This window comes from Lepisma saccharinum, chromosome 3 (genome assembly GCF_977018435.1).
Source record: "Lepisma saccharinum chromosome 3, izLepSacc3.1, whole genome shotgun sequence".
NCBI lineage: Eukaryota > Metazoa > Arthropoda > Insecta > Zygentoma > Lepismatidae > Lepisma > Lepisma saccharinum.
The window spans coordinates 134,081,928-134,370,285 of NC_139231.1; the positions used below are offsets into that span (position 1 = coordinate 134,081,928).

General features: G+C 39.2%; 1 protein-coding gene across 6 annotated transcripts; it reads right to left on the bottom strand.

Moving 5' to 3' along the window:
• Positions 1–2,768: 2,768 nt before the first annotated feature.
• On the bottom strand, positions 2,769–204,052 carry LOC145985432 (serine/threonine-protein kinase DCLK1-like). 6 transcript variants are annotated; one of them, XM_083119461.1, is made up of 13 exons: positions 204,036–204,052; positions 168,809–168,892; positions 116,543–117,402; positions 57,101–57,197; positions 29,515–29,643; positions 26,427–26,622; positions 24,560–24,737; positions 22,520–22,666; positions 20,613–20,759; positions 18,415–18,657; positions 12,555–12,665; positions 10,727–11,067; positions 2,769–5,219 (listed from the first exon to the last, which is right to left on the bottom strand). In XM_083119461.1, the coding sequence occupies exons 3-12, from the start codon at positions 117,383–117,385 to the stop codon at positions 11,026–11,028; spliced, it is 2,133 nt and encodes a 710-aa protein (XP_082975587.1). In that variant the 5' UTR covers positions 117,386–117,402; positions 168,809–168,892; positions 204,036–204,052; the 3' UTR covers positions 2,769–5,219; positions 10,727–11,025. The 6 variants fall into 6 exon arrangements, with proteins under 6 accessions (XP_082975587.1, XP_082975585.1, XP_082975583.1 ...); XM_083119459.1 differs by lacking the exon at positions 204,036–204,052 and adding an exon at positions 193,088–193,251; XM_083119457.1 differs by lacking the exons at positions 168,809–168,892; positions 204,036–204,052 and adding an exon at positions 163,981–164,062.
• Between the last annotated feature and the right edge of the window lie 84,306 nt (positions 204,053–288,358).

Here is a 288,358-nt window from a genome sequence, read left to right on the forward strand (position 1 = left end):
CTGCCAGCCTTCATCAACAGAGATTATGGCATCTAGGATGGAGATGGTAGAGCTTCAGTGCATCTATTCCTGCTGCCCAGGATCCTTTGAAATACAAGGTGGCAGATAGTGTGGGCTCGTTCATTGTCCAAATTTGGTATCAGTTTCTACTGGAGGATAGTACATATTTCTTTGATGAGAGAGTCTGTTGGATGAAGTATGGATATGGAGGAGGTGGAAAGGTCCAATCTTAGTGATTCTTCTCTGGCATCGCTTACGTGCTCTCCAATTAGTGACATGGTGTTGTGCACCCCCAGGGAATGCAAGTTATTGTATCTCTTAAAATTCAGTAGGGCTCTTCCAAAACTCAGACAAGTCTTAACTGACAGAAGAGTTGAGGTAGTCAAAACTAATATCAGTCTTGTTTAATATTACTTTGATTTTGAATGGTTTGTGTGTCTTGGATAGTGTTTGTCTGATGTGATGGGGAGCTGTGGGAATGCAATTCATTGGGGGTTTAGGCCTTAGGTTCAGATTATCTCTGCATTGTGGATGTCGGACATGGACTTAAAATTTTATGCACCTCATTGACAGATGTCATTCGGTGTATCCATGGTTCAGTCCTATCTGCGTGATTCATACTATTTTGCCTTGGAGGTCGTCAAGGAACTGTGTGGAGATTATCATTAAAAAAATGCACACTATAATCGAGCAGAAACTGAAAATGGACAAGCACACCCCAGCTGGCACCCTGTACTTCAAAAGCTCCTGGACTGCAAGAATAAATGCAGACCTCATGCTAGGGTTACCAGATAGCTGTAAGGGAAATGTAGGACATAATGTCCCAAAATGTAGGACACAAAACACTCGCAACAAGTAATACACATTTCTAGAATGAGTTAGAAAGTAATTTAAGATTGGCACTTTTCAGTTTTTAAAAATGATTTCTTAATGAATTCGTAAATGCAAAATTACCAAACTTGTAATCAAAACTAAGCAATACACTTGTCAAAATATATTTCAGAGACTGATGAACGGTCAAACTTTTTGAAAATATATTGAACCAGTACCAAACAGACTTGATGAAAAAATTATTTCTCACACGAGCCTGTTGGATGATTGTAATGAAACTACTGTCAATATTTGCATCATGACTTGGCAATTACTGTAACTTGAAATGGTTCCAGAAGTTTCATGTGGGGTAGTTTTTAGTTCAATAACTTTGTTCTTTACCCCCTGCTTTACAATCAAAGTATTGAATAACAATGGGAAACGCCTTGTTCCAACAGTTAAAACCCCCAAGTAAGGAAATTTCGCTCATGCACCAAACAGCGACATCATCAGAATGTGACCCCAAAACTTATTCATAAATTTCTTCAGTTTTTGTTATAACAGGACAAACTTGTATTTTCTTCTTGTGCAATGACTGAATGAAAATAAATTTCACTATTGAGTTTGGAAGTGTAGCCCATATACTTATTTTATAACTTGCATGATTTTCTTTGTTCAACTGAAACACGCATTTTCCTAATTCATATTATGAGACGCTCAAAATGTAGGACATTTATGATATTTTTCAAACTCCTCCCAGATGCCGGACATAAGGCTAAAATGTAGGACATGTCCGGGAAAAACCAGATGTCTGGTAACACTACCTCATGCACAACCTCCTACTACCCAACAAAGGAACACAAACAACCCCATATAGAGCAGCACAACACAGCAGACAGCACAACCTACTAACCATCATCCACCAGTGCTGAAAGATGACTGAAATTACAACTATCAACTGACAGCATGGCAGATGACTAAACACAACAAATATCAATCAGTGCTGCAGATGGGAGAAATTGGAACTATTGCCAACAGGGAGCAAACAAAGCAGTAATACAATACAATACAAAGGAGGAGGTGAACTGCTTTCGAAAGAGAAAGCATTCAATGAATTTATTAGTTCCATAAAAAACAGTTAACTTTGCCACATAGCAAGACTTCAATAATAATATTTTTTTAAAAAATGCAATAGTGAATAAAAAAATAAAAATTCAGTAGAAACTATAAAATCACAGCGAATGTTCAGAAAAGTGATTAGTGAGAGAATGACGACTTATGCAGTTATTGTTCCCTGTACTGTTGTTGTTGTTCCAGTCTTATAGCAGGCACCCTGTATGCTTGCAAGGGAAGTGGAGATTCAACCAATTCAGCACGATAAGAAATGCAGCAGCCTGTAGAATAACATGCACGTAGTAGTAGTTCTCCTCGACGTCTTAACTCTTGACCAACTGCCGTTAGCTGGTTGGTCTGCTGCGTATTTCCCGTTCCCCACTTCCCTTGCCAGCATATAGAACGTTCACCGTAAGAGTAGAAAAGACCTATGCACTCAAAGTGGACAATTTATGCAAAGCTTGCTGTTACACTGTTCTCATTTTAAAGCATTGGAGCATCTCCCAGTTAGTCTCAAGGCTTGGGGAAATAGCTCCAACTAACAATTATGAATTTCTGATCCAAAAAGAGTCTATTTCCTTGAATTTCCCCAAAGCAATAAGTTTAATTCATGCAAATGTAGGATTAAGTATATATAAACAACAATGTGACCCATAACATTATACTCAAATACTTATCCTGAATTTTCAGTGCTTTCTTTCCTTCTCCAATGAAGAGCCTAGTATTACAAGAAAACATCAACTCTATTGATTGTGGTACCAGGTACCATATGCAGTAAGGACAAGCATACAAAATCTAGGTTCCATTTTTAATATTCAGAAAATGCAGTAAAGAAAAGAAGACCCTTGAAGATTTGTAATAATTTTATTTCCATCCACAATTCAGTATGACAGAGCCTATTTAAATTCACACAACAAAGTTTATTTTTTATCATTCAAATGCTTATATTTATGTTTAGAATCGAATATATATTTTTTCCTAGCAATGCATTTTACTTAAATATATGACAGTGCTGTACATAATAACAATAATTCAAGGACGAATATGTAATTTACATCCCATAATAAGTGCATAAAAAAAGAAAAGTCCAGTCACTAATACATATGGAGAATATGTTTAAAATAAATATGAAATCTCTTTTTTTTATTTTTAAACCATCTGCAGATATTACCTGAGAATTAAAAAGTTGTATCATTACATAATACTTTAACATTATTAAAACAAAATAGTTTTGCATGTACTCTTCAAAAACTATACAACACTATAGAAAATAGAGGGCTCTTTTTTTATTAGTACTTTAAAATTTGTTTGCATAACCAAGCTAGGGAACAATAATTGGGATACCTGCTTAGTTGTGAAACATACATGAATTGCCTGTAGCAAATTTGTTTCATCTTTGGCATGGTTTAATGTAGTAGTTTGAGATTCTTAGTATCATTTCATACTTAAAGCTTAAATGAAATTATATTAAAAAATTATTATTGATCAAGAATTAAAATACAGAAATATAGAGTAATTTAATACTTGTACTTAGAAATTTTTAACACACTTTTATTGTCACATAAATAATACTTCATCTTCACTGTAACCATTGTGTGGTACATTACAATTCATTCATTTGGAGTAGCTTAAATTATGTAATAACTTGGGATCTACCAATGTTTTTTTGTATTTCCCACAAAAAAAAAAAAGACTAGACTACATGGTCCCAGGTGACACCAGTTTCAATATGCACAATGCTACACAATGTTAAATAGTAAAATTTTCCTATGTATTAAAAGAAAATCACTCCTCTCTACATGCACACAAGGTACTATCAAAAACCTCCCAAAATCTAATTTTTGTGTGTAATGGGATATTCTTGTTAGTCCTCCAAAAGAATTCTGCAAAAATTGTTCATGCTCAATATGAAATATATTTTAGTAAAAGCTTGCTGCAAAAAATGTTTTTGCCAGGTCTGACATCAGGCATGGATGAGGTTTCCATAAAAATTGATAGAATATTTCAGGTATAGCAAGTGCTACTGTACTTTCATACGGGTTGCTCAAAGCATTATTGGTTGAAATCTAACCAGCAAAACAGTTTTCCCACTATTTCTCACCAAATCAAACATAGCAATCTTCCCCACCTTTCAATAATCTCCAGATTTAGTCCTCTGTAGTTTCTTTCTCTTAGCTTATTATATAACACTCAAAGGGTGACACGATGCAACACTGGCATATTCTCCCATGTTATCTGGTTTACTGCTGGTAAACCAACTTTTTTTCATATGTATGGAAATTGCTGGCAAATTTGAAGTTGTCGACATTTTATTTTTATTTTACTTGCATGCCTGCATTGCTATTTTATTTCTATTATATCCAATTAATATATAATAAATAAACACAATAAATAACAATTGTTGCAGTAAACCAGGGTAGCAAGCTTCAACAAAGAATGTAATCCCACCAACACAAGAAATTGTAGAGATCTTAGTAACTGTGGACGTCTCCACAAGTAGAATGTTCATAAAGAGACAACTTGAACTCTGAATGTACATATATACAATTTTTACAGGCTGGAACCTTTTTGATAGCATCTTGTACACATGCACACTTTCTTCTCTTTACAAATCAACTTGTTACCCATTTTCATTCATAAAAAATGAGACAAGGCTGTATACCTATAGCAAAAAAATGTATACTTCTCACAGACAAATACTTTCATGGATATTTCATGATATATACGTATATATAAAAATGCATTACAGTTTTTTTTATTAATTTTTATTTGCATATATGTATTCACACAAACATACACACACACTCTCACACACACACACAGTATAATCACCCACAATTTCTGATAAGTACCACCAGCAGGATTCTCAATTTACTCTAACATACTGGTAAAGTTTCTCTCAAGTCTGACATTTTGTCATGGGGGAGGGGTTCATTTTTGGCATTAATACTCATAAGGCAAAAATTACATAGATTATTGAGCGAGAATAACCTGAAATAACAAAATCCACACTAGTCAATGGTACAACACTTTTTTTTTATCTGCTTCCAATATCATCCATTGCTCTTTACAGAGGTTGGATGGAAATATTTGATATGTGAACATGGACTAAAACTTCACCAAAGGTAGACAGCACACAACATCTTCTGCGCCCATTAGAATAATTCACCCTTTTCTTCCAGAAGGCAGGACAAAGGAATTCCAGCTGAAAGATCGTCTGACATACCCCGATGGATTGATGAATTTTTTGGCCTACGACTTGCAAAGAAATGTGTTTCCTTGTCAAGGGCAGTAGACTGAAACAAATGCACAGAAACGAATTAAAATTGTATTTCTATCCGAATAAAAACACTAACTCTTTCAGTTGTTACATATACAGTAGTGCTAATTTATATAGGCCTGTGGTCAGGGCCAGATTAAGGTGGGTGCTATTGATGCTGCAGCATTAGGCCCATTCCTGAAATAGGCCCAGATGAAAACAGATGAGAATTTTCCGAAAGCTGAACAGTTTTCTTTTGCTATATTAACCTGAAAATAAATTTTACAACGAAATTTCGGATGCCTAGACACAGGTAGTAAAATTTTCACCTTGAAAGTTAGTTGTGTACAAAAAAATCAACGGTATGCAGCATCAGGCCCAATTTCGTCTTAATCCGGCCCTGCCTGTGGTGTCAAGCCCACCCAATAATTTGCCTGCTATTACTTATATTCTATTTTAGAATAAAGTTCCTGCACTTCAGAAAAAAAAGTGTCCTAGTTACACACTTAAAGAATTCTCACAACTTAATTACTGACCAAGTGTTACCAAAATATTTCATAAAAAATTATTACATCTTCAATGTCCTATATTATCCGTGGTGACATTGCTATTAGGAAAGTAAGGTTGGAAATGGCTTAAACCAGGATGATGATGGACAGACACTAAAAACTCTCCGAATAGATAGACAAAGAGCACCGAAAAATACAAAATAGGCACTGAAAGTGATGAACATTGGCAGATTTTCTTAATAATTTTCCCAGATTAGGCACTCAAAAAACAGTTATCTTTGAAATGACAAAAATACTAGGCAAAAAAAGGTACTATATAATTCATTCGAACAAGTGTTCTCAGGTTACCAGCTAGGTTAAATTGCCATTAGCTTACGTTTTGAGCACTACATTGCTCTCATCATCAGGGAATGTAGAATTGGAGACCAGTGTAAGATTAACATGACTGCCATGTCGGTCATTATGATTAAAATGTGGTTGGACTTTGTTATTCCTAGGGTGCCATAACAATGATGCGCATAAGGCATGACTGACAAGGTGTAGGAGTTGAGTGCACACTAAAAGTTTTTTGATAGGAGTTGAGTGCACACTAAAAGTTTTTTGAGTGTTCTATTTTTTACAGGAAAAAAAAGTCCAATAGCCCCTTGTCGCAAGAGGCAAAATTGGTGAAACCACCCTGGCAGTTAACATGATAAATATATTAATCAAGAGTGAACCAATAAGAAGACAGTGTCCATGCTCTGCCCCATCATAGTCATATATTTAATCTTACACTGGTCTCCAATTTACATTCCCTGATGAGAGCAACATATGCGCTCAAAACGTTGGAAGCTAACACCGATTTAACCTAGCTGGTAACCTGAAAATACTAGTTTCAATCACATTGCCAGGATAGCTACAATTCCTACTTTCACTATAAAATTCATGTATTCCCCTCAGAAATGGTTTGGTTTCTAAAGGAAGAGTCTACTTTTCTGGCAAAAAAAAAAAAAAAAAGGTGTTTAGAGCAAATTTTCAGCCCACTTATGACCTATATTATTGTAAAATTATAAAAGAAATCTACAATTTCAGCACAGCCAATCCTTTCCAAAAGTTAGCACTATGAAATTTAGAGTAAAGATATGATAGACACTGATAACAACCAGTATAAAATTTCATGATGTCCAATCACATTATAAGATTCAATGGCAAACATTCAGACCAGAACTGGAAGAATAAATCAGCTAATCAAGAACTATGATCCAAACTTAAACTTAGATACATAAAAAAAGGATACAATTAAAAGGGAGAGATACGTCATTTCATTAACAATTTCAGTGCAGTTGCTATAAAACATGCCATCCACAGGCTCAGTGAACTTGTTTTTGAAGAAAACAATACATCCTGCTCACATTTCAGAACACAACTAACTCCCTGTATGAAATATTTTTACTTTTTGTATCTTTTCTCCCCATAAGAAAATACAATTTAGAAGAAATTAAAAGTAAGTAATTTCTCCTACACTGTTCCCAAACAAATTTTTGGAATTTTTCAGGTTTACCCCATTTTAACTCTGTTTACAGTAAATTTTAGGGTGAAATACAAAGCAGTGGTTATTGTTTCAAGAACTACCATATGTATTTCAATATTTCTTTTGTGCTAGCTATTCAATTTTCATTATTTTAGGTTGCTTTTCTACCTCGTCTTGGATTACTTGGAAAGATGTGTAGAAACAATGACCTGATGAAATTGATAATGGAACAAACACAATGTCCGATCAGTTTGAACCCGAGACTTCTTGTTTTGCTGGTTCATGTGGTATCCACATCAAGTAAAGCAACCATATTTAATTTTTCCTGACTTTTCCAGGTCATTGCGAACCCTGTTTGTGCTAGCAAGACCTTACTTTCCAAGAATGTACAATTTGACATTTGGTAATGAATGTGGGTTTCACTTTTTGATTGCACATAAACTTTGAAGTGTACAGACCATAGCACACCAATGCTATGTGGGCTCTCAAGCAGCATTAAAAAAATTCTAAAAGATTTCAATGCTATGTTTGACTTACCAGTTTATTTCTGATTAATTAATGTTGTTTTTCTACTTGTAAAGTTGACTATAATTTAAAAACCTTAATTTTAATTGAATATTCTGTTTTCTCGAAGGGTGAGGCGCTAGTAGGTTAATTTTAAGGTAAAAGTGTTATATTTTTCTGTTAAAATTGCTACTTGTAATAAAATGTTATTCGACTTAACAAACATTCAATATAGTGTAATACATTTTAAACTGTTTTAAGTTCTGAGAGTTGTATTTGGTTAAAATAAAATTGTAATTTCATGGCGCCCTCAACTTACATTTTTAATACAAATTCAGAAGTTCTGGGACATGTTTTTCACACCTGAATTCTTGTCACTGGCGTAAATGGATTTTGAAACAGATTATTATTTACATTCCATATTGCTCATTTTACTTACAAACTATTACAAATTATATGACAAAGCATATTCATTAATGAAAACAAAGCAGAGCATAATTATGCAGTTTCTTTCGTATTCCAGCATTGCAAGTTGTTCCTCTTTGGTTATTTAAAAGGTTTAATAGAAAAATTTCATCCAAAATAAGATTTGACAAAAAAAAAAAAAATGTGCGTAACCAGCTGCGGCAAACAACCAATGGAGGGTAGAAACAGGGCAGGTATACTTGAAGATAGATTGGACCAATGATGCCTAGAAAATAATTTAGGGAGACAAGCACAAGGAACTATGCTGTAGTTACTAAAGTAGGGGCAAAACATCATTTAAAAAATTTGGCTATTGCATTAATTCCTACTTTTCCTGCTTTAAGGGAGAATTCACACTGAAGAGACACGCGACATGCGACACGTGTCACTTGGAAACCAACACTCAGTAATCAATGCAACCTTTCAAACCGAAAAGACACTGCAAGATGCACGTGTTGCATGTCGCTTACGTGTCTCTTGGACTGTGCCGTTTTCTCAATACCGTGCAGCATGTCGCTTCAGTTTGTTGCTAGAATATGCGCAGTGAATGCTTCATTGCAACAAGCTATAATTAGACTCGGGAAGATACCCCAGTCAGGATCATATTTGAACCTCTAATTTGCTGATATAATAAAGTATCGATATGCACAATGTTTTAAGATTTAAACATAATGTTCTTTTTGCTTTATCAAGTTTTTGATGCAGTTATCGCCTATAATTTGCCTTCAACATCGTGTACAGAGGCCGTGTTTTGGCCATTTACCTGACTGCTTTTATTTGAAAAAGCCAGCATATGGAGGCACTTTAGTCCAAAATATATTAGTCAACATGGTAAAGTACTCTAGTGCATTGTTTCTCAACCGCCGGGCTGCGACCCGATACCGTGCCCTCGTATCAACTATACTGAGCAGCAAAACGTTCTGCTGAAAGTGGTTGACAACTATCATAATCCCAATATCATATTTCAGTTGTGAGTTTTCGAAGTCCATTTTATGCACAAATAGACTAATCAGAACTGGATCTGCCTGGTGCCTCCACCGGATATCGAACCCAGGATCACTTAATTACAAGGAGATGATGTTACCACTTTGTCTTCCATATTTTTATATTTGTCAAGAAAACAATTCTACACATGTAATCAAACTATTATTACTCTTTATGATTATGCTAGAATTTATTTATCAATATTTAATTTCATAGGTACATGTTAATTCATGCATAAAATCTTAAATACTGTAAAGATTTACGAGGAAAATTCTTCGGCTAAGGGCATTGACTTAAAAAAATACCGTGACATGGTTTCACGAAGGTTGAGAACCATTTCTCTAGTGTTTGGGTATTCGCTTTATTCAGGCTGAAAATTCTAGCGTATACAGTTTGAGGTCAGTGCATATAATTTCTGTTTTCTCATACACAACATGCCTCTTCCAAGTTTCAATAACTTGCACAAATTTTACAACGCAATTTACATGTAACAATGTCTCTTGTTACGTATTTTTTTTTTTTTCGGGTGACTAAAACTGATTAATGCAATTATATCGGTACCATCATGCAAACTGAGCAAAGAAACCAGTGTCGCTTGTCGCATGTCACGTGCATCTTGTCTCTTCGGTGTGAAACTCTCGTGTTGCCTGTTGGGTGTCTATTCAGTGTGAATTCTCCCTTAAACACCCAAAGTTTAATTTCTTCGAATTCCCTGATAAAGATTCAGAAATGTCAGAGTAGGGAAATAGAAACAACATGTAGCTACTATTTGAAGATATGTAAGACATGTTTGGGTATATTCATTTGGAATATAACAGGTTAGCCACAACTGATATTTATCTTATTGGCCTTTCATATTTATCTTTACTAGAAATGATAAAATAATTGATACTGCTCTTGTATCCACTGATTTCCCTTTATTAGTAAACTTGTCAATAATTTTACTTACCCAATATATCTGTAAAACACTAATTGCAAAATTCTGCCATCTTGTTACGTTATTTTTATGAATTTAAAAGTATACTAAACATACTTTGGTTTTCTTGTTTGTTTTCATTTCAGAAAGAACTCATTACCATCACCTGGTTACATAGAAAAGGCGAAAGAACAACTGATTGATTGATTGATTTAGTTTGTTTTACTTTGCATTTCTGCCACTTTTAGCTAAACATGAAGATGAGGACGAGTAATGATGATTGCTCAAGACACCCACAAACAACACCAAGATTGGGATTCAAACCCAGGACTCCTGGCATTATAGAGCACTTTGCTAACCACTTTTCCAGCCAGTAGGTGAATGAACAATTCGGCTTCTTCATGAAATATTCACAATTTTATATCTGATCAGTAGAATATTGATTATATTAGTACTAGCAAATTGTACCTATGTACTTTTATTAGTACTAGCAAATTGTACCTATGTACTTTATCTTATTCCTGAAATTTCGTCCCTAGTATTGACAACCCTTCTCGTGCTCCTTCTCTCTATCACACATGCACACACACATACACATGTTCATATATTGTGCTTAATATTTAAATAAACAAATATATTATGTGAAAGTAACTTACACTTTGATCCCAGTGACAAATCCACGATGGAAATTTTTTCTCCATAACTTTTAGGCGTGCCGAAGTGTCTCGTTTTCCATATCCAAAAGGGTTACGTAATTAGTACAGGTGATATGGAGAGAAGAAGAAGTGCACTACCAAAGCAAGCATTTTACAGAGGACCAATGGCAAACAGACAAATATATAAATAAAAAAAACACTAGAGTGTTTTGTTGGTCATTACAAGCAGGTGGTTCACTTAAAAACAATATATTTAAAATATGTCTTGAGGAAGAAAATACACATCCATTTCTTCACAATCACAGAACCTCCACAGCATGCAAGCATGGAGTTGACTCAGCCTGGAGAGGGAAAAAAAAAAGAAAGATAGTCCAGTATCTTTCAAAAGCATCACAGAGAAAACAGTTACAAATATTAAAAGAACTACGGTAGTATATTCTGAAAAACAGATCAAGCAATAATCGCAAACTACAACAAAATTACATTACATTACTGTGTGCACATACATTACAAAACATTAGTTACGGAAGTCAGAACTAGCCTGCAAATATCTTAGTATGCAAGGTATTATTAATAATTAAAGTAAGTTGCACACATGAGTGAATATATGTCTGAATGCATATTCATTCAGTCCTTTTCTGACTTCAGCCATGCCTTCTTTAAAGTTTGTGTTGATTTACTATAATCTTCAGTCAAACTAGGATCGTATGCACTGCCAGTTAAATCTCATCTGTGAAGATCTTCTGCACAGAAGTGCAGCGCAAATAATGTTTATCACTCGTACATTGAGCTCATGTCAAAAACACAGAAAAAAGCCTGGAATGCTACAATGGCAATTCATGGCAAAATGGGCACAACATGAATCTATTACAAATCTCTACAGGTTCATAGTCTGGACACACGTGTCTCCTGACATGAATGGTTCCAGAAATAAATGGCAACCATCACTTCTGAAATTGCCACAGCCTTCATAACAAGGATTGCAAACAAAAGGTTTGCATCACTCATACAAAAAGTTCCGACATAGGTATGGTAAAGTTCACCGTGCATATAGCACCGTGTCATGAAGGCACATTTAGGGGATATGGGAGTAGGGCCCACACATTCTCAATCTCGGCCATTTTGGAGGTATATGATCAGCACCACGCTCCAGTCACCTTTACCCCCAGGTACCCATTGATTTGAGGCTGGGTGAGCCCCAGAGACGTTTTATGTGGGGACAAGGCCAGAAAAATTCCTACCTTAGATCACTCACCCTGGGAATCAAACCTGGATCTGCCTTGTGTCATTTACATGCCCTACCGACTAGACTGTGTTTGTTTCACTGCAATATTTCGGGTATTTAGGATTCATTTTGGAATATTTGGACTAATTCCAATATTTATTGTGACTACTGTTCTAAGATTCAAAATAACATACACTGTTAAATTTTCTCTGATAGTAGTTTTTCTCCATCACAATAGTTTTTATTAATGACACTCCATTAAACTACTGTGTAATAAAAAATACTTAAAATATACATAAACACATGGCAGGTTCTGACTTTTACTGGAAGTGCAGCACAATTAGGTATAATATTTTATTGATAAGTTCTACAATGGAACAAATGAAACATATTCACATCTACAATTAATAAAGTTTACTTAAGAAAGAACAGCAATATGTGTAAGGCCAACTAGTAACAGAGGGAAAGTAAATGCACTAGGGCTTTATTAAGTGAATTTTAAGATATTGTTGAACTTCTCATGTTAAAGAACATGTAACCATTAAGAAGGTCTGATTTTAAGCAATTGACTTTAATATCTGTTAGTAAGCGTCATCTACTTACAGCAATTAGTGCAATACCAGCAGACTTGTGAGTAGGGGCATGGGTGTCAAAATGCATGCCTAGTTTATGGTATACTTTCAGTTGCATATCTTGGTCAAGAGCTTCATCATCCTGAAAGTAAAAAGCCTCGTCAATATAACCTTCACCACTTTATCCACAGCATGAGCATGAGTACACAGCGTGAGCCGTATACAGTGTGGCTGGAAAGTCTCTTTACACTGAACTTTATCTGCTTTCGCTGATACGTTTGTCACAAATATTACACTGTTCTATACCTGGTTGTACGAATATGTTTGTCATGAATATTAAATGGGCCTCTTCAAGGTGCAACTGACACCACTGACTACCGCCCTGGTGGCAGAAACAATTATGAACATTCCGGCAAGTCATGATGGCTAACACAAGTGCTTTCACTGCGAATGAGAGTTTTGTGGCTTGTGTGTGGGTCCACGAATGTCGAATCACCAAAACAATGAAGAACATCATGAACAATTTATAATTGGAATGTCTTTTTCTGGGCGAAAAAAAAAAATCCTTTTTGAGGAAATCAAGCACAATCCACCTTATGTTATGGTTTGGCCAGGAATGACAGTGGAACACCTGCTTCTCCTTATTATTAAAATGGCTCTGTTACTCAGCCAAGTTATCTGAGAATGATTATTGAGTGGTTGCTTCACACAATTGACGGCAAAAGGAATCACCGACACCGTTTGGTTTCAACACAATGGCACACCAGCGCATTTTGATTTGACCATCCGAAGATGCGTCGATGAAATTTTCACACATCACAGGATCGGGCGTGGGTCAGCAGAATGTCCAGCTCCATTGCCTTGGCCTGTAAGAAACCCTGATATCACCTAACCTGACAATGCACTCTGGGGTCTCGTGAAAGAAGAGGTGCAGATACACTGATACTCAGACAACGAGCAGCTGAAAGATGCAGTTTCTGCAGCATTGCAAAATGTCACCCATGATATGTTGTTGTGGATGAACAATCCGACATGGAGATACATAAGGCTATGCTATGAACATGGAGGAACTCACCCGGACATTTTGGATCAATAGGAAGCAAGCTGTGTACATAACCACATAATTTAAATTCAGTGTAATGAGACTTTCTGGTCACCCTGTATAAAGCAGGGAGGGTGGCATAGGAGATTGCGTGGCATTTCTTGTACATGTGATTGAACTAAGGCTGATCCAATACTGATGCTGATGTATCAGTATCAAAATGTATTGGTTGAATTTTATTTACCGATACTGGTTGATACTTTTCCAACCACAGGGTCTGCAAAAATGCCACGAAACACTTTTAGCAAAAAAATATCCTGAATTCGAAGTTTCCATTGATGTTCTGATGTAATTCTTGAATATTTTGATGCAAAACTATGGTAAATTGTTGCTTATAATTGAAGTCACACTCACCACCAATAGTAATCAAAATTTTGAACAACTTCAATTGTTACAATTTTCAATCATTGTTATTGGTGAGAATCAGAAAGAGTATCGGCTCAGCCCTATTAACTATTAAGCATTATGCTACCGTAAGATTTAAATTGTTAACAAGGGTATTTTTTTATGGCACTATCCATATCCTATGACAAAAAAATATACATACATATAACTATTCTTAATATCTCACTGAAATATATATATATACTACATACAGATAATCGATAGTATTAAGCAGTTAGTATTTTGGTAACTTTTTTGTTTGGAGCCATCTTGTATAATTAGGGATGGGGCAGATTAAGCTGTTATGAACCATTACAGGCACATTAACGTATGAATAAAATTCCTGATAATTTAGCTGAATAAATATTGTTATAAATAGCCTGTAATTTGGGCAAACCATTTTATTATTCTCATTATTTATTGAAACCTGGACAGTAACGGATTGTGTTTTGTTTTATATAAGGAGCTGGCTGTAATGTTTAGCGGCACTTTACGTTGAGGAATAAATAATGTTAGATTATGTGGCGTGTATCTTTTAAAATCAACTTGACACATAAAGTACAATCTCTGTGTGTTTGGATTCATAACAGCTTGTTCACCAAGCTCTGTATTCTTTGGATGTGGCCTCATCTGACTTTTTTCATCACTATTTTATTCCCCAAAATAAAAAAACACCACCGAAAGGCATTTTTGACAGATGACAGGATATTGAAGGTGGTAAGAGCTATTCAACACGTATTCTAAAATACAAAAACTTTTTTTACTTATGTTTCGCGAATATCTGGTTTTCCAATTAACGACATTTTGAGAACAACTGTTCCCTTCTTCAGGTTCTTAAGTTACATAGGCTATCCAAAATACACCATAGCATTCGTTGAGGAGGCATCCTACAGTCAGTACCGGGGAGTAAAATTGGAGGTAACATTTTATAATTTTATCTTTTTAAGTAGGAAGGGTTCTTTTAACCTGAGATGGTTTTATACTGTGTTTTTAACAGCAACGAAGGCCTTGGAAGTTTTAAAGGGTTTTAGTACGGATTCCAATTTTTCCTATATTAATAACCAAACCTGTATCCTTGTTCCTGGAATTTTGGGAGAAAAGAATTGAATTGGCTATGGTGTATTTTGGATAGCCTATGTAACTTAAGAACCTGAAGAAGGGAACAGCTGTTCTCGAAACGTCGTTCATTGGAAAACCAGATACTCATGAAACGTAAGTAAAAAAAAGTATTTGTATTTTAGAATACGTGTTGAATTGAAATCAGTGAGTAATTCGCACAACAACCAATTATGGATTTTGGTAAGAGCTATTCCAAAAGAGGTAGGCCTTTGAGAGGTACATCCAACAATGAAAGGATCTATGGGCTAATTGTGTGGAAGTACAAGGGGTCTACTTTGAAGGGGATTAAGAAGTGGACCTAACCAAGTAAGCAACGTTTTTTCCATTCTAAGATCAGATGCTTTTAAGCAGAGCATATAAATGTAATGGAACAAAGTTCTTACAACAAATTGATCTGATAACACTACATTCAACCTTATTGCAAGCAGTTTAACCTTTACAAAATACATTGTAATGCACAGCATATGTAAAATACATAAGCAGTTCAATCAATTGTGTGCAATACGCAGTACTTTACTCTCCAATGTAGTTCCATATACTATTACTGACAGTCTTCACCAACTCAATTTCTAGCACTCTGTAATCATTTCTAAAATGCGACGATTTTCAATACATATAGTTATAATAGCATAATTTTTGCAAACCTACATGTACAGCTTACCTGGCAATCTTATCCACACTGTATACATACAAACACACACACACAATTGTACATTCATCTTTTGAAGAGTTTAATCTTACTGCAGTATTTGGATACACAAATAGTGGAGGCCAAAAATTTTCATTTAACACCAAACCAGCTACAAAATGGAAATAGGTTCATCATTTTATTTGACAAATGTACTTTAATTAGACGTATATTCTATATAACACTCAAAGAACATTCTTATCCTTGCACCTATGGATTTTATTAAGAAGTCACAGTCTCAGTGCATCAACACAAAATTTTCATTTTTTCTGCAATAAATTTTTTCTTATTCAAGTTCTTTATTGTTACAAAAAAAACTAAACCACTCTGATGCCGATTGTGTTAATACCTGGTGGTTACTGGACAAAGGACCATCAGTAAAATTAAGGTGGTGCACAAGGAAACGCAGATATGTAAAGGATTTTAGGGACCATTCCTTCTGACCATTAATGCACAGCCAAGCATAAAAATAAAAAAATATTTTTAAATTGTTTCAATAAATTTTTATAGCTTTTTTTTAAAGTCACTTTATGCACAGAAAGGCTAATTGGAACTGGACAGGTTACGGAGAAGAAAGCAAACTACACCCTGAAAACCTACATAGTGTGGCTGATATTTATTGGAAAAAAGTAATTTTTCAAATTTCATCTTTAACTGTAATACAAAAACAGAAATGCGTGTTCTTTCAGTTAAAAAAAAAAGAAAAAAGAAAATGAAGAATTCTGGATTGGCACCCTGGTGTAATGTACCAATGGTTTTTATAGCACTGTGTTAATTACACATAACATGCCATAAACACTTGGATACAGTGGCGTCTCGTCCCTTGGGGCTTCCGGGGCTTAGCCCCTAAAGAAAAATGGACGTATTGACGTAATTTTTAATCACCATAATACATAACTATCACACAATCTTTTAAAAGGCGATTTTTACCCACGTAAGTTCATCGTCTGCTGCAATGGATACGACAGTGCTCCTAGCGGCATTGATGTCAGTTATCGGTCTCCGGGCTAGTCGCAGAGGAAGGCGTAGTCTACGCTACATGCTACAGTGAAGGTCACGTGCTAGCAGAGAGAGCAAAGGGGGGAGTCCAATGGGTTTGGGTGTTGATTCGAGGCTAGTTCCGTCGCGTCACGTTTGTTTGATCCCGCGTGTTGTAGTGTAGCGTTGTGGTGGCTTTTATTCACTATGAACAAAGTGGAAGTCTGATTTTCTCGATGATTCGTGTAAGAATTGTGCCAAATATTATCCCTTCATAGAAGAGGGAAAACTAAAGAGTGAACTTCGTGTTTTTTATTGTAGTGAAGAGTTTAAAAACATAAACTCTATCAGTACATTGCATTCGTTTTTCATTGAAAATGATTTAGAGGATACCTTTTCAGAAACAGTAGAAATGACAAACATAGTTTTAACAACTCCAGTGGCAACAGCTGAATCTGAACGATGTTTCAGCACATTGAAGCGTATTAAAACCTGCTTAAGAAATGCAATGGGACAAGACAGACTCAATGCCTTGGCAGTGCTTACAATAGAGAAAGAATACATTGAAAACAGAGAGGGCTTCAATGAAAAAATAATTACAAAATTTGCTGAGCAGAAGAACTGGAGAGCACAGTTCTTGTTTAAATGAGAACCAACGTTCGTAGAAAGGTATGTTTCACACCAATACCTGTTTCTTTTGTAATTCATGTGAATGGTCATTATATTTTAAATTCTTTAAAAAAATAAGTCCAATTTTGAAGTTTAGAGGAAGATAAATACCTGTTTTTTTGTAATTCATATGAATTGTTATTACCTTTTATATACTTTTTTTAAAAAAAAATAAGTCCAGTTTTGTAGTCTAGAAGAAGAAAAATACCTTTTTTTTGTAATTCATGTGAATTGTCATTATATTTTAAATTTTTTAAAAAATAAGCCCCGGCCAAATTTGAGGCCAGGAGATGCCACTGCTTGGACAGAACTGATATTGAGGTTGGCAAAAAAGTATTGCTAAAAAAAACATCTACACTTATAATTCTGAACACGATATGCTCATAAAAATCATGTGATTGCACAAAATGAGGAAATCACGACACTACCTTTTTGTGTCCTTTGAATTTCCAGACTAACCTCTCAGTCCTTCTTCAGGAATGAAAGAAAAGAAAGAGCAGTGGAAGGATTAAAACATGGGTAAAATAGTTAAAAAGGATGAACATCCTTTTTGTTAACCCTCTGAAACTACTTTAACTGTGTTCTAACTTTTTCACAACCCTTTCTTTGCTTCCACCCAGAAAAAAGGACAGAGGTCAGTCTGAAAATGTGGAGGGCAAAACAATTTATATATCTTAATTATACTTTCAATACAATGATAACATGTGATATGAAATACAAACATTTATTTTTTCTTGATCCTATCATCGACATCAACTATTTGCCTTGATAATTCCAATAGCATATATTTTTATTTTATACAGATTTTGTTTTAAAAAATTAGAAATGAGTAACATTTTAAGAGGGTCTACAACTTTTGTGGAAACAAATCTGAAAATAAGTACAAGTTAATAACGTAATGCTGAACATACAACAATAAATTTATCAGCATTGCACATGTAAAATACTTACAGATACCCATGGATGGTCCAAAACTTCTTCAGCCGAGAACCTGAGATCTGGATCTACCTGCAACATGTGAGTTATAAGCTCCTTGGCTGAATCCGACACATCGTCCCAATATGGTGGAGTGAATTCATAATGTCCACTAAGAATTTGGTCGAAGAGCTCTTCCTGGTTGTTGGTTGCACTTACAAATGGAGGGAATCCACACAGAAGAATGTACATGATAACTCCTGCAGCCCATATGTCTACCTAGTAATGGAAACAGATGATATTCAATCACTTCGCAACAAGCGATAGCTTGCAACTTTTGTGTATTAGTATTCATGTTACCATATTTATGCATGTATAATGCACATGTGTATATAATGCACACCCTGATTTTTGATGGGGAAAAACAACAAACAATTATATATCATATATAATGAGCAGTACAATTCAGGTTCAAGAAATGGCTTTCTTAGTTGTAGGTTGTAAAGCTGTTGCTATGGGGATCAAGAGCTGAATATCATCCATCTTGTGTATACAATGAGTCGTCAACTCAGGCCACCTCCCCCTCTTCCTCCACTATTTTTTTCAGCATCCCAAAGCTTTCACAGCTGTAACCATCTTGTTCATTCTGTAGTAGAAGGGAGATAAAAATTATGTTATGGATTTGCAGCACTCAGGAAGTTATTATTTCTTGCCCGACAAATATAACTGATACACAGAGATATGCTCCTCCGTGTCACAGGAGATGCAAATTCTGCCAGAACAGCGCCGTTTTTTTCTCAGTGTTGCAAAACGTTCCATTACGAAGTGAAAAATCATGGGAATGGCCATTTCACTTTTATAGTGTTTCTTGTTATTTAATTATTGTTACTAAATAAATCCAACATGGAAATTTGTATTTGCACCTGCTCATATGTAAGTGTGTTATATGCAGTGACATTGTGAAACATACATGGTACATAGTGGCTGTCCAAATTATTCTGTGCATAATACGCACTGTTTTTGGGGGCAAAAATTGTGTAAAAAAGTGTGCATTCAGGGTGGCCACTCTAGCACCATGATAAAATTCAAGTATAATTCCCGGTTTTCAAGGTAAACTTTAGAAAATTCAAGCATACAAGCAGATGTTTTCTCCAATTCAGCCTTATACAGTACTGCCTCTCACCCCCCCCCCCAAAAAAAAACACACAGATATGTCTCTGCAATTCCAATGTATCCAAAAATTCTAATTCAATCCAATTAAATGGCATCTTGTACATTTAAAATATTTAATTTAAGGTGCAGATTTTACTTTAACCATTTCACGTACTCAGACTTGAAAAACATGTACGAACACAAGTCACAAATGTTACGAAATATACTAACCTATGAAAAATTATTAATTGTAAATAATTTCAAACTGAAATTTAACTAATCCACTTCAAGATATCATATCTTTGGATAATCTTCAGTCTGTCAGATAAATTGTTCCGCAAAGGACACTAAGGAAGTAAGTAAATGGATTGAAAGAATTCAGTTTTATTTTCCGCACAACTTTCTTTTCCTTCTCGATAAAAATAAAAGCTAAACTGTGAAAAAGTTGCCTCAGAGAATTTATAAATATGTTTTAATTCAATGGGATTATTATTAATAAAGACTTAATTTTTCACGTCTATGGAGAATTCATCATGCAGAATTGACGGAATTTCTGATGAGTAGTCACCCTGGCATTATACATGTCACTTATTCTGTTACCTTTGGTTATTCATACGATGAGGACGAGTAATTTCTTTTGTAGTTTATGGCTGTTGCAAGCAAATAAATACAACCTTTCAGAACACATGTTCCCTTCAAGAGACATTTAATTTTAGTGGAATCAAATTTCATATTTGAATAAACATTTGAAAAATGTTATAAATGTAATATTTGATTAAACATTGAAAAATGCTACAACTGTAACATAATCAAGCTAAAAATAAATGTCTGATGAACAGTGTGTGTGTTCTCCTGAATGTTGGATTAATGAAGAACATCGCAATTTCTATGCTGAGAATTTTGTTAGAACTTACTCGGGACAAACACAAGTCTTGAACAACAACAACAAAAATCAAGAGAACAAAACAGTCTAACATTGATAAGCATGCTACATATAATTATATTTAATATTTTAAAACTAGTTTGGAAGAATATTTGACTTTTGTCTAGGCCAATTTATTTACAAAATCAACCATACTAACCTTGAGACCATATCCCGATTCAGCAAGAATTTCTGGTGCAACATATGTTGGAGTACCACACACGGTGTACAATGGTTCAGTAACTTCTTGAGCAAGTCCAAAATCTCCAAGCTTCAATGATTTTGTACCATCTTTATTTAGAACAACCTATTTATAAGAAAAAGCAAACATATATTCTACGTAAGGATTTTTTCAGGGAAAATTCAACATACATGCTATAATGAAAAACTAAGTCATGTGTGTATTCCTAGTTACATAGTTCAATTCAGATCCAAACATGGAATGTCTGATTATACAACGTTGTTTTCACGTTTAAAGTTTTTGAAAGTTGTGGAGTACATCTTTCTACTATACCCTGTCAAGAAATGATGAAAAATCTCGGGTAAAATGTGAAATAAACTCTTCAACATTAAATTAAATTTATTGGCGAGAGCACTTAACAGGGTCTGAATTATCCTGAGAGTTGTTCAAAATTCTGGAAATTATTAATTCTACTGCAAAATTTGGCATGGTAAAATAAGTATGTAAGTGAATGCCAAAACTAGTGTCATGTCTAAGGGAGAATTTACACCGACGCAACCGCGATAGGTGACACCAACGGAGTCCTGTGTGGCCTATGTTGCTGCTACGGTGTGAATTCTCCCTTAGAATATAAGAAGAAGAGAATTACTCAGAACTCTTTTTCTTTTCTTTTTTTTTTGGGGGGGGGGGGTTAAGAAATTTCAGCAAAAAATGCAGGCTCGACCAGGACTCAAACCAGGGTCTCTTGCATACAGTGATATTGCTCTACCAACGGAGCTACAAAACAAAGCTAGTTCTGATTTATCATTCTTGCTGTTTTACTTGTATGGGTATCTGTCAATGTTACTGAAACAGGATCTGTTGTTTTTCAAACACTGTTGACGTCGAGGGCACCTAGTTTATCCCCATGCACACACAAACACACTGTATGTGCCAAACAGTAATGTAAAATAAAAACTTCTTATGAATTATGATGTAATGGACATTTTGGTGTGTACAGAATATGCACACGCTATTGTTAGTTGACCACAAACACATTAAAGCCATCACATAAATGATCAGTTTACTTTGATTGATTGATTTGCTTTATTTACTTCGGCTCTTGTGCCACTTTTGGCTAATTTGCGAAGATGGGGATGACTGATGATATGATGAAATTGATGAATAGACACTCACAAACATCCATGCCCAGGCCAGGATTCAAACACTGGACTCCTGGCGTCACGGCGATGTGCTAACTACTCTGCCACTGGGGCCGGCGATTAGTTTACTTAAAGACAGAACCGCTCAGTGATCATTACTTGGATACATGACATGTCCCAGCTGATTAAACCGAGATACAAGTTTCAGTAGGGTCAGGTCGGGACAGGAATTTTTTTGTAATCCCAACTTTCGGGATATGAAAAATTCGTAATTTACCAACTAAGCCAGGAAAGTTTTGAGACCGAAGATGTTAAAAAATTTCCCGAGTATGGAAATCTCAAATTCCACTTGCCATTTTCACCTTAAATGATTGTTTTTGCATTTCTGGAATGAAAGCTAACAATTTCCGAAAATTTTCTGGCACTTAAAATGCAGAAAACATTGAGAAGTTGCCATTTTTAAACTTGACCATTTGGAATTTCCTGTCTGGGATCCCACACATCCTTGCATTTTACAAAAAGATAGAAGGCACTATTAATCTCTTCACTTGTATGAATTGACAATTCTAATAGCACTTTAATTTACCAGATTGCATATCATAAAGTTATGCAGTTTAATACAACAAGCAATGATGGTTCTATTTGCTGTTGCTGATTCTGCATCATAATCCAACTAAATATTACCACCTCCACATCTAATATTTCAGATCACTTGAATATATTTGATAAAAACATATAACTTACAAGAAGATTTTCAGGTTTGATATCCCTATGCACAATACGAAGACCATGTAAATAATGTAAAGCTGAGGCTAGGTTGTGAATCATCATGCTGGCATCCCTCTCTGTGTATTTATTAGCCTGTGCAATGGCATCAAACAAATCTCCTCCCTAGAAAAGAAATAAAATAGAAGATTTTACCATCAGTGGAACATGTATATGGTCCGTGCTTTTTCTTTCTGGTGGCACGCAACAGTATGCTATACCAATACCTAGGGGCATGCATATTTCGTTTTTGACGAAAAAACTAAATTTGAAATAACACATTGTAGTGTTAATTTTTCATGTTTTTGAAAGGTGTGAGATGTATTTTGTGACCATGTTTTGTCACGAAATAATGCGAAATGAACTGCAAAAAGCGAAATTAACTCTTAAACACGAAATTTACCATTTATATACCGACGCGACACCTTCCGAGGTCTGAATTATCCTGAGAGTTATGCAATTCCCGGATAATTGATTAATTGTGCTGTTAATATTGGAGAAGCAAAAATGGACTCCTTTACACAGAAATAAACTTAATACTCTGATAACTACATAAATGTGCTATTAGAAGTAAAATGTTAATTCTGTGGAATAAGTGTAGTTTTTAAATCAAATTTAGGATTTTATTCACAATTTTAAAACCGAAATGTCTTTTTATATACCACCTTTCATCCAATTTTTCACCGCTATAACACCGATATTTTATTTTATTTACCGCTTTTGAACCCGAAATTGACTCGGTTTTTGTACCGAAATTTTGCTTTTTTATTTACCAAAAATATGTGCCTCTACCAATACCTTTAGGTAGGCGAGCATAAAACTCACAATATTTTATTGTAATGAAAGAAATGTGTGTGTAACTATATAGATGCACAATATTTACAAACATATGGCACAATATTTTGAGTAATTCTTATTGTGATGAGAGTAACAATAATAAATCAAGTTGAAGAGTGCCCGAACCTTTCTTTCCAGAAAAAAGCACTGTATATAGTAATAACATTTTCAAAGAAACACAAAACAAAATCTTGCTCCAGTTTATTGTTTTATCCAACCTATAAGTTCCATTTCTTCTTACATAAATATATATTTCTGTGTATCCTTTGTGAAAATCCCTTAATTTGCCGATGGATTTTGGTGACTCACTGTCACTATTCACAGTCCAAGTAAAACAAAGAATATTACCATTTTTGCTTGATGTGTTTTTAGATTCCAGGCTGGTTCACTAGAAATCACTTGTGTATACATTGATATTCTTTTGTTGCTAGTTCGTAATTTTCTTTAAAATTGGTTGCCATTAGTTTAAAATTGATCTGTGTTTAGCACTGGGTCATTGCAAAGGATTTTATAGCACACATTTTTTGTTACCATAGTGTAAAAATCTTGAACTTGATATATCCTGATTCTGGTGTTGGTTTGTTTGCTCGTTTACTCTTTCATATATGATTTTTTGTTGGTGCTATGAATTTAACTATTAGGATTACATAATGAAGTGATAGGTGGTGAAAGCAAACAAAATTGTTGCCGTAACTGGATATCTAATTTCCTAATATTATCATACATTGGAAATGTATGCTTTAATCCTAAAATGCAACGAGTTCATTTGCACATCATTATTTTTTTAAAAAATGTAAAAAAAAATATACAGTGGGACTCAGATTTCACGTTCCCGAATTTTACATTTTTCCACAATAGGCCCAACATAGCAAAATGCTATAAAAGTTTCCTTGATTTTACATTTTCATTCATTTTAAGTTTTATCAAGCTTGATCCCCTCAAAAACAAAGTATTCTCTTTTCATGGATGTATAAATAAACCCATGACAAAGGGGTGAGGGAAGGGTTAAATTGTTAATAATTTTTTAGAAAATGCACAGTTATCGTGGACAGGGTAAGAGCACATACAACAGATGAAACATTTTTGAGAATGAGCATATGCACAGTGTTCACAAACATAACAATGGACACAACAATGAAGATGTTAGAAAATGATTTTAATTTCAATATGCAAATGCTATACCTTCACCAGTTCCATGACTAGATACAACTCATCGGGAAAGTTGTGCTCCTCGATGAGGCGAACTATGTTGGGATGCTTCACACGGCGCAGGATTGCTACTTCACTCTCGATCATTTGTTCTTTACCACGGCACTTGGATTTGTCTATTATTTTCAAGGCAAACTCTTGCTTCGTTGATCTGCAATACAAATAATAGCACTTATTATTAATAGTAAAAGAAATACAGTTTTATTTTCCTTGCTCTCTGATTAGGTTTGAACCAACATCACCATTTTCAAGCTAATACTGCTAAGAAACATTGTATTTACAAAGTTTATTCTAGATAGCTGTAAATGATAAAACTTTACTATTATTGCACCTTTACCATGTGAATTTACCACATGCTTTTCTCCATTACAATATACAAAAAATATTAATTTTCTGTTTTTGTCAAATAATTTGTAATAGAATAGATCAAAGTTCCACTGGTTAGCATATATCATTATGTCTAATGACATATATATATATATATACAACTTATTTCTGTTGGTGGGGTGGAGTGGTGTTGTACTGAAACAACAAAAAAACATACTTCCTGTAAAATGCCAGCACAGACAAAACCAAAAGTGCATACTTTCTTTTGAACTTTTGACACAAAAAGTCCAAATCTATATCTCTTTGGTATAAAATTCAAAGTAGAAAAATACACCACAACTGGCAAGAATGCAATTAAAATGAAGTGACAAAAATGGCAATACATGGTCAAATAATAAAGGATAATACAATGAAATCACTATACTGCAGGCCACGAAAATTCGAGCTTCAAGGTCAAAAATCTCTCCTCTTCGCCCCTCACCCGGTGGCATTGTTGCATTTGTAGCTTCATTTTGATACAAACCGGTGCAGTTTTTTATGTCAGTGATTTGGTAAAGTTAGTTATTATTATGAGTGACACTAATAGCACTGACGACAATGAAAATATCCCTCGTAAGCTACAGCAACGAGAAAGATGATTCAGCAGGCACAACCTCAATAAACAAAGGAAGAGTATTATTGCACATGTGTACAGCTTTTTTTCAAACATTAGTTGATAATCCAGAAATGGCAAATACTATTAATTCCAAACAAGTTCAAAAGTTGACTGGAGATGCATGTGGCATAGTCAGAATGACTGTTCAAAGCATTAAAAGGGCCAAAAAGAAATGAAGCCCACTTCCATACATACTTCAAAAAGAGAGAAGAATATAACCATATTAGATGAGTTTGATAAGGAAGTAGTGCGCAGGTCTGTTTTCAGTTTTATGATCATCGAGAATATCCAACAGAAGAAAAGGCGACACTTGATTTAGTAAAATAATAAATAAATAAACTTTCGGAGTTCAGTGTTACGAATTCTGCAGAATTTAAAGAAAAGTATAAAATAATAAATGTAAATGTAAAGAATCTTGTACTTTGAGGGAGAATGTCAGTACAACATGGGGACAGCACTCCTACTACACGTGACCTTGAGACTTGCATTTTCGTGTCCCACAATATAGTGATTACGGAATCTGCTCTAAACCCCACTGATTATGTACTTGTATGCATGTTTATTGTATATTTTCTATTCATTATCTTATCTTGTCAATGAAAATAGGTAGTCTTAAGTGTAATATTTTTTATGGGAGAATTCTCTCATATATATATATATATATATTAAAGAGGCAGGAGATTTTCTTCCAGCTGTACTTTACATGCACAGACAATAATTGGAAAATACTTTTAAAACATAACAGTTAAGCAGTTTATGTAACTTGAAGTTTTTTTATGCCCTCTCACCAAGGGTTTATAGAAATAAATAAATAAATTCGGTCACTAAATGTATCAGCAATCAGCACCTCACTCTTACCTATCAATACATTGCCTTACAACTGCAAAATTTCCATCTCCAATGATTTTACCAATTTCGAACTTCTGTGTAACTGTTGAAGGAAAGGTTGGTGTGCCTTCTTCAATAGCAGGACTTTTCCCGTTGTGCACTGGTTTTGTTTTCCCAGGCATTTTAGGGCGGGTCTTCCTGGGTGATTTCAAAACTCCATTTTCACCTGTAAGTATTACAAGCAATGAATGAGTTATCCAAGAATTGAAAGTACACACTATCCTTATTTTGAGAGATTTTCAGTCATATTAGTTTCAACATTTACAAGCTACATATAATGTTCCTGCTATTCAGTGTTATTACTTATAATGCCTTTACAATTATATCTCAGGTACTATTTTGCAATAACTGTAATGGAATGAAGAATGAAATTTGATAACTCTGTTTCAGTCTGTAATATCTAGAATCTGTTTGACATGAATTTTTTACAGAAAAACCTGAGTATGGAGATTACAACAGATTTTCTCAAGTTGTTAATGCAGTCCACTATGTCTGATTGTGTGTAAAAACTCAGGTGTGTGTATTTTGTTTCAATATTAAGAACAAAAGGTACAGTTAATTCACTGAGAATTATTTGCTGGTGTTGAATAAAAGGGAAATCTGCCCATCCTCCGGTCAGACAGAAGCTAGAATTTTACAAGGGCACTTGTGAAAATAATAATAATAATAATAATAATAATAATAAAACAGGTTACAAGCATTACTTTTTTTTTTAAGTACTCAAGGAACATGTTCTTTACTATAACTGCTCAAATCACATCAACAGAAAGAAGAGCTGGTGTGATAAATGACAAAATATTGCTCTATTTGGTGATTTCATTCTCCTAAAGGCTCACCTGGACCTTCGGTTGACTCCAGTGAAGTGTTTTATTTTAAAAATCCCTCTCCTTTTGAAAACCTGCTATGGTATTCCTAATTCTCAAAAAATTACATCTTCTTAGAATTCCTTCTAGAGCATTCGTGTGAGTGTTTGTGTGGTTTGATCTTGCTGTTGTCTAGATATTTACAATGTTTTCTTGGCTACATTTCTTCTTACAAATGCGTTTCAAAACATCTTTAAAATATGTAAACCCAAAGAATGGAAACTCGAATTTATCATTAATTTAGTCATATCTACTCTAAGAAGAAGATGCACTGAACTTATTACATTTTTTGGAATGCAAAATAAAAACATTTATGTGCATCAGACAATGGACCATAAAACGTAGGAGTGCCCATTTTCACCAAGGCACAATGCTTACTTCCTTAAGAGCACATTCAAATTCCTCTTTATTAATGGGCCATGTTAAGCTCAATACTGTTCTCTCATATAACCCAATTGGTTACTTACAATGCAAGCACATAAAAGCATTCAAGAAGGTAAAAAGAACAAAACAACACAAAGGCGAAATGAAAAAAAGAAGACTCTTACACAAGCTCTTACAAATAAACAGGATAAATGCAGTTTTATACATAATTGTAAAATATAGTCAAGAATTGAATCCATCACACGAACAACGTTGTAACCAACAGTTTTGCGGTCAGAGACATTGAAAATGAAAAAAATAAGTGTTTTTGGCATCTAGAATATACTGACACGTTTTATGCACAGATGGAAGAGTTCTCTGCACTGTGGAACCTCCTGTATGTATATGTATATACATATATATGTATACATAAACAGGGTGGCTACTCTAAAACCTTCATAAAATTCAAGTATAATTCCCAGTTTTCAAGGTGAACTTTCTAAAAATTCAAGATACAAGCAGATGTTTTCTCTATTTGAACCTTACAGTCTCTCACCACCCACACACATACACACAAATATATTAACAATATAAAGGGTCTTATGTAATCCCAATTTATCCAAAAATTATAATTAAATTAAATTAAACGGTATGTATATTTAATTTAAGATGCGGAGTTTACATTTGCCATTTCACATACTCAGACTCGAAATACATCTACAAACACAAGTCACAAATGTTACGGGATATACTAATCTACGGAAAATGGCTAATTGTATAAGAATTTCACACTCTAATTTACCTAATCAACTTCAAGATATCTTGCAATAAATAATATTCCATCTGTCGTAGATTGTTCTGCAAAGGACACTTAACAAAGCAAACGAATTGAGAGAATTCTGTTTTATTTTCCAGTCAGTTCTTTTTTCTTTTCCTTCCTCTATATAAAAAAAAAAGGTTCAACTGTGAAAAAATTGCCTCAGGGAATTAATAAATATGTATAAATTCAATGGAATTGGGAGTAATAAAAGTTGCCATTTTTCAAGTCTACGAAGAAAAATTCACGTCGAATTCACCCAGAATTCCCGGCGAGTGGCCACCCTAATAAAGGAAAACAACAAGACTGATTGTGGCCTCCCCGATGGCGCAGTGGTAGCGTAGTTGCCTTGTAATCAAGGAGTCCCAGGTTCGATACCCTGTGGAGGCACGTAGTGGTTCAGACCCCACTCTAAACTGTAGGTCCAGTCCCAATTAGCCTTACTGTGCACAAAGTGGACTTAAAACACCAAATCAATCAATCAATCAAACAAACAAGACTGACTGTTTTGCTGTTTCTGTGGCATTTGGTTCATGCTGGATACAATGTTGTTCGTGCGACCAATTCAATTGGTGGTGAGATACAAGACTCAAAAAGAATACTAAATAAAAAAGCAATAGGAAAGGAAGGAGGTAAACATTAGATTAAGGATTGGCACACACAGGAGATGTACTTTGTAGAAATTTCAGTGAAAAATGCAGGCTCAACCAGGACTTGAACACACAGTTCCATTGCTCTACCACTGAGCTACCAAGCCAGCCTTGACTTTGACTGTTATTTCATTGTTGCAATGATGCTTTTTGCGACAGCGAAAAATCAGGTGAAGTTGGGGCTGGCTCGGTAGCTCAGTGGTAGAGCAATGGGCAGACCTTGTTTCTACATAGGAGGCAAACATGCAATATTCCTGATTTCTTGAGTACAGAAATTTTGCTTGGATAGCAGTATGTCCTTTAACCTATTCTTTAAATAAGGATAATCATAGAAAAACTGTTTTATGAATCAACATAACACTTACATTCACCATTAGCCTGTTCCCCAGAAGGCACCAACCTGCGCCTTGATGCCTTCGGAGAGCCGTACGCAGCACGGTAGGCTCGTCTTGCACTGAGTGGGCTCTTACTGTGTATTTGGATGGCCTTCAACTCTGAAATGATCAAAAGAAGACCATAAGAATATATTCTAAAATATTATACTTATGAAAGTATATCTTGAATGAAAACGGACTGAAAAATGTTACAAAATTTTGAAAATGTACCAACAACTCATAATGAAACAAATCAGAACTGAAGCAGCCAATACAAAATTGTTCACGAGACATAAGCTCATGATGAAGCAGAATAGAATGCAATGATAACTATAATAGAATACAATCGCCATTATTGAGTGGGCATGTTTAGGCCTCACAGGCTGAAGTATGAACTTTTCAAGTGTGTTAACATTCAGTGTACATTTATTCATTCAATATTCACCAGTTGGATAAAAATATAAAAATCAAACAGCCTTTTTTGAGTGTATCTACACACACACACACACATAATCTTTATCATTATGCTTGGAAATGTAAGTAGTAGAACAGTGTTAACTTGACTAACGTGAATACTTACAAACAAAGGAAGAAATTAAATTAATCAGTGTCCAGGCATGCCTTGAAATCAGGGTTGCTAAAGGTCCAGGAATTTTAGATAAATTTAATTCCGGTCCAGGAGAGAAAATCAGCAAGTGTAAATGAGTTCTGGACCATAAATAACCTTTTTATCTGTAAAGTTTTCAATTCAATTTGGTCCAGGAACATTTTCTCCGAATCAATTTAAATACGGTTCAGAAACCTCTTTTCTGGATCAATTTAAATATGGTCCAAGTTCCATGTTGAAATGAAACAATACGCAACTTGGACCAAATTTAAATTGTGAGAGGAAAAAGGTTCTGGTCGTGTTACGGAACCCAATAGAACCCATAAGAATTTATCATGTTTTTCATACCCCAAGGTATGCCCTTGTCAAATTTCACTGAATATGTCTATTAGTTTGAATGTTATAAGGGAAAATTAGGGGTCGAGAACAAGTGAAACACCTGGTATTTTGTTACAAGGAGAAAGGGAAGACAACTACTTATAGTGGTAAATTTTAGTCTACACTACACACATATCACATAGTGTTTAACTATCCTGCTGAAACATAGAAAGAATAGTTTATGAAGATTCTTGAAAAAATGATATTACACAGGATTTTGGGACTGGTGTGAGCATGGACGTCCGCAGGATTTTTTCCAGGGAGGGGCAAGGAAGGTATTTTTTTCCAGGGGGGGGGGCAAACGAAGGCAAAATTTCCCCCAAAATAGTGTTGTTCCCTAAAAAACATTGCTTAAATTTGAATTTATGTTGTTCATGCAATAATTAACACATATTATTGTGGATAAAATGAAATTATATGTGTGAAATACATATTTTTTGGATGACTTTCATTTTCCAGGGGGGGGGGGCACGGCCCCCCCTTGCCCCTCCTTCCGGACGCCCATGGGTGTGAGAGAATGGTCATTGGATGAAACCTTATAATATAGAGTTATAAAATGCATATCAAGAATCAATAGTGATTGACGTAATAAAGGCAGTTAGGTTAAGATGGGCAGGGCATGTGCACTCTAGTCCCACAGTGAAGACCTGAAACTGTGAAAATGGGGAGACGAGGTGGCGGTGGCCATATTCAAGTGCCGATTTAGAGGAGGAGGGAGCTACTGCCCCAGTCCTCCATCTGGAAATGGGCCTACGGGTGCATGGAAAAAAAAAATATATGAAAAGTGGTATGATTGACCATTTGATTTGGTTTATTTTACTTTACTTTTCTGCCACTTTTGGCTAATCGCAAAGATGAAGGTGGGTGATGATATGATGAAATTGATGAAGGAACACTCACAAAGAACACCCATACCCAGGCTGGGATTCGAACCTGGAAACCGAGCTAGATAATGAATACGACGTGCTGTCATATGTCTGCGGATGTCGGCATTTCAAAAGTGATACAAATACAAATATATATATATATATATATATATATATATATATATATAACTAATGGTGTAACACAACTTGCCCTAAAAATTAAAACTAAATTTGTGTAAGGGGAGGTGGTCACGATGTTGTTTGCTTTGACATATATAAATCCAGGCCTGGTGATATCAGCTGATTGCATCACGCTCTTAATAATAATAATAGTGAAAAAGCATCTCATATTGTATCATGGAGATCAAAGGTATATAAAACAGACCCATCTTTGTAGGCAGGCTAGTAATCATTGGGAAAATGCCCTTTCGGATTTTGCTTATCAAAGCCACTGTAGCATAGTATGCCGGCTTCAATCCATGACTAATGAGTGGAAATTTCCAATAAACTATTATCTGTTGCAACATTTCAAACTCGTACATTGATGCTAACAAGCATGAACTTTGAACTTCTGCAGGCCGAGACCGCATCGGAAGCGATGGAAAAAGGGAAGCTGGTGGTTTGGTGCAGTGCAGCCAAGGCTTGGTGATTCAGCGGACGAACTGGTGACTCGCGAGAAAATGAGTGCAGGAGGGGGTTTTGGTTCGCATTTCGCACGCGCGTTCTGTGACTCAGAGATCATTCCATGCGCAGCCGCACGCCTACTCTGCACGATCACTGACCCGCTCGGCCGAAAGGTCAAGGAGACGTTTGCTTTGTACGCACGGCCACAGCCTTCCGATCCCTTGGCAAGAAATGCTGCAATGGGGCAAAATCACGAGGGGGGGGGGAGTGCGTATTTGGAAGGGGGTCTGGTGCGGAACACAACAAACGCCAAAACTAAATGCGAAGAGCTCTTAACCTGGCACTCCTAACCTACAATTCCGCTTACATCTAATCGTAACAATCTGTAGAATCTTTGAAATGTAATGTGGTTAGGTTAGGAGGGCGGCCAGATGTAGAGCTCATTAAGTTTTGGCGTTTGTTGTAAGCTGTGTGCGCCCCGCCCCGCATTTCGAGGGGGCTTCGGACCTCCTCAGAAAAACTTCCCAAGTCCAAAATGAAATTAGCACCTACTTGTTTACTGCTGTCATAGACGTCCGGAAGGGTGGGGAGCACGGCCCCCCCGGAAAATGAATGTCCACCTAAAAATTATGTGTTTCACACATAATTTCATTTCAGTCACAGTAATTTATGTTAATTATTATAAATTCGTTGAAGAAACATGATAATTTTCGACTGAAATAGTGTTTTTTGAGCAGGCATTACTATAATGGGGGGAAAATATGCCTCCTTGGTCCACCCTGGAAAAATTACCTTACCTGCCCCTCCCTGGAAAAAATCCTGCGAACGTCCATGACTGCTGTATAATGTGACGATTTATTTCCGTAGAATTTACATACGGGTAAGGATTGGATTGTGATTTGCGTCGACAGTGCCTGCGAAATTTTATGCACACCACTACCACTAATAATAGTCATAAAAATAATGATCAGGGACTTTACTTTTATTCAGCCAACAACTGGAGTTAGCAACCTTTTTGGTATTCAATAAATAATCAGTATTGATTTTTTTAATATTAATTTCTTTGTTAGGACAGATGTTTTTATACAAATGTTAATGAACTTTACTCGACATGAGCTAGATAATGAATACGAGGTGCTGTCATATCTCTGTTCTTATATCATAATAATAATTATTATTATTATTTATTTACCTGTTTTTAATAAAAACCAATATTAAAAGACGTCAATCTTATTAAGTTATCAATTTTATTATTATTATTATATGCGAGATCCAAAATCTCCTGTACATAAGCGGGGGGCAAGAGGGGACACTCGCGCCAAAACTTCCAGGTTTATTAAAATTTATCTGGTATTTTTAAAACGTTTTGGATCCTGAGGCTCATGTTCTGTCCCCCCCCCCCCCCAAGTTACGCTGTTGTACCTGTAGATTGGTATTCAGCATGCAAAGCCCCTATCACACGGAACTGGATTTCTAGTAGGAATGCCCTAGTTGGCGCTGAACTAACTTTCTAGGTAGCAATCATGGCCGCCTGGCAGACTGCTTGACTGGTTTGGAGGAATAGGACATGTTCTAATTGCTACTTGCTTTCCTCGACTGGATTCTGTGGAACAGCCAATCAGAGCAAAGTTTCGCCATGTGAAGATAATCTGCCAGTGTGCAAAGGGGCGCTTTTGTCTGTGGTTTACGAGTGTTAAGCCTGAATCACACGGAACTGGATATCCAGTAGGAATGCTGTAGTTGACGCTGGACTGGCTACCCATTTGCTAGTTTTCGCCTCACTTGTTACACCGTACTTGTCGATAGTCTTTCGTTCCCATAATGGCGGCCGCGCGAGATGTAAACAACGTATCACTTCACACTTTTAAAATACGATAACTATTCAACCGAGAGGAATATCGCTTCGTATTAAATGGTTTTAGGTAGAGAAGAATGGCGCTGATTAAATACATACTTTACAACGTTTACTATACACGTATGGAAGAATATTTTAGCTTTTTCAATTGTAAACATGCCTTTCGTGCTGTATGCACTCGGAAACCACAGACAAAAAACGCTGCTTTGCGAACTCACAGATTATCTTTCACATGGCGAAACTTTGCTCTGATTGGCTGTTCCACAGAATCTAGTCGAAGAAAGTTAGTAGCAATTAGAACATGTCCTATTCCTCCAAACCAGTCAAGCAGTCAGCCAGGCGGCCATGATTGCTACCTAGAAAGTTAGTTCAGCGCCAATTAGGGCTTTCCAACTAGATATCCAGTTCCGTGTGATAGGGGCTTTACTCCAGCAATATATAACGTACACAGCATGAAAGGCGCGTTGAGTTACACCATCTATGCTGAGTGCACGGTGTTTACATTTGAAACAACTAAAATATTCTTCCATACGTGTACAGTAAACGTTGTAAAGTATGTATTTAAGCAGCGCCATTCTTTTGTACCTAATAACGTTTTATACGAAACGTTATTAGTCTCGGTTGAATAGTTATCGGCTTCTAAAAATGTGAAGTGATACATTTTTTACATCTCACGCGGCCGCCACTACAACTTCCCTCGTTTGGGAACAAAACTCTATCGACAAGTACGCTGATAAGTATCGTGTGAGGCGAAAACTAGCAAATTGGTAGCCAGTCCAGCGCCAACTAGGGCATACCTACTGGAAATCCAGTTCCGTGTGATGCGGGCTTAAGTTATGGGGTTTCCAATATTACTTACCGGATGGTCTGGGGTTAAAACACACAGAGTAAGAAAACTGTGAATGACTTTATTTAAACATAGCAGGAGCGAATACAATTAGATATGAAAAACAACATCGGACAAATGGACATCACAGCTCCTTTCGAATGACATCACATTTGGTCTGATGGCATTTTCACATAATAGCGGCTCAATCTCTCCAATTGTTCTGAGCTTGTCGGCGATTGTTGGCGTGCACCTTGTCACGGTATCTAGTGACATGTAAAACGCAGTTCGATAAAAATTATTTTTGTTTATTGATTCATTTATGTTCAAATATAAAAGTGTGAGGTTCTTTATTTTGTGGATAAATTTGTATCCGAGCCAGACGTCGGGAGTTGGGGACAGGTTTTTCTTGAGTGACAGCGGGACTGTCTTTTCGGCTTAGGACATGACATATTTGCACCGACACGGAGATACGAAAGGAATATTTTCGTCGAGACCGGGCTTCAAGTCAGCGGGCGGTCAAACCCATTCTTCACGGATGACCAGACAAATCAGCAGGAGTCCGAAGCCTGCAAGGATCGACGACGCGCACTTGACCGCGTTTCAAGACAATGGACACAGGTCATTCGCGTCTCCTCCAAAAGCGACGCCAAGCTACCTGAGCGTGGGTTACAACGGACGATTTTGAATCTCTCTTAAATACGCGGTGCTACCATCCCAGAGACAGTTTTTACCCGGATTTCACAGAGAGAGCATCTCCGCGCTACACTCTCGCGTGATCATTGTTTTGTGTCCGTGAACTTTGTTTCCTTACGAACCGCGAGCGAATCGCAGATAGAGCGTTACCAGTGTGCGCCTTATTTTTGGTGAAGATTACGCGGTGATTTGTTTTTGCCAAGCGTGGACTACATAAGGATGGAGGGCTAAAGAAGATAGAGAAGGAGGGGCCGTCGCTCCCCCTGACGCCCGCAACGATGCATCGCCATCTTCCGATGAAGCCAGTCAGCCAACGCCAAAGACGACATCAAAGCCAAACACTGCCCAAAGCCCGAAGGACGTCTTCAGAACGACGCCGACCGAAGCCCGCCACCAGAGAGAGAGATTGAAGGACGACTCCAGAACGACGCTGATCGAAGCCAGAGGGAGAGATTGAAGGACGACTCCAGAACGACGCTTCCAGAACGACGCCGAATTGATGCCCGACACTGGAGAGATTCCTGACCGGCGCGTGACCACGTACACCCGACGCTAGTGACAAGAGGAACGCCCGAAGTACTGAGGAGGTGCAAGTACACCATATCGTCGCAATTATTCTTCGTCGCGATCGACCTCGGAGGACAATTTCGCCACAAAGGAACCGTGTGCAAGTCCCGCGTCCAGGAGAGATGAATGACCACGCCATGTAGCAGAGTCTGGTAGAGTATACGTCAGAGGGTCTATGTACATGTAAACGTGCGTCGTTAGTATCAACACCGTACAGTTAACGCCGAAGCCTCACTTATTCGCAAAGTTACTCAGAAAAACCCAAACCTAATTTCCGCGTCTGATAACTTTTGGTATTATTGTAAAAAAAAGGGTTATTTCATGTTCAGATGTTCTAATTTAATTGTCTGCATTCAGCGTTAGAAGCTCCATTTCATTTCTTTAATATTTAGTGTAAATTGTCAAAGTGTGCTCCATTTCTTGTGTAACCGACCGCCCCGTCGCGCCATTTAATTTGTCGATACTTGACTGATGAGTCCTTTTTTTTAATTGTGGAAAGCGTAGTTGTTTTTATCGCAAGGTCGTGTGCGTGAAATAGTATTTATTTGTTGCATGGTGGTTTTTAAGGTAATTTTTGCTCGCGCCGACGATTGATTAGTGTATTCCGGCAGCTGGAGCCAATTAAGTTTTTGCATCATTATGTAATTGAGTAGTTGTTCTCATGGGACGAGAGAGGCTTGTGTGTAATGCCCCCGTCCGGGAAACTTGTATAATGTCGAGCTTGCGACTCGATGCATACGTTCATTCGAACGAAAGATTTAACTACGCCGACCCAATTGTCTTAGTTAACCGCTTTCCGAGGGCTGGCACTTAAGTTAAATTAAAAGAGCACAGGAGCTGGCAGACAAATGCCCTAAATTCACATAAAGGTTTAAAAATTAAAAGGAATGATATGTTAATGAGATCCGTAATATGTATTTATACTTCATATGTAAAAATACCTCATGTGTGTGAAAGAGAGATAGAGTGAATGTTGGGAGAGCTTGAGGAGGCTTTGTAAACAGTTGTTGATTGCAATATTTTTTGTTGTTACAATATATATTCACTTTTTTACCGTTCGTCAGTGTTGTTATTTGACGTTTTTCAGGTACCAGATATTATGCTATTAGTGTTTTATGATTGTTCGAATCTACATATCAAAGGTAAACAAAACAGTGTAACATTTCAAGGTATTAATCTCCGCCTCGCAATACTATGACAATAAACGACCGTCTCAGTACCGAACTTGAAACCTGGACCGAGAGTCACGACCGGTCTCCCGTACTCATAACGACGTTTGGCCCCGTGCCGGGGTATGATTGACACGTCATTTCGGGGATCGTGAGTGCACTCGTTACATTTGGCGCCCGAACAGGGACGGCAACTTTTGTCATGTCTTTCCAGGAAAGCCAGGTTGCGAGAGCGGTAGAAATTTCATTGTATACGTCATGCATAAAATTCTTGTGTTAGGTTCCTGATGGTGTGTGTTTTTCGTTTTGTAATTTCGAGGGTTATTTTCATGTATTTGTCGTAGGTTCACGTGTAAGGACACGTTATTGGGCGTAATTGGTAACAATAGGGCAGATATTTTTTTTTTTCGGTGAAAGCAGCAAGGGCAGCTGCACAGGGCATTTTTTATGTACTTTTTATGTATTTTTTGGTTTTTGGCGTAATTTATGGCATCAGGCTGAGTTGCGGGATAAGGGATTCCCGACGGACCTCCTTTTTCTTTTTATGTATCGATTTGTAATTCACATTTTGTGTGAGCTCGCGTAAGTTTGCTTAACTGTTCCAAAGTGCGACATAAAATCGAGCAGATATTAAGGAAAGGCCTTCATGAGATTAAGAAATCGCCGTATAGACTGTTTGAACAAGAGTGACGTCACGATGGTTTGCGAGGCTTGTGGACAGGAATTTTCTGACTCCAAAGTCGACAGCGAGGGAGATTCCGGACCGGTTTGTCTCCAGTGCAAGGGCCCGTTGGAAATGGAAAGGGAGATACCAAGTGCCCAAGGGGGTACATCGTCACGTGCGGACAGCGACCACAGCAAGGAACAAGGAGATGACGTAGGAAGTGGCAGTGTTGCCAACCAATTCCAGCTAATCCTCAACATGCTCCAAGGAATGGAAACCAGGATGCAGGCCGAGATGCAGACCATGTTCCAAGGAATGGAAACCAGGATGCAAACCATGTTCCAGGGATTGCAGACCAAGACGCAGACCAACATCCAGGGGTTGGAAACCAGGATGCAGACCGACGTACGAGGGATGGGAGAACGCCTCCAAGGAACAGTTCGCGCCTCCGGAGAAGAAATGACGCAACAACTCCTCCCAACGATGAAAGAATCCGAGGCTCAAATCAAACCCAGAACCGAGGAGACCGACGCTCGCATCATGGATCAAGGAGCCAAGGTGGCAACACTGGCGCAGAGCGTACGTGAACGAGATGGAGCTTTGCAACACATCGGCCAGCAATGTGCACAGCTGGAGTCGGCCTGCAATCAGAGCAACGACGCCCTCGAGCGACAAGTGCGGCGAGCAGCGAACCCAGCGGAAGGGAATTCCGAGAAGATTAAGGGAATCGAGGAAAAACTGCAACTATTGAACGTAGCCGACGTTCCGGGATCACTACGAGAGCCGACAGCTATGATGTCATCGCAGCCAGCGGAAGTTCCTTCGTCTTCAAGGCGCGCGAGTGACGCAAGACCGACTACGCTTCTCAACGGGGGAAGCGAAGTGGAGCCTGGACTACATCTTCCATCGCCGCGACCGTTCGAAGCCCAAACTTCAAACCGGGAATATATACGGTCTGAACCAGCACCAACGAGAAGAGCTCTGTTCCCGCCGGAATATAAGAAACATTTCAAGAAGTTCTCCGGGGCCGACAGGATTTTGCCGTCTGCCTTCATCGAGGAATTCGAAGCAACAGCGCGGGAGTTAGGACTTGCGGATGGGGAGCGATTACTCGTGCTGAAAGGCCTAATGCAAGATCGGGCAAAGAACTGGCTGGATCGGAACGAAAGACACTTTCATTCATACTCGGCATTTAGGGAAGCGTTCTTGACACACTTTCAGCGCCCCATGCAAGTGGAAAGGATGCTCATCCAGCTGAGGAGCGAGAGGTACGACAGGAACGGGGGACTTACTTTTTCGCAATATTTCTGGCGTAAGTTCAATGAGTTCCAAGCTCTCCAGCCACAGATGACCACGTCGGAGATAATTGCGGCCCTAATTTATCATTACCCGCAAGAGATAAGACGGCATCTCAACGGGGCGTGCGTTTTCGATGCAGAGGCCATGTCGCTCACGCTAGAGAACCTGAACCAGTGCGAAGAGGAACGCGAGAGGACGCGAAACGAAAGATGGACCAAAAGGAGGCGACCGGAGGATGAAGGAAACCGGGGAAACAAGCACCCACGCGTCCATTTCGTCCAGAGGAGGTACGATGGGCAGCAACGCGCTCCAGGAGCCGAAGTTCGCCAGTTTCGAGATGATCCGCCTTCGCCACGACAGAGACGCCAGTATCGGGGACAGAGACGTCGAGGTGGTCAGACTCGCGGTTCGCCGGGTGACCATGGCAACAGCGGCGACAGCAACTTTTACAACGGACGAGTGAACAATGGTTATTATCAGCGTCACCCCGACAGTAGACCGGAGAGCCCGCGTTCTGACAACGAGAACGCAAGGCGCAGCCCGCCAAGGGTTCAAAGGAGCCCGACGCGAAACGCGAACGGGCCGAATCCCAGCAACACGTCTCCACAGCCGGGGCCGTCAGGTCGTCAGCACCGAAGGAAGGAATGGGATGGCGAAACATGGTTAAGCGACATCGCGCCATTTTAGAAGTATAAAATAACATTGCGCCATACCCAGAGTGTATAAAATGTATATTTATTATGTAAATTGGAGGTATCATTTATATCATGTGTTTTGTGTTATCGAACTGGTTTACTTTTCTTGTACAGGGTGTTAAAAATTTGTAGTCAAAATTTCATGCCCCTGAGTAGTAAAAAATTTTATACGCCTACAGAATTTTTTGATCGGAAGGAGGGCGAGATGTCACGGTATCTAGTGACATGTAAAACGCAGTTCGATAAAAATTATTTTTGTTTATTGATTCATTTATGTTCAAATATAAAAGTGTGAGGTTCTTTATTTTGTGGATAAATTTGTATCCGAGCCAGACGTCGGGAGTTGGGGACAGGTTTTTCTTGAGTGACAGCGGGACTGTCTTTTCGGCTTAGGACATGACATATTTGCACCGACACGGAGATACGAAAGGAATATTTTCGTCGAGACCGGGCTTCAAGTCAGCGGGCGGTCAAACCCATTCTTCACGGATGACCAGACAAATCAGCAGGAGTCCGAAGCCTGCAAGGATCGACGACGCGCACTTGACCGCGTTTCAAGACAATGGACACAGGTCATTCGCGTCTCCTCCAAAAGCGACGCCAAGCTACCTGAGCGTGGGTTACAACGGACGATTTTGAATCTCTCTTAAATACGCGGTGCTACCATCCCAGAGACAGTTTTTACCCGGATTTCACAGAGAGAGCATCTCCGCGCTACACTCTCGCGTGATCATTGTTTTGTGTCCGTGAACTTTGTTTCCTTACGAACCGCGAGCGAATCGCAGATAGAGCGTTACCAGTGTGCGCCTTATTTTTGGTGAAGATTACGCGGTGATTTGTTTTTGCCAAGCGTGGACTACATAAGGATGGAGGGCTAAAGAAGATAGAGAAGGAGGGGCCGTCGCTCCCCCTGACGCCCGCAACGATGCATCGCCATCTTCCGATGAAGCCAGTCAGCCAACGCCAAAGACGACATCAAAGCCAAACACTGCCCAAAGCCCGAAGGACGTCTTCAGAACGACGCCGACCGAAGCCCGCCACCAGAGAGAGAGATTGAAGGACGACTCCAGAACGACGCTGATCGAAGCCAGAGGGAGAGATTGAAGGACGACTCCAGAACGACGCTTCCAGAACGACGCCGAATTGATGCCCGACACTGGAGAGATTCCTGACCGGCGCGTGACCACGTACACCCGACGCTAGTGACAAGAGGAACGCCCGAAGTACTGAGGAGGTGCAAGTACACCATATCGTCGCAATTATTCTTCGTCGCGATCGACCTCGGAGGACAATTTCGCCACAAAGGAACCGTGTGCAAGTCCCGCGTCCAGGAGAGATGAATGACCACGCCATGTAGCAGAGTCTGGTAGAGTATACGTCAGAGGGTCTATGTACATGTAAACGTGCGTCGTTAGTATCAACACCGTACAGTTAACGCCGAAGCCTCACTTATTCGCAAAGTTACTCAGAAAAACCCAAACCTAATTTCCGCGTCTGATAACTTTTGGTATTATTGTAAAAAAAAAGGGTTATTTCATGTTCAGATGTTCTAATTTAATTGTCTGCATTCAGCGTTAGAAGCTCCATTTCATTTCTTTAATATTTAGTGTAAATTGTCAAAGTGTGCTCCATTTCTTGTGTAACCGACCGCCCCGTCGCGCCATTTAATTTGTCGATACTTGACTGATGAGTCCTTTTTTTTAATTGTGGAAAGCGTAGTTGTTTTTATCGCAAGGTCGTGTGCGTGAAATAGTATTTATTTGTTGCATGGTGGTTTTTAAGGTAATTTTTGCTCGCGCCGACGATTGATTAGTGTATTCCGGCAGCTGGAGCCAATTAAGTTTTTGCATCATTATGTAATTGAGTAGTTGTTCTCATGGGACGAGAGAGGCTTGTGTGTAATGCCCCCGTCCGGGAAACTTGTATAATGTCGAGCTTGCGACTCGATGCATACGTTCATTCGAACGAAAGATTTAACTACGCCGACCCAATTGTCTTAGTTAACCGCTTTCCGAGGGCTGGCACTTAAGTTAAATTAAAAGAGCACAGGAGCTGGCAGACAAATGCCCTAAATTCACATAAAGGTTTAAAAATTAAAAGGAATGATATGTTAATGAGATCCGTAATATGTATTTATACTTCATATGTAAAAATACCTCATGTGTGTGAAAGAGAGATAGAGTGAATGTTGGGAGAGCTTGAGGAGGCTTTGTAAACAGTTGTTGATTGCAATATTTTTTGTTGTTACAATATATATTCACTTTTTTACCGTTCGTCAGTGTTGTTATTTGACGTTTTTCAGGTACCAGATATTATGCTATTAGTGTTTTATGATTGTTCGAATCTACATATCAAAGGTAAACAAAACAGTGTAACATTTCAAGGTATTAATCTCCGCCTCGCAATACTATGACAATAAACGACCGTCTCAGTACCGAACTTGAAACCTGGACCGAGAGTCACGACCGGTCTCCCGTACTCATAACGACGTTTGGCCCCGTGCCGGGGTATGATTGACACGTCATTTCGGGGATCGTGAGTGCACTCGTTACAACCTTACGTTACCTATTTTCGTCTGAAACACAATCAGCAACACGCCTTTATATAGGTGTGTTTCCGCCTCACAGACTGCTTTTACAGCATACGTTTATATGACGTTTATTACCCATGTTGCCAAACAGGACTAGATGGTATCAAACTGTCAAAAATGTCCTTGACACAGTGTTCCGCCAAAGACAAGCATTTGTGCTCTGAACACTTTGATAGACAGCCCAACCTTCACTGACAGTGACTGAGACCAACACGACAATATTTCCTTTCAAAAATTCCCTGGAAATCAAAATTTACAAGGGAAAGATACACAACGAGGCGTATTAGCGAGAACGGGAACAGTCTCGTGCAAGGTCGCTAGAATCTAGCTTCTAGATTTGCATCCTTGTTTCCTACCTGTCGTAATCGATACGCGGCACCGGCAGTTCCAGCCACGACAATTTGGGTTGTGACGGCCGTCCAAGGCTGTCCCATTCTACGAATATTGGCAACTGCCGATCAAAATACAAGAACCCCCGAAACGAAAGCAATTAACTGGAAGTTGACGCTGCTCTGCATTAGAATCTTTATTGGGAAACTTTAAAGAGAAATTCAAGCAAAAAAAAGTGTCAAACTGCGTTTCTTATTGATTTTATTCCCTCCTCATAAATATAATGACACTTGTAACACATATTTTAATTAGATTTTAGAACTTAAGCTTCTTCATGGCACAAGTGTGGTTTTGTACTTTGATTGATTGATTGATTTGTTTGTTTTACTTGACTTTTCTGCCACTTCTGGTTAATCGCCAAGATGGGGATTAGTGATGATATGATGAAAAAAGACTCACAAAGAACACGTACTTCCAGGTCGGGATTCGAATCTGGGACCCCTGGCGTCGTAATGCTGTGTGCTAACCACTCCGCCACGGATGTCAGCGTTTCGTACGTCATGTGCTTGTCAGTATGCAAATTGCCTATACCACAACTGACTATTGCAAAACAAACGCATGTAGTCAGAATATCATCACGAAATACTCAACAATATCGTATCTGTTACTGTTGATTTTCCATTCATGCTATGCCATGCATATTAATCAATTTAATGCAAATAAGTTTGTAAGACGAGATAATGTACACCAATATTACGAAACGTCTTAATTCGAAGTTATCACATTAACATATTACACATAAAGATGTATTGGAGAACTGTTACATAAACAAAAGTAAATTATTTCTACAAGAAAATGTTTATTATAGTAACAATTCGTGGAAAATAAATAATTCCGAATAGATCGTGAAAGATATTTGTAGATATTTTGTGGAATTGTAGTTGTATTTTTGTTTTTTAGTGTCTTTTTCTGCCACTTTTTGGGGTAATCGCGTCGAATTTGTGTGAACACAATAAATGTTTGAGTTTGTGGGTTTTCAGAGTTATTGTTTTAAAGTTCTGTTATACTTATTGTTGCTGTCTGTCGCTACTACTAATAAATGCATCTTCAAATTTGGCACCTCCAAACACATCAGTCTAGTTAAGTTCCTGCCTTTATTTTAAAAACCAAGCGAAACTGGATATGTATGTGTGTGCTATCACATGCACCATAACAAAAGGTTATTCCGGCTTGTTGACAGGTGCAACTTTATTGAGAAATTCTCACATCTGCTCCATTCAAAAACACCCGGCAAAAATCCACAGGCCAGAAGGGAAGAAAGTAAAGAGCTGCAGGCGAATTATTTGGGGGGGGGGGTGTAAGGAAATAGGCCAATTTACTCGGGCCATTTTCGTAAATTTCAGCCAAGGGTCCAATTGTCTCACCCATGTAATTCTTCCAATTCTCATCAGTTACCATCGTAACGATACGCCGTACCCAATTGCCAAAGCGCGTCAGTTATGGGATGCAATAAAAGTCCGCCAAGACCATATAACGAAGACAAACCGCAACATAATATCCTTCTGGGTCTCTTTCGTGCATTCCGTTTTATGGCGGTACACTGATGAAAACTTGAAGGGGAACAAGGTGCATTCTGTGGAACACACACGACACTACCACAATGACGCGTTGTCCCCGTCCCTCAGCTAAAATTAGCGCATTCCTGTTCAGTCTGGGGCAAACGGCCTGTCTCTGAATTAGGATGTTTCTTTTATGCCGAGGCACGGAGAGGTGAATAAAAACTCGCCGCTTTTCTATTGCTGTCAGTTTCGACAGTCAGGGGGAAAACTCAGCTTCCTTGCGATGTTGTTATGTTCCAGGTTGTGGTAGCACCCGGTAAATTCCTGCACATGTGATAGACATGGTAAAGCGACCAATAACCACAGTCTAGACCAGAGATTCTCAACCGGTGTACCGCCACACGTGCGGGTGCCGTGAGATCGGTCATGGGTGGCGCGATATTTTGGGGAGTCGAGAGAAAATAAATCGCTGAAAAACCTCATTCTCGAACACTCGCCAAAACTACGAGATGCAGTCAATATGCGCTTTCCATCTCTTTCCGATTTAACCAAAGCCAGCGGGTGTCATAATATCCTCCCCCCCCCCCCCCAGGGGTACAAAAATACAAGGCGCCCGGTCGGTATGGAGCCTGACAATTTTCACCTGGTGCCTGAATTTTCAATTCAACCCTGGAGGGTAAAGACCGCTGGAACGTGGTGCTGATCACATCACCTCCAAAATGGCCCTGCACCCACATTCCCCAAATGTGCCTTCATGGCAAGGCACGGTGCTATATCGACGGAGAACTTGACCTTTTTTAGTACTAAAAAAATAGTTTAATATTTCGAGTTCGATCATGGAAATTGTCATTAGCTAGAGACCGGATGTTCAGGCACTGAAAAGTATTAAAAATGGCAGGCAAAAAGGCAACGAAAAATTGAAAAAGAGCAGTGTATGTCGAAAAAAAGGCAGTCAAGTTTCAGAAAGAGGCAGTGAAAATTGAAGAAGAGGCAATAAAAATTGATGAGAAGGACTTAAATTCTTCTTAAATCTTTAAAAATGTATTTACAAATAATAATTTGAATAACAAGGGTTATTGAAATACGAAATCAAATAGAAGAGAAATATCATTTTAAAAAATGCCTTGTCGGAATGACAGAGGCAAAAATGTTTGAAAAAGGCAGCGTAAGGTGAAATAGGCAAACAAAAGTCAACATAAAGTATTGTTCAGAATGTTAAGAACCTTCGGATCGATGTACTTTTGTGTTAAGTTTTTGTCTTTCCAGCGTCGGAAACGAATAGGCATTTTGCCTAAATTCCGGCATCTAGTGATTACCTTTCTTCTAAATCAACGAGTAGATCATGTGTTTTTTAATGTTTTCTGTATCATGTGAATAATTAAATCAGAATAATAAACACGCCATTATATATGTTTTGAGCGATCTTTCTTTCTAATCTGAGTGATCACTATTGTAATTTTTCATTGTTAGATAAAATTTCGCCTCCATAGAAATTGCTTTCCTATGCTACCAATGAGGTAAATGTCGGTTAATACAAGACATTTGGGATCGGAAAATCTATACCATTGATCTGCAATAGTAGAACAATTGGGTACTGAAGAAACTGAAGGAGGAAGCAATTCTTTTACCATAGATTAAATTTACGTTCTCTTCTATTCTGAGTTTTCAATTGTTTCCCGCTGTTACACCCGAAATGGATCCTGCCTCCAGCACTCCTTTCAGAATTCCTGCGTCCCCCGAGGAGAAGGTAACCAGACGGAAGGGTCTTCGCCTCTCCCCAGGCACCCTTCCAATTGGGGGGAAAGGCAGGATTGGAAGGAACAGGCTGTGGCAGGAATCCCAATTTCTCGCCTTCGTATCGAATCGAGGGGAAAGAGCTAATCTCAAATGACTTTCTTCTGCCAGGGTTGCTCCTGTTCGCTTCTGTACTAACAATACGAGGACCGAGTGACTTTTTTCAAAGCGAACCACGGACTGTTACCTGTACTTCTATTGCCTCTTATCAGCCCCGTAGATGGATATTTGGGCGGCCTAAGCAGGATTGAGGTTTGCCCCCCCCCCGCCCTCCCCCACAAGCACTGACATTTTATGTGCGTCCTTTTTCTGATGCCATGGTTTGTAGTATTTACATCTGACAAATTTTGAAATGAGGAAAAGAACTCAAGAAGAATAGTACCGAATTGAACGTGACAGCTATTTTTCCCCACAAAGGAAGTATCTAGGGGTCACTCCATCACTTGAAAATCTTCAATGAGAACAAGAATCGATTAACACCTTGTATGATTTGCTTCTCCCTTTACCTCTGCCAAGTGTACAGGGTGAGCATAAAGTCTTTCCCTGATTACAAACTTTTATTGCTAAAGAACTATGCTAGATACAGATATGCTGTTTGTTGGAAATGGTAGCTTAACTCATAATGTATTGTTATCAGTACACTTCGAAATGTGCTCCGTTTGTTGCCCTTAGAACGTCTAGGCGATACTCAATTTCTCTCCATGTCTTTGCCATCTCTTACGTCACCGTCTCTATAGCATCACGTATTCGTGTCTGAAGAGTTTGCATATCAGGAACTGGTAAACTAAACACTGTGTCCTTAACGTAACCCCATAAAAAAAGTCAAGAGGGGTTATGTCCGGCGAACGCGGTGGCCATGATATGGCAATTAGAATAAGAATCAGACAAAACAAAGAAATGGAAAAAAAACGTGATGTATTGCACTACTTATTGCCATAGGTTTTACTTGCCTATCTACCGTGGAAGTTGAAATAGAAATATTCATAATCAGGGAAAGACTTTATGCTCACCCTGTATATTTATCCGTTGAATATTCTTTGCTGCCTTTTTTTTTTTTAAAAAAAAAAAAGCTTTGAATGGCACCCTCTATGCATGGCACCCTAGGCTTCAGCTTACCCTAGCCTATGCCTCGCTACGGGCCTGCCTGTTATAAAGGGTGTTTTTTTAAGAGTGATAGAACTTTCGATAGGAATAGCTGTCATTTGTTTTGTTTTGATGACATGTTGTTTTGTCATTTCATATCAGTGAGGATTGGCAAATGATCATGGAAAAACTGACGCCGCAACAACGTTTACAAATTGTGGAAATATATTTCCAAAATCAATGTTCTGTTCGCCAAACGTATAGAGCACTTCGGAAATATCGGTGCTGTCAGTGAATTGGCCTCACAAGATCATGGGACCTAACGCCACTGGATTATTTTCTTTGGGATATCTAAAGTCTCTGGTTTATGCTGATAAACCAGCAACAATTGACGCTTTGGAAGCCAACATAACTCGTGTTATTAACGACATACGTCCCCAATTACTTGAAAAAGTGGTTCAAAATTGGACTGATCGAATCCCGTTCATCACAGCTAGTCGTGGTGGACATATGCCGGAAATTATTTTCAAAAAGTAAATGTCAGAAAGTTATCTTTCAAATGAAAACACAATTGGCTTCAAACTTATTTTTTTGTGTGTTTTATTTCAATTCAAAGTTCTATCGCTCTAAAAAAAACAACCTATATATAGTGGTAGTGGGAAGACTGTCGCCTTGTAATTAAGGGGTCCTGGGTTCGACACCCTGTGGAAGCACATAGTGGTTCGGATTCCACTTTAAACTGTAGGTCCATTCTCGATTGGCCTATCTGTGAACAAAGTGAACTTACAAATATTGACATCATTTCACATTGCTGTAAAAAAGAGAGCGAGACGTTATTTACACTCACTTGACGTGATGATCCAAGTTCCTAAAACGGCTTAAGGAAGTCCGAAAACTGAAACACTTTTTTCTTCCCCATGTTTGCCTGACTCAAGTCTACTTTCAGGATTTTTAAAGCATTTTGTTTCCCTCGCGTCATTTCAGACTTTCCGAAGTTGAACGGCCAACTTTGTGCGCGAACCTTTTCATAACCATCATGGGATTTAATCAACTTCCTCAACAGTTAGTAAGTTCGTGGTTGCTGTCGAATCGGGCTTGAAACTTGAGTGTTTCACACAATGTTAAGACAAGCACTGTTTAAGTCTTGACAAGCTGATTACAGTCGTGCTGCTAAACATGACAGTATGCCTAAAACCTGACTTTTCATGTCATGTTGTCTTCGGGGAGAATGAGAACTTTATCTTTGAGCGGGCTACCAGATCTATAGGTTGAAGTGAACTGGATTGCATGTCATATCAATGCAAAGATTGCCAAATTCAAGCTTCTGACGGTTTGGGATCTTTACACGGTATATTGTTAATTGGTTCTAACCTTTAACATTTCCATTATTTCACTTGGGGAGCTTTCAGACCGTAGCGACACGTGTCGCTCGGACTGGGCTGCTTTCTCAGTAGCATGCATTGTGCCGCCTCGTTCTGATGGCCACGCTTACGCCGTGAAGGTTGTTTTGGCACACTAGAGGTGCCCATGACGCTTGTCGCTTCGATGTGAAACCCCAGTGTCGTGTATGGCTTGGCTCTGAAATCTCCACAAGCAAGCATTCACCGAGCATGGGTGAACAACAGACCACTGCGACAGCATGCACGGTATTGAGAAAATATCCCAGCCCAAGTGGCACATGCAGCATGTCGTGTCGCTTCTATCTGAAAGCTCCTTTAGAGAAGACTTACACCAAGAAAATACCTCATGCCAAGAAATTAGTCTGACAGTCTGCACATGTTAATTGACATTGCGTTCTCGTCGGTGTCCCCATGGCTTAGTGGTGACGTATCGCCTTGTAAGCTAGGGGTCCGGGTACGATCTCCGGTGGGGGATATATTTGCACAGTGGTTCTTATTATACTATAAACTGTAGGTCCAGTCCCGATTAGCCTATCTGAGCCTAATGTATTTAAAACAAACTTTGAAGTTTGTTTCCTAGAGTAGGATAGGGTCTGGTTTATTGGGGGGTGGGGGGGCGGCCAGAAGTTCGTACAGGAGTAACTGATGTAACTTATTTCACTTGAAGAAAAATATTGATTGATTGATTTGGTGTTTTAAGTCCACTTTAGGCACAGGAAGGCTAATCGGGACTGGACCTACAGTTTAAAGTGGTATCCGAACCACTTGTGCCTTCAGCAGGTATCGAACCGGGACCTCGTGATTGCAAGTTGACGACGCTACCACTGCGCCATCGGGGAGGCCCTTGAAGAAAAAGAAAAGATAGCATGTTCCTACTGAATTATCGACTATTGGAGATCACTTTCGTTTATTGAACTGTGTGTAATCATAAGCTTTATCAGGCACTCAAATCGTAGGAATCTGATGTTTTTCAAGGAACTCACTGTAGTTAGATACGGCTTTTACACATAAAGAACATACCTGGAATCAAATATGTAGGCGTATGGTAACAATAACCCTCAGTATTCTGGTGTTGCAATCTGTTCTTCTTAGACCCCGAGTCCGCTGCGGTTAATCAAAACTACACGTAACAACACTGTCTGAAAAGAATTCTTCATTCAGTTCCTGTAATGCTGGCGGTGGGAAGAGTAGGGAGTGTTGAAGTGAATGTGGGACGTAAATTGAAGTTTGGGCAGTTCCTTAATTTATTGCAAGGTCACTCGTTCTCTGCAGCCGTATGGAAATCGCCCACTAGAATGTGCTGACAGATCCATGGCGGTGACGAACAGGCCCGTACCCAGGGAAGGGGCCATGGAAGATTCCCCTCGAGCCATGATTTTCTTTTAAATGTGAACCTATAAAAAGCTATGAAGATAACATCGACGATTTTTCAAACATGTAAAAATTTCAATTTTGTCCTTGCATAAATGAATGTGTTTGTTGTGTAGAGAGAATGTCTCCAGAAGTCTGCAGTCTGCGATATTGGGTATCTTTAGTTTTATAACCATTGATACAAGGCTACCAGGTGAAAATTTCTCTCTCTCTCTCTCTTTTGAATAACCCAACCTCCTACGACCCTTTGTAGCGGACTTTGGGTTAACTCACATTTAGAATTATTTATTGTAATAATCATTGCTAATGCTTATAATTTAATTTATAAATAATATATTTTCTAAACAGAATTATCGTGGCTTTTCAATGGTTCTGGCATAAGAAAATAAAGGAAATTTGAAAACATTTTTAATTTGTGAAACTCAGAACAATTCGAATACTTCTGACCAGTATCAAGGATTGGGTGCCAAAACTGCGGAAGGGGAGGGGGCAAGGACAGCTATTTTCTCTTGGTAGACAAGCATTAAGAGGAGGGGGATAAGTGGTAAAGAAGTAGGGGCAACTGCCCCCCAGGCTCCCCAAAAAGCTACCACTATATATATATATATATGGATCTTACCCCTCCCTCAAAAAAATCCTGGGTACGGGCCTGGTGACGAATGAATCTACTGAATGAGAATGGGTGAAACTGATTCTAACATATGTCATTTACGTGATTAAAATTGATTCAAACATATGAATTTTACGTGATTAAAATTGATTCTAACAGACTTTACGTGATTAGAATTGATTCTAACATGCGCCCTATACGTGAATAAAATTGAATTTAACTGATTCTAACATATGGACTTAACGTGATGGAAATTTAATCTAACACACGCCCTTTACAGGAATAAACATGACTCTAACATATGGCCTTTACGCGAACAAAACTGATTCTAACATACGCCCTTTACGCGAACAAAACTGATTCTAACATATGCCCTTTACGTGAATAATATTGATTCTAACATATGTCCTTCCTGTGATTGAAATTGATTCTAATGTAATGGTCTTTACGTGATTGAAATTGATTCTAACATATGGACTTTACGTGACTAAAACTGATTCTAACATTTCAACTTTACGTGCTTAAAACTTATTCTAACATATGGACTTTACGTGATAAAAACATAATATCCATAAACGTATGCTTATATGTACAGGCACGGACATTTCTGGGTTGTACAGGCCTCCTCGAGAGGCAATAATATTGTTGCAACCAAGATGTATCCGTGATTATACCTTATAAATGTGTATATATAAACGTGTGTATTATGTACATATCTGTGTTTTTCACTCTGTATCTAAGCGATACCCAATCCGCACTCATGATACAGTAACTCCGTCCACCTTTAAATTCCTGTACCTGAATTTTATTCTTCGAAGATAATAGAAGACGAAAATAAACACTCTGGCATTCCTAAACCCGAAATGTTATTTCCGCATCAACATATTATGGAAACTCAATCCAATCTTGACCAACATTAACGAATTCCTTCAGGTCCATCTCAACATTGCTCTTCCTGTACGTCTCTTACCACCAGGCTGCCCAACCACGATAAAATTATTTCTTCTCCCATCAGAAAATATCCTAACTTGTGTGTTGAACGACGGACGACAGAGAGCCAACAGTAGTACAATTGTACTCGCAACATTCATTCCACGGCACTCCATTTACGTGGTTCAATGCATGTATCAAGGGAATCCATATACGTCAGAGCGAGCCGAGAGCTTCCAATTAGCGAGCAGCCTATCCGAAAGATACGAAGCATTGTTCTCGGAAATAGGACATCGATCGAGACTTTAATTTACGAACAGCACAATGGAACGATCTCTGATATTTTAAGAGGAAAAACTCGTGATATTTTTTCGGTGTTTTCTGTCTTTAATATCACGATAACCGCTCCGAGCTGACAGATAACTTCAAACGGAAGCATTCATTATTGAACAAAAAATCAGAAAAATAAAACCATAGTTCCAATAATGGATATTCTATGGCAGTGGCGTTTTTCGAAAAGGGGGGGGGGGGACGAAAGTCTTATTGTGAAAAACATATTAAAGTAAACTTTGACAAGCTTTGACACAAGCACATTTGCAGCAAGTTACGCGTAATTTACGTCATATACGTAACACTAAATGGGCTTGCCAACCCTACTGTCACCATGTGAATGTGACGAGTAGGAAACAACGCAAGGAAAACAACTTGTTGGAGGAGGGTTGAAAGATAGTTCTATATTTAGGCCAAGCTACAATTCTCTTCTTGTACCGGATTCCACGTCTGTTTTCGGATGGTTCGTGACGTGTAAAGGTGACCTTTTTGGAGAAGACATTTTTCAAACTCTTGTACACAGTACACCTTAGAATTCTTGCAGGATAACGAGGCTTTGGCGCCTGAATCCATAGACAGGATAATTCTCTGTGTATTGTCCATGTGTATTCTAATCCTCAGCTGTGATTTTGGTGTTGATTGATTTATTTGATTTATTCGCCTTTCTGCAACCTTTGGTTAATCGCGACGATGACGACGACTGATGATATGAAATTGATGAAGGGACACTCACAAAGAACACCCATGCCGGTGTGCTAACCACTCCGCCAAGGAAGTCCGCTTACTTTGATTTTGATAACCATTTTGTTTCCGTATTTGGTGATGGGTACAAATAGTGATTTAAACCTGTCGAGCAAAGCAAGTGGTTGTGGTTGACAAATTGTTTACCATCGGATTATCTCACACAGGTGCTGTAATCTATTAACGGACATCTGGTCAAGGGACACACTTCTTCACGCAAGATCGGACTAATTCAGGAGCACGACACACACTCTGTTCTCGCAATATACAACACCCTTTGAAGTTGAAACAATCTCTCTCGGAAATTTACTGTTTATTTTGAAACTGAAAACACGAGATGAGATAGAGCACTTTAAAAGCCTGATATCTAACAATACTAAGAAAAATACTAACAAATCCTAAAACTGGTGAATACTACTTACTAATTCAAATTATCATATTTAAAGGCGGTTGATGGTTAAGAACCACTACTGGATAACAGTTACATTCTATGCGCCATTGCTCCACTGACTGAGCTACCGAGCCAGCCCTGGTTTAACTTTATTGTTCACTGTCGCTGTTTTATCTGTGTGGAATTGTTGGTAGATCAAAGGCACGGAATGTCAGAGATTTGGGTTCGAGTTCTGGTCGGGTCTGCATTTTTCAATGAAATTCTACGTCCTACATTTCCTGTGTGTGCGAAATCGTAATGTTTTCTTCTGTATGGGGGGACATGTTCAACGGATACCTTCTCTACTCAAATGTGAAAAAAAACCGAACAGGGAAATTTACAAACATCTTTTTTTTTTGGGGGGGGGGAGGAAGAATACCACTCTTCAGTATGTGGTTCTATAACAAGCTTTATCCCAGTTCTCGCTCTCTCGAAATAAACATAGAACAAGGGGAGCATGTTGGATGTGTGGTCTATACTTTAGGGGGTATTAGCCACACTTAGATACGAAACTACACCATCTCGTCTCGTCTCAATTGGCCTAGAGTAATTAAGCCAGATTAGATTGATCATATCCCACATGCACATTACTTTGTTTTGCAGCTACCCATAATTATTTTGATTCACATTATTTTCAAATACCTTACACTACTTCAATTCATATTTAACTTAATATTTTTAGGCAGTCAGCAAAATTGTAAAGCATTACTTGTATCAACACGAGAGCAATGCTGATTCTTTATTGGGGAGTTCATCCATTTTTGTTACTTAACAGGTCTCTGAACCAAGAACATTTGAAGAAGAGATCCATGAGTCGAACATTCAATGGAAGAAACTTGCTTACACTTTCACGTGACATTTTCTCACTCCAATGGCTGGTTTTTCATATAAAACTTTCAGGTACTGAGGAAATACAGTTACTCTCAATGAGTTATTCCAGTTATACGTACCGCGATTCTACCTCATATTCGTGGTTTTTACAAGCGAATTTTCGAAGGCCCAACAAACATCCAAGAAAAATCAATTTTAATCAAGAATGATTTATAACGAGGAGGAACAATATATATAGAACTTCAAATCAGATAATACGGATGAGTTGCTCATAATTTAGGTCAGGCCTCCCCCGAACTATTTTGGACACGAGCCGGGAGAGAGATCCCATTCGTCTTTCCACGGACCGGGGAAGATCGAAATGAAACGAAGATACCAGCTCTCATGAGAAGAAACCACGAACTTCACTGAAACTGTGGACTTCATTACCATTTCCAAAGCGTATGAAAAGGCTTAGCAGTTGCACCTTTTGGTCGAATACAAATGCAGGATTCGCATGAAATTAATCGCTAATATTAATCAGATTCACGTGATCAAGAACTGCGTTAAATTTTCGAATGTTTTTTTCACTTCATTTGAGTGTTCGATTCACGATCTCGCTCCCAGTGAGATCGGGTTCGAATCCCAGCCAGGGTCCTCCATCCATTTCACCTCATCGCCCCGATTGAGCAAAAGAAGCACACAAGCGGCGATAAAAACAACAACTAGAAACATATACTCATTCCTACGGAATCAGCACCAGTATGGTATTAGGTTAATGCATTTTTGTGGTTTTCCTGCCACTTTTAAATAATTGCAAAGATGAAGACGAGTGATATGATGAAAGGACACTCACAAAGAATACCCATGCTGGGATTCGAATCCGGGATATCTGACGCCGTAGCGCGCTGTGCTAACCACTCGGCCACCGAGGTTGGCTGGATTGGTTTCCTTTAGATTCTTCTAAAGGTGTACAAACGAGAGTATTAATAACCAGAATATTAAAAAACGCACTCATGGGAATGTTTTTTTTTATTTTTTTAAACTTTGATTTGATTTATTTTACTTGGCTTTTCTGCCACTTTTGGCTAATCGCGAAGATGAGGATGTCTGGTGATGTAATGAAAGATATGACGGGACACTCACAAACAACATCCATGTACAGGACGGGATTCGAACCCGGGACCCTTGGCGTCGTATCTCGCTCTGCTAACCACTCCGCCTCGAAGGTCGGCTCATGGGCATATTATAATTGTCTCGAAATTCTAAAAACAGTTCAGTTAACTTTCGACCGAGGGCAAGACTCCGAATCGTACTTGGTACCGTGTCTCGTTTCACACATTCCACCATAGCTTGACGTCTGCAGTACGAAAAAGTGACTGTTCTAAAAAGAGGACCTATATAACGGTGAGCGAGCGCTACTTCAAAGGCTGAATTTATTGCCGCAAAGGAAAAGCCTCGAGAGCATCAAGCATTCTCCCCCACTTGAAGCACTTGAAAAAAAGCTTCAAGCACTCTTATAACGTTTACGTGCAACGGAAACAGTCTTGAGAGCCTCAACTTCACATCGTACTCATCCCAGGAGCCTTACTCACCTCTTTACGGTATTCGTCACGTGATAAGAAAGAGACGACAGCGTCTGCCATATGTTACGTCCCTTCCTGTTAGCTGAACTCACGTTTTCCTGGATGAACATCTCCAGATTAAAAAAAGAAGAAGCACTTTCTAATAAAGTCCACGTCTGTGCTTACGTTTCTGGATCGCCACTTCAGTAACGCAAGATGTAAAATTGTGGAATTCGCGGAAATTTACAACTTCCGCGTTCTTGACGTTAATAAGATGCACCCAGACACAAGGTTTAAGCTCTGGAATCAAACAGTGAATGGAGCTTCGTTGTATCCTGCTGCAGGTATATATAGGGTGTTCATAAATAAAGTCTCCCTACTCAGAGTTCTCTGGAGCCCGTTGGAAACATCGAATTGTGGTGAAACTTCGTATAGAGGCAATGGAGACCATGGGGGGAACATATGTTGACGAAAAAACTAGTTCACATTTTCTCAGCCAGGTGGAAATGTGGCGCTTAGAATTAAAATTTCCCTTACTCAGAGCCATCTGGAGATCGTTCGACCCTTTAGAAGCGTAAGACTGCGTGATAAATGGTTGCACTAAGCGTTTCCCAGGATGATGTCCACTGCGCGCTAATTTCAGCGCCACATTTCCACCTGGTGGTGAAAATTTGAACTAACTTTTTTAAGCGGCATTCACTTCTCTATGGCCTCCGTAGTCTCTATATTAAGTTTTACCTTAAACTCAACGCTCGAACGGGCTCCATAGGACTGAGTAGAGGAATACTAATTACGATCACTTCGTACACTCCTGTTCAAATAAAGTGGCACATTTTGTAAGGTTGGACAGTTGTTGTATGTGCCACTTTATCTGAACAGGAGTGTACATAGCAAAACAAGTTTCTATATACTTTGTCTGACGTCCAAGACTTGGAAATGTCAGGGAATTAAATACGAAACCAACAGCAAAGCTGTGAACTAGCCTTTGAAGAAGACACGCAAAGTGGTAATACACTGAAAAACAGTAAGATAGGTTTTCAGGAATTTGGTTTGATTTTTGTTATTTAGTATCGCTTTTCTGCCACTTTTGGCTAATCGTGACGATGAGTGAGTGACGATATGATGAAATTGACGAAGGGGGACACGCAAAGAACAACCATGCCCAGACCGGGATTCGAACCCAGGACTCCTGGCGCCATAGCGCGTTGTCTGTGCTAACCACTCCCCCACGAAGGTCGGCACACTTTCAGGAAGAAGTTTAAGAACGTTTGGATAGTAGGTATAAGAAGAGTATGGAAATTAAATGGAACGATACATTGGCGTGGCACCAATGAGTAAGTACCAAGAATTTATGATGGTTAAGTACTGGTAAATCTACCTCAGTCAACGTAGTATTGATTGATTTAGTTTATTTTACTTCGCGTTTTGTGCCTCTTGGCTAATTTGCGAAGATGGGGATGAGTGATGAAATGGATGAAAATGGACATTCACAAACAACCATACCCGACCGGGATTCGAACCCGGGACCCTTGGCGTCGCAGCGCGATGTGCTAACCACTCGGCCACAGGGTCGGGCAGTCAACGTAGTAGACACACGAAGAAACCATCCTGGTGCTTTATCCAATCGGACAAGGAAATCACAATACATTTCAGGGTAAAGAGATACAACAATTTCAACTTCATGCTTCAAGATAGTTGTTGCATTGAAAATGAATATAGTGTCATACAATCATGCAAAGTTTGGATGATAATCTAAACACTAAGAAATCACAAATCTGTTACACTCACCATCAGAGTCGAGGTCAAAATCATCGTGTGAATATCGCTCCGGGCCGTACGCAATGAAGATTTCGTCTTCTCGGAAGAAATCTGCGAGGCAGGTCACCTGTTGAATAGAAACAAAAGAACAATTTAGTCACCGTGTGCATGACGATCAATGAATGTGAACCGAGAACAGTTACTAGACGGATATTACTGTTCGCGTCAAAGTAGATAGAACCCAACGTGCGGATTCCAAAATCAATTTTAGAGGTGAAGAGATACTTGAGTATGTGTCTTGTACAGAAAACTTGACGGATGCAAAATCTTCATACGTTTATCACCAAAGTGGAAAAAAGCATGCTCCTCTTGATATATAACAATTATTATGTCAGTATTAAGGTAAATATATGTATTCCAAGCACGAACTACCAGCAACTGATATTTATATAATCTTCAATTTATCGTCTCTTCCTTTGCGTTACTTGTTCACCCTATCAAACTCCAACAGGGTGTCTGAAAAGTCCTGCATCAAAAGGAAATGAGATTTATTTGAGGAAATTAAATGTTTGTATGGCATTATATGTAATTAAGTAATTATTTATGGTGTATCTGATTAGGCTTGCAGAGGGTACCTCGAAACTGGGCATCATATGTAAGGGAATTGTTAGACACGCTGTGTAAGAAATGTGAAGCTGCTGTGAAATACTACCAAAGATGAGAAAGTACAGTTACCGTTAACCTATTTCTAGGCGAAGAGAATTTTCTCGCGCTTTACCGAGTATGGAATTTGATGCTTGAAGAAACGTCAAAAAAGGTTAATTTCATCCAGTCTAGAAAACCAAGTTGCAGACGGATCAAGAAGAGTGGCGCGCTTTCTCTTAGCTCCGAGAATCGGAGATTAACATCAATGAAGCCATCCGAGAAGGAATTGGGAGGAGGGTACGCGGCCATCAATGCACACTTATGTTCCTGCCACAGCGCATGCAATAAGAGGGGTGGAGGGACACGAAGGAGCCGGACGATCACGCATCATGCAGGGATTATTGAACTGGAGCTTCTATAACACATGGGAATTTCTCGGTTTCGCGAGCAGGAAAAGGAAATATCATAACAGTAGATTAAATTCCATTAAATATGACTTCCTACTTCCTTGTCTCTCACACAGGGTGATGAGGCACAATGGGTTCTTGTCCTATTAACCGAAAGACGATACCGCGAAAGTGGTTCCATCAGGGAGAATGTTTATGTCGCTAACGTGACTGCCGCTATAAATAATAAAGGCTGACACAAAAAAGCTCTAGCAATTTTAGAAAACTAGAGTACGATTATCTGTGTTAACGTCACGGAAGAAATACAGCCTACACAAGACAATCACATTCTACAGACCGCTGCTTCTTTTCAAGTATCTGTAATTATCCACACCGTCAGGTTTAAAGATGGGTAAATCTTCTATGCCTGATTTGAACTAACAAGTTTATATTCTGTGGCTTTGTCGATATGGTTTGGATAAGCAATGGTTTACATGTTGCACAGTTCTAAGAAATGATAATTTTACAAAGTGTCTATTCAAGAACATTAGTTTAGTTTCACAATTGGCGACGATAAGGACTAAAGCTTGAGATTAGGATGGGAACTTTCAGGTTACAGTTCATTGAACCGCTTAATACAGAGGAAGGAAACCTTACTACATACTTAGATTTGATCAGTTTTGCTGGGTCAAAACGAAAAGTTAAAAAGTGTTGATCTTAGCTTTGAATAATTCGGGACTGGCGTTTTGGAAGTCTCTGGGCATCTTGAATTTTGTTACTACACAGAAATTACAAGGATATAAATGGAATGACGTGCGAGTTTTAAGCAACCGTTTTTCAGAGTTGTTAACTGACGAAAATCATCTTCGAGACAGACAAAAACACGCACACAACTCTTAAGAGTACAGGAAAACTATTTCAGAAGCATTGCGTAAGCACAAATTCAGCGAAGAAAGTACGGGACTGACTCCAAATCACCGAACTTCAAGTGCGACAGCCATTGTTAGAGTCCAATTACTTTTGGAACATCTTCAGCAGACTGAGCGAGTCTGTCTAGCGAGCCTAGTGGGTGTGCAGAGCTTGAGCAAGGGGTTTAGCAATAGGTTCTGGGTTGAGATGACGTCAGCGGCTCGCTTGGTTGATTCGCTGTTTCGGGAGTTGTGACTCGTTCCGAAGTTTCAAATGCATAACAGCCAAATATGTTACGAAAATAATCTTGCTCTGCCTAGCGCGGAGGAATAATCCAGCGCCGGTGAAACCGAAATGTAATTCCAGTTATTGAAACGAGTCACAGGTTGTCCACAAACACTCGCAAGTGGCTCCTATTATCTAACGCGCCTCGAGACTATTCGCTTCGATGACCATCAATAGAAAGGTAAAAATCCTACGATTACCATAAACGCCAAACAGCTGGTGAAACACTCCTACGGCATTCTTATGAGTACTTATGATGCAAGACCGTCCTTCGAACCGATTCGCTGTGAAGTAATCGCTTCTGTGAATAGCGCTTTTTCTCCTTCTATGGGAGCTACGAACGCAAGCGAATACATTTGCAAATAGGTACAGGAGCGTGCAAAATTGTACCTGGAAAGAACTATGACTCCATTCCATCAGAACCAAAGTTAGAAATATGTTACCATATCAACCAGTGGCGCAGCAACGTTTTTCATTTGGGGGGGTACAAAATTCAGCCTCCCACACACACACACCCCCCCCCCGCACACACACACACACACATATATATATGTCCAATCAAGTGTAGCAATAATAATAACTAGGATAATTATATTAAATTAAATTAATATATTAATTAATTAAATATGTACATTAATTAATATTGTATTGTTATTATTACATGAATAGGTAAAATATAGTAAAAGAATAGAAATATAACAGCAAGTATTCATTATCTAGCGTACGTGCAGTTAAGATCGCCAAGATTTGCACAAAATCAACTGCCCTGGCTAGGAATTTAATGTCAGATAGAAAAATAATTGAATATTTATTGAAAAACAAAAAAAGGAGTTAGATTCAATTAACGAAAAGTAAAGTTCCTGATTAATATTTTATGGATATTATCATTAGTAGTGTGCATAAATCTTTGGAATCCTTCAAAGCCGTATGCGGCAAATTCCTTGCCTTCCAATAAGTTCAGCGGAGAAAACCATCGAGTATACAGGGTGCAGCAGATTTCATTCGTGAATAACAAAGCAACGATCGATGTTATGCAAAATTTTATTTCACAGTTGGAAAGAACAAGGATTACCATTTTGTTTCCCATATGTGCCGAGACAACTTTTTTGAGGAAGACGGCACGCAGTTAATGTAACGTCTGACCGTTATGTATGGATGTTACGCAACTTCTTGCAGCAGCAATCGAACGAACGTGGCAAATTGGCTGTGTGGTTCCAACAGGATGGTGCCACAGCACGCGTATCGATGAACGTGCTACGTGAAATGTTTCCAGGGCGTCTGATCTCACTTCGAAGTCACCTTCCATGGCCAACTCGTTCCCCCGAGCTCGCACCCTGCGACTTCTTTCTGTGGGAGAACCTGAAGGCTAAAGTTTACCAAGGAAGGCCGAGGACAGCCAATGATCTGAAAGATGGTATCAGACAGGAAAGAGCGGCAATACCGACCAGACATGACTAGGAGGGTAATGCAGAACTTCAGGGCGAGACTTCAGAAATGCGTACACTGTGCAGATCGGCATTTGGACGATATCATTTTAAAAAGTCAACTATGTCACACAAAATGGTGACTTGTGGCAATTTTGACAAAAAATAATTGGAACATTTTGTTCTTTGCAAATGTGCAATAAAATGGTAAACCTTGTGCAATAAAGTTTTGCATAACATCTATCTTTGCTTTCTTATTCACAAATGAAATCCGGGAGATATTTCTGCCGCACCCTAACTTTTAATTGTTACGCTGTTCAAGCATGGTATTGGCATTGATGGAAATTGAGTATAACAAATGCTAAACAATTATATTTTGATAAATTACTTTCACTACTTGGTAAGTCTTTCGGGGGGAAGGGGTCCGGACCCCCTGGACCCCACAAAAACGTCCTTGATACCTAGTTATAATGTGAAGCCATGAGAAATATTCTCTTTTAGAACAACACACACGAATGTCCTGTTATTTAATGCAAAATATGCATAAATATTTTTCATTGTTTTTGTTAGAATTTAAGTTTTTTTTTTTTTTTTTAAAAAAAAAAACAGATTTTAAAATCAGATAACAATTCTGAAACATACGTATAAGGCTAAGCTCTGGACCTCATTCTGGGCTTATTTGGATTTCACGGAACGGAAAATCAGGAGTGAGGGGGATCTTGAGCCACCCCAACCAGCAATAATCATCTCCCACCCACTGGATATAGAAATACATTATATAGAGTTCCACTTCAGTTCCGTTCATTCTAATTAGCTACGCATAAAATGTCTTTAAACAATTTATGGCAGATGTCTACCACATCCAATGCCTTTTAGAAGCCGCCATGTATTTGGTATTTTCTCAGACATCTATAGGGTGTTGTATTAAAAAAGAAAAAAATGAGTTCAGATGGTTCCCAATCAATTCGTAAGAAGTCTAACTTTGAAATATTTGTGAACAATTTGGCAAATCATTTATTTGTAATATAATTAGCTGTACCTAATGACGCTCTTCAAGTACTGAAAGTAATATCATTCGGTACATTTACAAAACCGAAATCCTTCAACTCTCAGAAGTAGCAAGGAAAGCTGTACGCTCAAAAGTTTATTCTTTCTTTTCAATTTTTGGTGGACAATGTGAAGAGCCGGCCAATGTTTATTTTCGTATGTAGTGGTATTAAATGCAGATACATGCGTGTGTTTTAGGAAGACATGTCAATTTATCTTTTATGTGAAAAGGTAAACTTTAATGTAAGCAGAAGAATGTGCACGTCACAGTTAAATATTTTCGCATCTACAAAGAAAATCCAAAACACATTCCCACCTCGCCGGACTCCGTGGTGGAGGGGTTAGCATAGCGCGCTATGACGCCTGAGGTCCCAGGTTCGAATCCTGGCCCGCCCATGGGTGTTATTTTTGAGTGTCCATCAATTTCATCATATCATCATCACTCATCCTCATCTTCGCGATTAGCCAAAAGTGGCAGAAATGCGAAGTAAAATAAACCAAATCAATCAATCAAATATTTCCATCTTACTCCCAGAGACCTTGTAAATCCAATCCAAAATCTACCAATAGAACCTGCAGTGAGTCTCATTTATCTCGTGCATTCATCTGACTAATGTAATTTTCTTACAATTTGACTTTAGAGTTTAACATAAAATGGCGTTGTGTTTGTGTTGCATTCGATATCACAATTAGATTTTAAGCAATTTATGTCCAATTATAAGTATACCTAATACATAGGTAAAAAATAGTCCCCCCTCTGATAAAATAGAAAATTGCACCCTGTTTAAATGTCTAGGAAAGATTTCATTTCACCTAGGAATGATATCGCGATGCGATGAGTCTAGAATTGTCACAGCCTCATCTCGTCTCCTGTGTGGTGAGGTCCTCCTCGTTCTTGTTTGTGCTTATTTTTCTTTCGGTTTCCACTCTGAAGTTATGAAAAGTTATTCCAAATGCACCTCATTCTCAGATAGGCTAATCGGCACTCTATTTTTTTAAAAATATATATCTTAATATATAGGTTTAAGTATAGTTTTCCCAACACCCTCTTACAAATTCATGAAAAATATAGGTGAGGCACAGGAATGTATTGTACCCCCCCCCCCCCCCAAGTTGGTCTGTCGTGTCTCGTCTCGTTCGTGTAAGTGTTTCGTTTCGGAAAATTCCATTATAAATATTCAAAAGAAAATGGGGTCAGTCATATTCTCTTCTGATGAAGATTTGTATCATATCTTCGAATCGACGCGACCACTGCTTTAGAAATGTGTACCCCCCCCCCTTACGCAAAGCAGCAATCGTCTGCAGCTTAATTGTCTGAGAGCAAATCTGATTCCATCGTTCCACACACATTTTAAACAATTTTCATCTCGTTAAAGAGGTTTCCAAGAACTTAGGTCAATGAACTAACTAGTAGCAAGCACAATGTAGTAGAATCAGTTTACAATTAAATGTTTTGAATTTCTGTGGTAAGGACTATAATGCTTAAAATTTATAAACAATAATACATTTTTTTATTGGGCGAATTGATAATAGGTAATTTTAACAGTAGCACCTTCCGTCTGCTGTCAAATTACCAAAGGGGGGTACAGGGGGTACAACTCGATTTACGAATTTAGGGGGTACAGTACCCCCCTTCAAAAATTTGCGGGGGTACAATGTACCCCTGTACCCCCCCGTTCCTGCGCCACTGATATCAACTGATCTATTTGGTTCACGCTACTTCGATTTTCTGCCGCCTTTTGGCTAATCACGAATATAAGGATGAGCGATGATAAGCTACGTCAACTGGACTGCAACAAGAACTAAATTCAGTTTCACAATATCAAAATTTTGTATAGTTTTGTACATCCCGTAAAACGTTCTGTAACGCCACAGTTCAATAGAAATTCAAACTTCAAATGTTGCACTCCAAGTTGTCACTAGGGCGCAACATTGCCGAATGTGTTTTAAAAAATGGGCTTAAAACAATGTACAGGTTTTGTACAGTTTTGTACACCTCGGGCCAAATTGACCGAGCTGTGATGTACGGCGAAGGGACCCTTACATAGAACACCCATGCCCAGGTCGAAATTCGAACCCGATACCCCTGGCGTCAAAGCGCGCTGTGCTAACCACCCCGCCACTGAGGTCGGCTTTCCATCAAGTTTTTTTTTTCTGGAGCAAGACCTATCTATCAAAAGTATGCATAAAAATAATCATTGCTAATTTTCCCACAATGTAAGAATAAATTAACTTATTTAAACCTCAAGATTGATTGACTTTTGTTATTTAGCGTCTTTTTTCTGCCATTATTGGCTAATCGCGAAGATGAGAATGAGTGGTGGTACATCAATTTCTTCATGTACGGACACTCTCAAAGAACGCCCAGGACGGGATTCGAACCCACGCTCCCTGGCGTCGTAGCGTGCTATGTTAACCAATCCGCCACGGAGGCCGGCTAAAACCTCAAAAGAACTCCCAGATGAACGAACTATCTTTCCAGTTAGATTCCATGAAGATGCTGAAAAATGAAAAGACTTTTATGTGTTGGGTGTGGCTTTCCAATGTTCTTCGGAATTTAATCAAAGCAAGATTTCGGTGAAAGGATACCAAATCGTACTATTCTACAACACAATATATTACATTTGAATGTGCTGGCGGAAGAAGGGGACTGCACAGGATAAATGGATAGACGAAGAAGAATGATGAGTTGGATTAGAGAGAAACAACCATGTCGTCTCTCAATTCGAACCCAGGAACACCGCCATTTCAGAAACCAATATACTCAAGAGTTAAGACACAAAAGAGGCCACAGCACCACACCCTTACGTGATTCGTGCCATGACAAACATATTGAGTAGATTCGCTTCCCGGCTGCTGATGTTGATTTACTTGTCCTCCTGATTGGTCTCAAGTGAATTTCGAATCTTACAAAAAGCTTTGCGTGAGTTACTATCCTAAAAAAGCTGTTAAATGAAACAAGCGTAGAACCAGCGTTTTTGTCTCGTATCGCTTGGCCTAAGTTACAGACTGGTTGTGTTACTGTGATTACTTGTGTGTCTAGAACAAATCTAGGATTTTCTAAGATTTCTATGGTACAGTGACTATCATAATGGGCCGCGCCGGATTCACGTCTCTGTGTGTGTGTGGTTGTGGTTGTTCTCTTATTATTTTATCGTGCATTCTCATCTTCGCAACTAACCGCGAAGGCAGAAAAGCGTCAGAAAAATAAAATACAAGCGTAACGCAAACAATGCAATATCAAACATATTTTAAGGTGTTCACATCAGAAATTGTTAAAATGCCTATATCACACGTCTTAACTTTATTCTCCTCGTTGTCATCTCCATTGCTATTTCTATAAATTTTACTTCCTGTCATTTGATTTCTTGAAATCAATTTGTTTTTCAAATCCAAAATGTCCTTCTGTATCATTAGTATTTGCTGTATTAAACTGTAAAACGATGTATCCAATTCAGAACATTTCTTTGTTCAAAGGGGCTCTTACCTAGGGCTAGTATTTTGATGCTACTTTCCTCATAAGCTGAAACATAAACGTTCTTACTTACAAATAAATCACTGCTTTTCTTGAAGTATACGCTCAACGTTAATATATTTCAAGCACGTCCTTTGTCCAAGAACACCAACCACTCTGTTTATACTATATTTTTCTAGCACCTACAGAATGACTGAATGATCAACGCTTCGTTAATTTCCAAACTGCAGATCTGTTTCCTTGCTTCAGTCCTGCTTTGATTTCTCGTGATGCAGGAAATTCATGCTCAGTTCCATCGAACAATTGTTATTACTTAATCAAGATAAATTTTTTTTAAAAAAGTTCACTTTCAGTCCCGCGTGGAACTTCCTGGGAGCATCCCTAGCTTTTTCAATCTACACTCAGGATCAGACATGTTTACAGAAGGAAGTACATTCTCCTGTCGTTTAAATTATGCAGTCATTACACAAGCGGTGTGCTGTGGAAAGGACGAGAATTAACAGAAGTTAAATGGAGATGTTGTGAAATACTCCCTCTGTCCCATAATTATAGTCCGGTATGCCAAAATGGTACTACAGAAATGACAGACGAAGAGGCAGATGGAAAGCACAATTTGTACTGATCCTTGAGTAGTAAAGTTGTATGACTCATTCCCTTGTTTCACGTTCTTCTTCTGTATACACCAATGTCACAGTTTGAATATCGGGCAATTATTATGAGACAACAAACAAAGGTGTACCGCACAATAATTATGGGACAGAGGGAGTACCAGAAAAGAGAGTGTGGAGATGTTATCGAAACGAGACGTTCTCGGTCTTGTTTCGATTTATAACCAATTTTCTCGTTCTCGTCTCGAAATATATAGTATAACGAACACGACCAAACTTCCACATTGAATAAAGATTATTAAGCCAGACGTTTATTAATAACATTTATCTGTTTGACATCTCGTTCCGCCGCTACCAGCCTTCGAAAATCGGAATTTTATCCTGAATACAAGACTATATAGAACCACGCAGCACAGGCTCACAATTGCCACTGTGGACTAGCTTTTGTACTCAGGATAAACAAAATACTAAAGTTCATGTGGTTGTACAGTGTGTATGCCAATAAAGAATCGGGTAGATATATCCGTTTTGTATGTCTGAAGAAGCTGCGTTTGTAGGGTTAGGTAAATTTTCCAAATACCATACCAAAGTATCGAATTAGTATGTAACTACACGGCAAAGGAACACAATTGCCACTAATGGACTGGCTTTGTAATTACTATAAAACAAAATGCAGATAATACACTGTAAGAATGACGAGTCTATGGTACTTTTAGATCCATCTTCACAATGTCTTGCCCTGCAACATCAACCTCAGACAGTCAGTCATCCGTGAAAGGTCTTCTGGTCCATTGTCTCCGAGTCTGTTTGTCAAGGAAACTATGTCGCTCTCTTACAGAAACTTCCGCTTTCTAATGCATACAGTAGCCTTCTCCCTTTATAATGGACTATCGATCTTATTCCCCCCCAAAACGAAGGGTGAGCTCGGATTGCGAGGGGAAACAACGTGGATTATTGCGTCAATGTGGAACCGCGGAAGAAAGGTCAGGGCCTGCAGGAGGAAGAGGGAAGCTAGCATGGGATTACAGGATCCTCCCCACTGTTGCTAACTTCCCGGATCTGGAACTTTGGATTCTTTACTTTGTTTCCAAAATTGGGAAATGGTCTTAGAAGCCTACTTGTTGACCCAAAGTTAGCCTTTTAAGGGTCCAAACTAGGGATGGCAAAAAAATCCGGATAACGGATATCCGGATTCCAAATTATCCGATATCTGTTTCGAATGGAACGGATAATCCGGGTATCCGAATAATTCGGATAGTACAGATTTGATGGATTTGTAGAAAATCCGTTGAGTGAAATGCGAACATGAACAAGAATATGTGGATAGCCCGTAAAACGAACAAACGATAATACTGCCCGGATAATGCACACATCGGATGTCCGAACATTTCGGATAATCCGGATATTGGATTTTAGGATAATTTGGATAATCAAAATATTGGGATAATATTGACAATTCGGTGTAAGCAGTGTAAGGCTAATCAGGACTGGACCTACAGTTTAAAGTGGGATCCGAACAACTGTACAATGTGCCTCCACCGGGTATCGAAACCGGGACCCCTTGATTACAAGGCGAAGTTACCACTACGCCATCGGAGAGGCATCTCTGGTTTGAGAAAGTGGTGAGACAACTCTTGGTACACTGAGACATGTTGCCTGTTCATATAGCTTTTTTCTACCCTTAAACGTTAATCGCGACTATGATGATGAAGTGTAGTGGCTCATGCGTTGGCTGGGCTTCAAAACCAGAACTTTCAGCTCTGCCACCGAAGACAGGTTGTCGTTCCTAGATAAATCTTAGCTCATGTAAAGCGCTTTTTAGCTCTATTTAGGCACGATTTAGCTCTCTGTTTGGAAACACTGATGATTTCCCAATGGCATCTTAAGATCTTCCAAAGTGCAAGAGGGTGGCGTCGGCTTAAAACCTCTCTCCCATTTTTGTTTAGTGCCACGACCAATCTCAAGTTATAACTCACCTGGGACGCTTTCCCATTCTCGAGTGAACTTATATTGAAGAGCAAAAAAGGATTCCCTAAAGGATAAAGCCACCAGCTCTTCCTGACTTATTAAGACAAACTACTCCACATTTTAATGGAAACTGGCGGTAAGCTAGAGCAGACAGCATTCCTTACTCCACATTTACCGCGAACTTGACAGAGGAAGGATATAAGAGTCTTCTGAGACGTTGAAAACATTCTATTCATTAAATATTTCTTCTATGCATCAACCGCGCCAAGTTCATTTTCCTGAATTCCGTTACGGAGGTTTTTGAAACAAGGTGACCGATTTCGCTCAAATGTAATACCAGACCAGTCTAGATCTAGTTCCTATATATTTTTAAAAAATTCTGACTAACTAACTCTCTACCCTTGTTAAACCCGAACGACACAAGCCTTCCATCTGTCCCTATCCTGGGCAAAATCAATCCAATATTTTCCATTCTTACCGATTTCCTTTAGATCCATCTCAACGTTATCCCTCCATCTTCGTCTTGGCCTTCCTACAGGTCTCTTACCATCAGGTTTCCCAACAAGAATCCTGTAAACTCTTCTTTCCTCTCCCATTCGTGCCACACGGCCTGCCCATCTAAGTCTTCTTGATTTAATCAGTCTAATAATATCTGGACATGAATACAAATTATGCAGTTCTAAATTACGTAACCGTTTCCTAGGTAAAAGCTTCAAATAAGATAAAACTATCTTTGATGCATTGCACCGTGTCATGAAGGTTCGTACGGGAGGGGGGGGGGACATTTCCGTCGCCAGAAATATTTCAAGACGGTTAGTTCCCGTATAACCTAGCCGGTGATGTGATAACGTTGTGGTCTTGTGATCACGGGGTCCCGGGCTGAGTTTGTTATCACCGTTCATCCTTGTCTTCGCGATTGACCCAAAGTGGCAGAAAAGTGAAATAAAATAAAACAAATCAATCAATCAACTGATACGCCTGCCTTCCTGTCTGTGTATAAAGTGGACTCAAAAACAAATTTTGAAACTTTGATAAGCAGGATATGCTGTACTGTCGCACGTTACTCAAACTTATTAGAGGTGGGCACCGTGGATTAGTCGCTTAGCGCACCGGATTTGTATAGTAAAATCACAAGTCTGTCGTATGTTCGATCCTCAACGCCGACAAAGATAAATTTGTAAACCTGAAGATGAGAGAAGAGGTGTTCTCTGGAAACTTAGTTTTAGAATAAGTAAAGTTTAAACCACTAGACAATGGATAATGTCCAATTAACACCACTTGGTTTTAGTTTATTTTACATAGCTTTGCTGCCACGTTTGGCTAATCGCGAAGATGGGGATGAGTGATGATATGATGAAATTGATTAAGGGACATTCACAAACACCCAGGCCGAGATTCGAACCCGTGACCAGTGGCGTTGTAGAGCGCTACGCTGACCACTCCGCCACGGAGGCCGACCAACGCCGCTTTATTTAAAACTATCATATTACAAAGGGTTGTTGTTTGGCATTTCACTGATTTTTGTAGCAAATTTGAGAACGCACTTCGAGGTTTAGCCTACATAGAGGTAGATAAAAAAAAAAAAAATCGGCGAAAGGGGAGCGATGGAAAGTGTTGGAAATCACACACAAAGGAGACGCAGGCAGTATCGTTCAAGAAAAGCACCACACGAAGCCTGCAGGCAGTTGAGAAACTGTTGCTTTGTGCTAAATTGCTCCGTTAAACACGTTCGGTATTAAAATTACAGCCGGAAGCCATAAGTGAAACCAACTTACTTTCCGGTAAAAGCTTCAAAGCGCATAAATACTTCAGGGTATGAATTTAGTTTCAAATCAGAGCGCGCGGGGCTATAAGCGAGAAGCACAGTGTCACGTCAAAAGGCGCCTCGTTCGACACCGCGGTGATATTAAATTTCTCATTAAAGTTGCCGCGGGCTGTTTTGTGTGCGGGGACAATTTACGGGAACAATGCGAATTAACGAACCGTGCTGCCTTATTGAAGGCGGGTGAATGGAAAAGCCTCCCGGTTCCTCGCGACTCGAATTTTACTCTCGCCGACTCCCCGAAGGCAATCTCGTAAAGAAAGCGCGAGATGTTTTTGCCACATGCTGCCTTATTGAAGGGAAGCACGACTGGCGCTTTTGGAGGGCAACAATCGATAAGTTAAAGAGGAAAGGCAGTGGGCGACAAATGAACGCGAAAATCCCCAGAGGTTTTCTCGCTTTATCGGGAGATGTAGTTGCTGCTGTGTAAGATTCACAGATCTCAAGTGAACGCGGAGTTATTTCTGGAAATGTAATCGGTCAGTGATGAAAAGGATCAATGAGATCTCTCTATCGACATCGGCTGCTAGCGGGTTTTTACGTGAAGTGCGGGTCCTTCTGATTTAATAACTTCACATTTAAGTCTTCTTGCGATGTGAATTGCGCGGGAACCGGTTGCCACGAAAAACAACCCTCTCTGCTGTTTTCAATTCACACAGTGTGCAAGAATGAGATATGGAAATTTTATTTTTATTCCACGGCCATCATTTTGATACGCATTTCATTACCATTGCACTGACCATTTCCGAGATTGCAACATCATAATTAATCATTAATCGTGGCTGACATATTTCCACGTAAACAAGCTCAAGCACAAAAAAAAATCATATTTTTACGACGGTTTTACACGAAGCTACACATAATTGAATTCGACTTATGTAAAAAAAAACAAAAAAAACAACTACACTTTTACGAACAGTTTTGTCTGAATATAAAACAGAGTTAAAAAACACTTTGTCTTGCTTTTGTCCAAAAGCAGACACTTGTAGCTTTCCAGTGAGGTATATTTGACTTTTTTTCCTCCCACGGAGTACAGTACAATTTTACAAGCACGCAAACCGAGGTCTCAATATTTTTGTCAGTAAAGGATAATATTCAAGTCTAGAGACTCCTAAGCCAGCTGTCCTGAGTATGGGATGTGGAACAACCTTTGAAACGATTTGTCATCTATGATGGGAAACTATGACAGTGTTTTTAGCCGATGTTTTTAGTTTTTTGAGAAGAGAAGACCTCTTCCAATGTTTCTGAGGTAGTTTTTAAATTATCCTTACCTTTTTTAATGTTTGTGTTTGTTCATGCAGGTCCCTATACAACTTGCATGTTTAACGTTTCTCAAGGTGCTCTTTACACCCCTTTCTAAAACAAAAGGTAAACCGTAGACACTGAAGGGTGCAAAATGGCCATGCGTGTGTCAACGCACCCAAAACTTTTAAATCAATCAATCCGTTTCATACTCTTTTTCCTCAGTTCTTCCTCACCACTAGCGATGGTACCGAGGTGGCCTTTTTAAAAAAAATATTTTGCTCTTTAGCGTCCCTTTTCTGACACTTCTGGCCAATCGCAACTATGAGGATAATTGATGATATGATTTATTCATGAAGGGGCACTCGCAAATAACACCCGTCCTAAGGCATGGATACGAAACCAGGACCCTGGCGTTGTAGCGCGCTGTGCTAACGACTCCGTCATGGAGGTCGGCTTTGAAAAATCGAGACAAGAACGCGACTTACTGTTCGAGACTTTGGCAACATTTCGCATAAACCATGAAACAAATAAACGTATGCCACCACCAACCCGTTATTTTGTTTGTTAGAAATCGACAAAATCTTTAGTATTTTAGTGGATCTAACCGAAACGCTTTCTTGTGTGTCCGCGAAGAGAGACAAGTTCCGTGACAAATCCACGAAAGCACCTCCCGTCTATTATGATGACTGGCTGTACCTACCCCCACATCCTAAACGCATTAAGACAGTGAACATCTACAATGGTTTTACAGGCAATAAAACAGAGAGAGTTAATACAGTATTACAAGCAGTCCGTTTGCTGTAAATTTCACGTACTTCAATAAAGAGAATACATGCCTACATGGATGATGCTAGTCACGTCGAAAGAACCAGTGGTTGGAAGCTTACAGACAGAATACAAGGATGACGGAAAGATGAGTTGCCCAGTAAAAATCGTTTAAACAAAGAAATGTTGTTCAGAGGCTGTTTGAACAAGTGAACAACAAGCAAGTGAAATGTAACAGTGGCATTCCGCCTTGCACTACGCCTACTTTCACTGACATAAAGTCGTCTCTTCTTGCAGAACAAAGCTAAAGAAATTAATGGACTTGGACAAGAACATAACCTTCAATGCGTTTGGTTTCAGGAAGAATTAGCACATCCCATAGAAACGCTTTTAGCGCTGTGGGCTTATTTGCTTAGCTGTTTCACAAGAAGCTTCGAAATAACTGCCCACAGAATTGCTGGTAGTTATGTCTTAACCCGCTTCTATCATACGCCGACTTGCTCTCCGGCAGCAATAAAACAAAAGGCTATTGACTTCTTTCGAAAGCAATGGTTTCGAAAGATCGCAAATATCCCTCCCTATAAAATATTCCAAATCGAAACTGCCTGCTTACTAGCTACTTCTTGCGTGACTGAATTATGCAAGAAGAATCACCAATACACAATCCAGGATGGACCAATATGTTTGCTCCCGTTACAAACACACACATGCACGAACAACATGCGTTGAAAAGCGAAACAGCAGATCACAAAGACTTATACATGGAGACATTCCTTATGATTCAAACGTTTCCAGGAAACTGTTTTTGTGATCACAAATAGAAGGAAAATCAAAGCATATATTTCAAAATAAGCAGCAACTCTATTTTCTTTTTTTAGTAGTGTCGATGAGGATGAAATATAATTATACGAAATAGATGAAATGGCAAAGACTCACAGACTCACAAAGAACACCCATGTCAAGGCCGAGATTCGAACTTGAGACCCTTCTTTGCTAACTCCCTCCCTTCCGCTCGCTCTTTCACTTCACACTTGCATACAAGAACACTCTTCGCCATGGCGGAGTGGTTAGCACATCGCGCTACGACGCCAGGAGCACCGGGTTCTAATCCTGGCCTGGGCATGGATGTTCTTTGTGAGCGTCTAATTAACAATTTCACCATATCATCTTCACGATTAGCCAAAAGTTGCAAAAAAGCGAAGTAAAAAAATAATCAATCAATCAAAAACAAGTGCGCTCTTCGACAAATATAGCGGGATGACTAGACCAACCTTACTGTGAATATATTTAAGTATTTATTGCTCATCTCATGTGCGAACTATCAGTTGTGCGCACTACATCTATTTTTATTACATTAGTACGATTTTCCTTATAATCTACACTTTTACATACACTACGTATAATTGTTAACATAGCAGTTCTCGTTGTTTTAAATGTTCTCACTTAAACTAACACTTATTCCCCTTCTTTTTTCCGTCTCTGTTTGCAAACATCCCCGCCCCTTTTTTCCAGTAGTTCCATATTTTTTGCACTACAATTGATTCGAGCACTCTTTCTCAGCATGTGTTGCGTAGCTTTTCCTCCTGCAGAATGCGCGTGTCCTAACATAGCTAGCCCATCATCACCATTTCATAATATGCATTTATGTCTTCCTTCCTCACTTTTTACTGTATTGTGCCTCCATCCACCCAACCTCATCCATGCCAAACCCTTTCTTGCCACCATGCTCACCTTCCTGATGTACGCTACTTGTCCCCATTCCCGCGATCGCCTAATTTCACATTCCGCTATTATTTCCTGCCTATCTACGTCCTCTAATCTAATTGCACTAATTGGAATGTTCCCCTGGTCTACTGTGAATATAAAGACAAGACTGTTGTAAATTGAGTTGAAACCAACAGCTCGAAAATATGGGAAATTCGGCTGGAATGGACTCTGAATAAAACAGCATAAAACCCCTCCCATGAGATTGGAAAAAATCTCCGAAATCTCGTATCAAATAAACCAGATTTAGTCCTGCGGTACATGAAAAAAAAATTCTCTCTTCTGATAAATCTGCTTACGGAATGAAGTATGAAACCACTAAACTGGAAGAGGCGGTTTTCATGCTAGGCAGAAAATGAGCAATCGACCAGCAGGACAATGAATGAGCCATTCATCATGAAGAACAATCCGTACAGGACAACAAGCTTCGAATGTGGAAGACACGTTTCGATAACCGGATCGTATATCTGTCGAAAATACGAGTACCGCGAAACAATATCCCCGCGCGGGAGTGTCTACTACAATGAATGCATGCGCCATTATGGCACAATCGGTTTCGGAATGAGTACCTACTTGAATGGTTGTCGTCGTTCTACACCAGGCACGCAGGAAGCAACAGGACGTGCCTTCCGTTGGGATGGACCAATGGACATTGCTCTTGCAGTCAAGTCAGGACAGTGACATGAGTTTTCTCATATTTACGTTCCACTTGTGGCAGGTCCAAATGTAACCATTTGTCTTTCTTCCCCATATTCCCTTTCCTGTACCACAAGTTGACAACAAAAACAGTTGAAAGGTTGCTCAGAGCCTAATCAACACAATCCACAGTTTACAGTGACATCCCAACCAGTGAGCTGTGCCGCCACACAGAATCGAGCCAGAGACACATCCATTACCAGACAAAAACGTTAACCACGGAGCTATCGTAGTATATCCAAGCTACTGAACGGATTACTTTACAAACCATGTACGTTGTGTCAAGAATTCTTGTATTTATATTCTTTTAAGTTGCGTCGCGTTTTCTGTCTCTGTAAGCTAATCGCGGCGACGATGTGGATAGAGACAATTGCAAAGAAATACCGTGGATAGAGACATTTGTAAAGAAATACCAATGTCCAAGCCAGGATTCGAATCTGGAACATTCACCGCGTTCGGCCATCTAGACAGAGTACCATGATCTATATATTTCCAGAACATTTGTCATTTTTCTCACGTATATGCATTATGTACAAGTTGGGAGACTCCCTTTCTTTTTTGTGAATAAACAAATCACAGTCACGACCTGGCACAATGTTCAAAAAATGTAATACATTTACATTCATAAACTTACATAGATTGGGGAGAGGATAACTTCCCGTAATATCTCTTAACTGTTAACTTCTTTTGTCAGGATCAATCAGTAATAGACCCTCTGTGAGGTTCTGGGGAATGCAAGCACTACGCATGATGCGTTTTTTTTTCTATCGTATCATGTTTATTATATTAATTTTTTTTCTTCGTCATTGGTGTTTAGGCACTCTTATTCCAGGCTTGTGAATTCAATGCCTAGACCGTATATCCGGGGGATTTGTTTTGGGCAGTTCTCGTGGGGTGGAAAGAAAAATAGTAGCCTATCCTACATAACTTTTGGAATACCCCTTTATTATGAATGAACCAGAATTATTTCACATGTGATGTATACCCTGATTATACCCCACCACAGATTACGGACAGTGGTACGCTCGGGGATTTACAAAGGAAGGAAGATGTTACGACATTTTCTCTAGTAGCCAATGCCATCTTTCCACAAATCTATCGTTCTTATTTGAAGAAATCTAGTGTCCCTTTTATGCCACTTTCGGCTAATCGCGACGATGAGGATGAATGGTCATTGGATGAAATTGACATAAGGACACTCATGACAACGACACGACTCGAACTCGACCACAGAGGTGAACCATTTTAAGAAAGTTGAGCCAGAAAGGTAAAGGCTTAAAGTAACCCCCTTTCAACATTTCCCGAGCACGCCACTGCAAACAGAGGGTTTCGAGACTGGCTTACAGTTTTCTTTCCCTTCGGTAACATGCAATCATGAGCTCCCCTCCAATCGCCAATTTGATAGCTCACACTCGTTCTTTCTCAGGCACCCGCTCCTTCCCTACTATACCCTCAGCTATTCCCTTCGCTGGGTTATCCGAGACATTGAAAAGGGTGGCTTGCTTCGCCGTTTCTTGATTGGATCGATGGGACTTCCAACCACTCCAGCAATTACTTTCCCCAACAACCAACCACCCTTCCCCTTGTATAATTAATTGATCCAACAGCAGAGCTACCAGAAGCCCCTTGGAAACCAGGCATTGCCATCAGAGCATAGGGTGCTTTTTTTCCATGCTCAAACGCACCCAATTTACTGTCTTGTTCCACACCAAAACAATCGATATCAGCCTGAAAATGCAACATTAATAGAGTCACTCTTACAAATTAGGCACAAGTTACATGTAAATAAGTTCCAATGCTTTGTTGATTGATTTAGTTTATTTAGCTTTTTGCCACTTTTTGACTAATCGCGAAGATGAGGATGAATGATGACATGATGGAATTGATGAAGGGACACTCACAAAGAACACTAATACCCAGACCGGGATTCGAACCCGGTACGCTTGGCGAACTGTATGAACTATATGGTATGTGCAATACTTACACATGTCGCAGAATGTATTAATTTTCTTTAAATACATTTATTGAAGGTCAAGTTCCCCGTGTAATTAGCACCGTGCCATGAAGGAACATTAAGGGGATGGAAGGGTAGGGCACCACACATTCTCCATCTCGGCCATTTTGGAGGTTATGTATTCAGCAGCACGCTCGAGCTGCCGTACTCCCCAGGGTTGCCCCAGAGGTGCTCTATGTAGGGACAAGGCCGAAAAATTCCGATCACCTACCCCTGGAATCGAACCCGGGTCTCTCGCGTGGCAGTCAGACGCCCTACCGACTAGACCACCGCGGCTCTCAAATTTATTTAAATTAAGGAAAAAAGATCCCAGAAGTGCGTAATGACGAAATCACAGATGGCAGAGAGAAATCTGACATCACGCAGAAGAAACTCATTTGAATTTAAAAATAATAATAATAAAAAAAACACTTGGTTAAGCATTTTGCTACCCACAAACAAAAAAAATGGTAGCGTTTACTAAATTTGACAAATTTGACCATTTTTTTTTGTTGTTAACTCTAAACAAATATTCATGGTTACCAAAATAACTTAGTTATGGTGACAAATATTTGCTTGTATTTAAACAAAGATTTGGTAACCAGAAACAATTGTTTGTTCTTGTTGCACACAAGTTAAACGCAAAGAAAATATAATGACATCACAGTGTTTCACTGTTGGATAAAATGTAGCAAATTCGTAAAATATATTCATATTGGCGGTGTTTAAGATAGAGAACCCCAGCGCAGTCTGTAGGGATTTTCCTGAAGAAAACATGCACCAACATCAATGCAAGTCCATTCTTTAAAAGGATATAGACAGCGCCTGACGTGGAAAATGTCAGGTAGGAGGCAGTTTGGTCGAGCCTTGGGGGTTAGCTTGGGGGATGCTTTGCAAAACTCTTGCTAGTGGGAGATATCATCCCCCGCATCCCCCCCTCACTTGGATTCGGATTGGAGTGAATTAAAAACTGTGAGTGCGTCAGCACTTAGGCTACTTTGCATCCATAATATTATACGGGGCCCAGTCCTTTATCATAACTAAAACAAACAAGTGACTGAGGGCTAAAATATTCTCACTTGGGATAAAAACTCAGGCTGTAAAGGAGCACTCAGCACATATAAGGACAAAACACAGGACAACACACACAAAGCCCTACAGAGGATTATACTGGCTGTAGGTCCAGACGCCAGAGCCTCGTTGGCCTGCAAAAGGCCGTTACTGGAAAGTGAGGTGGACATTTGGGTGCCTTACCAGAACAGGGTGGCTACAAACAAGCAGAAATGAAATTCCCTGACTTTTCCAGGTTTTCCAGGACAAAATTTACATTTTTCCCTGACAATTACAAAGTAAACTAAATCGATCTTTTTTGCAAATAGAAATAATAAACTCACACAGATCCACGTATGGTTTTGTTAAGTACCAATATTATCTTCTATGAAATTGACTTAATTTCTCTATTCTCTATGATTTGAATTCAAACTGCAAAATAGTGAATTTGGAAAATTATTACAATTCACAAGCTAGGGAACGATTACGGAATTTTTCATACGCAGTAAGTTTAAAATAAAATACTTGATTATTTTTAAAGTTACGACTAAATGCGATAAGAGTGAAGAGTGATTGATTAAGAAATACAATTTGTAATTCATCAGTCTCCTTAGCTATACATTCTCCGTATTATATGTTGATATTTCCACTGAGGTTTGGAACCCTCTGCTTGCAAGAACCATGAGTGCGGACTCATTTTTCAATGCATAAAGCTACTTCTCTCTTCTCTGTAAAGCAAACAACTTAACTCTTGCATATAAGTGAAACAATTGAATCGAACAAAATAAAGTGTCATATCAATGGGATTTCTGCTTCAGTACAATATATCCAAGTGAAGTACTGTGAAACACACAATATGCAGTTATACCATTAATACTGACGAAAAGGGTATGTAGGTATTAGAAATTGAACGCAAGGAATTTATAGAATTGCATTGTATAGGTACCTGATTTAGCTAACCACATATTAAAACAGGAACACTAATAATAACAGCTTCTGAAAGTTCATATACGAGGGGCATCCTGAAAAAAGGTTCCTCCAAAGGTGCCTATACGCAGCACTAGTGGTCGGAGAGCTACACACACACGTGCAGGCAGGAAGAAGTGGCATGTAATTGTAATCTGGTACAGTTGCAATGCAGCCGTTTTAGGACAGTTCTAGGTTAAAGATTGCAGCTCTCATACAGTCTCCCACCGACTGCGATATAGCCTACATTGCACGCTCAGAATTTGGCACAGAGCCACCAGCAATCGTGTCAGGTGTGCAGACCGGACGTCGTGAGTGATAGTAAGGTCAGCCGATGATGCAGACAATCCATGGAAGGCCAATCGAATGTGCACAACCCCATACAGCTGAGTACCCACGGGTACTTTGCATCACTTCGGGTGAGAGATCTTGGACAACTCCCTGTACAGCCCTGGCCTTGAATGTACCGACTTCCATCTCTTTGTTTAACTGAAGAGGTTTCTGGCAGGGCACGGATTTGACAGCCACACTGCGGTAGAGATAGTTCCAGTCTTTGCTGTCAGACAATATAACATGGGCATACAAAATTTAGTGCCATGCTACGACAAAAAACAGAACAACGGTGGTATATATGCCGAAAATTAGGTTAGGACTCACTGTTACTAATGTAATAAATTACAACTGATATTCTTGTTTTATTTATGCCTAATCGGTAGGGAACTTGATATTTTGTTATTTTTTTTAAAATTGGTGTATTTTCTTATTTTTTATTTTTTACTACAAGCTGTTATTTTCCCCAAATTTCACATTTTCATTTTAGCGCATTTTCTGGCAAATATCTGAAATTATACCTTCATGGTTTCAAAGTAAGTTAAATGGCTTACGCCTCTTCGTGAGAGTTTGATATCTTGAAAGTTATTTCGGGAAAGTTATTTTCCATACCCCTTTTTTTAATTCTAAGGTAAGGATTTTAGATAATGGAATTTTCCCCATATATACTGAAGGGCGCATAATGACCATAAGTGGCGACGCACCCAAAAAATTAAAATCAATCAATCTCACGTGACAGATACCAATATATTATGGCACCAAAAATTGGCATTATCTTTTTTTGACTTGATAAGTTGAAAAAATTGTGGGAAATACATGATTTAATGTGGCTGTCGGAATTATTCCATGTACGTATAACTTTATAGTTTACTCTTGAGTAAAATGTTGGAAACCTTGCATGTTCTATGTACACAAACATGGCCTAGAAAAGACAAGAATGTTGAATTTCATGGAATTTTTCGTTGATTTAGGACATTTCTTTTAAAAAAATCGCTAAAACTGCCGACAATTCGCATTTTATGACAAATTCACATTATTTCGAACGGGCGAAAAATGTGTCCAGACATCATCACTGCACATTCCTAAACATAACTTCGCAGCAATTACCATTTTTCACAGTTTTCGTTTTTACGAAAAAAAATCAATGTCCCTACTAATTGGAAATTACTTTCTGGCCACCCCTCGTATAACTCAGTAGATGGAAAGTGAAAATTTAGCAGGGCTGGCAGAGAAAAGTCAATTCTTGAAGAAAGTGATTTGCTTTTATGATTGAATGATTCGAGTAAATATGATATTAAAATATTTACGTATCTATTATTAGTATTTTATTTCATAATATTGGACATTAACCTTACTCAGTGAGAGATTAATGACCATCTCTCATGAGTTTAAACAGACATGAATTTACAGTGTTGCAGTAAATTTGAGGTTGGGAGCATGCACTTGCCAATTTTTATAACAATCACTAATGCAGATTTATGTTTCACTTTTTCGTGATAGTATTCAATATATATTCCATTTGGTTGGATTCTTCTTGATATCTAAGAATAGTGCAATGTCATTGTAAACGTATGTTAACTTGTGCGAAACCAGTAATAAGTCAGGATGATGAAAGAAAACCTTCGTAAGCACTGCTACATTAAATAAGGTGAAGTGAGCCAGAAGAGTAATAAAATTCCAGCAGCATATTTGCAGTCTAAAGCTCTTCTTGTTTATGAATGCGATTTTTGTTGGATGTTGCAGTCCATGCAATTTCTGTCGCATGTTGTAGTGAGATACTTTGTCGGGTGGCGATATTCGACAAAAATCGTATGTATCAATGGAACCTATTTGTTTCCATGTTCCTTCCGTTTGCCCAACAAAATGCCTTACTACGACGTCCGACAACTATCGGACGGCACCACCCGCTCTTATCCCCTCCATCTGTTGACAAGTCTCCTTACTACTCCCATACGGACAAGAAAAAAAATGATAATTCAATGCATTTTCCCCGTAATATTTAGAGGCTTAACATTTATTCCCCCGATGATACCATACGGTATCATCAGTGTAAGGTCGTACTCGCCCGATGATAGCATATGGTATCATGGTGCTGATTACGAAATGAATTTGCTTTTTGGACCTTCATACACTTATGTTTGGGTGGAAACTCTGACACAGGTCTGGAGCAAGCCTGGGAAATTCATATTGATGACCAACCTCCCCCCTCTCTGCAACATATCCATGCCACATTTCCGAACAGAGTTTCACATTTTGGCTCATTATTCAACTTGTATGGCACCCAGGAACATGAAACATGTTTCAATCTCTTTGGAAACGTTAATTCTTTGAAGAGAATACTAAGGTTTGCGCCTTCTCCCCAAAATAGCGGCAGAAAAGGGGGCAAACTCCAGATTTTTGTTCTTTTTTTTTCATCGAAATTCGGTGGTCGCGCCCCCAAACCCCCCTTCCTCGGTTCGGCATTCTGAATTATACACGGTTTCATGCTATTATGATTTAGCTGAAAAACAAAACTTATCCGAAGTAGATTGCTCCTATAGTGCCCGAGTTATAACAATTTTCCTCCAAAAATGCAAATTACCTATTTTTAGTAAAAAAAACAGTGTTTCACATTTTGGCTTATGGCACCCAAGAACATGAAACATGTTTCATTCTCTTTGGAAACGTCCATTCTTTGAAGAGAATACTAAGGTTTGTAAAAAAAATTTTAAAAAAATCACATTTTGGCTTATTATTCAACTTGTATGGCACCCAAGAACATGAAACATGTTACGTTCTCTTCAGAAATGTCCATTTTTTGAAAAGAACACTAAAGTTCGCGCCTTCTTCCCAAATAGCGGGGAAGAGGGGGCAAACTCTCCAGATTCTTATGGTTTCTTCATTGAAATAAGGGGGCTGCGCCCCAAACCCCCTTTCCTCGGTTCAGCGTTCTAAATTGTACACGGTTGCATGCTCTGATGTTTTAGCTGCAAATTAAAACTTATCCGAAGTAGATTGCTCGCATAGTGCCCGAGTTATAACAATTTTCTGAGCAATATGCAAATTACCTATTTTTAGTAAAAAAAAACAGTGTTTCACATTTTGGCTTATGGCACCCAAGAACATGAAACATGTTTCATTCTCTTTGGAAACGTCCATTCTTTGAAGAGAATACTAAGGTTTGCGCCTTATCCCCAAAATAGCGGGAGAAGAGGGGGCAAACTACAGATTTTTTTTTTTTTTTTTCATTGAAATTCGGGGGTCGGGCTCCCCCAAACCCCCTTCCTCGGTCAGGCGTTCTGAATTGTACAGGGTTGTATGCTGTGATGTTCTATCTGAAAAACAAAACTTATCTGAAGTAGATTGCTCCCATAGTGCCCGAGTTATAACAATTTACCTCTAAAAATTCAAATTACATATTTTTCGAAAAAAAATCACATTTTCGCTTATTATTCAACTTGTATGGCACCCAAGAACATGAAACATGTTACGTGCTCTTGAGAAATGTCCTTTCTTTGAAAAGAATACTAAATTTCGCGCCATCTCCCCAAAATAGCGGGAAAGTAGGGGCAAACTCCAAATTTTTGTTTTTTCCATTGAAATTCGGGGGTCGTGACCCCAGCCCCCCCTTCCTCGGTCCGGCGTTCTGAATTGTACACGCGGTTGCATGCTATGATGTTTTATCTGAAAAAAAAACTTATCTGAAGTAGATTGCTCCCATAGTGCCAGAGTTATAACAATTTTCCTCCAAAAATGCAAGTTACATATTTTTCGTAAAAATAAAAAATCACATTTTGACTTATTATTCTACTTGTATGGCACCCAAGAACATGAAACATGTTTCATTCTCTTAAGAAATGTCCATTCTTTGAAAAGAATACTAAAGTTCGCGCCTTCTTCCCAAAATAGTGGGAGAAGAGGGGGCAAACTTCAGATTTTTGTTTTTTGTATTGAAATTCGGGGGTCACGCCCCCGAAACCCCATTCCTCGGTCCAGCGTTCTGAATTGTACACGGTTGCATTCTATGATGTTTTAGCTGCAAAACAAAACTTATCCGAAGTAGATTGCTCCCATAGTGCCAGAGTTATAACAATTTTCCTCCAAAAATGCAAATTACATATTTTTCGTAAAAAAAATAATTACATTTTGGCTTATTATTCAACTTGTATGCCACCCAAGAACATGAAACATGTTTCATTCTCTTGAGAAATGTCTATTATTTGAAAAGAATACTAAATTTCGTGCCTTCTCCCCAAAATAGTGGGAGAAGAGGGGGCAAACTTCAGATTTTTGTTTTTTCTATTGAAATTCTGGGGTCGCACCTCCCAAACCCCCTTCCTGGGTCCGGCGTTCTGAATTGTACACGATTGCATGCGCTGATGTTTCAGCTGCAAATTAAAACTTATCCGAAGTAGATTGCTCCCACAGTCCCCGAGTTATAACAATTTTCTGTTCCCGTGCAGAGTTCCATAACGATATCTTTAAATTAAAAAAAAAAAAAAAGTCAATGAAGACGAAATTCCCTGACATTTCCCTGACTATTTTTGACACCTCAAATTCCCTGACTTTTCCCGGTTTTCCAGGTCTGTCGCCACCCTGCAGAAGGTCACCCCTTACACCCACGTCCTCACTTGGAGCACTGAGTTTAGAATGAAGTTCACATATATGGCAATAGACGTTTGTCTACTGCACATAACTGAAGGATGATGATAATTTGCACATAACTCTAATGCTATAAAGAATAATTCCATGAACAACTCACCTCATATGATTTGGTAGTTTTGTTCCCCATCGTCAAAACAAGTTTCCAGTCAAACACTCACAACACAAATTTCACACAAGGCGACTGTGACCACATTTCCGAAATTCCAAATTCAACAACCTCACGATTCCAGAACGGACACTGCGAGCACACCACAATCCGAGCACACTTCTTCAGCGTCGCGCATCCCAAGGCGTGTGCAAAGTTCGGAAGAAAAAAAAGAGGTGAAAAAGTATGTCAGTGGTTCAAGAATGCACGGAGATGAAAACACAGTCACATAACAAGTGACATATCCGCCGGTTCCTCTTTTCCCATGTACGTCAAGCTTCCTACAATGGCCCCAGCTTCCCAGTTCCTCGCTCATCGGACCGAAAGATGGGAAAGCAGTAGGCAGGGCTTGAGATCACCGTGTGAGCGGAGCGCAGGGAATCAGGGTCACTTGACTGCCAGACGAAGGGGTTCCGAACCCTGGCATCACGGATTGTCGTGTTTGGCAAACTGAAGACAAAAAACCTCCTTGAGCGAATCCAGTTCAGATAAATCGGTCAGGTGGAAAAGGTTCAGACACACTAATTCTTGTTTATTTTGTTCGTTCGGTGAACCGCCTGGCAGATCTTCGCACGGAACAATGCTCCCTGATTGATATACGATGATAAATATTCCACCGCCGTAACAATACGGAAGAGAATGTACTCTCACGTGGCTTATGCAATAAAAGGAATTACCTACTGCCATAAAAATGGAAGGAACTTCATCCGGATCTTTCTCCGGATGTTCAAGTTATGTGGGCGTCGGAAACTTTACATTCTGGCATCAGAACAGTTGAAGTACTTTACAAACAAGGAATAGTACCATTATATTTAAATCTTCAGCATACGACAGAAACCGTGAATATGGTTTGATTGATTCATTTTTTCTTTTCATATTATGTGCACATTAGCACCGGGCTATGTTTACCCGTCACACTATACGAGGTAAGCCTATTTAGTAAAATCAATATTAAGGACAGGGCCCCAGCAAGGAAATAAAACGTCTGTTAAAAACCTCCTCGCTTAATGAAAATGAATAATGTGCAAGTTTGAGACCCTGAAAAAATGTCTCTCCTCTCCTGCAGAAAATGTTGAATTTCAAGGTCATTTTTCATGAAGAATTAAGTTTAAGAGTGCTGCATCTTTGGAAAGCAAAATCATCAATATCCAAGCAATGTGCTATGTCAGTTACCTTGTTCTAATAGTGAGCTTCCGTGCCCAGTAAACAAATGTTTGGGACACTGCTGCTTAACCAAGATAATAAGGGCAGAAGACAGGAAAACCTGCATTTTGGACACTCTTTGTTACCTCATAAGAATGGAAAACAACAATACGCAATCAAAATAATTGAATGTTTATAAGCAGTCTTGTATTAAGAGTATATAAAAATAAAAGTTTGGGATTCCTAAACAAGAACTAAAACTATACTGTCTCGGAGGATAAAATGTCCTTATCTATTAAAAGCTGAGTCTGTAAAGGACCACTCAACACACACAAGGACAAACACAGGACAACATGACCACACAGAGTCTGAGTCTAGAAGCCAGAGCCTCGTTGGCCTACAAAACTCCAGTTAAAGCAGTACATCATCTGCAATGCATAAAAGTTTATCATTCTTTTATCAGTTCAATAAATACCAACACACATCGAAAATTATTTTATTCATGTTTGTTTTTACTTCATTCAAAAACTTCTTGAAACTTCTTGTAGTGAGATTGAATTTCGGTACCTTCTCAGGTCACCGTCACCCCCCCCCCCCCTGTTTAATACTGTAATAACAGCACTTGTTACATTCCAGCATAGCTGCATAATTACATTCGATGTTGGCACAACAATTTCTTCTCGGATTGCAGTTGTACTACTTGGAAAAGCACACACGATATTTTCTATTTTCCTGATTATATGTCGCTTTTCTACCTACTTAGGTTAATCACGATGGACTTGAAATAGATCATGCATGGGACAAGCCATCCATGCCTTACACAGGACTCGAACATATGACCCCGTCGTCAAAATATTATCCACTAAACACGCGCCCTATATAGCCACCAGAGAGAAATACAGAGCTGATATTAAAAGTTCCATAATTTCCTCGTGTAACAAAATCATTACATTATGGTTGAAAACTGTCATATACAAGCGTTATTTACATGTATTAGCACCATGCTGAAGATTATCGCTACGAAACATGTCACAATGCAACACGGCAAGTCATCAAAGCTTGTTCAACGCAGGGATAATATGAAGTCATAAAATAAGACAGCACAACGAAGATTGGCAGCTGTATGCAATCTAATCCATAAACGTGGTTATTGAAAGAGTGGGGGAGGGGCCATAAACACTAATCTAACGCAGAAGGTTATTAATATTTAATCTGATACAAGTGCAAAATAAATTTCTGAACAAGTTCAGATCAACAACTGTTAAATCACATTGAGAAACCCTGAATGCGGGAGGTTTAGAGTCAACACTATAGTGAACCTATTCAGGAGGAAGAGCCGACATCCATGATATAGTGGTTAGCACAGCGCGATAAGACTCCAGAGACCCCGGATTCGAATACCGACCTTGGCATGGGTGTTTCTTCCGAGTCTCCCTTCATCAATTTCATCATCACTCATACTCATCTTCGCAATTAGCCGAAAATGGAAGAAAGCGAAGTAAAATAAAACCAAACCAATCAATCAACTATTTAGGAGGAAGGACATACATTTCATGTTAAAATTTTAAAGAAGCAGGTCCGGATTAGGGAGGGTCTACACTGGGGCAAAATCTCTTGAAGTGGCCACAAAATTAAAAGAATTATATAAAAAAAGCGAGACATTTTAAATATGGTAAAAAATACAGAAAATATAACTGACCATTTGCCACAACTTGACCGCAAAGTAATAATCGAGATGATGTGTAGGGTGAACCTAACGATGTTCTTAGCCTTGAGCTTCACATATCAATCCTAGCCTGGAGAGAACTTTAAGTTTCTCATGGAAACTGGCTTTCAACGCAATAATCAAAAACTTGATCACACCTGTTATGTAGGAGTTTGGTGTGCGGCTCACCAAAGATTATAATATGTCCATGTTTCCAGTACAGCACGGCTAAGTTCGGATCGATCATCAGGAACAGACAGCAATGCGGACGGAATAGCAGTTATATTGCGTAACCCCGCATACCAATCTGTCTAAAACACTCGACGTGAAGACAATCAGACGGACACACAAAAACAAGTGTTTTACTCTCATCTTGTGGAGATACATTCTGATAACGGCTGAATACTAATATGGCAATATTTTCCAAGTACCGAATATAAACAGATACTGTTCGGATACATGCAGGACTACCCGTTGCGCATCCCGTACACATCCTCTTCCCCAGTTTTTCTTGACAACCACTATTTGTTCATAAAGGCCTCAATAGAATTATTCTACGATTACGTTTACCGTTACACCCCGACACTGAAAATTCTGGATGATTCCTAGACTCTATGCATATCACATTATTTCATGTTTTTGATCTGGTTTATTTTACTTCGCTTTTCTGCCACATTGGCGAAGATGAGGATGAGCGATGAAATTGATGATGAAGGGAAAATCAGAAAGAACATCCAAGACCGAGATTCGAAACGGGGAACCCTGGCGTTGTAGCGCGCTGTGATAGCCACGGAGTTCGGTGCATATCACATTAGTTCCAAGAAAATGCGAAAAAGAAAATGTAATGATTAGGGAAAGGATTTTAAGGTGCAAAATTATGGTCGGGAAATGGAAAAAATTGTTCTGAATGTTTTCAAAAAGGTGCTGATAAAATGACTATTCAATGCTCTCTTTCTCTGCGCCTTCTATATATAATGCGCGCGGACTGCACAGAGAACTGTGGTTCTGGCGAATAGGTTTTGTTGAAGTTTGTGTTTCCTCTCGCGGGTTTTGCTACATTATCTTGGGAACTATTTGGGCTGCAATGATTATATTATACCATTTTATAGTTCTCGTTCTGCTTTACAAAATGAGACTATAGGATTTTATGTAGCTGCTCAAGAAGAGTGAAAATCATTAATTTTTCTGTTCAATTTTTTAACAAAACATGAAAGAAAAGGAAGGAACATGGTGCTGAAGCATCGAAGAGGGGGTAAAAAGGGGATAAATGTGCTAATCTCACAAAAAGGTGCAACGAAGTGTGTTCATTTTACTTGATTTCATGTCCTAAAATACATATCTCAAACGATCGGTGTGGAAACAGCCAAATTTTTGGAAAGGTGCTGCACCTGAAAATCCGTTCGCTAGTAATAATGTAACATTGGTGGAACTGTTATCTTTTGTAAACACAGTGTGTGTTTATAAAGAAAAGAACTACAGCAGCACCACGTGATATCATACTAGCAATATTTTGGATTTCATTTGTAAAACAAGAAATAATTGATTGTTTGAAATAATAATTGTACACATACGTGGGACAAACAATACATCAACGTCGAGCCAACGAAGAACAAAATATGTATGCGGCTTTCATGATCACAGCAAATCGGTTCACAATACCATGTCGGGAATCTACGTTCATAAATTGGTAATAACAGCCACTATGGAAAAAAAAATATTGGTTAACTCATTTTCTCTCTTCAACTTGTCAAACAATCGTTTCACAACAGGTCAATTGAAGTGACGAGCTGATGATTATGCTGTGCAGGCATGCCCAATTCACATACTTGCGGCAAGAAAAAGGCTCCATTCATTATGTATTCTGTTTTCAAGCATTCCGTGTTCCGGCCACCGTCGACCGTTCGCCAGCATAATTTCATTAAATTCTGGTCACTAATAAAAAGCAGCCGACCGTATTCGCCCAGTGGATGAGATTTGGAACCAGCACAGAGGTTTGAAATAGTTTCATCGGCTGGAATGTACACAATTTTCGGCTAACACTCGAGGCTCGCCACACGGAAGCGAACAAACAGAATTTCCACGCTGTGCGTAACTCACTGACGGGTTTCTGGTTGATTAGGGATGTTTAATTCACGCATGCGGCGTTCTCGATCGCAGTAATGTCACTCAAGTGGACAAGGTGGGTTGGGTTATACGTGAAATATAACATGAGCCTAAATATTCCGTATGCACCATCTAAAAATTCAAAAGGTAGTGGTATTCTCATCACAATTCTACACGTTCTCAGTTCCTTACAGCCGAAATTCTCGTCTTAGAAAAACTTACTTCCAATTCTGATGGCAAGTAGTTCATGTTGTACGAAGGAATCCTTTTGCATTTGTTGTTGAGTGATAGATTTAGTCCTTAGCTCTGTGTTCAGGAGGATATGGCGAGAATATCACGTGTCTCGTTTGCAGCTTCAGGCGACCTTGAGTATTGCTATCGCGAAGATGATGATGAGATGGATGAAGATCGACACAACACGAAACCCGCAGGTTTCCTGGCTACAGGTTCAGGCGCCAGAGCCTCGTAAGCCTGAAAACGCAGTCCACAATGTACTACGTAGAAGTGAGGTTCATATTTGCGTGTCTTCACAAAGGGTGTTTTTTAGGAGTGAAAAATGCGTAATGTGTGTACGGTTATGTACATTTGCCGTTACACATTTTGTCATATTCACTAGAAAAACATGTAAGATAAACTTCGAGGCATGTGTACCGAAAGCAGCCGTCAATATTTGAAAAATATGGTGAAAGTGGTCATCGTATAGCCAGAAGTCCCAGGTTCGAATCCTAGTTTAGGCACTGATGCATCGATGCCTAAACCTTTAATTTCATCAGCACATCATTCATGCCCATCGTAGCGATTAACCCCAAGAGGTAGGAAAGGCAACATAAATAACTGAAACAGAAGGAAAAGGAAAAAAAAATTACTTGTACTCAAGTTCAAGGGTTATGTTTTAAGGTAAAAACCCTGACATGCTGTAGTATAAATATCGCTTTCTAATACTATAGATCACTGAATAATAATAGCAATAAGAGCCCTAACTAGGATTAATTTTAAGGATGTGACGAAGCTGAAAATTTACCGATGCCGATGTACTCACAGATATTTTTTGGAACCGATACCGATGCCGATATTTAACCGATTCCGATACATAAGATTATTAAACAGAAATGGGATGTTATTTTCAGCATGACAAAAATAAATTTGCTATGTACATTTCTATTGCATATCATATGTATATACATGTATATTCTCAAGAGATGCGAATGTACATTTGCATCTACAAATGGTGGTTATGTGAACCTTTAAGAACATGGATTTTCAAGAGATTTAACATTAGTACACAAGCAGTTCTTTGAAATGCAAAATGGATTCCTGTTCTTAATGTTGGAAATTTACTGCTGCCAGATTCAACTTCAGAGTTTTGGAAGCACTTCAAGAAGTAACCTACTCCTTCTCTTATCGCAAATCTGTTCAGCAACACTGAACACTCAATCACTGAATACTGATGCAGCAGGTATGCCCAAGTATTTTCTCAGGACTTGCTTCAGGTTTGAATATTCATTTTTGAATTTCCAATACCACAGCAGATCCTGGTTCAGCAATGTACTGTTTTATTTCCGTGATTTTGAGTTAGGTTGATCCTCTGAATGAGAGTTTGCAATAATTTTATTACAAAAATTCTACAATAATGATGAATCATAACCTAATTGTCAATAAATCTTACAAAACTAGAATAGAAAACTTATTAGAAGGTAAAACTCTAGTATAATCTGTACCGGTTTAAATATCGGATTTTTGCCGAAGCCGATACCGATATGTCAATTTCTGCCGAATTTTATAGTACATCTGTAATCGGCTTCGGCACATCCCTAATTAATTTAAAAGTGCGGAAATCGGGAGAAAAACAGACGGGGACAAATTCCGTTACCCCTTCTCTTTAGAAAGGAACATTGGTAATCTGTAATCTTTTGCACAGGATGTATGCTTGTGTTAACGAGGAATGAAATATTCGTGATTTATTATGCCAGAGAAGGAACCACGACTTTTTTCTACAGAGCATGCCGGTAGCTAAAATCCTTTGTTACATCCTATTTCCAACTTCAGACACTTTCACTCTATAATTGCAGGTGGGTAAATTGATCGGACAAAGAATGCCATATGCTACATCTCTAACTAATTGCCTTCGCTGCTGTAAAATCGTTACGCTACACAAACACATGGATAAAAATTACACCCGCTCGCTGTACCAGAACTATCTCGCACATGCAATTGAGTTATACGATCAGCAATATCTAGCAACGGCCTCTTACATGAGGTACTATTGAGGTATTGTCACACTACAACAAAGACCTGTTCAGGCGACGTTTGCGCAAGCGCACAGTAGTAATACTGAGATAACTATCCAATTAATTAAGTCTAACAAATTACAGTATAGTTTACTTGAAATGCCACCGCAGGACTCACGACCGTTGTTTTTGCTAGGTCGAACAAAACAAAGAATGTTAATGTATTGCCTGAAAAATGAACAGCAACTTACTTCATATGTAGGCTACTACTATTGGGCTAATCACGACGACGAGGATGAATGATGAAGGAAGGGACACTCACAAAGAACACCCGTACCCAGGCTGGGAATCGAACTCGGTAATTTAGTTGGCCAGATCGAAAGTCAACCATGTAACTCATGAGCGGTAATTTCCCGTGTCAAAATAATATGTAATAGAGAAATAGGGGGACAGAGAACCCACCTTAGAAGAAAACGATTGACGATTTCAGGACAGGATTCTTGTTGGGAAACGTATGGTAAGAGACCTGTAGGACGGCCAAGACGAAGATGGACGGATAACGTTGAGATAGAGCAAAAGGAAATCGGTAAGAATTTGGATTGATCTTGCCCAGGATACGGACAGATGGAAGGCTAGTGTTGCTGCACTCATAAACCTTCTGGTTTAATAAGTCTAGAGAGTTAGTTATGAAAATTATCCTGGATTAACGGATATTTTCCAGATTCAGACACAAGGTCGTCGTTGAGACAAGCCAAGTCAAGCCAGTAGTGCAGGTGACCGGGTTCTGAAACCGAAAATGAGGCTCGGTGAGGCTCGCCTTAATGGATTTCTCTCGTAAGGCATGAGCCTCATTTTCTCGCAGTGTTGCCAGCTCACCCCAAGAATATTCCACCATGATATTTTACAAGCGAAGCTAACCTACGAATGGGAGTTGGCAACACTGGCAACATCAATTGCGGTTCAATATTGCCAACTCACCCTAAGAATATTTCACCATGATATTTTACAGGCGAAGCTAACCTACGAATGGGCAACACTGACTAGTGGAGGTGGCCGGGTTCTGCAATATTAATTGCGGTTCAATATTGCCAACTCACCTTAAGAATATTCCACTATATGATATTTTACAGGCGAAGCTAACCTACGAATGGGAGTTGGCAACACTGGCAACATCAATTGCGGCTCAATATTGCCAACTCACCTTAAGAATATTTCACCATATGATATTTTACAGACGAAACTAACCTACGAATGGGAGTTGGCAACACTGGCAACATCAATTGCGGTTCAATATTGCCAACTCACTCTAAGAATATTTTACCATGATATTTTACAGGCGAAGCTAACCTACGAATGGGCAACACTGACTAGTGGAGGTGGCCGGGTTCTGCAATATTAATTGCCAGTGTTGCCAACTCACTTTAAGAATATTTTACCATGATATTTTACAGGCGAAGCTAACCTACGAATGGGAGTTGGCAATACTGATTAGTGGAGGTGCACGGGTTCAAGGACATCAATTGCCAGTGTTGCCAACTTATTCTAAGAATATTTTACCATGATATTTTACAGGCGAAGCTAACCTACGAATGGGCAACACTGACTAGTGGAGGTGGCCGGGTTCTGCAATATTAATTGCCAGTGTTGCCAACTCACCTTAAGAATATTCCACCATATGATATTTTACAAGCGAAGCTAACCTACGAATGGGCAACACTGACTAGTGGAGGTGGCCGGGGTTGCGTCCGAATCAGCAGCAGATGTCACCTGCACCGTTACATCCGGGGACTCAGCCAATCTCTGTTGTCCGAATTTGCGGTAGACGTGGAGTCGGAGGGAAGAGCAGAGAGGCGCGACAGATGCATGCTGGCGCTGTGACGCTGCGCTTGGCAGCCATATTCTAATTTTTATTTTGTACAGGCAATATTTACTGATTAGAGGATGTAAAACTCAGTTATATTTTAATATTTTATCGATAATGAATGCAGAAAAATTGTAAATGATGAAATAGCGTGTTATATTTTTAATATGAGTAGTTAGGTGGAAATTATTTGTTTGTTTGCGCCCCACGCGGTGGGTGAAGTTTGGGCTGACACCTGGCGGGAAAAGTGACAGGCGTACTACAAGGGGGACATGCAGATTCGGACGACTTGGACGTGACTTTGACGGCATGCGAGAGCAATGGGGAGAGAACGGGATGGAGTGCTTGCCAATCCGGACACGGCTTTTGTAAACCTCTCTCGCAGGCGATGTGCTGCACATGCATACGCGCGTGCTTCTTATTATTTTCGTATTGTGAGGCAAACAAACAAATAAATAATTGTTGTTTTTTAGGATGCCTGGCCCCTATAACCTCGCCAGGGTGCGTGGTGCCCAACCAAAAAAGTAAAAGGTTCTAACGGCTGCGGTTGTAGATTACCGCACCTCTGTAGAGTTTTGTGAGTTATTATTTTTTTAATTTGTGCATCGAACTAACTTATATTGGATTTTGATCGTAGTGTGCAGCGTTAATTTGATCAGAGGTGCCTTATCGGCTGGATTGTTGTTATTCTGCAGCACTGTTGAGGTGAAATCCAAATCGTACATGTGCTTGTCGAAATGCTTTCGTATGCGTGGAAGGGTGTGCTTGGACCAGTGGGGAAATTTATTTTTCGCACCGAGGTCTGTCGCGGAAGTTTTTGTGCTCGAATTGTGCGAGGGGGTTGTCGTCGAAGATTCGTCCAATAGGAGTTGGCAACACTGACTAGTTGCTTCACAATTTTTTTGTTTTTTAAACATATGATATTTCACAGGCGAGGCTAACCTACAAGTTACAAGTTGACGGCGTAATCTTCTATAAGATGATAAGTATGCAATAAGATGAAGAAGACGCTAACTGGCAATAGCGGTGTTAATGTTTCCAGTTTTCTACCCCCTCTCACCGGGCCTTCTCCCTCTATGGTGCAGTGGTATTTAAGGATTTGATACTCGCACAAGTGGTTTTTGAAACTGTAGGTCTACCCCCGATTAGTCTTACTTACAGGGGGGTTTTTGTATACTTCTGTTTTTCCACATGTATGTATGTATGTAATGCGATTTGTGTGGGGGGTCAAAAATTTTGAAACTTACGACTTAATTAATCTGCATGAATGCTTAATGTTTGATTTTTTTTTATTTCTAGTTCGATATGAGATACACACAATTTTATTTTTTGAAGTACAGTTAATATTACCTAGTTCGGGTTAAGCTGTAACATACAACTAGCGATCGACACGACCACCTGACACACAGACAGAGAGAGTGTGAGCAAATTCAAAGTGTGATCTATTGTGAACTAAACTAACCTCACTCACCCACCCACATATAGTCTTACAGGTAACTCAAAAAGCAGAAAGTAGTATATAGCATGACAGGTCGATCTATTGTAAACTAAACTAATCTTATTTGCCCACCCACATATAGTCTTACAGGTAACTCAAAAAGCAGAAAGTAGTATATAGCATGACAGGTCGATCTATTGTAAACTAAACTAACCTCACTCGCCCACCCACATATAGCCTTACAGGTGACTCAAAGGCAGAAAGGCGGCTATATCACTTGTAAGGGCCAACACACAAGATCTATTGCAAACTAAATTAACCTACGACATAAGCCATGGACACATCTTCCAGATAGGGTATAAGCAACTCACCTCTTGCAATTGTATAACGGGGAAAATTAACCTACAGCTGGCAACACTGTTTGAGTTGCTTTCGACGAGCCAAACTTACACTTTGCAAATAGGATCTACAGCTAGAAGCTTGAAACATATATCTTCGCAGAGTATGCCAACTTACCTTATGTAAAAATATTACCTAGTACAGTTAAGCTGTGACATACAACTAACGATCGACACGACTACCTGACACACATACGGAGAGAGTGAGACAGCTTATACGCAATATATTCCTACACATGTACTGGGTTTAAAAGGTAATTTGCAACAACTATTTCACTCACTCCCTATCAAAATCTTCTAACCATATGTTTTTGATACTTGCTGCTAGAACATGGTGGTTTTAGACTGTAAATTCAACTCGATTATTCTATTTGTGCATGATGCCTGCATTTGGAATATTTAATTTTTGGCATACGGTATTTTGCGTGCTCCAGTAACCTTGCGCTCGATTCACGGAAGCTATGACGTGTATTTCCTGTTTCGCGAACATGCGAGAATTTTTCACAATAGATAATATATTGCAAGAGCGAGTTGTTTGTGTATATAAATCTAGTTTTGGAAATGGACATGAATATAATGTCAAAAATTATTGTATAACTTAAAAATATTGATATTTATTGCACTAGCAAAGGTAAATGTGGAATGCCCCGGCCCCCTCAGCTGTTAGGTTAAACAGCATAAATATTTTATTACTGATAGCAAGCATTGTCATATGGACAAAACAGATCTAGTAATGAGCTGTCTTGCAAGTTTCTCGAGTGAAGGAATATGATGCCACTATAAACTGTAAACAAGATATACAACCTCTGGCATGAGATGCACGAGACTTATGAACCTCGACCTATAGAGTTGTACAATGGATGTTTTTTTTTTGTTAAGCATAGCGGTGTGTTTTTGTTTATTTCAATGTCATCGAGCGTGCATGTAAAGAAGGGGAGAGAAAAAAAAGAGGAGGGGGTTATAACGGATAATTCATGTTTTGATTTCTATACTTTAGCTAGTCACGATTCACCTGCTATCTAGAAGGACACTGGACGATGGCTAAAAGCGTGGGAAGGAGAGAAATGTTATTTTTTATTTTTTTTGATGGTGTGTGATGAAATAGTTTTAGATAATAATAGTAGGCTAATAGAATTGTAGAAAACAGCTGTATTGTGATGCGAGGCTGAAAGCAATTTCGAAAGCAGTCTCGGGCATCTTCGCCTTCAGCCAACAAGAAAAATGCACATGGAGGGGGCAACAGTATTGTCCATGGATGGTTTTTCTGAATAAACATACATATCAGTTTTTGCAGTCTCCAGATGGGACCGGAGCTTTTTGTTTTGGTTGGACAAGAGGGTTCAGATAAATACATGGACATCAAAATAAAAGAAAAAAAAATTACTCTACTGCTCACATGTATTGAGTCTTCCAATAACACACCTCGCGGGGCGTACCTACATGTATGCAAAATATAGTTAATGTTTTATTTCTCGAACCTGTGGTCTGTAGATTTGCTTTTGTTGGCAACAGAAACAGAAAAATGGCACCATGTTATTGTATACTGATAAGGGTGTACTGTAATCATAACAATTTTCTAGTTAAAAATCTATGTTGAAAAGCAATGTTGGGTGACTTGTCTGTGTTGGGTATTATTAACAACTTCACAGCTGTACCTGCACAACTCATCGACTACAAGCCAACAATGTTAGGAAATGTGTGCATGGCTCCGAGAATACAATTTAAAATCACTAATGTGGCATGAACCCCTCTTCACTTGTGTGTATTTGAATATGCGAAAATTAGATATTTTGAATAATCGAGAAGAACAATCACAAAAACAGCTTGCACCGGTATGACGTGTTCAAACTTCAGACGATTTTTGTTAATCTACAAAAGCCAATTGCGAACGGAGATCACTACGAAAATTGTGGAAAAAAAAGAAGCGAGGCTATTTTGGCTAATGGTAACGATGAGGATGAATAATGGTTGTTTTGATAAAATTGACGAAGTGGGGCATGTTGAATATACCTAGCCTAAAATAAAATTCAACAATTAATGTTAAATATTTGCCACTCTGAAATGGCGACGGCTATCATCATAACATCACTTGTTTCTAATCTGTCCATATTGGCCCTCTCTCTACCCCTCCATAAATTTGATTCGAAAGGTACAATTATTCCAGTTTTTGAATAAGACTTGTATATGCCCTCAGGAAAAAAAAAGAAATAAATAAATCAAGTCATGTATATTCTAAATCCCCGAATTTTTTTTTACAACACCACACGAAGCCTCGAGTTTCGGATATGTTGTTGTGCGACAGGATATGATAGATGAACCGTATGTTTACCGAGGACCAAACGCAATCAAATATTTTTTGAAAAGATGGTTGAAGAGGTTGAGACTATTGGCAGCCTCTTACGCGAATCGAAACCAAATGCTTTTATTATCCAGCGATGAACTTCAATCTCACAATAACATTGAAACGTGTCTGGTGTGCGATCAAAGGTTTCTACCGACGAGAACCGGAAAGTTATTTCATCATAATCACTTCACCGGAAACTACATCGGTGGAATCTGTAACATAATGTATTCATGTATGTGTTTGACAATCATATATCACTCATTAGAACAATTTTCATATTGTTTTCACTATGTGAGATGATATTTTATTTATATTTACGATAAAATAGAGGTTTGGGTGTAATAACAGTTTTTATTAATTAATTTAGAGATGTATTTTTTTTATTTGTTGAGTTAATGATTAGGTTAATTTGTTATTTCTCGCGAAAAAGAGGGAACCACAGCTGAAAGAAAATACACAACTTGTATTATTGAGGTCAAGAGTTTGTTTTAATATTATTTTTTGCACACATAGGCTAATCACGACTCGGGATACGTTTAAAATGGAATCTGAAACATTATGCGACCTGACTGGAACTCGGAATAGGACACACTGATTACAAGACGTCGATACATTACCACTTGGTCGGTTCGTATCTTATTTTAAACTGTAGGTCCATGCTCTATTAGCCTATCTGTGTATAACGTGGATTTAGAATTCAGTAGAAAATAACATCGATCTAGCATTTTTTTGGATTTTAGATGTGTTGAGACCACTAAAATTACCAATTCTTATAATAAAAAACTTTTCCTCATATTACTATTTTGAAAAAGAAAATTAATTGTATAATATTTTGTTGTTAATTTCAAAGAAGACTAATTCAAATAGTAACAACGGGAACGAATAAAGCTTACGAAAAGTTTTTGCCACCGTGAGAATTTGAACCTACGACCATTAGAGTGACAACCCAGTGCGATAACCACTAGCCCACGAGTTTGTTTCTTCTTACGGCATGATTATGAGTTAAGACCAATTTGTTCAATATGCATTAGAAATATAATCCCCCACTTGTTTTTTATAAACAACGCACCCAAACGCTTCTTTGTAGCAAATGAAATAAAGGTGGTATGAATGTCACAAGATATTTAAGCAAAATCTACTATATTTACGTCGCAATTGTTTTACATGGAGAGGCTTCATCTTCGAGAATTGAGGTTGTGGTTTGACTGTAATTGTAGGATACCCCATAGGTATTGATAAGCCAAGGCTCTAGTGTGCACTAGATTTGTTTATTTGTAGTGACGTGCTCAGGAATTTTTGTAAAGAGGTATGTGAATATAAAAATTGTGTTAATGCTTATTTTTTTAAACAGTGAACTCATATTTTAATATCTCTCTGTTTATTTTATTATTCTACTTAGGAACTAATTAGTATTACAGAAGTTATATTGAAAATAAATCTCACGTGACAATGACGAGAAATTAGATTTGTGGAATGAATAGTTTTCATATTTTAAAACCTCGAAGGGTTATGGGCTATCTCCCGATTTTTTTTCCACAATCCTACCTAGAGTTATCTTTAACTAGCAACGAGGTGACGTTTGGTCAGCACGACGAACCCTCAGCTGTTATAGAAGATATCTGAAACCAGCTTACACCAGTCACTTGTAGCTCCCCCAATTTTCTTTTTGATGGTGGGTTGCTACCGGCCTTATACGTAGCCCGAATAAATTCCGACCAGAGCCGGATTCGAACCTATGCCGTCTCGCAGCGAACATTCTCAAGACGAGTGAACGCCGTAACTCGCTCAGCTACGGAGGAGGACTCTCTCTCTTTTTCTCTCTCTCTCTCTATTTTTTTTTCTAATTTTCATCATCATAGTTAAAATTAATCCAAGAGAAAATATATATTTTGTGTTGACATAGGAAATATGCAATAAAAAAATGCATGATCAATAGTTAAGGTCAAAATCTGAATAAACAGTGAGGGTGATACACGCAAGCTTCCAGGCATGTGATTTGCACAGAATTAAATATAAAAAATGAGAGATGGAAGGTTTTTGTTACTATTAGAATTTAAGGACGGAAAATATGTACAGTGAATGAATACTACGTTTGACTAATCGTGAAGATGAGTATCACAGCACGTTTTTTATCGTTCTTATATAAACGTTGAAACGTTTAAGAACGTATAAGAATGTTTACCGAAACGTTTCACGCATCTCTCATTTTTTATATTTAATTCTGTGCAAATCACATGCCTGGAAGCTTGCGTGTATCACCCTCACTGTTTATTCAGATTTTGACCTTAACTATTGATCATGCATTTTTTTATTGCATATTTCCTATGTCAACACAAAATATATATTTTCTCTTGGATTAATTTTAACTATGATGATGAAAATTAGAAAAAAAAATAGAGAGAGAGAGAGAAAAAGAGAGAGAGTCCTCCTCCGTAGCTGAGCGAGTTACGGCGTTCACTCGTCTTGAGAATGTTCGCTGCGAGACGGCATAGGTTCGAATCCGGCTCTGGTCGGAATTTATTCGGGCTACGTATAAGGCCGGTAGCAACCCACCATCAAAAAGAAAATTGGGGGAGCTACAAGTGACTGGTGTAAGCTGGTTTCAGATATCTTCTATAACAGCTGAGGGTTCGTCGTGCTGACCAAACGTCACCTCGTTGCTAGTTAAAGATAACTCTAGGTAGGATTGTGGAAAAAAAATCGGGAGATAGCCCATAACCCTTCGAGGTTTTAAAATATGAAAACTATTCATTCCACAAATCTAATTTCTCGTCATTGTCACGTGAGATTTATTTTCAATATAACTTCTGTAATACTAATTAGTTCCTAAGTAGAATAATAAAATAAACAGAGAGATATTAAAATATGAGTTCACTGTTTAAAAAAATAAGCATTAACACAATTTTTATATTCACATACCTCTTTACAAAAATTCCTGAGCACGTCACTACAAATAAACAAATCTAGTGCACACTAGAGCCTTGGCTTATCAATACCTATGGGGTATCCTACAATTACAGTCAAACCACAACCTCAATTCTCGAAGATGAAGCCTCTCCATGTAAAACAATTGCGACGTAAATATAGTAGATTTTGCTTAAATATCTTGTGACATTCATACCACCTTTATTTCATTTGCTACAAAGAAGCGTTTGGGTGCGTTGTTTATAAAAAACAAGTGGGGGATTATATTTCTAATGCATATTGAACAAATTGGTCTTAACTCATAATCATGCCGTAAGAAGAAACAAACTCGTGGGCTAGTGGTTATCGCACTGGGTTGTCACTCTAATGGTCGTAGGTTCAAATTCTCACGGTGGCAAAAACTTTTCGTAAGCTTTATTCGTTCCCGTTGTTACTATTTGAATTAGTCTTCTTTGAAATTAACAACAAAATATTATACAATTAATTTTCTTTTTCAAAATAGTAATATGAGGAAAAGTTTTTTATTATAAGAATTGGTAATTTTAGTGGTCTCAACACATCTAAAATCCAAAAAAATGCTAGATCGATGTTATTTTCTACTGAATTCTAAATCCACGTTATACACAGATAGGCTAATAGAGCATGGACCTACAGTTTAAAATAAGATACGAACCGACCAAGTGGTAATGTATCGACGTCTTGTAATCAGTGTGTCCTATTCCGAGTTCCAGTCAGGTCGCATAATGTTTCAGATTCCATTTTAAACGTATCCCGAGTCGTGATTAGCCTATGTGTGCAAAAAATAATATTAAAACAAACTCTTGACCTCAATAATACAAGTTGTGTATTTTCTTTCAGCTGTGGTTCCCTCTTTTTCGCGAGAAATAACAAATTAACCTAATCATTAACTCAACAAATAAAAAAAATACATCTCTAAATTAATTAATAAAAACTGTTATTACACCCAAACCTCTATTTTATCGTAAATATAAATAAAATATCATCTCACATAGTGAAAACAATATGAAAATTGTTCTAATGAGTGATATATGATTGTCAAACACATACATGAATACATTATGTTACAGATTCCACCGATGTAGTTTCCGGTGAAGTGATTATGATGAAATAACTTTCCGGTTCTCGTCGGTAGAAACCTTTGATCGCACACCAGACACGTTTCAATGTTATTGTGAGATTGAAGTTCATCGCTGGATAATAAAAGCATTTGGTTTCGATTCGCGTAAGAGGCTGCCAATAGTCTCAACCTCTTCAACCATCTTTTCAAAAAATATTTGATTGCGTTTGGTCCTCGGTAAACATACGGTTCATCTATCATATCCTGTCGCACAACAACATATCCGAAACTCGAGGCTTCGTGTGGTGTTGTAAAAAAAAATTCGGGGATTTAGAATATACATGACTTGATTTATTTATTTCTTTTTTTTTCCTGAGGGCATATACAAGTCTTATTCAAAAACTGGAATAATTGTACCTTTCGAATCAAATTTATGGAGGGGTAGAGAGAGGGCCAATATGGACAGATTAGAAACAAGTGATGTTATGATGATAGCCGTCGCCATTTCAGAGTGGCAAATATTTAACATTAATTGTTGAATTTTATTTTAGGCTAGGTATATTCAACATGCCCCACTTCGTCAATTTTATCAAAACAACCATTATTCATCCTCATCGTTACCATTAGCCAAAATAGCCTCGCTTCTTTTTTTTCCACAATTTTCGTAGTGATCTCCGTTCGCAATTGGCTTTTGTAGATTAACAAAAATCGTCTGAAGTTTGAACACGTCATACCGGTGCAAGCTGTTTTTGTGATTGTTCTTCTCGATTATTCAAAATATCTAATTTTCGCATATTCAAATACACACAAGTGAAGAGGGGTTCATGCCACATTAGTGATTTTAAATTGTATTCTCGGAGCCATGCACACATTTCCTAACATTGTTGGCTTGTAGTCGATGAGTTGTGCAGGTACAGCTGTGAAGTTGTTAATAATACCCAACACAGACAAGTCACCCAACATTGCTTTTCAACATAGATTTTTAACTAGAAAATTGTTATGATTACAGTACACCCTTATCAGTATACAATAACATGGTGCCATTTTTCTGTTTCTGTTGCCAACAAAAGCAAATCTACAGACCACAGGTTCGAGAAATAAAACATTAACTATATTTTGCATACATGTAGGTACGCCCCGCGAGGTGTGTTATTGGAAGACTCAATACATGTGAGCAGTAGAGTAATTTTTTTTTCTTTTATTTTGATGTCCATGTATTTATCTGAACCCTCTTGTCCAACCAAAACAAAAAGCTCCGGTCCCATCTGGAGACTGCAAAAACTGATATGTATGTTTATTCAGAAAAACCATCCATGGACAATACTGTTGCCCCCTCCATGTGCATTTTTCTTGTTGGCTGAAGGCGAAGATGCCCGAGACTGCTTTCGAAATTGCTTTCAGCCTCGCATCACAATACAGCTGTTTTCTACAATTCTATTAGCCTACTATTATTATCTAAAACTATTTCATCACACACCATCAAAAAAAATAAAAAATAACATTTCTCTCCTTCCCACGCTTTTAGCCATCGTCCAGTGTCCTTCTAGATAGCAGGTGAATCGTGACTAGCTAAAGTATAGAAATCAAAACATGAATTATCCGTTATAACCCCCTCCTCTTTTTTTTCTCTCCCCTTCTTTACATGCACGCTCGATGACATTGAAATAAACAAAAACACACCGCTATGCTTAACAAAAAAAAAACATCCATTGTACAACTCTATAGGTCGAGGTTCATAAGTCTCGTGCATCTCATGCCAGAGGTTGTATATCTTGTTTACAGTTTATAGTGGCATCATATTCCTTCACTCGAGAAACTTGCAAGACAGCTCATTACTAGATCTGTTTTGTCCATATGACAATGCTTGCTATCAGTAATAAAATATTTATGCTGTTTAACCTAACAGCTGAGGGGGCCGGGGCATTCCACATTTACCTTTGCTAGTGCAATAAATATCAATATTTTTAAGTTATACAATAATTTTTGACATTATATTCATGTCCATTTCCAAAACTAGATTTATATACACAAACAACTCGCTCTTGCAATATATTATCTATTGTGAAAAATTCTCGCATGTTCGCGAAACAGGAAATACACGTCATAGCTTCCGTGAATCGAGCGCAAGGTTACTGGAGCACGCAAAATACCGTATGCCAAAAATTAAATATTCCAAATGCAGGCATCATGCACAAATAGAATAATCGAGTTGAATTTACAGTCTAAAACCACCATGTTCTAGCAGCAAGTATCAAAAACATATGGTTAGAAGATTTTGATAGGGAGTGAGTGAAATAGTTGTTGCAAATTACCTTTTAAACCCAGTACATGTGTAGGAATATATTGCGTATAAGCTGTCTCACTCTCTCCGTATGTGTGTCAGGTAGTCGTGTCGATCGTTAGTTGTATGTCACAGCTTAACTGTACTAGGTAATATTTTTACATAAGGTAAGTTGGCATACTCTGCGAAGATATATGTTTCAAGCTTCTAGCTGTAGATCCTATTTGCAAAGTGTAAGTTTGGCTCGTCGAAAGCAACTCAAACAGTGTTGCCAGCTGTAGGTTAATTTTCCCCGTTATACAATTGCAAGAGGTGAGTTGCTTATACCCTATCTGGAAGATGTGTCCATGGCTTATGTCGTAGGTTAATTTAGTTTGCAATAGATCTTGTGTGTTGGCCCTTACAAGTGATATAGCCGCCTTTCTGCCTTTGAGTCACCTGTAAGGCTATATGTGGGTGGGCGAGTGAGGTTAGTTTAGTTTACAATAGATCGACCTGTCATGCTATATACTACTTTCTGCTTTTTGAGTTACCTGTAAGACTATATGTGGGTGGGCAAATAAGATTAGTTTAGTTTACAATAGATCGACCTGTCATGCTATATACTACTTTCTGCTTTTTGAGTTACCTGTAAGACTATATGTGGGTGGGTGAGTGAGGTTAGTTTAGTTCACAATAGATCACACTTTGAATTTGCTCACACTCTCTCTGTCTGTGTGTCAGGTGGTCGTGTCGATCGCTAGTTGTATGTTACAGCTTAACCCGAACTAGGTAATATTAACTGTACTTCAAAAAATAAAATTGTGTGTATCTCATATCGAACTAGAAATAAAAAAAAATCAAACATTAAGCATTCATGCAGATTAATTAAGTCGTAAGTTTCAAAATTTTTGACCCCCCACACAAATCGCATTACATACATACATACATGTGGAAAAACAGAAGTATACAAAAACCCCCCTGTAAGTAAGACTAATCGGGGGTAGACCTACAGTTTCAAAAACCACTTGTGCGAGTATCAAATCCTTAAATACCACTGCACCATAGAGGGAGAAGGCCCGGTGAGAGGGGGTAGAAAACTGGAAACATTAACACCGCTATTGCCAGTTAGCGTCTTCTTCATCTTATTGCATACTTATCATCTTATAGAAGATTACGCCGTCAACTTGTAACTTGTAGGTTAGCCTCGCCTGTGAAATATCATATGTTTAAAAAACAAAAAAATTGTGAAGCAACTAGTCAGTGTTGCCAACTCCTATTGGACGAATCTTCGACGACAACCCCCTCGCACAATTCGAGCACAAAAACTTCCGCGACAGACCTCGGTGCGAAAAATAAATTTCCCCACTGGTCCAAGCACACCCTTCCACGCATACGAAAGCATTTCGACAAGCACATGTACGATTTGGATTTCACCTCAACAGTGCTGCAGAATAACAACAATCCAGCCGATAAGGCACCTCTGATCAAATTAACGCTGCACACTACGATCAAAATCCAATATAAGTTAGTTCGATGCACAAATTAAAAAAATAATAACTCACAAAACTCTACAGAGGTGCGGTAATCTACAACCGCAGCCGTTAGAACCTTTTACTTTTTTGGTTGGGCACCACGCACCCTGGCGAGGTTATAGGGGCCAGGCATCCTAAAAAACAACAATTATTTATTTGTTTGTTTGCCTCACAATACGAAAATAATAAGAAGCACGCGCGTATGCATGTGCAGCACATCGCCTGCGAGAGAGGTTTACAAAAGCCGTGTCCGGATTGGCAAGCACTCCATCCCGTTCTCTCCCCATTGCTCTCGCATGCCGTCAAAGTCACGTCCAAGTCGTCCGAATCTGCATGTCCCCCTTGTAGTACGCCTGTCACTTTTCCCGCCAGGTGTCAGCCCAAACTTCACCCACCGCGTGGGGCGCAAACAAACAAATAATTTCCACCTAACTACTCATATTAAAAATATAACACGCTATTTCATCATTTACAATTTTTCTGCATTCATTATCGATAAAATATTAAAATATAACTGAGTTTTACATCCTCTAATCAGTAAATATTGCCTGTACAAAATAAAAATTAGAATATGGCTGCCAAGCGCAGCGTCACAGCGCCAGCATGCATCTGTCGCGCCTCTCTGCTCTTCCCTCCGACTCCACGTCTACCGCAAATTCGGACAACAGAGATTGGCTGAGTCCCCGGATGTAACGGTGCAGGTGACATCTGCTGCTGATTCGGACGCAACCCCGGCCACCTCCACTAGTCAGTGTTGCCCATTCGTAGGTTAGCTTCGCTTGTAAAATATCATATGGTGGAATATTCTTAAGGTGAGTTGGCAACACTGGCAATTAATATTGCAGAACCCGGCCACCTCCACTAGTCAGTGTTGCCCATTCGTAGGTTAGCTTCGCCTGTAAAATATCATGGTAAAATATTCTTAGAATAAGTTGGCAACACTGGCAATTGATGTCCTTGAACCCGTGCACCTCCACTAATCAGTATTGCCAACTCCCATTCGTAGGTTAGCTTCGCCTGTAAAATATCATGGTAAAATATTCTTAAAGTGAGTTGGCAACACTGGCAATTAATATTGCAGAACCCGGCCACCTCCACTAGTCAGTGTTGCCCATTCGTAGGTTAGCTTCGCCTGTAAAATATCATGGTAAAATATTCTTAGAGTGAGTTGGCAATATTGAACCGCAATTGATGTTGCCAGTGTTGCCAACTCCCATTCGTAGGTTAGTTTCGTCTGTAAAATATCATATGGTGAAATATTCTTAAGGTGAGTTGGCAATATTGAGCCGCAATTGATGTTGCCAGTGTTGCCAACTCCCATTCGTAGGTTAGCTTCGCCTGTAAAATATCATATAGTGGAATATTCTTAAGGTGAGTTGGCAATATTGAACCGCAATTAATATTGCAGAACCCGGCCACCTCCACTAGTCAGTGTTGCCCATTCGTAGGTTAGCTTCGCCTGTAAAATATCATGGTGAAATATTCTTAGGGTGAGTTGGCAATATTGAACCGCAATTGATGTTGCCAGTGTTGCCAACTCCCATTCGTAGGTTAGCTTCGCTTGTAAAATATCATGGTGGAATATTCTTGGGGTGAGCTGGCAACACTGCGAGAAAATGAGGCTCATGCCTTACGAGAGAAATCCATTAAGGCGAGCCTCACCGAGCCTCATTTTCGGTTTCAGAACCCGGTCACCTGCACTACTCAAGCCGGACCTTAAAATGCAGGATGCTGAGGGCAACACCCCGATCCGGGCTTTTTGTAACTGCACGGAAACAAGAAGACATCTTTCTCGCTAAGAGAGAGAGAATTCTGGGCTGTCAGCCAGAAAAACGGTGCGAATCCTCGCTGCTTCCAAGCGCGTAAACAACGCCTTTCTTCTGCCAAGAGAAACGCTCATTGTTTTTAAGCCATGGCGAAGAGCTCTCTCAAAGCATCCTGAAACAGAATATAAACAATTTTCAACCAGGCTCTTGCTTTTCTGAAAGTGTCCTTGCTTTTCTCGCAGAAGAATCGCGTTCCTGCTAAATGCTGGGTGGAAGGAAAAAATATAAATCAGGAAGCATGGCCTATCCTGTCTCCTGCAAATGTTTTCCTAAGAGTTCTCGCCCGTCACACACACCCGAGCCGATCAATACGCTAATGAGGTTTACGGCTTGTGTCAAACGAAGGTTGACTTCGCTTCATTTCTCTCGGTGAAAGTGAGAAGTGCAAAACTTGCAACTTTTGTAATCGTAGAACTAGTGTCATATTTCTAAATCAGGGTGGTATTCTATTGTCAAATCGGGGTGTGGCCCTTTCTAAAGACACCCAAACGTCACCATCCCTTCCACGTAGTATATCCTGGGCTGCATTTTGCAGACTAGCGAGGCTCTGGTGTCTGGACCCACAGCCTTTTGTGGGGCTCGTCCAGATATGTTTGTGATTATCCCTTCAACCATTTCATCTTATCACCATTCATCTTTATCTTCGCGATTAGCAAAAGTGGAAGAAAAGCGAAGTGAAATAAACTACATCAATCAATTTATAAAATTTGGAAGACCGCTCGTGATCATAAAAATACATATCAACCTATAAAATACTATATTAAGATAACTGCACAGCAATGCAAATTACATCTTGTAATATGAACAGTCTGAATATAGCGTCTGAACCCACAGCCAGTGAGCTCATGTTGTGTCGTTCCCATATGTTTGTGATTGTCCCTTCACACAGCTCATCTTATCAGTTATGATCATTCATCCTCATCTTCGCGATTAGCCAGAAGTGACAGAAAAGCGAAGTAAAATAAGCTAAATAAATCTATTACCAAAACAAAATTCACCCCAATTCCAAGTTCTTCAGCATAAAGTTACCAAATTTTAAAGACATAGCGCACACAGAAGTCGAATTTAGTCAAAGGGATAAGTGTTGCGGAACTTCTATGTCTGTTTTCCGCAATATTAAATTTTCACGCAGTTTAAGTTCATCTTGTCCCGCTGCAAAACGCAAAATTGAGTTTCACACTACCAGTTTCCAGTTCAAGATAAATAAATACCATCTAGCGTACTGTAGAGGGAGCCAAAGTTGAGCATGTAAGAAGTAAGCCGAAAACACCAAGAAATGGGATTTTTAAGCAAGATTATGCGAAATAAATACTAAAACTAAAAATAGGCATTTATAGGTAATATAAAAATGCGTCATCATTTTCGAAACGCCACAAATGGAACTTAAAACATTAAGGCCAGTGTGTTTTACTACAAGGGAATAAAAAGGACAAACAGGCAAACATCCATAACTAGTTTGTTTGTTTGAACAGTTGTTTTAAGTCCACTTTATGCACAAAGGCTAATCGGGACTGGACCTACAATTTAAAGTGGGATCCGAACCACTACGTGCGTCCACCGCGTATCGAACCTGGGTCCACTTCATTACAAGGCGACGACATTACCACTACGCCATCGGGGAGACCCATAGCTAGTGATAAAATTAAATCTACCGGCGTGATCCTATACACAATAACTATAAACAACGCTCAAATATCAGGGCTGGAACAGCCAGCAAGTACAAACGCCATGTTTGGGCTCATATCCTGCATAGGCATTGCTTTACCACAAGATTTACGACGGATTTCTATTGGGTGCTTTTCGTGCTATAAAACCGAAACATTTAACTTTGTCATGGTACTATACCTAGCACAGAAATCTATACGTGAAATGAAATTCCTATCCTATCCTATACTCTGCATCAATTCAGAACCTATTTTTCTTGCCGGGAGCTAGTATTTCATTCAAGAGTAACACCACTCTCACTACTATGCATACCTCTATTTTAAGTCTTCGAATGCCAATGCCAAGCACGCGACCCTGCCGTGATTTAGTGGGAAGGAACATCGCCAGGGTTCGAACACCGCAGCAGGCATAGCGTGCTTGCGATCACTTCCTTCTTTCGCTTTCACGGCCATATGCTAACCACCCAGCAGTAAACGATCAGGAATTCACGAGAATATTCCTAACCTCATGCCTCCACATAAAAAGTTCCGTGCATCTGTCCGAAACGAATGCAACGATTCGATCCTGCTTTTCACATACCTCTACCAGGTGTGGTTAGCATAGAGCACTACGACGCCAAAAGTTCCGGGTTCGAATCCCGGCCTGGGAAAGTGTTCTTTGTGCTTGTCTCTTCGTCAATCTCATCACTCATCCTCATATTCGCAATTAGTCAAAAGTGGCAGAAAAGAGAAGTAAACAAAAATCAATCAATACACAAAGCAAATATTTCTCCTATGGGTGCATCCATTACCTAATAGGGTTTTGATTTGATGCTACGTACGAAAATTTTTGGTGGGGGGGGGGATTTTTGAGGCCAAGGTTGTTGGTGGGAGGGGAAATCCCCCGTTCCCAAGGATTTCGCACCCTACCCTGTGCTATTCCTAATTGAATTCAAAATGTTTTTCAGCACCTGAATTCCACCTTTAAAAAATCCCTGGGTTCACATAAATGTACATTCGCCGATAATGAAATCCAGGGATGCTTGACGGCAAGGTTACCCACACGTTATCATCACATTCTTGAAATTTCTGCAAATTCCAGTTTGCCTCGTCCCTCCTCTCCTCAATTCTGATTTCCTCACAAGGGTTCTCGCACAATCTTTATCCGAAGCGTGCGTCAGAGTAGTTGTGAAAGAAGTTTGAACTCTATTAAGGTAAACTTGCCAAGCAAATCATTAACATCAAATCAAGTCAAAAATTTCTGTAGTACTCTTGTAGTTTCAAAATACGCCTAAATATGTCTCTTTGAGATTAAGTAATCAATGCTAATCTTAAAGCAGAAGTAAATATATTGCTACTGGTGGTATGTTTCTGAATTATATCCGGCACGTACATTTTACTGTTGACCACATACTTGCTGAAAACCATGTCCTCCCCAATCTTGAAACATATTTTATTTCAAAATATTTCACATATACGGTCACAGACAGTTCTGGATTGTAGCGACACACTGACTTTCAAAGGGGTCGTCTATGACTGTACATACCATATCATACCTCGAGCGAAGCAATACTTGGTTTCATTATGGTACAGTTACGGCATCAAAATCCAGTTTCAATAATGAAATCAAATTCTTAGCTATGATCATGAAATCTGCATTGTTGGACCTCTCATGAATTCAGCAAATTCTGGCCGAAACGAATGTAACGATTTTTCACATACCTCTACCAGAAAGCAACGTGACAAAATACCTGGCCTGGCCGATATATTGACCAGCCAGCAATCCTCACGCAACTGTCACACAAGGTCACATCAATAAAAACCTTCACGTCCAATTCGAACTGGTCTGTGCCCAAGAATCGCGGTAAGCTCTTGATGGCCTTGGGAGGATACGAATCGGAATTCTTCGTGATGGAAAGTTGTAGCCATATTTCATTCAGGCCTACCTCACTTCCTCATTCAGAGATCGGTGATGGTAGATTTGCAAAGCTCACCGACAAAGAATCTCTCTAGCATCAACTGATGGTTTTCACTTAGTAATTGAAGGACGAAAGCAAGCTTTTAAACAATAGAGCACAGTTTTCCTTATTTCCTACCACGTGGCACACTACGGACGTCTTTGTAGACCATGAACAGAAGAGAAGAGAGAGAGGGGCAATCACAAACATAAAGGGGCGGCACAACAGGAGTCCCACAGAAGAGTGAGGGGTGTACTACGTAGAAGATAGTTTGACATTTGGATGTTAACCCCTAGAAACGTTGAATGAAATAAAGCATTCCAATAGCAATTATCAGCGAATAACAAAATGCCATAATAATGCAAATTACGGTGCATCATGATACTAAGGTAGTGCATGAAATTACAAATTTGCAACTCTCACTTAGAGATAGTCTGAAGTGAAATCTTCCATAAAATCTGATGGAAGACTCATAGATTGAAGATATGATGTTGGCTGCGGATACAACATTGTTTGTGCCCATGCGAAGAATCGGCCTCGTAAAAGCATCAATAAAAACAGAATAAGCGTAAAAGCCTCTTAAGAGCTTCGGCATTACTAGGACAGAGTTCTCTCTGTGCTGCATTTCCGTTTTATTACTTTGCCTTTCTACATATTGGTTCAATCGCAAGGGCGAATGAATGATAAAATGATTATGTACATGGAGGGACAAATACAACGACATTAACTGCTTTTAAATGAATCTCTAACTGATAAAGCACGTCTATACACGCAATGAAGAAGGTAGGTGCACTCGTGCAAAGAATCGTCGCCAACTCAATATTGATGAACTGGTGTTTTCTAAGCATAAAATACTATTCCCAATAATAACAAAATTAAACTACTGATTAATAAAATAAGAGTGTATATATACAGTCACTGACACTTCTGGACTGTAATTATCCCAATGAAGGACAATAGGGTTGCTAAAACCCAGAAGCAGGTTTGTTAAAGGTCCAGGAATTTTAAATAAATTCAATTCCGGTCCAGGAGAAAAAATAGCAAGTGTAAATGGGTTCCGGACCGTAAAGAACCTTTTTATCTGTAAGGTATTTAAATTCGGTCCAGGAACTTCTTTTCCGGATGGATTTAAAAACGGTCCAGGAACATTTCTTCCGGTTGAATATAAATACGGTCCAGAAACATTTTTTTGTGGCTCAATTTAAATACGGTCTATGGACCTTTTATCCGGACCAATTTAATTACGGTCCAGGAACCTTTTATCCGGACCAATTTAATTACGGTCCAGGAACCTTTTATCCGGACCAATTCAAATACGCTCCAGGAATCTTTTTTTCAATGAAACAATACGCATCTTGGACCGAATTTAAAATGTGCGAGGAAAAAGGTACCGGCCCTGCAGCGGAACCCAGAGCCCATTAGTATTTATGGGTTCCCGGACCCTTAACAATCCTGCCCAGAAGTGTCCGTGAGCGTACCATTCACAATACTTCGTCATCCTTCAATACTCAAAAATAACAAAACTGATAACTCCTTGAAAATGTATCTGCTGCATAGAGAATCGAACCCGGGTCTCCCGCATGGCAGTCAGACGCAGACTGAATCACTACAGGATCCCTAATGAACCACTAGTAACAAGAAAAAATCCTAGTTGATTAAACCATGATGCACAGATTGTGAAAAACTTTCTTCATACAGATAAGCTAATCAGGACTGGACCTACAGTTTAAAGTGGACTCCCTTCCAGTGAAATAAGCCTGATAAATTGTGGTTACAAGGCAGGAACAGTGTAAATTGTCTGTGGTGTAAGCGGTAGTTTCGAGACGAAGATCACGTAAGATCTTATTTGAAAAGTGCGGTTATCACACAATGATTGATTGAATGATATTTGTTATTTAGCGTCGTTTTCTCCCACTTTTGAATATTCAACATCAGTGATATGATAAAATTGATGAAAATACAGTAAAACCTCGTTAATCTGGACCCCAATAAACCGGACTTCGCTTAATCCGTACAGGCAAAAAGCAGAATGCAAGGTTTTAAATGTGGTCCATCGGGCACATCATCATAATATGGGTATCTCGTATGTACGTACTGCATTGTATTGCTTTACATTTTACTGTACTGTATAGTGCATTTAGGCCTATGCCCTTTAAATACACCATAATGAACATTTTGTTGCTATGAACGGAGTTTTAATGCACTTTCTACTGTTATTTTAGGTTATTTCAGGTTAATCCGGACTTTCCTTAAACCGGTCAACTTATCCCTCCTAATAATTGGTCCGGATTAACGAGGTTTTACAGTACAGTCACAAACACTCATTTCCAGGCCAGGATTCGAATCCGGGATCCCTGGTGTCGTAGCGCGCTGTTCTAACCACTCCGCCACGCAGGTCGGTGGTTATCACACAATGTTCAAAGAAACATGACAAAAATTCCACGAACAAACAATTCAATGGAAGGAAACTATCCCAGACTAACCTCTCCTCGCTTAGTTTCCTTGACAACAGCGACATAAAACATCCCTCCGGTTTCTTGCCGTCTGAAATTCAAGAAAGAAGTTCAATGCACGATCAAAATATATATTTACGTCGGCAACAGATGGAACCGAATATTTCTTCTTCCCTCTCCTGGCAATTTTCCTCAACGACAGGAAATGTCGCGTGAATGAGATATTGCACGCAAGGATGGGTTATATGTGCGTGTGATGCATCCCTTCACCCTCCTTCATCCTACTTGCAAGTTGGTTGGCTAAAGGAAGAGAAGGGAGCGCCAAAGTACATCTCAAGACAGAAGTTCCTCTGGCGAACAAATCTCGTCATAGGTTGAATTTCTTCAAGATTACTTTTACTTGCGTGGTGCTTAATTTGCTTAATTGATCTTTTTAATTTCTTGAGCGATATACAGGGTGGCCCAAAAAAGGTAACCGAACATAATACAACGGCTCTACATTTCGGCCACCCTGTATATATTCGCTATTTTGCGAGACAAAACGTTCTTTCACTTCTAGATGACCTACCAATTTTTTTTGTTTTTCTAAAGAGAATCTTCAAAAGACGGAACATTTAGAAACGGGAGTATATAGAGAAGAGAATAAATAGTTGCAAGGGATTTAATCATGTAAATGAATAGTGCAAAAGGATGCTATTACATAATTACATACCGCTGAAATGATGGGTAGGTTTAAGGCTTGATGATGACCTTTCCTAAGCAACCATTCGTGCAGACGTCGAAGGACATCCTGCATAGCTCGACGTAACGTGTCCACAGGAATCTGGGCGATTTCCTCACAGATCCTTTCGAATCGATCTGCTACAACTGAAGAATCATTCAGATTTCTGTGGACATGTTATGTCAAGCTATGCAGTATATCCCTCGACGACTGCGAAAGGTCATCTACTGGACATCATCTTGAAGTCATAAACCTACCCATCTCTTCAGCGATGCGTAATTATGTAGTGGCATCCTCTGCACCATTCATTTCCGTGATAAAATCTCTCACAACTGGTTATTCTCTTCTCTTATCTCCGTTTCAAAATGTTCCGTCTTTTTGAGACGCACTTTATTTCTCAGGGTAGAAATTTCACTGTTCAGGAACAATACACCAATTTGTTATTGACAATTCTAAAAGATCTAATTTGATTTTTAATATTTTCCTGACGAATGACAAAGAATCTAAGGGAGATTTCAGACCGAAGCGACAAGAGACACAGTGGAATTCACACCGAAGAGGGAAACGACACGGGCCACTTCAGTCTACAACAAGCATTTACAACAGACCGAGGCGACACGATGCACGGTACTAAAAAAAACGGTCTGATCTGAGCAACGCGTGCATTGATTGAAACATGTGTTCCTGCTGCTGCTTCAATAACCCTTATGTTTAAGAGTGCCAGAGAGGCGTGTATATTTTAGCGAATCGGGATGTTCATTTATGGATAAGTCCATAATTGGTTCAATTCTCTTTCATTTTTCTATTTTACGTCGCCTTTCTACCGATTGGCTTAACCACAACGATAAGGAAGAGTGATTAACTGATGAAAGATGATGGGACAATGATACGCTCGAGCAATGCTTTGGGTTCGAACCTGGGATCTCTGGCAACATAGCGCTCACCGCTCCTACACGGAGGTCAGCTGTAATAGTAATTCAGTCAGTCATTTGGTTTGTTTTACTTCGCATTTCTGCCACTTTTTGGCTAATCGTAAATATGAGAATGAGTGCTGATATGAATCTGATAAAGATACACTCCCAAAGAATACCCGTGCCCAAGCCGGGATTCGAACCCGGTACCCCTGGCGTCGTAGCGCACTGTGCTAACCACCCCACCACGGAGGTCGGCTGGAGTAGTCATTCCGTTCGATTCACTTAGCAAATGAAAATGTACTAAACAATGCAACAGCGCTCTCATGGGCTAGCAAGTGGAATGACTATAACTTGACAAGTTTAAAAACAAGACGCTGCAATCCATTGTTTGCGCACCTCACATCACATTTCCCCACTCCATTGTCTGCGGCGACGTTCATTCGCAGTGTTGCAAACTGGAGGGAGCTGAATCCTCTGAGAATTTTCAACGAAATTTGAATGTGAAAGGCATGAATTAGTATCCCGTCATCTACGCTACCTATTGATTGCGCTAAATTCTAAATACATTTTGATATTTTCCCTTTAAACCTTAAATGAATTAAGTTATATTAGGGATATTTCTTACCAGCATAAGAAATGTATGAAATAAAACGATAGAAAGAAAAATGAAAAATATATAAACGATAGAACTGAGCTCACCTTCTAAATGTTTTCCAGTTCTCCTTCATCAGTTTCACTCTCCCACTCATCCGAGTCTGTGTCTAACGATGAATCTGTGTCCGTGTCTGAATCGGCTTCACCAAGTCTAATTATCAGTTCATCTACACGCTCGTCCATAAGTCCATCTCTTTCAAAGTAAGAATCTTGCAGCCAAGAGTAAAGAGCATGAACATTTCAATGCTTTAGAAAAGAACACAGGCAAGCGTGTTATCAGATTGCCTTCTCGTGGTGATTGTTGTACGATAAACAAACGAACCACCACCCCACTCGGTTAAAAAAAAAACTGGACACTGCTCGATGTCGCATTCAGAAAATGAAGTCATTCGCCCTGTAGTTTCTCTTCGTTATAAACCTTAACGCACGTGCGTAATACTACAGTTTACGATCGGCGCACCGCACGCATTTTCAAAGGCCGGATTAAATAAAATGAACCACTGATATAATAGGAGCCTGCATGCACCGTCACGCTAAACAGTGAAAATTGTTTGTCATATTTGTTTTAGCTTAATTTTGCTGAGTTGGCACCACTGATACTCTCAACGCCAGACCAGTGAGTAGAAGAGTGGTGGGGAGGATGACGTAATACGAAGTGCTCCGCAGCGATCTGCGCATATCGGGACTTAACTTGTCAGGCTATAGCGTTAAATCAGTAATAGAAAACAGATTCGAATCTCCCATAGGGAAGTTCAAAGGTAGCAGGTTGCTCTTACAAAACAGACATCGACTCAAAATGCAAGGAAAATGTTTACATTGCATGGCTGCACGATCTAGCTCCTAATCTAACGACAATCTCGCACACGCCTTACAGGAAGTCAACACAATGAGCACATGATCGTTTCATATTTCAACCAAATTTCCTTATTTTCCCCAACCTTGTTTGTTTTTCTGGTTTCAAACTATGTTAGATAAGCTATCCGATATTAGCAAATAGCATTCCGTGTCAATGTTATCGAGGTATTGTCGTTGCAACACATGCCTACCCTTAAACACCATTCAGTGCTGACAAGTAACGCCAAGGTTTACATTGTAACTTTACGTCAATGTTTTGGGAAAACGGCAGGTCTGAATCATTTTCTTATCAAGAGCTTTCTGGAATTGCTGTGACGAATCGGCAAGTGGTTACCGCAATATTTGAGTCATGCAATCCCAGAGCAATTTCACCCCACCATGACTAAATGTTAAAACACCTGCAAGAGTAAGAAAACGCATTAACACTCTTGTCCCTGAAATGGCTGGAGCGAGCGAACGAAAACAAGTAAGTCTCTGTGCAAGCAGTGACTCGAGAGGCGTCCGTCCACTAATGAACACGTGAGAGAGGAAGCGAGTGCAGCTACAGTACCAGCCGTTTGCAACAGCGCGCACTGCTTTGCTCCGCCAACTCGCTTACTCCCCTTCTCCTTGCTCCACACATTCCAGATACAGAGTAGTTTGAGAAAAAATATGGTCTCACGTATCGCACAAGGCTTTAGCAACTCTGCCTTCCGACGTCATCCCGGAATGCTTTCATTGTTAAGGGGAAGAGTGACAGTTTCGCATCAGGTGCGAATGGGCACTGCTACTTTTTAAAAAAACCTCCCGACTACATAAGAGAGTATGGATTTCTTCCAATGTTGAAATTTTTAGGTTGACGATTAACAGGGAGACGATCTGTAAAAAAATATGATGAATAAGTGTTTACAGAATCTCATATATTCCTTATGGAAATCAACCTCAACTTACGGCTAATCAAATTGAAGTTTCGACTTTTCCTCTGACAATTGAAATCTTCAAAGTGAGTACTTTACGTTGATATGTTTCTCTGCGCCATCGGGAATTTGATATTCCCAAGAGAACAAATAAAATAATACTCCCATAAGCGTAATGCTAAGTTTTCTCCTCCCACGACCATCCAGCGCACAGACCTCTCTCTACCCAGCTTCTCTTAGCATAAATAACCTAACATAACAACGAAGGCATTCCGCGCTGACGCCAGAAGGTGAGGTTGCCAGAAGCTTGTGATAAAAGTGAGGTCCACAAAATTCAACCGAACGGGTGAAAACAATATGCACTTACCTGGTTCCCATCCAGTGTAAACACTTTTCTCACTGCTCCCGTGTCCAGCTTGATGGATTCCGTTATATCGGACAGCACCTGCTCATAGGAGTGGGCCGTCTTCTTGTTGAGCAAGAGTCTGACAGCTTTGCGCGGTCTGATACCATTCCGAACTATGGTGATCAGCTTCGGCCGAATAAAGTCCCTCGCTTCAAGGGGCGCTTCGCGCTCCAGGCGCGGCACTGGGGGGATCTCCTGCTTAGGGGCGGCCGTCGTGTTCCACACGGGGGCCTCGTTTTTGGTGTAGTCCAATTTCTTGAACGGTTCCGCCAGACCCGCACACACGTAACACTGACCCTCCTCCAGTTCCTCCAACAGTGTCACCTTGCGGCCGTCCGTCGTGTACAAGATCCGAACGCCACTGGGGATGGTCACTTGATCCACTAGGGCGCGGGTTAGTTCGGCCAAGAGGCTCTCGAACGTGCGGAATCTCTCTGGCGTCACGGCCATCACGACGCCCTTGTAGAAGCGGTTGCCGTTCCGGTAAAAGCGTAGCTTCTTTGCCTTCTTCTCAGAACATATCTTTATGAGGGGCGTCCGGATGTTGCAGTTGTTGAGAGACTGCGGGCTGATGCGTCCGTTGCGCGAACCGTTGCTGACTTCCAACTGACGCTGGCGTTGGTCCACCGAGGACCCGCTCACTCTGGGCGGTTGGGCTGAATGTTCCCGCTCTTCCAGCGATTGGCACGACGATGATTGTGGCGGTGGCTGCTGATGGCTGGGATGAGAGGTGGCGGTGCCTGAAGAGGTCTTTGTAGCTTGTGCCCCTTCGGCACTTGGTTCCTGCAGGGCTGCGTCCGTCATGTTGCCATGGAGAAGAACTAGAAAGAGAAGAACATGAAATTTAGTCTCTTGGAAAATATAGATGTACAGTATTTAATACATGTAGAACGTCATATTAATGCTTCAGGATGATGATAACTTACTTATCCGTAGGAAAAAGACACATAAAAGAAAAAATATGTATGGCTGGAATTAAATACATAGGAGCACACAGTCTACGTTAAGGTTTGGCTGGACCTTTGGCCGACACCAGGCCAGTTTATTTCCGAACTTTCCTCACCTTTCGAAAAACCGGTATGATATTCCAAAATTTGAAAAACTACATATGCTTAGAATTCCTTTTAGAATAGCATGCACGTGAATCTTCATGTAGTTTGTTTTTGATATTGCCTAGATAGTCTCAATAGTTTCTTGGCTATGTAAGTCTATTCAACTATTGATAATATTTAGATCGCAGAGAAAGCAAACAGTACGAAGATTCAAGTGAATGCTCTAGAAGGAATTCTCTGACCATATGTAATTTTCAGATTTTGGAATGTCATAGCGGTTTTTCGAAAGGAGAGAAAAAATCAAAAAACTGCTAACAAAACTGACCAAAATGGGAATCGAAAGGTTATTTTAAGGGGGAGCTGCATTGACCACTTTTCTTTCTCCCTAGTTCTTTATTGCTTTCAATTGGAAATTGTTTATTTTCTCAATATTTCGGGAGCCCCTTCAGCCCCCTCTGCGTACGCCAGCGCATTCAAGAGTAGAGAGGATATCTGATAAATCAAGAACAATTCAAGAAAATTGTCCTACTATTCGCACTACAATTAAATTTCTGGATTTTCATTTTAATGAATGGTACACTAATTCTATGACCGCCCTCGTACGTTCGTTCTTCCCGTATAATCCATGCCAAACATTTCCTGGGAATTTCGTGCAACCTAATTCCTAAGTCGCTGCTCCCGCTATTTGCTCTTACGCATGCCTCATCCTCACTTAATCCCTCCTCTAGATGCGGACCCGCATTTTGCTTCCTCCCCCGAAGGCTAAAGACCGCATTTCCCCAAGAAGGCTGTGCTGCTGAATACTGCAAAATGTTTGTAGAAGTTTGAAATGTGAGCACGGGTAAACATCCGCATCGTAGAAGGCTTACACGAAATCTGCTTTGCAAACATCAATATGGCCACCTTGCAAGGAATTTCAGCGCAGACCACAAAAGTGGTATCAAAAGGATGAAAGCTTTCATTCAGAACGGTTCTTCGTATTTTGTAAGAACCGTGAACATCAAGGAAACGAAGACTCACAAAATATTGAAATTTCCCCCGAAGGAATGTGAAAAGACGGGAAAAGAAAATATAGAGGAGCGTAATAATTCCTTCATTCGTGAGGACCTACAACTAACTTTCTTCATAACAGCTCGAGATCAATTTCTCTGAGAGCAAGAAAGAAAAAAAAGGGAATAAATAAATTGAAATACGAGCATTAAATAACAGGATTGGGCAACCCGCTCCATTTGTGAAAGAGTGCTCTCGTATGCACGTGTGGAGTGCAGTGCAAGCAGCGGCACTGTGGCGTAGTACGAGGTACGGAAAGTGGGAGTGAGAGAGACAGGCGACTTCGCCGGTCACGTTCGTGCAGTGGGAAACCTCTCGTCATCTGATTCGTGAGTAACAGTGCAGTGTGGCATTGTGATCATGGAAGAAGAAACAGGAGGTGGTTCCGTGAAAAGCCTTAACCCGTAGCTTTTGATTTGATTTAGTTCATTTGACTTTGCTTTTCTGTCAGATTTGGCTAATCACGAAGATGAGGATGAATAGTGATTGATAAAATGAAGTGGATGAATGGACAGGACACATCCCATAGAATATTGTACTGGCCATGGGTGTAATACATGGAAGTGAGGTTGACATTTGGATGTCTTGGGAAAGGGCCACCCCAACTTGTTATTCAGAACAGGTGGGTGGGTACATTCGCCCTGGCAGCTTGTCTTCTTGATTTGATTGATTTTACTTCGCTTTTCTCTAACCTTTGGCTCGCGTAGATGGGAATGAATGGTGATACCATGAAATATATTAAATGAAAGAACAATTACAAATACACATGGGCAGCACACCAACACAAACCCCAGAGAGGATTACTCTGGATGTTAGTCTAGACGCCAGAGCCTCGTTAGTCTGCAAAATACAGCGGTGTACTACGTGGAAGGTCCGGTAGTCTAAGAAATCACAAGTACACAACAGACACTACGATTACAGCTTCAGAATAGGTAATAAACTGGCCCCAAAACCTGGATTCACACCCACGCTTCAAGCATCAACTTTCCCCTCCTGTCGCAATTCCCGAAAATAGAATCATCTCATCTCTCCACCTGGATACCAAGCAAACATCCAAGATAATCCCGGTCCTCCCCCTCTTTCCCCCCGGCGTGGTGGCTCATTAAACAAGGGTTTGTCCCTCCTGGGTGCTAATTACCCTTCCGATAAACTTACATACGACGGGGCCCCTTGACATCGGCCGAAGGGAAGGACGGTGCCGTCCCTCTTTCCCACAGAGAATCATGAGCAGTGTTGCCACGATCTGAGGACATTATTTCCCTCTGCAAGCGGTAAAATTTATCTTGCTGCCAATTTTCCCCTTTAATATAAAAAATCGCATAACAATAAAATATAATATGTAGTAATGGTAGTAGGTATTTTCATTGGCGCATTGTTTCATATATTAAAATATTTAAAAAATTAATCCCAGGGGTCACATTCAGATGTCTCATGTCCTAATCCTGGTCAGTAATGAATGTACAATTGTCTATGTTACCCTGCTCTTACACAAGTTCATCATTCATCTTAATCGTCGCTATTAACCGAAGATGTATAAAAGTGACATACAATAAAGAAAATGGAAAAATGAACAGATATATAGGCTTATACTCAAAGGAGTACAAATAGAAAGGAACAGCAAAAAAATAATGGATACGAAATAGGAACAGACTGTAATCTGTATGGTGATGACGCAACTCAAGACGTCCCAATTCAGGAACTATGACGACCAATTCAGGAACAAACGTCAAATGACAAACGTCATTACTGACGTTACTCTTAAAGTACTACTACCTACATTTATCAATTTGCAGAAAAAGTACTGCGCTTTACGAGGAGTTTCTCCTTTCCTCTAATATACACTCACTCCTCACAACAACAAAAAAAAAAAGTTTGGAATATTGGTATATTAGGCAATAGGTGATAGGCAAGATCTTGGAATTCAACGACACATGGTATCTGTCTGTTGGACGTTCTCGTGCTTTCGCCGACATATGCCACCCTGCCTATCACCTATCGCCTAATCGTCGTCGGCCTGTAATCAAAGGGTCCCAGGTTCGATTCCCGGTGGAGGCATAGTGGTTCGGATCCCACTTTAAACAGTAGGTTCAGTCCCGTTTAGCTTTACTGTGCATCAAGTAGACTTAAAAACACCAATCAATCAAAACCTATCGCTTAATATATAACAATATTCCAAACTTTTTGTGAGGAGTGTATTTTGAGTATACTGCAGATCTTTTGCCTGGTTAGCAGTTACACAAGTGTGCGTAATGTCAACAATTTCAAACGCTAATTCATCCTCCCCTGAGGCAATTTGTAGAACGTCCCTAGTTGGGAAGAAATTTCACTGAAATATCCAACTGGTACTTCCTGAAATGGCACTCTTTTCATTGGATTTCCAGAGTTCCTGAGTTGGGAAGTCCTGAATGGGGGATAGATTATCTGTACGGAGTCCGATTTTCCCTGCAAAAAGGGAAATTCAACTTCATGTGGCAACACTGATCACGAGTGGCGGAAATGGGAAAAGCAACGGGAGAGGACGTCAGATTAACTAATGTGCCTGGGGGAATAGAATTAGAGTGGGGAGAGGAGTCCGTTTTGCACCTACAGTTGCATCGGCTCTCCCATGTTTGAGGCGTTACCGCACGGGAAACGGTGAAATCTCGTTTCCACAGATCTAATTTTCGTTCAATACCCAAATCTAATTGACTTAGGGAACGCATCTACCCGGAACCATCAGTATCCAAGGAACGTCCAGAGCATTAGCATCCGGAAGTGAACTCCTGCGTTTATGTGAACTTTCACCTTGTGGAGCATTTCCCGCCATTTGAGTATAATGATTGAAAGAAGCAAAAATACGAGAGTACATAGTGCAACACTATTGAGATGGTAGCGAGACCGAGACGACACGGATACTTTGGTATGATACTTGAAAAATACTTAAACCAAATTTACGACTTCAGACATACGAAACGCATATCTGGATAATAATAATTAAAAAAAATCCTTCAAGTTTTATTAATAGTAATTGCAAAGTCAATCTATTAGTGGCAATTGTGAGCCAGTGCTGTGGGGTTCCAAATACATTCAGGATAAATTATGTTTTTCGAAGGTTTGTATGGGCCAGAAGGTACACCTGTCAAGAAAAAGTATGCAGTTTGCAAGCAGTTGTTGTCAAATATATGTTTCGTGCAAATATGGCACGAGTGCAACGAAAGAACAATAATAATATCAATGAGCTAAACGAGCCCTCAGAGGGCAAATTCATTTTCCTCTCACCATCTGAAATAACTGCTCCCCGTTTGTTGGTTGCCTTCCCTTCCCCTGTGAATATTGCATCCAAGGTTTCAAATTTCCCTCATGAAGGAAAGCATTACTTCTGACTGGCAGCGAACAAATCACGTGCTATCTCCCGCGGTAGGTGGAAGCCTCATCACGTGATGGCCGCCAAGGTCTTTCAGCAGACGACAAACAGCCGAGTGGCGGTAGCGTTAGCAGGATAAACGAGGCATCAAAAGGAAAAATCTTTACTACCCTGTGAAAGTTCGTGTAGTGACACCTTGTCAATGTCACATTCAACGAGAATGAGACATGCATTTTCAGAGAGTCTGCAAGTCTCACTCTCCCTTCGGAAGCTCGTCGTTTATAAACCGAGACGAGAGCGAGACCTAACCTTTCGAGAAGAGACGAGAGTCTGTAAAATCGAGAAACCGAAGCTTCCTGGACGCGAATCTCGCCTTGTGCAGGAGAAACTCTTTAACAATAGTGTAAATTATACGAAAACTCCATTTAAACCAAAAAGACGACACGGGTGGAAAAGTAAAGTAAAACGGATAACCGATAGTGGACACTTAAAGACGAGAAGGAGGCGGGAGTTTGAGAAATATCCCATCAAGAATCCCTACGAAGCAACAGCGTTAACCACTACTCTGTCGCAATGCTAAACTACGAAAAGGTTATTCTGATATTGTTAGGGTGGAGCCCTAATTTTGACAACAGTAAATACTAACACATATATAACAAACTTCTGGTATCAACAATTATTTATTCACTTTAAGCATACATTACAAAATATCGGATATAGATATTGTAGGAATCGCTACAGTTGTTCAGCAGGCATCAACACTGCGTAACTTCAATCGACGAGCGGTACCTTGTCACTATGACCTTCATGCTCGAATAATCAATCAATCGACCATCACTCTGGTTTATATATATGTAATTAGTTTGAATGGAGCGTTCAATTTGCCAGCAAATAACAGACGGATTAACGTAATGCAACACAGACATCAATTACCCAATAGAATGCAATTTTAATAATCTGATAACAAGTCAATTTCACCTCGATGGTTAGTCTGTAGTGATTCTAATCAGGTAATCAAGTTCATCAATAACACATTTACACATGCAAACGATATGTCATGTTTATACACAGAAAATGGGCAGAATACGCTTTAAAACTCACAATTTTATTTTTTCCACAGAATACAGGAAAGTATAAAAGTATTATAATTGTAAAAATAAGTAGGCACTGAAAAAATACTGGACATGTGCAAGGTGGTCGAACATAAGTTAACAAAAATTCTTAATATGCATTACAGTTCCGTTTTTAAAATTTTCTCATCCGAGAATCCATTAAGAGATGCTGGAAAAACTGCGTGTAGATACAGGTGTTCGAAATTCAAAATTAAATATATTGAGCCAAAGCTATAAATAAAACCTTGCATTGAAGCAACTGTTAGACCTATAAAATTTCGACAGGTAAAAATATATGTTTTGGGATTGTGTGCGTAACAGATGATAAAAACGTGACTGGAATAATGTATAAATTCTACACCGTAATAGTACTTTTCTACATAAGTAAATGCAATGACACTTGTACGGAAAAGTGGAATATCGAATCGGGGTTCATTGTGGAAATACAGTGCAGAAAGAAATACTGCACGTTTATTATTCTACGCAATTTTCTACCTCTCTAGCTTAATCGCGACGATGAGGATGAATGGTGAAGTGATGACTTAACAAACACAATGAAATGTAATATGATTCATGGCTTCGAAGCGCGATTCACTTCATCACAGAGGCAATCAAAAAATAATACGAATCGTTGATAATACGAACTTGAAATATTCCTGTCGTCGTCAGCATACATCTTATTATATAACCTTTGAATACCCGTATGTAGGCAATAAACTACATTTATGTAACGAGACCAAACATCTGAAAGTCAAATGTGTGGTTCGAAAATTTTACGACTGTCTGATTGATTGATTGGTTTAGGTTATTTTACGTCGGTTTTCTGCCAGTTAAGATGAGGATGAAAGGTGATAAGATGACACGGATGAAGGGACAATCACATGTATGTAGAGTCGACACAACACAAGCCCAACAAGTCTGGCTTGGAGACCAGACGCTAGTGTCTAGTCAGCAAAATGCGATCCACGGTGTACTATGTGGAAGCGAGGATAGCATTTTGGTGTTTTCGGAAAGGCTTACCCCTTACACCCCTACAACTATCTGAAACATGCTCTGGTGCTATTATACACACACGCACACACATACACACAGTCGAGACATCAAAGTTATAAATTTTGGAGTCCAGTCTCTTCTTGGATTTTTTAAAATTAAAAATGTATCATATATATACACACGTATAAGATTGAATATATTTGAATTCGAATTTAAAACTTTGGGTGCGTCAACACTTAAAGGCTATTTTGCACCCGTCACGTTATACGGGGTTCAGCCCCTTACCATAACTAAAATAACTGTAATGTCGTTAACTAAAATATCAAAACATTCTGATTTCGGTTAAAAGCTGAGGCTGTAAAGGGACACTCAGCACACAGAAGGACAAAACACAGGACAACACACACACATCCCTAAAAGGATTATACTGGACATAGGTCCAGACGCCAGAGCCTCGTTAGTCTGCAAAATGAAGTCCAGGGTAAGACTGAACATATGTTATTAGTTTAATATGCAATTTATATATTTTCTTGTACTGTAGTCATTTTACTTCCTTTCCTTATTTTGATAAGCTACAGTAAGCGATAAGCATAAATTGACGAAACAGATTACACTTACCCGGATATGAACCAAAAAACCTTCGAATCTTTTTCACTGAAGTACGTTTTCCACTACACCACGGAGGGTGACCACACTTCTTTGTGTATGTGTGCATCAAACGAAGAATATCGTAAGAAAAAATGAAAATTTATCGAGGTTTGTGTTTCGATTTAACCTACAACTAGGCAATACACACCGTCAAACATCCAACAAATATAGGAACACACTTTCTAACTCCATATAAGCAAACACTGGAATGAAAGACGCTAAACGCCGTAAGAGAAAGAGGGATATATCTTTCCATTGTTCATTAATGCAATGGGTCGTGCAACTTCGCGTGACTCTATGCACGAATGCCATTTATTGATGGATCAAGATCAATAGAGCTGGAAATTCTGGAGAAAGTCAATGGCACTTTCTATTAACACCTAGTTAAACACCAACTGCCAACTACGTGAATACCGAAAATAAATAATTACAATATATGTTTTTCCTAAAGGCAATTATCGACATAGGTTTCAGAGTTAGTATAAGAAAACATACATGAAAACGAAGAACCAAAGTCTAATTCTTGCTAACCTATTCGGAAACACACAACCACATACAAATACTTTGCAATGCAAATAGAGTTGGAATGATATACAATTATAATAAACAAATTGTTGCTTTCTAAAATTTTGCACATATACTCAGTTATGATAACATCAGTGAAAAATTTACATTCACCTAGCCCTAGAATGAAAATTTTTGAAGTGTTAACCTTTGTCTTATCTTTTTTATCATTCATTGATTTGTATTATGTCGCTTTACTGATACTTTTCGCTAATAGGGACGATGAGGATTAGGATCAAACGAGTGACACTGACATTCGCCGCAAACATTCATTGATTTGTTGACTTAATTTCATTTGCACAGATAGGCTAATCGGGACTGGACCTACAGTTTCAAGTGGGATCCGAACCAGTATGTGCCTCCACCGGGTATCGAACCCCGGACCCCTTCATTACGAGGCGACGACGTTACCACAACGCCATAGGGGAGACCACGAAACAATCAGTAACAATCGTAAACAGAAATCGACAGGACATAGTACACAAACTCGCACAATATTAACCTGGTTGTGTGTCTAGGCGCCAGAGATTCGTTTGCGTTTATTTTTCGGACTGCACTATGGAAGAGGGTTTGACTTTTGAGTGCTTTCTCAAACTGTTAAACCCTTGCGACAAAAAAGACTTGGTTAGTTATACAGATACAGGTATTAACAACACCGAGTTATTCTTACCTTTCTCTTTCGTTTAGAATGGGAAAAGACTTCCTTTTTCATAAAGTGTATGCAAACAGAAAGCTGATAACAAATTATATTTGGATGCGGTTTTTCAAACTGTTACCTGTTAGAGACGCGGAAGCCTGTTTTACACGGAGAAACTGATCTCCCAAATTTCCAATTCCAGTAGTCTGCATCCTTTAAGTACTTCATAACTATTTTTCGCACTTTCATCAACACGAGGAAAGTAGCATATGAAATATTCATGTAAAGTTGGAGTTCGAGGACGAACCTGATTATGATTTTTTTTTAAAGAATCCAGAACCTTTCGCGTACCTTCCCAGTTCCAGGATACTTTGAGAAGCTCTGCATGGAGGTTTCCACCGTCGGTCCTTGATTAAATTGGAGCCTGCCATGGTGCCATTGGGATACTCGTAAGCCCGTGCAACCGTGAGGTTTCCAGTTTTAAGTAGGATAATCAGCAACAACCGCAAAGTAATCAAACGAGAAAATTAAATATAATTTCCCAGGGTAGATGAGGAGGAAGGTTCGGCTTCCGCGAGATATTTTGTACGGAATGAAAGAAAGAAAATGCTAAAGTTAAAGAGGAATGAGGATAACAAAGGGTGTTATTGCATTACCAGCGTCCTAAATTCCCTCTGCGACTCATATACTAATACAAGAATATGCGTTTACAGGTGGGGGTTGACAACTTCCCAGTGTAAGATGATAGAGGTGGAAAAATATAAATAAAATCTGAACAATGTGATAATGTGAGTGCTTTCATTTGGTGAGTACAGAGTAAAAGGTGATGTCCCAGCTCAGGGCGTCCCAATTCAGGAACTATGGCGAAAGTTCCCAATTAAGGAACCGATATTTTCACGTCGAATGTTCCTAAATCAGGAACCGCTGCATCGGTCGATAAGGGCCGGTTTCTGGGAGGTCTTATCGTTACTGCACGTTACCCTCAAATACTGCATATCCATTTGCAGAAAAGTACTGTGCTTTAAGGAGAGCTTTTTTTTTTAACTACAGGTGTGAGTAATGTCAACTGTTTCAAACGCCAATTCATCCTCCCCCGAGGCAATTAATAGGACGTTCCGAGTTGGAAAGACATTTCACTGAAATATCCAACTGGTATAGATCAGTTGCTGTTCGTGGCACTGTTTTCATCGGAATTTCCATAGTTCCTGAGTTGGGACATCCTGAGTCGGGAATAAATCCAGTAAAATAGCCTCTCTCTCTCATTGTCATCGAAAAAATATGGTGCAGGAAACCGGTGAAGAGCATCATGATTCTGCAAGGCAACGCTCTCTACACAGAAGATGTAGAATATGTATATGGATGTAGCACTGTACTGTCATCGAAGAGATGTTCATACGAAACATTCAGTTGATGGAATCGACAAGATGAGCATGGACGTCCGCAGGATTTTTTCCAGGGGGGGGGTGCAAACAAGGCACATTTTCCCCCATAATAGTGATGTATCATCAAAAAACATTCTTCACTTTGAATTAGTCATGTTCATGCAATAATTAACATATATTATTGTGGCTGAAATGAAATTATAGTTGTAAAATATATAACTTTTGGTTGACTTTCATTTTCCACCCCTTTCGGACGTCCATGAAGATGAGCATTGTCTCTCGTCCCTACGTCAGTTGCTCCTAGCGACACCAAAACTAAGAAAGGTGGATATAATCCGACATACCGTCCTTAATCGCGTTAGCATAAAAGGATTTGCTCTACGAACAAAAAGCAATTTTCCTTATCTGGAATCGCACAAGATAAAAAAGGCAATGTCGCGACTTGTGCGCTCTTAAGTGTGTCACGTGGAGAAAACCAGCAGAAGACTTGCCATTAATTCTCACAGATGCACATTTTCGTTTACGTTAATACTATCATCAGACAGGGAAACCTTTTTAATCGTGTTAAATGAACGCGTTAACTCAGGTTGAAGAACTGGTCCAGAAGTTGAAGTGGAACAGCGACCATCTTCCTCTCTTCGTCTGCTCTGCGATACCTCTCTTCCGCCTGCCAGCACAAATCCGAAAGTTTTCTCCAGAATGCTATATTACGACGAGAGAACTAATTCGAAGTTCTGGTAAATGAGACTGGCAAGCCTACACTTACTTTGGCAAAGTTAACGCTGACGTCAGCTGAATGAACTAAGAACCTGGGTGTAACTTCGTTCCGAGTTGCGGCATTCTAACATCTGAGGTCTGGAACGAAAGTTTCACTCTAATTTAAAGTGGAAAGATTTTTAAAAAATGCAATAACAGGAGCTTTCTATTCGAGGTGAAGGTACGCTGAAGGAACTTTGTGCTTTGGTATTTGCACACAGTAAAACAGGGAGACCAAAAGAAACAATATCCTGATGACGTAATCTATTGACGGTACTAATACTGCAGGTCATGTTCTAGATGTGTTAAAAAATTGATTTTTTCATCGTAAACTGACGGAAGGACAACGACAGAATTTTTAATTTGCACTCAGTGGCGGCGATTACGGGAGGCGAGGGGGCAGTTGCACTGCACTTTTTGCTACTTTTTTCCCCCGCACCACGCTAAACCTTATATACCAAGGGAAAGTAAACTGTTTTTAGCACCTTGCCCCCCCCCCCCCCACACACATACACTCTCTTTAGGAAGCCAATCGCCGCCACTGTTTGCACTGGACATATACTTGCCATTATGTAGCGGACATTAGGGCTGAGACGATACCATTTTCAACCAATACTTTCACACCCATTCCATTGCTTGAAAATTGTAACAATTAAAAGTTTATTCGACATCTTTATTAATGTCAGAGTGTATTCCACTTAAGTTATAAGCATCAAATTACCAGAGTTTTGCTTTTAAGTATTTAAAAATAACATCAGAATATTAAAAAAGGCCTGTTATGTAATAACAAAAAGCAGTTTTAACATAATTTTGGTACAAAATCAATGGAAACTTCGAATTTTGTATAACGTCCAGGATAATTAGGCTCCACAAAAGTGTCGTGCGACTTTTTTGCGGATTCCGCGAAAATTAAAAAAAACGCCGGAAAATTATCCGCCGGTATCAGTAAATAAAATCCAACCGATACTTTCCGATACCGATACATCGGCTCAGCCCTAGTGTAAATACTAACGGAAACACTAAGCCAACTTGGAAGTGACAGTGATATACATCTATGGCCTTGAACTGACGTAAAGACCGAAAGAAAAATACAGAAGCTCTCTATTCATGGTGAAGGTATGCTGAAGGAATTTTGATTTTGAAGACCGACACTGAAGCAATACTTGATGACGTAATCGTCACGTATACTGGAATGTAACGTTTACGCTGTGCAATTGTCATTTCCAGAAGGTAACTGCGACAGCAAATGAATTGTGATTAGGCGACGAAGAACAAAGACTCCGATATGTGGACGGTGAGGTATTTTTATCTTTCAAACCAGACTGGCGGATATTGGAAGACATGTTCGTATTTTTCTTATATAGCGTGACTTTTCTACCCGTTTAGGTTCAACCCGGCGGCGGCGATGAATTGTGATTGGATATAATTATGAAGGGGTGGTGGCGCAATGGTAAGTACTCAATGCGCTCGGCAAATACTGTCGGATTAAAAATTATAGATACTCTAATTTGAACTCAGATTAAAAATTAACCAGGAGACATACATACAAGCGAGTTAAATCAAAATTTAGCTTATTCAATTCTGTATTAATCTATGATAACGAATTTTTTTTTCGAGTACGCTTTATATTTTTTATCGTCGTGAGAACAAAAAGGGGCCGCTTTTTTTGGATGTTTGCAAACGATCGCTCTCTTTGAAATTCTATAAATTAAAAACGGGTAATCCAATCGTGATGAAATTTTAGTATGGTGCAGGCAGAAATATTTTTAACAAAATTCTTAATTTTGAGATTTTAAAAATTTGTCAAAAAACCGTTATGTTCAATTTTGTGAAACAACTTTCTCTTAGTATTCGGTAGTCCCACAAATACAATATTGATCTTGTTTTGAAGCTCTTTGCATCTGTTTTTAAAATACATTATCATTGTCAATTGAAATTGGTTTTCTGTAGGTCTACTGGTTAATTTTTAATTGTAGTCTAAACTCGAGTATCTGTAATTCTTAATCCGATAGTAGCTTCTTCATTGGTCAGTTCATTCACAAGCCTGTAACCAATAAACTATCGACACGACTAATTATGATTAGTATTCAAGAGTGTTAGTGTTAGTATCCATGGTGTATGTCGTTTCTTGAACAGAGCCTACCTTGATTGTTTCTAGATTAGATGAATAAGAAACATTTTTCATCTGCGTGCTGAAGTTCTGAGAAGTCGCCAAAGTTATTTCATTGATCGATTGATTGAATAAAAATTATGGGTGCTTCAGCACTTAGGCTATTACCACCCGTCACATTATACAAGGCCCAGCCTGTGGACTATAATCTTCTTAACTGGGTTAAAAGCTGAGACTGTAAGCACATATGACAAAACACACAGCCCTACAGCGAATTATACGGGCCGTAGGTTCAGACGCCATAGCCTCGTTGGCCTGCAACATTGCAGTTGCAGGGATGTACTACGTGGAAGTGGGATTGATTTGGGGGGGGGGTCTTCTCGGGAGGTTATCCCTTGCATCCCCAAAAATACGAGGGCAATTCAGAAATCAACTTCCGATTGGCTCGTAAAAGGTAATACACAACCGCAGCGACATGGCGCATGATCAGTAGACAACAGTAATGTGTAATCTCACTGGGTGTGCAGACGTGCATAATGAGGGCGGTGAAGGAAGGCTTTCAATTGTGACTGATGAACTCGCCTGACAAATTGAAGAAATTGTGCGAGCAAAATTACATTTCACAACTCTCAGAAGAATTTCCTAAAATTTCCAGGACACAATGGACGACGAATTTCGGCTGCGTTGACTCCTTCTGCTTGAAGGAATCGAAACCCACCACGCACTTCACAAGTGGCGGGTGCAGTAACACGAGCGTCCATGGTCGTTAGTTCCTACTCGCGCACTGTTGAAGAAAATGGACTGCGGTTGTATAGCTGGAGTGTGATTACACATTACTGCTGGCTACTGCGCATGCGCCATGTCGCTGAGGTTATGTATTGCTTTTTACGAGCCAATTGGAAGTTGATTTCTGAATAGCCCTCGTATTTAATTTCAGCTTTGCAATTTCCGTCAAAAAGTATACAAAAGAAACGTCCCTGCAAGTGATTTTAATCCACTGAATTCTGGTGTTAATATCATTAATACTAAACGCAATACAATTTAAAATATTTTTGTCTCTTAAACAGTTAATGTTTTGTATTTTACATAAAATTAAAAACATTTGCAAGTATTAGATTCAATAGTTTTCAGATAAGTATCTCCTCACTGGATCATTGTGCGCCAATAAAGAACATCCCTGTTTGATACTATTTGAAATTTACAAGGTTATCGGTTTCGGATAAAGGTCGCATACTTCTGCAGCAACGTCTGATCCCTTTTTCGCGGCTAGCTTGGAAGAGTAACATTAAGTTCATTCAGAATTCAAGAAGAGAAGCTTATCTCCGCGTTATAAAACGTGACACGACTGAGACTGAGGTCAGACTACATCAAAAGAATCAAAGTCTAGACATAAAAAGAAGAAAACTAACTTCTGTAGGCAGTACCACACATATGGTGAGATAAAGCAAGCTAACGTCATTTAAGTTCATAGAAACACGTCTACACAATGCAAAGAACGGTAAGATAAAAATTAATGAACTCCAGACAGAATAATAAAATATTCAAGTAATTATGGTAACAATTTAATTGTAACTGCAGTCAACAGAGATAGTTGTCATAATTATATCAGATATTTTCATCACTGGTCAACGTGTAGCTGCATTACTAGAGGCCAACAAGGCCCTGGCGCCTGGGCCTGCAGCCAGTATAATCAGAGATTTGCGTTCTGTCCATTTGTGTGTGATTAACTCAGGTTTCGCAGGCGAATGATTACGTTCCACTTCGCCTTCAGTGGGCGTCCAGCCTAAAGGTCACGTCTAATAAAGTGTACTCTTTTTAATTCGAACTCCAACGGAACACGAAAAAAGTTCTAATTATCCCAAAGTCGAATCAACAAGAACATAATGGCATTAAAGATGGTATCAAGGGGAATAAATAAACTTCTATTCGAATTCAAATCATCCAAGTTCGAATTAAAGAGAGTCCACTGTATTTATACATTTTCTCCCCAAATGGTTCATATTGTAAGATTTTTTTTTTGTTTTAACATTTTGATTTCTCTGGTCAAATAAAGAAGAAAAACAACGAAAGTTTTTGCTTTCTAATACTTCCTGAACTACCGAAATGTGCCAAGACTGCCCATCGAACCGTAGACACTTGATAACAATTGAATTGAATTGTCATTTTAAGTCCACTTGATGCACAGAAAGGCTAATTGGGACTGGGCCTACAGTTTAAAGTGGGATCCGAATCACTATGCATGTGCCTCCACCGGGTTTCGTACCCTGGACCTCTTGATTACAAGGCGATGACGGTACCACTACGCCATCGGGGAGGCTCCTTCATAACAAACCAATAATGGTAGCCAATGCATAATTAAGTAAGATCTGGTCTTGTGTTGTTGTTTTTTACATAACTCTGTAGAAAATCTATATTTTACGTTCTTAAAAAAAAGCATAGATAAGACGGAAGGAAAGAAAATCTACGCTCAAACTTCAACTTAACACCACCCGTGATATCTGTAAAGGAGAAACAAAAAAGTTGGGTCTTCAAAATTCTCGAAAGTTCCGTGGGAAGTTATTTTCATTGCAACGAAAAAGTGCTCCCATGACAGAGATATACGACACACCACGAGACTCATTTGCAATTCTTTTAGAACAGGAGTTTTCAAAAGGTTGCCTTTGAACAGGAACCGATTAGAAGATTATTCTGCATCACCGAGTAGTAACCTTCACCTCCCCAATTACCATTAGGATTCAAGATACAAAAACAGAAAATGTTTTTCATGGAGAGAAGAGGAAGAAAATCCAGACTAGATCCCACAACAAATACAGTTCCCTGTTCCTTTCCTCTCAGTCATCTTCGTTGCAAAGATCATCCCGGCATTTCGCGAGGGAATTCTCAACAACTGACGCAGCCAATGACGCAGAAAATCTGTAACTTGGACTCATCATTATGCAGAGGGAATTTCAGAGCTCTGCATCGCAATATCTGAAAGCTTTTCCTGGCTTAGGCTCTGAAGGACAACGCTACCAACACAATAGAAAGGGACGGGGAGGCACAACAGAACAAAACACAGATGGAAGAGTGGAAAAAGAATCGGACGCATGCCAAATCCAGATTATCATTTTAAGACAGACGGAAAATCCGATAAACATCAGGTCACCAGACAGTCGTCTAGGTTATGAAAGCTCTGAGTGTGAAACGGGTGCGGTGTAAATGGGTTTTACAAATCACCCAAACACGTGCACAACATCTGGGGATACAAACAAAAAGAAACATTGTATGAGACGGACACACTACATAGATTTGTCTTTTTATTATTACTGTTATTTAGCGTCGCTTTTTTGCCATTCTTTTCTAATAGCGACGATGAAGATAAGTGATAAGGAACACACTTGGAAATAAACCAGGAAATTTCGGTTACTAGATCGAAAGTCGACTAGTTAAGGCCCACAGAACCGGCCAACCTCAAAACAACGTAACACGCAACGGAATGGGCTATATTGCTGCTACAACCATTTTCGTCTTCTTCTTCTAAGAGAACCAAAACCTAACTAGCCTAACCTCACCACCACAGATTATTTACTACCCCAGACAGCTACCAGCCAATGGGAATGCTTGAAAAGGTTGTAGCAGCAATCACTACCTTTCTTCAAAACTTTAACCGTTCAGTGGCGTGCTAAAGGGGGTTTTGTAAAAATCATACCTCCCCCACCACCACCACCACCGACCTTTGGCACAGTATCCCTAAAAGGATCGCCAAAGGCAAGATGGCAAAATGTGGGTAGACTACTAAAAAAAGTATACCATATCTCCCCTTTCGAATCCTGGGCACGCCACTGCCGGCAATCATATGTCCTAATAGCAATACAGTGGTGTGAAAGGTAACGTAAGTATTATAACACGAAATACAAGACACGGAAAGGAATTAGCATACAAAAGTTGATGAAACTAAATACGAACCCTCCCAAGAACAGCTTTCAACTACATTTGATTGATTCATTTGATTATTTTGCGTCACTTTTCTGCCACGACGAGTATGAGTTTTGATGATGAAGGGACACTCACAAAGAACACTCATGCACAAGAGGCGGGATTCGAACCCGTGACCCCTAGCATCGTAGCGCGATGTGCTAACTACTCCTCCACGTAGGCCAGCTAAACTACATTGAAAAACAATTTTCCCAATATGCAGAAATACACTACTGTGTGAAACAGATTATTAAAAAAGGACCACAACAGATGGCCACTGAACAAATACAAAAAATGCAATAACATGCAGCTCAGGAACAAACTATACTACCTTCCACAATCTGCATGGCTCTTGGGGGATCACTTCGTCACACAGAACACGAGTACACAATGTCAACGAGGCAGTCACAGCGGCGATGACAAAGACAAATGCCATCAAAGTAACAGGAGTACAAATTAGCTTCTAGCCAAGCCCTTCCGGACAGTTACAAACTGAGCATCGTCACGTGTGATGACAAAACGTCACAATTTAGTTCCTAGGTGTGCAGGAGCGAGGAGAAAAAAAACGAGGAAGTTGAACAATATAACGGCCTTCGCTCTCAAGCAAAACTTGACTTCCAGCAGAAACATTCGCCACCAGACCTTGACTTTCTACATGCAGTACTTCTTTGTCGAGCTGGAAAAGTTCACAGCACCGGGATAAACCAACCAATAAAGTGAACGTGTGGAAGAGGAGAGGGGGAGTAAGAAAACAGGGAGAGAAAAAATGCACTACTTTCCTTACCGGTTGCGGTGTTGTGAGAAGCGATGATTCACGTATGCAGGAGTCTAGCACAGTCTGCTACACACGTGCTCCCAAACACAACATCTCGTAGCCGAAGATGAAAACCACGACACACACAGAACCAGCAAACACGCTCCTAGCAGACTCTAGTACAAACACAAGTTGCCAAGTCTGTTGGATCCCCCTATCGCCGACTGTAGCATGACACGATGACTCACTGGACGGAGGGGAAGCCGAGGGTGGGGTCTCGTCGTGCGCGCGCTCCGCATGTCAAATCCCTAGTCGGGGCGGCATTTGCCACCAAGAGAGCGGAGATGAATGTGAAGTTTTTGATTGCAGAAACGTATAAAATGCCTACTGCATGTAAACTTGACATTGCCAATTGTGCACCGACTCAATGACCTTCCAAGCACAGAGCAGCAGAACTTGCTACTATAAAACGTTTCTTACCTATCAGTTTCTTCAATATTGGAAACTCCTAGACACATCAGTCTTTATTTATCGTTGTCAGTGATCACGTCATCAGAGGGCACGCCGCCATGCAGCAATAGTTTGCGTCACGCGCTGAAAGGATAGCTTTCCTAGGTTCGAATCTTGGTCGAAGCATGTGTATTTATTTCCTTTGTCTTTATCTTATTTTGCGTCGCTTTGCTGCCTCTTTTGCTTAATCACGACGATAAGCATGAACGATGAGATGAAATTGAAAGGCACTGACAACGATCACGCAAGTACTCGAACCCGAAACATTTGGTGGCGAGATCAAAACCGACCACTCAACTCAGCCACTGGTACAGATTATGTCTTCGTGTTTTCCTAACTATGCAGGCCCGGATTTATATACTGCATTTGGAGGTCAGGAACTAAGAACATTGTGACCCCCCTCCCCCATACACAATTTCAGTTACAATTTTAGGTCATTCAAATTATTGGTATATACAGTTACTCAGAATATTGTTCGTGTGAGAAGTAAAAGAAAGCAAAAATTACAATAAGCCTTAGTACATTAGGTACACTCCCTACATATAATTATAACACATATGGTGATATATTTACAACCGTGTGATCCCCCACAAACTTTATTAATGACGAAAAAACACACATTTTAGCACAAACATGCTATTTTGATGTCACATTTCTGTTCGTACAGTGCAATGAAAATATACAAACATAAAAAATGTTAAAAATTAGACAATTTAATAGCCAGAATCATAACCCTTGGCCTTAATAACCGCTTGGCATCTCCTGTGCACAGAAGCGACCAAGATCATGCGGGTGTCTGGGCTGATTCCCTCCCACTCTAAACCTACGACCCTCTTCAGAAATGTTCTCTTGGCTTGCACATGTTTATGGACACGTTTCTTCAAAAATGTCCATAAATGCTCAATCGGATTCAGATCTGAACTTTGAGCTGGCGTTTTCGGCTGCTTTGGTGCATTCTAGATCAACCAGTCTCTGTAGAGTTGAGCAGTATGTTTGCTGTCGCTATCCTGTTGGAATGTGTCACACGTGGTAACCCCATTTGCTAGGCACTTCGTTTCGCGTTATTCTTCAGAATATTGTATAGACATGTTTGTCCATGATTCCACCAATGACTTGTATTTTCCCAGCTTTTTTAGTCGACATACAGGCCATGGCAACATTGTCCTACGTATTTGCCTTCCTCCACACTCTGGTCACACCATCTGATTCGTGCAGGTTAATTTTGATTTAATCGGACCAGATCACGTTGTTCTAATACTCCTGATCCTTACGTAAATGCTCCTTATGAAATCTGACTCTTTCGATATGTTTTATTTCTGCTTGTGAATGGCCTTTTTCGTGCTATTCCGCCATGGAATCCACATTTATATAAAACCCGTCGGATGGTCTCGTTGCACATTTCTTTCCATGTTGCTTCGTCAATGACTGGACGTACAGTGGCTCCGGAAAGTATTCGTCTGAGCACAATCAGACTGTCAAACCACGTATAGCACTTTGCAAAAGAAGAAAAGCATGAGCAAAATGTAATACCGACACACGTCCACATTCGTTCTGCGAAAATTAAGAGAAAAGGCAAAAATATTTCCTGCTGTGTTCGAACACAACACAAATATCGAAAATCATGTCATATTACGCACCAAAACTAGTATTCGTCTGCTACATACTTCCATGAAATCACGCCCCCTAGGTACTCGCTTTTGAGACGCAAGGTGAATCTCGTGTAGTACAAGTACGAGCTTTCTTCTGTTGCAACAGGGAATGTGCATCTTGGAGGCCACGGTTGAACCTGTGTGGAAAAATGGGGCGCAATTCGAAGGAAACTACCGAAGAGGAAAGGCGTATTGTGGTGAGTTTGTTTCGTAGTGGTAAATCTTTCACAGACATAAGCAAAACACTCAGTAGGCCAATCACCACAATTAAAAGTATTGTGTATAGGTTTAAGAACACAAGAACATACACAAATGCCCCAAGAAATGGCCGACCTCCAAAGCTAACACAGAAAGAAAAACGTGTATAGTGCGGAAAGTTGCGAAAAATCCGAAAATGAGTGCCCCAAAGTTGGTTACTGAGGTTGCAAATGAAACTGGAAAAACGGTCTCAGCAGAAACAGTAAGAAGTGTTCTCCACGAAGCTGGGTATCGGGAAATAACTGCCCGTAGAAAATCGTACAAAGGACTGACTACGTCAAAGTACACAAAAATGACACATATGACTATTGGAAGAAAGTCATATTAACAGGTGAGAGTAAATTTAATCTTTTCAAGTCAGATGGACGGGTCATGGTGTGGCGGAAGAAGAACACAGAACTGGCTGAGAAGAATCTAAGACCGACTGTGAAACATGGTGGAGGTTCAATACTTGTATGGGGGTGCATGAGTGCCAGTGGTGTTGCGGATCTGTGCTTTGTTGAAGGCATCATGAATCATACAGCATACATCAACATCCTGAAGTCCCACCTTCCCAAAAATGTGCATGATATGGGTCTATCCGATGGATACATCTTCACCCAAGATAATGAACCTAAGCATAAAGCTCAGAAAATCAAGTTGTGGTTACTATATAATACACCACACTGGATGGAAACACCTCCACAGTCTCCAGATGTTAATCCCATAGAGCATGTGTGGAATATGCTGGAGGAAAACATACGCAAACACAACATTTCTAATAAAAATGATCTGAAGAAAGCTCCAACGACTGAATGGCGTAATATTTCACAGGAAACGACAAGTAATTTGGTTCGATCAAAGCCACGAAGGATGGAAGCCATCCTTAAAAGCAAAGGTGGTCCCACCAAGTATTAACCATATGTAAAGATGACACACTTTTATTTTTATGTATTGCAGACGAATATTTATTTGGCATCGGATGATGCGTGTTAATGTATTTTTTGTTGTAATTCACTTTGTATGACAAATACGACATTTCCTTTTGTATATTTTTTTTGTGTGCAAACCAATAAGTAATCGAGTGCAATTTGTGTTCTTTTTTATTGTAATTTAATGCCAGTCTGTACATCCAATAACACATTCCTCTATACAGACGAATACTTTCTGGAGCCACTGTAGTTTTGGCACACTAAATCTAGGGTTGTGTCTAATATTGTGAATTACTAAACGTCCTTCTCTGGAATTTAGTTTCCTTTCTCTTGACTTTCGTTGTACATTTTGTGTTGAACCACTGTATCGGAATTTGTTAATGGTATACTGAACTCTGGAGTGCGTTCTGTTCACTAACTGGCCTATTTTCCTCATGGAAAAGCCTTTTAAAGCCAGATTTACTATTGCCTCTTTCAGGTCTGCACTCAGTTCCTTACTCTTCAAAATTACGGACGGAGTGACCAAACATAACAACGAAGCTTTTGTATGGTAAAAGTTACCTCTGACCTCGCGTTATCTGATTGCTGGGCACACACACACCTGCCTGACTCTGCAGTGTACGAACAGAAAAGTGGCAAGTTTTGTCTGTCTCTATCTGTAATACCTTTGTTGAATGAATGATATCAATTTTAATGCGCCTCGGCACTCTCTCACATACTTATGTGTATTACTTACCAACAATAATGACAACATGATCCATACCATGTGGTAAATTACGGTCAACACTATGATATTTGCCCTGTGTGAACAACATTGTGAGTAACTGTGTCTTCACATTTCAATAGTGTTCATTTCGTGGGCGTTTTCAAAGCAATTTTATTCAAATTGAGGCCCGGAACTGTATAGCCTCCTTAAGCCCCTTCATAAATTCGGACCTGGCTTCATGGATTTCATCGACTCATTCTCATCGCCGCGAAAAATCTAGAGAGGTATGCATGTGCAGTTTGTCCATAGAACCACAGACATTTTCATAAAGTAAACACCGATTTAGAATACAAAATTGCTTGTGTTGGGTGTTTCTCAAGCGCGGAAAAGTGAAGTAAAGATATTAGGAAAATTCCCTCCAAAAAAATATCAGAGCGTAAGAGCACCGAAAGGAAGGTTTGCCGGGGTTAATACTTCCCTCCCCCCACTTTTGGACTTGATTTTCTTGAAAAACAAATAGATTAATATTATTATTTAGCTCTATTTTCCTATCCATAATGACATTCAAAAGCTTTTCTTTCTTCCTGCGGTTGAACCTTGGTCGCTCTAAAACTAGCTGGGTGTGATTAGGTATCAGAGTAATGCTAGGTTTGTAGAATGAGTGCCAAAAGTTTGATTACTGCAATACTACAGCACGACCAGAAGGAAAAAAACACTTGGACGAAAAGTCCCCGCATATAGCTTCGCCTTCTTCCGTTCAGCTCGGCCCCGTTTTGGTACCAGGTCAATCTCCGCGTGGAGTCTATTGCCGTATATGATTTCTAATGATTTATTTATTGAAATTTTCCAGTACAGCAGAAGCTATTTTAAACCAGAAAGAAACAATAGTTTTAAAAAAGAAGAAAAGCAAAGGCAATCATTACTTACACATAAATTAATTACAAATACATTGTTGAAAGGGGCACCAAAGACTCGCAGATCGTTTCATCAACCTCTAGGTACTCATATAGCTCTTTTATCTAAACATCTATTCAGGTTTTAAAATACTATCCAGCCTTCTCGCCGCGTACCACTGGTTTATAATCACTTACATAGACAATTACTGCGTGGTTCAAACGCATTTTCGATGGAAAATTATTCGGAAGTCGCGCTTCTAGAGACGGATTAAAAAAAAGTCTACCCTGTTCCCAGGAATATATTTTTTCCCCATCTGACGTAACTGCTCTGTGACTGAGCCAACGCACAGATTGAAAAAAGTGCTTCAGTCTTCCCCTAAGTCCAAAAATACAACTGTGTACAGGTGTTGCAGCATCTCACTCTTGGGAGGTTGGGTTATCGACACCAGCAATTGCCCCTGACATGGATTTTACTTCACTTGCAGAGCTGGGACCACCATTTCCTCAAAGGAAAAATGTATTACAGATTACAATTTTGTAAAAGCTAAGATTGAGCGTTGGTTGTTCGCTAACGAGAGAGACAGACACTCGTGTTTTGCCACTAACATGGTAGAGAACATTTGGATAACGTGATGATAAAAAAAATAGTGCTGATATGATGAATCACAAAGGAATACGGAGCCTGGACTCGAACCAGATCATGAACGAAACATTTTGGCATTGGCGGTTGTATGGTTTCTCACCTATTGTTAAGTGTCAATCAGATTTTAAATGGTTGTTAATGTGTTTGGCATTACGAGACCTCGTTAATCAGCAGGCCTGATTTCTCCATCTTTTCATTCTCTGTTTCTGCCTTCGTATTTTTTGTACTTCTTCCTCATTTCTCACTCGGTTTCTCCATCTTTTCTTTCTCTCTTTTTGCCTCTGTAATCTTTCTATTTCTTTCTCCACTTGGTTTCTTCAACTTTTCGTTCTCTATTTCTACTTCTGTATTTTTTTGTATTTCTTCCTGTTTTCTTGCTCGATTTCTCTACCATTTGTTCCTCTATTTCTGCCTCTGTATTTTTTGTATATCATCCTCTCTTCCTCTATCGTTTTCTTTCTTTCCATATTCCTTTCTCTCACGCTTTCTTTTCCTGTGCTTCTACCTTCTTCGCCTTTCTTCTTATGTTCCTCTATATCCCTCTACCAGATACTCTCCTTACTTCAGTCTCCATGCATCATCAGCAGAAACGCCCAAAAAAATAATAATAGCTATTCTCGGGTCCAAACTGCGGGTATCTCGTTTCGTGACAAATCGATCCCTCTCTCACCCTCCTCCTCCATCACCAACTTTCCAGGAAGTCAACGAGTTCGAAGCGCCATTCAACTTTGTGGCAACTTATACAAGATATTGAACTTCAGAATATAAACTCTTTTTCACGATCTGGTTCACCTTGGTGTGACGCCTCAGATGTTAAAGGAGAACTTCCCAGGGCACAGATGGAGTTAAACTACTTCCGAAACGAGTGATTTCCAATTACAAATAGCAACATCACTAACCACAGCAGAAGTCAAAGTTTCATTGCTCTTTACACAGAGATACATTACTTGGGATTGAAAGTAGGATCCGAATTGCTGGTGCCATTGCAGAGAATAGAATCTTGGAACACTTGATCACTCGGTAGTAGTATTAACCACTATGCTATCAGAGGGACATCTGAAATCGGAAGCAACTACATTGTAAAAATCTATTGCGTTCCGTTTTTGTACATTAACAGGCAGACTGTTTAATTTAAAAGCCGAATACTTTAAACTTTAAGAAATCCTAACAGTATGCCCGCCCTAAAATGGACGTATTTTAACAAAGTGCGTATGTGTGGATGGGTTCAGAAAAAAATATAATGTACATTAGAACTCTCTCTGTCTCTCTCTCTCACACACACACACTCTCACACACACAAACACAGTGTTTTAAGTAAAGGCAGGAAACTATCTTCTTTTCCTGCTTCTACATTTGGTAATATAATTTAGCCTTGTTTCCATATTGAAAACACTAATGTTGATGACCAAGGCAGTTTATTAAGATTTAAAAACACTTTACATGTAACGTTTCTACTCTCTATCAGGGTCTTCCTTCAGTTCTTAGTCTGAGGAAGACCGTGATAGAGGGTACAAATTTTACATGTACAGTGTTTTTAAATCTTAATAAACTGCCTTGGTCAGCAACTTTAGTGTTTTTCTATATTTGGATTGATCGATTGATCTGCTTCATTTTACTTCGCTTTTGTGCCACTTTTGGCTAATTTGCGAAGATGGGGATGAGTGATGATATGATGAAATTGATGAATGGATACTCACGAACATCCGTGCCCAGGCCGGGCTTCGAACCCGGAACCCCTGGTGTCGTAGCGCGTCTCTATTTCGAAATTAGTTTCCAAGCAGGAAACGAAAATATCCTCACCTATGCTATCATAGTTATTTTGTATTCTTTTTCAGTTAATAAATCATGTCTAGCAGTGTTGATTCTAAATTAATAGTTTTACTCCAGTTCCTGGAATTGTAAGTTACTAATACAAAATTCTGTTCTTAATAAAAATTACATGCATCTTTTAAATTTAATTTCAAGAGTACCGGTACTTTACAATATAATATGCAGATCAAAAAGGTGATAATTAGAGCCCGGAAGTTTGGCAAAATGCCTCTTTTTATCTACTGCATATATTGATAAAATTTTTCCGGATATACGTTTCTTATGTTGTTTCGAATGTTTTGGAAGCCTTTTCATTTTGCCTATTTTGCCTATTTGGGACCCCACTGCCTATTTTTAATTATAATGCCTTTTTTTGCCTTTTTCAATGAAATTTGACATTTTTTTTAAAAAAAATGTGTATATAAATTATTTTTCTCCCAAAAAACGTTGTTGGCATTTATTTTTCTTCCGTTTATTATGTGAATAATTTTCGCCTTATTTAAGTAATATTGAACTCACGCATGTTTCAACATTGCTGAAGGAGAAAAGTGTGTGAAAAAAGTATTTCATGCTGAGTCAGGATATTGCCTTTCGGTTAACATTTCTTGTGCATGATTGACTGCTGAAGTGGACAGGTTGATTTCGAACACAAAGAAAATATTTCTGAAATCTCCCTCTCGAACCCGAAAATTTCAGGAAGTTGCGATTGAGCTTAGTTTACCTCAGCAACCAGTCTTGACGAGATGGGGAACCTGGATATCAGCAGCTATATATTATGCTAACAACCTTCAAAAAATCAGTGAGGTGATCGATTATCTTCCAGATAATGAAGCGGCTTCAATTCGTGAAGTGAAAAAACTCCTGTGCTATTCAAGTTTACTTTTGCACATTATGGTGCATTGCCAGAGACAATTACAATTATAGCATCCATGAAAATCTTCGAGGAATCTATGCAGCAGATGATGGAAGTGCCAGGGGTCAGCTGTTGCGGAAAAGTGCTAACGGGTAGTGAATGCAAATGAGGACTTGAAACAATTGAAAACAATTTGTGATATTCTAAAAGGTGAAAATGCTGTTACCAAAATGAGTCCAGCTACATTAGCTTGTTATATGTATGCTCCAATAACTTCTGTCGAAGTAGAAAGATCATTTTCTATTATGAAAAACATTCTCTCTGACAGACGACTATCAATGAATGTTTAGAACTTAAAAAGCACCTTGTAGTTATGTGCAATCAAGACGGAGAAAATTGAAATGCTCTTCCCAATTTAGATTTTAACATTTTGCCAGAAATTATAGATAAAAGTAAGCGACTTCTAAATGTGCCTTTTTTCGGTTTATTTTGCCTTTTTTTCATTTTTAGTGCCTATTTACCACATTATAAATGCCTTTTTGCCTGCCTATTTTAACGAAAATAAATGCCTGAACTTCCGGGCTCTAGTGATAATATTCCGATAGTTAAGCTAGCCACCATAATACCTAGTTCCTTCGACACGCACAAGAAGTTTACATTAAGAAAATATGTGACCGCCGACATGCGCATTAGACTTCTGCGCACGCACTTTGAGAGCGAAAGGCAGTGAGTGGGCGGAGTCTTCGGTGCGCAGAATCAATTTGCCAAACTCGCAAGGAACGTGCCTACAAGATGGATACGATAAGCCAATTAAACCAAGACTGAAAGGCATCAAATTGATCGAAAACAAATGGGTTTCCCGTTACGGAAGACAAACAGGAAAATTGTTTCAATTTCTCCTCCAGAAACTATTAAATCTGATGATAATATTCTAAAAACAGAGAGAGAGGAATAATGACAGAAACCAAGCAGAAACAAAGGCTGCATCGCGATGTAGTTTCTAACGGACTCGTTTTCACTATAATTTACCCATCATGCACCACTGCACATTGCATTTCATCTGTTGACGGCACTAATTATTTGCCGTAATGGCAAGTGAACATGATCATTATGTCTTAACGTTACACGTTTCTCTGCAAGAACGAGATACAGTGTTTCCGACCGTCTGCATTTCCCTTCAGTGAGTAAAATATTTCCCTCACCGTGCAATATAAATTCCACATTATCCATTGCTTACTTTTTCTTACTGAAACACTACATTTCGAGAGAGGGGTAACGCTTAACCGATTTTCAAGCGAACCACTTTTTGCTATATTTTTACGCTGGTCATGGAAATCGAACAAACTATATTTCAGTTACTGTTACACCTACCCAGTGACAGTACCAGTAAAAAAACTGCATAAATAAATGGTATTTTAGACCAAAAATGCATTTTCATGTGACTGCTCCCCCCTCCAGAAAATTTACCCACCCTAAAAACTCACATGTAACAAACAGCAGTACAGAATTTCTGCCGCTTTTGGCTAACCGCGACGATGAGAATGAGTGATGATATGACAAGATTGATGAAGGAACACTCACAAAGAATACCCACAATGTCAAGGGCAGGATTCGAATTCGGGCCCTAACGCTGTGATAACCACTCCGCCACGGTGATGAATGTAATAAGACGAAATGGATAACGGGACAATCAGAAACATACAGGGAGGTTATTTCAGTCGTTCACCGCCAGCGTGTCGGCCGTTCGGCGGACTCTTCATGCAACAGGTCCCGGCAAATTGCATTACAGGAAGTCCGTAACAGAAACAGCTTGTTTTCTAATGTTTCCACTTTTCACAATTACAGTTACAATTACAATTGAAATAAGCACTTAACTTGTCGCAAGGATTGCAGAAAAAGGTGCCCTCGCAATTACAAATATTTCTGGCACCTTATTTCTGACATCTAATCTTAGATTAGTCATCGCTGCTTTATCCTCAGTTGTCGCGACAGCGCCTGCAGCTTATCGGGGGTTGGGTGAGTTGTCAGCCGCGAGAGGACGCTTCATACTGCACGTGTCGGCAGTGATGCCAACCGTAGGGACATTTCCCTCCGCATAGGGACTTTTCACTAAATTTCGCCCGCGTAGGAACGTAGGGACAGATTTTGCCAAATGAGGGAAAACGTAGGTACTTTTTTCAATCTTGGTAAATTACATTTTATGAATTAGTTTATCTGGATACTTTAGCGAGGAGGAGAAAAAAGAACTAACTAACAAATCTCCATCAGAATTTTGGAACATGTTATCGGTTACCAAAAACTTTCAAGGCAAGTTCCTTTTTGAAAACATTTCCACTCTCGCGAAAATAGTGCTAACATTGCCGCATTCTAACGCGGAAACGGAAAGAATATTTTCAATGTTAAGTGATACAAAAACAAAAAAAGGGAAATAAAATGGGACTAAAATTGTTAAAGACTGCAGGAAATACAGCATCACCAACCAACATCTATCTCTTCACAGCAGCAGCATGTATGACTTCAAATAACATAATCAACAGTAAACGACTCAACGTTATTCATTAGGGATGTGCTGGATTCTTTACTTTAAAAAGTCGTTAATTCTCGACGTTTTCTGCCTTGTAAGTTTCTGGAACTTATCGAAAGTTGTAAGTTTTTATTCTAGAAATGCAAAAACAATCACTTAAAGTGAAAATGACTTGTAAAATTCGAGATTTCCAGTGCTTCGGGAAATTTCGAACATTTCCCGTCCAGAAAATTTTCCGACTTGGTCGGGAAATTGCAAATTTTTCAGTCCCGAATGTCGGGATTTAAAAAAATTACCGTCCCGATCCCGTCCCGACCCAAAACATTCTGTCCCGCACACCTCTATTATTCATTAAGGCAAGAATTTACAATACCGGACCAGTCTGTAATTTCTATGCTACGTCTTATACTCACGAAATAATTATTCGTGATGACTTATCTCAAGTTAACATGTTGTGGTGAGGGGGGAAAATGTTCATTAACGTGTAGAAGTTGTAAAATAAGCTTTTCAATTCTCGCAATGATTCTCTGTATACAAGTATGGTAGCCATATTTGTTGATATGAACAAATTACAATTAGTTACGCTGTCTACAGCGTTGCCACACTGTTGATTTCATACTTGGAGAGCATGGATCGTGTAAGAATGGCGGAAGAGAACAGTAAAAGAGTTGTTAATGTTGTACAGATTTTTAGGTGGAGTGTGCAGGCGGATGGCTGTGGGCTAATTAATAAATTTATGGATTTCAGTATATTGCCCAAAGAACGTGCTTACATGTGACAGCGACAATCACGATGTAGAAGAACTGATTTGATTATAGGTAAATTTGGCAACAGTACATCAATCATAAAATTGCAGGATACGAAAATGGCGTCTTCGATGATGAACGTTTGCTGTTAAAGTGCTACGAAAATAATATTTTTTTATCGGTTCGTAATCACAATTACCGCAAAACCATTCAGGAATAGCCCCACTGACCATTCTCGGTAAGGTTAGGTTAAGTTAGGTTAGGCAAGGCAAACATACCGGTAGTTAAAATTTGGGCTCGAAAAAAACATGCACGGGTAGCCCAACAAACCAATGACGGATAGCCCCACGAACCATTCAGGTACGGTTAGGTTAGGTTAGGCAAACATAGTTAAAATTTGGGGTCGTAGTAATATCAGGAATGTATATTTCGTTTTTTAAGTATTGGAAACACAAAATCTTCCGGTAAATAATGAGCAATCGTGCCGATCGCGGACCACTCAATTTCACTTATTTTGCAATTTCTACACGTGACCCCCCAAATCTTAACTTCAAATTCGTGATTAGGAGGCCTCAATTAGTGAGTATGCAAAATATTACAAAAATCGGGGAGGGGTCATGTATTGTAAATTCGCTCCTTCATTAATTGTGGAAGCACCGAGCAGAAAGATTTGGTAAGTAAATGTGTATATTTTACCTTCTGTTTTGCATGCTAATGAGGTGTTGTTTTTTTTAGTCACTTTACTTGGCGTAGGGACATTTGGTCAGTTGTAGGGACATTGCTGAAAAATGGTTAGCAACACTGTCGGCTACCAGACGTCAGTGTTCGTTCATGTTCAATTCTGTTTGCGTTCAACAGTACGCGTGTTGCTTATACTGTGTTATTGTAATGTGCTACTCATGGCCAGTGCTTTATTGTGTGTTAATTGTTATTCATTCATTACTTATGTCGTTAAACAAATATAGTCTTGAACAGAGAGTTTTTATGTACGATAATTACGTGAAAACGAATTCTTGCAGAAAAGTGGTCAGGCAATTACGAGAGACAGGATCTCTTGAACCTAAGAAACGTGTTGTATTGCTGTTGAAGGAGGTCATTTTCAACATCTCTTATAACACAGGAGGTTAGTGATCATCATTATTATTACTTTTAAATATCATTTTACGCTTTCGGTTTGCTTTATGCGCCGGGATGCTGTCTTCCCTTTCTGACAACTGACGATAAAGTAGCGATGTCTAATAAGATTTTCTGTCAGAAATAAGGTGCCAGAAATATTTGTATTTGGGAGGACACCTTTTCCAACATCCTTGCGACAAGGTACGTGCTTATTTCAATTGTAATTGTAACTGTAATTGTGAAAAGTGGAAACATTACAAAACAAGCGGTTTCTGTTACGGACTTCCTGAACGCAATTTGCCGGGACCTGTTGCATGAAGAGTCCGCCGAACGGCCGACACGCTGGCGGTGAACGACTGAAATAACCTCCGACACTACACAAGCCCCACTGGCTGTGGATTCAGGCGCCAGATTCGTTCATATATTTGTCACTATCTGCGACCAGGCTACAGAAAGATGCCTACTTTCTCATTCATTTGAACCGAAGTACAATTGCATTAAATTTTATGTTTTCCTTAGCTTCACCAAGATTCAGTTGTGCCGAATTATTCAAGTCACGTCACATGACAAATTCAAGCTTGCCTACTAATTATATGGGTTACAATATAGTTCTTGCAACCATTTGTAAGTAATTATAGCTAATTTACTTTTAAAAAGTTAGGTTATCCGGGACTTTATGTCCTATAAAACTGTAAAATATGTATGTAATTATGTCATATAAATTGGAAAATATGTCATGAAAAATTACAAATATGTCAGAAAATGCAGAAATATTCCCAGTAAAGTCAAAAATATGTACAACAATACTCTCGAATTTCTCCCATAGCCGATAGAGTAGAGTAGGGGCTGTCATGTACCGATTTTTGTGAAAAGTGAAAAAGGCAAAGAAATGAGAACGAAACTTCTTTACTTCCCGTGGAACAATGAGAGAGAACATTTTTGCTCAATAATGTTTGCATGGGCATCAATTGTCGGCGGGATAAAAAAAAAAGGTGGGATATTATTGTTCTGTACTAAGAAAAGACTGCACCTTTCTTCCTCCGTAATTTCCATATCCTGCCATCGACAATATGAACTGTCCGTTGTGCTAAAGCTACGAAGAAAAAAATATGAAATAACCGATTATGTGCGAGAGAATTACGAAATTATACAGAAATATATCTTATTACAACAAATTTGAAGAAATATGTTGTAAAAACGCGAAATTAGTGAAATATGTCAAAATATGCTTTGTCAAGTTTGTCTATTAAGGCTGATTTTCATCCGATATGTAAAGATCTCACCCCAATAATAGATCCGAAGCCAAATGAAAAATATGTTATAACGAAGTCCCGGGCCCCTTTCCAGCCCCAGCAATAAGCTTAATTTAATTTTGTGGAAAACATTACTGGTAGGCGTCAACTATGCATTTTGTTTATTGCATTACATTTATAAAAAAAGAAAAAGTAAAGTATGTGAAAATGATCCGGCCATGTGGATATTTTCCCTCCACAGGGAAATTTCCTGTGACAAGTCTACCATTCTCAATCTGTCTCACCCCTTTCACTTGCACTGACTGGAGGTATATAAAAAATATATTCAGGCAATTCATTCCCGTCACGTCGAAGGCACAGGTAAAACATCCAGAAACCCAATTCACAGTGGAATTAGCATGCTAATTAGCCTCGTGTGTCATTCAAGAAATTCAGTCCGTGAAAGGGTCGAAATAATCACTTGATGGCACAATAGGAACAGCTCTGAAGAAGCATAAGATCTACTTTCTTCTTTACGGCATTGTGAATTTCGATAAAGAACTGTGAGAGGCAAAGTTTCTCTATCGGTATCTTGTGAAGCAAACTACTTACGATTACATTTATATTAATGATGTTATGCGCAATAATATCTCACAAGGACAGACGAAACTCAAAGATCCTATTGTATTAAAATACTGTTTCAAGTAGCAAGGGGCGTGAATGGCCCTTTCTTGAAGAATTACTGTTTGATTTGAGACAGCAAAGGGCTCCTCACAAGTCTTCGGAGGGTGAGGTCTGCCCTCCGGAGGGTGACCACCTCTGCTCAACTCTTTCCCAACCTTTTTGAAGCTACATATTCTTTGGATTATCACCTCTGCCATCATCTTGTACCCCAGCTGTATTGACGTTACCGAGGCGACCATTTAAAAATCGAGGTGAGAACGACACAGGACCTCCGTAAAATCGAAGAAAGAGCAGACTCGTTTGAGACCAGTAAACTAAGTGCAGCTACGCCAAAACAACTCTACTGCGTCCCTGGTTACACACCAAGCGGAAATGTTAATTTAAATATGTTAATTATAGTTCATGTTAATTATTTATGTATGACTTAATCAGAATTGTTGTAGAGGAAAATAACCAAACTCCACGAGTAAAATGCCCTAAGTAGGACCCCTCAATGAATGCCTAACATTACAATTGTACCTGAAACAAAGGGTCGTTACTCGTTAGTAAAGTCCTTCTACATATTGTTTCAGATGTTCAAGCGAAAAGGCAATGCAGGTGCGAGAAGGTGGGATGTCCAACAAAGGGAAAGGGCGATTGACGCAGTTAGGATATTGGTAGTCTACATTATATTACTTTTGTACATCTATATTCTTTATGCAAGCTCAATAAATGTAACATTTACTACATATCATATATTTACATTTCTTTGCGTCTTTTCCAATTTTTGGAACTTGTTAAAGGAGGGGTCCAACTTTGGCCACTTTTTCTCCGTTGTTACTTTTCGTCCCTTTTACAGAAATGCTTACTGGCAAAGCATCATGCGCTTTAAGGTGGATTAAGTTACTCAAAACGTTAGCAAACATATCAAAGAACCCATTTTATTAAATATCTAATAGAGATAATATGCCATAATGACACCAGGGATGAAAAACAAAACGGGAGTCCTACTTTGGTCACTTTCGTCTACTATTCCGTCAGAGAAAACTGTGAACTTGTGAAAAATTGATAAAATTCTGGAGTGCAGTTCGAAGTGTCGAAACGAGTAGTAAAACAGATTATTTTTTTGCGTTATTGATCTCCATACGATGTAGACGTTTGTACTGTTCGACCACGGAAGACGAGCTTAGCTCAAGTGGGAGCATTCAAACTCGAAAGGAAAAGTACTTCGAAACATGCGCCGTATTTGAAGACACGTTGAAATTCCTGCAACTTACACCCTAACCTGTAAAACAAACTACTCTCTTGAATTTTACCATTACCGAGGGAATATAATTATAGGAACTTTAGGGTATGTTAATGATTCCATAACACCGGCAATTTTCCCTGATTGTACACGAAACAAATGAGCTGCGCAAAAACTTCAAAAATCACAGGATGTATTGTGGGTGGAAAAATGAACATTCGGCCGACTCAAAATCTCTCAATTACCTCTGAGTCACTCTCATGCTTCAATTTTTATCAAGCACCCTTGAGTCATTTCTACGTCCCAATTCAGACTGCAGGCTAAGGAAAAATTCAACATCTCGTCGACAACATGGGTCCCCGAAGAACAATACGTTTCTCCCAGTATTGGATTAAGACCGGGGAGTATGAACTCCTGAAAGAGGAAGGGAGAGGGATAATGTAGTTGGGAAACTGCTGACCTGGAAGATTCTCCCCCTCCTAACGACTTCTGCAAAGGAGAAAACTTTGGTCCTCACCGGAAAAAGGGAGAAAACAAATCAATCCACTGGACTTCCGGACCATTCACTATCAATTTACTCCGACAAATCACGTGTACTCTACAACAGCGCTATAATTTTTCCATGCCGAAAAGCTTGGTATGACAAGAGTGGCTAATGTATGACCCAAATGAAATTCAAAGAAAATTTCCCCCACCCAAAAAAAAGTTTTAATAAATTGTAAATGACGTTCAGTAACTCCCTCCCCTTTAAATATTGTAATTTTTTCACGTTAGTGACCAAAATTCGCGGAATTCAAGGAACTGACGATCGCTGGGGTGATGTCCCAATTCAGGACATCCTAATTCAGGAACCGCTGCCTCGGGAGGGAAGGGGGAGATGTAAGGGCCTGTTTTTGAGAGGTTCTTAGCGTTACTGCACTGCACGTTGCCCTGAAGTACTACGTACATTTATTATTCATTTACTTGCACCTCATTTGCTTGTAGGTTAGGTTAGGTCAGCACTTACACAGGTGTATGTAATGCAAACTATTCCAAACGCCAATTCATCCTCCAGCCGTAGGACTTCCTGAGTTGTGAAGACATTTCACTGAAATATCCTACTGGTTCCTGAAATAACGCTATTTTCATTGGAATTTCCCGAGTTGGGAATCCTGAATCGGGTATAAACCATAGCTGGACACCATTAAGAATACACAAACACACATGGAAAAGCAGAACACAAACCCTACAGAGAATTATCGAGGCTATGGATCAAGGCACCAGAGCCTTGTCAGCCTGAAAAATTGCACCCCAGACTGTATTACGTGCCTTCAGTAAAAATCACCCCTTACACCCCATAATCCGCTCTTGATGAAAGGAGGTTACGATTAACACAGATGTTTAAAAGTGACGAAATAATCAACAGGGAAATATACATTTTTGGTATTCTGAAATAATTACTATTTCTGAAGATATAGAAGATTAACCCCATATTTTCTCTCTCAAAAAGTAATTTACCTACCTAGGTACAATCAATTCACACAATGCATATTTGTCATTTTATCTCCTTTGTAGTATATACCCGAGGAAAGGGATGCTCTATCAGTAAATGGCCACATTTCCTCCTTATCTAGCCCAACATTGTTGCATGATTTATTGGCCTTGTTCCTGAAATTTCCTGGTAAGAGATAAAGAGGGTGAATTAACCTCACAAATATCTTGGCGAAAGGCGATTACTGTGTTTATTTCTCGAGACATTATCTGCGAGATAATAAGAGTTCACAAGGAGGATTGAGTAGCATGCTCTAAGATAACTAATTCCCCGGTGAAAATCCTTGGTATTAAAAGCTGTGATCCTCCTGTTAACATTTGTCATAAGCCATAAATGAAAATCTCCAATCGACAATGAGGATAAACGAAGGTTCTGAACGGAAACTATGACACATCCTTGCCTTGCCCAGGGTTCGAAGTCTTCCTCCTTTTCCTGGTATTGCAGTGTACTGGTTAACCAAAAAACACTAAATCAGATGACCAAGGCACTCTTATTTATACGTAAAAAAAACACGATATACATAACTTCTCGACCTTGTATCAATGCCTTCTTCAGACTAAATAACAATTTCAATGAAAAAATATCACACACGAAGATTATATATGCATACAAGCTCCGTTGTCTAAACACAAAATCTGGGCCCTGTCTCAAGGCACTCAAGTGTCAATTTCTTCTCCACGTAGAACATTTTTGCATGTGGAAGAGGTTTTGGCGCCTCGACCAACAGAGGATAATTAAGCCCTGTCTCTCTCTTGAAGGGTCTGCTCTCGTTCTCGTGTCGATATCGAAGATGCTACCTCGGTTTCGCTCTGGCCTCGATATCCGAGACGATTTAGTTTGTATTAGGTTATTTTACGTACGTTTTCTGCCACTTTTGGCTAATCGCGACGATGGGAATGAATGTTGAGGATATGCACGAAGGGACAATCACAGTTGGGCGACATAATCAAGGAGTCCCGGGACTGATACCCAGTGGAGGCACATAGTGGTTCGATTCCCACTTTAAACTGTAGGTCCAGTCCCGATTAGCGTATCTGTACTTAAAGCAAAAAATCAACAACAATAACTTATGAGCGACACAACACATTTCCCACAAATGATTATCCTGGCTGTGAGTCCAGGCGCCAGAGCTTCGTCAGCCTGAAAAAAGAATCCCTGGGTATATTAACGTGGAAGAGAGGTCGACATCTGAGTGCACCCATTACAGCACCAATTCCGAGACGAGACCGCAATTTGTCTCGGTACCATCCCTAGAGAACGAGGCAGGAATTTGAAACTCGAGACGAGACTGCGTGAAGTCTCGTCTCGCCTCAGTTCATACTAAAGAGGCCAGCATAATTTTAGTGAAGCGTGCTTTCCGCGTCGACTTCACAAGTGAAAAACCCACGAGTTGTATTTTAGTTGAACATCACCGCAAAATGAATGAGAACAGTGCGGGATAAGATTTATGTGGATGCAACCATAAGGTCAGCTGCTCTGTTGTTATGTCGCAGTTTCACGCAGGCTTCACAGACATAATAGAATATCGTCCCTTGGGAAAAGAAAAAAAAGTACATACAGTACGGAACCTGGCCTGAACCCCTAGTGCGAGTTGAAATGTATTTCTTCGTCCGTTGCAAAGAGAAACGAATCCATTAGTTCCGGTGAGGATTATGTACTTTTGTCAGAAGTTACCCGAGAGCGTAAAATATTGTGGAGGAAAAGGAACTTCACTGAAGTTCTGTTCGTATCTGCTTTCCTAACGCGTGCTGGCGTAGTGGCCAGAATGAAATACGCTCTTTCATGCTTCACACGTGAAAGAATTCATTGCAATCGTTGTGTGTGTGCGATGAGCCGCAGTGGTCCAGTAGGTAGGACGTCTGGAGCTGTAGGCCCGGGTTCGATTTCCGTGATGGATAATTTCAGGTGAGAATTTGTCCAGCAATGCCCCTACATAGAGCGGCATGAGCGTGGTGCTGATCACATCACCTGCACAAAATGCCCAAGACTGTGAAGGTGTAGAGCCCTACTTTAATACACCCTCATGTGTTTCCACGGCATATTTTATACACACACACGCATTCACACACATGCGCGCGCGTTTCTTCAGTTTCAACGATATGAATGCTCGTTCAGCTTCTATCTTGTCCTGAATAAACGCAACAACATACCACAGATTTACAGTTGCTTCTAGTGGATTAATTTTGCAATTACCATAAACAAAATACATGCCTTACTTATGAATATACATAAATAATTATAATCAGGTAAATGTGTAAATTAGTCAAATATGATATATTATAGTTTACCGTAGTCTCGAAGTCAGTGCGTTCAATTTCGCCACCGAAGTTCCGACCTGGGCGTTCTTTTCATTAGCCCTTAATCAATTTCATCTAATCATCACTCACCCTCATCGTCACCATTACCAAAAAGGGCAAGAAAAGCGAAACTAAATAACACAAATTCAAAAACGAACCAAAGTATCGAACGAGACCGCGTACACCAAGTCTCGAAGAATAGTCTCGTTCTGGGCAATTCAAGATTCAAGAAAACTGAAACAAATTGGCAAGGAAGCAGATGACAACCTGTGCACCAACATCTGTAGACAAAAATCAATTTTAAAAAGCAGCAATGAACAATCTACCTGGTCATATACATGCATCCCACAGCTCTCCAAAGTGCAAAATATTTTCCGAAAATTGTTTCCGAAGACAGCCTCAAGGTCCCGCCCGCTCTCGAGATAAGGTTCTACTCACGCACAGATTTAAATTATCGATTTTCCAACCATTTCTTTCTCCCTGCGTACAGGCAGGGTTCGACTGAAAAAGTCTAGGTCTGCGTGTCAGCACTTCGTATAAAAACTTAAATCCTTCCATGCTGTAACCTTGAAGCTCATAAAATATACATTGTCATAATTAGCAGTTAGTTCTTACATGTTGCCACGAAGCGGTTGTTTTCGCATCCCGGCCGGCATCACAAAGGGATTCTTTAAAATTCTGATCTGCCATCATTGTTTATATTCCTGAGAGTACTCAAGTGACTGCTAAAGATCAGGTGTACTATTCTTTGTTAATGAAAGGTTTTCTGATACTGCGAGCCTCTGGTTTGTGAAATCACTAAACATGGAGACCTATATACCCGAATACCATATGCAAGTAAAACTATGCATATTTTACTTCTATTAATATATTCCGAATGCTTTGAAGTGCACGGAGACTCGATCTTCAGGCACAACTGCCAATTCTGTAGTTCTTTTTCCTGTGCACCTAGCCTCTATTCTAAACAACTGTGGTATATTTTGTAAATAACGTTCATCAATGACGTTTCAGCAATTATACCCAATGTCTTTTCATCTTTCTTTCACGATTTTTCTCATCGAATTTCCGAGAGATCAACTATCATTTTTATCGTTTTATTTTTTTTCTGGTCTTGAGAACGAAAATGAAAGAAACAGCTTTAACCTCCACATATTCACATTATGATTTCCAACTGTTTATTTCGTTGACTGACTTTAGGATACTTCCAATTTTCTCCCTAACTCGGTATTACATTTTTGTATCTTCGGGGCCGCGGTGGTCTGGTCGCTAGGGCGTCAGATTGCCACGCTGGAGACCCGGGTTCGATTCCCGGTCTTGTTCCTGCATAAAGCGGACCTCGGGCTTACCCAGCCTCAAATCAATGGGTATCTGCCCTGGCGTGTAAAGAGGCGGCCGGAGCGTGGTGATGATCACATCACCTCCAAAATGGATCGAGAATGTCGGGGGTCCTACCCCCACATCCCCTAATTGTACCTTCATATGCACGGGGAACTTTACTTTTTTATCTTCATTATTTTACGTCGCTTTTCTATGTCTTGATTTGATCTAGAGATGTTGCAAAGTCAAACAAGTCAGTTTTTCTAAGTCCGTTTATGCTCAGATAGGCTAATCGAGACCGGTTTCAGGTGGGATCCGAAGCACTGTGCAACGTGTCTCCACCTGGGATCGAACTCAGGACCTCTTGACATCGAGGCGATAGTGTTGCCACTACACCATTGGCACAATGTTGCCAAGTAAAAAAAAACTAAGCAGCACGGCCACGAATGTAAACAGCGACAGGATATCGAATTTATCATACATTTTTCTCGGGGCTTAAAAAAAGCATCCTTTGTCCACTGATCGTATGCTCACAACCTGAAATATAAAAACTGTGAAATTACTAGTTTCATTAACTCAGTTACTATACCAAGAAGTTGAAGAAAAATTACAGGGTGCCTGAAAATTTTCACCTGGCTCCAATTTTCATATCCAGTCCTTAACAAATATACATTTTTTAAATATTTCAAGTTCGTTAATGGAAAATTTCATTGCCTGTGTGTTTCTTAATGTTTGTGTGTTTTCTGTATCATGTGTCTCATTAAATCAGAATAATAAACATACCACTATAAATTTTTCGCTGTTGCAAGCCGAATTTTAAAATCTGCGGCGACATGGTAGAGTCGATCATATGTTAGAATGTATTGCATAGTAATTCATGCTGTTACCAGTCGAGGCTTCTTTAGTAATGCCACTCTGCCACAAGAATTATTAACCTTCAATACACTCTTGTATTAATTGATAAATTAAATGTTTTAAGATCATATTTCAAAATGTTAGCTTTATGTTAGTTGGATTCATTGTATTCGTAGACCATATTTACAAAAAAAAAAAAAAAGGGGGGGGGGTGGCTCCGAAGGAAACGGTGTTGGCGCCGGGATTATTTTTAATTTTTGTCTACCCCTGGTACCAAGCATAGTATCCTATACAGTTGCACATAGAAATGAGGATATGCACACCCAGTAACTTTCATCAACCAGGATACACTTATCAAGATCAAAATCTAACTTCTCTTCCACTCATAAATCGCCAAGGAACAGTGACTATCGTGGAAGATAATCACAGATAAGCTTCCTAGGCAGCAAACGATATCGCTGTTCGGAGAGGAAAGAGGAAGCGAAAAACAAGGGTGACGAAACATAGCTCAATAATTAGACGTTTGCTGCGTTGAATTTTCGGAATTTTTCAATTTGCTTTCCCTCACTCTTTCGGCATGATATGTTGAACGGTTTTCCTCCATTAGCAGAATATTTACGTCACATAGGATACTCTCATCTGATGGTTTCTCTAACCTGTTTTATGGAGGATGTTTTTAAGTGCAGATTATTTGAAAGTAGCAATGAGACTTCAGGTTTTAGTTGGCATGTATGGGAATACGTGTGGTTTTACTCTCTGCATCATTACACAAATAAAATTTCCGAGTTCATTGCTATCGTTTCTTGTTCTTGCAGACCAAGAAACGAAGCCATTCAGGCAATCTTCGCATATTGTTTAAAAGTCTTTTACAGCTTTTCAACTTCAGCCAACAAGAGTTGGCCTTTCTTCCACGCAGAACACCATGCAAACTGCACTTTGGCAGGCTACCGAGACTCTGGCGCTTTGACAGAAAAAACGGATTTCTTTGAACTAACAAAACATATTAGGTTAAGCCTCTGGTAACCACATTTGTGCCCTGAATGTTTGTCAAACCCCGAGATCTCATGTCTTCCACTGCAACATCAACTTGAATTCTGTTTAACCCAATGGTATTTGCCATTTTCCCCACTATACTACGAAAGTAATTCAAACCATCTTCTATTCCCTTCTACTTCTGTGTATCCTCTTATGACACATACCCCGGTTTTTTATTGTGTTTTAGTTGTTACTTACCATTTTTTGCCACTTTTGGCTTATCGCGGCGATGAGAATATGAGTGGTAATATGATGAAATTGATGAAAGGACACTCACAAAGAACACCCATGCCATTCCGGGATTCGAAACCAGGACACCTACACAAATGTTGTATTCCTATTAAAAATGCGAGAAAAGGACAAAGCACAACAAGGGTACAGGCAAAAAAAATAACATAGATGAGGATCCTGACTGTGGTTTGTCACCCGAGCACCATTTGCTTGCAGGTGAGAAAACCTCTTGCAATAGAATTTGAAGCTTGTATGCATAAGGATTACGTCATTTCCGCTACGAAAGTTCCTATGCAAATTACCAGCATGTTTAATGGGAAATAAAACTTTAGCCTTGATCTTGGAACAAGTGCACTAAAGACTTTCCTTTAACTGCTCAAGAATAAACTGGAAATACATTAAATGCTTATTCTTCCACTGACATAATTACTACTTACGACTTTTACCAATCTCAACGTAGTCATTAGACTCACATTAATCAATTACATTTACATGTCTTTGGCCAATATTTTTTTTAGCTCGCTAGTTCATTGCAAGTATGAGCGTAAACGAATGCTTTATGAAATTCGCGAGTAAGCAACTATACATAGAATGCTATAGCTTGCATTAAGCCTGATAAAAAAAAAAAACTATCCGACGTGTAAATTAGCCAACGTCGAACACTAATAAAATATATCACAAGTGAGACCTCACGGGGAATAACGTCTCAAATTTCATGGAGCTTTAGAGAGTTTATTTTTATGCGGCTCACCTATGTCACGCGGTCTATCACCACAAAACCAACAAAATAATTTAGTCTGCAAGAGGACCCTTTCGCAGAAAGAGCTTGGTGATATTTTGGGAATGGTATGTTAATGATGCAAAGAGAGAAGAACGAAGACCCCTAGCAACTGTGTCTCCTATTCTTCTTCATTTTTCAGAGAATCACACGTCATGATCTGCACACCAGAAACTTAGCCCGCCCTCCTATCTTTCCTCTCACGCAGCTCGAAAGTGGAAACATTCCGAATCCCTTCAAGAATTTCGTCATGATTCCCAGAAATTTACTTCCAACTACTCTGAACACTACACTTTAGTCATATACAGTGACGGACCTCGGTGCACAATATTGGAAATATATCCCTTCCCCTTTCCTCTCTCTTACACACACAAAAATACAAATTGACATCCATGTTCTGTTTCCAAATTTTCTTTACTTTTCATAACTTTTTTTACATTATTAGCAACGATAAAGATTAATATGAATTACTAATATTGATGGGCATACAAAGAGTAATAAACGCTTGGCCATCGACGAACATCAGGATTGATTGGTTTGGTCGCATTTCTGCCACTTTTGGTTAATGGCGACGATGATGATGAGTGGTGATATGATGAAACTGGTGAAGGGACACTCACATAGAACATCCAAATCCAGACGGGGAATCGAACCAGTTACCTCCCTAGTCGTAGCTCGCTGCGCTAACCAATCCGCCACGAAGATTGCTTGAAACATCAGGACTTTTACACACACACACACAGATACATGACAGAGAGAGAGAAAGATACACGAAACATACATGAATATATTGGGTCGGTGCATACGTTCGTAGCGTATTATAACTAGGGACCGGATTTTCATGCAAATGCATATTTTATTATTGCAACCAAAAAGTATGCACACTTCGTTAAATGTTCCAATCAAGTCATTCCGCACCTTTTAGACATGTGTATATGGTGCATATAAATGCATATTTTAGTTGTTTTGTTAACGGGGATAATATTTTGGAAGATTTCCTTTTATACTGCATATTTTCCTCATAAAACCATTTTATTTTACATTTTTCTAAATATTTGTAAGCAAATTTTAATCCTGGCGCCAACGCGACATACATTCATGGCTCAATGCTGTCATTTATTATGGCCAACATTTAAAAACGGTTAGGGATATTGTTAGTACATTTGATCCTAGTAGTGCAGCATCGATTCATTTCAGCTCATTTCTCTCATCTTCCATCGGGCATTACCTATCTGGAAAAAAAACAGTTCTTCACTAAGTAATTTGCTCAACGTTTTCAAAACGACCATCTCTAAACTAAATTCGATTTCTGGAAAAGCTGGTGAAACAGTGAAGGAAAAAGTGCACAGCATACTTTAAAAAAAAACAGGGCATAAAGAAATTTGCGACATTGAAGAAATTTTAGCTGGTAAACGCAGTGGACCCTTACCGACAATGTCCTTATCAGTGGAGCAAATTGCTGCCTTTCAATATGCACCGGTAAGTTCCTGTGAAGTTGAAAGATGTTTCTCCCGCTAAAAGGACATCTTACGAGACAACAGAAGACGACTGACGCTGGAAAACCTAAAACATCTCCTAATTGTAAACTTCAACAGAAGAGGATCCGAAGCCTTGGTAAATTGAATGTGAGTAGTGAGTACCTCACATCCTCTTCCTAACGAATAAAAGTTCCTCTGCTGCATATTTTGTAGTCCTTATTTTTTAGCCTTTTCATTAAAATTACATGTACGTAATATAATTTGAACGTTTCATTTGTTAGTTAAAAAGTTGTGTGGAATCAGTTTTTACACCCTCAATGAAAATTTTGTGTGCATATCGTAATGCATATCTTGCAAGTTTTTTCTGTATAGATGCATGCATATTTTCACGTTTTTTTAGTACATATAAATCCGGTCCCTCATCACAACATACGTTAACAGGAATACAATAATTAATTAACACAAGTACACAGGTGGCAAATGGCATTAGCCCAGTACACAGCACAAATTGTTTTTGAGTTGAAGAAATCAGTTAGCCAAGTTTCAAGTTTCATTCGGAAAGACGTCCTACTGCTGCACTTGATCCTCGGTTCAACTAGGTTAAACTCGAAGAGCAGAATGTGCCGGAAATGTTCAACTTATCTACTTGACACTCCATCTTGTTTCGTCCGCACAATAGACTAAATGTGCTCAGAATTAGAATGCACTGTGTTTTCACGAACACAAAACTACAAACTAAGCAATTACAATGGTATAATGGACAAGGAACTCTTCGCAACGCAGTGTTGCCAACCCATAACAAAGCGCTACGAACCTAGGCATCAACCCAATATAAGGAAATGTAGACGTATAAACATGGTTGCATACATGATCCTGTTCCCGTAGTCTGTGTTAATAATAAGCTGTGAATCATGACAAGAAAAACGACATGGTCAGCCTGTATCCTTGCAGAGAAGAACTACAAAATTGCACGCTAAAGAAACAGATTGAAAGCCATTTAAGGGCATGATTTTTAGGCAGTGATAGAAAATTATGTTCTCTGCTGTTTTAATCCTATGACTTTTTTACGCCGACTGTACATATAAGAAGTGTTCGCACTGGCAAAACCTAATAACCGCCTGAATTGAATACTCCTGTTCACATAAAGTGGTGCACTTGATAGGAGAGAGAGTTGTACAGTATGCCACTTTATTTGACTTGATTTGTTATTTAGCGTCGCTTTTCTCCCACTTCTGGCTAACCGCGAGGATGAGCATGAGTGATGATGTGATGAAATTGATGAAGAGTCATTCACGAGGAATACTCATGCCCAGGCCGGGATTCGAGCAACGGACACCTGGTGTCGAAGCGCACATTCATTTTAACATGAGTGTACACACTTATGAACAGACATCCACATGTATAGGCACACTAGAATCCTTAAACTGAGCTCGATGAGAGATCTGCAAATAAAATAGTAAGTGGGTGGGAGGCAGCTAAATAATATATAACACAAACACACACGTGCTGTGGAAGACCGTAATTTTGTATCACAACTACTCAAATAAGACGTCACGCTCGCAATACCTTGCGACCTACAGCGTGCATCATGCAACACGTACCAAGAGGAGTAATTTCCATGTTCATTTTTAAGAGATCCATAAATACTGCTCTGCAACAAGCCACATGAAACGACATACATGTTAATGCACGTGACAAGGAGAATTTTAAAGAGGCCAACGGTGCCAACGGAAGCAAAAGATAATATTGGGAAATTCAAACCATTTACAATCGCAATTAAAAAGGTATGGAATTTCCGTAGTACTAACTACTGCAGTTCCTCCATGACCAATCGTAGACAGAAATGAAAATTACACTGTATGTCTTATTTCTGAACACTGTAGCCGAATGGTTAACGCTCTGGCTATTGGTCGGGTTCGATTCCCGATTGGAGCCCCCAAAATGTCTGCGTTGGCCCAGCGTCGTGAGGACAATTGAGGAGCTACTTGAAAAAATTGTGAACACCCGTCTCGAAAGCCTGAAAACATCTGCGGTGTGACTCGACGCGCTGCCCACGCTTCGTACAATGCAACAGTCGCTTTGCAGGCCTTGGCCCTTAAGTACACAATGGAGTTTGGAGAGTGTAGTATGCACCTGTGTGTGTAAGGGGGGAGGGGGGATGTAATAGAATACATCTTCTAAAATAAAAAGCTTTGTTAGTTTATCTTTAGTGGACAGTGGTTTCCGTCTGCGCTATTCTATTCCAATCAATCCTATGTATGTGTAACCTCACTGAGTTTATTTACTGAACGAATAGATAGATGATTTGGAGAAAGAAAAGGAAAATATACTTGTTTAGCATTTGCTATGGTTATCAAATTCATCTGAGCTTAAAGGCAAGAATTATCATGGATCATAAGGCTTTGAAGGAAAGTACCAAAGATTTATGTTTGCACACTACTATTTATGACAATATGCATAAAGTATTAATCAGGAACTTTACTTTTCGCTAACCGGATCTAACATCCTTTTTGTTATTCAACTTGTTTTTATGCAAATTATGCCGATCTTAACTACAGGTAAGCTAGGTCATGCTGTTATATTTCTATTCTTACACCGTCTTATTACCTATTCGTGTAATATTAATTAATATATTATCTAATATTAATTAACTTATGTTTTAATTAGTATTTATGTTATTTAATTAATGATTTTAATTAAAACATTATTATTATTATGTTATAAATGGTATGCAAATTAATTTAGCTAAATGCAAACTGTTAAGATGTTCGAGAAAAACAAATTGTATTGTTTCTCAATATGTTATTAAATCTAATAAGATTTCTATTTGTTCTAGTTATAAGGATCTTGGTATAATCATAGATTCTAAATTGCTATTTGATGAACATATAATTGAAGTTTGTAAAAAAGCTAAAATGGTTTTATATTTTTTTAATTGGACTTCCCTTAATAGAATGGAAACTTTTATTTTTATATTTATAGTTTTGGTTCGCCCATTAGTGGAATATGGAAGTGAATTATGGAACGTAGCAGCAAACGGTCACACCGAGAAAATTGAATCAATTCAGAAATTACTTATTAAGTTACTTTGTACGAAAATGAAGAAAAGTTACATATCACTAAATTATATGGAGTGGTTGGAGGTACTTAATTTAACAACCTTGAGCTCAAGAAGGAAAGATAAAATTAATGTATTGATACAAAACATTTTGTCAAATAGGATTGATAGTGAATACTTTATAAATACAATAGTATATAACGTTCCAAAATATAAAACAAGAAATAATTCATTATTATCAGTAAAATTGAAAAATGGTGGTGAATTTTTAAAAATATTAATCGATTATTTTAATTATGACTTCCCTTAAAATATTATATTTAGGTATAGGATCCGATTTGCTGTAAAAACCATTATGAGTTAATCCTTTGATATTACTCTCTGTGATATAGTGCTGTATAAGGTTTCTTTTAACTGCTAAAGTATTATTATTATTATTCCTGGGACACTTAGTTCGGACCCCCCCCCCCAAATATATTTCTAGATACGTGCCTGGTGGACGGGGATTTGTCCGCTGGGATCGTTACAATACAAAAGTGTGTGTGACAGTAGCATAATGATGAGGACACAACTCTAATACGCAAAAAGTTACTATCAATACAATAAACAGGTGGAACGTATAAAAATAAAATGGAAGTCACCGCTATAATGTTGACTAAGTCATCACACCACCACCACCAATAATACAACGAATGCACTCACCCTGATACAGCATCTGCTGCGAAAACAATATGACACACAGGACATTGCCCATGACGTAGACGACCTTCTCGCTTCGTTACGGTCACAAGATGAAATGGAAAATCGGATCGACCAAGAGAAAAACAAAAAACCAGTGTCGCCACGCCTATCTACACTGCCGCCAAAACAGAGATTGGAAATGCAGCATGCATTCCCTACTTAGCCATGCCAAACAACTGGGGGGAAATGTTTGCACCAGAAAGTCGGTAAAATCGCCTTTCTCCTGCATCCTCCCCCGCCCCCTCCCTCCCCTACGAAAGAAGAATCAAAACTTTACGTTCCTCCTCCAACTTTACATGCTTTAACACGTCGCTGCCCTTTTTTCCGCTTACCTTAACCTCAGGGAATGTTCATACTTGAGTAAGCATGAGCGAATATTCTGTCAGCGTTGCCAGATCTTATGTTTACCACGCATGAGATGTTTCATAAAGTACCTCACCATCACAATCGATACTTAAATCATAGAACTTACTCATTTGCTTTCTTTTCCCTAAACATGCACTTACAAAACAAGAAACGGTAAACAATATGACTGAATGTGTTATTTTACTGTCCACGATTTAACGCTTAACGCCCTCCCATATTGTTTTTGTAATTAAGCCGTTTGATTAGCGTTGTTGATAAACGCAAGGTGCTATTACATGCTAAGTAAACGATATTCAACGCGACAGAAACTTGGTGTTAAGTGAGAAAGTTCTTAATGTGAATATGTACCGATAGGTCTTGTCATTAACTGGGAAAAAATTCTGCAATTTACTTTCATCAGAAATTAACTACAATTTGTTTGCGTAATGCACTTAAGTTTGAAGGGTTATGCAACTACAAAGATTGCGAGTTAGGGCATAAGCTGGATTTAAAATGCCGAAAACCTAAATGAATAGTTTCTTCAAGTTTTCACGATACACTCGTTTTGGGAGTCACACTATAGCATTTCCACCATGCAAGTTATTTTCTGAATTGCAACACTCGACATTCTCGTGAACTCTCAAAATGATTAAGAGCTTGTAAAGTAATTCGGGTAAAACCAAATTGCCACAAAACCATTTTTGTCATTAAAATACTGATAACTTTGGTTACCTTAATTATATTAAGTTTAGATTGTTATTTACATAATAATTACTTGATATATCAAAACAGACTTAACAGAGCCAAATTAAAAATTAAAGTACTTTTATTAACTCGATATAAAATATAAAATTACAATAATTTTCGAAAAGTCGTAATTTAATTGTGTGAGCTTTTCCCTTTTCAAAAAATCAGTAAACAAGACAGAAAATTGTTGATTTGAAATTGAAAATTAATTTTAATAGATGAGAAACGTTGTATTACAATTATTTTTATTATAATGTAGTTAAAAACGTAAAGCACACTTTTCTGCAAATCAAATATTTATTGCACAAATATTCAGAAACTCAACCACAAGTTGCACTGGGATGTTTACTTTTGATTCGTGGCCTTTGAAAACTATTTTGCGTGTTGGCTGTGCTTCTCAACTTCCCATTAATAACAACGAGGTATTTGGTATAGAAATAGGAATACAAACCAAGAGGGGACACGCGACTGCAAGTTTGGTTGCAGTGAACCAACGCTGACTCAAAGAGCTCATAAAATAAAGATGAAAGAGAACATCCCTACGCTCTCAATCGAAAGACTCGCAAATCATCTGCTCTTCAAAGGAAATGTACTATCTCTTTCTACGTCGTTGCTTCAAAAGAAGAATATCTTGCTTCAACTACCTCAATATTTTTCCAGCACTACCTTGAACATGAAAATATTCCTGAGTTAATAACGTCTCGTCACTTTGTTCCACACCGCTTTGCTCGGTATGAGCTGGGATTCACATAGCTGCTAGGGCAAGCGCGTTAAGAAAACTTACGTGTTCATATTTCTGTTTACGTCGCTTATGTGCCATTTTTCTAATCGCGACGAAGAGGTTTTCTTTTTACTACATAAGGCATGAAACCATTATTTGCATAAATATTACTTAAGGGATATACTGTTTGGATTCACTGGAACCCTATTAAGATAATAATTTAAAAAATTCCTAGACATGAAAATATAAGCTTACGGCATCAAGACACTATTAAGACTATATAACACATATTTAAGACAACGGTGAATGCAATCCACTGGAATTTTCTCTTAAATATAAAAAGAAGGTAAAGTGCTCCCCTGTGCATAGCACCACGCCATGAAGGCGTATAGGGGGTGTGGGGGTAACGCCCCACACTTTCTTGATCCGGTCGTGAGTGAGGGTGATGTGATCAGCATCACGCCCCTGACCGCCTTTACCCCCCAGGGTTTCCCCCAGGTACCCATGTTATTCGACGCTGGGTGGGCGCCGGGGCCGCTTCCATCGTTAGAAAAGTTCCCGGATTTGAACCGGCCGGGGATCGAAACCGGGACCTTTATCCAGATCTAAATTAATAGAATTTAGAACACTAGTGTGATACTTTTCAATATAATATTTCTGGCTACATTTAGACGTAATGATGTTGACTTGAATATCTTCCATTCTAAATATTCTCTTGAATCTGGCAACATTGTAAGAATGGCGTGATGTTCATTCTGAACGCTTTGCTGGAAGTTCCGGTACGTTTATTCACTGTTTCGTGAAGTGGATCTTCCGAGCAGCCCCCTTCCTTCTTCCTCCCCGCCCAACGAGAAATAGTTTCTCCGCACTATTAGTTCGGTTGGTGATGCGCAACTGCAACGGTGCATTACTTCAACATGGAGATTGGCCGACGACACGAGAAATGCAGATGCAGGCAGATGAATGACCAAGCTTCCACCACACGTGCACGGGTATGTAGGTGAGGAAGGGGGGTGTATGTGAGGAGTGGGTGGTACAAAGCGGCAATGGCGCAATTTAAACCTTTGCCATCACCCAAAAAAACCTGGAATGACAATATAAAGGTGGATCTGAAGGAAATTGGTAAGGATAGCCAAGAGTGATTGATCATAAACAGGATATTGACAGATGGAAATCACGTGATGCTCAGCAATAAATCTTCTGGTTTAGGAATGCCATGTTTGGTTCGTTAGTAATTCTGGGATCATGCAAGTATGTGTCCATCTCTTATTTTGCTTCGGTCTTGTGCAACTTTTGAATAATCGCAACAATGTGTATGAATGGTGGAAGAGGAGATTCGTGAAGAGGCACTCACAGAGGAACACTCGTGCCGAAAATGGGATTCGAACCCGGAACCTTCAGCAACGAGATCGTGAGTCGACCACTGAAAGTACTTGGTCACCGAGGTGGCTACCAAAGGCGCGTGCATCAACATCATTAAGACAAATTCGTTGAATTTACAAAGTATGATGAGAGCATCTGAACTACATTTCAGTCCCGAATAGCCTATCTGTGTATGAAGTGGACTTAAAGCAACAACTCACAGAAAATTCTGCCACATAAATACAAATTCAAAGATAATAGAAACCTCGGTAAGGATTACACATTCACTTTCTCTTGCACCTAACACATCATTTTTCACGTTTATCTTGATTTAACGCAAGTTCAGGAAACAATATGCACTGTGATGTGCAGTAAATTTGCATAATTGTTTGAAATCATGCCTACGAATACAGAAAGTGGACTGCATGGTAGCATGCACTCGTAGATGATAAGTGAAATCAGTCTAGCAAATTATAATTGGTAAATTACTGTTATTTCTCAATTCTATATTTTTTTTCAATTGAACACCATGTGCATTGTTTACGCACTGTGTATCTAACATGATATAGAATGTTCGAGTGTATTTGTTAATTACGCGTTAATTGCGACTATTCACTTCGAGGGATAACGGTTTACGAATGACTTGGCGTCTTCAGAAAGAGAAACCTTAGTTTCAGATCTGTAGAGACTGCATCGGTAAAGTTGGCATATTTATGTGTAGCATTGTACAGTCGAATCGGAAGCGAACTATGAAACTGAAGTAACCCCCCAATCCTTACACATAATCAACCCGAAAACACTCGACGAATTCTGCCACGAACGGCAGGGACTTCAAGAATTCGAGTTAGCACTCTTTAGCTTGTCAAGTAGGTATTTCTGCGAAATGTACCTAAGCGTAAATAAGCGGTTCCTGAAGAATGAACGACGGTAAACGATTTTCGGAGAGCTTGTACCCCCAGCTCCCTTGCACGGCAGGGATGTCTCTGTTTGGTAGGTCTATGATGCAATCATTGCCCTCACCTAGGCGTCGGGAGGGGAAATTGGCATAGTTCGTTTCAACAGCCATATAAATATAATTCAGTTGGTTTTGGAACACAATAACGAAAGTAGAAAATACATTATATTGAAAAAAAAAGTATGAGTGTAAAATGCAGAAACAGGGTTATGCTTTTTTCTCTTCATATTCTACCACCCAATTCGAAGAATAAATGGTTTCACAGCTTTCAAAATTCCAAAATTAGATGATTTTTATGTGAGAGGTCAAACAACATAAAACTTTATGACTAAATTTCCCCACTAATTTTTAGAGCTATTTGTGAAGGAGATGTGTACAAATACACACACATATTCATTCAGTTTACTAACTGTATGAAATATTAAAAAATAATGAAACACAGTTGTACTGGATCTTGGATGATTTGGTGGACCTGAAAGTCTCACCAAGGATATAATAACGATAATATAATAATAATGCAATAGTAGTGATAATAAATTTGAAAAAAAAAATTGCCAACCAGATCAAGTGCTCGCACCCTCTTTTTTTAGCGGGTAGAGGTAAAAAGGGCTGGCATCTCAATTTCCAAAGAATTTGAACGAAATAAAAAACCAACTTACCTTAACTTGACCTTAGCGTGATGTCGTGACGCTCTCCTGCTACTGGTACTAGCATGGACCGCCTTTAATTGTACATTTCTCCATCTGCAAGAAACGCAAAGGAAATACATCAGTCGGGAAATATTCTATGCATGTGCTCATTCACGAAACGCGTCGGATTTAATGAGCCCAAAATGCTTAATAAGCCTTGTTCGATTGACTGCCAAGAAAAGCTTTCTATGCTGCCATTTCTGATAAGACCATTTCTTTATGGGGAACATCCTAGATGCTTGTATACTACATCATTTAAGGATGTATTTCACACATGTGATGAAAAAGTTCTTACACAAATAGTGTCAAATGTTTTTCAATCTACACCAATGGTGCACTTTATGTACAAGTACTTTACGTGCATGAAGTTGAGAGATTATGATAGTGCTTTAACAAATGTTTTTTGCTTTTATAGAAGAGCTCTTGTTTTATTTTCCACCCTACCTTTTTCATCTGCTGCGTGCGTATGTCTCGTGCAGGTTCATTTACAACCTTGCATTTTTATTTTAACCTTTCTCAAAGGGCTCTTTTTTAACTTTAAGGGTTTTTAGATAAGAGGATTTTCCTCGAATATTTTGAAGGGTATAAAATGGCCATATGTGCCGAGAAGCACAAAATTTTTAATTCATTCATACATTCACGAATCGGAACTCAATGCATTTTACATGTAGTAAGGAACCACGAAAATACTGAGGATAGAACCAGCGGCTTTCTGCTTGGAAAACGCCACAAAGAATTAAATGTTTAGAAACTGCCGGGTTATTTTTCAATAACTTGATATGATTTGAGTTAGGTTATTTTAGGTTGCTTTTCTTCCACTTTTGAATAATCGTGACGATATTTTTAAGCAACATGTATCACACATTTAATATCATGAAATCTGAAGGTATATGAAAGATAGGATTTATTTCCATCGGCGCACCTTAGTGTCCTATATGCTTTATTTATTCTATACAGATAAGAAACCTACACACAAATGAGTTGTCGAAATTGGTACTTCCGCTTTCGTGATACCTGATAACGCTCGAATGCCTCTACGATTCAGTACTTGCAGAACATGTCCCAATCACGAAGACGTGACTGAACCCTACGACCTACTGAAGTGACCCCAACCACGAATTTGTGTCTGACACACAAACTATCCACGCACGCTACCTACTAATGCTGCAGTATATATGCAAATCAACTTCCACCGTTTTCCCGTTTGGCGGACATAAACAACTTGCAACCATCTTTCGAATGAAGGAAATGACACATAACACGGCTCGAATTTGATCGACTGCTATTTGATGTGCATTGTAACAACCATTGTTGAACCGAATACTTATGAAGAAGGAATATCATAAGAACCATTAGGATGGTTACACGCACGGAGATGACGTAAACAGGAGGAAAACAATTACGGATGGTATTACATTTATGTTTATGTTTGTGTATCTTAAATTGTGCTTGACTTTATGACGAAACAATGATTTATTAAGGGGGGATTCATGGTAAATAAACTATAAAAGTGGGACATATAGGCATATGAGTTGAAACTTAAAAGCTTATAAGCATCAAAGCAAAAGTCTTATAAAGTAGAAAAACGAACAAAGTAAAAATTAGCACTTCATGCTCGGATTATATCCTTTGTACTTATTGTATAGGCTATAATTTTCTTCTTCACGGTTTTCATTTATATTTGCGTTATTCTGGTCCGAGGTCTTTTACACTTCTCACCTAACTGAAATCCTGGCTTCATTGAATTATTTATTTTGCTTCGCTTTTCTGTCACTTTTGGCTAATCACGACGAAGAGGAAGAGTGATGATATTTTGAAATTGATGAACGGACGCTTATATATAACACCCATGGCCAAGCCAGGATTCGCACTCAGGACCCCCGGCGTCGTAGCGCGTTGTCATAACCACTCCGCCATGGAAGTTGGATCCTGACTTCGTATAGCAGGAATAACCCAAAGGCTTTACTATGTAAACTGTTATTAATCTGATAACGGGTGGCTGTTTCAAGTACAATTATTTGCTTTGTTGTATTTCTTCCACATTAAAAACAATGTTGCATTTCATTCTTTAAAAGTTATAACTGCTGTGAAATTATTACCTATGCATGTAAGGGCCCAAAATATGTATAAAAACTTGCACACGTGTAAACTGGCCGGAATGAATAGATGCTGAATGTACCTCAAAATACAAATCACGAAGTTGATTTGAAATATTTTTATCGTAACTCAATGCATAACAAAGACATAACATCAGCAGCGAAATTTTAGAACACCCCCTTAATTTCGTAAAAATACGTCTCACTGATTTAATAAATGAGAGTTTTACAAAGGATTCTGCCATTTCTTAAACTTGTAGGACAAGGTGAAAACAATCCGGATTCCACAGGTTTTTTGCTTATTTGCCGCTACTTTTCTGCCACTCTTAGGTAATAGCGGCGATGAAAATGAATGATGACTGGATGAAACTAATAAAACGACACTCACAAAGAAGCACCAATGCCCACGCTAGGACTTGAATCTGGGACCGTCAGTGGCGAGATCGTGAGTGCAATACCCAATGCGCTCGGTCACCGAGAGACCATTCAATATAGGCGAGAGATATTCTAAAATAGACCAGGCTGTAGTTACGTAAATACAAATCTATATATACGAAAAAAAAATAATATATATCCAATGACTAGAGAAAGGGTGTTACCTGAGAGAAAATATTGCAAACTTACACATTTGAGAGCACGAATAAGTTATCAGGTAAATTATATGCATTGTGCACATACACTACCAACATCATGTGATGTTCAAACACGGAAAATGCATTTTCCTTCGTTTCGCCAAACAGATTGCTAAATCCTGATGCTGAATGTTTTCTACCCTGAAGCGTTCGAGGGAGACGTGACACATCGCTGATGAGGAGAGTGGAAGTACGGAAGTAACCGACGGATATGCAATCCTAAATGTGCCTTTAGGAAACGATTTCAATTTCCTCACAGACATTGCTAGTAGCTTCGTCTCCCTTTCTGTCAAACTCCCTCGGCATTAAAATGGCGCCATGGTCTTTATTCCACTACAGAATGGGAACGCATGGTGGAATTTTTCAAGAGGATAATTTCTCTCAATTCTAGCCAGGTATGTACTACAGTAACAGGGTGGCTACTCTAGGACCTTGAAAAAATTCAAGTAAAATTCGTGGCTTTCAAGGCGAACTTTCCAAAAATTCAAGGGTACAGTACAAGCAGATGCTTTCTCTATTTCAGCCTTAAGTATATTACCCTCCTCTCACCACCCACATATACACAGACACACACACAAATATATTAACAATATAAAGAGTCTGTGCGATTCCAATTTATTAAAAAAATCTAATTCAATTCAATTATACCAACATATTTAAGTTGCAGAGTTTACATTTGCCATTTCACATACTCAGACTTGAAATACAGTGATGGACAAAAGTAATCATACAGTGGAACTGAAAGGAAGAAAGGACGAATTGCAGCAGCTAGGAAAGCAATAAGGAAGTCAAAACTGTTAATGCTGTACCTAGTATGCACCAAACGATATATTGACAACAAAAATAAATATCAGATGCTGCTTGTAGAAAAATAAAATACAAAACATTCTCAATACCTGCTTCTTTGGCTGGACAAAAGTATTCATACACCAACATAAAAGTTCACTTTGAAGAAAAGAAAGAAACAAATACCATGTCGTCAGAATTTAGTATGCATTCCTCTGTTATGGAGAACATCTGTCAGTCTCTTTTGCATAGAATGAACAAGAGGCGTGGTTATTTCAGATGTAATATTGTGCCACTCATGCAAAATGACCTCTTTCACTCTATTCTTGCTTGTTATGTCATGTTTTCGGAGTCTGGTTTCCAAATGGCTCCAAAGATGTTCAATGGGGTGAAGGTCGGGGGACTGAGGTGGAGTTTTGAGTGTTTGTGGAGTATTATATAACAACCAAAGGTGGACAATCTCAGCTGTATGTTTATGGTCTTTGTCCTGCTGGAAGTAAAAATCATTCCCAAGACCCAAATGATCGATACTTTGCTGCAAATTGTTCTTCAGAATATCCAAATAGACAAATCTATCCATAGTTCCCTCAATAAAGACGAGTTCTCCAACACCTGAGGCTGACATAGCCTACAGCCCCAGCTCATAACGCCACCACCTCCATGTTTAACTGTAGCCAAGAGATTTCGAGGCTCAAGCTCAGTATTGGGCTTTCTCCACACCAAAATTCTACCATCACTATGGATAATATTAAATTTGCTGTCGTCCGTAAATAACACTTTATCCTAGAAGACCAAACTTTTACTCATATACTCCTTTGCAAATGTTAATCTGGCCTTCTTGTTCTTCTTACTGATGTATGACTTTCTTCTAGGTACACTAGCTCTGTACTCTGCTCGGTTGAAAAGCCTTCTAATACATCTCGAGGACACTTGTTTTCCCAGGTGTTCGTGAACATGTGCCGACACTGCTGACGATGTTAATTTTGGGTTTTTCTTGATCATTCTCAACAGTCCTTGTTTCTCTCTCGAAGTAAGTTTCTGAGGATGCCCAACCCTTTCCCTATTTATCAGCACTTTTATGTCTTTATATCGTTTGATGACACTTTGTACAGTCGCACGACTTCTCCCAACTATGTCTGCTATTTCAGAATATGATTTCTTCTTGTGGTATAATGATATCATAATTCTCCTCTCTTCGATCGTGGTTTCCTTCCCTTTGCGGCCCATTTGACTTCCTGCAGCACGCCAACACCAAACCAACCACTTCCTTACACAGGTGCAAGTGCAGTAAACAAATATCTGGCACTGAATGATGGAAACTGTTGTTTCACGAACTTTTTTGGGGTTTATAACCTGGCGTATGAATACTTATGACCATCCAGAAAGCAGTTTTTCTAAGGATTACCCACATTTCTCATGACAATTTCAATTGTATGCACACAATTGCTTTGCGTTTATATTCTTGCCATTCCAATGGAGCATATGTGCTACAGACTTGACTTGCCTTTACGGTCTTCTTTGTATAATAACATGTTTCATTCAGACAATGCCTTTGTATGAATACTTTTGTCCATCACTGTATATCTACAAACACAAGTCACAAATGTTACGGGAAATATTAATCTACAACAAATTGTTAATCGTATAAGAATTGCAAATTCAAATTTACCTATCAACTTCCAAGATATCTTGCAATAACCTTCCGTCTGTCAGGTAGATTGTTCTGCAAAGGACACTAACAAAGCAAACGAACTGAGAGAATTCTGTTTTATTTTTCACGCAGTTTTCCTTTCTTTGTATAAATTCAAAGGGATTTGGATTAATAAAAGTTGCCATTTTTCACGTCTACGGAGAAAAATTCGTGTAGAATTCACGCATAATTCCCGGAATTTAATGAGGAAAGGTGTATTATTTTATTTTAAATTTTGAAAATACGGATCGACATACCGTCGCGACGCAACAAAATAGAAAAACAAATTATAATTGCCAGTGTGTGTGAATTATGGAAACAATATATCCATAACCACCTTCTGCACAGCACAAAAAGCCTCATTAATGTTATATCACAGATATCCTTATCTGTGGTTATATGTGTTGTTGCATGTTATACGTATGTTGTATGGGTGGAAGTGCATCTAAAAAACAATAACAAATTGTGGAGAAGAGTGAGATTCAGAGGGGGCTCACATAAAAAGAGGTGGGATAATGCAGATTGTTTCTCTTCCTTTACGTCGATATATTAGCAGTACATAGTCTAAAGAAATTAGTTTTTATTAGTATCCAAACTAGATTTAGGAATATTAAGTTACAACATAAGAATGTAGTCATCTGCTAAATTTATTTATATCTAATACAAAGAATGCATTATCAAACAGCCTTATTAGTAAATACAATGACCAATCTTACAGTGAATTAGCCTACCTTCTAACGCAGTTGATATGTTCAACATATTTACATGTATTTTGTAAGACTGCCTTTCCCATTCTTAAAGTGTATGTATTATATCTCAAGCATGGCAGATAGTCGGTCGAGTCAAAATGAACATTTCCCCATCTCGAGGTGTAAACTGGATGACCTTTCTTTATAGTGGTTACTGTGTTTGCTGGGGATTTAGTTTTATACGTATCCGTAGGAAAGCAGGGGGGGGCAATGTTACTTTTATACAGGCCAGGAGGAGAAAGGTGGCCAGAATTCACCCCCTTAATCCGACCAAGCAGTATCGTCAGTTGCAGCTCTGCAGAACAACTCAAAATCACGACAAGCTTATTCAAAAAAATATATGAAATATATATATATATATATATAATGGGTTATTCTTCGAATAGCACCTGCGATACATTCTTTACTTGACATAAGAGAAGCGTTACCAGAACATGCGGTACACTTTTCGTAGCGAAGGGCAGGGGAAGCTGGCTATCCCCTTGCACGTTTCAGGCTGTCCATTTACAGTCAAGCTAGCCATCTGTCCCTGTTACACAACTTTCCCACAAATGTTGTTAGTGCCGTGTTATTCGCGACGGAAAGCCTTCCCAGTACATAAACCAGACACGTTTCGGGTTTCTGTTACTTTGCTCTAACGCCGGGCCAGTGGTGGTAATCCGTTTTAGCTGAATTTCCCTCCCCCAAGACAAAATTTCCCTTATCCAAGACAAAATTTCCCTTCTCTTCAGGAAAATCCCCTACTGCATGCGTATTTTTATTTATATTTGTTTATGAAGACTGAAAAATATATTTTCGATTAAAATGTAAGAAAGCATAGCAAGAAAATTAAACCATAATAAAATTAACAATTTTCACTGCATCTTCTAAAACTAATATACGCGAAAATTCCTGCACAAAGGAAGTCACAACACAGTTCTTCAAAGTCCCTAAGGAGATTACATTTATCTTTTATGTGGTTGAGTAGGAAACATCGATGAAATAAGATTTGATTTTTTTTTTAATTCAGCGTCACTTTTCTTCCACTTTTGGCTAATCGCAACGATGAGTGATGATATGTTTAAATTGATGAGGGGCATGGGCGTCGGGAGGGGGGGGGGTCGAACGGGTCGGTGAACCCCCCTGGAAATTGACATTGTTCATTAAAAATACAAGAATGCCGAAACTTTGTTACTCTTATCGTTCTCTTATTGTTAAGAACATAAATAAAGTTCATTTAGTTAGTATTCGAACAGAATAATCAAAGTAAAAATGAATTGGATCGAAAACATTGAGTGAAAAATACAGGAAGAACAAGGGTTATATTCTACCATTTCATCAAAGAACAAATCGTTCCACTGTTCTCAAAATTCTAATAATCACAGTTGTAGGTGAGAGGTAACACAACAAACTTTATGAAAAAAAAATCGCCTAAGATTTAAAGCCTTTTCTTGAACGAGACGTGTAAAAGTTAATATCAAAATGCATTTCAGATAATAACTGCATAAAATGCAAAAGAAATAATGGAAAAATAGTTGTGCTGGTCACTCGTTTGGTGGATCGAGTCTCCACATTTATATAATAAAATAATAATAATTATTATTATTATTTCGAATAAAATTTGTTTTTATTAGTTTATAATTTATTATTGTATAATGGCATTTATAACCGTGGTAATAATACTCATTAATTTTTCTGCTATTCAACTTTTATCATTTGCCTGACCCCCTTTGCAAAAATTTCTGGCGACGCCCATGATGAACACACATGCCCAGGCTGCGATTCGAACCCAGGAATCCTGGCTTCGTAGTGCGCTGTGTTAACCACACCGCCACAGAGGTAGGCATCGATGAAATAAGATATTTGAAAAAAAAAAACTGTCGATAAGATGCAATTAAAATACCCTTTAGATAGTCTGTAAGACTATCTAAGAAGAAACTGAAAAATAGTTCTGCAGTGTAGTTTATCCACACTTCGAGACTTTTAAGAAATTTCCCCTTTTCCCTTCAAATATTCCCACGCAGAGGGAAATTTTCCTCCAATTACCATCCCTGACTTCGACCGGAAGTGAAGTTCTCGTTGTACGCTGCTGCCACCTAGCGGATATCACTAAGAAACGAGACAGTTAATCACACCGGAAGTCAGCTTGACCTGTAACCCAAGAGAGCTTCATGCGCGCTAGAGTTTACTCGCCAAGCAAAACCGCGGAAGAAACAGTGCAAGATCTTCCCGACGGTATCACAGTTCACCTCATTAACGGAATAACGGAAAGCAAAGAGGCCCTGGAAGCAGTGATTCTCTGTTATATTCTGCTATGCAGTCATCGCAGTGTGTCTTAATTGGTGCAAAAAATAACGATAGTGGAACCAGTATTTTTTTTATCCTCAAGGCTGCAACATTTACACATTTTCCCCAAAACACCCATATTCTTTTTTTTAACAAAGGCCAATACAGTTTTACTTTGGTGACGAATTCACCCTTAAAAATGACGTTACAACCTCCTCTAGATGGATAATCTTGTTTTATTATTATTTTTTTAAATCTAATTTTTTGAAAGTAAGTTGCAGCAACAGTAACAAAGTTAGCTTCTGCAATACAGTAACATGAACAGTTACTTCACAACACTAAATTGTTAATTTGAAAATGTAACGTGGGGGAAGAGCTCAATATTGCAACTTTTTCTGCAACTGTGTGTCTTCTCTGGATGCTAAGGTGAAAGGAATTTTCGTAGAATTGCCTCCGGCAAGGAGACCAAACTTCGTTGCATGCTAAATTTAGAATATCCATCCACACTTTACTGCAATTCGTCATTTATTATTGCACGCGAAGACTTCAGTATTGTCGATGCGTTGCTGCATTTACTGGAAATGTGGCCATCGCCTTAACTTAATTGTTGTAAAATAACAAAAATACGAAAATCATGTTTCTAGTTTTTTGCTTCAAATTGCACTCGAAGCAGCTGTACTTTTTATGTCTTTCTCTCTAAAATTTCTGGATTTCAATTCTTGCAAGAAGTTTTAGAGAAGCATACATTTATATTTTCGAAAATGTCACAGTTCTGTGAAAATCCATGTGCAGCCAGAAAAACTAAAAAAAAAAAAAAACATTACTAGATAGAGAACAGAAAATATACTGGGGACAATTTTTCAACGCAAAGGGTTGCCTTTACGCAACTAAATTTGCCAGAGAAATCTCCTTCAGATGCTATAAAAGCAGCAATGCAATCCAGAGAGAGCGCAAGTCCGCCCTTCCCTCCCCGTGCGCTTGGCTTCATTCCAGCATCATATATGTTGAGGGAATTTCTTTTGCTCTCGACCAAATAGAGAAATAAATACAGAAAGCCTGCGGTTTACCCAAAAACCTACCGACATATGCTGTCTGATGCATTTTGGCTCGCTTCCAACAAAGATAGGTAACCCTTTTTATACCTTTTATAAAAAAATTAAAGCCTATTTTTAGTTAGCCTATTCAGGTGATGAGCTACCCTGTACCGCAAATAAGGGTATGGATTCACAAGGCTGGGGGTTATTTCTGGTAGAGTACACGTGGGCATTTCTGGTAGAGTACACGTGGGCAATTGTGGTCTCATTGCAATTTGGAATAATTTCCACTGCAATTAGACTCCTCGAAAGTGTTGTTTTTGCGGAACCACTGAAAGAGCAAATTGTGGGAGAAGAATCGGCTGGTATCTGTAATTAAATTCCAACAGATACTTTCCGATATGGATACGTCAGTATTGGTATCGGCTGAGCACTAATTGTATCTAATGTGGCAAGACTGGATTACTGTAGTGGTTGCTTACAGAACTCGGAATGCATCAAATTAGGGTTAATGCACTTTTGGTGCAACAATATGACAAAAGTTATAAATGTGTTATTTTTGTATCTTTGATGCGTTTCCGTATGTATTTTGATGCACCAAAGTTCATCATTAGCAGTTTATGCACTTTAAATGTTACTGGATCCAACATATTTCTAACAAATTACACGTTTTGGGTTCTGTGTTTCGCTATAAAGGAACTAACCAACTAGATTCCACATATACTAGTGACAGCATAACTATACAACAAGATTATCCATAATAACTTTGATGGTCTTGATAATGACGAACAAAATAGAATATTTCTGAAAATTAGACGTCATTTGTGCTGGACAAATTTCAATCTATGCTAGATAAAAGCATGTTTTCTCTGGATTTTCTTACATAGCTGAAATGAACAATTACATAAACTAGAAATAGTAGGCATATGCGATATTATTATCTAATTTCATTTGTACGCAAAGCTGTAATTAGGATCTACGTAATTAATTCTGTACCATCCAAGTACTAGGGATCGTTGCCGATGTAACCATATTCTGAGAGCTCATTCAGTCTAAAGCAAAACATTCACCGCGCATGCGCGAACAGCAGCACGAGGCGACACGATGCGCGGTAGTGAGAAAACGAACCAGTCCGAGCGACAGGCGCGCTCTTCGGTCGGATTGCATTGATTACTAAGCGTTCGCTTCCAAGCGACACGTGTTGCTTATCGCTTCGGTGCGAAAACTCCCTAACAGAGGCTGACATTTAAGATGATTCCGAAAAGGTTACCCCTTGCTCCTCAGAAAATTGTGGCACCTTATGAAATATTTAGGGGATAGTTTTAAATCCAAATCCCTTGCTAAATAGAGCTTTGATGTGATGTATGTAGTCAGTCCATCTTTGGAATTTCATTTCTCACACTCAAAGCTGACATGTCATTCTCTGCTGCAGTTCTAAGCTTCATTTTCTCCCACTATTAAATTGACGACATTCAGTGCTTGTCGCCCTTGGAGAAGTCATTATCAAGCATCGATAAGCACAGCGGTTGTTTCGCATGGCAATTGCTGTTAATATGTGAACAATGGCTATTGTACCAGAATGTTAATTTCGGTGCATACATTGTTAACTCTTTATCTCGACCTTTCGGTGCATGGAACGCTTGTGTCCAGGTGCAGTCGTGTGATTGCAACTGCATTGGGATTTCTCGTATGTTTTGCATGTCGTACACGATTCAGCGACCCATATCGCCATATGGGCTTCTTCCCATCAGTCTGTACTCAACCGAGCCAACGAAAGTGATGGAAATCATAAGTTTGTTATTTTCTTGTACTATACCGGTAGTAGACGATCAAGGTGAGAAGGGACAAGTAAATGAAAATATTGCGTAATGGCACTGCGCCACGAGTCTCCTGAAATCCCGTAGGAAATCTTCCAAATATGGCTCCCTACCTCCATATCCCTTCACAGCACGTTGCACTGCGCAGGGTGTATGTATATTTCTAAATGGGTATGTGTATTATGGTTGGTTGATTGATTGATTTGCTTTATTTTACTTCGCTGTTTGTGCCACTTTTGGCTAATTTGCGAAGATGGGGATGAGTGATGACATGATGAAATTGATGAATGGACACTCACAAACATCCATGCACATGACAGGATTCGAACCCGGGACCCCTGGCGACGTAGCGCGATGTGCTAACCACTCCGCCACAGGGGCCGACAGGTATAGTATGGCTCTGTTCAAGAGAAATATTGCTGCAATGTCTTCAGTTTCTGAATAGAGCATTAAAAGTCTTTATGTAGGTCCGCTTCTACCATTCTTTGTACTTTATTTACAGGCCGGGAGTTACCGATCGTAAACTGTCCACATAGCCATTCTAACAGTATAGCGTATTCATATTGTGCTATCTAGCAATATAGTGTTGTCTGGTTGTCTGTTGTGCCTATACTCAAACAATATTGAACTGAGAGAGACATGAATGACTCATCGCCTCACAAGAGCTCAATGCACTGTGTCGGTGACTTCTTCTATCAATATCAACCGTCATCCATCTCGCATATTAATTCAACTTTCAGAAGGATTGATAAGGAGCACAAGAACAGTTGAGTCGTACATGGATTGATTTGGTTTATTTTACTTCGCATTTCTGCCACTTTTGGCTAATCGCGAAGATGAGGATGAGTGATGATTTGATGAAGAAGGGACACTCACTAAGAACACCCACGCCCAGGCCGGGATTCGAACCCGGGACCTCTGGCGTCGTAGCGCGATGTTATGGCTATTACGCTACGGAAGCCGGCGAGTCGTACATGGAAAATAAAAGGTCATCCCCGATAGCCCAAATGTTATGATTACAGTTTAGTGGAAGCACTAAAGTAAACTTAATCAACTATCTGTGTAATTAGGTCGCAAATAAACCGAATACTGGCTGTTATCCCGGAAAGGGGGGGGGGGGCTGCTAATTTGCTGAACTATGCTCAAAACAGTTGAACAATTTGCTGGCAATATTCAAAGAGAAACAAGAATTTTCAACCCCAAGCGCTGACATAGAACATTGTAAAGTGTTTTACTATCAAGGGTTTGTAGGACTCAACTGTCCAGCTGATCAACTAAACAGCTTGTATTCTGGCACAAACTCCTTCTGGCAACCTTGGGATGTAATGGATGGCCCTTCTAAAAGACACCCAACTGTCAATCTCTCTTACACGTAGTACACCCTGGACTGTATTTTGCAGACTAACGAGGCTCTGGCGTCTTGATTCACAGCCAGTATAATCCTCCCTGGGGCTCATATTGTGTAGTCCCTACATGTTTGTGATTGTCACTTCATTCATATCATCACTACTCATCCTCATCTTCGCCAAAAGTGGAAAAGCGAAGTAAAATAAACTAAATCAATCAAACAAAATCGGCAACCATGTTAAATTCCATTGAACCTTGGATGCTTGTTTAGATTAACCAATGACCGATCAAACTTGCTCAACTGATGATTACATGACAGCGCCTAGCTTAAGTACTGGTCCAATCTATGCTCCTCACACTATTCAAAACTCTTCAAGGATCCCATAAGCAGTCAATGTGAACAAACTTCAGTTCAGCCGTCGACAGTCCAAAAAGTTCACGGACAGACGTACATTACAAGTACATCAGTACCGAAACTCAAGGGAGAAACGGGAAGAAGTAATTCTGACATCACTTGACAGGCATGGACATCATGCGGATCAAGACCTGGTTACACAATTACGCGGGGTTGATTTACAAAGACCATCACGGGTCACCATAATCAAACATGCATTATGCATGCATGCATGGTGGGGCATTCTCGAGAGGCGTTTACTGGAACCGAGCGAACAGCTGCAGCCGAGGAGGAACTATTCGCATTCTGCATGCATCAAGACCCCTTCCTTCGCTCCCCCTCGGCTCCTCTCGGATGATGGGATGCTGACTCATCTGAGAATCGGCAGACAACGCTGTCACAACAGCACGAGCACAACGTCTGGTTTCATCATAACGGGAGCGGAAAAAACTTCACAGAGAAAGAGCAACATTAGGTCCGTTAAGCCGCCGTTCCCTACCATGGTGTTTCTTGTATGGCATAAACAGCTCTACAGGCTCACACTTGCAGCGCAAAAAAAAGAAGGCAGTACTAATAAGAAAATGTGCTTCGGGTGTTTTTTTTTATCAGTTCCATATAGTGCACACTCTCTTGACCTATTTTTATTCATTCTGACCAGTAGGCTTGGTCGGGCCAGAGGCACCCCTGAGCGAGATCTCTGCAGGAGAGATGGTACACACAAAATTAAACTTGCCATAGTCTGGCGAATGAGGAAGTCTATCTCAATCTCGCTCCTGTCTTCAAAAGTTTGTTTAAACTCCACTTTATGCTCAGATAGGCTAATCAGGACTAGGCTTACAGTTGAAAGGGGGATCCGATCGCCTTTCAAAATAGAGACTCTTACTTGGTTTGATTTCGTGTTTTAAGTCCACTTTATGCACAGTAAGGCTAATCGGGACTGGACCTACAGCTTAAAGTGGGATCCGAACCACTATGTGCCTCCACCGGGTATCGAACCTGGGACCCCTTGATTACAAGGCAACGACGCTACCACTGCGCCATCGGGGAGGGCCCAGAGACTCTTACTTGGACAAAAGGAAAAAAGAACATAAGACACAGTCAAGCAAATTTGACAGATATACGTACCTAATTTACCAGTCTCGAACAAGGAAACACTATCCGAGAATACGTCTCGTTCTCGTCTCGACAATTTAGGAAGACCCTGGTCTCTTTCTAGTATTTTGATTACGTCGCTTTTCTTCTTGTTTGTTTAATCGCGACGATGAGCATGAGTAATGATATGAAGCTGATGCAGGGACAATCGCAAAGAATACCCATGCACACGCAAGGACTCGAATGTGGGAACTTCGATGGCGAGATTTTAAGTGACTTGAATCACACCTTGAGCTGTACGTACAGCGTGTATTGCCGTATCTGGGCATTAGGTGGAGACAGATCAAACTGCTCACCACTCACAAAACCCGAGAATGAGAAATGTCCACCAAGAGCACAGATAAATCAGGTTAATTTATAAGAGCCCAGACTCACTTATTCGCTTAGCAAGTTACTAATTGTGTATCAATTAAATCGAGATCTTGACAACTTGTTTTAATAACTTTATGCACGTAACGAAGCACTTGCATAAATAACACCGAGCATATAATAATAACAACCCCTCACACACACACACAATATATAAAATGCCAGGAAATGAAATTTTATGATCAGTCTGTGAAAGGAAGTGTTGTTCAGGACAAGTCAAATTATAGGGTACATGAACATAAACTGCCAACACATGTCTGACATAATGCTACACATGTGACGTCTTCTGCCTCACTTTCACCTTTTGGCATTCTTGTTCTCCCACATTCGTTGCCCGTCCCACGCGTTGCACCTTTGGTCTCGTAATCTTCCACGCATATATTTAAATACGACTTAGCCTGTGTTTTGGATGAAGTTTAGGACAAGATTCCAGTGTGACGAGGACCCTTGTGCGCCTCAAATTCAAATTATTCTAGGTCTAGCATTCCAAATAGCTCTTAAAAGAGCTACGCTTACGGCATCGGGTGCGTAATAACGCTAATGATGACCATGATATACGGCGTGGGGCCATCAGTGTATCTAGCAATTGTAGCTGGCCTCCATGATTAGGAACCTAATCGCTTCTTATTAGATTAAAAGTTAAACCATATCAAAAGCTTTATTTATATCTTCACAATCTATATTATTCGAGAGGATAATTTTCCTAGTTGTAAAGAAGAAAGCAAGACATTTCACGTTTGTCGCCAATAAAGGATAAGTTGGGAGGCTGGCCTCCAGACCGAAGCGATACGGGCATCATAGACACTGCAGAAAAGCATATACTGCATATGCGTGCCAATAGACCGTTTGTGTCACTTCGGTGCGAAAGGTTAGTTTTCAAGTGACACTTGTCGCTTTGGTCTGAGAGCTACCTACAGATCTCGAATGCCACACTTCAACACTGTTACCAACTTTATATCATTCGTAACCCGGAGGGGTCCGCAGCAACACAAGCATGCCTTCGCCTCTGTCCTGGGCAATAGAATTCAATTAACATAATTAATGCGTTGAGAAGAGCGCATCTAAAGATTTCTGCAAACTTAATCACTGCTCATAACAATTTGTTAGATCTCCAATTTGACACTAAACGCACGGCCATGAAAATAGGCGGCTGGACAGAAATGCGGTGGTGCCACATACGGGAAAAGCAAAGCGAGAGTGGGACAAAAGTCACTGGTTCCCGCGCACTGCGTGGCAACGTCAACTGGGCTGCGTTGCCTAGTTTGAGGGTCAGGCCGACCTCTCTACGGGACACTTTTGTGTCATCCCTGACCTTTCGAGCAAATACTGCCAGTTTGTATCACATGGATTACAAAGACCAACTCTACGAGATCTTTCATTGTTTTAAACGTCCGAACACACAGGGTTGTGTTCCGGCGTGGCAACAGCGCCAACTTCTGCCACCCGCCTAATTTCATGGCCGTGCGTTTAGTCAGCGTTCCATATTATTTACACTATCCGTGGTCATGTCGTTATTATGGAAGCAATGGAGGATACGGGCTTATGACACGTGTTATTTCTTACGTGTGAAATAAATTTATACAAAAATCTCTGAAATGGGTCCACCCAATGTTTCTCAAAAGATGGCGCCACTGTGAAGATTAGAATGTTACCCTGTGCATACACATGCGTCCAAATGCGATAAGGCGCCCTACTTGCTGTACGCTACTGTTCTCTCAGGAGATAATGAGATGTCACGAAGTGTAACACATGTGTGAATGGTGGGAGACTAACGGGAAACCAGAACAAAGACAAAAATGGCGCGGACGATACTCGAACATGGAAGAACAGGCTTCATTCTTCTTGCCATACAAGGAAACGTGCAGTAGGCGAAGAAAGACACACGCAATGCAACCGCAAATTAAGGAAACCCGTTCCTTCGCCATAGGAGTTGCCTCAAAGCGTTCGCTTTTTCTGAAGTGAATTTTTCGTTTCTTCATTTTTCCGACCTGAACCAATTAATACAACGGTAACCTGTATGAGTAAAAGTGACTTGCATATCTGAATAACTTCCTCTTTTCCTGTAATACGTAAGAATAATTGCTATGTTCGATAAATTGAATTTGGCTGCAACTGACTTGCACATTACTCGAAGTGTAAATGAACACAGGGGGATGCCATACTCCTGTTACCAAATTTTTCATAAAACATCCCCTCTTCCCAGGCTAAGGTATATCTGCATAGGCCAGGACTGCCCAACAAGCATTCCCCATCTACCCCCAAATTCGAAAAAGCATCCCTCTGCTTGGTTTATCATTTCGAGTACTAGCTAGACTCAGTGACCGAGCCAGGAAAAATGAGTGAAGAGCAGAGGGGGTGGGAAATTTTTTTGCTGGGGGGGGGCAGTTGCATTTAATACATCATAAGGTACCATACAAAAAAAATGCATTTTTGGGCTAAAAGAGGCTTGTTTGCCGAGGAAATGCGGACGGTTCTCACCCAAGTACAAATGTGATACCCACAATTCTGTTCTAGTACTATCACAAATGAATTACTTGGTGTTTTAAAGTTCACTTTATGCACAGTAAGGATTAATCGGGGCTGGACTTACAGTTTAAAGTGGTATCCGAACCACTGTGTTCCTCCACTGGGTATCGAGTCCGGGACTCCTTGATTACAAGGCAAAGACGTTTCCGCTGCGCCATCGGGGAGGACACTATCACTAATGGAAATGTTAAGAAATAAATGCAAGTAATGGATGTTTCTTTTTTCATCAAATAAATATATCCTCCTTCTCTAATACAAACAAAAGGCTGAAATATACCCACGTATACTGTCACTACAGGAGGAACTTAATTAACATTTAAAAAAAAAAAATATTTGGGGCTACAAGTGATTCAAAATATGTGTTGGAGATGGAAGGAAAAATGGTGTGTGTATTGTCTGTTGGGAAACACAGTAGTGACAAACCTACAAAAGAGTTAAGACGAAGATGGAAAAATGTAGAGGCTGACCTGAATGAAATTTGAAAGCATGGATGGTGAAGACTGGATTAATCTTGCCCAAGGTTGATACCGGAAGGCTTGTGTTCCTGCATCCATAAAGTATCAGGTCTAGGAATATAAAATAGTTACTGTGTGAGTGTGACAAGTGAAGAGCTAAAACCATTACAAATAATGTGTGAAAGAGATAAGTGTCATCAGCCCATAAACCGCACCAAGAGATCCTGCATAGCTAAAATTTCAGTGTTAACTCAGCATTATGAGCACAATATGAGAGTTATTTCTTATAAATAGCAGCTGACTTGGGACTTTGGTCTGGAAAGTCACATTTAACAACAATGGAACACGATGAACCAACTACCAATCATCGAGTGAAATGTTACTTGACAAGCTGCCGAAAATTACATTACACCAGAAAAAAAACAACCTTTATTTCAACATATGATTTCAGTCATATCGACCAGGTAGAATGAAGAAAAATACTCTGCCTCTGCCATCAGGATTTTCCATGCTCTTCCATTCCATGTGTAGTTCAGTCTATCAATACACACACATACATACATACAGGGTGGAGAAAAAAAACTTGAACGAACAGCAGATGGTGATGGGAGATACCATGAAACAAAGTAACATTTCTTAATAAACATTACCTTGAAAGTGCTTAGTTAAAATTTACCCTGTACATACGCAATGCAACACAAGATGGCACTGATCTAACTTCCAGATGCACGTGGCATGTTTGACACTACTGGCCATTGTAGTGACGTTAAATCAACAGTGCAAGTCTCTTCACAAAGCAATAGCTTCCAAAGTTTGAAAAATTCTGCACAGTTTGATTTAAATTCACTTTACACTAAATTGAATTAATAATTTCAAGATGATATCAATATGGGTCAAACGCAATGAAACCCCATACCCAGGCTAAGCCGCAGAACCTTTGGTGACAAAATTCAGTGGCAAATACTCAACATCCTTGGTCTGCATAGTAACATTAGCTAGTTTTCTTGTTTTAAGTCCACTCTATGCACAGAGGCTAATCGGGATTGGACCTACAGTTTAAAGTGAGATCCGAACTACCATGTGCCTCCACAAAGTGAAGCTGGGATCCTTTGACAAGGTGACAACATTACCGATATGCCATAAGAGAGGCACTATGCTATGCTCAAGCAAGAGTACCATATGTTCTTTAGCAACAGCACTTTCATTAGGCTAATATGTGAAGTACATCTCTCTCTGTGTATTTACAGTAACATCTTAGTTTCCATCACGAAAGGCAAATCTAGCAACATATGTGCTTATGATTTTGGCAAAGTATTTTATCAATCCTTCTGTGTGAACAAGACACAATCAACCCTTTCCAAACTTCATTAATATACCGGTTATATTAGAAACAAATGTATCTGTTAAAATGAACAAACTACAAAGTAGATTGGTAAATTCATTTGTCTGGAATATTTCCAGGAATCTGACAGAAATGTCTTTATTGTAGTAACAAAACCAAAGGTGGAAAACCCTATAATAAAATTAATATTTATGGAATATATATACTTATATATCTGCGAGTGTGTGTATATTGCACTGCCAACATATTACAATTTCTAATTCAATAGAGAATTTGAATATATATATAAGTCCCACAGAGGATTATACTAGCCGTGAGTCCAGATGCAAGTGCCTCGTTAGTCTGCAACAATGTAGCCCACTGTGTACTATGTGGAAGACAGTTTGGCATTTGAGTGCCTTCAAAGAACGTCATCCTTACAACTCATTTTTCAATTATAAATTTGAGTCCCATCCATGTTTAACGTTTATTAATTTGGTTTATTTTACTTCGATTTTCTGCTAACTGTAAAGATGAGGATGAGTGATGATATGATGACATTGATGAAGGAATACTCATAAAAAATACCTATTCCCAGGCTGGGATTCAAACCCGGGACCCCTGACGTTGTAGCACACTGTATAATCACTTTGTAACCCCGTCTGGTACGCTGCACTTTTTGACTCTCTTTCCACCGAAGCGTCTAGCTGGTTACACGGTGCAACACCGAGTCATCTAGTTCGTTGATTTGGAGTCAAGTAGTGTATTTGGTGTCTGCACCATTTGCACTACCTTCCGGACTGGTGTTACGTGTGGTGTATGATCATGTGGTGAGTACACTAACTAATCAGATGACCGTTTAAAGCAGCAGATAGGCATTTGTTGAATCTTCTGCACTTGAACACCGCTTTCAGTCTAGTTGGTTGAATGCCATTTCCTTGCACCACCCTGACACTGGATACACCTGCACTGCACCGAGTGTCAAAAAGTGCAGCGAACTAGACGGTGCTTGTGATTGTCATCAATTTCCTCTTATCAGCATTAATTCTCATTGTTGCAATTGCCCAAAAGTGGCAAAAATGATTTAAAATAACGAAATCAATCAATAGATTCAAAAACCTTTCGAAGCCACTTTTCCTCTGAGCATGGGGAAGTGGTTATCTAAAAACATAACAAGGTGTTCCTATTTCATTTTAGGAGTACCATTTCCCTGAATCGACAGTACACAAAAGGTAGATCAGATCCTCACACTCTGTCAGGTTTCCCAAAGATGAATGTAAGAATGGATGCTACCCCCCCCCCCAAAAAAAAAATATCCTCAGCAAAAGAATATTATTTTCAACACTGCCAGGGATGTTTTATCCCCCTCAATGAAAATATAAAATTTTCCTACCGAAAAGTATGCAGCCGTGTGGATTAAAAAGGGACACCATTTTGCAACTGACCAACCGAGCCGAGCCGAGACAACAGCAGGCTATTCACAAGTAACTTGTAGGTAGGTTAAGTTTGAACTTAGCAACAGAAGTTTGGTTAAGTTTTGGATGTTACAAGCTTGATAGCTCATTTTGTGTGTCAGTTGTTTTTTTTTTAGAATGTAAACATACAAGTGTGTCTAAATTACATGTAAATGTTATCGGTACTTTAGAATTATACGGACTACTCAGAAGGTAGAACAAATGTGAAGGTCAGCAAAATGCCAATGAGGGGGACAGCTCGTCATCATCTGGAATCGCATTTGGCAGAATACATGTGGCGATTGGTGGTGGCTGCATCCGGTGTCGACGCTTTCAAGAGCTTCTTAGTGATATAGCTAACTTTTAGAAATCGCAATTAACAAAATGCTAATTGTACGATTTATATATTGTAAACTTTCAAATACAGTGTTCCTATTATGTCCATAAGTGTTTCTTTTGCTTTCCCAGAAAACAGATGGTCTGAAATGAGGTAGTCTGTATAATACCAAGATACGATGTTACCATTCGATTTAATAACCTATATTAAAATCAATCTTCTAAGGTACTTAGAACTGCAAGGCAATAGTTTAGTTTACTGACTGGTAATACATAAATATGCATACCCAAAGAAAACCTACCTTTAAAGCACAAAGCTTAATTTCAAATCCCAACCTGGACATGGGTGCTCTTTGTGACTGTCCTTCATCAATTTCAACATATCATTGCTCATTCTCATCATTGCGATTAGCCAAAAGTGACAGAAAAGCAAAGTAAAATAAACCAAATCAATCAATGGTAATACGATGGATGATATATGAGCTGGCTGGCGAACTAATATAATATGCAAAGGGTGGTTGTGTCATACAGGGAAATGAGAATTCGAGATCCTTCCCTAAAACCTAAAATATGACTGAGTATTATCTTATGATTTGGCACATACAGGAGATGTACTACACATAAATGTAAGTGAAAAGCTCAGGCTCGATTAGGAATCAAAATTCGAGTCTCTTGCATACTATGCCATTGTTTCACCAACTGGGTTTCATCTAATTGTTCACTTGTGCTGTTCTACCAGTGTGGAATGGTCTCTGTCAGTTCATTCTTCACTTACTTCTACACCATACATCTCCTGTATGTGGCAAGTCATTAGGTAACATATACTTCTCGCCTAGTCGATTACATCAGTGTTTCAAAGGGAACAGATTCCATTGCCCTATCAAGTTTCCAAATTTTAAAACGAGTACAAAATAATGTTAGAAGTTTTTAGAAAGAATACAATTTCATTTGGGGAAGCAGTAAATGCGCACAATTCTATTCTGTAAATCAGGTTGAGGAAGACATGATTCTTGTAAATGTTGGCTTCTAAAATTGAGTTTTCAGGTTAAACAAATATTTTATATAGCCTATGTGTAATAAGGAAAAACAGTACAAAAACACTAAAGCAATCAAATCACACCTGCCTAACCTAGACATGTCATTTCTTCAGATTAAAAAAAATATACTTAACGCAGAAGAAGAGAGTGGAGAAATTCTATGGCAACATAAATGAACCTGCCTAACCTACCCACATTAGCATTTTCGTTGGGGAATATTATTTCACAGAAAGTAAAATGAACTAAGTATATGGTTTTACATGCCTGTAAATTTAAGATTTTTTTCCTTGAGGAAAAAGAAAATGCAGAATTGAGCATAACGTTAAATGTCACCAAGATAGCAGCAATAGTCCATTGCTTAAACCATGGCTGATGAATGGCTAGTCTGTGTAAAACATAGAGCCTATCGGGCCTCCCTGATGGCATAGTGGTAATACTGTTGTTTTGTAATCAAGAAGTCCCGATTCAATATCTGGGTGGAAGCACATAGTGGTTCAAATTCCACTTTAAACTGTAGGTCCAGTCCCAATTAGCCTTCCTGTGCATAAAGTGGACCTAAAACAACTTAAATAAACAAAACTATAGCCTATTGGTATGTAAGGAAGACTAAGTACGTTTTCGGTATCTCTCCATAGCATGTGCATGTATACAAGTAGAGAATTCACATGACAGAACAAGCACATGAGCATGTTCGATGATAGTGTTAGTACCCAGCAATCCAGTGGATGAGGTCACTAAATATTAAACATTTGTCACAGCATAATATCATTAAAGTTGAAATTCACTATACTACACACTTCACAGATGGAATTCAACCATCATTATTCATATAGTCTATTCCATTAGAGTTATGGAGAATTTCATTCTTAATTAGGAAGATTAAAAATCTCGTGAAGTATACAATTTTACGATTTTACCTTGCTTTTCTGTCTTGGGTTAATCCCTGCAATGTGGATGAATGTTGAACATATCAAACAGATAATGGGATAAACAGGACGATACATCCATGTTGATAGGTTTCAAACCTCGTAGGTCCGATATCCAGTGGATATATGGTTTGGATGCCACTCTAGATTCAGTTTCGATTAGCCTGTCTGTGGATAAAGTGGATAAACTCAAGCAAACATGGTTTTGAACCTGCAACCTCTGGCTTTGCAGCATATTGTGCTGACCATTCCACCATCTAGAATTTTCCATCCAAGGATGTGCAAGGTCATTCTTAGAGGGGTGTTGGGGAGGGTGCACACCACTCCAGCACGAAGGCTACCACACATACTTGTGTCAAGGACCTGGCAATACGTATCTTGTGTCGTGTTTAGAATTATATTATTGGGGGAATATATTTTCTTAAGCAACACATCATTAAGTGGGGCACTTTACATTGCAATGCAAGCTTTGTGTATTTTGAGTTCGACCATGGTCAATCTACAATAAACACTACAACGGTATATGTACTAATGAACAATATCTCCTTTTTTTCCCATCCATCCAACATTTCAGGCATCACATGTTGATCAAAGCGTTGGATTAAAAAAAAGGATACTATTTATAAAAACTGTGCATGTGACCTTACATTATTTCATATGAGTTTACAACAATGGTAATGGAGATAAAATGTTGATGTTAAACAGATTTTCTAAGGATGAGACTTGATCTTGGAGAAAGAAAGATAAGTTTTATTCTAATTATGGCATTGCATTGGATTCTATTTTTGTAACACCACGTTGCATTCTTACCTCAATTTGCACAGCATGCAAAATTAAGAATTGTGAACATTTCAGTCAGTTACTCTTAATGGTCTAGTCATGTAAATTTCCTTTTATGGCTGTAATCAAAGGTTTACCAAAGGATGAGATAAGGTGATGACACACTTTTAATATGATGCAACTAAATCTGATGTTCTATGTTTTAATTACTGTACACAGAAAATGCTAGATGAATTTCTGTCAATGGAAACATGCGAATGGAGTAATTGTAAAACATTTTTTCTCATTTAAAAAGTTCTACATCATGTTATGAAGAAATAATTTTCTTTTTAAGATTTTCACAAGCTCATACACTATGGCTTCTTCTTTTATAAATAAAGCCTATGTCCCTAACAATTACAAATGACTTTTCAATACATACATATCTCATGCAAAATCTGCCAATCATTCATGGGAAATAAATTACTTTTAAAAAAAATGTATTAGATACACCAAAATACTTGCACAGTTGTTGAATTCTTACTTCAGCAAAATTGACTTGTAAAGAGGCATGGGAATAAATTAAGATGCATGTTGTCCTATTTTGGAGTGGATGAACAATTGCACCAGCCTAACTTACAGCTTTGCACCAGCATATAAACAAAAACATTATCCTATAATGTGAGGATTTCAAGCCAAGCTATGCCATATGCAAAAAGAGCAGTTACATATTAAACTTTGTCAGCATAAAATTATGTAGTAGTTGTATTCTGAAATGCTGGCGTGTGTAACGTTATCATAATTCTGCACAAACGATGTGATATTTATCACATAAAAAAACTTCACAAGTATGAGATTCACTTGCAGTTTAGGCAAGAAAATGATTTATAGTTATGCCAAGTATACGCATCCTCTTTTTACTAATACATAATTACCAGGATAATCAAATTATTACTCTCATAAACAAAAACAAGTCTGACATTTCTTCTTATTTCATAAACTCAACTCTTGACACACTAAAGACATCACTACAATACTACAAAAGAACCAAAAATTTACGAACGAAATTGCATATAAAAATAAATAGTAAATCAAATAACGTACCTTTGCAAAACTAGGTGATACGGTACTTTACAACGTCCGACAAACACTAGTATATATCAGATCACTTTAATCTTCTATTTTCCGAATTTAATGTTACTCCTGCTTTGTTTCTACTCCACCGACTGACAATGCACCTCACGCCTGCTTCCCACTCACAGTGACTCTAACTACTGGAACAGGAAATGATCCAAATCTTGTACTTTTTGTCATTGACCTTACAGAACCAACACACAACGGTGAATATCTTGCAGGTTATAGTCCCACATTCCACATAACTAAAAACAATGGGACTTTCTCACAAGTTAGACATTAATTTTAACATTATAGTGGCGTGTCCAACCTCCAAGAAAAGGGTAGCAGGGAGGAAGGGGCAACTCGGGCACTTGCCCAAGGCCCCTTAATTCAGGGGAACCCGCCCCAAATGAAAATAATTGTTTGGTTTCGGTTTATTACGCGTTTAAGAGGGCGCTGGTGCGTCCAATTAAGTAACTAATTTGATTTTCCCTGACATTATGGATTTTTTTGACATACTTAAAAATGTCAAAAATTACTGAAATCTAAACAGTCACACTAAAATCGTGTTCATTATATTTAATTTTTTAAAAAACTGGGTGTGTTCAATATAATTTGTTTTACCTATCAAAGTGTCCATTTAACCTTATCCAATGTGCACTATTTGTTTATAATAATAATAATAATAATAATAATAATAATAATAATCTTTAATAGCGAAGTAAAACTATTACTTTATATCAAACAATGTAAATTCACAACTGCGTCAAAGAGCAAAACGGGATTATGACAGAACAATTATAGCACAAATACAGGATAGGGATCAAAGAGAAAACTTGTACTATGAAATGAAGATTTTTTTTCGTATTTGGTATGTATGTGTATGTGTTCGTGTTATGGGGAATGTTACGTCACGCGTTTGCGCTCAATCCTTAAATTAGCAAGATAGAGCAAAAATTAATTTTATTTATTATTGCAGCATATAATTATTTATGTTGGCTAATTTAATCGGAAACCTTCGCTGGTGTAGCTTTTCTGTGCTCCGTAATTTTGTGTAATTTATAGTTTTTAGTGAGTTGTGGCGACTATTCTCCAACAAATGGAGAATCGTAAGTAGTATATAATTATGCAGAATAAGAATTACTTTTGGAAATGGAGCATTGATACAGAAATTCAATCAATTTAGCTCTTTCCAATGACTTGTGCGAAATGTACACAAATAGTATTGCCAAGCTAACCACTACAATGTGTTATTTTGACCGAGTTGCTACCCATTCCACATAAATGGCAATGAGCTCCTGCGTATAATATGTCTCGCCCGCTTAATAAAGAAATGTATTATTATTATTATTATTGCGAGTGTATTATGCCTCGTTTGTTACAACCTGTCATGTTTCCCGCGCTAGCGATCGCTCGACATTTCTGCTCCAATGAGAAACGAGGGAAAAGTCTTCTACTGAGCAGCGAGGAGCGAATGGGAGCTAGAATAGAGGCGCTTACGTATGCGCTGTTGCCACGTTGTGCTCTAATTCCCACGTGCTTTGTTTGTGTCTCCAAAAAGCTTGTTTTATAAGTGTGGTGCTGATTAGTATGGTGTTGAATTTGTGTATTCCCGCGTATCTTATGCTATGCACAACCTGATCTCGGCTTCCCCTAACGCAGGGGTTCACACTATCTACAGCGGCAACGCCACGTGGTATCTGCTAGAAATGCCACCGATTGGCAAGCGCGGGAAACATGACAGAATGTACCTAACGCGTTTTTTTTTGTTTTTTTTTAATAGTGCCCATTAAAATGTGCACAGTAAGAAGAAATATACGTAGAATATATGAAGTCTACACAGGTCAAACATGGAGTTGTAATCTTGTTCCAAAGCGAAGTAGTCAAAAACTAGAATCCACCATGACAGCAGAGGTGCACAGAAGACTAGAGCCTTGTTGACCTTTACAAAATATTAATGGATGTAAAAGAAGTTACGAACTGAACATGAACTTGGTAAATCTATAAATATTGTATTACATCAAAAGTTAGCCTCACTCGAGGCCCCGCGGGTCGGGGGGGGGAGGGGTCCGCATCAGATAAAAAATTAATTGTTTGTTAACGGTTTATTACGAATTGATAGAATACCGATGCTTTCAATCTAGCAAATTATCTGATTTTTATTCACGTCGTGCATTACCTTAGACATAATGAAACATTTCAAAAATGACATAAAAATTGTATTCAAATATTATAGTGTGAATCAAAAATATACGAGGAGGAAAGTGAATAAACAAAGAAAACAAAAACAAGGGGTCTCGGATTCGATTCCCTATTTATGCATATTGGAAATCGCTCTGATCCAAATTTAAACTGTAGATCCAGTTAAGATTAGCTTACAATGGACTTAAATCAAGCTTTAAAAAAATATGCTCAAGCCTGTTAAACTTGGTGATAAAAGGGAATTTGAGTCTGCAATAAATTAGGCATTATGTATTTTTAAAAAAACAGGGAGGTGATCGCCCCTATTGCTCTCCCCGTGGATCCGCGGCTGCAGAGGTCGGCAGTTCGCTCCTCCTACACATTATGCACTGCAAGGTGCGATCGGAACTTAAGCTTTCATATCGTGCACTGCCATGCACCAGTTGAACCTATTTTATTGAGAATATGTGAAACACGTATGTTTCTGCACATACTCGAACAGTTCACACTGGAGTTGGTCAGTAAGCTATGTTTCGTGGAATAATTGCCATTCTTCCAATGAAGGTCGAATAAACAAATTTCACAACACTAACGACTGTACCACCATAATTGTCTAGAAACTTGTATTAGGCTCTTGGTTTTAAGAGTTTTCTAGTAGCTTCAAGACGTTCTGCTTATTACTATTAGGTATTAATACGCAATATATTAATTAATTAATTATTATAATTATAATAATATATATTGTGATTATACAGAATACCTGCTTCAGACGAAGGAACAAATTTCTCTTGATATTTCCAGAACTTGAATGATTTTGGTTTTAAGCCCTGCGTATATTGTGTGGTTCAAACTCCGCACCCACCTATACGGGCAGCCTTTACGTATTACCTAAAGCCCGGATGTTCAGGCACTGAAAAGTATTAAAAATGGCAGGCAAAAAGGCAACGAAAAATTGAAAGAAAGGCAGTCAAGTTTCAGAAACAGGCAGTGAAAATTGAAGAAGAGGCATTAAAAATTGAAGAGAAGGTATTAAATTCTTCATAAATCTTTAAAAATGTATTTAAAAATAATAATTTGAATAACAAGGGTTATTGAAAAACGAAATCAAATAGAAGAGAAATATAATTTAAAAAAATGCCTTGTCGGAATGACAAAAGAGGCAAAAATGTTTAAAAAGGGCAGCGTAAGGTGAAATACGCAAAAAAAGGCAACATAATGCCTTGTCGGAATGACAAAACAGGCAAAAATGATTGAATAAGTCAGCGTAACGTTAAATAGGCAAAGAAAGGCAACATAATGCCTTGTCGGAATGACAAAACAGGCAAAAAAGGCAAAAATGTTTGAATAAGGCAGCGTAAGGTGAAATTGGCAAAACAAAAAAAACAAAAAAAAAAAAAAAGGCAACATAAAGTATTGTTCAGAATGTTAGGAACCTTCGGATCGGTGTACTTTTGGGTTCAATTTTTGCTACCAGCGTCGGAAACGAATAGGCATTTTGCCTAAAATTCGGGCTCTAAACATAACACAATAGAAGAGACCAAATATGTAAGCTGAATCAAGTAATACTGCTACCTTCATTTGGTGCAAAGGTACATAAACCTTAATCTTGAAACTCAACTATCTTATCTACAGGGCAGGGTTCTTTGTAGACAACGAAACCAGACAGGATGCCTTCCAATGGAGACGTTTAAACGAATATATTATTTAAACACATGATACATGGAGTAAGAATATTTACATGAGAAGCTACTTTCTTCTATAATTTTCTTGTTTACAGTCAATTTTCATCTCAATATGATTTTTATTATTTATTTTCTATATTTGAATATTCTTCTATCCTGACTTCCTTCGTTATGGACAGATCTGGATCTGGACTTCCTTCTTAATGGATGGTCTGGATCTGGACTTCCTTCTCAATATGAAGGATCTGGACTTCCCTCGTTCTGGATCTGGACTTCCTTCTTATCTTCTTTGTGAACTTCCCTCTGGATTTCAATTTATTTATGTTTTGACTATTTAACGAATTCCTTTACCCTTTTCCCTTTAAACTTTGGGAATAATACTAATATCCTCCCTTGGGGCTGCGATCGGAACGCGCCACCACTAACTAGGTACAACAGAGTGTATACTTGGTGCAGCCGATTGACATGCGCATCCAAGTAGGTGCTACGGTTAAACCGCGCAACCAAAAGGGGCTGTGGGGCGTCGATCAGAACGCGCTCGCCACTGATGTAAACAAAATTTCCCCTATAGGATTGGTAAATCAATCATACAGATGCGATATCTGTTCAAAGACACAAACTTGTATCAGTGCTTTGACTTCCTTAATTTTCATATTAACTTACATGTGATCACTGATTTGATTTATACAATATATATATTAATTTACTTCTTTCATATTTATTCTTTGTCTTCTTATAATATATTCTATTGTTTTTCATCTTTCCAATTTGCTTTGTTCTTATTTATAAAATTATTCACATATATTATGCCAATTCTTAACCTTGCACGCCTGGTGCTGCCATCTCTATTCTTCTTTGGCAAACTATTTACATTATTTGGTCCTATTGGGTACGTAACACAATATAAACAAAATCACTTTAGTGTTTAGTCAAGCATAAATACAATCAATATGATATGTAAATTATTGCAAAATACAAGGAAAGAAATCAAGCTTGCTTTAACAATCGCTTAACTATATAGGTGAGAATTGAGAGTTATCTTTTTTGTTGAGCCAGCTCTTGAGTTTTATGCTAATTATCTAAAGGAGATATTTCCGCTAGAGATGACCGTAATTTGTTCCTCTCTGCTACCTGCTGCCGTGTCGGTGTATGATGCGTTATAAATGGTGTTTTTATGTGGAGTAATATGAGTGCATGCTTCTTCCTATATGAGATATTTAACTATTCTCATAGCTATAGTCGGCCCCCGTGTCGGAGTTGTTAGCACGTCGCGCTACGACGCGAAGGGTCCCGGGTTCGAATCCCGGCGTGGGCATGGTTGTCTGCGAGTGTTAATTCATCAAATTTCATCCATCTTCGCAAATTAACCAATAGTGGTACAAATAAGCGAAGTAAAATATAAGCAAAAATTTAAACCTAAAACTATTCACATAGACAAAGAAATGAACACTAAGAGGAAGTACGGAAGAAATGCAGATAATAAATCTGAGGAAAATGACAAAACGGTAAAATAAAGATACGAGAAAAAAGAACAGAAAAAGGAAAACATGTAAAATTGAACGAAGGCAATTTTTCCTATTACTATAGGTGCATAAATGAAACCTGCGAATGTCCCTGTGGATGCTCTTGAACCCCCTGGTCCAAACATTATTACTATTTCAACAAATATGTATCTTTGCAATGGGGCTGTTTATTGCCAAACTTTTCCGCTAGAGGCGCCACCACTGTTGTGTCCCTAAAGAATTTCGTTCGTCATCTGGTTGCCCTAAGCTTTATATTGCAGCGCGATAGTATGGCTATTCAAACGTTATTTTCAACGAAGGTAAGAATTTCTCATGTAAATCGATAACAAAAATGTATTTAGCAAACCTTTAAGATTATGAAGAAAGTCATAAGTTTCCGAAAAATACATTCTCCTGAACCTAAGCATTAATATGTTAAAGCGCAACGGCAGATAAGCTCAGACGGGCTAAATATAGTATGTTTATGAACAAGGAGCACTAAACTTGACGTAATTTTGTCGTCCATAGCTGCCACGGGTCTATAATACAAAAATTTAGATCTTTACACTACGCTTTTATGTTTCCTCTTGTTGCGACTTGCGAGTATGTGTAATTCAACGGCGAGAGTAGGAGTCTGAGAAACAACAAATTACAAAGAAAAAATGTATTAAGTGGATAGGCGCATGATATTTATTATTATACATTATGCCATATCCGATAACTTAACCATAGCAATGCCAAGGTATTTTTTGTTACACAGAGGCCCATGAATGAAAGTTCAATTGAACTGGACTGACGTGTGTTTTCTGTCATTTGTACACATAAGTTAACTAATTAGACACTACTTTCATGTTTTGTTATGGATTATACATGAAAGATAAATTACACATTGATTTTTAAGTAATTATAGTAAATCACTAACATTTATTATTTTTCTTCAATTACAATGTTGATATGTACTTGGAACAATTGGTTAAACTGTGCAAAATTCTAACAAAGTTATATTTTTTTTCTTTTTCTACTACCCATACGTTCATTATTTCAAGTTGTTACTATAGTTTAGCAATTGAATATATCCTCTCATATATTGAAATACCTTTAAAATATCATTGCGAAATCTTTCCTTAGAATTACCAAGGGGTGGGCCTTTGAGGCCCATAAACAATATCAACGAAATAAAGTAACTTTTTAATGAACGTTTTTGGGAGAAATCAAGCGATGTGATTCTAAATATTGCAAAGAACAATTACTATCTTTTTTATGAATTTCTACATTGATGGATATACATGTAATATGCAAAAAATTAATCAGTGGGCCTGAGAGGCCCCACTTGGTATTGCTAGGGTTAATATTAACATACGTTTTATTTGCATTAAGCAGATATTTTCCCCCGTATTTTCGTTCTTTTTGTTTTGGGTTACAACAATTTTAAAATTATAATTCCTGTAAATAAGAAATCCCTAGAGGTTGAGAGACATGAAACGTAATATAAAATATTTTTGTAATAACTATTCTTCCCGATAAATGTGTATGTATAAAATAGAGAACCATATTTACTACACATGAGGAAATGTATGATATCACGTAAAAAAAAAAAAAAAAAAGGAGTCAGTTCTTATTAATAACAACTATAAAAATAAAAGTACAGTCGCGTGGAATTATTATGTATTATTCTTTACCAGATTCACAAGAATAATGCACTTAAATTGTGAAAATTGCAAGTGACGTAAACAGGTGCTGTGCAAATTTTAAAGCTTTTTGTGAGTTCCGATATCTTTTCTGTTGTTGACGATCGTCTTATTAAAATTCTTAGTTTCACATCACTGTTTTACCTATTATGTTCAGACATAATTTCTGAGGTTAAGATGAAATTTAACTTGTAATTTAATGTAATAGCAGCACATTCAGCATCAAATTCACCATGCATTTAAATGGGAGAACAAATTGTCCATCAAAAGCGTGGGGACACAACAGGGGGGCTGCCACCTATAATAGTTTCTTTGACCAGGCCCATTAAGAGGTTAAGAAACAATGAAAATGGACTCAAGCAGGGTGAAACGAGTCCTTTAGTCACGAAATGCAGGGTTATCGTTCTAGGTTAGAAACACTGATAAACACGCTAGCGAATGTTCTGCCATCTATGACGGGAACTTTGAGTTACAGAATGAACAGCTGTGCGACTAAGTAGTTAGCTGTTCTTGCGACAGATGGCACACTTCTCAAGTCTGTGAAATTTTCCTTGCCTGTAAATATGCGCCATCTGATGTAGTTTCGAAGAACTCTGTTCTGCCAGCGGTAAAGTCACGTTTACCATCACAATATTATCTGCACAAAAATCGTGAACAAAACACGGTTTAAACACTGTTAGGTTCAAAATAAAAGAAAGAATGAATGAAATCAGCACAGTTTTTGAAGACTTCCCATCCCTGAAAGACGAAATCAAAAGCATTTTGCGAAATTTTACACATAAATTGCAACGCTGTATTTTGATCAGACAAAATTGATGATTTATTTACCTTCGGCATTACTGCAATGAGTACATTACGTAATCGAAATAGTTTCAAGTCAATAACTTGTTGTAATTTAAAGAGAAATACAAATATTGACCTGGCGTTTAGATTTGCATTAACGGAAGATTTATTATCATATTATTCAATGTGTCGTGAGCTATTTTATTTGACACCTTTTGCAATGTATTTCCTTCGAATATACACGGCATATTTCCTAGTGCAGGACTTTCACGATTAACTATCAGAGGCTTACTGCTCGCATTATCCTGCCAGAGATCTATTAGATCAGTTACAGTTTTCACTTGAGTTTCCTTATTGTAACATTCTGCTTGTTGAATTATTGGCGTAGCCTCCTCCGCAACCCCCGCAAACCGGGGCGGTCCCGAGCTGTACGGGCCCCGCTATGTTCTCTCTCTGTGATCCTGAAATTTTACATACAGAAATTCAGCAGTTAGTGTCGCTTATTTAAAAAAAATGGATTTACGAAACAGAAAGTTGTTTCACAGTAACATGTCATATGACGACGTCTGCGATAATAAGCAGTGGTGTGTTGTCTCAGCCAGAAGAGCCCGGGCAACTTGACATTATGGGTTTCCTCCGAAATTCAGAATCAAGTTACTTGCTCATAGATGGCAATCGATAGGAAACTTCTCTCAATCTCATACCTTTATAGCTACGTGGTTTTCGAAATAGTAGTGTAGTGTAGTACAGTTATGAATAAAGTAGAGAGATTCAGTTGCTCAACCGGTCGATGCCTTATTGTTACACAATACCTAAAGAAACAAACTTGATAATGTATGACCTTTTTATTACCAGTAATTTTACTTGATATTTAAAATGTAACTTCACACCAAATATTCTCCCACTCAATCCTCAGTATGAGATTGAAATAACATCTGATATAAATTTCCACAACGATCACACCTATTATGTTTTACTTCAAAGGGGACCACAAACTCGGGATGTTGAGCCCAGAGGCAATTTTCCCTTTGCCCTTAGGTCCAGTAGCCCCAATTCCACCACGCAGGGTATACAACGTATACAGTGCTCGAAGTGATCCATTCACTCCAATCGGCATTTCATTGAGTGACAAATTTTCAGTGAATAAAATCCAGTCGTTGCTTAATTTTCTCTTTCTCAAGATTTGAGTCCGCCTCTTATTTCTTAGCAGCAGATTGCAATTGACCCGAAGATATTAGGTCACCATTGACAATGTAGAAGTCCAGTTCAACCCCCGTAACTGAAATTATAAGTTTGCTTGAATATATAACTCACCATTAGTATCAGAAGCTTAATGTGAACGGCTTTTACGTTCAATCTTGGTCTGGCATAGCCAGAGGATGACTTTTTAGCTGAAGGTTTATCCACCTCTAAGTCCAAAGTAGGTGTTTACTCTTCTAAACAATTTCCCCAAACAGTATTTTTTTTAAAATATATGTGTATTATATGTAATTATTTATCAGAGATTCAGACCACCCTGATTTAGTTTCGACAAACTACTAAACCGATATATAGCCTAAATCGATGACAACAAATGGAAAGAAAGGTTAAAATTAATTCAGTTGCATCATCTTGATGTTTATTTTTTGCACTGAGGGGTGGTCCCCAATATTTTACTTGCAGGGCGGCCCCAGAGAACTGCGCTACGCCACTGTGTTGAATGAAATCTAATGGATCTTCCCCTACTGCAAATGGTCTTTGAAATATGGACGACATTTGAGGTCGTATCCCGGGTTGCCAATCAGGAACCTCTATGTGACTTAACGTATCAAATGGATTACTTGTTTGAAACTATGCCATTATTCTTATACCAGTGCTAATAATTATAATAATCAGGGTGGGAAATTCTGGGGGGATTTCCTCCACACCAACAGTGTTGGCCTCAAAAATCCTCCCACCAAAAATTTTCGGTGGGGGAGCTTTTGTTACAACAAACAAAAGATATACAATTACTTTTAATTTCACATACACTGTACTAAAAATAATATCCAATACATACACAAATTAGTGTAGTTATGAGTGTTCAATGCTTTTCTCTCCCAAGAGATCATTAACAAATCTCCATCAATACACACAATAAAAGTAAAAACAAGAATGCAAAATAATAATAACTATGAAATCTAATTGGTTTATATTAACATCAAGCAAAAACTTAATAAAAACTTACACATAATAAAACCACTTCAACTATTTCATAATTTATTAACATCTTTAACCAGTTAGTAATGGATGTAGTTTGCTACTTTATAATATCTGATATATTTAAAAGTAACAAATTTATTTATTTTTGGGTAATTATTAATAATATATTTTTAATTTAGTATTTTTGTTTACTTTCAATAACATTATAAATATGTATATCGTATAATTTATATGTATGTTTGTGGGGAGGGGGGGTTGTAGATTAAGATCTTTCCCCCCACCAGTCTTATATGATTTCGCACTCTGATAATGAATATTACTTCGACTTAGTTTCATCAAACCATGCTCTAACTTGTATAGACCCTTCTTTCTTGATCTGGTTCGGAATAACATCTAAAGATTATTTGTTTTAATTGGGATGCGTAATACCCTTCCGATTGTACAGCTGAAAGATAGCAAAGGTACGTGATACACTAAGTTATCAAGTATATTAATTAATTGCGTCAAATATGAAATTCACTGGATAAGTTTGGACAGTTTATTTAACAAGTTTAACAAATGTATTAGAAGTTATATATATAAACTGTCATTAAATAATTATAACCACAATGATTATATTAATGCATTTTTTAATCATAATGAACATTCATTTAACAAGGATAATCTTTTGTTTCTAAATAACACTTGACTCTCTCTCTCTCTTTGCTGAATATTTTAAATCATTATTCATCCATATTGTACTTGATTGCATAAGGGAGTATCAATTATTACTTCTATGTTAATTTCCCTTCCCATTTGTCTGTAATGACGATCACTCGGGTAAGGTCAACAAATATCGGGTAAGGTCAACAAATAAAATTAATGTAATACTACTAATTCTACAAAAACTAAACAAAATAATGTTAAACCAATTATCTACGAAATAAATTAAACCTTCACCACTACGTGCGACTAATTCCAATCCATTGTTGACCTCTTCTGTCACGGGCCTCCGCGATGGCGCAGTGGTAGCGTCGTCGCCTTGTAATCAAGGGGTCCCGGGTTCGATACCCGGTGGAGGCACAAGTGGTTCGGATCCCACTTTAAACTGTAGGTCCAGTCCCGATTAGCCTAACTGTGCATAAAGTGGACTTAAAACAACATATCAATCAATCAATCAAACCTCTTCTGTCACGTCGGGTGTCTTGTTCGATTATGAGTTGAAAGTGTGTCAGCTGGATGTGGTGTGAAGTGATTCAGAATTCCTGCACTCAATCGGTAGACTGAATGACGTAATACCTGTACTGTGCCATCTATCGGCCTTTACATTAAACAAACCTTTCTTACTTTCAGCGAGAGAGAAGCCAAAATTCTACACAGGGATATAATCATCACAATTTTTAGCTTAATTTCAAACCAACTTTCTCTTTTCTTTATTTTTTACTGTTACCGCAGCTATAAAGTGGTTACATACTTACGTATATGAATATCACTAATAAATAATAACAAATAACAATAGTAATAATAACCCATGGCGCAACACTCGTGAGTGTGAGGGCCTACCTACTGACTCACCCACACATACCTCAGCAGATGTGGGCGATCATCCAACCAGCTCCGGGGTGACATGTGGTCAGCACGACGAACCCCCAATCGTCGTTGTAGGTTTCCATGACCGGCTTACGCTACTCATTCATAGCTCCCCAACTTCCTCACGATGGTGAAATGTCGATAAAATAATATTGATAAAACTTTAGTTATCTCCAATTGGCTATTTAGAAAACTATGAGGAGAAATAAATTTTGTTCAATGAACTCTGGCGTAAATTATAATTTAATACGATATATTACATCCAATTTCAAATTTATTAAAATGAGTCATGTATATCTAAATAACACATCTTACAGGTACAAATTCTACATATCTGTAATTTTAAAAAAATGTTTAAATCTTTCTTAAATTATATTTACAAGTTGTTAAAATTAAGGTATACCATTAACCTGATGAAGATGTGTGATTGGCAAGTGGGCCTCATATTTGAGAAATGAATGGCGTAATTCAATTGTAATAATCTCTTTCTTCCGAATAGTGATATGCTAGGTTGTGATTATTATTACCCATGCTGCATCGCGGTTAGAAGTAAATGTAGTGCTAACTTGTTTAAACTAGTACTTACATATTGCCAACAGTATATCTTACTACTGTATGCACAAAATGGTATGGTAATTTGTTAAAGCCCGTGAGTACAAAACATTATCATTACACTGGTAAAAACACTTTTTGAGTAATGGCTGTCCTTTAAAAAAAACATAAATAAGCAAGAAATCTCATTGCTAATCACTCTTAATGATGAGAAAAAGTTGTTTCTGAGACTTTCTTGAGTGTAGGGTGTCGGAATAATCACGTTGAAGATCCAAGCAATAGTCTGCCACACTAGCGACGATTGGGTACCAAAACTGCGAGGGAGGAGGGGGCAGGTGCTAGGACAGTTTAGTCTCCCTTAGTAGACATGGCTTATCATTAAGAGACCATAGTGCTGAGGCAAAAAGTGGGTGGGAAGTATCCTCTACACCCTTCCTAATCGCCACCATTGATCTGCTATCTCGTATCTGTCCCATCTGCTTTGAAATACGCTCTATCATCTCCTTTATATTTTGGTGGGACCTCTTCCCTTGTTTTCCATTAAAATCACCAAGATTATCTGGAAAACTGTCAAAGTGGATTTGGATGAGATTTATCTTTATGCTCATATTAATTACAAAATATTTGAAATTTGTGAGCACGTTTTGCACCAGTTCTTCATATTTTTCGTGTTTGTGATTGCCGAAGAAGTTCTTGACAACTCAGACATAACTGAATCATGTATAAGCTTCAATATCCTTCTCAAAATTTGAGAGATTTGAATCATTAATGAGTTTACAAGCTTGAGGCCCATCAAAGATCCCCGTTTTGAGTTTCTCAATACTCAGTCCATGAAAGGATCTATGGATGTAATTAAACACTCGCCACCTTTATCCAAGACTTAACAAACTACTTCGAAATGCAATATAGCCTATGCTTCCTTTACAAAGTCAGTGATGTTTTTCTTCGTTTCTGCCATAATATTCACCACAAATGCAGCACGATCCATCAGAATCATTTACGCGGCCTGCGCGTGAAGAACGCATGTTTCATTCCTGTTTCATTCCCCTCAAAAATATAAATAAAACTGAAAAATAAAACAAATAAAGAAAACGAACTTTTAATAAATATATTCTGTGCAATGGATGGACGGCTAGAGAAATATTTTTTATGTTCTAAAATAAATGCCATGCCCTATTTCATGTCAACATCTTCAGCTCTTATTGAGATAAACTTAAAATCGAAGGATATCAAGTATCTCAACTTGGCAAAACTGTTGCTCATTTTGGATTCAGCACAACCAAAATACCATAAATTGGTTCAAAATATTTGGCAACTAAAACAAAATATTTTTTTGTAGACCTGTGTTATCAAGGGGAATTCCTATCATACTGGACTTCTGTTATCTGCCACCTTTTGAAGAAGAGAGAAAATTAAAACGTGACAAACATTTTTACAGCCAGAACTATCTGACATCCCCAACAATAAAAAATAACTTTGAAGCAATTTTGAAAATGTGTTTTTCCCCTCCCCGGAATGTCCCTCCATAAATAAAAGTCCTCCCTAAAGGAAATGAGTTATCGTGTCCATATTTCACGCGGATTTACACGTCTCAAGCGGAAATGTGAAACTTCTTTAGTTCCTTCTTAAGGGGACGCAATAGGGAGTCCGAGGAAAAGGCGAAAAGGAGAGGGGGTAGAAAAATACTCAGTGGCTTAATTGTATTAGCAGCAATTGAGATATATTCAGGGAAAAGGAGCTTGTTACCAGGCACGTATCTAGAAATATGTTTCGGGGGGGGGGGGCGAATGAAGTGTCTCAGGAGTAATAATAATAATGTTTAAATTAAAATAATTATATTAAATCAAATTAATACTGATTACAATAAATAAATTAATATTATATTAATATTACACGAATAGGTAAAAAGACTGAATGATAAGAGCGCATTTTCATTGCGTAGCTTACCTGTACTTAAGATCGAAATAATTTACATAAAAAAAGTGCCCTGGCAATGAAATTAATGTCAAATAGGTGAATAATTGAATATTTATCAAATAACAAAAATGATGTTGGATGTAGTTGGAGAAATTTAAGTTTCTAATTAATATCTTATGCATATTATTTTGAGTAGTAGTGTACAATCCTTGCCTTCTAAAAGTTCAGAGGAAATTAATAACCATCGATTATGCCACAAATGCTAATATTTTCATTACTTAATTTTAATACTTCGTAAGTCTTTCGGGAGGGTCCTGACCCCTGGACCCCTTAAATACGTCCTTGCTTGTTACAAAGGTGGACATACATCCACCACAGCATTTGAACCCTGGCATGGGAGCAGTTACGTGGAAGGCTGTATTAGAGTTCGCATACTTTCCGAGGTTTGAGAAAACCTGACGCTACTACAAAAGGGGGTCACTTCACCTCCCCCTTTCTCTCCCTCAGAGCAAGAAAAACAACTTGATTTCTAATCAAACATAACACAAAGGGCTCGAAATGGCGCGGATCTGAACGGCGTTCCAAATTCGTTAAGATCGCAATTGCATGACGTGACATTTTCAAAAGTGTTACCGGCTATCAGTACGACAGTTATGCCTGCTAGACGTTATCAGCCCCCCCCCCCCCCGCCCCCGGTAAAGAAAACATGTTTTCGAGCTAGATATTTGTTCAATTCGTTCTTGTTTTGCAATCAGCACAGTGATTTAGCCACAAACACTCCTAGAAAGAACTACCACTCATGAGACAGTTACCACGAAAATCCAATGAATAGTGGTGAACCTTGTCAATTCATCATCTGTCTGTTTCTTTGCAATGAGGTGGGAAGGGGAAGAAGAAGAACCACAGTTTTCTCGGGTCAGTTTGACCATGAGTTTGACGTTTGTGTGTTGAGCTCTGAGCAGACGACAGAACTCCCCTCCTCCAGTGACAGTCAATGTGGAAGGGAAGCCCAGCTGTACGTACTACTTTTGCCAACTTAGTATTTTGGAGCAAGGTTTGTCCAAATCACGAATCACACCAAGGAACTATATTTTCGTCTATTACCTAACTGGTCTCAGTTGTAGTTAAATCCAGCCTTGGCTCTGCAGTCTACCTATAGTGGCTTCACAGAAATGGTATTCCTGTTTTAGGCGGGATTTAGCTCTTTCTGCCAATCCGATGTGACAACACTGGCTGATCCGGTAGGTCTGAACGGCAACAGGGCCCCTTAAACCCTATAGCACACTATGCCCCAAAGTCTTTCCCCGCTCTTTCCTTGCATTGGCGCCCTCATCTCCCTTGTTGCCTGTTCAGGGTAGCGGAACGGCCTCCCTCTTCGCTTCTGACGGCTGCAGAAAAAATGTCCTAGCCAATATCTACTCGACGGCAACTGTGTTCATTAACGTATTTAACAATGTTGTGATTTTATTGAAACAACTTTTTAATTCTTTACATTTTTCTGTTACCTGCGGTATCACCGGCTACATGCACGCCACACCTCTGTAACATCGTCACGAGTGACAATGGACCGTTCCACTTCTTAATTTTTTATATGCTTCACTACAGATGTGTTTCACTTACGTCACAAACTGTTGAATTGTGGTTTCGAGCAGCCATGATTGAGACCAGTTCTTGTAAGCATAAGGAATTCAAGCGGGCGACGGGAGATACTCACAGAGATTGTGTGTTTGTTTGATTTGGTGTTTTAAGTCCACTTTATGCACAGTAAGGCTATTCGGGACTGGGCTTGCAGTTTAAAGTGGGATCCGAACCACTATGTGCCTCCACCGGGCATCGAACCAGGAAACCCTTGATTACAAGGCGACGACGCTACCACTGCGCCAGCGGGGAGGCCCATACTCACAGAGATTCGTTGTTTAAAAACAAACGTGGAATCCATGCGGATGTAACGAACGCTACGTGGTGGGTATTTCTTTACAAATAAAGAGGGCCTCCCCCATGGCGCAGTGGTAGCGTCGTCGCCTTGTAATCAAGGGATCCCGGTTCGATACCCGGTGGATACACATAGTGGTTCGGATCCCACTTTAAACTGTAGGTCCAGTCCCGATTAGCCTTACTGTGCATAACGTGGACTTAAGACACCAACTTTACAAATAAAATTGGCCGCAAACATGGCGGCTGTGCGCATCCTGACGTCACATGAAACCCATCTATATTTTCTTTTCAGTGTGAACTAAACTGTTAATACTATTTAATAGCACATATTATTAATGCATTCACATAAGCGTCCCCTCTACGCTGTTGCAGTAAAAAGGGGTTTAGGAATAGCACAGTATGATGGCGTCCATTTTGACTTCTTCCTTTGGTAGTTTGTGATTCTCGTTTTTACTTTTGTATTTCTTAATTTGTCGTGTCTTGTGGATTCTATTGTTCTAACAAAGGTACTGCACAAGATTTTTACACAAATTCGAGTTATCTTTTTACGGCTCTAGTTTCGTAACCCACGAAATATCGCAGTATCGCAATATCCGGGTTGACTTTCCTTTTCTGGGTGATTTCTGTGGTCCTTTCTTTAACCCAACAGTAATACAGCCCGTCATTTCACAAGTCCTTAATCTCGTCGCTGTGGTAACCAGGGAATCCTGTAAACTCTTCTTTCTTCTCCCATTCGTGCCACATGGCCAGTCCACCTAAGTCTTCTTGATTTAATCATTCTAATAATATCCGGACAAATTATGCATATCTAAATTATGTAACCCACTCCACTCATCTGTCTTCTCATCCCTTTTAGGTCCAAATATTTTTCTAAGGATTTTATTTTCAAGTACTCTTAATTAACTTTCCTCTCTTAACGTAAGGGACCATGTTTCGCATCCATATAATACTACAGGCAAAATTACTGTTTTATATTTTAACTTTTAGTTTCTTAGATATTATAAGATTGATTGATTGAGTTGGTGTTTTAAGTCCACTTTATGAACAGTAAAGCTAATCGGGACTGGACCTACAGTTTAATGTGGGATCCGAACCAATATGCGCATCCACCGGGTATCGAACCCGGAACCCCTTGATTACAAGGCAACTATATTACCACTACGCCTATCGGGGAGGTCAGATAGATATTATACGAGATGACAAAAGTTTATGAATTTTGTATTAGTTAAGAGGCTTATGCTCGTATTACATGATGGGCAAAAATAGCCTATGTGCTAACATACCCATAGCCTAATATAAATATCAATTAGTGAATGCTAGTCGGAAAGAAATGAACATTCACACACACACACACACACACACACAGAGAGAGAGAGAGAGAGAGAGAGAGAGAGAGAGATTTACATTGTTACCAAGAAGGATCCAGTTAGTGACTGCAGACGTCTACCAACAGCTGAATACACGGTTAGGTCCACAATGCGAAATCGGCAAACCACACACCACCATGGAATTAGTGTAAAACTCCCGTAATCTCGTTACCAGGTAACTTCAGATGCCCTCCACGTTTACAGGGAACGTAGGAACGATTCGGGATTGTCTGGTAAACAATCCAGAGTTGGAAATCCCCCTCCGCCTCTCACTCATTCCTGCAGCCCTGCAGATTTCCACCAACCCGACAAATTGCAATAACAAACCCGTATTCCCGTCACGTCCCTCTCCTCCCCTTCCCCTTAAAAAGCCAGGAATGTAGGAAGCACCCGCGACTAGGGGTGTCGGGACACACAGACACTGATAAATGGAGTGTGCAGCGAAACCTTGATATCAAAGGGGGAAGAACGGGAAGGAAAGAATCCAAGAAGACATTTTCTGTTTTCCAACCTTGGCTGTAGCGTGAAGTGAAAAAATAAACAAGTCGTATTGTGTTACTTTCTTGTTTGTACCAAAATCTGGGCTAATTTTTTCGGTAAGAAGCTATATGAAGTGTTGGTGCTACAACATGATAAGTAAATTTACATCTGGTAAATTTTTCAGTAGAGCAATTTTTAACTTTTGACAAATTCCATAATTTTTATTATTTATTTAATGTTCTCACGCTTCATAATTTTTTTAAGTAGATATCTTTACTAAAATTTTATTATTTTCTAAAATAATACACACGATTCTGTGGCATGTCATGTTCTTGCCCTCATATAACGAACCAGCTGAAAGTCCCACAGCAACAATATGATAAGCCGAATACACTAAATAACTTTAACAACTATTACAACAATAAACTTATTTTCTTTAGATGCAATCTGCTCCTGATAACTGTTGTTACTTCACGAAGATATCCGATGAACGTCATTTTAAAAAGTTAACTATTTGATTCCGTAAATAATTTTGTGCCAAATATTTAGCCTCCAGTAAGTTCCAGAAATGACGGGCCCAATAGTATGACAAGCCACAAATTATTTTATTGTTTAATTTCTTGACTAGAAGATGACGAATTATCACCTGATGGTCGATAGTCAATGTCCTCACTACTATCGTCTATAAGGGAACTGCAATCATAACTAGAATTAGTCAGCAAATTGTCAAAATTAAACAGTTACACAGAGAAAAATGTTTGTTTGGATTAACCAAAAAAATGGTAGTGGTGAACAAATCGTTTGTTTAAATAGGCATCAACCAAACAATTGTTCACCAGTACCAATAGATTTGGTCAAGTTCTATTTGTTTGTCGTAAACAATTTTTTGGTTACCAAAACCAAATATTATTTTGGTAAATCTAAGGAAAACCAAATAATTTAGTCAAAATTACCAAACGATTTGTTAAATAATTTATTCATAATTACTTATGTTGTCATTTAGCTAGGGTGGATAGTTTGTAGAAAATAACTGATCTCAAAATACACATTCAGAATAGAAAGTTCACGTGAACTAACCGATTTTGGAGCGTGTTTGTTTTTTCTGCGCACACTTACCTTCTACTTATATAGTCCAGAATCAAAAGGTTGCTCATGGGAGATTCACTTTTATTTACTGCAGTACATTTTCTTCTGTAATTTGTAGCTTTAATGTTCACATATCTTTCGAAGAATGTTAAAGCACAATTTTTCACTACGATTACAATCAAACGTACCATTATTTGTTGTACAAAAACTTATGTTTTTTGTACACATTTTGACAGAACCATCTAGCGGCCAGTGTAGGAAACTCAGTATAAAGTAAGTATATTCTGAGCATTTTTTTTTCTTCAGAATATTAGGTTACACACCAACATAAAGACTCGCTTCGAGTAATTATCTATCTACATGAGTTTCAATTTTCGACAAAGGATTTTCATACTACACTCGACAAAACTGGACAATCGTTATTTCAAATTCGAAAGCACGTTCACGCACATATAGTAAATTTAACCAAACGTTTTGTTTCTCTTTACTTACATATGTATAATTTTGTTTACGAGTACCATATTTTGTCTGACCAAATTTTTTGGTATTCTTAAACAAAATTATTTAGTAATTACAAGAAACATTTGGTTATCGGAAACAAAAAGCATAACCAAACAGCTCAACCAAACTTTTTTGGTAATTCCAAACAAACGAGTTTTTTCTGTGTACCTCCCATGATTGAGAAACATGTCACTGCATGACGTCATCTGACAGTGGCTTGTCATGTTCTCAAAAAATAGAGGGAAAATCGTTTGGTCAACAACATGGCAGTCTGCATGGTGCTACAGTCTCTTGGAAATTTACGGAAATATCACCTGTAATAGTTGGATACAGTAGCAACACACCTGAACCGAAGAATCGATTTTCGCCAAAAGTGTGACTTGTCATGTTATTGCACCAAGCCCTTCATATTCTGTGTCAGGGATCTGTGACGCAAAGCCGCGCATGCCGATAGAGAAGGGGAGAAAGCGAGTAGACGGGGTCTAGCAGTGCACACTGCTGCAAACGTTTTGTAGCTGAAGCTGCGTTTTCATCTCCATGCACTCACTTCCCCTCTTGCGCGTTCATTGGTCTGGAGTCATTACTTGCGCAGAGACTTGCTTTCGTTCGCTAGCTCTAGTTTCCTGGGACAGTGTATAAGCGGTAGAGAATGAGAGAAAGAGGAAGAGAATCAAACAAGCTACAGAGAGAGAGAGAGAGAGAGAGAGAGAGAGAGATAGAGATACAGAGACAGAGACAGAGAGACAGAGACAGAGACAGAGAGAGAGACAGAGAGAGACAGAGAGAGAGAGAGAGACAGAGAGAGAGAGAGAGAGAGAGAGATACAGAGAGAGAGAGAGATACAGAGAGAGACAGAGAGAGAGAGAGACAGAGACAGAGAGAGACAGAGAGAGAGAGACAGAGACAGAGACAGAGACAGAGATAGAGAGAGAGAGATAGAGAGAGAGAGAGAGAGAGAGAGTTTTAAGTTTAAGTTGCTGTTTTAAGTCCACTTTATGCACAGTAAGGCTAATCGGGACTGGACCTACAGTTTAAAGTGGGATCCGAACCACTTGTGCCTCCACCAGGTATCGAACAAGGGACCCCTCGATTACAAGGCAATGACGCTACCAGAGAAAGAGAGAGAGAGACAGAGAGAGACAGAGACAGAGAGACAGAGAGAGAGAGAGAGAGAGAGAGAGAGAGAGAGAGGCAGAGACAGATAGACAGAGAGAGAGAGAGAGACACAGTGACAGAGACAGAGAGAGAGAGAGAGAGACAGAGACAGAGAGAGAGAGACAAAGACAGAGACAGAGACAGAGAGAGAGAGAGAGAGAAAGAAAGGAAGGATTATGGAAAACATGAGTGACAGTTGAACAAGAAGAAATAGAGAAGAGAGACAGAGAGAGAAAGATGTAGAGAAGTAAAAGAGAAAAGGAAATACAGAGGCAAGAGAGGGGGAGAAATGAGAGAAGAGAGAAATACAGAAAGCAAAGAAACAGAAACGTGAGAGGGAGAGAGAGAGAAAAAATAAAGATGGTAGCGAAAGGAGAGAAGATGATACAGAAAAGTGAAAGAGAAAAAGTAATGGAGAAGCGAGCGAGAGAGAGAGAGAGAGAGAGAGAAGAGAAAGAGAGAGAAATATACAGGAAGTATAGGAACAGAAACGTGCCAGACAACTCGTTTTCCATTCCTACTACGCAACCAGAGGCGTCTCGTGAACGGGTCTCATTTATTGAACAACACTTGAGCACCCTTGTGTTCTGACGTCACGGGAGTAAGCTTTTTAATTTTAGGCTAGATGCCTACGTTGTCAGGTTAGGCTGGCTAGGTTTAGTTCTCTTAGCCTAAATAATAATTTTTCATTGTATTTATGCTAATGGAACCTAACCTAACAGGCCTAACCTAACCTCGTAGGCATTCCTCATCTGACGTCAGGACGAAAGGTTGCTAAAGTGTTGTTCAATAAGGGATACCCCTCGTGAACGCATGCGGTGCATGCTGCGCATGCGTCAATTGTGGGAAAAAGGACAGCTTGCTCTGCGACGACATTAATGAGCATTTCTACATTCTAATTTCTTCATATAGGAGAAGTATTTATTTTACACGAGAGCGCTGAACTAAGCTTATATTACATTTCTTGGATCTGAAGTGAAAGAAAGTAATAATTCTATTCACACAATTGACGCATGCGTCACTTCAGATCCAAGAAATGTAATATAATCTTAGTTGAGCGCTCTCGTGTAAAATAAATACTTCTCCTATATGAAGAAATTAGAATGTAGAAATGCTCATGAATGTCGTCGCTGAGCAAGCTGTCCTTTTTCCCACAATTGACGCATGCGTTCACGAGACGCCTTTGTAACGCAACAAATCTGTGGAGCTGTCTGATTCTTGCACCAGCAGAAAGAGCATTTTTTTCATGATAGATTACAGCAAAAAAGCAATTTTGACCAAAAAGTGGAACTGTCTGGTTCTTGCACCGGGGTCTTCAATTTGAAAGTCTGATTTTTCAAAATTAACGTGTACCAATGTTCCTTATTATTAAAAGTTCACTACAACAATTAATTCAGCCATTGCTATGAAAATAAATGTACTTTTCCAGTGGGGGCTGTAGACCTCACCTTGGGCCTCTCTTTAGGACATCCATGGTAATAGGGTCTCCTCGACAGCGTAGTGGTAACGCCGTTGCCTTGTAATCAAGGGGTCCCAGGTTCGATACCCGGTGGAGGCTCATAGTTGTTCGGATACCACTTGAAACCGTAAGTCCAGTCTCGATTGATTAAGCTATCTGTGCGTAAAGTGGGCTTAAAACAAAAACTGAAACTCAAACATCCATGATAATACTTGCCTATAAATCAGACTTCTCACATATGAATGTGTTTCGTGGTTGGAAACTTTGATATGTACGAGGGTTATTCAATAAATGAAGCAAAGTGTTATCATGTGAATGGGAGGCCTCGCTACCTTATTTATTGAACAACCCTCGTACGACAACAGGCCATTGTCGTCCTTCCGTTCCTCGCTTTGAACAAAATTCCAGTTTATCGACCGCGGGGTGACTGTTCATTACCAGTAGACGTATCCGCTGATTATCTGAAGGGAGCTGTCAGACGCGAGTTGCATCCAAATGCGGTTTACGTGTGGAGCAGACTTTCAACTCCAACGACACCTTTTGCCAATGCTGTCTCAATCGATGTTGCCAAATAAAGATGTTTCGTACCAACATTGGGTCTCAAGTGTTTCATGGGGTGTGAGGGCCGAGCGACCCTTTCCAAAAACACCCAAATGTGAACCTCCCTTCCACTTAGTACACTCTAGACTGCATTCTGCAGAGTAGCGAGGCTCTGGCGTCTGGACTTAGCCACTACAATCCCCTGTGGGGCTTGTGTTGTGTTGACCCTATATGCAGTGATGTGCGTCTACGTGTAAACAACGATAGTCTACATTCTACACGTATACTATTTTATACACGTAGATGACGTAATATATGTAAACAACATGGCGAAAGGCGATTACTTAGCAAAGGGCGCCGTGAAAGTAAAACAAAATTATACTGCGTATCAGTTGCTCACGTGTGAGAAGAACTTTTCATATGCTCCCTTTCAGATTTGAACAATTTCTCATCTAGAAAAAATCTAACTTAGGAAATATTCTAGTGTTTTATGGGAAAAAAGACTAATTTTGCCTCACGACTGCCATCTGTTGTTTTTTCTTGCATACTATTTATCTTCTTCCATAGTTGATGATAGAAGAGACGCTAAATTTTGTTGTAAATAGGATTCTTTTTAGTTCGTTAGGAACCAATATAGTTGAAAATGTCACTTTCCTTTCATGAAAGCCTTGAAAATTAATTTTAATGCGCTTTAGATTGTCTACGTAGTCTCGGTAAACTACAAGCTAATGTAGACAACGCATGTAGACGTAAACATATAGGTATCGTACGGCACATCACTGCCTATTGACTGCAGATGTGGCAATAAATCGAGTGTTTCAAACCCAGTGATGTGTGTCTAAGAGTAAGCAACGAATGTTTACATTCTGCGTGCGGACAATGTAGATTGTGTACACATGGATGGACGTCCTGCATGATTTTCTTTACAGGGATGGGGAACAAGGTATTTTTTTCAGGGGAGGAAGCGTGTCGTGTATTTCCCAATAATAGCCTTGGTCCCTCAAAAAGAAAATTACTATCCAGTTTGAAGTTATCATGTTCCTACTACATTACTGTGATTGAAATGAACTTAGATGTGTGCAATATAAAATCTTAGGTTGACATTTATTTTCCAGAGCCGATCTCTGTGACAGAATGGTTAGCGCAACGCACTAGGACGCCAGGGGTCCCGGGTTCAAATGCCTGCCTGTGCATGGGTGTTCTTTGTGAATGCCCCTCCATCGATATCATAATTATCATCATTCATTTGCGATTAAGTAGCAGAGTGAAGCAAAATAAAACAAATCAGTCAATGAGCCAGTTTCCAGTGAGGGGGCGTGTACTTCATGCCTCCCCTTACGGACCTGCTTGTATGAATGCAATATGACGGCCAGCGTGATCTTAAATGGACATTGGACAAATGAAATAGGATTATCCCGAGTGAGAAGTATCTTATGCTCTTCTTTACAACTACAAACAAGTTTTCTACAATGTGTCAAACGAAATATATAAAATGTTCTCATGATTTTCCTGCATCATCTGATGTCGTTTTTACAAAAACAACCTTGTTTGCTGATAGTCTAGGACAGAGGTGTTCAAACTAACCGAGTCATCGAGCTACTTCCCATATTTGAAAATATATGACGAGCTACCAATTGTAGACTGAATTTTTCACGTTCCTTTGTTGGTTTATATGAACTTTAAGATACATAATCATTTTTTTTACAGAACACAGCACTTCACCAGGAGCCTTGGATTCGAATCCCAGCATGAGTATGTTTTCCTTGTGAGTGTCCCTTCATAAATTTCATCATATCATCACTCAACATCGCCATTATCCAAAAGTGACAGAACGCGACCGAAAGTAACAAAGATCCAGTCACATCACATCAAATTATTATTTTTAATATCTCTGCAGCATACAGAGGCTGCAATTTCTTAAAGAGAGATCAAAACACATACTTTACAAAGAAATACTTTCCTTACAAACAGTAAAGTTTACAAACTTGCCCCTAATCATTATCATCTTGCTTCTTAAGAAGAATTGGAAGGATGACACTAATTTTCATCCACAATATTTGTTAGGTTGGGTGAATAGGTTGACGTCACAGATATTGGAACGAGTTGTCCAGATGGCCATCTATCAGCAAAAGTGGGTCTTTCTGCCAAAAAGTTTCACTCAAATATTGTCACTCTTATCTACAGCCTATTCTAGCCAAATCCCTCACGAGCTACTGAAAATGACCAGTGACGGCGCCAGCCTGATGGGCTATATATTTCCTTTTCAAATTCTCGGGGGGGGGGGGGGGGGTTAACATAGGCGAACTTTCGGAGTGGGATAGGGAAGGGGGGAGAGGGAGCAATTTTTCCATCGCATAAAAATAATGTCCAGGACAATTTTCCTAAATAACTGTCACATTTGATAGAATAGATAGAGTGCTCAACCTCTAGTTACAAATCCGATTACGAAAACATCTTATTTGCCGGAAACAAGAAAAATGTTCTTTCACAGTCAGCTATTGATGTCGTATGCGCATTGCAATAACACAAAGCTTAAAAAGTGAAAGGCAATTTTTAATGTTTCAACCATTGCAAGCGGCTACTAAAGGATTCTTATTTTATGTTTCTTTTCTGCCTCGTTACGTTCCATCTTGAGGAATCAGCTTTAATCCAGACTCTTAATTGTCCATGTCATAACAGTAGTGTGCGGCGAAAGATTTTAGCTTTTCATCGGCACTTTCCGAACTGAAACGGATAACTCACTATCTTTAGTAAGGCTATCCTTTAATTTAGAAATTAGGTGATCTAGAACTGAATAAATATCCTCTTCACATTTAGCTCTTTTACTTTCACATCCTGGCATCGAAATGGGCTACTACGACCAGGGGCGCCGACTTGTCAAAATTATTGGAGGGGCGGCTCTGATCACTGAAATAAATGAATGAATGACCCACTCCCTCCCTTTTTTAAAAATAAAAATTACGTCTTCGTATATAAGTTTTAAGCAGCTATTATATTCCTCATGCAAATGAAATGTAACATGAAAAACTTTTAGAAAATGTTTCAAAGTCTTTTTATGTCTTTTGAGTCTGCTCATTTGTTTTTTTTTAGATAACAATTAACATTTTTATTTAAAAGTAGGCTTATGTATTTACATTAAGAGGCCAACCTAAAAGTTCCACGCCGGCCTCGGTAGCCGAGCGTGTTGGGTGGTCGACTCAACTAGCTTTGATCCGGAGGTCTCGGGTTCGAGTCCCGGCTAGGGCATGGGTGTGTTTTAATGTCCGCAACAGACTTTTAAAGAAAGGACATGTGACAGGTGCAAATAACCTTAGTGTTGACGTACCCATAAAAATAACTAATATTTACAATATTTAACAGTTTTATTTAATTATTTACATAAATGCTAACACAAATCGCAGGAAAATAGTTTTACTTTTTTGTTCTTGCTACAATATTTCACTTCTTAAATTTAATTTTGCAATTATAAAAAGACACATAGCACGCCGTGCTTTAGCAATAATGCATTTGATTATAGCCGTTCCAATTTTTGCAATACATACTTTTCATAAGCTTTCCTTGCGTGCTTTACTGCAAGTCAGTGTTAAATAAACTCAAAGACTTTAGAATTATAATTTTCCCCTTATTCTTTGGACTAGAGGAAGAGATTTCGAGGATAACTAAATATCGTACATATCAATATTGCCTGAAAGTCGTCAAATTGTTCAGAAATCACTAAACAACATATTGGTATAATTGTCATATCACCTCGTTATTTAGAAACTCTTTTTAGTAAAAATGTTAACAATACTCATAGTTATATACTTAGTATATAGTAATAAGTCATGTGTTTTGCTGTCTCCGTTCATAGACCCCCCCAAAGTTGATGGCTTAGCGGTCTCAGCCCCCCCAAAGTTGCCCAATACCATTAACATTGAGGGGCTCGAGCCCCCCAAGCCCCATGGAGTCGGCTCCTATGACTACGACAGTACTGAAGAAATTATTTTTTAACCTCACAAATGATAATGAATTAATATGTAGGCCTAGACTTAGGCCTACGAGCATTTCAATTGCCCAAGCGTGCTGATTTTTGGACCGTACTGCAGTGTTTAGTTGGTTGGATTTGTATTTACATCCACTACATGCACAGAGGCTAATCGGGACGAAATTCACAGCTTACATTGGAATCAGAACCACTTTTCGGGGCTCGAAATGGACCGGAGCAGACCGGAACGGCGTTCAAGTTCGTGAATATCTGGAACCTTTTCATTCGTTTCGCCACAAATGGCAACGGACCGTTCAGGTATGTTTAATTTTTGTACATATTTTACATTTTCAGTGTGAATTTTAATATTAACCATTATTAATTGTAATACAGAGCGTCATTTCACTGGTCGTTCATCTCGTCGCTGTAATGTAAGACAATAAAAAAAAAAAAAAAAAAACAGCACCATGTTAATGAAGTAAAGCGTCCAGTTTTCCATTTCGAGTCGTGACTTAATGAAATGTGCCTCCACAAGGATCTAAACCGGGACCACGTTGTTACCAGACAACAGTCTGACAGCTACACTACCGGGGTGGGAAACTCAATTTTAATACTTCGAATTCTTAGCATTTAAGAAATAGGTTGATTCCTTAACGTTGTCTTCGTCTCGGATATTTACAACGATAAGGATATATATATATATAATTATGACACGAATGAATGCGAACACTCATATTGCCGGTACTCGAATGAGGAAGTATGAAATACAAAAGAAACTTGACTGTCCTTTAGATGTTGAACGTCGTCCTACTTATAAAAAAATATGATTCGATTTATGGAGGCCAATTTTACACATTTAGCTATATACGTATGTGCAAATTCTTCATCACCGTATGAACCTCCAACCAAAGAACAATCTCACAATCGCTGAATACCTAAGAGTCAGGCAGCAGAGTATCATGTCATGATTGGCTAAAGTTTTATAATGGAAAATAGTAAGTAAGAAAACTTCTGGTTTTTCTTATTTTCGATACTATAAAAATCTGGGGGCTACAAGGGAGGCTGAGGCCGAAATCCTACAAGAATCTATTTTAAGAAGTGTATAGTGGTAAATAATTTTACTTCCTTAGCAGGATTAAACATTAGATCGAAAAAAATATTTAGTGTATAATAGAGGAACAAGGTTATTTTTTTATATTCTACAATTAGCTTCCAAAGCTAATAGTTTTCTTTGTGGGAGGTCACAGAATATAAACTTTATGAGTAAAATTTGGCCCTAACTTTTAAAGACTTTTTTTTAACGGAATGTGTAAAAGTTAAGAACAAAATACAATAACTATGAATTTCAGTACACTAACTGTACAAAACGTAAGAAAAATAATAGACAGCACTTGTGTTGGATATTCACTCATACGTTGGAACGAATAGCAAAGTCTCTTCATTTATATAATAGAGGAGGTGTACCAAATGTGGGCCCCCATTTTGAGTTTGCAGCATATCAAGGAAACCATCAAGCCAATATGAATGAAACTAAGGCCTGAAATAATTCATTATGTACTTGTTTAGTATGTCTCCTCCCATAGCGAGAAAAAAATGGCTTCATTGTGAAAATCCGACTTTTTCGAAGAGATGCATTTTTGAACATTGTAAAAAGAAAAACGTTCCTAAAGTGGACCCCTTAAATTTAGACCAATTTAAAACACCAAGAGCATAAATTATAGTGATAAAAGCTGAAATACAATACATGGAAGGTTGTGGAATAAAATAAAACGTTTTCTGAATGTTGAGCACACAAAATATTGCAAGAACATTAGATTATTTTCATGTCCATGGTATTAATTCATATGGCATCTATGTGGTAATGTTATCTTGATTTCCCGTTCTTATTTTCTTCCCTGTTTTTGCCATATCTATTCCCTTGTAACTTGTACCACAATTCCATGATTAGAATTTGGGCGAAAACACATTGTGTGCTTCTTTTACCACAACTCAGGGGTAAATGGCTTACCAATTACATACGAAGATAGCTTCTATATTTAGGATTTTAAACATGTAGAAGAGTTGAAGCATTTGCCTCTCAAATGACCGAAGTACGACAATTGAACGTGAGAGTAATAAAACTTTCCACTTGCACAAAATCACTCACGAGCTGAAAAAGAGAGAAAAAAATAGGAGAGAGAGAGAGAAAGAAAGTAAGAATAGAAGAAAAGAGAGAAAGAAAGGAATAAGAAAGGCTTCAGTGAGTGAGGGAGAGAGAGAGAGAGAGAGAGAGAGAGAGAGAGAGAGAGGAGAGAGAGAGAAGGAGAGGAGAGAGAGGGGGGAGAATTTGTTAGGATGGTTTTCTTCCTTGGTATTCCACCACACCTCTCTTTCTGTTTCAGTAGAGAGAGAGAGAGAGAGAGAGAGAGAGAGAGAGAGAGAGAGAGAGAGACGACAACCTCTCTCTTTCTAATTCCCTCTCACGAAAGAGAGGGATAGAAATAAAAGGAGAGAGAAGCTCAAGAGAAGAGAAAGAACTGGGAAGAAAGAGAGAACAAAAGAAAGATGAGAGAGAGAGGGAAAAGACGAAAAAGAAGAAATAAAGTGGAGAGAGAGAGAGAGAGAGAGAGAGAGAGGTATTCTCTCTCTCTCTCTCTTTCACTGTCCCTTTTCTTTATCGCTTCTTCTTCTTTTCTTCTTAGCTGATTGGAGAACAACACATGCAGTAATCAACATGGGCGCAAGCACTACATGCGACAATAGCGACAATAACGTAATATACCAACTCCATGTATTTCAGCCAGGCTGCAGCACCATCCAGAACAGAAATGCAGGCCCGCTTTAAGGACGGGACCCGCATTTGATACACTTCCTCTAATAATAATAATAATAATAATAATAATAAAAATAACAACAACAATAACAATAAATTTGGGTTAAAATTTGTTTATTTTTAATAACTTAGAATAGTTATTATTGTAAATGACAATTATAACCGTTGTAATAATTATTATCATCATTATCATTTCTACTAATCAAGTTTTATCAGTGGCGACGCCTGTGCTAGTTAGGGATGAGCCCCCTCCCCCCGGAATAAAATCCTGGCTACGGGTCTGTCTCTATCTCTATGCACTCACTGTTCCTTCCATGCGTGCATTCGTTGAGCCCTCTCAAGTCACTATTTAAGCAGATAATTGTTTTCGTTCGTTTGTTCCACAGGCTCCTGGGACAGACTATAGTATACATAACATTGCTCTTCCGAAGTAAAAATTGCCATTCTTCACATGTAGGTTCATATCCACATTTAAAAAAGAAAATCACAGTTCCATCCCAACACCATTTGTTGGGATAAGATAAGATGTAGGCAACAAGTACGCTGCAATCTTCAAACTGAAGTAGTAAATATGGTCTAGCTAATCAAAACAGTTTACGTCACATTAAACTAGTACATTATATGTCTTTATTTACTTTCCGAGGTATTGATACGCCACTATTCAAAGACAACTGTATATTACGAATACGCACGCGGTTTGGGTTTATATTTTGTTGAGCTTCTTTCTATTTAGCAGGACTATGAGTCCACGAAATTTATGGTAGAGGTAACGAAATCGTATTTCACATAGACAGATGACAGTAGCACAAGGACAATTTTTCCAGCTTTTGTTCATTAATATCCTCGAAAATAAAAATCAGTAGAAAATTAGAATGTATATAAATACCCAGGTCTTTTATATTTGAAGGAAACAAGTAATGTCACAGTGCAAACAAGGATTTGGAATCAGAGACTTTTTAACATTAATATTTCCCCTTAATTTGTCGTTTTGTGCATGCTTCGGAGAGCCTTCTTCTGTACCTTCACCTTGAATTTATTTCTATAACGTGTTGCCATCTAGCGGCGCCGGAACGAATCTTGTTGGCGGCACGCAGTCCCACCCGATAGAAGAGATGGGCGTCTCGCGTAGTATCGTGGTTGGGTTTGTGCAGTGCGGAAGCGAGTGGAGGAGGTTTGACAGGCGACTCCGACCACCAGGTGCGCTGAGTTCGTGGCCGGAAATTTCGGAGCGAGATGGCAGTGCGTTTGTTGTGGCAGATTGTCAATTGTCTCCTCAAATACAATGAAGGAAGTATAATTGTTTCTTTTTCCTAAACACGGTGCTCAATTTTCAAAAACCACGTGTTTCGGAAAAAAAAAAATAATACAGGTTACAGTGTTTTTCCTCATTATTTCCGTGACATTCGTGTTCGTTTATTTGTTTTTGTGTATTTTCTGTGAACTTCGCACGGACATGTTGCGAGATTCTGTACAGAAAAATCATGCCACTTCGTGTTGAGAAAAAGGAAAAAGAAGATCGTGTTGATAAACTGTGACAAGCCTTTGCAACTCGCAAGTTCAATTCCCTCCATAATCTTTGGGTTTAATTTCACTGATAAAAGCGTCCGCTTAGACTTTGAGGAAGACTGGCGCCTGTGTCACGTGGTTAATGCCAATTGACTGCAGGTGGAGTGAGTCATCTAACCCGACGGCGGCAAAACGGTGTGCAATATCGATTCTACTCGCAACGAAAACGTTTTAAAAAGAAGGGTGAATGTGACAGGGGAACACGTGACAGAGTGGTTATTTCCAGAAACTGGAAGTGGCGCGTATAAAAGAATAACGTTATGTCGAGATTATAATACCGTGTGAGGAATATAATTAATGTCCCCATTTGTAAAATTATCAACTGTTTAATATTGAAAGGGAAGTTTCAGTGTTTAAACGTGTGGGTTGTTTCCTGCGAGGTTGGATGTGAGAGAGCCTGGAAGATATGTAAGTAGAATTTCATTTCAATTTACAGAAAAGTACGGTTATACATATGTATGTTTGTGTTGCAGTGGCTACCACAGCACTTTGTGAAGTCTGAATTCTCAAATTGTCTGTCACCATTCACTTTTATTTACGCAATTCGAGGTTCTAGAATTAATGCAAAACGCAAACGAAGCAGTTGACATTCTCTGCAAAAACGTCAATTCCTCCTAAACATAGAATTTAAGAAAATGAATGAAAATAATGATGGAAAATGTGCCTGGTAATATTTTTACGTTTTATGTACGTCTGAGGCTGTAGTTCGGGGGGTCATGATCGCTTGCAATCAGGTTCAGCCTCCCGACAAGGGACTTGTTTCTTCTTTCGGTACATTTGACATCCCCCGGACGCACTAGAAAGTATGAAGATTATGTTGTTTACGAACGTTTACATATTTTTTTCTTAGCTCGTGGTCGTCAAGTGAAGTAATTAGTGGTTTTATGTGATACTATTTGTTACGTCACTGCCAACTCCATGTGGCTTGGGCTATACTGTGTATGTAGGCATCGCATTGCAATATTGTGTGCTGCTTATAAAATGTTATTGCTTTTGTGCGTCATGACTTACAGAGGAATTGTTGGAAGAAATTTACCTGTGGTTGTGTTATGTTTCAGTTCATATTATAATAGGATTATCGTCATTACGTGATGCTAACAGGTGGCAGTACTGTTGTGTGTCCGTTCCCATGCTGTGTTACTGTTATTGTTTGTGCATTCGTGAATTTTGAAAGCGAACGTGATTGCAGTATTGATAGCAATTTTACGGTTTTGTTAGGTTTAATAATACCGTTAGGATTTGAGAGTCTTTTTTGGCTTTATTTGTGTGAATATCGCGTTAAAGAAAAATGTGAAAGTAAAGTGGTCTGTGATACGAAAGTTGCTGTTTGTAGTACACCATTCAGTGTCACTTGACACATTCTACCCTACAGTCACATTGCGCACAATATATATTTGCAAGGTATCTATGTATACCTTTCTTGATTATGCTTTTCTTCTATATTTGGTTAGGAGTGTTTGATTTAATGCTTTTTGTTAGATTACGGGTTCTCGGTTTGGTGTCGTTATTATTTGCACGTGTTTTCTAGCTTTTTGAGTGTGCATATAACCGGTTTTTACGAATACAAAAGATGAAAGTTATCACCACCCTCGTGGTCTTAAAGTAGTCCGCGATAGATGGTATTTTAGTTATGCAGGCTATACTTCGGAATATCTAGGATATTTGTGATTCCTGTACCATGAAATAAATTTTATATTACATAAAGCATCGAAGTGTATCGATGGAAGAATATTCGACGAAATTATTGTGGGAGTACAGTCGGTCAAGGGTTCCCTTCTTTCAATCCTATAAGTTTTCCAACTACGTTACAATAATTATTCATTTCGTTCAAATTAATTTTTCCCATTAGATTTATTAAAGAAAGACAGATATACACACCTAGCATTTTTAGGGATCGGCAAGTAGACGTCGAATTTCGTTGCTCCATACACTTTCTTACAAATCTCAGTTTTGAAATGATAGAGAGGCTGCATTGTTAGTTTAAAAAGTTTTATACTTATCAATTTGAGCTGCTTCAGTTTCTTTTATCCACGATCTCTTTCAATCATTACTGTTCCTTTCCAATTGTTTTTCAGGTAACCTTCAATCTCTACCACTTTCAAGGCACGTCATATCCAGTGGCGTAGCAAAGGGTGGGCTGCCGCTCGGGGCCTCGCTTCCCAAGGGGTTGATACGAAAAATGTAATAAACAGAAGAGGCTCATTTTCGTGGACTAATCAAATGATAACATTATGTTTTTATCTGGCTTAAAATTCAACTTTAACGTTATAATTTGAACGAATACGTCAAACCAGAGACGTAACATACATGCAGCTGGGCCCTAAGCCTAAGAGGGCCCGAAAAATACATAGTAACAATTATTGTCGTATTTCTCATATCAGACATTTTCGCAAAAATTGACGATGACTTGCTTGGGCATTTTTATCCATTTATTCTTTTCTTGAATAAAATGCACTTTGTCTTTTCTTCTTTCTTATGACATTGCACTCCCGACTTTAATGTTAACAAATAAAGCACCTCCAACTCCACGGAGCAAGGTATGAGAAATGTAAATGCTTGCGTTGTTTTCAACTCAAGGAGGGGATGGATCGTATTAGCAGTTCTTCCTTCTTTTCTACAGCTTCAGATGAAGTGATTGCCCTCTGTAATGCGTCCGATGATGATTTTTTCTCCGAATTTTCTGTTAAAGTTTTATGTTTCAGGAATGTGCTTCAATCTGAAATCACCTCAACAACGTGCTTTGGCAAAGTTTCTTCGCTTTGATAACTCTGCACTACCTTCCAGTAATAGAACATTTCAGAAGTATGCAACAAAATGTGATTCACAATTATCATCCAAGTCCTGAAATTCAAAATTAACTTTGCACAATAAAAGTCAAAATGTGTATATTTTAAAAAAAAGTCAAATTAGCTGTACCAAAGATTCCATACCATAGTGGTCCAGATAGATGAATGGAAAACCTTCTCAAAATTATTTCTCTTTGGTCTGTGACCTCGAATGCAGATTTTTTTACATATTCTATCATTTTAGGGAAAGAAAAACAATATTCGACAGTATTGTATGCGAATTGTACTCTCAATACAGTAAACCACGACTTATGCGTTATTCTACGTATTTACAATTTCCATCTGAATCGGTTTCAACATTAGCCTGTAACTGTAGGGGACGTTTAAGGAAGTCGAATACATAGTTTTGAAGTGTCTATCTCAGACTGCTCTGTGGAGATGACTGGATTACGCCCATCATCACCCCCCTCCCCCCGAGAGCTGTTCCGGGTATGGTGTTCCGGATAATGCTTTATATACAGTGCTTGTTTTGAGTGCATTTTGAGTCTCTTCTGACATTTCTCCTATTGGCAGAAAGGCAGCCGAAATAATCGCTGGGCCCTGTTATTGTTTTTAATTTTATTAAGGTTTACAGTACTTTTTTATAATTGCATGAAATTAGTTCATTATGAATATTTTAATTCAATTTCATGTGTAGAACCTTACGTTTTGTGTGTGAAATGTCACACGTAACGCTAAAATGTCCCAATATCAACATAGGTTTTCCACAAAAGTAGAAAAGGTTATATATACGTTTCTAAAGTTTTTGATAACATTATTTAAAACCACAAAGAATCATTATACTTTCATTTTGTTATCTTTATCGTTGACGTTACTATACAGATTGAACTTAGTCAAGATAGCTAGCTCGTGGCTACTAAAGACCAAATTTCACTACCATATTCTAATATACCCAGGGTAACTTTGGTACAGCTATTTTTGCTTCAGAAGTACTTAAAACTAGAATTCTTGGCTTCCTCCTCCATATATAAAGAGAAATTGGCTATTTTTATACCATCTTAATTTGTCGTCAAGAATAATTAATAAAATATGACGAAAAATAACTGAAATACAACAAATTACAATTATTACAAGCAGCAACATTTTCTCGATGTATCTTTGCCGAGTATAGACGAAATAAATTATTCAACCGGCGTACTGCAGTAAGATTGTGTGTCTAATTTTCCCATGTTGCGTGTGCGAAAAAATCACGCTAACAGTGTTTCAGTAGGTCATGTCATGTCCCATTTCTAGATTGCATTGTTACAGTGCAGATGCTTGTACTATATCTGCAGTCGGCATGCTAATTCACTGTGGTATGTTGGGGGCATTGTTTTTTTTTAAAAAAACATTTCGCAGAAACATCTGGGGGAATGAATTTTCTACCTGTTAAGGTATTTCATAAAAATGGTGATTGTGCGGAAGCAGCAGGATGAAGATGCCTTAGTCGCTTCAGTGTTCGAAACGGGTTATTGGTGGAAAATTTCTAAAGGCTACCAATGATCATTGAGCAGCTCAAGACAACAACCGTATGGCGATGTTACACATGTGACGCTGCTCGCCATTAAAATTGCAACACCCAGAAGGAAATGAGATAGAAACACGAAACTTGGCAAATATGTAGTTCATAATAAGATAAGAAAATGATTACAGTTAGAGCTCGGTGGTGTGACATGTGACACGTAGAACATGGTTGCATAACCCCAAGGAGCTAGTAGCGTGTACAGCCTCCACGGGCGGCAATAACTGCTGCAACACGGCGAGGCATGGACAGAATGAGTCTATCGATGTCTGCTTGCGGTATGGCGTCCCAAGCGGCATCCACACGGTGCCAGAGGTCTTTAACATTACGTGCCGGAAATCTGAGTTGGGCCAGCCGGCGACCCACCATGGACCAGACATGTTCAATTGGCGACATATCCGGCGAACGTGCTGGCCAAGGAAGTAGGGGCACGTGGTTAGCTTCCATAAATGCGAGGACATTCCTTGCAACATGGGGGCGCGCGTTATCCTGTTGAAAAGTGGCATTATCCAGTGCATGGATTAATGGGACAGCAACAGGGGTGAGAACCTGTGTGATGTACCGTTGGCTGTTCAATGTCCCTTGAATGCGTACGAGACGCGAACGAACACCTATGGCGATGGCACCCCATACCATGATACCCAATGAAGGCCCTGTGTGATGATGCATGATGCAGGCGTCATGAAGCCTAGTGCCACGGTGCCGCCACACGCGTGTACGTCCATCATGATATTGTATACAGAAGCGGGATTCATCAGAGAACACTACAGCATTCCACTCCGCCATCCATGCACGACGGTCTTGGCACCATCTCAGACGCAAACGCCTATGCTCTAGCGTCAGAGGAATCCGCAACAGTGGGCGCCGGGAAAAAATTCCCCGGTTCGCCAAACGGCGAAGCACGGTTCGTGGGGACACTGCACGTAGTAAACCATCCCGTACTTCATGCGCAATCCTCGTTTTGTCTGTAAGGGCCATGCGTATCAGACGTCTGTCCTCTCGTTCCGTCGTCCGACGCGGATGTTGGTAACCTCTACGTCGCTCTACAGTGCCTTCCTGGACCCACTGGTTCCATACACGGATCTCTCTGTGGATGCATTCCGTCCTACACGGGCACCGATCTCACGGTAGGATAATCCGCATTCACGGTATGCAACAATTCGGCCGCGATCGAACTGGGAAACCTGCTGGAATCGCTGCCGTATTCGACGACGTGGCATTGCTGACCGATTTTAACACACTACACTCACGACCATGCACTTTCACTGCTCTTCTGCACCTATCTGACCTGCTACAGGTACCACTTACCAGATGGCGTGGCAGGCGCACATGACGCATGAAGGCCTTGAACATCTAGTCATTTCCTTCTGCACCTCTCCTCTACACACTGTGCATATTTCGTCCGATTCCGATTACTCCTTCTGGGTGTTGCATTTTTAATGGGGAGCAGTTATATGAAGACAGAACGAAAGGAAGGTACGGAGAAACTGAAGTAGAAAGAAAAAACAAGAGAGAATGAAAAGAGATGGATATATATATATATATATATATATATATATATATATATAGAGAGAGAGAGAGAGAATCTTCCTTAGTATATATTGTTCACCGAAGCGGAGTCTTTCTGGATATATTCTTTCCAGAGTTGAGACCAGATAAACAACACCACTGCACTGGTAGGAACTATCAGCACAGAGTTGATAACGGGTGTGGGAGCGCATTTGTCTTCAAGTATGAAGAAAAACTGAAAAAGGGTTGTTATCTGACATGAACCCTTCCACTACCTTTCATACTTTTTCGGCGCCGCTGCTCCAATGCATTTATGCATCCCCCACAGCGTTTCCCCCAAAACGAAAAAAAAAACTGAACATCGGAGGCGGTAGACCGTGATATGTATATGAGGAATCCCGCTCTGCATTACCTGACCCCCCCTGCTCCCATGGGGGCTTCCGCCAATTTTGTCGGGGCGTCGCTTTTAATTACATTTTGTAATACGTCGACCAGATTATCGGCTGTGGGGGAATGTACCGCCCGCCCGTCAGTCGATCGAGGAAAATAAACAGAAAAAAAAACAAAAACTTCCCCGCTTGCAATACTGGCTATTGCGTTGAAAAAACACGTGAAAAAGAAAAACCTAGTCTATCCGGTCTGTATTGGAGGCCGTAATAAGTAATAAACAGTCGGATGGTTTCGTTCACAGCAAGTATTTAATGTATATAAATATAATGTTAACAAACTAAACTTCCACATACACATTTTGCGGTACTAGATTTAAGTGATATGTAGTCCAGGCTCTGTTATTACGCTTAATAAGCTGTCAGTAGTTATTGCCTTCCCGATGGGGTAGTGGTAACGCCGCCTTGTAATCAAGCTGTCCCTGGTTCGATACCCGTTGGAGGCACATAGTGGTTCGGGTTCCAGTTTAAACTGTAGGTCCAGTCCCGATTAACCTTACTGTGCATAAAGTGGACTTAGAACACAAACTCAGTCAAGTATTGGATTCGATTGATTTGTTGTTTTAAGTCCACTTTATGCACATTAAGGCTAATCGGGACTGGACCTACAGTTTAAAGTGGGATCCGAACCACTTGTGCCTCCACCGGGTATCGAACCCGGGACCCCTTGATTACAAGGCGACGACGCTACCACTGCGTCATCGAGGAGGCCCTCAGTCAAGTATCAGTAAGTTATCTTATTTTAAGGCTAATTGAGTTTGAGTCTTAAATCCACTTTATATATACACACTGTAATCGCTACCGGACCTACAGTATAAAAGTGGGATCCGAAGCGCTATGTGCATTTACCGATTATCGAACCCGGGATCCCTTAATTACAAGGCGACGACGTTACCACTGCGCCATCGGTTGAGTTATTAATTTGGGTTATTTTACGACACTTTTCTTCCACTTTGGATAGTCGCGACGATGGCCATGAATGGTGGTAAGATGGAATGGATGTATGGACAATCATAAGCACATAGGGACGATACAACACAATTACTACAGAAGATTTTCCTGGCTGCAAGTCTAGACGCCAGAACCTCGTTGGCCACTGCACCATCGGGACGCAATTTGAGACTAATGCAGTGGCGTACGCGAGATTTTATATAAGGGAGAGTTGAACTTGATATGCTATATACTATAATACTAGCTGCTGATTGCCCGGTGTTTCCCGGGTATTTATTTATCCCAATCTTATATTAGACAGGAAAATAATGAATTCTAACTATAGTGCAAAATGAACTTGGAGTTAAACGGCTTGGGAGTGTCACTATTCATCTTAGCGACCCCCAAATCTATGGATTCCACACTAATATCGGTCGTTTTCGATTATTTTTACATGTCACACACTCCCCCCCACCTAGGGGTGCCAGAGTTTGTTTGGAATTGAACGGGATTGGGAGTGTCACTATTGATGTTAGCGACCCCGAAAACTATGGATTCCACACTAATGTCGGTTGTTTTCGATTATCTTTACATGTCACCCCCTTCCCACCCTCACCCCTAGGGTGCCAGAGGAGTCTTGGAGTTGAACGGCATTATAAGTGTCACTATTCGTCTTAGAGACCCCGAAAACTTTGGTTTCCACACTAATATCGGTCGTTTTCGATTATTTTTACATGTCACCCCCTCCCCACCCCAACCCCTAGGGGTGCCCGTGGTGTCTTACCCCCACAGTATTTCTTTCCATATTGCAAGTGATACGCGTACAAAGTTTGGTTGAAATAACTCCAGGGGTTCGAGAGTTATGCCGGAACACACACACACACACACACACACACACACACACACACACACACACACACACACACATCCATTTTTATATATTACATTAGAAACTAGTATTCGAACGAAGTTAATAATACGTTAATGAATCGTGAATTGCTGACTGTCTTCAAAATTAAGGTTCGAGAACTTAATGTGATTAGGTGAAAATTAAAAATTCCTGCAATCCACGCGCAACATAAGCTGTGGGAATTCTGCGATGTTACTTGAAATAAAATTGATGCAGTGTCTCCTAGGTTGATTTTGCAGATTTTTTTCTGAATACATATTATTTTGGAACAAATTTTTGAGAGAGGAGGAAAGAATAAGTAATACGTAACATTGCATATTACAGTGCATAAATATGAACATGAATAATTCGTAACAAAATATTAGTCTAAGGTAATTTCATACTTTGCAAGATACTTGTAGGCATATTCCTATTCATTATGCATGATTACTTTTAGTTGAGCTGTGCTAACCAACTGTCTAATTCCCTCCCTGGCTATTATTTGGTAGATATGATGCAGGATAAAATATCTGGATAACATTCTGTTCTAATAAAAGAGAGATGAACCCTGCAGAGATTAAAAGCTACCCTCAAAATTATTTTCTTTTTCCTTAGGTCTAGTAATAAAAACTTTGTAATCTTGCACCATTTCATATGCTCACTTGTTACTTGCTAATTATTTAACTTCCTCAGATTTGTAGACTCCAAATGATTTCTATAACTATAGTTATTTTCATCAACTTGATTTTAAATGGAAGTTTATTGGAAGTTTCCAATTTGAAGGAAAATGAATTTGTAACGTTGTATTTGTATCCTTACGATTACATATCTGCACATCCTCATTAGTAACTTTCTGATTGCTGTTTCCTCGTATTGTATGTGTGTGAATTCCGAGTGTTAACTGCAAGAATCCTGAGCTGTTATAAGCGATATGTATACATAAATATCAATACTTTTTAAAAACAATTTGATACGTTCAGTGATGTATTTTCTTTTTTACTTAAGTTGCTTCTTTCTGCACATTATTACGGTACTTAGCGCTACAAAAGCAATTCCCATACATTTTTCTTGCTGTCACCTGCATTACAATTTTATGTCATCCATCTCACCTCTCAAGCAATTATTGCTAAAGGCCTCAGCGTCTTTCTTGCTGAAAAAAAAAACATACTCATTGTTGTACTCGCTCAATAAGGGGCGTTTTATGATTCTCCCTTAATGAACCGTTCGCTCACTTTTACTGAGTTGTTTAGTACGTCCCGTGTTGCCTGTTTTGTACTTTATGCCACTTTCAAACAGGGTAGTAAAAGCGAGTCTTCCAGCGGGTGATCGCTTTGGTGTATGGCTCGTGCAGATTACCGGGTACATTGTGATTAATTAGCCCTTAACGTGGGAGGATATCGACAGCGTGTACCCGTGATGGCTTATTAACACAGAAGCATGCTTTAAGAGGAAGAAAGGACGCGTACCAACTTCCTCGTTGTTAGAGACGGTAATCTCGTGAAATTACTCTCGGGCGCCGGACGGACTAATTTCATATTCTTGTTTAGAGTTGACAGCAAAGAGTTTCATCGCGTTCGTGGAATGAGGAGAACTTATTGTATGAAGTTCCCGGTAATTGTCTTGCACGGAAATTCTTGTGTTGCTTGAAACGTGAAACTGCAAACATTATTAAGCTTATGCAAATGAGGAAACTGTTTATTTCATGATTTTAAATTTACGTTCCATAGGTTATCACCGTAGCGTCTTCAGGTTACAAAAGGAATGCTCCTGAACCAAAAAACCCTCTCCGATGGTGTAGTGGTAACTTCGTCGTCTTGTAATCAACGGGTCCCGGATTCGATACCCGGTGGAGGCACATGTCACAATGGTTTAACCTTAAACTGTAGGTCCAGTCCCGATTAACCTTTCTGTGCATAAAGTTTACTTAATAAGTCAAACAAACAGTCCTGCACCCAGGATAACTATGAGTTACGATATGATTGTTGCTCTAATCTGTTTTACTAGTTTTCTGGCGTAGTGGCGGATCCAGGAATGGAAGTTTGGGAGGGGTGAAATTTAGTCGGAGCCGCGGTGCTCCAGTCAGGATGCGGGAGACCAGGGTTCGATTCCCAAGGTGAGTGATCTCAACTCGGAAATTTTCAGACCTATCCATGCACAAGGCGACTCTGGGGTTCACCCAGCTTATAATATAATCGGATACTTGGTGGCAAATCTGGGAGGTAAATGCAGCACATCACCTCCGCAATGGCCGATATCCTGATTGTGTATACCCCTTATTTCCGCACCCTCCACATGAGCCTCCATGGTTTGTTGCAATGTGCAAGGGTCCACTTACCGTAAGGTACATGAATTTAGATTTAAAATAAGTTTCAATTTCGTTGTTTCTCCTTTCTCTGTTACCCCATCTTTCCTTTCTCAGACATCCTCTCGCTCTCTTCTTTTGCTTTATTTTCCTCCTCTTTTTTCTTCAACTCTATCTTCCTTTTTTTCGTCTTTTACTCCGTCTTCCCCCTTCTTTCTCTCTTTCATGGAAAATGTGAAAGGATATATTTAACTAATTTTCCCACTATACTACGCATTGGGGATTAAAAATAACATGTAGATATAACCAAGGTATATAAGGAACATGAACATACGCGATAAATTATCAGACTCATAAACCCACAGCCCAAACCTAGTTTGAATTTAGAGAGATTGAGCAGAAATTTTTGTAACAGTTTGGAGTTCTGGTTCTGATTTTGATTGGAATTTTAGAGAAATCAATCAAAACGGCTCAACGAGAGCTTTAAAGCTGTTACAACCAAAATTGGAAAAACACACTTGGTACACATAAGACAAATTTAACATTAAATTAGTTATTAATAGTGGTGGGATTTTTATGACCTAAATTCACCAAAATTTGCAAAATTGAAAATTCTCTAATGAAATAAAATTTTAAAAAATATGCACTATAATTTGAAAAAATTGCCCTTACAACTGTTTTAAACATATGCTGAGTTATGACGCCTGAGTTTCAATGTACAATTCTGTTAACAGAAAGTGGCACACTCTTTTGAGTTAAAGATCAGCTTCGGAGCCGATCGAGTGTGGAAGTACAGCCGAAGTAAAGGTTCGGGAAAACAGCACTCTGCAGTGTTGCTGACATCTAAATTTTTCACCGGATGCAGGGAATTTACTGACTTGCCGCCGAGTGAAAAAGAAACGGTCACAGGAAAGCCTTGCATTTTAATTATTAATGCAATCCAGTGTCCAATTTTACAAGAGAATGGCGGGAAAAAATTCAGGAAAATATGTTCGAGATACTCGGTATCCCATAACTAATCTAAAAAAAAACCCTACCTCAATCCCTTCGATTGGGGAAAAGCTCATTTGAAAGAAGAGGGGAGTGAATGGTGGTTCCATTACCTCTTTCCCTAACTTAACGTAACAGCAACGTCGACGTTCACCAAGAGGACCCGGTTTCGAATTCCGACCTGAACGTGGGTGTTCTTTTCGAGTTTCCCTTCATCACTTTTCCCATATCATCATCATTTATCTTCTTCGTCGCGATTAATTAAAAGTGGAAGAAAAGCGACGCTAAAATGATAAATCAAATTGACATTCAAGATGCGGACGGGAGAAAATAAACAATACAAGGCAATAAGAATATACACATATCACGGCCCGAATGATGTGCCTTCAGGATAACTTTCAATTCCTTCTCTTACGTATGCAAACTGCTTTTTATCTGTAGACTTGTAATTTGAACATTAACTTATAGTCTAAGAGCAATATGTGAACAACGGGTGCCACGAAAAGTATTTCATCGAGTCTGTCAGTGTTTGTGTGTGTGTGTGAAGGGTTGAAACGAGGGAAGTTGCAAATGAATGACTGAAGACATCAATATTCACATACCGATGTGATGTAACCCAAAGTTTTGAACATAAATTGTGATTTTTTTTTCACAGAGGAATAACGTTTGATCTTCCGTTGGGATTTGTTACCAGAAGAAAACATCAGATGTGGTTGTTATATGCAAGGAATTTCAGTAACAACACAATAAGGAAAAATACGTTCCAAACTCAAAATTATGCCACACGGATAGTCCTTTCAATAATTATTTTCTCCTTGCCACACGAACAACAAAGTATAAAACTGTGACTCGGTGAAATACTTTTCGTGGCACCCATTTGGCAGAAGAAGAAGAAAAAATTGACTACGCGGGGAATCGAACCTAGGATTTCAGTTTACGAAGCTGGCGTTTTACCGACATGGACACAAACCGCGGTGCGAAGAAGCATGCTATTATGGTGAATTCCCCTGAAGATTGCAGTTTTACCTGTCCGGATCCAAACTTTCAATGACCCTTCTATCTAATTACATTAATTTGAAAGCAATACGCTTCATGGTATAGTGTGTCTATTGCTCTTAGACTATAAGTTATTGTTATGTGTGTATATTAATGAAGACTATCGAAGACGTGCTTTTATGCAAGGTTAGTGTTTCCAACACCTAATAATCTTCGTGCTCTAGCTTGTGTCAACGTAGCAGATTCTGATATGTGGCGACGAATCTTATAAGTCATTGGCTCATACATAATTCTATTTTTAAACTAACAATTTGACGAAGAAGAGTGATTTTTCAGGAAAATATGAAGACATTCATCCAGCCTGTACTTATTTTGGGAGATCTATTATACTACTTTCGTGTTCAAATTACAAGTCTAGAAAGCAGTTTACATACGTAAGAAAAAGAAACGAAAGTCACATCATTCGGGCCGTGATAGATATTCTTATTGCCTTGGATTGTTTATTTTCTCCCGTCCGCATCTTGAATGTCAACTTGATTTATTATTTTAGCGTCGCTTTTCTTCCACTTTTAGTTAATCGCGACGAAGAAGATAAATGATGATATGGGAAAAGTAATGAATGGACACTCGCAAAGAACACCCACGCTTAGGTCGGAATTCGAACCCGGGTCCTCTTGGTGAACGTCGACGTTGCTGTTACGTTAAGCTAGGGAAAGAAGTAATGGAACCACCATTCACTCCCCTCTGCTTTCAAGTGAATATGAGCTTTACCCCAAGGTAAGGGATTGAGGTAGGTTTTTTTTTAGATTAGTTATGGGATACTGAGTATCTCGAACATATTCTCCTGAATTTTTTCCCGCCATTCTCTTGTAAAATTGGACACTGCAGTGCATTAATAATTAAAATGCAAGGCTTTCCTGTGACCGTTTCTTTTTCACTCGGCGGCAAGTCAGTAAATTCCCTGCATCCGGTGAAAAATTTAGATGTCAGCAACACTGCAGAGTGCTGTTTTCCCGAACCTTTACTTCGGCTGTACTTCCACACTCGATCTGCTCCGAAGCTGATCTTTAACTGAAATGAGTGTGCCACTTTCTGTGATCAGAAGTGTACAGTGAATACTTCCTGTAAATTTTCAAATGAAACTGATTGCCTATTGTCAGCCAGCAGAGCCTTGCACTGAGAAAAGCTTTTTTCCATCTCGGCTGACGCAAGAGGACCATATTTAAAGTAAACAATGTCATTCGTCTCATGTTCTGTAGTATCGAGAGAGAATTTTTCTCCCAACAATTTTTTTGCAATAGAGACAATGTATGATACCCTTCGTTTTAGGAGTAAAAACGAATCCACTTCTAAAATGGCTATATATTATTTAAAAATGCGAAAATATGCTGAATATGACCGAAAATCTATGAAAATATGCTATATCACGTAGAATGGCTAAATATGCCCCTACAAAGCATCTTAATTTAATGAGTTTCTTCATAATATGAATATCTATTTATTTAGGGAGCATGTCACCCTTACCAAAAAAATATTCTAAGTCATGAAAATCCTAGCTCTAGGGTTTATTATCCCCAACTTCGAAATTTGAAAAATACTATTCATATCCGTTCCATACAAGACCTTGTATACGTTTCCAAGTGACTTGAGAAAATATCTTGGGGAAGTTCAATGATATATATTAGGAACTAGTAATCTTGCAACAGAACTAATTGCATCTTCTTAATTTTCCTCTCCCTGTGTGTGAGAACAGATGCGGTGCTGTGTCGTGCACAGACAGGCTCAAAAAAGAAGAGGAACTAACTATGCCTCATGGGATTCCTTCCCGAAAGAGACAGGGGATGCTAAGATCTGTTCGACGCAGAGGCTTGGTTCGTATTGGTGGAATGAGAAGGAAGGAGAAAAAACAAAGCAGGAGACGGTGGCAAGAAACGAAGCGGAACTTGTCGGCATGCTCAACAAACGCTGGGACGGACGATGTCATTAGATCCAGCCTTTGTGTGTTGAAAGCAGCGGAGCTTTGGAGGAAGAAAAGTAGTAAGGTTGGCTCAGATTGCTGTTGTGTTTTGTGGCTTTCTGTAACTCGACACCCTTATATCATTACTGTGTTGTGTTACTGAGTTTCTGAATATTCACAAGGTGAAGTAAATGTTAAAATGCCTTACTTACCCAGGACGTTCATGATTTTGTGTTATATGGCGAAAACAACCCATTGGGGGCACAGGGGTGCGCACGGGGATTGCGAGGGGTGCCTGGCCACCCTCTATAGTCCACGATGATAATGTCCCCTAAAAAATGTAGAAATCACCATTAAAATAATGAAAATACAGAGCATTCCCTGACATTCGCTACGAGACTCGGCGGCAAGCGGCCCGGCATCAGCGCTTGTCTTTCCCAGTGAACGGGTCCGCGATAGTCGCACGCTGCAGGTTTTTTTTCGCTCTCCATGCGTTCGCTCTCTTTCCCCTTCTGTTGACGTTGCAGACTGACGCCAGTATAATCCTCCCTCGGAAGTTGTGTTGTGTCGTGTCCGTGTGTTGAAGATTGTGGCTTAATAGGGCACCACAAAAGTTTACATTACAACAAAGGATTTATCTTGTCGAGTGTTACTTCGGAAAGAGGAATTGTGGAGAAGTGCGACGACGTTTTGTACCGAAATTTCCTAGTGTTCCCGTTCAACATAGGACCTCTATATTAAACCTCGTAAAAAGTTTAGAGTAACAGGGTCAGTTCTCAATAAAAGTGGAAAGAAAAACCCACGTGTACTTACTGAGGAAGAACTCGATGAGATAGGACAAAGGTTAGAACAGTCTCTTCGGAAATCTATCCGCCGCCTCTCACAAGAAACGGGTGTTTCAAAAACCACAGCATTTAGATCCGCTAAAATTCTTAAATGTAAATATAAAAAATAAAAAAATTAAAAATCTGAAAAATAAAGTATACAAACACAATCCGCACACCATCAGTGAGTTAAAAGAGAGTATTGTACGAGAAATCGGGAGAATTACAGTAGACGAACTTGCACGTGTAAATGCCAATTTCCTTCGGAGATGCCAGGAATGTGTTGCAGCAGAGGGACATCATTTTCAACACCTTCTGTAGTCAAGGTTAGTACACAATATGAAAACTGCGCGGACCCCGTTCACCGGGAAATACAAGCGCTGATGCCGGACCGCTTGCCGCCGAGTCTCGTAGCGAATGTCAGGGAATGCTCTGTAGTATCCGTGGTAAAAAAGGTAAGGCATTTCGTTTCACTTGAGATGCCTCTCTCTCCCCCCCCCCTCCAAAACAGTGTGATGTTGTTCACAACAGTATCACTAATTACGTAGTAAATAAGATATTTTCACTTTGTAAATCGCACAGAGCTCCTCCACAAGTCGACCCTCATTTATCCCTCACCCGAGCTCAGCTCCGATTTCTAATGCAGTCTTCTTTAAGTAACGACGCTTATTTGTTTGTTTACAATTTATATGTATAAGAAGGTTGCAGTAGCAATCGAAACAAGAATGGTTTTATTTCATAATACTTCATTTTTTGCCTCTTTTGGCTAATCGCGAAGATGAGGATAAGTGATAATATGATGAAATTGATGAAGGAGCACACACAAAGAAATCCATGCCCAGGTCTGGATTCGAAATCTGGATCCCTGGCGACGGCGCGCTGTGCTAACCACTCTCCTATTAAGGTTGGCGAGAGTTGGATATAAGAATAGGAAACTAAGCTAGCGAGAGAAAATATGCTGAAATAGAACTCAACACATCCCCTCTCTCTCTCTCTCTCTCTCTCTCTCTCTCTCTCTCTCTCTCTCTCTCTCTCTTACTTTCAACTCGAAGCATTGTTTTTGTGAATTTCAGATTTCCGCTTCTTTTCACTATAGAAATAACAGCGTGCTCCAACTGTACAATCCTCCATAACACCATTCCCAGTGGTGAGACTTCTCTCGAAAGTGTTAACTGGAAGCTGCACCTTCTGGCAGTGAGCTTCCCGCGGTTGAATTAATTAAAGGCTCAGATCGGTTTCCGTGGCGCTTTGCGATCGGCTCCTAGGAGTAACTCTATTCATGGCCGAGCGGAGAAACAAATTGGACAACGCGATACGAACCTCCGAAAAGAATTCCATCGTAATCCGAGGATTTAAGTTGCGGTCGCCGATAGATTACGCTTCGTTCGTTGCGGTACAATGTTCCTGCTTCGGGAACCTGGTATTAGAACTAGATTATTTCCCCGAATCGCAAATACGGTTTACATTCGCTATAATTTCACGTATTTTCATTGCTGAAGGGCATTGGGTGTAATCCGGACTAAAATAAGGTTCTTCGTGCAACAGCGATTTTTCTCTTCGGCGGCTTTGTAACGATTTGCACAAAATAGCCCCAGTCAATGAACTATCCCATAAAATATCGGAGAAAGCTGAATTTTGGAGGACGTGTAGGTCCCATTACCAATGAAAATTAACACTTACCAAATTAATTTCATTCTAGCGGCCAGAGAAAATTATAAGATTCCAGTAGATTCAGTCGTTGTTAACTAATTTAAACCAAATGTTATGTTTGTCAACAAGCCTAGACATCGTCTGACTACCATACGAGAGACCCGGGTTCGATCCCCGGCTGGGAGTCGGGATTTTCTCCACCTGTGCAAGCGGCTCTGGCGGCCACCCAAGCGTCGTATAAAGTGGGTACCTGGAGGAAACTCTGGGGGGTTAAAGTGGCCAGGGGCGTGGTGCTGATCATTTTCTACTGAGCGAGGTTCAGCCTAAGTCTGCTCTACCACCTAAATCAGGATTAGGTATTACAAAGTAAGATTACACGTGAGAAGTATTAAACAAAATGGTATAGAATAAATGAGATACATGAAAAACAACTGAAAAATAGAAGCACACATACCAATTCACACACACACACACACACACACACACACACACACACACAAACATACACACATAATTCAAAATCGTGCCGAGAAAGAAAAGTGTACACAATACGCATTAATCGTGATATCAGGCGGGTGTATGTATAATTTGGGGGTTTAGCCATATGAGGAGTGACTTAATCGTTGTTTCTTTCAATACGTATGTTATGATATTTTCTTTGAAGTGTTTGATTGAGGTAGCAGACGAAATATCACCCGGTAAGGAATTCCAAACAGTAGCGGACCAGAGAGAGAGAAAGCAATCGAAGCTAGCGACAGAGTGGCGGGGAATGTCGAGTTTACGTCGACCTTTGGTGTAATGTGAATGCACTGAATGAATTTTGGTATGAAAGAACAAAATACATGTGCCCAATATGGCCTAAACGTTATTTTTTGATAAAATCTTCCTTATATCCATGTTATTATTTGGAATAGGTTCCAATTTTCAGTAAATGTCTAGAAATGTTTCCTCTTTTGAATCTTGGGATTAGTTTTGCCTTTCTGACTTTGTACATCATTAGAAACAATCAAAAACCTTAGGTAGGCCATATTAGGTTCAGACCTTACGAAAAGCTCTAAGTTTTGTGCCATTTGGGTTGTTACCAACTGCCGTAGATCGACGATACAAAAACATTAGTTCTTCACTACGTTTGTGTTATTTTCTGGTTGGGAGTATGTGTAATTCAATATCAGGTCTCAGAAGAAACAAGAACAGAAATAATCCAAATAAATGTTATGTGCATGATTTTTATTATTATACACTCCCTCTGCTTCTCCAATAATTTAATGCTAACGTATGCTTTCTTGGTATTAAGGGGCATTTTCCCCTTGCACTCTCTTCCCCTTTCTCTTTCTTGTCTAGAGCACTTGAAAAAATATCATTGCTGTAAATAAGAACAGTTAGAGACGTTAAGCAGAAGAGATGTTTCTTTAATTGATTGATTTTATTTTACTTCGCGTTTTGTGCCTCTTGGCTAATTTGCGAAGATGGAGATGAGTGATGAAATTGATGAATGGACATTCACAAACAACCATGCCTGAGCGGGATTCGACCCGCCGGGACCCCTGGCGTCGCAGCGCGATGTGCTAACCACTGAGCCACAGGGTCCAGCCATGTTTCTTTTAAGTAACTATTATTCTCGATAAATTTATATTTACAAACTACAGTCATAAAGTGTGGTATCGTGTAAATATTAAACTATGAAACACACTTCGAAAATAAAAGTCGAACGCAATGATTATGTATTATTCTTCAACACATCAACTATAAAGCATTTAAATAGTGAAACTTTCAAGTGACGTAAACAAGTAGCTAATATGCAAATTTTAACGTGTTTGGGATTCCGAAACTAAACGTGCAATCTAATACAACAACAACAAATTCAGCATATAATTTCCCTTGTATTTAACACAGAACACTTTCATGTCCCAAGCACAAGGACATAAGCATATCGTGCTGCCATCTGCAATTTTTACCAACCCTAAATAGCCCAACCTCTGTCTTCATTCGTCTTGTCCGCGTACAAGTTACGACTTGCCCCGCGCGTGGCGATGTTCATATGTTGTACAGTCATGGAAAAAAGTTCTTCCCCATAAGGCTTTAATAGGAGCAAGTAATGCAGGAGGGTAGGCAACACATATTGCACCCTTCAATGATCGGGTGATTTTGCCTGTCTTAACACCGAGAAATGTGTTCCACGCGAAGGTCAACATGACAGGAAAGCAAAGAGGGTCACGTGACTATTGGTTACGTGGAGTGTTGTGCTTCTCCACGTCCCCAGTCCTTGATCCACATTGCAGAAAAAGTAGAGCTGCATGCAATATATGAAAATAGGTTGTTTTCAACTACACGCTTAATTATGATTTTCCCAATTCTAAATCTATCAGACGTGTCTCCCGATTTAGTCGGGACAGTCTTTTACTTTGAATTCCTGTTCGTCATAAGCGTAACTTGACGGGAGCAGAAAGGGCATTTGTAACCCCCCCCCCAACTCAGGTTTCTTAAAGCTGCTAAAACATGAATTAAATACTATGATTTGACGCGTCCAAAAAAGTATTATATTGAAAGATTGTTCCCAAATACGTAGATAGCAATTTAATACTTTGAAAGTTTCTCAGATTTGTGTATTATGTCACATCTTAGTGAGGCAAAGGTCTACTACAAAAGTGGAATTTCGTAACAGAAATATGAACCCACTCCTTTTACTTCGTAGCCGATTTCATCTTGAAACTGAAATTAAGAATATTAGTTAATGTCATTGGTAAACAATAAAAAAATGTGTTAGACTCAATTCTTTAATACCTTATCATAATCTTTATCGCAAGTTTAAATTTTGTTGTAAGTCCACTTTATGCAAAAAAAAAAAAAAGTAAAGTGCTCACCTATGCTTAGCGCTACTCCATGAAGGCGTATAGGGGGTGTGGGGGTAACACCCCACACTTTCTTGATTCGTTCGTGAGTGGGAGTGATGTGATCAGCATCACGCCCCTGACCGCCTTTACCCCCAGGATTTCACCCAGGTACCCATGTCATTCGACGCTGGGTGGGCGCCGGGGCCGCTTCCAACGTTAGTAAAGTTCCCGGGCTTGAACCGGCCGGGGATCGAACCCGGGGCCTATAGCATGGTAGTCAGACGCGTTACCGACTGAGTCACCGGCACAGATAGACTAATCTGAACTGCATACAGTTTAAAGTGGGATCCGAACCACAATGTGTTATCACCTGGTATCGTACCCGAGACCCCTTGATTACAAGGCCTTACCACTACGCCATCAGTGAGGCGCACACAATCTTTGTATTTCGACCTTTTTAAACCTATATGTATCATGTAATAGGTTGTTTAACGTTGCTATGCCTCTATGGATTATATTTAGCCAGTATTCGAGCACGTAGCGTCAGGTTTCATAGAATATAAGCTTCTCTTCCATGTTTATGGTTTCCTGTCTGCAGTAGAAAAACTGGCAGGTTCCCATAGGTTTTCTTTCAATAGTCTTACAATGGTTGCATATCATATCACTCAAATTTGATTCATTCGTTTCGAACACAATCCCCGATGGCGCAGTGGGATCGTGGGCGCCTTGTAATTAAGGGATCCCGGGTTCGATACTCGGTGGAGGAACATAGTGGTTCGGATCCCCCTTTAAACTGTAGGTCCATTCACGATTAGCCTAACAGGACATAAAGTGGACTTAAGACACCAAATCAAGCAACCAACACAATCCCGTTATTGTCCATATTATCGAATTCAGAACCTTCGTCGCGAATAACATAGGCAGTACGACAATGTGAAATAACCGAATAGAAGCGGAACCTAAAACCTACAACGGATAGATTGGATTAAGTCGACGATACAGCACGCGTTCTGAAGTGAACAAGAATACGAAAGTTGAAGGACCTCTATACGCACCCACTTTTCCTCCACTCAATGGGGAAGATATCCTTCTAGCTGAGAAGCCTTTACGTAGGAGTGCCCTGAGGGAACTTCAAGGCCACGACGATAAAGTATTCTCCGTGCAATGACGGGACCAAATCATACGTCAGATAGCTGTGTTCCTCGTTATTTCGTACGCCATTGATAACTGGAACACGTGACCTCGACTTTGGTAGAGTAGAAGCATGCTTGCTTGCCACCACCCTTTAGTTCAGTGACCTTCGCCCGTAGTCAGCAAGAGTGAATGACTCACCAGATACTTGTTGTCTGTGAGGCTACACAAGAATAGATATTTCGTTAGTGGCTGTAAGTATTGTTTCATCTGCAGTTATATCAGTTAACATTTCAATAGTTTCCTTCCTAATGGTTACTTTAGTGACAAACATGTAAATTAGTTCTCGAGAGTGAACGTTTTATCTATTTGAACTGGGGATTTTTATACAGCCTGCATGTATTATTTTTCCTGAAACAAGAAGAAATTCGAAGACGCAAAAAGAGTTGTATAAGAGTAGTTAACAAAAGGAAAAAAGAAGAAGAAAACGAAACTGTAAATGCTGAAATAAATTATGGTAGAGATCCAGTGAATAACATTTTGTCATGGGGCCTTCTCGATGGCGTAGTGATAACGTCGTCGCCTTGTAATCAGTGGATTCCGGGTTTGATACACGGTGGATGCACATAGTGGTTAGTATCCCACTTTAAACTGAAGGTCGAGTCCAGATTAGCATATCTGTGCACCAAACCAAAACTAAGAAAGAAATTGTCACAGTGTAAGAAAATTTCATGTTCAACCAGATACGAAACAAAAGGGAAAATATATTTCAGGTTGGAGTTCACATCTGTAGCATCTAACCGGCACAATTATGAATCGCAACATATCGTATCAGATCCATTTTTATTATACATGTATGATACTATAAGAGAAGTAGAGGAAAGAGAAAACCAAGCGAAACACGGACGCCTTCTCCAGAATTTCAAATCTCGTTACATAAGGTTCTGGGTTGGAGTCCCGAACAGGCATGACTTTCTTGTTCTTGCCCTTTTATCTGCTTCATTTCATCATAATTCATCGTTATGGTTTACCTGCAGGGGAAGAATAATGACAATAATTGCCAATACAAAGCCAATCACAAACAGAACAACTCGATTACGGAGGTGCCAAGAAGAAACGAGACTTGACAGTTTCTCCGTCTCTCGGTTTGTCGAATTGAAAATTGCTCTCCCGTTCTCGGTCTCGATTAGTTAAATATAGAAATCGAAAATGTATGTGAATGAATATACATGTATTTTATATATTCCGGTTTTGTAGGAGATTTCGTGAGAGATGAAATAAGTACTCTTCCATCGTATTTATTTTTATAATTTTTATTTCCTGTTCGATGATCGCGACGATAAGGACGAGTGACCATTACATGAAATTGATGACGAAATAGTCAAACACCCCCGACAAGGACGGTACTCAAACCCGGGAACTTTGGCGACGATATAGAATGTCAATCACTTAATGAGCTTGACCACCAAGCCTGCTTAATGTTGTTTCTGTCAGGTAATTCGTAATAACTGTCAATATCCCACATTCACTATCATTTGCTTCATAATTTATCTTATTGTTGTGATTAACCTGAATTCAAAGAATTAGTTGAAAGGCAAAAATGCAAGATTGAATGTCTCTGATGTTACTTCGTGCCGAATAATATGACGTGGTATTATGATATGAATTTATTAATCATATAATATGCCTATTCATTCCATTGATTGATCCCAATTGAGCACACACAATATGGTATAATGTCCACTCCATGGAGGAGTGGTTAGCACAGTGCGCTACGATGCCATGGGTCCCTGGTTAGAATCTCGACTTGGGCGTGGGTAGTGTTGCCCACGGGACGAGACGGGACAGGCTTTTAAAAATTCGAGACGAGACGAGATTGATCATGTATCCCGAGACAAACTAATATTTTTCGAGACGAGACAGCATTTCACAGCATTTCCACGAGACGAGACAGGCCAAAGTCTCGTCTCGTGGGCAACACTAGGCGTGGGTGTCCTTGGTAAGTGTCCCTTCATCAATTTCATCATAGCATCAGTCATCTTCATCGTCGCTATTTGCCAAAAGTGAAAGAATAAATAGCAAATCTAAATAACAAATATCCAATCAAATCGAACATCTCCACCGATTTAATTTTATACGGTACCAAATTCCCACTTTATTACTGCATCTTAAGTCATTTTACAGCATCTCAATTATTTTCCGATTCGAAAATATTTGGAATGTTGTTTTGTGCAGTTGATTGTACATTATTTCGTTGTTTGGATTGTTTAATTAACGTCGCATTAATTAGTTTTAGACCAGTCGTGACAGGGGGAAGCAAGAGCACAAAGGAAGCGAAAAAGACAAGGAAGAGACCACGGCTTTCTTTAAAGATAGCATCCCGTGAATACAACTCAAGTGACTGCAGAATATTATGAATAAAATTTATTTAGCTTTTTCCTTTTATTTCTGTTTCAGTTATTTTACATCGCTTTTCTTCTACCACTCGCGTTAATCGTGTCGGTGAGAAAGAATTATAAGCTCGTGAAATGGACGATGGTACAAAAAAATATATGCCTCTCCCACGGTTCGAAACTGTCAGTACAAAATATTGTCTTATTTTTAAAATTTACGGGCAAATATGGTTTGTCACGTAGCAATTTTAGAGCAATTTTCGCTTATCTCTTTCTCAAGGGGTTCCATTGCCTCTCTGATGTCGTAGTGGTAACGTCTTCGCCATGTAATGAAAGGCTTCCGAATTCAATACCAAATGGAGAGGCATTTGGTTCGGATCCCATTTTAATCTGTAGGTCCAGTGCATGAACTGGACTTAAACAATTAACGTGTGGCATGTGGTCTGTGATGAGAACCATCATTTCAGCGAACCTTCTTGACAATGACTCTAATATCACTCGAAAGAATAGTATTTCCTTACGAGTAGCTCTTGTCAAGAAACCAGTTCCTGAAATTTTCTTCTGGAGGCCTCGTAGCACCCAGCTGTTTGTTATGGCTGGGGCACGAGTCATGTGACTCATGCTATCAAAGCTCAATCCTTCCCGAGAACTCAGAATCACCAGGCAAACTTAAGCGAATATTTTGTTATTTGGGTTGCATAAACAACAGGCTTTAAGACGTTACGAAATTCTACGTCCCGTGGCCCAGGTAATTTTTTCTCTGACTGTACGCTAATTTGCGCATTTTCATCAAGATTTGATGTGAAATACTGCATCTTAGCAATGTTATTTTCATTATAGTTTATGTGTGAAGCAAATTAGGAGAAAATATCGTGAAAAAGATTCGTTGAAAGCGAGGAAACCGTCAGTTGGTTATTTAACTGTTCATGAAGTGCGAGTTGGCAGGTTTCAGCAAGGTAAGGATATAGTTCTTCAGTTCTATTGTATTAATACCTTCGAGATTGTTGTTTTATTGTGTCTGTTCTCACACCTGTTTCATTCATTCATCCACATCACGCATGTCACGATTGTTCTGAAGTATAAGAAAAGCTACGATGAATAACTGAATATAAAGGTTATCGGTTATCACTAAAGGCAAACCTATTTATTTATTTATTTCACTATAACAGAGCTTCGCTACAATTACAATAGGCTTACATATATATTTTAAACAATTTAAAAATAACAATATAAAACAAAAGAAGAAGAATGAGAGCAAAACTACAATAATAAAGAACACCAACACAAGTATTCTAGAGAACATAAATCCAAAAATGATATTCACTGTGGTAGAACAAGATACATATCTATATACAGACTGAGACATTTATAACTATACACATGTAAATACTCATATATAAACAAATATACACACAAACAGGCAAAATTGTATTCACAAACATACCCATTGGCACAGAAAAGTTCTATAATTATTTATTATTTATTCATGATATTCTTCGAAGGACGGACAGGAATTGCATGAATTCCATAGCGAAATCCAAGTCTCCACCGTTTCTGACTATTTCATTATGTTTAATGCATAGTCTTAGAATAGGCGAATTCTGGTGTTCTGTTGAGTTGGATTTACTGTAATAAAAAGGCTGCCTGAACTGTAACATGTCCTTCTTAGCATTAAAGCTTAATGTTTGGAGGAGACTTGGACTATCGACCAGCCCGTTGACTAATTTATATAAAAATAATTCGTGGCGGTTTAATTTAGATTGAAGTTACAGCTTTGCATTCGAGTTATGAATGTTGGCCTTATGCTTCCTGCGTAGAAATTCGTGATGATTCACTATTTTCACAACAGTCGTGTTATAGCAGGAAACGTCAAACGATATGCTTTTATGTATACAGAAACAGGCATTCTTGATCACAAAGATTACATAGTCGAAAAGTTTGATAACTAACGTTTACGTGTATCAAGAAATGTTTCTGGTATTTTTTTTGTTGTTCCAATGTAAGTTATCTAACGAAGTATTACGAGACCTCATTTCCAATTGTTAAAAAAAGAAAAATAGAATATCTATCTTAGCCCACACCTAGCGTGAACTAGCATACTTCAAGATAACACCTTTCGAATTAGATCAATGTGTTTCCATGCTTTGACGTTGCTAGTTTGTCCATTAACATATAATATCAGCTTCTTAAGAAGTTACAAACTTTCTCTGTATTGCATTGTTTATTCACGAATTGAATTGAATCCGGTTTAAAGTTTCAGACAAACTTTAAAAAGTCTGACCTTAATCTTCCTGACAATATTGTCGAGTCGTGTTGCCAATTGTCCTTTCGATGTTGCCAATTTTTGTAAGGACACACACGTGCACACCTGGCTTATTTAAATATTTTTTCTGTCATAATTTATTATTAAGTTGTGATCTATTAGCTATTTAAAAAGTATTTGGTACGACTGCCACTCGGCGCTAGGGGAAAAAAGGACTGAATCATTTGGTTCCGGGTTTTCGACACGGTTCGTCCCCGCAAAGACACATCTCTTGCATGTTATCGTCATTCTATCTAATCTTTGCGCTGAGCCAGAAGAGGCGAAAGAGCGTCGTAAAATAAGAAATATATGAAGATACATACGTAAATACATAACGAAGTGTGGGGTACAAACGGAAGACTGTTCAAACCTTTTGGTTTTCTGAAACAATGGTCAAATTTAGTGTCGAGAATCTAGCCAAGGTTGTTAAAGATCCAGCAACCCATAAATTATAATGGGTTCTATTGTGTTCCGCAACAGACCGGAGTCTTTTTTCTCGCACAAAATAAAGTCGATCAAAGTTCCGTATTGTTTCAATACAATACGGAACTTGGACCGTATTGAAATTGATCCGGTGAAAAGGTTCATAGATCGTATTTAAAATTGATTCGCAGATAAGGTTCCTGGACCGTATTTAAATTGATCCGAAAAAAAAGGTTCCTGGACCGAATTGAAATACATTTACAGATTTTTTTACGGTCCAGAACCCAATTACGCTTGCAGATTTTCTCTCCTGGACCGGAATTGAATTTGTTTAAAATTTTAACTTTTAACAACCCTGAATCTAGCTACTAATCTCAAGCTGTCGACTTTGATACCAGCTTTTAACAGGGACATTACAAACGATTTACCCCAGCTCAGCTTAGATATATTCAGTGTGCCATACAACGGTGCAACGGACATTGGCCCCACGATCTCTCAAGACCATTCCCGACCATCACACCTGACACCCCCTTCCTCTATGATCCTCAGAGCAGTGCGCGTGGAAGGGGGGCGGGGGCGGAAGCTCCAAAGTATCTGCTACTAAGAGATATCCGGCGGCCATAGACATTCTGCCTTCTCTTAAACGTTCCCGTTTGATAATGCGGAAAATTCGATTAGGGGTTATAGCGACCAAGTTGGAACAGTAATTACTTCTCGGTGTTTTTTTGTTCTCCCCCCTCTCCCCCCACCGTTAACCGTTCTGTACAGTTCTCACCCTTCCAAAAATCCTTCGCCGACAGACGCTGGGGGTTCAAGAAGGACGGGGCCCCAAAAAGAAGGGGAGAGGGGGCGCGGAATGGAACAAATCGTTGAAAACTTCCCGCTTGTAATTAAACAGATTCTGCCTGCTATCAGCTGTATTTGTGTAACTCGCCGGAAGAGGCCTCTGGGGAGGTTTTTCTGCGGTGGCTGGCGAATTTATAGCCCGAGAGGAGGTCTTCCCATGGTCGGCTTCATCTCTGCTTTATGTACAGAGAGGTGCAAGGGCTCTTTTGCGGACGTCTGAGTTGTGAGGTGGGGTCACTCCCAGCGCCATCTTACCGCAGGTCCGTTTTCGAATATCAAGATAATCTCTCTCTGGGGTACGTTCTTGTGACCTATCGATTTTGCAGAAGCAATTCTAATTGTGGAAGTAACGAAGCGGTATAGTTCTTACGAAGTTTCCTATAAATGTTCGACATGTCCTTCCCCTCGAGGGCCTCCCCACTAGCAGCGTCGTAGCCTTGTAATCAAAGGGTCCCGGGTTCGATTCCCGGTGGAGGCACATAGTGGTTCGGATCCCACTTTAAAGTGTAGGTCCAGTCCTGATTAACCTTACTGTGCATAAAGTGGATTTAAAACTCTAAATCACTCAAGAATCCTTCCCCTCGTGATTGCGCCTGAAATTATGAGCTCTTTTTCATTATGGAATTGGAAACAGTGTTTTTAAAACTGTAAGAAGTTTTCCCTTGCACGTTGTGGTTGTGGGGAATCGCTGTCTTGGTGACACATTTGGGTGTGATTAATATGAACACATGACCTAATATGTGAAGTTAACGTCATTTTTTCCCTTTATTTTGTGCTTCGCCGTGGAATCATGTGAAGAGTATCGTTGGAAATAAAATGACAAATCCAATTAACATTTTTAACCACAAGAAAATCTTTGCTAATAATATACGTTCTGTTTATGCTACACCTATATTTCAATTTATTTCTGTGAGTTAGAAAATATTTTATTGACCCCGGCCTGCATAATACAAGTATAACATTTTTGGTTGCTGCTGTTGCGTTTTTTCCACAAGTAATTATTTTTTCCTTGGAAATCTTTCAGGATTTTCTTAACATTTTCCACATTTCGCTGAATTTTTTCCAAAAAATATCCGATAAACGTTCGCACATAAATCCAATTTTTACTCAAAGATACATTTCCCTGATACTTTTTCGCCTATTTCCCCTCCATGAAATTAAAAGAGAAATTCTAGCCAGGTTATTTCCACTAAATTCTTCCACCAGAGATTTTAGCGATTTCAAATCATTTTTCGTTTCTGTTTTTTGCCAGCACCAATGGTGTAGTTGTAAGCAGAACTCGCTAGAAAAGCAGAGGTCCTACCTTTGAATCCTGGATAGGACATTGTGGCTGTTCTCTTGTTTTTACAAAGATGAAAATGATGGAAATTTTTTATGTGACTTCATTGTATAATCATTACATTTACCTTAATAAGAGATGTAATTTGAGATTCCTTACATCCATGCTATTACTTTGAACTGTTATTATAGAGTGCAATTGTAATCTATGATTACACTCTACACTCTAATTTTGTACTCAAGATTAGTGTAACATCTGATCTTGCCATAGAATTTCCATGTAGAACGTCATGCGTGGTCATGTGCGAAGTGCAAAGTGTTTTGTGGCGGTATAATTTGTAGATCATCGCTATAGAAATTGTATATGTTTCCAAGCCGGCTCGGTATTCGATCGCGTTAGGTAGTCGACTTTCGATCTCTCCATGGAAGTTCCCGGGTTCAAGTCCAGGCTCAGGCACGGGTGTTCTTTCTGAGTGTCTTCTCGTCAATTTCGTCTACCATCACTCATCCTCATCGTCACGATTAGCCCAAGGTGGCAGAAAAGCGACGTAAATTAACAAAAAAGTACAAAAATATTTTATATATACGGAAAATATTCTTAATACAAACTCATTTGAAGCAGAATTGCAATAAGAAACGACGAAAATTCACATTTGCAGGCAATAGTTATACCCATAAGTGTAAAATCCCACGCAAAATACTATTGTTGTTCCCTATCCTTACCGGTCAAGCATATCGACAGGCAATGAATACAATATCACGAGAACTACGAAACTTATATTTTACAGATGGCTCGTATGTCTGCTTCCCCGGTCCTACCCCTCCGAAACACACCCTCCGTAAGCCGGAGCAGGTGGTCATCCAAGTGTTAATGATTGTTTATGATGCTTTTAATCGTGTGCTTCCGACCAGTGATTAGCGATGCTAGACATACGTTATATCGCCTAATAAATGTCTACGGAAAGAGAAGGCGGGTGCCACGGCGATTTGTGGCCGGCAGACTGCTACACGAACCATCAGAACTTTTATTTTATCCTTTTTTTTTTTGTTTCATCTAGCTGCCTTCCAACTCCATATTTAACCCACCAATTTTATCGATATCCGAGCGTCGTTCATGCATATGCATGATTATTTTCACCAGAGTTTGTCATGTACTGCAGAAGAGATGCCATTGGCTACCACAAATACGTCATCATTACGCTTTTACTTGGACCGCTTATCAGAGCCAGTAGACAGATTGATCATCAGTAGAGCCCGGAAGTTTGGCAAAATGCCTCTTTTTATCTACTGCATATATTGATAAAATTTTTCCGGATATACGTTTATGTTGTTTCGAATGTTTTAGAAGCCTTTTCATTTTGCCTATTTTACCTATTTGGGACCCCACTGTCTATTTTTAATTATAATGCCTTTTTTTGCTTTTTTCAATGAAATTTGACCATTTTTTTTAAAAAAAAATGTATATAAATTATTTTTCTCCCAAAAAACGTTGTTGGCATTTATTTTTCCTCCGTTGATTATGTGAATAATTTTCGCCTTATTTAAGTAATATTGAACTCACACATTCAACATTGCTGAAGGAGAAAAGTGTGAGGAAAAAGTATTTCCTGCTGAGTTAGGATATTGCCTTTTGGTTAACATTTCCTTGTGCATGATTGACTGCTGAAAACCTGTTGCAGAACACCTGCACAATTAAGTCATCACGTTCAGCATCCGTGTCAGGAGGTTATTGACAAGAAACAGCACTAATGCCCAAGGGCCTTTGCATGGATTCCAAAATCAAGCTCTCTATCTTTAGTTTAGTTCTGCACTTTGGAGGGAAAGGATTGTGTAGTTGTCATCATGCCGAAATTTAGTGTGCCATTAAGTGGTAAGTTACATGGTTACGTGCGTGAATTTGGTGAAAGCACATTTTCGACAGACGGTACTATTCTTCTCTGCAATATATGTGAAGAAACAATCAATCATGAGAAAAAATACTTTATATCTCAGCATGTGTCAACAGCCAAGTATAAATCTGCAGCTGCTAAAATGATCGGACAGAAGAAGATATCCCTAACTTCAACAGTGGGCACTTCATCCAACAGGCAATTTCAGTTTTCTCTTGAACTGTTCAAAGCTTTCATGGAAGCAGGAACACCTTTCTGGAAAGTGGAAAACAAGTCACTGAGGAAATTCCTGGAGAAATACACTAAAGAAACGGTGCCGCCGAAATCTATGCTGCGGAAAACATATTTAAGCGTCTGCTACGAAGAAGCTCTGTAAAGAATTCGTGCTGAAGTTGGTGGAAAGAAGAACTGGATTTCAATAGACGAAAGTACTGACTGTATGGGACGCTACATAGCCAACGTCATCATAGGAACTATGGAACCAACATACGGAGAATCCTCGTCATTTCTTCTCACGTCAGAACAACTAGAGAGAGCCAATGGTTCGTCAATAGCTCAGTTATTCTCAAATTCCCTATTTCTGCTCTGGCCAGATGGTGTACCTCATGATGACGTGTTACTTTTTATTAGTGATGCAGCTCCCTATATGAAGAAGGCTGCCATAGCATTGAAAATTCTCTTCCCGAACATGCTTCATATCACATGTGTAACCCACGCAGTGCACAGAATCGCCGAAGAAGTTAGTGTTGCATCCAGAAGTGGATAGGTTCATTTCAAACACAAAGAAAATATTTGTGAAATCTCCCTCTCGAACCCGAAAATTTCAGGAAGTTGCGGCTGAGCTTAGATTACCTCCACAACCAGTCTTGACGAGATGGGGAACCTGGATATCAGCAGCTATATATTATGCTAACAACCTTGAAAAAATCAGTGAGGTGATCGATGCTCTTCCAGAAAGCGGCTTCAATTCGTGAAGTGAAAAAAAAACTTCTGTGCTATTCAGAACTGAAGAATGAACTGTCGTTTATTTTTGCACATTATGGTGCATTGCCAGAGACATCCATGAAAATCTTCGAGGAATCTATGAAGCAGATGATTGAAGTGCCAGGAGAAAAGGGGTCAGCTGTTGCGGAAAAGTGCAAACGGTAGTGAGTGCAAATGAGGACCTGAAACAATTGAAAACAATTTGTCATATTCTAAAAGGTGAAAATGCTATTACCGAAATGAGTGCAGGTACATTAGCTTGTTTTATGTATGCTCCAATAACTTCTGTCGAAGTACAAAGATCATTTTCTATTATGAAAACATTCTCTCTGACAGACGACTATCAACGAATGTTGAGAACTTAAAAAAACACCTTGTAGTTATGTGCAATGAAGACGGAGAAAATTGAAATGCTCTTCCCAATGTAGATTTTAACATGTTGCCAGAAATTATAGATAAAAGTAAGTGACTTCCAAATCTGCCTTTTTTCGGTTTATTTTGCCTTTTTTCATTTTTAGTGCCTATTTTCCACATTATAAATGCCTTTTTGCCTGCCTATTTTAACGAAAATAAATGCCTGAACTTCCGGGCTCTAATCATCAGTAACGGCAAAATACGATGAATTATGAACTGCTGCTTGCTGGAACAATTGAAGGACTACAGTATGAAATAATATGAATTGTATCTGTCCGTGGATCTATCGGAAGTCAGCTCGTCGCCGGAAATCGGAACTAAGATCCCTTGATTACATTGGAATAACGTTGACTGTAGTATCGAGGAGATTCTTTAGTACTTATATCACGGAAAACACACACACACATGGACATAGATGCGTATTTTCTTCACAATGCTTATAGAGGAAAAATACGAGAGATGACATTTTGAAGTATTTGGCAAATATATGATTTAGAAAATAGTTACTGTCCATAAACTTGTCACTGAGCCACCATCAAGTTTTTTGAGATTTACACCTCCTCCCCCTCTGTCGACCATTTCAAGCAACTCGTTGGCATGTTGGACTTAACGAAAGCGTTCCCTCTCACAAGTCAACCACAACAATAAACAAAATTAGCAGCTAAACATAACTTAGAAGAAGAGACATGTAGCCTATTATTAAAGTTATGTTTGGAGTTACAGTGTAACTATTGACAGACGGTTCATTTAAATTTTTATATTTATCACTATATTTCCATTTTCAGTGGCACTAAATTGTTAATACTCTATAATAATACATATTAAAGCATTCACATAAGCATCCTCTTTACTTTTGGTCGCGATGAGGCTTAGCAAAATATGATGACATCTGTGTTGCCTCCATCTTCTTGTGGCTTTCGTTTTTACTTTCTTTACTTGTTAATTAATATTATTTGTTGTGTCTTGTGCATTGATTTGTTCTGACAGATTAATCCATCAGTACAATAGTAAGTCATTCAAACAATAAATCCAATCCCTGATCATACGCAAAATAACAATGAGCAAATATCTTTCAGTTGCACAAATTGATTTTGTTAATATTATAATTATATTATAATAATTCTTTCGATTTTAATTCGTGTTTGAATGACTTGTTATTGTACTGGTGGGTTCATCTGTCAGAACAACCGAATCCACAAGACAGAACAAATAATATTAATTTTTAATAATTATATTAATTAAGAATATTTGAAAAAAATGACCGCCATCCACGATTTAAGTCTATTTACATTTTTAAAAAGAGAAGAAAATTCCAGAAGACTACTTGTGTTCAATGTATTTTATAGAATGTTTATGTAAATATTTTAATATTAATTATTAATAATTGTAATACAGCGCGTCATTTCACTAGTCGTCACTTTTTCGTCAGAAGCGCCCCCCCCAAAAAATAATAATAATATGTTAACAAAAGTATTGCGTTCCGTTTCGTAAAAATTTCCATTTCGAGCCCTGTTTGAGATTGGCTGAGAACGGAACTTTTATGAATGTACGAAACTTGTGGTCTGATTGGCGATAAGTAATTCATTCCTCGCATCACCCAATGGCAAACTCGCCTTGCACCTTGCTTTTACACTTTTTTGTGGCAATACTGTTTTGTCTGCAAGTTGGTAACATTGAACATAATTAGAAGCTCTCCAGCGTTTATAGCGAGCGTAATAGAACGTTATATTTGAAGCTTCAACAAGGAATGCCGTTTGTCCTGGAATTTTCGGGTTGTGCAAAATTTGGTCCGCGCTCGAGAAAATTAGCTGCTTGCTTGCGCTGTTCAACCAACGAAATTAATTTTTCCAGGTATCGTGCAATATGAAGAGTGATAACTAGCTGCGAATTTCTACGCATTCGTTATGTCCAGAATTAAAGTTAGCTGTGTATAGGCAAAAGCTACGCATTTTTTGCAATTACCTGATACTATATTCTCTGAAGCTGCGTGGAAGTTTTGCTGAAATGAAATTGTGGACTTTTTTTCTGTTTTCACGAATGTATTTTGCTACAGGAACTCAGCAATGAATAAGGTCGTTGTGTGCATGTAGTTTAATGAAATTGGTGTCAAGTAAGTATGTTCTTTCCACCATGTTGACAAAAAGTCTTGTTTCGTGCAAGCAATTATAAATGAAATGGCCACTCTTTTGGCGGAGTTGATGAAAGAGAATTAGAAAATTTGTGCTTTTTTCTTTTAATAAGAAAGATATGTTTGTACGATAAAAAAATAATTATCAAACTTGTCAAGCGAGCAATTTACTTTATATAGTTCCCTGTGCATGATTGTTCTTTCGGAGGAATTTAATTCAATAATTATGAATGATTTATTCTATATGGAAGAGTTAAAAATATGAGGATTTCTTGTTGAATATACATACTTGCTTTTCTTATTATTTCAGTCGGTTATTCATGTGGGAAACAGTGTACACACACACATACATGCCTGTTAGCCGGAGGATACACTGGTATGGGAACCCTTTCAGCTTGAGGCCAAATAAATATGTAAATTAAATATACCTCACGGTACCCCGAAGTATTCAGGCATTGCGTTATAATTTGAAGAAAAATCAAAGTACTTGTCTGTAGCCATCTGCCGTTATTTTCTCATAATGTATTGTTTGTGTTTAACAATTGCTCGTTATGATACTTCATCACAAGTTTCTATCTTGGTTAAGTTCGAGTTTTCTCCGCTAGAGGCGGAAAAATAGGTAGAAGGAAAGAGAGACAAAAAGGAACAGAGTGAAGGAGAGAAAGAATGGAAAAAGTGAGAGAGAGGGAGGGAGGGAGAATGGAAGAGAGAGGGAGAATTGAAGAATGATATGTAGGGAGAAAGGGAGGGAGAATGGAAGACAGAAGGAAAGAGACACAAATAAAAAGAGATTGAGATGGGTGGAAGAAGAAGAGAGACGGAATGGAGGAATAAGATAGGGCAAAATAGAACAACGAGAGAGAGAGAGGAGAGTAAGAAGTGGTAATGAGTTAGAAAGAAAGATAGAAAAGGAATAAAGGAGGAAACGGACGGACGAATAAAGAAATGGAACGAAACAAGAACAAGAGATAAGAAAAGTGAAGGAAACTTAGCAACCATGGCAGAATACACCCGAACGCAATTCTCTGGTTACGAGACTTGTGTTTACTTTGTGCCAATCCCGACATCACGTTTGCTTCCGAATGGCCAATTCGAGGTTTCACTTGGGCAAATATGAAACTTGGGGACATTGGACTTTCAAAGAAATCCCACAAAAATTGCACTCCATGCCTATCCTATTTGTTCCTGCCTTCCTGCGAGGTAAAATTTTCGTGCGGAAATCTTTCTCTTCGCCCCCTTCCCCTGTGGCTGTGCTGGCTGTGTGAGTGTAAAAGAGGGAAGCCGGGCTTGAAGCAGTTAAGCAGCGTTTAATTGCCTGGGCTGCGGGATTACAGGCGGCTTCTCCATGGATTGTACGTGTCGTTACAGAACACAGGAGTGCAGACAAGGGTGGAACCACTTCCAGATTACAATCCACTCACTCACTTCTTCCGAAAAACGCATGCGCTATTCGTTTAGTGAGAGAAGACTCGTGTGTGTGCAGTGGCACCAACTCATATGGGCCTGTGGGGCTCGAGCCCACCCAATAATTGCCTGTTATTATACAGCGCGTTCATTTTTGCTGTGGGCCGAGATAGCGCATAACTGCAGACGGCGTGGCATGGCGCAGATGAAGGCATTTTCGATGTGTAACGTCCCATTTATTTTTACGCACATATCTTTAGGACGCAGACAATTATATTTATATTGCATAAGGAGTATTAACCAGTGTTATAAGAGATGTTCAAAGTGGTGGTATGGGAACCCTTTCAGCTTGAGGCCAAATAAATATGTAAATAAAATGTACCTCACGGCATCCCCGGATGATATTTTGTTTGGCACGGAAAAGTTCCTCATTCTTTAATTCTTGTAAGTTCTGTTTCTCTTAATATCAGAAAAAGTTGCCTAACTGTTTCTCTACCTGGAGCTGCAACGCCAGGTAATTTCTATGAAAAATGCCTACAAACATCTCGACATAATTCGGTTTTCACATAAGTTTCATACATGTTCTGTTTGCAAGTTGTTTTCTTGCCATTCTTAACCCGGGTGAGCCCGCGCTGGTTAAAAAAATACCCAGAAGAAAAAATACTTCTTAAAGTCAGAATTTTAATTGTTTTAAAGCATGTAATTAGTAATACCTTCATTGATTAAGATAATTATATAATGAGCATTTGAATTGAACCATACAATTATTAAAAATGAGACAAAAATTACACGTTGAAATACCAAACTGAAACGTATCAGTGTGTGTTGGGTGAAATTTGCCCAGGCAGTGTTTCTACGGCCATGCGAGAGGAAGTAACTGACTGACAGCCGATTCAAGGTTCTGACACTCGGAAGGGTTCTGAAGACAATAATCGTAAGTGATCAAGAAATATATTTGAAAATCGACTGAGTAATTTTTACCCACACGGACGTCCTTAAACACTTTACGCACGTTGTCAGCGCAGTTACAGTGTAGTAATTTTTGGTCATTCTTGGTCAAATTCTCCCACTTACGGAAACTTTCTTATCTCACTCCCGCCAAGAGTGTTACCGTTACCTAGGTATGCTTAGAGTAATGGTCCCGCTCGAAAAAAGGTTTAAGCTACGGTCCGGCTACAAGAGCAAGTTATTAACTTAACAATCTCTCCTACGGTCTGTACCATATTCAGAAAGATGGACGGGGGAAGAAACGCTTCCTGTTGAAAATGGCGTGCTGGGAGATATGGACGAGAGTGCTTCGGCATACGTTATCCCGGTAGAATGCGGCGAAGAACCATCCAAAGGGTAATCAACAATCACGAAACTCAGCGAACCGGAAGTTATATTCTATTAGTATGCTGATTTGTTGGCGTGACTTTTAACCAGGAGGCGTGTATCTTGGCTGCTTAATCATTATCTTGACTTTCCTCTAGATTTTTAAAATGATTTTTCCTATTTCCTCTCTGTGTATCTTATTTCGTAATGTCTCAACCCGTAAAAGTCTCTGCAACTCAAATCTCTGGTCCACACTGTAGGGTATGCATACATATTTCACACGGGCTAACTTCATTATTTAGAAAAAATCTGATAAGAATTGGGCGGGGAAATGCTTCGAGTGTGTTCAAGGTTTGTAACATTTTTATAACGTTGTTCGTGTCAAAAGAAGGAAGGTGTAGGGAAGTATTATGGAAATTATTCGCCCTTCCCTTCCATTATCACTAGTTACATTCTTCTCCGTTCTTCGTTTGACATATTTATTACTTGGTTTCCCATTATTCTTGAGAAATCTCTTTATATGGCATACTAATCCAAAAAGTTTAGAACAGCAACATTAGGGAACAATGATGTCTGTTTGTACTACTAACTTCATGGTAGTCAAACTCCTTACTCATTTAGTGACGTAAAGACGAAATACAAACTCAAATCACAGTTGCGACTTAAACATTGACGGAAAACTTACTATTTTTACAAACAGATGGCACCACTATTACCTAGAAGCAGTTATCGCTGGTTTGAAACATTCTTACAGCAAGATATCCATTATGAAAACAGAGTTGCAGAAATCTTATTTTAAGTAACAGTATATTTGGACTTAAGGCCGCTTTGGACTTTTGGACTGCGGTAGAAATGAGAAAATTCCTCTGCTTTCGAAGATCCGCCGCTATACACCAAATTCTGAAATATTCCATCTGTTTAGAATTCCTTGGCACCAAAGGGAAGGACGTTAACCATTAGGCTACGTGAGAACCCAAATTTAGAATTACTGTTCGCATATATTGCATATATAGTGGCCGCGGTGGCTCAGTCGGTAACGCGTCTGACTACCATGCTAAAGGTCCCGGGTTCGATCCCCGGCCGGTTCAAATCCGGGAACTTTTCTAACGGTGGAAGCGGTCCCGGCGCCTACCCAGCGTCGAATAACATGGGTACCTGGGGGAAACCCTGGGGGGTAAAGGCGGTCAGGGGCGTGATGCTGATCACATCACCCCCACTCACGACCGGATCAAGAAAGTGTGGGGCGTTACCCCCACACCCCCTATACGCCTTCATGGCGTGGTGCTATGCACAGGGGAACACTTTACCTTTTTTTTTTATATATTGCACGAGAATAGCACCCGCAAATTAGTGTTTATATCAACTGGCGGCAAAGAGCAAAATGACGTTTTTGTGGAGACCAATGGATTCGCTTGTATTTAATATGGCTGAACCTTAATGGAAACAATCCTGAAGAGGGTCATAAAAGAAGAAAAATAATTTGGTTCATGTTTTTTGCTACTCTCGAAGACCGTCATAATCTCAATCTCCGAAAAATCGGTACGGCTCACCTTCCAAGTGACATTTAAGTTTTATGGGGGTAAAAGGTGGTTCCTGGAAGACTTGTGGAGCTCAAAAGGAAAATGTCAGAGCCTTTCGCCCACGTCCGGGAGTGAGATTTTAATATCGTTGAAGGGAATAATATTTTCCCTACGTTTAGGACCTGAATTTCTTTGTTCATGTTTTGGCGGGTTTCAAGTTCTCCTCTTCTTATTATTTTAGGTCCTGTAACTCAAGCTGAGTCCTCGAACACGGTTAGGTGACGTCATAGCAGGCTGACGGATGATATAACTAGAATTTTAATGCTTTTGTCTAATTAATTTCCCACACATGCCTTAACTTAGGTAAAATTACTGTGTAATGGTTCAATTGGCAAAAAAAACAACAACACAAAGAACAGAATTTGAAGATAATGTGGACGAAAAATTCATGTTAATGTTACAAAAAATGTAGTTTTTCTAACATGGACGTCCACGGGATATCTTTGGGGGCGGGTAAGGTATTATTGTTCATGAGCGGGGAGGCACGTTTTCTCCCATAATAATGTTGTCCCATCAAAAAGCGCTGCTTCAGTTTGAAGTCAGCATGCTTCTGCAACACCCTCGCATTATTAAATATATACATGGTGTCTACCAGTCAAGAATGTCGAAAAAGTCAAGAAATCAACAGGTAGGTCAAGAAAGTCAAGAAATTATGCTTGTGGTCAAGAATTTTTGCTATTTTTTTTTACTGTGTAGAGCATCTACATTGTTATATACTTAAACTGGGATTTGGTAAAATTCAATATTTGGAAATCTAAAATTGTATTGAGTTACGGTTAAGATTTTTTTCACTTTGTTTCTTAAGAATTACATTCTTGTATGTGTGAAGTTTTGTATAAATGTGGTCATTCGCCATCCAGGATGAAGTCTGAAGCATTAATTTTACATGCAATTAATGATTAAAGCAAGTCTAAATCTCTAGTTAAAGTACAGTAGTTTTCATCCTAACCGACTTTGTGATGGAGCTTTTTCATTGAATAAAAAACATACTTTCTTAATTTCCAACTATACTTAAGAAGAAGGCGATTAAGTGAATGTTAAGAAAAAGGAAAGAGAGGCCAAGAAAAAGTCAAGAATTTTGGATTTGTTATTTTGGTAGACACCCTGATATTCTGGGCGAGTCTGTTAAAAGAGGCCCTTGGAAAATGTGCTCCTTGCACGTAGGCAACCCTGGTGCACCGAAGATAAGAGCGGGGTAGAGAACAGTCCAGGATATCGGTGCCAAGCAGTTTAGACAACATGACATAGAGGGGGATTGAAAAGAAAGTGTCCAGTAGTGACCTTGAGGCAGGCAGCGTGCAGGTCAGTTGAGTGCAGTTGAGCGGCGAGGAAAGTTGTCAGTGTGGTTCGATGGGTCAGCATGGTGTTAACGGTGCAGCAGCGTATCTTTGTTGTCGAGGCGTATGCACGCCTCGGTTCTTGGAAACAGTGTGCACATTTGATTACGACGGAGTTCGCGGTGAATGGAGTTCCAGCGAAGGCCCCAACGAAATCACTAATGCAAAAACTGATTGCAAAATGGCGGGAAACCGGATCCGTGCTAAATAGGCCAAAAGTGCGTCCAAAGACTGTCCGCACTGAGGCAAAGGTGGACGACGATGCACAGCTAATGATACGCAGTCCACGAAAATCATCTCCGCGTTTGGCACAACAGTTGCAGGTGTCCCAGTCAACCAATATGCGGATCCTGAAGCAGAACTTGAACTTGCACGCATTCAAAGTTACCGTGATGCATCAGGTGCGGGATGTGGACAAGACAGCTCGCGTGCAGTTTTGTGAGTAATTTCTGTCCAATATTGCTCCGGAGGTGCTGCAGTATGGTTACTTGTTCATTTCCGATGAAACATGGTTCCATCTGTCAGGCTACATAAACTCCCAGAACAGGGTGACAATTCACTGCACGCCCAGAAACCCGGTGTCTGGAGTGCCGTGTCGTCACGCAGCATCATTCCCGTGTTCTTCCATGAGACTGTGAACTCGGCTCGTTACTCAGTAACATATTCAACGTGTTTGTTGAACAACTGACTGAGGATGAGCGAAGGAACGCTCACTTTCAGCAGGATGGAGCCACGGCGCATACAGCATGTGCAACGATCACGCTCATTGAGTCAGTTTTCGTGCCTGATCGCGTCATCAGCCGTGGCACGAACCAACCTTGGCCACTTCGTTCTCCAGATTTATCACCCTGTGATTTCTTCTTGTGGGGAGTTCTAAAGGGGCAGGTGTATAGCAACAACCCTCACACTCTCGAAGAACTCCAGAACAACTTATCACAGCTATCCAGGCCATCCCGCAGGATGTCCTCGCCCGTGCTTTTCAGAACATGTGGTATCGTCTGCACACGTGCCCCGTGGTCAACGGAGGACATTTCCAGCACCTCCTCTAGGTAGGTTGTTGTCACACTGTACTATATTTACACAAGAGATGTTTCATTAATTTACGTTTATGTCAAGTTGTCTAAACTGCTTGGCACCGATATCCTGGACTGTTCTCTACCCCGCTCTTCTCTTCGGTGTACCAGGGTTGCCTACATACAAGGAGCACATTTTCCACGGGGCCTCTTTTAACAGACTCACCCAGTATAACTGTGACTGAAAAGAAATTATGTGTGTCGAAGATAATTTTTGGTTGGCTTTCATAATTTCATTTTCCAGGGGGCGAGAGGCACAGCCCTTTCTTCCCCTTTCCTAGATATCCATGTTTCTAACAAGCTTTTTTGGGAGGGTAAAATGCACCGATGTGCCCCCTTTTCTAGCATGTGTGTATGATGTATATATCCATAGGTGTGTTTCCTCTACGTCACAAACTGTTGCGAGCTGGCATGATGAGGTCAATTGTTGTAAGCATATGGAATTCAAGCGAGCGGGCGGGAGATACTAACAGAGATATTCGTGATTTAAAACAAACATGTAGTTCGTGCAGATGTAACGAACGCTAGGTGGTACATATTTCCTTGTAAACGACAAATAAAATTTGCCGAAAACATGGCGGCTGTACGCATCCTGACGTCACATGAAACCAGTAATGTGCGTCTACGCGTAAACAACGATAGTCTACATTCTACACGTAGACTATTTTATACACGTATATTACGTACTCTATGTAAACAACATGGCGAAAGGTGATAACTTAGCAAAGGGCGCCGTGAAAGTAAAACAAAATTATACTGCGTATCAATTGCTGATGTGCGAGGAGAACTTTTCATACTCTTTCTTCCTAATTCGAACAATTTCTCATCTAGAAAAAAGAACCTAACATAGGAAATATTCTAGTGTTTTATGGGAAAAATACTAATTTTGCCTCACAACTGCCATCTATTGTCTTTTTTGCATACTATTTATCATCTTCCATAGTTTATGATAGAAGATAAGATATTTTTTTTTGTAAATGGGATTCTTTTCAGTTCGTTAGGAACCAATATAGTTGAAAATGTCACTTTCCTTTCATGAAAGCCTTGATAATTAATTTTAATGCACTGTAGATTGTCTACATAATGTATGCAAACTTCAACCCAATGTAATCTACACGTAGATTACGTGTAGACAACGCATGTAGACGTAAACTTATAGTGTACGGCACATCACTGCATGAAACCCACCTATATGTTTGATTTTAAATAAAATCACTAAGTCGTGCATGGGGTTGGGGGAGGGAATCTGTGAGTTATTATCTCCTGTCAGAATGATATATTGACCAGGAAAGGAGTCTGAATATTCACAACCTGTACAACCCAAACGAACATTTTTTTTTCTCCTTTGCCATCTGCTTCGATTCTCGATTCCCACGCATATGCAGCGCCAACAACACAGCGCGCCTAATATCTGTAAGGGAGGGACAAATTGTTACCCCATTCGATATTTAAACTCGACCCCTTTCGTCGGCGACATTCCCTCACATAATTAACGACGCTTTGTCATATTGGCTTGTCACGTGATCCAATTTTGAATTCGCGGGGGGGAGGCAAACGCTTCCTTTTTACTTATCCTCAGGTTTTCCCGGTAGTTCCCGCGCTTTTCCTTGCGAGTCACGCCATCTTGCCATTAATGTAGCGAACTTTCAAAACATTTTAACTCTCCCTGTTGGGAAGACAAGGTCATGAAATATGCCCAGGTAATTTGCTTCACGGTGTTTTTCTTTGCAGCTTATGAATACGGGCAGGAAGAAGTGCTTTGGTTAGGTTAGGTATCGAACACTGGGTTATGTCGAATTGTCCACTGTTTGGAAATGTCATCAGTGGTCTTGGGCTGTCGTCAACTCTTTTATTGCAGAACTCGTATTCCATTTCATGGTAAAGCTTACGGAAATGGATCATAGGCACCACTGGCGTACGCAGAGGGCGGACTGATGAGGCTAGAGCCCCCTCCGAAATTTTGAGAAAATTAACATGTTCAAATAGAAAGAGATTGGTAAATGCGAACACTCCTTTTAAATGGGCTCCAATTGCGATATATGAGAGTGTACGGTTCTAAATATATGAAATATCTTATTGTTTATGCCGCCCCCCTAAGAAAACAGCTATGTAGTCTACTATCCACCTGTATAATTCTAACCCCCCCAAGAAAATCCTGTGTACGCCAGTGATAGTCACTGATGGCATCTTTTTACAAAATGAAGATACAAAATGTGCCACATAATGAACTAATCAACAGTTTGCTAGGTTTTAATTTAATTATTTACTTCGTAGAGAAGACATTTGTTACGTCCAGAACTCGAAGCCGGAACTTTCAATGTTAAGATTGCGAGTCGGCAACTTAAAGTACTCGGCGCTGAAGTTTACAGGTTTCATTGAATTGTTGTTTTTAGTTCAGTTTATGCACAGAAAGGCTAATCGGGACTGGATCTACAGTTTAAAGTGGGATCCCAACCACTGTGACATGTTCCCCCACCGGGTATCAAACCCGGGACCACTTGGTTACAAGGCGACGACGTTAAGACTACTCCATCGGGGAGGTTCGAAGTTTACCGGTATACAGGCACAAACAAAGTTAACGGAAACATGGTCCCTTACTTTACACAAAACTGAGCATAGGCCTATACCCTCTGAAAATTTTTGGGATTACAGCACTGTATACAGGAATTTGCGAATGCACTGTCTTATGGTTAGTATTCTTTTTTTACGGTTTGGCCTTGGAAACCGCATTTCTTCTTCCTGTATTCATCAGTGGCGTAGCATGGACATTTCGGGTGGGAACGCCAAGTCCGAAGGAAGGGTCGACCCTTTCTTGCTTAATAATTTACTTATGGTATTAGTCGCCACAGGTATTGTTTATTTGCCTGAAGTCAGCTGAGCTTTCAGACCTACTATAACGGCTGGGGATACGTTGGGCTGACCCCCCGACTATTCCAATACTGGTTGAAGATCTCCACGCTTAGAGGTGACGAAGGAAAGCGTGGGAGGGAGACCGGCAGTCGGTAGGTATGCCTAGGCCCTTCATGGGCTGTTGCGCGACGGATTTTTTTAATGCATGTTTTAGCATAGAAAACCTAACTTTTCTATGGTTTTAGCTAGAAAATTAGATGCCTCACTATGCCACAAATGTTTTGAACTCTGGTGTTTTATACTTTTTTTAATACCTTTCTGCATGACGCAAGTCATTAAAAACCTACCTGAATCATAAGTGCCTCTGCACAACAGTAGACGTCATTGTTGTGGATGATCCAACTACTGATTGATTTGGTTTATTTTATTTCGCTTTTCTACCACTTTTGGTTAATTGCGAATATGAATATGAGTGATGATATTGATGAGGGGACACTGACAAAGAACATCCGTGCTCACGCCGGGATTCGAACCAGGGACCTCTGTCGTCTTGGCGCATTGTGCAAAGCAGAGTGGATGATCCAAATATCGTACACTCTACCGACGTAACAGTGCCGATTAGTAATTCAGACCACTGTTTATTACATCTTGAGAATGCTGATAAACATTTTAAAATAATTTTGTCCAGAGACCATTCGATGTTAAGAGTTTTCAAATGAATGTTAAACATTTCCATTGACACAATATTAAGTAGTTAGATAATAACGAAAAAAAAAATAGTTTTGCGGGTTAAGTGGTAGAGCAGCCACAGGCTGAATTTCTACCACGAGGACTTCACCAACTTACTTGACAAAAACTGTGTTGATCTTTTAGTTTCTAATGCACATCGCTGTTCGTGCGATAAATTTAAACAATGCAGTGGCCATTAAGAAACAGTATATTTGAGATTGGTAAAGTTACGTCAGTCAATATTGCGTATTATAGCATCACATAGAACGAGTTGCATGAGCGCGAAGAGCAAAGAACCGGGTAGGAATTCTACCGCTGTCGTCTGCTTCAGAAGGCAGAAAGGGTCACATGAATCAATCACGGTAGACCTCTCTGCTCCGTACCGTACGCTGGCGTACGAGAGAGCATTTCCGCGCGTGCTGTAGAAATCGAAGCTTTCCCTCCAGAAAGGCAGCAAGGAATATAGGAGTCCTGTACGCCGAACCTGCTCGGCGTCCGGCCTGGAAAGGCATTGAAAAGAGATGCTAGAACGAGTGTTGAGAGTGGAGCGTTGCAAGGGGATCGCGAAAAATAGCTATTATAATGCCATGAAGGTCAAACATTTATGAAATTAGTCACGTTTTACTTTATAATCACAGCATTTAAGCATTTTTGAAATTTTAAATCTGGGAACGCCGGGCGTACGGGCGTACTACTAACGCTACGCCACTGGTATTCATAGAGTTAAGCATAGGCAAACTACAGGGAGGGAGTACAGACGCCTGCACAGATACGCTGAACCGGAACACAGGAAGGAGAAGCGTGTCCCCGCACGTTACCACGTAAAGCAAATCCTGGATTGAGAGAGTTTTTTCAAGCGGTAGACTCGGGGGGAAGTAAGCCTTTGCCACCTAGCTTCGAGCACGTCTCCTCCCCGACATCTACCGGGAAATAATTGCATTAAACAAAGCGTGTCCTCTCTTACACGCCTTCCCCCTGATCTGATACGAAGTTTCTCCCCCTTGCACACCCTTAACGCGAGTCCACTTACCTAGATTGGCACCGGGTTGGGGAGGCTTTTCTGAACACACACACACACACACGCCCAGTCTCTCACACGCTCCGGTACAGATAAAACTCGTTCCTCTCTGGCAGTAAGTCAATGATATTTCCCCCCCTTCCACTGCTGTGTCGTTCGTTATGCAACCGATATTCTCGACTCCCGCTCGATTTCATCTACAGCGATCCATTTCGCTGATCAAAGATCTGTGGGCGTCCATTTTGGGCAAATATCTTAATTAAATATCGCGATTCGTGGACCAGGTGAACGTGTGTAACATATGCTTACGGTTCGGTCGTGTCTTTTGTACATTATAGCTGGAATGTTCTTATTACTTTTCCAATTATGCCAAGCAAAAAATATGGTTTGTTTTTTTCTATGCAAAGATGCTCGATAGATATTGTAGTGATGTACCTGATAAAAATACCAACTTTTAATTAAATGCCGTATATGTATCCATGTGCTATTTGTACCCCTTTCTCAGTCTTTTGAACACTTTCCCTACTGTACTATCATTTACACTTAAAATTATAAAATCAATCAATCTTTATAAAAATGAAATCTTCCATTAGCAAACAAAATTTCATAGAATTTGGCATACGATTTTTTTTTTTTAAAGAAATGCACTACGTCGTTGTCTTGTAATCAAGGAGTCCGGGGTTCGATACCCGATGGAGGCACGTAGTGGTTCGAATCCCACTTTAAACTGTATATCCAGTCCCTACTAGTCTTATCTGTGCCTAAAATGGACTTAAAACATTAAAAAATGTACTAGATAGCCGTGCAAAGAAAATTTAAGGGAATTAATACCCGTTTATGTTGTTTTTTTCCAAACATGAAAAATAATTATTAAAGTGCAGTCAGCAAATTCGTGCTGAACTTTGTACAAGTCCGTGATTTGGGGAAGGAACAGAGGAGAGATGGGGAGTTACTTTAATTACAGCCCTTTCAGATATTTTTCAAATTTTAAACTTCATGTAGCCAGTAGGGCCAACTTTGCAAGGGTCTTATGCAGGGGTGTGTACAGAATTTTCCACCTGGAAGGTGTTTGTTGATAGGGTGTTGTAAGGGAAAATTTAGTCAAAATGACCATAAATTTGGCCTTTTTGAAAAATTTTAAGGGGTGTCGTGTCGGGGCTTTGGGGAGAGCGTTTGGGGGTGTATGGGTAAATCGCTGATCTTTTGTATCCTGATCCACAGGGTTATTCATCACGCATTTCGTAGTTTTGCAGTTAATTAATTATCTCATTTGTTTAAATTTGATGTAACTGGTGTTCGTATTCTTGAAACTGGTATTTGATAGGATCCTGATTCGATCGCTGTGCGTGTTGCTTTCTGAATGTCACGCAGACCGTAAAGACACTACAGCAATTTATTAAGCATTGCCATTCCCATGTAAGTCGCTCTTGGGATGAACGATAATTTACTGAATTAGATGACGAGCCAAATGCACTAACACACCCATGCTTCTGCATCTTTCTAACTACTTCAATATTACCAGACAGACAACAATAAAACCAGTAACAGAACCTGCTTATTGTTGTTCATCTACTCTTAAACTCTCCATGAGTCATTTACGTGAGCCTGATAAAACTGAGATCAGCAGTAAACGTTCAGCAACACAAAAGAGTAGCTAGATCTTCAATGAACAACCGGAAGTACTGGAAGAGACCTTTTGTGTCTGAAGTTTCTGAAGAGTTTTTTTTTAATATCTCAGTAAATAAAGCTCCTCATTGTTGAAGCACCTTTCGAACGGTCTTCCCCATCTTCGCAAATTAGCCAAAAGTGGCACAAAAAGCGAAGTAAAATAAACCAAATCAAATAAAATCGAACGGTCTTCAGTTTGTTTCCGACAGATTTTGTAAAGGCGGACGAAAGAGGACGCTTCTTAGAGATCTTATTAAAAGACTGATTGGAAGGGGAAAGTGAAAGTAATTTCGTTTGTTAAGTTTTTATTTAAGAGGAAAATGAAAAAGTACATTTTGAGTATTATACCATTATCGTGTGTGCAGTTCAAGATTGACAGAGTTTCGAACTTCACTAGCTCAAGCATTCTATTGGTTATTTCACTTCAATAAAAATAGATTTATTTCTTAGCTTACATGAAAATTCCATAGCCCTACTAACTACGGATATTGTCATTTTATATGGATATTTATCATGTATAGTTTCATGGTTAATTGTCTGTATAACTGATTTTATTATATGATTAAATAATCACATAACTTAAACAGTTAAACAGGCACAACGTTTTTGTTCACGTTGATGCATAATTATCGTCTTATGCTCTCAGTTCCTTTGCACTAGTCAAGTTCATGAAAATTCTGAAGAATACAGAGAAATTCACATTACGAAATACTAGCAAATGTGACCAAGTTCTGAGGAGCATGCACCTTTAATTCCTGACAACTTGGAAAACACAGAAACAAACTACTATGCTTGTGGATGACTGGATAAACAAAGGAAAATTAACACTCGATTTTGTAATATATTGAAAATACAGAAGGAAAAGGGAAATTCATATTAGATTCTCGAAAGCTAGGAAAGTACAAAAAAATCCTTCTTTATTCTATAAAAAGAAAACTTGAATACAAGAAATGTTTAGCCGGCCTCAGTGACGGGGTGGTCAGCACGCCGCGCTACAACTCCAGAGGTGCCGGCTTCGAATCCCGGCTTGAGAGTGGGTGTTCTTTGTGTATCCTCTTATCAATTTCATCATATCACCACTAATCCTCATCTTCGCGATTAGCCAGAAGTGACAGAAATGCGATGTAAAATAAAGCAATCAAACAAATCAATTAAATGTTTGAACATTCCGTTTTAGAAAACATCGAAAACCCAGAGATAATCTTTATTCTGTTGTGGAGAACTTAGAAACTAAAAGCATTGATTGATTGAGTTTGTTTTTAAGTCCACTTTATGCACAGAAAGGCTAATCGGGACTGAGCCTACAGTTTAAATTGGTATCAGAACCACTATGTGCCTCTACCGGGTATTGAACACAGGACTTCTTGATTGCAAGGAAACGACGTTTTCAGTACGTCATCGGGGACGCCTGGAAACTAATAGGAAAAATTGACATTTGGTTATAGAAAACTTAGAAACTTAAAATACTAGCGAAATGTCCATTTGATTCTCGGGAGCCCAGAGAAAATCTTGAATCTATTCAATAAAATGTGGAAAACACAGAGAAATAAGATTGCTTCCTTTTTGAGCCATCGTTGGAAAAAAACTAACTCTTGATTACGTTTATTCATGTGCATCAAAAGAAACAAATTGAAGTAATTTTGAAGTTTTTCCATGTGCAAAACTTTCTCTCCGTACACGGTATACGTGCCAATAGCAAATGGAAAGAAGCAGAGAAAAGTCATACGGATGAAAGAAGTGCGCATGAAAGGGGGCGCTGGGAATGGTTGGGTATTTCCAATAACCCTGAGATGGCAAAGAACTTATCCAGCGATTTTCCCGCCACCTGGTATCGAATTGCACAGCCAGGTGCTTCGACATTGGCACTTTGGCTGTTTTTTTCGCTTCCCCCATTTTTTTAAAGGGTTGCCTCACATTTCCTCCCCCCGTGACGAAAAAGATATCGATCAGTCCATACATGTGGTACATTAGAGGGGAGAGCTATCGGGGGTTCCTCACATTACAAGCCATCTGGGGGAGGGGGTCGGGATCAGCCTGGCCGCAACAACAATATGAATATACTACTGCTGGGGGAAGATAATGGACCAATCAAAACAAGGATGTTTTAAAAATGAAAAAAAATCTCCTTTATTGCCCCAATGTTTCAATGGCTGTCATGGTTTCTTCAATGTTTGCAGTGTGGTGTCGTTCTGCAGGCATTGTCTTGTAGCTTCGTGAGCTAAATTTAATCATTACTATTGGAACTGTATTCACTGCGCTTATTCAGCAGTTACGTATACATGCGTATCGACGATAGGCGATCTTTATCTTCACGATTCGAATTGTAAACTTCAATACTTTCTTTTTAAATGGTATGGACAGGGACACTAAGAGAAAATATTCATCAGTTGGGTTAAGATAGATATTGATAAGGATGCTCAGGTACAATATAAACACTGTTACTTTTGCACACATCACTCTTGTATCACCCTTCTCACTTTATCTAAGTCTTTCTCCCCTTTTTCCGTCTCTCTCTCTCTCTTTCCTCTGCTTCCCATTCTCTGCCACTATACCCCTCAATCTTACTTTGACTCTCTCTACATCCCTTTTCTCTATTAAGACGTGAAGTGGAAAAATATGTAATCTGTAATTCATTAACAGGCAAGAGCATAAATGTTTGTTTACTGCATGTGTTGCTTTGCCGCACGCTCCTTGTACGATTCATCTAATAACTAGTGCTGGGCGATATATCGTCCAAACAATATAGCACAATATGGGAAAGAAGCGTCGTCGGCTATATATCGTCACGATATTTGGCTATCGAGAAAACGATATATAGCGGATCTCACGATACAGACAAAATATATTATATCGTCGTGACGATATATCGCGATATCAAATTTCCGATATCGTCCATCCCTCCTGATAACACTTCATATGTAATTACAATCGTTTCATGGGGTTTACCATTGATATCAATTTCATACTGTATTTCGGGCAAAGATTTGAAATACTATTTTTATTTGCACAAGAAATCCTGCGTGATCTGGATTGATGGATCCAGTTATAGTGCTTTATATTCTGAGAACAATAACAGCAGTAATAAACTTTGATACAACTTGCTTGACTTTCTTTCCTCTATGAATTATAATACTACTGATCATGGATTTATATAACTCTGTCAAATTTACAGAAACCATACATAATGTGCCATCTGTGGTTATTAATTCCTGAGTAAGTTCACGCGAATTCGATTCTCGCTTTAAGGAAATAGACAAATAAAGGAATTGTCACCTAAGCGAATATTATATATTTGTTGTAATTTTTATCCACGATTTTTTATAACAGTTTATTAAATCTGTATGGTGCTTTATTGGTAATTATGCGATATCGCCCGAACACCTCTCACTCGTTTATTTCGTTAATTTTAGCATTGATACTTACCTATTCTGCATTGCGGAAGATTATTTATGGTGAGGTTATGCCTTTTCCCATAAAATAGTGTCAACTTTTCATATTCCGAGTCATTATTTGTCGTCCTTATTCCGCTTGAGTAACAAACAAAATGGCGTGCACTCGTCGTGGATCATCGCGCGTCGTGCTTGTGTTTTGTCGATTTGGAGTGGGTATGCAGTGTTTCAACCTTCTTCACCGAAAAATACCTACTTTCGTGTTTATTATGTCATCACAGACCATTGACGGATAGCCCCAAAAAACCATTCACGATAGCCCCACAAACCATTGACGGATAGCACCAAACATTATTCACGATAGCCCCACGAACCATTGACGGATAGCCCCACGAACCATTCACGATAGCCCCAAAAACCATTCACGATAGCCCCACGGACCATTCACGATAGCCCCACGGACCATTTCCGACAAGGTTAGGTTGGGTTAGGTTAGGTAAGCATAGTTAAAAAAAAGAAAAAATATCATAAGAAAAGGCACGTTTGGAAACACTGGCGAGACAGCGTGACTTTCGACGCTCGCGCCATCTGCAGGTACATAATGAAAACAACGACATAATGTTGTCAGAAAATGCAAGTTCCTTACATAAAAAGTGATTGTTTCTTGTTCTGCAGCATTCTATGGTGAAGTTTTCAGTTTCCGCGAAAGAAAATACCTCGAAGAACTTCGACAATGCTACAGAAACTGATTTCAGTAAGTAGTTTCTCCTGTAAATTTGAAGAAATCCGTCCGGGCGATATCGCATATTTACCGCTTTATTTTCAAGCGACACCTTATATTCCTCCCACAGTGTACTTCAAGATGCATAAATATTTTCATAACACCTAGTTCCATTGAATTTATGAAGAAATTATTTTATATTCATTTAGTACCATTGATAGCCAAAGAAAACGGCTATTTTCTTTTCTGGTATATTGTAGTGTTCCGCTCACTTTCGCAGTCTTGTTTAGCAGGCCCCCGTGGAACAATGGTTAGCGAAGCGCGCTTCGAAGCCAGGAGTCTCAGGTTCGAATCTAATGTCGTTAACATTACATTGCATTTACTCCATGCTTTCAGCACCTTGGGTGGTCAACTTAGGACACCGGAAGTTCGACGTTGGGCATAAGTTTAACTTTGTAAAGTGACCCTTCATTATTTTCACGTAAGCATTCTCATAGTCGCGATTACACTAAAGTAGCAGAAAACATACAGTACTAAATAGTTTCATGTACACTCATGTTCAGATAAAATGGAACATACTTATAAAATGTGCCACTTTATTTGAACAGGAGGCATTTATCCAGAATTTTTCATTTTGGGGGTGTAAGTTCGTGTTTAGGGTATATTTAGAGTCAAACTGACCATAAAATAGGGTGTGGATGACATTTTGGGGTGTGTGGATAAATCACAGTACCTAACCAGTTCACTTTTTGATAGCGTAGTGGTAACGATCTTGCCTTGTAATCAGAGGGTTCAAGGTTCATGTTCTTCTGATTCCACTATAAACTGTAGGTCCAGTTCCAGTTAGCCTATCAGAGCATAAAAATAGTCATAAAACAAACCGTATCAATTCACCATTCATCTTCATCGTCGCAATCAACCTAGAGAGAGAAATAGAAGCGTAAAATAAGCTAGACTACGTGATTAGATGTTTACTAAACCCAGGGGAGGGGTTTAAATCACCCCCTTAAGGCTCTTAGTATTTTTTTTTGATTATGTGAAAAATCAACGCTCTGGCAACACTGGAATTAATGAATGAACGCAGCGTGGTGGCGATGATACAGCGGGCGGGGGTTCGCTGCAACCGTAGAGGGAATAAGACACGACATACGGCCGGGAACAACCACTACAAAACTTTTTCCTTTTTTTTCCGGTAGGGACCGCTGCGGTGTCTCCTGAGTGTATGTAGCGCGTGGTAGCGAGGGTGTGAAATCGGCGCGTTACGAGGTCGGGGAGTGTGGATTATTTACCAAGGGAACCGTCCCTGGTTACGAGCTTCCAAGATTACTACTATCCGCAGGAGAGAGGAAAGGAAAATCAATCCCGAAAAATCCCTTCCTATGGGCTGCACTGCGCCTTTTCCGAAAAAAAAAAAAAAAAAAAAAACAGCGACTTCCGGTTATGAACAATGTGGACTAGAGAATTCATGTATTAATTAACCTCATTGGGAACCACTGGTGTACGGTACTCAGGGTGGGTGGGCGGGGGAAGTAATGGAGTTACAGATAAGGGCGCCAGCAGGGAGGGACCAGGGGGAACTTGGCCCCCTCCCTGAGATTTCTGGAAAGAGTTAACATAATTCGAATGTTGAAATTGTATGGATATTTTATAATAAAAATATTGTTTTCTCTGACGTGGTAAGTTACAGCAACTATTATTATTATCATTGTTTTTAATTAGGGTTACATTTAAGCTTACAGTATATTTTACATTGATTATAATCAATAGATATCTAACTATAGAAAAGAGCTTTTTGTCTTAAGTTTACCGTTATGCAAATTGTATATAGTTATGCAAGCTACGGAAATTACAAATGTATGTAATTTTAAAAAAAAAACATTTGTAGTTGTATTAGTAGTAATAATCATAATAACAAAAATAATATAAATAATAATAGCAATAATAATAATTGTATGACTCTGCCCCCTGAGAAAAATCCTGCAAGCCCCCTTAGTTACAGCCCCTCCCGAAATTTTCAAATATAGCAGTAAAGAACTCGGCCAAAAAGGAAAGTGATAACTGAACCCCCCTTAAAACAATCTCCCCCCGATTATCATTTTTGTTGTGAACAACTTTTAACCAGTGGGCTCGGTATCGGAAAGTATCGGTTGAATTTTATTTAACGATACCGGCCGATACTTTCCCCGCATTTTAGTCTTTTCCCTAATAATAGAGCGCGTCACTTTCTCAGGGTCTAATTATGCTGGAAATTATGCAAAATTCAAAGTTTTCGTTAATTTTGTTCCAACAGAAAAAAAACTGTATTTTTTGATTACGTAAGAGGTATATTAATATTCTGATGCGCTTTTTGCATTTTTAAAGCAAAACTCGAATAAATTGATGCACATAAATGAAAGTTCGCGTATTTACATATACACACTAATATTGGTCGATATATTGAATAACTTTTAACTATTACAATTGTTAAGTTTTAGATTCACGTTTAAGCACTTAAAAGAAAGTTTGATAATCTATTGTTTTGATTTAAAAAAATAAAACACATTTTGCATTACAATTAATGTGATGTAAGTCTAATTTTGTTTTTGTTTGCATTTTGTTTATCTGAGTGAGCCGCTTGATTAATGAATATTGTCATTGTGATTAAAATAACGAGATTTATATATATTTAATAGATGTGGCTGAGATATTTTCTACATCAATTTCAGAATTTTTTTCATATTTCAATTTGTTAGTTCCTAGATGTCAGAAGGTTAATTTCGATTGATTGTTATAAGTTTGTAGTTCTTTCTTTGCATCAAATTTCGTTATTATAGGTGTGCTGCTGGTTTCGGAGATATCGTTGGTCCACATAGACCAGTCATTCCCGAAGTGTGTGAAATATTCCAATATTTTCACTAAAATATATGTTTATTATTTAACTTAAGGCAAGCAACCTAACGACACTAGCTGAGTGATGCAAGTGTTAGATAGGCCTAAATTCTGACTTGGGCGCCGCGGAAAAATTTTGAAACACTAAGGGCGCCGTGAAACGAGAAAGTGGGAACCCCTAACATACACAGACAAGGCTCAAACCTTTATCTATAAATTTACTTTTTTGCGACATTCTTTTAACAGAATTTTTTATGTCACACTGTTAACCCCTATACATGTTAATATATATTATATACATATATACAGGGTGTTAATTTTAACTTGACATATCAAAATAGCGGGAGTAATATGCATGTGAGGAAAATTTGGTCCAAACAAACCATGATCCTTGTCGGGGGGGAAAGTTAATGGCGTACAAATGAGCCCCCGCACAGGGCCCCCCTGGGGGGCAGGGGGGCACGTTGTGTTTTTCAAATAAGAACCACCGAAATTTGTTTCATTTTGGGATTCGCGGAGTCAAAATAAATAATAATTATGCTTGACATGGGTGCAACAACATGCGAAATAAAAAAGATATGGCCATGTGTATGTTTGGAAACACGTAATTGTCGTGCATGGAAAAACGGTAATAGGCCCCCACGAAAATACGAAGAATGGCGTGTGCAGAGGATAATTTCATTGCTGTCGATGGTGTCATTGAAGAGTGGAAGAAGTACCAAAAGAAGAGTGCGGAGGGGATAGGGGGAGGGGGCAGCATGCAACGAACAAAGTGGAAATACATCTGCTGGATTAATGCAGATGCCAAGGATATGAGGGAAACAAAATAACGAACTGTGTCTGTGCCAGAAAAGTGAAGGGGTAGGGGATGTAAATCGTATTTCCAGAACTCACGCGAAGAGTATGTTATCGCCACCGACGTTGTCGGATCAGCTGTGTTATCAGACGCCAGCCACACGTAAGGTACAAACTAGGCCATTTGACCTTGCGCTGAAGTCAGCTCTCTGTGCCCGTGTTTGCTTGGAGAAATAGGTGGTTATTGGGCGTGAGTGCTTCAGAAGGTTAGTTGACGTGCCCGTGTTCGAAGTGAGTGCAGAGTAAAAGTGCAGGTATACCTAGGACGATGGAGCGTGTATCTGTGGAAGACAGAATTGAAATGATATTCATGTATGGTGAATGTCGACGGAATGTGGACAATACTGTCACCGAATATGCCAGACGCTATCCGAACAGAGTGCGTTCGCGGTCGACTTTCGCCAGGGTTGTCAAGCAATTTGCAACAGTATGAAGCGTGTGTCCGCAACAAAGACGGCGTCGAAGAACTGTCACTGGGGAAAATAATGAAATCGCTGTATTAGCTGCAGTGGCGTATGATCCCCATTCCAGCTCGCCAGAGTGGGATGTCCTATGTCAGTGTTTGGAACATACTCAAGAGGCACAAGTTTCACCCGTACCATGTGTCCCTGCACCAGGAACTTCATGTTGATGATTTCCGTGCACGGATGGTGTTTTGTGAATGGGCACGTGGACAAATACATCGAAATCCAGAATTTTTTCGGGACGTTCTGTTCTCCGACGAAGCAACATTCACAAACCATGGCCAGGTTAACCGGCACAACATGCACTACTGGAGTGCCGACAACCCACGCTGGTTGCGTGAAGTTAAACATCAACGCCCGTGGTCAGTGAACGTATGGTGTGGCATCGTGGGTGACAAACTCATTGGTCCGTTTTTCATTGACGGTACATTGAATGGGCGAAAGTATCGCAATTTCTTGCAGGACGAACTACCGATATTGCTGGAGGATCTAAGCCTTGCACAGCGACAGGCCATGTGGTATCAGCATGATGGTTGTCCGACGCATTATGCTGCCATAGCTCGGGAAGTATTAACGCGCAAGTTCCATCATCGCTGGATCGGACGACGTGGTCCTGTCAATTGGCCGGCTAGATCACCAGACCTTACTGCGCCAGATTTCTTTTTGTGTGGTTTTCTTAAAGGAATGGTGTATCAAACTGTACCCACAACGCGCAACGACATGATGCAACGAATACGAAATGCTTGCACACAAATTGATGCCGCCACACTTTTGCGTTGTGAACAGTCATTACATGCAAGAATAAATAAATGCATCGACGTTCATGGTCACCATTTCGAGCATTTGCTTGGGTAAGGCACCCCCACAGGTGAGAGGCAAGGGGACTCACGTGAAACAAGCACCCCACAGGTGAGAGGCAAGTGGATTCACGTGAAACAAGCACTCCACACGTTAAAGGCAAGGGGACTCACGTGAAACAAGCACCCGACACGTGAGAGGCAAGGGGACTCACGTGAAACAAGCACCCCACACCTGAGAGGCAAGGGGACTCACTTGAAACAAGCACCCCACAGGTGAGAGGCAAGGGGACTCACTTGAAAGAAGCACCCCACACGTGAGAGGCAAGTGGACTCAGTTGAAACAAGCACCCACACGTGAGAGGCAAGGGGACTCACTTGAAACAAGCACCTCACAGGTGAGAGGCAAGAGGACTCACGTGAAACAAGCACCCACACGTTAAAGGCAAGGAGACTCACGTGAAGCAAGCACCCCACAGGTGAGAGGCAAGGGGACTCACTTGAAACAAGCACCCCACACGTGAGAGGCAAGGGGACTCACGTGAAACAAGCACCCCAACGTGAGAGGCAAGGGGACTCACGTGAAACAAGCACCCACACGTGAGAGGCAAGGGGACTCACTTGAAACAAGCACCCACACGTGAGAGGCAAGGGGACTCACTTGAAACAAGCACCCACAGATGAGAGGCATGGGGACTCACTTGAAACAAGCACCCCACACGTGAGAGGCAAGGGGACTCACGTGAAACAAGCACCCACAGGTGAGAGGCAAGGGGACTCACTTGAAACAAGCACCCCACACGTGAGAGGCAAGGGGACTCACGTGAAACAAGCACCCCACACGTGAGAGGCAAGGGGACTCATGTGAAACAAGCACCCACACGTGAGAGGCAAGGGGACTCACTTGAAACAAGCACCCCACACGTGAGAGGCAAGGGGACTCACTTGAAACAAGCACCCACAGATGAGAGGCAAGGGGACTCACTTGAAACAAGCACCCCACGTGAGAGGCAAGGAAACTCCCTTGAAACAAGCACCCACAGGTGAGATAGTAATAGTATTTGCATTCCATCCTTCCCATCTCCTACACTTTTCTGGCATCCCTGAATACGTTTCTGTGTTTCCCTCATCTCCATGCCATCTGCATTAATCCAGCAGAGTTATTTCCACTTTGTTCGTTGCATGCTGCCCCCTCCCCCTATCCCCTCCGCACTCTTCTTTTGGTACTTCTTCCACTCTTCAATGACACCATCGACAGCAATGAAATTTTCCTCTGCACACGCCATTCTTCGTATTTTCGTGGGGGCCTTTTACCGTTTTTCCATGCACGTCAATTACGTGTTTGCAAACATACACATGGCCATATCTTTTTTATTTCGCATGTTGTTGCACCCATGTCAAGCATAATTATTATTTATTTTGACTCCGCGAATCCCAAAATGAAACAAATTTCGGTGGTTCCAATTTGAAAAACACAACGTGCCTCCCCTGCCCCCCAGGGGGACCCTGTGCGGGGGCTCATTTGTACACCATTAACTTTCTCCCCCGACACGGATCATGGTTTGTTTGGACCAAATTTTCCTCACATGCATATCACTCCCGCTATTTTCATATGTCACGTTAAAATTAACACACTGTATAATGTTTATTAACATTATAATTTATATCATGTATGAGCCAAACTAGAAGAAAATTATTTTTTGTTTCTATTTTTGTATTTTAGTGTCGCGTTTCTGCCGCCTAAGCTAATCCCGGCGATAAGGATGAGTGATGTTATGATGAACTTGACAAAGGAACACTCTTAGAGAACCCGCATGTCAATACCGGGATTCGAACCCGTGTTTCCTGGCGTCGCAGCGACTTCTTAAAAGGAACATGACCTCACTTACACCACATGCGAGGTGCATTACACCATTAAGCTTTTTTCTTCACGAAAATTCCACTCCTTACAAGCTTCGGGTCTGACATTTCGTACAACGAATATCCTCTTGAATGTGAGAGCGGGTAACATGCCATCATCCCAAAACTTCGCTTGTCAAGGGTCACGAATATCTTGCTCCAAGAGGAAGGAAGTTGTTGCCATGCTATTGCGAAATGTTGCACAATGTAGCACTTTCTTGGTGAGACCTTTGTAATCAGATGGTGGATCTTACAACTATCATCTGCCACTGAGTATTGTTCGCTGTTTCCCGGTCATAACACGTGATGACGTTCCTCCCAGGAAGAGCTGACACAAGAAAACTCAGAAAGAATCTTAATACTAAAAGAACACAGAACGGAAAAGTTAATTCAACCAATGATTATACTGTATCCCGGTAATCTCTGAGCAAGACACTCTTAATGGCAGAGAATGGGAAAATGCGATTTGATGGAATCGATTTTCCCCTCCACGCAATCCCGTTCCTTCGCACTTGTTCATTGTCCAGCCTCCTCGAGTCACTATTTCGCTCGCTCCAGAGATTCCCGGGACAGACTGTACTCCACTGTTTCTGTATTTCGTTATTTAACGTCGCTTTTCCATCGCGTAAAGTTAATAGCGACGATGAGATGAATGAAAAAGCACATGCACATTTTGTAACTAAATTTTTGTAAACAAAAATTTAATTTCTTCATTAAAATAGGCTATAGGTTCACAAAGCAAGACTATTTTTTAACACAGTATTTTTATTTCTAGCAGCTTTTCTGCCATTTCTGACTAATTACGACGATGAAATTGATAAGGAAAACGAACAGAGAACGCACATGCCCAGGCCGGTGCTGGAACTCTGCAACTTCGATGGCGAGATCTGAGTTAGGGATGGCCAAACGGATCCGGATCCGAAAAATCTGGATCCATTCGGATCCGGATCCGGATCCAAAAGTTACGGATCTGGATCCGGATCCGAAAGTTCCGGGTCCGAATGTTTCGGATCTGGATCTGGATCCGTATCCGGAACTATCTCAATTCCATTATAATATTACCACACCTTAAAAGGTATTATGATCTTCGATTACAAAGAAATTTTTCATTAGTTAGTCCTACAAGAATTTGTTTCAAGTGTTTTTCCTAAAATACTTTGCTACGCATCGGCTAACACACTCGTGCACAAAAATAATCTTACTTGTTTAACATAAAATGTCAGAGGTGATTTTGTAAATGCCATTGAAACGAATATGTATTCATTCGAATGTATTGGAAATGAAAACACACATAAATGTGAGACATTCCATTCCAGGATGAAACATTTAACACACATAAGAAGATAGAAATGTTATACAAAAATTATACAATTGTTCTACAGTTACAGCTTTACAAATTAAAATAAAACATTATAATATATGCAGTGTTATATAATTACAAAGTGTAAGAATAACAAGGGAGGTTATCTAAGTGTCCCCCTCCGATTTCCATGAAACTGGGCAGGCGTATAGTGGGGCCCAATGGAAGAAATACATGTTTTTTTTGTTTCAGCTAATAAACGGTTTTAGGGGGCAAAACCCCTTCAAATGTCAAGATGAGGACAAATTGAAGTGAGGATCTGATCCCTGTGTCCCCCTCCGTTTTCCATGATACTTGCCAGGTGTGTGTATAATCGGGCCCAAATGAAGAAATACGTGTTTTTTTTTTGTTTCAGCTAAAAAACGGTCTTAGGGGGCAAAACCCCCTCAAATGTCAAGATGAGGACAAATTGAAGTGAGGATCTGACCCCTGTGTCCCTCCGATTTCCATGAAACTTGGCAGGTGTATAGTGGGGCCTAATGGAAGAAATACGTGTTTTTTTGTTTCAGCTAAAAAACTGTTTTAGGGGCAAAACCCCCTCAAATGTCAAGATGAGGACAAATTGAAGTGGATCCGGATCCATAGGATCCGGAACCAACCGGATCCGGATTTCGGATCCGCTAGGATCCGGATCTGGCCATCCCTAATCTGAGTAGCAGATGTTCGGATCGGCATGGTCTAACTTCACCAATCTTGCGTTCCGATGAGTTGGCATGATGCTCTAGATTCCCCTAAAAGATCGTTTTCGTACAGTAGGATGCACAAGTATTGCTCGGTAAATTTTCCATGACTATTTTAATTAAAATTTATTTTGCATCCTACGTTTTTTTAATGAATTTATTTTAAATATGCTGGTGCAGAAGTTGTCAGAAGCGTGCTTGGTGCTTTGTTTCAATTATTATTGAAGCTGTCATTGCGTAAAACAAATAGCAAAAACACGACGATGAATAATTTGATTTCCAGTGAGACCAATGCGACAGGGAACTTCTTAAAAGTTTGTCCATGCCACCACCAGCAGAATGTAATTGGTTTTCCTCAGATAATTCGTAAAGGGAGATTAATGCTCTAGAAGCATAATTGTAGCCTAATTTTACATCAGCCAGTTATGTGATTTACTCTATTTTTAAATAATTTGACGATCATTTTTTCTTTCAATAGAATATATTGACCACAAGAAGGGTTAAAAACCTCAGGAAATGCTTTAGTAATGATAGTTGCGACATCCAGTAACAGAAAACATAACCATTATTCCACGTTTCTACGTTTGACTCGTGTATACACCGTAATTGGTACTGTAGGAACTGCCTTTTTGAAGGAATCCGTTGCGAGGCACATTCTGGACGCAAAATTTGTAAATATAATGAACTCTGGCAAAAGAGCCTTGTACTATTTCAGATAACGAGACACAAATGCAGCGAAACTCATGAAAATGCTCTTAGAATTGCGGCGAGCAGATCCTATTAGAATATCGCACCGTTCCGGATGGTAATTTTGACGCGGACTCGAGGCGAGCTTGCGGTTTAGTTTCCTCGTGCTGTTGCGTGCGAAGAGCGTCAGCTGTTTTCATTGGCCTCGTGTCAATAGGCCTTACACCTGGGAAATGCCGTCGACATCTCAATTTCCACGTTTCACGTTGATTGCGAGTCACGTTACCACGTGTAGGGAAGTAAATGCCTGCTGGATATCTTACCGTTATGCTGTGAAACAAACATGGGCGGTCACAGAAAAATTTCCAAAGGAGAGTCAAAATCGATAAGTTTTGTTCTTAATTTGAATATATTGATGCAGTGGCGGTGATTGGGTTCCAAAACTGGGGGGGGGGGCAAATAGAGTTTACTTTCCCTTGGCAGATAAGGTTTAGCATTGAGCGGGGGCAAAAGTGACTAACATTGAGGGGGGCAACTGCCCCCACGCCCCCTCCCTAGTCGCCGCCACTGTAGTGACGTCATGTTCACGTGTCTTATGAAGAAATACATGTTTTAAGGAAGAGAGAAAAAATGACACGTATATTATTTTTGTAATCGGTTTGTAAAATATTATTAGCGGTGTAAGAGGGTAACCTTTGCAGAGGGCATCCTTAAGTCAACCTCATTTCCAGATAGTGGTAGTAGTACATTCCGATCAGAGGCGCAACCACAGATTTTTGTCTGGGGGGGAAAGTACCAGGATAAACGTACCAATAATGATAATAATTTTAATAAAAATAATGTTAATAATAATAATGTTATAACATTATTATTATTATTGTTATAGTTGATTTGCTTTATTTTACTTCACTTTTTGTGCCACTTTTGGCTAATTTGCGAAGATGGGGATAAGTGATGGCATGATGCAAATGATGAACTGATTCTCGCAAACATCCATGCCCAAGCCGGGATTCGAACCCCGGACCAACATTATTATTACTACAGTAAGTAGTGGTAGTATCAAAGACGTTATTATCCTCGTCAATTACGCAAAACGGTGGTAGAAGTTTGTGCTAAAGCGTTTTTGGTCGAACAAACGATATTAATTATTTTTTAACACGTTCAATTTCACATTAATAACGGATAACAAGCACATAAACTATTTTTGAAAGACAGAAAATGCTTGATGAATGCATTCCAAATATAATTATTTTATACATTAACATAACTTTCATGCACGACATATGTTTCACATATATGCAACGTGCAGTGACGTGGACTCTAAATTGTGTACGTATTCAAAGTTTCTTTAATAAATATTATATACAGCATATATTATTTAAATGCATTACACAACCAATTCATCCATTTCGCAATAAACCAACAGCAAAAATTACATAAATTGTCTCAAATGTGCACGCTCCGTTTCCTCGAAACAATTGTTCATGCATTTAAAACAAAATCAATGAAGACAAGTGTTATATCCCTGTCTGGTGATTTACAATGCATTACAGCGAAGAAACACAAATTGCGAGCAAGAAAATTTTTGGATTCAATTTCTTTGCAGGCTGAAATCAATATTAATTTAATAGGGCGCAAATAATTTCACGGAACGCCATGGCATTATATCATTTACAACCTTTGTGCCTCTCCGATGGTGTAGTGGTAACATCGTCGCCTTGTGATCAAGGGGTCCCGGGTTCTATACCCGGTGGAGGCACATAGTGGTTTGGAACCCACTTTAAGCTATAGGCCCAGTCTCAATTAGCCCTTCTGTGTATAAAGTAGACTTAAAAGAAAACACAAATCAATCAATCAATTTTATAATTTTTATCATTTAGATCGTTCGGTGCCCAGGGTGTAGCTACGGTTCTGAACTTGATAAGACTAAGAAAAGCAGGAATTACGAGCGAAGCAAGCAAGAACATTTTACGAAAAGTATTTTTATTTGCATTAAATTTGAAGTTCTGGGCGGTAATTGCCCCCTGCAAGTAGACTTGACCGTCAATGTTTGACCCCTTGCCCCCCTAGAATTCATTTCCGACCATGGTTGGGGGCAGTGCCCCCTGCTCCCCTGTGGTTGCGTCACTGATCCCGGTAACTTCAGTGTTGAAGGCCAACGAGACCCTGACTCTGAATCTACAGTCAGTATAATAGTCCTTAGCGCTGTGTTGTTCTTATGTGTGTTGAGTGCCCCTATACAGCCTCAGCTTTTAAATAGATAAGGAGATTTTAGTAGACGTGTGTTGATTTTACTTATGGTAAGGGACTGGGTCCCGTATAATGTGACGGGTGCAAATAGCCTACGTGCAAAACCACCGAGGAATTTTACTTCCATCAATCTATATTATTAGCGCTGCTGCTCCTTCCTTTGAACCCAGGCAGTCTAGTCGGTGTCTGACTGCAACACGGGAGACCTGGTTTCGATTCCCGAGCTGGGCGATCTAAGGCTAAGGTATTAATTTCCCCCTACCTTTTCCCTGTATAAAGAGGCTCTTCAGTTCACCCAGCCTAAAATGAATGAGTGAGTACCTGGGACAACCCTGGGCGGTAAAGGTAGCCGGAGCGTGGTGCTCATATCACCTAAAAAAAAGGCTGAGACAGAATGTGTGGGGCCCTACATCCACATTCTCCTATGTGCCTTCTTGGGACGGCGCAGTGTGCACGGTTAACTTTACGTTTTACGTGCTGCTGTTTTGATGATACACAGTCCGTCCAGTAGGAAAGGTGACTGATTTTTTTTTTGCCACGGAACCACCAGTGCCATCTATGGAGAAGTATATGTACTACATAGCGACACATTTCGATTTTCTTCCGGCAAAGTTGCAAAAGCACTAGCGTCAACGGTCGACGCATACGGATCTTGTGACTGACAGTACCTGCTGAACGTCGGTCGGAAACGGAGCAATGTGCCAACATTAAATTCCGTTTCACGTTGGGTAAAAGTGCAACAGAGACGTTTCAAATGATTCAAACTGTTTACGGTAGTGAGGCATTGAGCCGTAAGAAGTGGTATGCAAGATTTCGTGATGGTCCAGGCTCTCCAAAACCGAGGAAAGTGCGCAAGCAGAAGAGCCGAATCAAAACCCTGCTCACGGTTTTCTTAGATTCCAAAGGCATCATCCACAAGGAATTCACTCCAGACGGTCACACTGTGAACGCTGAGTATTGGTGGGTATTTTGCACCGTCTATTGGCCAGGATTCGTAGAGTTCGGCCTGAATATCGGGAACAGGGCTCATGGGCTCTGTTGCACGACAATGCACCCGTGCACAAGAGCAGGTTGGTACGCCAGTTTTTGGCCAAAAAAGGGATAGTGGAGCTCAATCACCCCCATGTTCTCCAGATTTAGCTTCATGCGACTTCTGGCTATTTTCAAAACTGAAATTGGCGTTGAAAGGAAGGCGTTTCGACACCATTCCAGACATCCAAAAGGCTTCGACCGCGGATTTGGAGGCAATTCCCAAGACTGCTTCACAAAGTTCTACAACCGCTTCAGTGCATGTACTGACTCACAAGGTGTCTGTTTTGATTAAACGTTATTGTAAACTAAAAGTCCACAACGTCTTGCCTTTCATTTCTCATTATTAGGGAGACAAATTTATGGTAAATAAAAACTGAGGAGAGCGGTAAATAAAATGTTAGATCAGCGGTATATACCAGCGGTGAAAAAAAATTGGCACAAACTTTTTCATTATGAGAGGAAACAACATACAAAAGAGCTATAAATTGATAAACTACTTCATTTTTATATACTGTACACATGCACAAGTACTTATCTGTCCAACCAAAAAGAAAACATCAACACAAAATCACTTCATTTCTAAATTGCATATCTCAAGTGATTTATTCATTGTATACATTTAAAGGATATCCTTGCTGTCCAGCAAATAAAATAATCACCACTGCACATACACAAACACATGTTGAAAATCACATGATGATAAACAGAATTCATTCATGACTGAACACCAATGACACCATTGTTTCCCTTGATGTGCGGGAACAGACTAATCTTACAAAATTCAATGAAACTGGAAGTTGAGTAGACATTCGGGGTAAGAAAGGAATGCAGCTTGACAGGGAGCGAAGTTTTCGAACTGAGATTATGTGCATGGGAAATCCCAATTTACAGCGTCTTCCTGATGT

Bases quoted from the DNA above. Each gene is read 5' to 3' on its own strand.
- LOC145985432 (XM_083119457.1), bottom strand. From the start codon at position 164,032: ATGGGCAATGTCCTGTGTGTCATATTGTTTTCGCAGCAGATGCTGTAT. The intron at 29,644-57,100 runs GTGAGTGTAACA...TGATCATTTCAG, and splicing joins TTTTGACCTCGACTCTGATG to AGTTGAAGGCCATCCAAATA. The intron at 11,068-12,554 runs GTAAGTAGATGA...TTCCCTCTCCAG, and splicing joins CTGGTATTGCACTAATTGCT to GCTGAGTCAACTCCATGCTT.